The sequence below is a fragment of the Cervus elaphus genome, chromosome 14 (assembly GCF_910594005.1).
Source record: "Cervus elaphus chromosome 14, mCerEla1.1, whole genome shotgun sequence".
Classification (NCBI taxonomy): Eukaryota; Metazoa; Chordata; class Mammalia; order Artiodactyla; family Cervidae; genus Cervus; species Cervus elaphus.
Genome location: NC_057828.1, coordinates 78,235,129 through 78,523,486, shown reverse-complemented (window position 1 = coordinate 78,523,486; position 288,358 = coordinate 78,235,129). Strand labels below are relative to the sequence as shown.

Sequence of the window (288,358 nt, the reverse complement as noted above, 5' to 3'; positions counted from 1 at the left end):
TTTGCCGTTCCTTTCTCCAGTGGACCACATTTTGTCAGAACTCTCCACCATGATCTGTCCGTCTTGGGTGGCCCTACACAGCATGGCTCATAGCTTCATCGAGTTAGACAGTAGGATGATAAATGTATGTCTTTTGAGTGCAAAAAATAAAAGACTTCATTTCTAAAGGAATATGAGTTTGGGTGGTGGAGATCATTAAACCTTGTATTGTGTCTTTTTGTTTTTTTGGCTGCAGCACACAGCATGTAGGATCTAGTTCCCTGACTTTGGAGGCATGAAGTCTTAACCACACCAGAGGGTCCAGATGGGTTGCCATGCCCTTCACCCTATGGTTCGGCAATGTCTGATAAAGCCCACTGCCTAACGTGTGTATGTAAGAAAGAGCAGGACCCTGTGGGGACTTCCCAGCTCAGACTCCCACCCCGTCCAGTCCTCAGCCTGCCTTTGTCTGTAGAAAAATTTTAGTCAAAGAATAAATTCAGTCAGAAAGTGAGAAAATGCAGGAGCAAAGAAAATAGTCAAATAAGACCAAGTAATTAAAAAAAAAAAGACCAAGTAATAATAGCTTAGTCATTAAACGAAGCCAAGGACCTGTAGTTCCTTCTCAAGGGCTACAGGTAATTTTCTGAGCCGTATCCTGTGAGCTGCCTCATAGATACTGAAACTCCCACCAGCTGGAGAAGTTAGCCACGTGGTGACCACACTGGAGCCACAATTCTGAAAACTGGCCTCGAAGAAGTGGGAACAAGCTGACCCGGAACTGAAGACTGACTGTACCTGAAACAGTCCAGCTAATGCTGGTCAGACACCGATGGACAATCTCAGCATGGCTGTCAGACCTGGCTGTGCTGTTTGTAGCCCTCTCCCTCCCCTCCATGCACCCTGGAAACCCCGCATTTAATAGTTCTTACCCACGGCGACACGGGGGTCTTCCTAGGTGGAGTGGTGTTAAAGAATCTGCCTGCCTAGTCAGGAGACACGGGTTTGATCCCTGGGTTGGGAAGATGCCCTGGAGGAGGAAATGGCAACCTGCTCCAGTATATTTGCCTAAAAAAATGCCATAGACAGAGGAGCCTGGTGGGCTACATTTCATGGGGTTGCAAGGAGTTGGACATGACTAATCAACTGAGCGTTCACACACACACCCCCACTGTGGGGAATCGGCATTTGGACATAAGTTCACTTTCTCCTCTGGTTGCCAGCCTCTGAAATAAAGCAAACTTCTCTTTCTACCAACCTGTGTCTTGACTATTGGTTTTTGAGCCACAAGAAGCCAGACCCCATTTTAGGTAACATATATGTGTTTCTGTGCACTTATGTGCATATTCATGTGTGTGTGTGTGTGCATGTGCACACGCAAGTGCACATCTGTGTCCTTCAGTAAAATCCAGTGTCATGAAAATAGGACCAACTTGTAAGTCCTGGCAATTCAGGTGATAGCATGACTGATAGGAAGTACTATTTTTTGAATGTCTACACTGAGCCAGGTAATTGAGACACATTCTGTAAGATGTCTCACAACCTTCAGAGGCAGCTGGTACTAATCATCATTTCCAGGCTACTGAATAAACGCTTAAAGAGGTTATGTAAGTGCCTAGATCCATCTAACTAGAAACTTTATGTACCTAGAGACAAGTGCTACAAAATGAAGAAGCACTATAAACAAAAAATAGAGAAGTCTTGATGAGAAGCTTCACCTGCCTTAACCTTTGCCCAGATCCCTAATCTGTACAGTAGATTCACTCGGGTTTACTATCAGAACTCATTTTTCATTATGACAATTCCATTTGCATGAACAATAAAAAGTTCAGGGTAGACTTCTACTTCATCCCTGCAGGTGTGTGCATGCTAAGTCACTTCTGTTGTGTCCGACTCCTTGAAAACCTATGGACTGTAGCCCACCAGGTTCCTCTGGCCATGGGATTCTCCAGGCAAGAATACTGGAGTGGGTTGCCATGCCCTCCTCCAAGGGAGCTTCCCAACCCAGGAATCAAGCCTGTGTCTCCTGAATTGCAGGCAGATTCTTTATCACTGAGCCACCAGGGAAGCCCCTCATCCTTGCATACCTGAAAGTAAAATTACTTCCTGATTGCAGAGCTTCTATTTTTAGTTTGGATATGCATAAGAATGTGTGTGTGTGTGTGTGTGTGTGTGTGTGTTTTAATGTTTAGAGACTCAACACTTGGACTCCTTCAACCAATTCAACCAAAAAGTCCCCTGACAGAAAAATCAGTACTATCTGAGGATAGCTATAACTTAGTGTAATTTGTTTATTGCATTTTGAGAATGCTGTATATCCTTCCTACACTTGACATAATCTGCTAAACTGGTACCTGATGTCGATTACATGATTATATTCCAGAGTATTTAAAATAGCTTCCTTGTATCTAGTCAGATTTGTAAATGTTGAGTGACATGTCGAGATTCTTACTCAGACTGGGAATTCCTTTCAGAATCAATTCATAAACACTCATGAACAATGTATGCCTGGAGAGGATTTGATTACATTACTTTGTATTGCATGTTTGGTTAGAGTGTTAATGGCTGACGTATACTTGCTGTGTTGGGATTTATTTTGAAAACAGAGTTTTATTCTATAAGCAGCCTCCTGTTCTGTATTCGCAGTTACTTTTCCACTTCATTGGTTAAAAAGAAACAATTCCAACCCAATCATTTTGACAACATACATTATAAGAATTTCCTTATTTCCATAGAGAAGTTTGCTACCACTTATCCAACACCCACTAAGAGTTTTCCATTTATCAGGCACTACGCTATATCTATTTGATGGATAAGGAAGCTGAGTCTGAAGGTCAGGCATTTGGTAACAAATGGATTCTATCCTGGGTTCTTGAGAACAGAATAGACATATAGATTATTTCCACAGATCTCAAAGCCTATTAGCCCATAAATATCTATTTTAGCAGTTCTTGTGGTCTCTGAAGTGTAAAGACCATGACATTCAAGACACTTTGGGAACTCAGTTAAATCAGATCCCTAGCCAGTTAAATAGACCAGAGATTTGAGTGAACCTATTATTGTGAGTACTGATTCAGAAAACTTCAAAGAAACACAGGACATATTTACGTGCTTCCTCAACCAAAGATTAACGCTAAACCTTGATTTCTGATGTCGTGAGAGGAAACTTAACTCTATCACTCTTGCTGATCAATAGATCAAGCTCCAGAGCCAGACGTTCCACAGGTCATCTTGCCTTTAATTCTTTCTAGCTTTGTGACTTTATTTAAGTTTCTGAACATCTCTGTGTCTCAATTTCCTCATATTACACGTGTAATATGGAGCATGTCACAGCATTTATACCATAAGCCAGTATAATGATTAACTGAATCCTCATCGAGAATTATTTTGCTTGTCTTTAATACTTCTTTAAAACCTTGCGACTATAAATTTGATTATAAAGCTTTTCTTCCAATTATTATTATAACACAAGGTGCATGATTGGCGCTGGGCAATGTACTACTTTCCCACAGCAGCTTTCATCACCTAGGAGAGAGAGTCACTCCTTATTCTCTGTCTCTCCCAATAAAACAGTTACTGGTAAGTTCATATAAAATGATCTGTTTATTTCTAAGAGGCACTTTGCAAACAGTTCTGAGAAGTCAACAATGTCTTATCATTTATACAGCACTTTTCAATTTCTTAATATGTTTTAACACGACATATTTACTGCAACCCAGTGATGTTGGAAGGGAAACTTTACCATCATTATTTACAAAAGCAGAAAGTGAGTTTAAACATGACGTTTTGGTAGAAGGAAGGATAGAGGCTGTAGCTCCTCCTTTCTTGAACTCTTGTGTCTCCTCTGAACAGTCTGAGGAAAGATAAAAGGTGATGATGGTCTGTTTATTGGAAAACTGGATTTTCCCCATCTTTGCCCAATCCCAGTGAAGAGTATCCCTAATGAGGACAAGAGCACACAGCAAGAAAGGATGGACTCACTTTTAAAACACTACCAGGTGACCCAGAAATCCCACTACCAGAAATAAACCCAGAAAAAAAAAAAAAACATAGTTCAAAAAGACTTCATTGCAGCCCTATTTACAATAGCCAGGACATGTTAAGTAGCCTAGATGCCCATCAACAGAGGAATGTGATAAAGAAGATGTAGTACATATACACAATAGACTCTTACTCAGCCATAAAACAAAGAATGCAGTTGGGTCATTTGTAAAGCTGTGGATGGACCTAGAGACCATCATACAGAGTGGAATAAGTCAGAAAGAGGAAAATGTATCGTACATAATGAATGTATGTGGAATCTAGAAAAATGGTATAGATGATCTTATTTGCAAAGCAGGAGCAGAAACGCAGACATAGAGAACGTATGGATGCCAAGAGGAAAGCGGGGGGTACTGGGAGGTTGGGATTGACACATGTATGCTAATGATACTGTCTGTAAAATAGATGCATAATGAGGGCCTGCTGCAGGGTGCAGGGACTCCACTCCATGCACGGAAGTCTCCTGAAGGGGAAGGAAACCCAGAACAAGGCGGGGTGGATGGATACACATGGCTGACTCACTTTGCTATGCAGCACAGACTAACACAACTTTGTAGCACAACTCGACACCTGTGACTGATTCACGTGGATGTGTGGCAGAGGCCAACACAATATTGTAAGACAGTTATCCTTCCTTTGAAAAAAAACGATTAAAAGCATGAAAGAAATCCATCCATTTCCAGAGCCAAGGAAGGTCTCTAGAAGCTGGGAAAATCAAGGAAACAGATTGTTCCCTTGGAGCCTCCAGAAGTGTAGCCTGTTGACACCTTCATTTTAACTCAGTAAGACGTACTGTGGCCTTCTGACCTTCAGAATTTTAAAGCAATACATTGCAGTGTCTTAGAATACTGATTTGGGAGAAATCTGTTACAAAACAATAAGAAACTAACATCAGGTTTATATTTGATTTGATTGTGAATTTTTAATTCAGTAGAAAGATCAGGGAGGATCTGTACTTATAGAATAATAGACAATGCTTAAAGCACGAAGGCTGGAAGGAGAACAATCAGTGAACCTGGATGAAATGAAGAGGCATGTGAGGCCCAGATGTATGCAGGCAGGGAGGTGAGAGGACAGGCGCCTGCTCCTGCTGCTGCTAAGTCGCTTCAGTCGTGTCCGACTCTGTGCGACCCCATAGACGGCAGCCCACCAGGCTCCCCTGTCCCTGGGATTCTCCAGGCAAGAACACTGGAGTGGGCTGCCATTTCCTTCTCCAAACATGAAACTGAAAATTGAAAGTGAAGTCACTCAGTCGTGTCCGACTCTTCGCGACCCCATGGACTGCAGCCTAGCAGGCTCCTCCGTCCATGGGATTCTCCAGGCAACAGTACTGGAGTGGGGTGCCATTGCCTTCTCCAACACAGGTGCTTAGAGCCCCAAATAGACTCATCTACCTTCTTAAGGAGTTTGAACAAAAGGGAAACATGGGGAATGACTTAATTGGATTTGCATTTGGGGAGACTTGAAGACTAGCCATCGCAAGAAGCAGAGCTAGATGAAAGGCTCAGGTGAAAGTTAAGGAATATAGCAGCTAGTAGGTGAGTATAATGTAGGCATCCTGTGCAGGAACACCTTGATGGGGAAGGTATAGAGCAAAGGGGCTTCCCGCGTGGCTCAGTGGTAAAGGCTCTGCCTGCCATTGCAGGAGATGTGGATTCAGTCCCTGGGCTGGGAAGATCCTCTGGAGAAGGAAATGACAACCCACTCCAGTATTCTCACCTGGTTAATCCCACAGACAGAGGAGCCTGGTGGGCTACTGTCCACGGGGTCGCAAAAGAGTCAGACAAGACTTAGCGGCTAAACAACGAGATGATGATCAGGCTTCAAAGGATAATTTGCTTCTAGTTCTGATTTCCATCTATAGTAACTGAGAAGGCCGGGCAGGATCAGAGAAACAACTGCAGGCCAAGGGCTCCCTCACTCCTCCACCTGTCAAAGAAGACCCACAGTAAAATACTCAATCTGGAGACCTCACTCTGCAAACACAGGCTAACAGGCACCTTTCACTACTATGGTTCTGGAAAACCATACTGTCTATCTGTGATTTGAATTCATGACCATCAGCAGGCAAAGCTTTAACTTTCTGTTTATCTTAAAGCTTTAGCTGTTTTATTTGCATGGGAGATTAGCTCTATTTTTGTGCTCAGTTGCTGAGTCGTGTCCGACTCTTTTCGACCCCATAGGCAGTAGCCCACCATGCTTCTACATCGCTGGAATTTTCCAGACAAGAATACTGGAGTGGGCTGCGGTTTCCTCATCCGGGGGATCTCCTTGATCCAGGGATAGAACACCAGTCTCCTGCGTCTCCTGCACTGGTAGATGGATTCTTTACCACCGCACCACCTGGGGAGCCCATTTTTACACTAGCATTAATGAACAATGTGAAAATCGAAAGCAAGTCACTCAGCCACGTCCTACTCTTTGTGACCCCATGGACTGTAGCCTGCCAGGCTCCTCTGTCCATGGGATTCTCCAGGCCAGAATACTGGAGTGGGTAGCCATTCCCTTCTCCAGGGGATCTTCTCAACCCAGGGATCAAACCCAGGTCTCCCACATTGTTGGCAGATTCTTCACCGTCTGAGCCACCAGGGAAGCTCAAGAATGCTGGAGCGGGTAGCCTATCCCTTCTCCAGCGGATCTTCACAACCCAAGAGTCAAACCGGGGTCTCCTGCATTGTGGGCGAATTCTTTACCAGCTGCATTGCCAAGGAAGCCCGATAAATATTGGGGAAAGATAAATTAGGAGCTTGGGATTAGCATATACAAAATAAATAACCAACAAAGACCTACTGTATAATACAGGGAACTATACTCAACATTTTGAAATAAACTATAAGGCAGTGGTCCACCATCCTTTTTGGCACCAGGAACCAATTTTATGGAAAATAATTTTTCCACAGACCTGGGGATGGGGGATGATTTGGGGATGATTCAAGTACATTGCATTTATTGTGCACTTTATTTCTATTATTACATCAGGCATTAGATCCTTGAGTTCCTGACATAAGGGAAAAGAATCAGAATATAGGTATAGATAGATAGATAGATACATCACTTTGCTATACACCTGAAACCAATAAAACATTGTAAATTGATTGTACTTCAATTTTTAAAAAAGCAAAAATGAATTTGAAAAATTGGGTTTTCTCTAAATAATGTGATTTATAAATTATATGCGCTTTCCTTGTGGCTCAGCTGGTAAAGAATCTGCCTGCAATGCAGGAGACATGGGTTTGATTCCTGGGTAGGAAAGAAAAAATTAGTAACTAAGGCATCATTTTGACAAGATTTTAAGTGCTGATTCATTCATTTGTTCTCAGACAAGCAGTCTTGTCTGACTCTTGTGACCCCATGGACTGTAGCCTGCCAGGTTCCTCTGTCCATGGGATTCTCCAGGCAAGAATACTGGAGTGGGCTGCCATTTCCTCCTCCAGGAGATCTTCCAGACCCAGGGATTAAACCCACATATCTGGCATCTTCTACATTGGCAATCGAATTCTTTACCACTGAGCCACCTGGGAAGCTGATTAGATACCAACAGCCGCCACTCCAAGCTTCTCCAGGAAAGCGCTCTGTGTTATGTATGCCCCAATACCTAGTACCAGGAAGTCATTTATTTTCATCATATAGGAGAGCTTACATCTCCAACAGATTTTATTTTTTTGAAAAAATTCATAAGAACACAGGACTTTAACACATGCTTTGTATGCATTCTTTGTTCAAAAAAAGGTCCAAATATCTTACCCTCTGTTTGTTCTTCATCTGAGGCCCAAATCCTTATTCAAAACATTTTGCTGATTTCCCAGAATGCTTTGGCACAGAGCACGCACGTGCTCAACTTCGCTCTCGAACTCACCCCAAGAGTCAGCGCGTTTGTGACAATCTGGGTGAATCTTTTTTCAGCATTTTGAAAATTACTTATCAAATGCAACATATTATCCAAGCACTCTAACCGTGTCTATTTAACCGATTAACCTTTCTTTTCACTCTTAATGGGAGGGTAGAGCAGCAATTTACTTGGTTTGACATGCCTATCAGATATAAATGAGGTACCAGTGGAAACAGTGTTTGTTGTAGCTGAAAAATATATATTTTTGTACTACAGGACTCTGTGAACCATTAATAAAGTTAATCCTCTCAGCATATGCTATTTACTGAAAGAAATCACCATTTTATCCATTTTGCTTAGGCATAATGCCAGAACGATAATAAAATGAATTTAGGCTAATTACGATGATTTTGACCTCGGGATAATGATATTAAAATGATTAGGCAGAAGAGAAAATTGAAATTGAAAACATGTGGAGACCATCTTTTTGGTCTTTGGATTAGTTTCAAATGTTTTAGGAGTATTAATCAGCTGGTTGCCCTACTTTCTATAGTCCTCTTAGAGTGTTCAGCCCAACAAACATGTTCCCTCGGGCAGCAGGACCTGGCTGGGCTCAGTCCTCTGCTCAGGATACCCCACCCTGAAAAGGGGAGAGATGTGCTTGGATTTGACACAGAATAGCTTTCCGTGTGGTGCTCATGAAAGGAACAGCTGGAGTAGGCATTGAGCTAAATCAGTGTGTGTGTGCATGTGTGCTTGTTAGTTGCCCAACCATGTCCAACTCTTTGCGACCCCTAGGACTGCATAGTCCACCAGGCTCCTCTGCGCATGGAATTCTCCAGGCAAGAATACTGGAGTGGGTTACCATTCCCTTCTCCAGGGGATCTTCCCAACCCAGGGATCGAACCTCGGTCTCCCTCACTGCAGACAGATTGTTTACGGTCTAAGCTACCAGGGGAAGTCCCCAGTTGGTATATGATGTGGATATATGAAAGATAGATAACAAATGATGGACAGATGATAAAAATAGACATAGGCTAGATTGATGTATTATAGATAGAGATAGAAAGATGACAAAAGATAGACAGGGAGAAAGATGTATAGATAGATTAGATAGATAAGTGTTATCATTCAATTGTGTCCAACTCTTCGTGACCCCTTGGACTGCAGCCTACCAGGCTCTTCTGTACATGGAATTCTCCAGGCAAGAATACTGGAGTGGGTTGTCATTCCCTTCTCTAGGGGACCTTCCTGACCCAGGGATCAAACCCGCATCTCCTGTGGCTCCTGCATTGCAGGTGGATTCTTTACCACTGAGACACTGGGGAAGCCGCTACATGTATCCACTCTCCCCCAAACTCCCCTCCTTCCAGGCTGCCATATAACATTGAACAGAGTTCCCTCTGCTATATGGTAGGTCCTTGTTGGTCATCATTTAAAATATAGCCGTGTGCACGTGTCCATCCTAAACTCCTTAATCAGAAGTGTTAGTCCTCTCGTTTTGTTCTTTTTCAAGATTGTTTTAAATATCCAGTAATGAGTTAAAAGTAGAATCAAAATGTAGTCCAAAGTGCATCATTAGCATTGGGCATAAATAGTGATAGGTACTTTAAATATGAATGTGTTACATAATGTATATAATAAATACATTCCCACTTGTGTCCACTTTGTTCTCACACACAAGATAATATTCTATAGCTGAGATAGATTTTGGAAGCTAATAGGAATTTTCTGTGTACAGATTTCAGATAGCAGGATTTTCTGTCTTCCAACGCACTACAGAGATGTCCCCTCTACTGAAAGAGGTGAGATCACCAAGTTAAAACACGGTGGGGACTCAAATCCCTGGTCTGGATGTCCAGTACCTCGGGGAATAGCATGGGGCTGGAGAGCGGCAGTGCTGACCCAGCGAGAGATGATGGTATCTGACAAGCTGGGTTGTTTCCTTGTCGACACGGAGCTCCCGAGAGAGCCGTCAGGCATTTTATGCCTGGTGAACTGTAGAGCAGGCTGGGCTTCTCTGACTCTCTTTCCAGCCTGGGATGTGGGGAAATAGCAGACACATAAGTCCCCGGACGCTCCACTGAGTGGTCTGAAACACTGCATCTCTTTGTGGACTGACTTCTGAATATTTCTCAGATTTCTCAGAGTAAGCAAGAGCCACTCAGGTCAATTAATTCTGTCTGTCAAGGGTGTTCTTTCTTTAGATTCCATCACTCCCACTTGCTGAGTCAATATCCCCTTTTTGCATTTCCTCCTCTTTCTTTGAGGTTACTTACCCTGAGTACGTCTTTCACTGGACTTTGTTAGGCTCTTTCTCTAGCCTCTCATGACTACAAATCCCCAGTCCTCTAATTTTCCTTCCCATCCACACCACACCTCATCTAATTATCTTTTTACGAAAACTTCCTTCAGAGATATCTTTATAATGAAACCTGAAGAAGATGGTGACAATTCCAGACCATAAGAACACACCAAATACACTTTCAAGTGGCTATTACATTGCAGGCATTTTGCGATCTGCTGGAGACACATCATGCAAAGGATGCATACCTCCCTTTCCGCACAATTAAACACATGCTTATGAGTGTGTAATAAATGCTGTGGGAAAGCAAGAGGTTCTGTTGGGTGAACCATTTGGCATACCTGGAGGAACTTGAGACAAGTAGGATGAATATGGGGAAATCGATGGAAGAAACATTCCAGCCAAAGAAAACGACATTTGGAAGCCATGGAGTGGAGGAGCCTATTTCAAGATCTGAAAGTTGTCCAGTACAACTGGAGCTTAGGACAAACAGGAAGATAAAATTGTGAGCTGAGAGAGAGGTACTTAGAGACCACATGTAGGAGTTTGCCACCATCTCTAGGGGACAACCAGTGGTTTATCAGAAGGCTGACAGGATGGAAGCTGTAAGTGCGAAGGAGGAGAAGGGGACGACAGAGGACGAGATGGTTGGACGGCTTCACCAACTCAATGCACGTGAGTTTGAGCAAGCTCCGGCAGTTGGTGATGGACAGGGAGGCTTGGAGTGCTGCAGTCCATGGGGTCACAAAGAGTTGGACACGAGTGAGCGACTGAACAACAGCAAGTTTGTGCATTGGGGTGTATTGTAAGGGGACAAGATGTGGTGTGGTGAGGAGGTTATTTCCAGAGTCTAGATGAGGAATTGGAGTGATGTAACTGTGTCACGCAAGTGAGTATTTAAAAAAAAGAGAGAGAGAAAAGAGTAGATTATTTAGTTCTTTCAGAGATGGAAATTGCAAATATAGGCGTTATAGGAAGAGAAAGTACCAGGTTTGTGAGAAAAAAACACAAGGATTCTAACCTGAGAAAGTAGAGATGTATAAAAATCAGATAGGCCTTGCTGGAGAGACCCCAGAATGCCGGAGGGCGTGTCTATTATCAAAGGCAGCGGGGCCTTTAACGGTCTGGGGTACGGGAGATGGCACAACTGGAATCATACTTCACAAAGGAAAAGCGTGCGCTTTATAGCATTCCGAAATATTAAAGTCTGTTGAGTTTTAGCTATTGCTAGCTTTGAAATAGTTTTGCCTGCCTTACCTCATCTTATACTGGACTTCAATAAAATGGATTTTTCATTTGGGTAATAAAACCCAGCCTGCATTCCTTGTAAAATTTGAACGTGTATCCTCACAAGGCACAGATCAAGGACAGAGAGAGCGTGAGCCAAGGTCCTCATGGAGAATCAGAAGGTCGGTGACTGAGGCAGCCTCTGAAAAAGACATTAATTCTTATTTTTACCTCCTTGGGACCTTGAGAAAGAAGGCAATGGGACCTGGGATGAGCCAGAGAAGCTCCTTTCACTGACAGCGTTTGAAAGACCCGGCCGTGGGCTCCATAAACCTGTCATGGTGATTCTTATGAAGTATTTAACTCGAGCCCAAACCCCTGCTCTGAGCATCAGTCTCATTTATCCAACTGCCTCCTTGACGCAGTCTTACGTCTGCTGCTGCTGCTAAGTCACTTCAGTCGTGTCCGACCCTGTGCGACCCCAGAGATGGCAGCCCACCAGGCTACCCCGTCCCTGGGATTCTCCAGGCAAGAACACTGGAGTGGGTTGCCATTTCCTTCTCCAATGCATGAAAGTGAAAAGTGAAAGTGAAGTCGCTCAGTCATGCCCGACTCTTAGCGACCCCATGGACTGCAGCCCACCAGGCCCCTCCGTCTAGAGCAGAGCTTACCTTAACACGCCCACATCTGAACTCTGGATCTCCCCCTTCACATTCCGAGGCGTCTCTGCTTTCAATCTGCATGCCTCTCAATAAACAGCACCACTAATGCCCAGCTTCTGAAGCCAAAAAAATAGGGGTCAGGTGTGGACCCTTTCTTGCCTACCACATCTAATCTTTCTGTTCTTTTCATTTTTTTTCTGTTATTTTTTAGTTTCCACATGTAAGAGAGACCATATCATACTTGTCCTTCCCTGACTTATTTCATGTTCCCTCGAGATCCGTCTATCTGTATTTTCACAAATGACAAGATTTCATTCTTCTTATGGGTGAATAATATTGCCTTATCTTTATCCTTTCTGTATCTTTATCCATTATCTATATCCATTCCGTACCTTTATCCATTCATCCATTGATGGATGCTTAAAGTGTTTCCATAGCTTGGCTACTGGGAATAAAGCTGCAATGAACACAGCAGTGCATATATCTTTTGAATTAGTGTTTTCATTTCCTTTGGACAATTTCACTTTTTTATTTTTGCTTTTGATGTAAGATTTAAAAAAATCATCGCTGAGACATATGCCAAGGAGATCACTGCATATGTTTTCTTCTAGGAGTTTTACAGTGTCAAGTTTTATATTCAAGTCTTTAATTCATTTTAACTAACTTTTATGTATGGTATAAGATAGTGACGCAGGTTTTTTTTTTTCCCCTTTGAATGTGACTGTCTAATTTTCCCAATACAATTTATTGAACAGGCTATCATTTCCCCATTGTATATTACTGGCTCCTTTGTGATAAATTAATTGACATATATATTTGAGTTTGTTTCTGGGTTCTCTATTTTTTTTTCCATTTCCATTATCTGCGAGTCTGTTTTTTATGCCAGTATCATAATGCTTTGATTCCTGGAGCTTTGTAGTATAGTCTGAAATCGTGGAGTTTAAGACTTCTAGTGTTATTCTTTGTTCTTGTTTTGACTATTCGGGGTCTTTTGTGCTTCCATACAAACTTTAAGGTTTTCCATTCTCTTTCTGTGAAAAATACCACTGGAACCTTGATAGGCATTGCATTGAATAGGTAGATTGCTTTGCATATTGTGGACATTTTAACAATATTATTCCTTCCAATCTATGAGCATAGAATATTTTTACATTTTGTGTATTCTTCAATGTCTTTCATTAATGTCTTTAATAGACAGTCTTGTAGTTTTCAATGTACAGGTCTTTTGATCTCCTTGGTCCTTATTCTTTTGATACAACTGTGAATAATTCTTTTTCCTCAGTTTCTTTCTAATAGTTTGTTATTAAATGTATATAATGCAACAGATTTTGTGTATTGACTTTGTATCCTCTAACTTTAGTGTATTTGATTATTAGTTCTAACAGTTTTTTGACAGAGTCTTTGGGTTTTCTATATATGGTAGCATGTCATCTGCAAATAATTATAGTTTTGCTTCTTTCTTTCAAATTTGGATGATTTTATCTTTTCTTCTTGCTTAATTGCTGTACTAGGACTTCCAAAACTATGTTGAAAAAAAGTGGTATGAGTGGACATTCTTGTCTCGTTGCTGATCTTAGAGTAAAAGCTTTCGTTGAATGTGACACTAGCTGATATAATTTCCCTAGGCACCCCCTTTCTAGAGAGCTTCTGTCATTAATGGGTGTGGCGTTTTGCCAAATAATTTTTGTACATCTATTGTGATGATCATATAAATTTCACTCTTCATTTTGTAAATGTGGTGTATCACACCGATTAACTTGTGAATGTCAAATCATCCTCGCATCCCTGGAATAAATCCCAGTTGACCATGATATGTGCTGCTTTGAACGTATTATTCAATTTGGCTTGCCAATATTTTGTTGAGAATTTTTACCTCTTTGTGCATCAGCAGTGTTAGCCTGTAATTTTCTTTTTATGGCATCTTTGTCTGGTTTGGTATCAGGGTAGCGCAAATCAGGTAAAATGTGTTTGGAAGAGCCCACCCCCACCTTCTGTTTTTTGGAAGAATTTGAGAAGGATTTGGTATTAATTGTTTTTTAAAATTTTGGTAGAGTTCTGGACTTGTGTTTGTTGGGAGGTTTTTGATCTCATGTTCTGATTTTCTGGAAGAAGAAATGAAATTTAAGGGCCTCTCCATGGTGGTTCAGATGGTGAAGCATCTGCCTGCAAGTGGGAGACCTGGGTTTGATTCCTGGGTTGGGAAGACCCCCTGAAGAAGGGCATGGCAACCCACTTCAGCATTCTTGCCTGGGGAATCCCCATGGACAGAGGTGCCTACATGGCAGGCTGCAGTCCGTGGGGTCGCAAAGAGTCGGACGCGACTGAGTGACCAAGCACAGAAAAGCATGCTGTTTTATGATGAACGAGGGAGAGGCATTGGAAAACAATGGCGCCAACACGTTTATTGTAACAACCAAAAGGAGAGGGGCTTAGTTTTCCCAACTGCAATGAAACCAGAAAGTGACCTTTCACTGTGCATTTGTGTTGCCTCTTTTTCTCTTGTGGTAGAAAAATAACTATGTAGGGAGATTCATATGTTCATGAGCGCCACTTGGTTTGTTTTGACGAAGCCCTACTGTTCGATCCAACAAGAGTAAGCGGCCAATATTGCCTGCATTCCCGCCTCTCCTGTGTCTCCTCTCAGTTCTTAGAAACAGACTGAGAAGTTATAATTTTGATCCTGACTGCTTCATGCCTGTTTTCCTGCTGTGTCTGTTATATATATGAGTCATTTTCCAAATGTTTAGAAGAGAAAAATATTGTGTCAGAGCTCATTGAAGCATCTTGAAATTCCTTGGGGAGTCTGGGGCTCCTCATGGAAACTGCTCTCCAGAAGCCTTGAGATTAGCTCCGTGGTTCACTCTGTCACTCCCGTGCTGCGTGAACTTGGACGAGCCAACCTGTGTCTCTGGACTTCAAATTACAGGCCTACGTGCAATGAAACCATTGGATTAGATTACCTGTAATCATGTGTTCATGATTTATCTTGTATGTGCAGGGACCCCTATTCAATTTAGATAAGTGCAGTGATTTTAAAATAGCAACACAGTGGTCATCACTTCTGAGCTGCTCGCAGAAAGAAACAGAGGAACAGGGAGAAGGCATCAAGGAGACACAGAGCAGACACTGGACTTCAGAGCCTGTGATTCATTCTAGTATCACCGCTGTGTTTTGGCCAAATAAAAAACTTCATTTAGATTCCATACCAACCAGCTTAAGCTAGATTGTGTTGAAGTAATGTGTGTGTGTTAGTCGTTCAGTCATGTCCAACTCTTTGCGACCCCATGGACTATGGCCCACCAGGCTCCTCTGTCCATGGGATTCTCCAGGCAAGAAGACTGGAGTGGCTTGCCATTCCCTTCTCCAGGGGATCTTCCCCACCCAGGAATTGAAGCTGGATCTCCTGCATTGCAGGCGGATTCTTTACCATCTGAGCCACCAGGGAAGCTGCAGTAATAAGTGGCCACAATTATCCGTGTCATACACCACCACCAGCAAAAGCTGTTTTACATTTAAATTATACCTCCACCACAGATTGGTTCTGGTCCTGCTTCTAATTTCCTTTATTCCTGGGCCCAGGCTTAAGGAACAGTCTCTCCCAATGTCCCAAGGATGTGCCATTCTTTTTTTTTTTTTTTTCTTAATGGCTTTCAACTTTTTGTTTCTTTGCTTGTTTTAAATATTTATTTTTGGCTGCATCAGGTCTTAGTTACAGCACATGGGATCTTCTATTGCAGCTCATGGACTCCTGTTGCAAGGTGCAGGCTTATGGGCTTAGTTGCTCTGTGACACGTAGGATCTCAGTTCCCCAACCAGGAATCAAACCCACCTCCCCTGCATTACAAGGCAGATTCTTCACCACTGGACCCCCACGGAAGTCCCAGGATGTGCCATCCTTAAGTCAAAAGCAACCAACGATGATGAAACCACATGAGGGCCTTTAAAATTGCCACTGAGCAGCATTACATTTCCCTTCCACTCCCGTCTTACTGACCCAAGCAGAGTACACAGCTGAGCCTGCATTCAGGGGAGAAAGAAGGATGTCTATCCTACGAGGAGAGAAGCAAGCAACTAGGGACAAAAATGCAATTAACTACAGGCACATTTTTATGAAAACTGAACGGAATGTAGCGATATTACAGGAAAGTAAGGATACTTGACTGCTAACCTACTAGATAAAAGATATGCAACCACTATTACCGGTTGACTTTCTCTACACAGAGAAGACAGGATTCCCTGGCCTAGTACAGCTAGCTTCCAAACACTGGCTTAGTTATACACCGATCAGAGTGGAGAATGAGCACATCCCGCTCACGGGATTGTCCTTAACTCTTTAACCCCACTGCCATGTCCGCTCCTCATTCCGTCCACTCTTACTTATTTTTCTCCTGTTTGCATTACGGCCACAGCTTTTAAAACTCAGAGTTTCACGGCTTTTGTAAGTTTTATAAATGTGCATGAACTTGGCTTGTTACAAAGCAATAACAAACCAGCTGCCATAGGAAGGTTAACACTTCTGCAGATGGGAAAATGTATCATTTGTTTTGCAGGTATATCATAGTGGTTTTCTGCATTTAAGTATTCCAACATTTAAGACCACCACTGGTATCACACCTATAATGACTAAGAGATTACAACAATTTAGGGCACTATAGCTTTATAACCTTCCAAGACTTACGTTATTTAGTTGCATAACAAGAAAAAAATTGGTCTAAAGGAGAATGAGCTTTGCTACATGTTAAAAAACCAACCAATAATTGCCTTTCAATGTTTATTATTGCTTTGTTTTGCTTTCTAAGCAGGAAGAGACTTTACACATGCACTCCAGAAGGCAATCTTAACAGGGCTCTTTAGTATTCTCTTATTTATAGATACAAAGTCTAAATATATTTAATCCATATAAATTATAATGCCCTTTAATTGGCCAAGTAAACATTGGAGCTGATCAGAAATGAACCATCTCTATAGAGTAGTTCTCTAGACAAGGCAGGATTAGAGGTTACATTAAACAGTTTTTCCTCTCTCCTTTCAGCCACCTGACATTAAAAAAGCCCAATTAACGAGATTTCCTGGCAGGGGGGTGGGGGGAGGGGAGCAGGGAGGCTGGAGGGCATGCCCGCCTCACTGACCAAACTTTATATGATTATAGCCCTGTTTTTTTCTTTGCTGCCTGTTTTCTCACCCTCTGTATGCATCAACCCTTCTGCAGATATATTTTGAAAATAATCAGCAGACAAGAATATATCTCCCCCTCTTTCTAATTTACTCATCTTCTTTTCATTTACCATGCTTTTGGTGTTTGATGTAGGCCGACCGTGAGGCCAAGATCAGAGACTGACTCATTGCCGGGCTCCTCCCTGTCAAACCTCCCAACCGTTCCTTCCAACCAGTCTATCACGCGCTGACTTTACTCTGTCGTGATTCTGCTTTCAGCTTCCACATATTGATTTGTCACTTGCTTCTATTTTCAGCTGTGTGATCTTGGGCCAGTTATTTAAATTCCTGTGCCCCAGCTTTCCTATTTGTATAATGAGGAAAAGACAAGCATCTACCTATGTGGGTCATTATGAAAATAAACTTTTGCTAAGAAAGCACTTGAAACAGTGCCTGGGACAGAGTAAAAACTGTTCAGTCCATGTTAACTATTACCATGGAGATGAATACACATGAAAAATCTCGAGCTTTGGAATTTGACTCCCCGGTGAACGCAAGTCTTTCCATTACTGCTTTTGAAAATAGAAAAATTTCCAATAATCTGATAAATGCATTTAACAATTTTCTTTACCAAGCACTTTTGCATGTGATATTTTGGTAAGTTCCATGAGGGTAGAAACCTCTGGCTTCCTGTCTTGGTCATTGTGATGAGATGTATCTTGGTAACTGTTTGTTGACTAACAAATAGCAAAATGATGTTCTTTTATCCTTGCAGTCCTGAATCTTGTGAAGGAATGGAGATGTGATTCAACCAGCTGTATTAGTTTGGTAGGGCTGCTTAGCAGAGTAGACAAGACGCGGTGGCTTAAACAACAGAAATCTATTTCCTCACAATCTGGAGGCTAAACATCTGAGACCAAGGTGTCTGCAGCGTTGGCTTCTTCTGAGGCTGTCTCCTGGGCCTGTGGGTGGCCACCACCTCCTCCTGTCTTCACAAGATCTTTCTTCTGTGTGTGTCTGTGTCCTCATCTCCTCTTATAAGGACACCAGTCATACTGGAGGGGGTCTGCCCTAAAATACCCCTCATTTTAAACATAATCACCTCTTAAAAGACTCTATCTCCAATACAGTCACATTTTGAGATTCTAGCAGGTGATGACTTCACTGTATTAACTTGGGGATGTCTCTCATGTTAGGGTTACACGTAGAACCAAACCTCTTTACTATCTTCCTGACACAGGGATCAAACCTTCATCTCCTGCATCTCCTGCATTGGCAGGCAGATTCTTCACCCTTGAGCCACCTGGGAAGCCCTTTAGTCATCTGGTTCATATTTTTTATTTCCATCAAAATGCTATTTATTCTAGGCTTCCCCGATGGCTCAGTGGGTAAAGAATTCACCTGTAATTCAACAGACATGGGAAACCCAGGTTCAGTCCCTGGGTTGGGAAGATCCCCTGGGGAAGGGAATGGCTACCCACTCCAATATTCTTGCCTGCAGAATTCCATGGACAGAGGAGCCCTGGTGGGCTATATAGTCTGTAGGATTGCAAAGAGACTGAGTACCTTTACCCTGCAAACAGGGGGAATGGGTGGCAAATATTTGGCAAAACAAGGAATGGGAATAAAGATGAAAAAATCAAAGGCCAAGTAGAGAAAGAGGAGGAAAAGTAAAAGAAAAGTTAAAGCTATGACAAACCTAGACAGCATATTAAAAAGAAGAGACATTACTTTGCCAACAAATGTGCATATAGTCAGAGCTATGGTTTTCCCAGTAGTCATGTATGGAAATGAGAAATGGACTATAAAGAAGTCTGAGTACCAAAGAATTGATGCTTTTGAACTGTGGTGCTGAGAGGACTCTTGAGAGTTTCACTTGGACTGCTAAAGGAAATCAGCCCTGAATATACATCAGAAAGACTGATGCTGAAGCTGAAACTCCAATACTTTGGCCACCTAGATGAAAACAGCTGACACTTTTTGGAAAAGACCCTGATGCTGGGAAAGATTGAAGGCGGGAGGAGAAGAAGGGGACGACAGAGGATGAGATGGTTGGATGGCATCACCGACTCAATGGACATGAGTTTCAGCAGGCTCCGGGAGTTGGTGATGGACAGGGAGGCCTGGCGTGCTGCAGTCCACGGGGTCGCATAGAGTTAGACCCGACTTAGCGACAAAACAACAAGGGAAGAAAAGAGAAAGGAAGAAAAGAGTGGCTGGAGAAGTAATTTATCCTGTGTCTTGAGTGTCTTGTTTTGTTTTTTAAGGCTAACTCCCTGAAACCTTAAAAAAAAAAAAAAAGGTTATTACAACCAGTAATCTAAGAATGAGAGGAAAAGCTAATGCTGGCCATAACATTATCACCATCTTTCTCCACAATTAATTCAAAACCTCACTTTTCACTTTCAAATCACATTTAAATCATTTTTCTCCATGATGCCAATCTTAGTCTGAAAGCACTGATGAACTTTTAATTTTATATACAGAAAACCATCAACAAGCAAACAAAACCCAAAGTCATTAGCAGGGTTTTTATTAACTGCCCCAGAGCTGGCTCTATCTGTGTCGGCCGACAGCCTGTCCCAGCAACCACAACTGTGGTGTCCAAATCACACAGCTGGAAGTTTCAGCGCTTGGAGCGATGCTGTACACGCTGCCTCTCCATTAATCCATGAACTTAATACACATCCATCTCCCCAGTGGTGCCTCAATGTCTAACTGAACTACTTACATCCTGTAAATTTGCAGTCGTTTTGACTTCTAGAAAACAAAGCAGTCAGGCTTGCCTGATCTCATCATTTTAATCTCAGAGTATCTAAGCTACTCCACAACTCATGTATCTTTATGTAAAAAAGAAAAAATAAAATGGCACAGCAAGAGCTGTTATTAGAGACATGTGTTCCAGGCTGTGATCAGAAATCATTTGTCTTTCTGAAGGAACATGAAAATATAATATATTAAAAATGAATGTGGCTAATGAATGACTATGTGCTGAAATCACCACGGTCATGCGTAGGATGACATCGTTGGGGTCTTCAGTATCAGTTGGAAAACACATCTTCTAAGGAAAATTATTATTCACGAAGGTCGTGAATCTGTCAGTGTATGTAAGTGTGTCTAATGTATTAATTACACTGCGTCGGAAAGTTTCTTAGCTCTGCTCATTTAAGTCTCAGAACTCAGGAAACAGTATGCACTAACCATCGGGGCTTGGTTCTACAGGGGTTTGGGGACAAAACTGTCTTTTCATAAGTTGCAACTTTATTGCCTTGAGCCTTCTTGGCACCAGGCAAATGGGCACTGTTATCATATAATGTCACACAGAAGCAAGAAGAACCATTCATTATAAAGAAGAACACCTATCAGCAGGTCTTCTTCCTGTTTTACAATTTCGACAGCACCTCACAATACCCTTCCCTGTTTTGTGCATCAGTTCAGTTCAGTTCAGTTCAGTCACTCAGTCGTGTCCAACTCTGCAACCCTAGGGACTGCAGCACGCCAGGCCTCCCTGTCCATCACCAACTCCCAGAGTTTACGCAAACCTGTCGCCCCCTTCTCCATCTGCCTTCAAACTTTCCCATCAACACGGTCTTTTCTAATGAGTCAGTTCTTCCCATCAGGTGGCCAAAGGATTGGAGTTCAGCTTCAACATCAGTCCTTCCAATGAATATTCAAGACTGATTTCCCCTAGGACGGACTGGTTGGATCTCCTTGCAGTCCAGGGGACTCTCAGGAGTCTTCTCCAACACCACAGTTCAAAAGCATCAATTCTTCGGCACCCAGCTTTCTTTACAGTCCAACTCTCACATCCATACATGACCACGGGAAAAGCCATAGCTTTGACTAGATGGACCTTTGTTGGCAAAATAATGTCTCTGCTTTTTAATATGCTGTCTAGGCTGGTCATAGCTTTTCTTCCAAGGAGCAACTGTCTTTTAATTTCATGGCTGAAATCACTATCTGCAGTGATTTTGGAGCCCCCAAAAATTAAACTGTGTTTCTGTTTCCACTGTTTCCCCATCTGTTTGCCATGAAGTGATGGGCCAGATGCCATGATCTTAGTTTTATGAATGTTGAGCTTTAAGCCAACTTTTTCACTCTCCTCTTTCACTTTCATCAAGAGGCTTTTGAGTTCCTCTTCACTTTCTGCCATAAGAGTGGTGTCATCTGCATATCTGAGGTTACTGATATTTCTCCCAGCAATCTTGATTCCCGCTTGTGCTTCCTCCAGCCCAGCGCTTCTCATGATGAACTCTGCACATAAGTTAAACAAGCAGGGTGACAATATACAGCCTTGACGTACTCCTTTTCCTATTTGGAACCAGTCTGTTGGTCCATATCCAGTTCTAACTGTTGCTTCCTGACCTGCATACAGGTTTCTCAAGAGGCAGGTCAAGTGGTCTGGTGTTCCCATCCCTTTCAGAATTTTCCACAGTTTACTGTGATCCACACAGTCAAAGGCTTTGGCGTAGTCAATAAAGCAGAAGTAGATGTTTTTCTGGAACTCTCTTGCTTTTTTGTGTGTGGTGCAGGGAAATGGAAAAGATTACCAGCATTTATCAAATCCTTACTCTGTTCCAATTGTTTCCAATCACCCAGGCTATAGAACCACACTGTAAATGGAGAATTAAATTAAACCATCCCCACTTAAAATCAGGAAAAAAAAGGCGGGGGGGGGAGCTTAAGTAACTTTCCAAAGTTGCTGTCCTCAGTGAGTAGGAGACCTTGGACTTGAACTCAGGGCACTGAGACTAACCGCTATGCTGTGTTACAATTAGGGGCGTGAACTTCCCTTAATGAGGACCTTGGTCTTAAAGAGGAAATGCTGACATGTCCTGTTTGTCCCACTTTGCCCTAACAGTAAGCCATGTGTGAAGGGGTCTGAGTAGAACAAAAGCCAACTGCTTTCAAAGAAGAAATAACAATAGGGCTTGCTCCAAGTGGGAAACTTCCTCCATGAACTTTCCAAGCACTTTCTAAATAGCAACCAAGAGGAGGGGAGGGTGTGAAGGATGGATTTGAATATAGTACAATCCCAGCCTCTCTACCTGGGAGACACTGAGCAATTCTCTTAATCTCTCTGAACTTTAGTTTCTTCACTTTTTCTGAAAATAACAATAGCATTTATCCTCTACATTTGAGGAAGTCATAAGACTTTCTCATCTTCTCAAAAATATGACAAATAATTTTAATAGACACACATAGCTTAATTCATTTGACAGCTGAGAAAAGTAGGAAGCAACAAAGTTTAAACTAAATTCAGTCATTTCTATATTCTATGTTTTTTCTCCTAAACCATGTAGACGACCATAAGGAGCTGTTCCTAAATTTCTAAAAACTTCAGTGGATTGTTAGGTAGCAATAACTTCCCTCTCAATGGAGATATTCATACACTGAAGACCATCTAGCTAGGAAGAAGCATTTCCTTGAAGAAGGAGATACGTAAGAGTCTCCTAGGAACCTAAGATCCTTGACTACATGATCACCTAAGATACTTTCTGGAAGATTTCTGTTTCGTATAACCATTGGTTATAGCATCTCTCTGTAGTTAGTTAACTTAGTAATTTCCTGTGTCTAATCACACTAAGGTGACTCAATGGTAAAGAATCCATCTGCCAGTACAGGAGCTGCAGAAGACCCAGGTTAGATCCCTGGGTGGGGGAGAGCCCTTGGAGGAGGAAATGGCACACCACCCAAGTATTCTTGCCTGGGAATTTCCACGGACAAAGGTGCCTGGCAGGCTAAAGTCCATGTATTCACAAAGAATCAGACATGACTGAATGACTGAGCACACACACAGGCATTGAGTACAGAAGAATATACTTATTACACTGCGAGCCGATGAGTTTCGTAGTCCATGTTGTAGTTCAGTCTCTAAGTTGTGTTTGACTCTTTGCTAACCCATAGGCTGAACCATGCCAGTCTTGCCTGTCCTTTACTGTCTCCTGGAGTTTGCTCAAGTTCATGTCCATTGAGTCAGTGATGCCATCTAACCATCTCCTCCTCTGTCGTCCCCTTCTCCTCCTTCCCTCAATCTTTCCCAGCATCAGGGTCTCTTCCAATGAGTTGGCTCTTTGCATCAGCTGGCCAAAGTATTGGAGCTTCAGCTTCAGCATCAGTCCTTCCAATGAGTATTCAGGACTGATTTCCTTTAGGATGGACTGGTTTGATCTCCTTGCAGTCCAAAGAACTATCAAGAGTCTTCTCCAGCACTACAGTTCAAAAGCATCAACTCTTTGACACTCAGCCTTCTTTATGGTTCAACTCTTACATCCATACATGACTACTGGAAAAACCATGGCGTTTGCTAATGTGGTCCACTGGAGACGGGAATGGCAAACCACTTCAGTATCCTTGCTTCAAGCACCCCAAGAAAGTATGAAAAGGCAAAAAGATATGACTCCAAATGATGAGCCCCCAAGGTTGGTAGATGGGTTCCGTGACCCTATATTAAGTCCTTAGATTCATCAAGATTCCTTGAAATACAAGTAGGGATGAATTCACTCAATCCATCTTTAATTCTGGGAAGCAGATGAAGATGTAAGTGCTACTGAAGGCAACTTGGTAGCCGTCTTATTTCCTTATCCAAAGGCTACTGTTATCCTTGGGTAGAAACAACTCCTTGCTTAAAAAGCTACATTTCATGGACGGTTGCTTCAGTTTCATCATTCCTAATATGGGATACACTTTCCTAAAATCTGAAATAGACCTGCAACTTTCTGAATCTATCCTTAGGCTACACCTGCCGAGCTGAGTTTATTTTTAAACTGAACTTGTGACTAAATAACTTAATAAATATAGTACCCAGGTTGGAAAGCATCTTTTGATGTAATTTACCATTCTCATACCATCTGTTGCCTTTTGCAGGCATTATAAGCATGTCAGACTGAAGGTTAATTCAAAAAGAAACCAGAATTCTCTTTGAAGTATTTTATTGCAGCTCTGTATTCTGCTTGCACTGGTTGTGTAGAGGTTATGTAATTTTGTTTTTGAAGAGTCAGACCTCTTTCTTTTCTTGAATTTGCATTTATTTGTGTGCTTCGTCCTTGCTATTTTTATGCTCAAAGGCCATACTCAGTTATCATTTCAAATAAATAAGAAAAGATCAATTGAATGAAATGGAACTAAGAAAAGGCATGCACACACACAGCTCTTTGTCACTTGGCAAGATGTGGTAGTATCAACTTGGCTCTCATTTGTAAAAGAAATAAGAATAAGGTTCTGACCAAAAAGCAAAACAGTGGGGGGAGGGGGCAGGTAGCTTCTTTAGATAAATACCTGTTAAGATTTTCCAGTAACCTTAAATTGTAGCGACCCATGTTATCAGCCATAACATTCAACAGCAAATGGGCGTCTTCTCCGTTCCCGATGGAACACCAGTACTGGATGAAACTGCTCTTTCACTTTTGCCACAGAAAATAATCTTAAAACAGAGTAAAATGTGAAGGGACTAGACAACAGAAAGCAGAGGGTATGATTGCTCGAGTGCAGAAAACACATAAAATAAGCCCCAGGATTTTCCATAGACCAGTGCAAAGAGGTAGAGGCCCAGCGGAGAACAGCAATCCATTCGGCTGACAGAGGCTGAGTTCAGTGTAGGGCTGATGAGACAACTGGAATTTGTGGATCTAGATATCTGAAAACAGGGAGCTTGGCTGAGAGCTGATTTGTACATACTCAAGGGAGGACTCACAGTGCAGGATGGTGAGCAAGGCAGAGAGCAACGTGGAGATACCAGATGTTATGAAAGTATTCACTCAGCTCCATCAGGGCACCATGGTAAGCCCACAACACCATGGTTGTGTTTTTAAACACGATATATAAAATATATGCATGCATGCTAGGTCACTTCAGTAGTGGTCACCTCTGTGTGAACCCATGGACTGTAGCCCACTCCTTTGTCCATGGGATTCTCCAGGCAAAAATATTGGAGTGGAATGCCATGCCCTCCTCCAATAAAATATATAAGTATTTGTGTAATTAATAAAACATTAATATATATGCAGCACTATTTATAATAGCTAAGACATGAAAGGAACCCAAGTGCCCATAAACAACTGACTTTTAAGAAGATGTGGTATTAATAGATAGCTAGATAGATAGGCAGTAGATATAGATAGATATGCAATGGAATATACTTAAGTCATTACAAAAGGATAAAATATTGCCATTTGCAGCAACATGGATGAAACTAGAGAATATAATGCTTAGTGAAGTAAGTTAGAGAAAGATAAAATACTATATGATATCAGGTTAACATGGAGTCTGAAAAATGAAACAAATGAGTGTATGTACAAAACAGACTCAGATAAAGAGAACAACTTTACGGTTACGAAAGGGGAGAAAGTGAGGGGAGGGGGAGGGATACATTAGGGGTATGGGGTTAATAGATACAAATGACTATACATAGAGTAGATGAGCAACAAGAATTTACTGTATAGCACAGGGAATTATACTCAATGTCTTGTAATAGTCTGTAACAATATAATCTGCAATAAAAAAAAAAAGCACTCAAATCACTATGCTGTACCGGAAACTAACACAATATTATCAATAAACCACACTTCAATTAAGAAAATAATGGGATCAATCAATCAATCAACATATTTTGTTGTTGTTCAGTCACTAAGTCATGGGCTGTAACATGCCAGGCTTCTCTGCCCTTCACTATCTCCCAGAATTTGCTCAGATTCATGTCCATTGAGTCAGTGATGCTATCGAACCATTTCATCTCTGTCACCCCCTTCTCCTCCTGCCCTCAATCTTTCCCAGCATCAGGGTCTTTTCCAATGTGTTGGCTCTTCCCATCAGGTGGCCAAAATATTGGTGCTTCATCCTCAGCATCGGTCCTTCCAATGAATATTCAGAACTGATTTCCTTTAAGATTGACTGGTTGGATCTCCTTGCAGTCCAAGGGACTCTCAAAAGTCTTCTCCAACACCACTGTTCAAAAACACCAATTCTTTGGCATTTAGCTTTCTTTACGGTCCAACTCTGATATCCATACATGACTACTGGAAAAACCATAGCTTTGACTATATAGACCTTTGTCGGCAAAGTAATGTCTCTGCTTTTTAATAGACTGCCTAGGTTTGTCATAGCTTTTCTTCCAAGGAGCAAACATCTTAAATTAAAATTTCATGGCTGCAGTCACCATCTGCAGTCAAGAATGCCAAGAGTCTCTCTGAGCCATCTTTTTCTTTTTTTTTTTTTTTTTTTTGAGCCAACTTACTGTATTCCAGCTTGAACATGATTAGCCTGAGGGCACTACTCCAAAACTGGGAATTAATGCAGCCGTTAGAAAGGCAGCCTGGCAACAGCCAGCAATTTTAAGTGAGCAGATCGAGCATTGTTGGCTTTGTGAATATAACCCATACCTGGTTTCTTTATAGTTGTTCTAGACTGTAAAAAACCAAGCCTCTTTAACCAATCTAAACTTATGAAATAGGAAATGTATGGCTATGTTTTAACACTGTGCCAACTTTAAAGAAACACAAGCATGTTGACATTTTTGAACTGATTAAAATTCTTACAGCCGTTGACGGGCTTTTATGAAGCAGGTAAGTTCAACCATGTATAGAGCTGTTTGGTATATATTCTCTTGATGTGGAAAAACATTAAAGGAAAACAGGGACTAGTGCTTTCCTTTGAAAGAGTTGGAAGCATGGCTCACAGATTACAACAATTGCATTATTCTCTGTAAACATCTTCAACTCAGGGACTTTTAACATTTCACAAGTGGAAAAATTAAGATTAATTTTGCTTTAAGTAATAATATCCAGATTTCTTAGACCCTGCCCAGAATTCACTGGCTTCCAGCAAAGTAGCTGCATGAATTTAAATTTTAAAAGAGCTATATTTTATGGGAGGCTCACATGCATCTGCTGTTGGAGAATTTGAAGAAGGCAAAAAGCTCTCTTTATACAAGTTTCATTCCGGCAAGCAAATCAAATGAATTTTGCCATCATGTGGAATGAAACATGAAAAAGTTGGAGTTTATTAACTTTTGATTTAATGAAAATATAAGATTTTTTATTTAATGAAAATAATAGTATTTGAAGTGTGATATATTTCAAGAAAAAATAATAAAACTAAAACCACTTTGAAATCAAATGAATACTAAACATCCATTATTAGTAAAAATTAGTTATCTACTTAATACATTTCCTTAAATTTGTCAGACTTTTGCAATTTGGTATTCTTTACTGAGATTTGCAGATTATAAGGTTTCTGGTATATATGTACATGTGTGCATGCTAAGTCACTTCAGCTGTGTCTGACTATTTTCGATCCCATGGACGGTAGCCCGCCAGGCTCCTTTGTCCATGGGATTCTGCAGGCAAGAATCCTGGAGTAGGTGCCAGGCCCACCTCCAGGGGATCTTCCCGACCCAGGGATCAAACTCGAATGTCTTTACATCTCCTGCATTGGTAGGCAGGTTCGTTACCTACCACTAGTGCTATCTGGGAAGTCCGTATATGTACATTAAGTCACAAAAAATTGGCGTTTGGGTCTTTTGAGCCTGAACTGCCTGTTCTCCTTGGTTGGTCCTGCAGTAAGCCTCAGAAGTTATTGTGCATTTCTTTAGAATTCAGCCCTAAAATTTAAACCACCAACGAAAATACCTGAGGCTTAATTTTGTAATCTAAAATCAATCAGTGACCACTACTGAAGCAATCTGCCTGTGAAGAAATTCAGAAGCAACAGTTTCCTGGAATTAGTGATACCATGACTGAAATTAAAGTCACGTCTTTCGCTGTGGAAATCCATGCCTCAGTCGGACCTTGACAATACAGATGCAATACGCATGCGTGCTCAGTCACTCAGTGGAGTTCCACTCTTTGCAAACCACATGGACTCTAGCGCGCCAGGCTCCTCTGCCCATGGAATGCTCCCCAGGCAAGAATACTTGAGTGGGTAGCCATTTCCTCCTTCAGGGGATTTCCCCCAGCTAGGGATTGAACCTCATCTCCTGCATTGCAGGCAGATTCTTTGCTGTGTCTGAGCCACCAGAGATTTCAATAGTAGTTGTAAGACTTTATTTTTAATCATTGAGATAAACCTATTCACATGTAAATGAAGTTGTTTCTTAGAAAGAGATTTCTATGGCTTGTTTGCTGGTGATTGAAAACATTGTCAGCTACAATACAGAGGTGAGGTATTTTGGAATCTTCCTGGACTGAAATTGTTGACATAAAGTCAATAGACTACCAGATATTTCTCCAGCAAAGATGGATGTGTTTTGGACAGCAGAGAATTGCAACGTGGGGCCTGTAAATGGGTCAGGCCATGTACAAGTCCCCCGTGGTGAGGGAAGGAGACCCCTTTTACGGAGGAGACGGGAAGTGGTGAGGGCTACGGAAACCAAGAGGCGGGAGCTTTTCGCTGGCTGAGTCCTCACAGGAAGTAAGAGGAGTCTGTCTTCCTGCTGGGCTACTGTGGTCCTAAGGAGTGAGCCCTCCCCATTCTGGACTACTGGGGTTTTCTGTGTATTAATTTTTTGCAAAATCAAACAAGCCCACCAGTAGGAATAATAACACAGTGTGTTAGCTGTTGTCAAGGTGTCACAGCTTAGTATTGTATTTAACTAAGTTTCCCAGGTGGCACAGTGGAAGAATCTGCCTGCCAATGCAGGGGACACAGGAGACCCAGGTTCAGTCCCTGGCTTGGGAAGATCCCCTGAAGGAGGAAATTACAACCCACTCCAGTATTCTTGCCTGGGAAATCCCATGGACAGAGGAGCCTGGTGGGCTACAGCCTGTGGGGGAGTAAAGAGTCAGACTCAACTGAGCACACGTGCACTTAAAATTTCAGAAAAATCAGATGTTTGTGCACTTTAGTATGATCTTTAAATATAAATGATATTCTTATGCATTTGATTTCCCAGCTAATATTCTTTAAGGGGTCCACACCATCATTAGAAAGTGCCAGGAAATTGATATAAATTAACCAATGCTTAAAATAAAATCTACTCATTGGTCAGGTTGGAAATGGTTTCTTGCAAACTTTGGGCCCTGGGTATAGGTCTCTCTGAGCACATTCTTATGTGCCTGGTGCCGTGTCCTGCTCCATCAGCGTTTGTGGGTGAAAAGGGTGTTATTGATGATTACTTCTGCGTATAACTTAAAAGCACCATTGAGTTATTAGTCCCAGACCAAATATTGCACATGTCAAAACAAAGTCAGTGGACTTGAAAAGGTTGTGGGAGTTTTTGAAAACTGCTCTAAATTCATGCAGACTGAAAGAAAACTGATTTTGATGCTGAGCATAAGAGTGATGATGTGAGTGGAGACGTGAAAACCATGTAAGTGACACACAGCTCGGGAATGCGGACAAGAAGAAAGCTGGATGCACTGAGCTTCCTCCCCTGGGCTGAACGGGTCCACCCCTGCTGCTCCTTTAAGAAGCTGTTTGTTAAGGATTGAGGTAAATTGATACCTTGCTTTTTTATGTGCAATATATTTGAATTCAAGCCTCAGTACTTATTTCCAATCAAAAGAGAAAAATATCAAATGCTGAGGAAGACAAAGGATCTGTCATATTTTGTAGAAAACTGTTCATCTTTTGTTTGATAACTTGCCTTTTAGTAACATACATATTTTTTTTATTCACAGAAAACTTAAGTTATTCAGGCACTTTGATAAATTACTGTTTCTTTCTCTGTACTGAAGTGGAAATAATACTGTGGCTTTCCCCAGACAACTCAGGGGTGAAAGTTACTATATGAATGCATGGTATTTATCACAAGACTGGGTCCTATAACTTTCGTGGTGATTTTATTTGGGCTTAGCTAATGGATTTTCCGTTCTTGCCGGGTAAGGTCTTAGAGTGTGCAGGATCCTATAAGACCACCCAAACTGGAATAATTGAAAAGGTTCCATCACCGCAGTGAACACACTGGCCTAGAGTCCGTCTATGGGCCCCGAGGCTTGTGTTGAATCACCTCTCATTCCGAAGCTTTTACATTCACTGTCAAGGGGTTTAAACACTCTCTTTCTGAAGTGACTTCAGCGCTCTTTGCTGTTCTGAAATGCTATGGTTCTCTGTGGGGAACCTTGCTTCTCTTCCTCAGAGCAGTTTCTTCCTTCCAGGGTCTGTACCAGGTGAATGGCCTTCTGGGACACCATCAGCATTGTGGTATAAACTCACCCTCTTGTCATAAATTCAGGCCCCAAAACTTCAGGATAGACTCCACAGGATAGCGCTGCCAAAGGGATGTGTCAAACATGGAGAGCATGGGGTTTGAAATGCTCAGAGTTAAGAGAATGCGTTTGTGTGTTTAGTTTACTTTTACTTTATTTTTTATAGGAGTTGACTTACAATGTTGTGTTAATTTCAGGGGTACAGCAAAATGATTCAGTTATACATACACAGATATCTATTTTTTGTTATGTCCTTTTAAAATTTTTTGAACTTGAGAGTTAATTTGTGAACGAACACATTAAGAAAACCATAACAATGAAAGCTGTATTTAGAAACACGTATTCCAATGAGTGCATGTTCTGTTATTCATTTCAGTTCAGTTCAGTTCAGTCGCTCAGTCGTGTCCAATTCTTCACGACCCCATGAACCGCAGCACACCAGGCCTCCCTGTCCATCACCAACTCCCAGAGTCTACCCAAACCCATGTCCATTGAGTCAGTGATGCCATCCAACCATCTCATCCTCTGTCGTCTCCTTCTCCTCCTGCCCTCAATCTTTCCCAGCATCAGGGTATAGGGCCCCCTATATCATCCAGAAATTCCCCGACTAAAAGGAACTGTGTGGTTCCTGAATTTCACTGTATCTGTGTTCTTAGTCAGAACCTAAAAGATATTTTCATGATTTCTGACGAGTTTACAAAATCTTTTCCATGAAAGATAGATTTTTCACTCCAATACTTGCTCTCAAGCGTGGAGGGCATTGCATATATTTCTAAATAACCTATTTTATTAAAATTTTTTCTACTCAACCAATAAAAAAAAAGGACAAGATAAGGACAGAAAAAAAAATTAAGAATAATCTGGGTGGAAAAGCAACGAAAAGAAAGTAGCAGCCTTTCAAAAATATTCATTGACTGCAGAGGAATCTACAGGGTTCTGCTTTTAATACTCAACATCTGTCTTTTAAAACATATCAATCACATGATCACTACCAGCTGTTGCATTAGAGTTTTAATCAGCCATGATTTTCAAAAGGGAGAAAGAATGCTTTTGGATCAGTGGATGGAAAGTTATAGCTTCGAGTGCACCAGCTTGGTGCTGGCAACCAATGCAAAATTTAAAGAGACAAAACTTGACCAAGTATCATAAACACTCTTCCTGAGCAAAGAGCCTTGCAGTGAACAGCATAAATGCTCCCACATGTTTGGAAGCCTGAAGAAAACAATGCAGGTCGTGCCATGTGTTTAAAATGATACATTTAATGTGATATGAAGTGTATTAAAGTAATTTCAAAAAAAAGGCTTTACATTCACAACCAGGCAGGAAAACACTAACGTGTGGCACATTTTAATCACAAGGCGTAGTGAGCAGAGTGGGTCCTTCAAATCGGGGAGCCTGTTTCTTTGCAGGTGTGTGCAACTCCTACTCATGATGTTGGAAATTAACCCATGTGGGAGCGAGGGCTTCAGCATGGCAGCAGTTCTACATACATTGGGAAAGAGGTTACTCCTGTTTTGAATTAACCCCCAGCTTTCTTGGAGACAACATATTAGGTCTCTGCCATTTACCTTCTCAAGCTAGGACATAATGGCAATATGCTAAAAATTCTTGCACTGAAGTAGGGCATGTTGTTCCAAATTAAAGGGGAAAATATACTCACTTCCAGCACAGAATATTTCTTAATTCCTCAACCATTTTCTGCTAGTGGTGATCACGGAGGAATCAGTGGTGTCCAATGAGATTGAAAGAGAATTACACATATATGTGTCTCTGGCAAAATAACTCTATCACACTCAAGAAATATATAGAATGGGAGTGTTTCCTCCAGAGTCTTATTTGTTGAGACTGTGGTGGAGATAATGCCTCACATATCATGGGTAAAATAAATTTCAACTGAGTTCTCTTTGAAGGCATAGATTTCCAGTTAGAAGGATTGGATGATCAAATGATCTTAAATGACCAATACAATAAATTTATCTTTTGTCTTATTTATAATAAATAAAAGATCTAGAATAACTACAGGTGTGACTATTCATGGTACTTAATTTCTTTGTTGTAGTAGGAAATTATTTCTCATAATGATCATAAATTATATCATACAAGATTTATGATGGCTAATCATCCTGACTCCAGTATCCTGGCCTGGAGAGGTCCATGGACTGTACTGGGGTCACATAGAGTTGGACATGACTGAGCGACTTTCACTTTGTCACCCTAACGGCACTTCCTAAGTGGCATAGTGGTAAAGAATCTGCCTGCCAATGCAGGAGACCTGGGTTCTATCTCTGGCCCAGGAAGATCCCCTGGGGTAGGAAATGGCAACCCACTCCAGTATTCTTGCCTGGGAAACCCATGGACAGAGGAGCCTGGTGGGTTACAGTCCGTGGGGTCACAGAGAGAGAGACAGGAGTGAGTGACTGCGCATGAACATGCAACCATCCTAACCCATTCTAGGACACAGCAGATGTTTATTTCAGACATATGTGCCCATATTCTATATGAAAAATGATGTACAAACATATGGTAAGGACATGGACTTGCTTTCCGAGAGCTCAGTCCTAGCACAGATAGAAGGCAGTTGTGACTGGGAAGCAAATGGAGACTTGAGAGACAGTGACTGTCTTGGTCTTGGGGTGTTGGGGGTCCCGGAATGAAAGCCCGGGTGAGCTTTCCCAGCAGGATCCTGGTGCCTGGCTTGGCAGTGTGTATCCAGGGCATCCTAAGGCCAGGAAAGGACAGGCCTGGTGGCCTGGGAGTTCACTGTGAGCAGCCAGATGGCTCCATGAGGGAGGGACTCATACTCACAGAAAGGAAGAGTCAAGACAGGAAATGGAACACCTAAACGGGAGGAAGATGAGTCATCAATGCCAAATTCTCAGACCTGTGACTCTCCTTCAATAAACACTGAGCCTCCATCCAACAAAATCACTTGCAAACCTCTGGAAGCATAGGATTCAACAGGAGATCCATCAGGGTCCTCCAAGGGGAGGGAGGTCACCAAGGCCCAGGATCCCAGTCCCCACTCAGAGTCCAGCCAGAGATGAGCACCACTCACTCACAAAACATCATTAAGGAAAAATGAGCTAATTAAAGAAGTGCTGTGCCAAGTCCCTTCAGTCATGTCCGACTCTGCAACCCTATAGACTGTAGCCCGCCAGGCTCCTTTGCCCATGGGATTCTCCAGGCAAGAATACTGGAGTGGATTGATGTTTCCTTCTCCAGGGGATCTTCCCCACACAGGGGTCGAACTCTCCTGCATTGGCAGGCAGGTTCTTTACCACTAGCGCCACCTGGGATGCCCTCGTTAAAGAAGGGAGACACTTAAAACTGAATATGCTAAGTACTTTGAAATGGGAAAATCACAGATACACCACGTTTCTGTGGGTTGGTTGGCTGGCTGGTTGATGGACTGGTTTTTAAAGCCACTCTGACAGTTGTCTGAAGAATGGGTTTGAAGGAGACAAGCCACTTACCAAGTCAATAAGAGATAATGGAAGCTATGAACAGGCCAAGTGTAAAAGGAAAAAAAAAAAAAAAAAAGGAGAGAACAGGTTTTAGAGATAAATTTGGGGCAGACTCCCTGCCACTCATCGCAACCTGGAAGGGGAGATGGTTTGCAGGAGGTAGGGTCCCGCAGGGTTACTCAGTTCGGTCCGTGGTCTGGCAGCATCGGTATACTTGGAGACCCAGCACCCTCCCTGAACGTCCTCAATCAGAATCTCTCGGAATGAGGAAGGGCAGGGGGGAGGGAGGAGCCAGAATCTGGTGTTAGAAAAAGTCAGCTGAATGATCTGTATTCATCCCAAAGTCACAGAAGCCCTGGGATAGCAGACGAACCAAAACCCCCAAGTTGGTGAACAGAGTGGATGTGATTTTAAATGAGAAAGGTAAGTTTGGAGACTAGTCTTGAAAATATTCTATTCTAATCCTTAAAAGAGATTGAAGCGAGTGAAAGTCACTCAGTTGTGTCTGACTCTTTGCGACCCCACGGACTGAGTCCATGGAATTCTCCAGGCCAGAATACTGAAGTGGGTAGCCTTTCCCTTCTCCAGGGGATCTTCCCAACCCAGGGATCAAACCCAGGTCTCCTGCGTTGCAGGTGGATTCTTTACCAGCTGAGCCGTAAGGGAAGCCCAAGAATACTGCAGTGGGTAGCCTATTCCTTCTCCAGCGGATCTTACTGACCCAGTAATTGAACCGGGGTCTCCTGCATTGCAGGCAGATTCTTTACCAGCTGAGCTATGAGGGAAGCCTTAAAAAGAGATTATTATAAAATAAATACATAATACTTTCTTGAATATATATAATATTTCTTGCAGATATGCTTTTTCATAGTATTATGCTTTGGCTTTCCTAGTAATGTTCACAGTATTTGTCTTACATTATCATCTATTATTATTATTTTTAAAATCACATACCTGGTCTGTGAAGGACAGGGAAGCCTGGCGTGCTGCAGTCCATGGGGTCGCAAAGAGCTAGACACAACTGAGAGACTGAAAAACAACCTGGAAGCTAGGATGGTAAACGGTTTGAAAAGTGATCGAATAAAGGCTTAGCTGGAAAAGGTTTTATACAAAGGTTCAAGATGAGTGCAAATCAGTCTGATTCCTATGGACGAGGACTGAGACGCCTGCTATTGATCTGATTGGGTAACTGGAAACCATGATCTGTAGAGCTTTATGCTACCTTCAGAAAACATTCTGCTTAGCAGTGAGCAAGGCTCAGAAGTGTCAAGTCGCTCAGTCGTGTTGGACTACAGTCCTCTGTAGAGGAGCCAGGCCCCTGTGTCCAAAGGATTCTCCAGGCAAAAACACTGGAGTGGGTAGCCGGAATCTAAATTCCTTCACATGGTATGCAGAGGATTCCAGCTTTCAATTTCCATCTGTCTTTACAGACTCACTTTTGTCGTTGCTAGAGCCCTGGTTTCTCCCTGGCTTTCTCCTACCCACTCCTTTGCCCGCAGAAGGCCATGTGTGGGGAAGGGTATTCTCAGAGGGCTCTGCAGAACACATTGAAAAAGGCCGGATCCCTTCAGGAAACCCGGCAGAGATAAGATGCATGGTCTGGACCTGGGATACACGTTTGAAACGTTTCCTCATAACCCAGGTGACCAAAGTGGTTCACTCCGTTTACACACTGAGTGTGTCTATCTGAATACACTGCATTGGTTGTATTTGAAGATCACTTCACTTGAAGCCCTCTCCCATACAAGGGATCATAATAACACATTCAGATGTGTGTTGTTTGGGATAAAAGGTATAACAAAAGCATGAGATAGAAGAACTCAATAGAGACCAAAAATGACTTCTAGTGTATGGTTTTCTGTCTCCCAGGACGTTGCTAAGTGAGATCTCCAGAAGAGGGAGCTAGGGTTGATGGGGGTTTACTCTGTCCTCTGTGCTTACAGAGGGAGACAGGCCCAGCCAGGGTGGGTAGGGTTGCTATGGTTATCTCTGAGACAGAACAGTGAGGGCTGTCGGAATGGGGAGGGCCCGTTAACCCCTATAAACTTTTGTGAGAGTGGTTTCCTTTGCGATGAGCTTGAAATGTTACATGGCTTACTTTCGTCTCACCAGTGGATATCATGAGGTCAGTCAAGTTTCCTTAGATGGAGCAGGGCCAGACTCGTGTGGGCCTTGACCACATCCCCCAGGCAACCAGAGGGAGGCCACAGCAACCGAGCAGGGCGGGCATCCCGGAGACCTTTAGTCTAGAAGGCGCTTCCCGCCCTTGCTGAGAAAATTCTAAGCACAGCCCCAACGTGGCTCCTTTCCTGAAGGTAGTCGCCCTCCAGGCCCCACGCCATCCATGGCAGAAAAAGGGCTTCCCATCCACTGTTCCTATCGGGTTTTACTCCACTTTGCAAACATGAAAACAAACACCTTGAGCTACCAGGAGAGAAAGCGGGGTTTCATAGAGCTACAAACAGTGTCGTCACATCTTTGTGTCTCTGCCTCAAGTGGGTATGATTCCGCCATGAAATAGGCAGGATAGTATTAATATGTAAGAGACTTTATTTTGGGGGGCTCCAAAATCACTGCAGATGTTGACTTCAGCCATGAGATTAAAAGACGCTTGCTCTTGGAAGAAAAGCTATGACCAACCTAGACAGCATATTAAAAAGCAGAGACATTACTTAGCCACCAAATGTGCGTCTAGTCAAAGCTATGGTTTTTCCAGTAGTCATGTATGGATGTGAGAGTTGGACCATAAAGAAAGCTGACTGCTGAAGAATTGATGCTTTTAGACTGTGGTGTTGGAGGAGACTCTTGAGAGTCCCTTGGATAGCAAGGAAATCCAACCAGTCCATCCTAAAGGAAATCAGTCCTAAATATTCATTGGAAGGATTAATGCTGAAACTGAAACTCCAATACTTTGGCCTCCTGGTATGAAGAACTGACTCATTTGAAAAGACCCTGATGCTGGGAAAGATTGAGGGCAGGAGAAGGGGCGACAGAGGATGAGATGGTTGGATGGCATCACCGACTCAACGGACATGGGTTTGAGCAAGCTCTGGGAGTTGGTGATGGACAGGGAAGCCTGGTGTGCTGCAGTCCATGGGGTCGGACACGACTGAGTGACTGAACTGAACTGAACTGATTTTTAACATAAAATCTATTCCAGTGAAAGTGCAAGCTGTAGGGATGTGAGGGGCAAAAAATACAGAGGCAGAGCCATGCAAATAGAAAGGCCATCCCAGGCTTGATAATTAGCCGGGGCAGGCCCTCTGAAGATTCAGTGCAAGAAGGTAACTCAGTTACATGCAATAAGGAAAACCGAACGGGAAATTCTCTGCAGATAACCAGGAGGCTGCTAACACATGGAGGTGACATTCCAATTCAGATTAGATGGATCCAGGAAAGGTGGAAATCTTGCATGTCAAAGCAAAAGAAACATCCTGATTGAATAAGAAAATGAATAATCTCTTTAGCCATGAGGGCAAGTTTTTTGTTGTTTGTTTGTTTTTGTTTTAGTTCCTATTACTAGTGTTCTAGTCCTTCTTCAGTGTCTAATAACAAAAACAAGATTAAATTAATAGCTAACATTTATTGAAAGCTTGGGCTTCCTGGTTGGTGGAAGTGGTAAAGAACCCACCTGCCAATGCAGGAAACATAAGAGACGCAGGTTCGATCCCTGGGTCAGGAAGATCCCCTGGAGGAGGGCATGACAACCCACTCCAGTACTCTCACCTGGAGAATACTATGGCCAGAGGAGCCTGGCGGCTACCGTCTATGGGGTGACAAGAGTCAGACACGACTGAGCGACTTAGCAGGCATGTAGGACATTGAAAGCTTACAATGTGCCAGATCCTGTGCTGTGGGCTTTATATATGTATTACCTCAATCCTGATACCACACATAAAATCAAGTTTGTTTATTATTGATATTTTACAAATGAGATGACGCAGACCTAGAGAGGTGAGCTACTGTCTGAAAGTGACCAAGTGAGGCTGGCGATGGGGCTGAGCTTGAAACCCAGGCAGCACCTTCACACTCTGTCCTGACGAGTGTCAGATGACCATCTGTCATGCCATTTGCTGTCCTTGGGATCCTAGATGGGGGAGATGCTGGGAGCAAGAGCCAGAGCCAAGGATACGTCAGAGCAAAGGAATCCCTGATGAGGCAAGTTCTCCAAAGCGAGAGAACGGGGTGGAGCAAGAGGGTGAGTCAGCAAGGGACTGCCGGATCTTCTAATCCAGACGGGTGGGGGTGCTTCGTCCAAGCAGGGCTTTAGGGCTCCATGCTGCTTTAGGGGTGCTACCTGGAAAGCCAGAGCCCTTTGCCTCCAGGTGTGTGGATGGAAGAGAGGGAGAGAATGGAGAAGCACACCTACCGTTACATAAACAGGGATGCTCTGCTCCCAGGATTGTTCACCTGACCCTCGTTCATAAGCCCATGAGAGAAGAAGCACATCGAAATGTGTCAAGACTGACAGTCTAACAAACTCACTAATGAGTTGTCAACCAGCCTCTCATTCATTTTCTACCAGTTCCTGCAGCCTCAATTCAGCCAAGCTGGGCTCCTCTGACTCTCCCGTATGACACCTGATTCCGCCTACAGAGGGACTGCGCTGTTTTCCTCCCTTTTTAGTAGCTCATTCCTCTGTATCCTTCAGCGCGTCCTTTCATCACCTTTTCAGAAAGCCTCCTTGGGCGTCCTTAGCTAGATCAAATCCTAGGTCAAGTTCTCATGGCATGCTTCACTAATTTTTTATCACAGCGTTGATTTTTTTTTTTTTTAATTTGTGATTGACTAATTTTTATTCAGGCTTCCCAGGTGGCACTAGTGGAAAAGAAACCGCCTGCCAATGCAGGAACCGCAGGAGCAGCAGGTTCAATACCTGGGTCCGGAGGATCCCCTAGGGGAGGAAATGGCAGCCCACTCCAGTATTATTGCCTGAGAAATCCCATGGACAGAGGAGCCTGGCGGGCCACAGTCCATGGGGTTGCAGAGTCGGACATGACTGAAGAGGCTGAGCACACACCCGAGTTTGTCAAAGTGGGCTCAACAAGGTGCACCCCAAGAGTGCATCAGAGGTCTTCTTGTCCACATCATTTCATTCAGACCCTTTTTGTTTTCCTTATCAACAAAGACGCTAAATATCTTTTTCCATGTTTATAGCCATTTGTTTTCTATTCACTACTGAATACAACCTGTCCAACTTTTAAATTATTTTTTATAGAATGTATGAATATGGGTGTGTTTGATGCATGTGTATTTTCATATTAATTCTACATTGTTCATATATGTTACAGGTATCCACTCCAAGTTTGTGACTTGTCTTTTCACTCTTAACACAGTATATTTCAGTGACAGGCATTCTTACTTTTAAAGAAATGAAATGTATGATTTTTTTTTCCTTTATGGATGGTGCTATTTGTATCTGGTTGACAGAATCCTCCTCATTCATACAAAAATCATCGTTCTGTTTGCTTAAACAGTTAAGTTTTTTCCTTTAGTTTTTAAATCCCTAAACTAAGGGGAATTAGCATGTGTGTGTGACTTGAGATGGAAATGGGATTTCATTCTTTTCCCCTTATTGCTAATCCACTGCCTCTTTAGTCTTTCCCCCCTGGTCTGCATTGCCAGGACCACCTTGAATTGTGTTCCCTGCATGCCCGCAGGTTCTGTTGGTCTGTTCTGGGTGTGCTACTATACTCTGTCAAACTGAGTATATTTACATCTTGGGATATGAGAAGGTTATCAGAGGTTAACCCGAGGTTAATGGTGGTATCAGAGGTTCTCCGTCCTGGTGTCTCTACTGATCCCTCCATTGCTGTGGTCCTTCTCCCCTTTCTCCTCAACACAGTCCTCTCATCTCTCCTCCTCCCCACATCTTATTTCCCCCTTCCCTTCCCCCCTACAGTTCTTTCCACTCTTTATTCCATTAATTTATTCTTATTGTTCCATTATTTTATTCTAGAAATAAAGAACTCACTTGCCTCCCAAAGAAACTTGCCTCTCAAATAACTGAGATGGGAGATAAAAACTTGAGTGAGATGTAAGTTGAGAAGGAAATCCTTCCAAGAGGGATAAACCCAAAAGGAGGAGGAAGGCAGGGAAGCAGAAGTGATTCTTAGAGTGAATAGCATTTGAGTTGAGACTTAACAGGGCAGCAAGCTGTCCCAGTGCCATCTCCAGGGTCAAGGCCTGCCCACTGAGATAGGCTCCAGGAACATAGAAAGCAGGCAGCAGTGAGCACGCGGGGAGCTCAGCAGCGCAGCTACTGCATAGGGTGGCCTGCAGGTGATAGGGCTGAGGGAAGGGGGTCTCAGGCCAGCAAGGGAGACTGACCTTTGCTTTCGAGGCATGAGAGGGTTCCAGAAAGATGCTGCTGCTCTCAGAGATGTATTACAAGAAAGTGATTTGACAGCAGGGCGTTGGATAAACCAAAGATAAGAGCGTTGGAGTCCGGGAGACCCTGAGGTTGCATTAAAATAATCTGGTCAAAAGGTAGGAAGGGCTTCCACCAAGGCTTTGGCCTCAGGTATCAAAATAATGGACACCTGCCAGGCCCCCTGAAAACACAGAATCAGTCAGTCTGTGTGATCACAGGCCCCGGGAAGGGATCAAAGACAATATGGAAGCCTTGATCCCAGGACCCTGGGCAACTATCCATTCCATTTACGGGGACGCGATGGGAGTTTCCAGGAGTGAATTTAAATGTGAGTTTGGTCCCTCAAAGGAGCCACTGATGCCATCCTTTTTGGTCTAATATCTAACCATATAAACAAGACATGAGTAGCACCATCCACAAAGGAAACACGCACACATTTCTCTGTGTGTGTGGCTGACTCACTTTGCTGTACGTCTGAAACTATCACAACCTTGTTCATCGACTGCACTCCAATATAAAAGTTAAAGTAAAAGATAAGTAAATAAGCAAATAAATAAAAAAAGTAAGAACTTCTGTTCACCAAAATATACGGTGCTGAGTAAAACTATATGGTACGGGAAGCTAACGAGAAATTCACTTTCACTGCATGTGGTCAAAAATGGAGTCATTATCCTACAATTAGAAACAGACCTAACAGAACAGAACCTTTTGGGGAAACTTGCTTCCTTCTAGATCCAAGGGTCGATGCCAGGGCAGGGTATTGAGGAAGGGGCAGTGGGCTGACCACATCTGTAGTCCCAGCTTAGTGGACGACTGAGATGATCAGTGTCTATAGCATCACCTACTACAGAAGTCAAGTCTCCTGAGGACTAGAAGGAATCACTAAATTTGATGAGGCAGAGTTTATCACTAAATTTGAAAAGACTAGGTATCTGTTTGAGAACAAACATTAGATGTCAAAGATTTGAAACCTGAGCATGGACTGAGGCAATGCAAAAGATGATGTACACGACTCTTGAGAATTCGAAGTTAATGCAGAGGCAGCTATGATGGGACCAGCTGGGGGAATGGCAAAATAGATCATTGCTTTTAGAAAGGGAGAAATGTATTTGTCAATCAGAATGATCAAAAGAAGAATTTGAAGCAGGATTTTCCTGGTGGCTCAATGGTGAAGAATCCAGCTGCCGATGCAGGGGACATGGGTTCAATCCTTGGTCTGGGAAGATCCCACATGCCGTGGGGAGCTAAGCCCATGGGTCATAACTATGGAGCCTGTGCTCTAGAGTCCGTGAGCCACAACCACAGCGTCTGAGTGCCACCAACCACTAAAGCCCACATGCCCTAGGGCCCCTGCTCCGTAATGAGAGAAGCCACCGAAGTGAGAAGCCCACGCACCATGACCAGAGAGTCGCCCTTGCCCACCACAACTGGAGAAAGACCGGGTGCAGTGACGGAGACCCAGCACAGCCAAAAATAAATAAATAAAATTAAAAACAAAAAAGAATTTGAGGCAGAGGCTGCTAATTGAGGAGGGAGTGTGAGGCTGTGGAACCGAGAACGCAGTTGGGCACAGACGGGGTCTCCTATAACAAAAGAGGGAGAAACAGCAGATGAAAAGGACGAAGGAGGCCCGGAGGGGGAAGACACACAGGCCCCCTGGGCTCAGGAGAAGCTGGCCAAGGGGACACACACGTGCGTCTTGCTCTTCCTGAAGGAGAGGGAAGAGTTTTCTGCGGAGGCTGACGAGGCGTGGAGGGGAGACTCACAGAGGATTGCAGAGCAGGGTTTGCAAACGGTGACGGGATTTAATCACCCATCTGTGGCAGAATCCGCAGGATCCCATCTATGTCTCTTTTCTTATTGTCATTGTTGTTGTCTTGTTATTACTTTGTTTTTTGCATAGTTTCAGATTTACTCTCCCAATAATATCAGCCCCAAAGAGCTGAGGGAAAATTTTTGTTTTCAGCTTCACTGCTTATAAAATACATTAATAGGCAAAAATAGAAATCAAAGCCATCTTTTTTTTTTTAATGTGAAATTACAGAGTACATGTTTAAAAAACAAGTTTCCCTTTAACTCCAGATGCAGACCTAAATCTTGAGGGGTATTAAAAAAAAAAACCTTCCACGTGGGAAGCTGGATTTTTAGGCTAATGAATGCAACTCTATTTTTGATACTATGCTGTGTGTTTATATAAAATAGAGGAGCATTTTAGGCCAATTAGTGGCTTGCAAACCCTATACTTTTTCCAGCAAGGGCTAAGCTTGACGAACTTGAGAAGTTAATACAGAAAAGTTGTTGGCAGCGAAATTGTGCGGTTGGGTTGATTCAAGGCAACAAAGCTTGAGCATAAATTAGTTTTTATTTGTTAAAAGAAAAACAAACTCTGTTTGTTTTTGCAATACAGTTTGTTAGTTCTTTTAATTTGGGGGAAAATTTGGGGAATTCCAGTTCACAGAGCAGTTAGAGGCTCGGGCCAGGGCAAGGCAGGCCCCAGCTCCGGGCCTGTGTAAACAGCACCCGCGTCTCCCTCGGTATACCTTGGTCAGGGCAGCGGGGCGGGCCTGCCACGCCCGGACCTCGGCTGAACCGAGCACTGGCCAGGCGGTGACTGCGGGGGGAGTCACGGGGGACCATTCAGAACCCCAGAGGGAGCCCCTGGCACTGCCCCCATCCCCAACCGTCTTCTGCAGAGACTGTGGAATCCCAGACTCACAGGGAGATGATGCTTCCATGGAATGCTGGAGATCCTGAAGTCCTCTCTCCTTCTTTTGGAGATAAGAAAAGTCAAGAGCAGACAGGCAGATGCGGCAACATGAGACAGTCCCAGTTCCCAGTATCCGAGGTGCTTTGATGTCAGTTGGGCCATTGGCAGACTCACTTGTTTGGTGGGACACGTGAGGATGTGAGGGGCATTCTGAGCCCATTCTAGAAAAGATGACACGTGTGAAAATCAAATGACCTGCCATCCAGCTAGTGGTAAAGCCTCGGATGTTCTGAATCCTTGTCATCACTGTACCCGCACTCAGGCCTCAGCCGCGACTCCCCACTGAAACCAAGCTAACTCTGTCTCCAGCCCCTAAACTGAACCCTGTCTCTATCCTAACCCTAACCCTGTCTCTAAACCTAATCCAATGATAACCCTCACCCTAATCTTAACCCAAACCCCAAACACAGCCCCAACACTACCTCGAGCCCCCGTCATGGGGAAACTTGAGGTGGGGATTGCACCATCTTCCTGACTTTTATGAGTTGGTAAGAATTGTAGGATTTGTGGTGTAAGAGTTTTTTTTAGAAGAAGGCTGCAGTCAGGCTTAGCCCAGCGTCGGTTTTTCTTCCCCTTTAGGGTTTACCAAACACTCTCCCATTTACAAGGCCCTTGAGACTCGTGACAAAACTCTAAAGTGCTGTGGTGGAAATTGCTAGTGGTTCCCAATGTCTATTTTGGTTTTTCCACAACAATAGGATTCCTGTATTAGTCAGGGTTACTGTATTACTCCAGAGAAATGGAACCAATCGGATACATAGAGAGACTTAAGATGAGATTTATTGGAGGAACTGCTTCACAGGGTTATGGAGCCCAGAACACCCCACAGTCTGCAGGCTGGCAACCCAGGAAGGCTGCTAGCATAACTCTGTCTGGGTCAAGGAGTTCTGATATCTGAGGGCAGGAAAAGGCGGACCTCCCATCTCAAGAAGAAGGAAGAAGTCACCCTTCCTTCACTTTTTGTTCTATGTGGGCCTCCATGCACCAGGGGATGCCATCCATGTTGGTGAGAGAAGAGCTCTTGGGGGAGGGAAGCTTCAGTCTCCCCAATCAAAGGCCCTCTTGTAGAAACACCCTCATAGACACTCCCAGACATTATGTATTGCTAGCTGTCTGGGTGCCCCTTAGCCTGGTCAAGTTAATGCATAAAATGAACCATCACAAGCCCTGATTTTTATGTGGACACAAAAGACAGACCACGCATCCCAGGCTTCCTTGAAGCTAGACATGGCTGTATAGCTGAGTTCTGGCCAATGGGATGAGATAGGAGGCAATGAGATGTTGCCTGGCAATGGGTGCTACTTCTGTTATGCCATTAAAAGGAATGCTACTGGGTCATTTGCAGAGATGTAGACACACCTAGAGACTGTCACACAGATTGAAGTCAGAAAGAGAAAAAAGAATAGTGTGTATCAATGCATGTATGTGGAATCTGAAAAAAAAAAAAAAAACTGGTATAGATCTTATTTACAGAGAAGAAACAGAGACACAGAGGTAGACAGCAAACACATGAATGCCAAGGGGAAAGCGGGGGATGACTTGGGAAATTGGAATTGATACAGATACACTATTGATATATTCGTCGGAAGGACTGATGCTGAAACTGAAACTCCGGTATTTTGGTCATCTGATGCGAACAGCTGACTCATTGGAAAAGTCCCTGATGCGGGGAAAAATTGAGGGCAGAAGAGGGCATCAGAGGGTGAGATGACTGGATGGCGTTACTGATGCAATGGACCAGAACTTGGGCAAACTTTGGGAGAGGGTGAGAGACAGGGAGGCCGGGGGTGCTGCAGTCCACGGGGTGGCGAAGGGTCAGACACGGCTGAACGAGAGCAGCAGCACTGTACATGAAACAGGTGCCCGGTGAGAACCTCCCGCGAAGCTCAGGGGCCCCGCTCAGTGCTCTGCGGGGAGCTGGACGGGAAGGAGGTCCAGGAAAGAGGGGGCGCACGTGTGTGTACAGCCGATTTGTGTTTCTGCGCAGTAGAGGCTAGCACAACATTATAAAGCTGCTATACTCCAATATACATTTTTAAAAATAAACGAAGAGACACACATAGTCAAAAAAAAAAAAAAGGCAATGACACTCTCTTTCTCTCTTCCCACTTCACTTGAGAACACAGCTAGAATAGCACTAAGGGGAGAAACCTTGTTCTAGGTGAGTTAGATATATCAGGAAAGAAAAAAAAGTGCAAAAAATTGTGGTTTTTGTAGATGCTAATGGTTGTGTGACCCTGGGTACCCTATGTAAACATTCTAAGTTTATTTCCTCAGTTTAAATTTGAAATACAAATAGCTACCTTGGAGACTATAATGTATATTAGAGGGGTTGTGTTTAAAGCGGCAATCACTGTGTTCTCCGGTCAACAGCAAGCTGAGCCTGGTTTTGTGAGCTTTGGAGGGGGCAGGGCTGGACAGGGAAGGTGGTGAAACCAGCCAGGGAGTGGGACGCAGACCTCGGTCCGCACCGCAAGGCCGTCCCCTCCGTTGTGAGACCACCGCGGGGGTAGCGAGTAGACAGGACTTTGTGGTTAGCACGGGGACGCTTTGTCCTGAATTCACAGTAACAGGAAGAGTGACTCAGTCTTCAGCCTCAAAGGATGGAGAGGCTGAGTCTGGTTTGGAACTTCCTCCCTCAAGTCAGGATCAGTCTGGGAACCAGGAGAACAGAGCTGAGTGGTAGGATGATTCATAGACATCGGGGGGAAGGACAGAGAAGGCAGGGGGCATGCGGTGAGGCAAAGGGGATGAGCCAGTTCAGGCAACAGCAGTGTTTCCTAGCCGGGAGGTTTGAGCTAAGGTTTAGAAGTCAATGGATCTCAGCGTGAATTGCAGCTCTGCTAGCTAGCAACTGTTACTGGTACCCGTTTCCACATCTGTAAAGAGGATAATAGCTACCATTTGAAAATTGTTAATAGTCATCTTCCACTGAGTTCTGATGATGTGTCAATCACTCCAGCAATTTTTTTTTTTTTTTTGCACATCATCTTGAGTAATCTTCCCAATGACCTTCGGGAGGTAAGAACTCTCATGATTTCTGGGTTACAGATGAGAAAACTGGGGCTGAGAGAGGTCAGAACACGGACCCAGCATCAAACTCTAACTAGTTTGCTTTTCATCTAGAACTAAACGAGAAAACCCAGTATGTTTAGCAGGAGATATAAGAGGTGCGGATTTTTCGATCCCTGGGTCAGGAAGATCCCTGGAGAAGGCAATGGCAACCCACTCCAGTATTCTTGCCTGAAGAATCCCATGGACAGAGGAGCCTGGTGGGCTACAGTCTGTGGGCTCACAAAGAATCTGACATGACTGAAGTGAGTGAGCACAATAGACTTAGCACAGTGCTTGAGTTATTGCCTTAAATAAATGGTCACTTAAAAATATTTCAATTTTAGAGATGAAAAAAAATGGAAGCTAAGAGCCATGTTGATGGAACAAAGCTCAGACATTCTGCTCTAAAGGCTTGCTCTAGCCCCGCATCCCGCCTTTGCACAAAAAGGACTGTCTGAAAGCAGCCTCCTCACCCAGGATGGAGTGGAAGGCTCGCCCTGCCCTCAGAGGTCAGGCCGATGCCCGCGCTCTTAAGGACATGGCCCCAGGCTTCACAGAGAGGATGTTTTCCTTGCTAGATGCATCTTAGGGCAGCAGCCAAGAGCAGCCTCCATCCACCGCCCTGCCTGCCCCTCCTTCCCAGGGAGCGGAGCTGCCGGAGTCACGTGGCCTCTAGCTCACTTCTGTTTATGGAGTTTCTCAGCCAAGAGGAAAACCATTAGGTGTCAAATTGCAAGTAGACAGCATCCAAGAAGCTGCCTCTTCCAGTGCGATTTGCTGCCAAAGAACCTTAAATAAACTTTGTGCAGGGCAGATGTCTAAGCCTCTGCTGCACGCAGTATATTTCATTTGCTAGATTAATACGTAGAGCTTGATTTGGTCTAATTAATTAGTTTGAGTTCTGAAAGCAGAAGAAAACAATGGGCTTCTTTTCGCCTCTTCTGATTCTCTTTGTAGGGTTTCTTTTGAGGAAAAAGCAAGTCAATGCATTACTTATGATAAAAGAAAAATCTGAGGACTTAAGCAATGCTTCATTTGTTTATTTTTTAACCAAAGGTGAGAGGTAAAGTCAACAATTTCCCTAGGAATCAACGGCTATGCCCAGCAGTAGTACAGAGACAGAAGACTTGAACACGTAAGAGGAAAAAGTCAATAGATTTATTAATAAAAAATCTATAATGAAACATGTAAGACACTTTGCCTCCATCTTTTTTTCTATACAATACTTTTGGAAGGAAACTGAATCTTTTGGCCTTCTCTTAAAATATATACATCAAACACTGGAGTAGGTTGCCATTTCCTCCTCCAGGGGATCTTCCCAACCCAGGGATGGAATCCACATCTCTTGTGCCTCCTGCATTGGTAGGCGTGTTCTCTATCACTTGCGCCACCTGGGAAGCCAGCTATTAATATAAATGACTCTCAGTAAGCAGGGAGATGCTTCTCAGCCCTGCAAAACCCCCTGCAGAGACAAAAGGGTATGCAGGCGTCAAGCTACTCCTGGTTCCTAACACTTGAGGTGGGGAGAGAGTTGGCTGGAAGTAGAAGGAAGCTGGGTTTGACACTTTACCTTTAGACACAATGCAGTTTCTCAGGAGAGAATTCACACTGGAGACCAAGCAGACATCCTCTGTAGGTGCTTATTGAGATACTCCGGGAATAAATTTCTGGAAGTACCTGAGTCAAGTCCAAGGCAGATGTTGAGACTTCCTGGGAAACTGGGAAGTAGTAAGAGACTGTTCTGTAAGAGAGTGTCACATAGGCCAAAACGAGATGCCCCAGGAAGACAAGGCAAGAGCAAAAACTTAAAGCAAGAACCAAGTATGAAAGACAGTTGGAGGTGTAAACCGTGAAATGTTAATGTATGTGATCAATACAAAAGCAGTGGACAGTTATCTGAGTGGATAGCAGGGAAGATTCAGATGGGCAAATGCAACTCTAAATTAAGGGTTACAAATGCAGAAACAGTGTACGGTCCAAAATTCAAGCTGGGAAAACAGTAGGTGCCAAGTGGCAGTCATGAAAAGAACATCAAGGAAAACTTACAGTGCTTCACATTTGATTAAAAGAACTCCCTTCTCCTAGAACAGCAGCAGTTTAAAAAAGGGAAAATGCACCTGTGTAAAAGGACATCCATCCCAGGTGACCCTAGCAGTAAAGAACCCCCCTGCCAGGGCAGGAGATGTAAGAGACACAAGTTCCATCCCTGGGTCAGGAAGATTCCCCTGGAGGAGGGCATGGCAACCCACTCCAGTATTCTTGCCTGGAGAATCCCACGGACAGAGGAGCCTGGTGGGCTACAGTCTGTGGAGTCCTAAAGAGTCGGATATGACTGAAGTGACTTGGCACACACAAAAAGCAAGGTCATCAGGGAGGATGCTAGCCAGAGAAGAAAAGAGACCATTTGGGACAACGGGCTCCCTCTCAGGAGCATGGCCCTCCTGGTGGCAACCTCCTCCTACCAGGTTTGAGGGTCATATAAGCAGTTTACTCAGAACATGGAGGAAGAGGCCAGATGCTCAGAAACACAAGGCCTGCCTCCTTGGGATCTATAGATTGGAGGCCACATTACGCAGCAGTGAGTCTGAAGTCAGCACAGGTCACTAGGACAGAAGGTTGGATGCTGTGAAGATGCTCTGCAGACCACAGACCCTTGACCCACATGATAAGTGACCCCGTGACGCAGGACCTTGTCCCTGCTCAGGCCGTGCTTCCCGGGGTGTTCATCTCATGAGTCCAGAGTGAATGAAAGCGTGAGAAGCTAACTGGGACAACTAGTAAACCGAAGACACTAGGCCACACGGGAGGTCGTCCCGTCCACGGGCAACCAGCTTCAAGGTTGTGCGGCTTCAGGACCCTGTGAGGACCGTGGGAGTCAAGGTCAAGGTATGCCTGGGTGTTCCGCTCACCTCGTTGGGGAGCTTTGCATTCAGGGGATGCTTCGAGATCTTCTGAGATAATCACCCTTCGAGGCTGGTGACCACAGAGTGAAAGCAATGGATGCGAACACAGGTCAGAATTCAATAAAAAGCCCTGAAAACTGCTGTGCAGAGGGACTGAGCCCAGCAGAGAGCAGGGTGATGTTTCAGGCATAAAGTGTAGCAGGGGGAAAGAAGCCGTTGTTTTCCTGAGTAGAACAAAGACCCCTTCCTCCTCTCCTCCTCCTCTTCCTCTGCAGTGGTGGAACTGCAGTATGTGAACGTGAAGAAACAGAAGAACATGAAGTGAATAGCACCCTAGCAGATGGGCGGCAGCAGTTCTCTGGGATGGAAACAGGGCTGGTAAACTTAGCACGGGGTGGCGTCAAGCTCAGGCTGCTGGCGTGTTTACTCAGGCCAGAGCCACGTTTTAAAAATAATTGAATGTGAGTGCTTTTAGGGGTATGCATTTTCCATGTTTTTGAAGCTGCCACCCTTAATATTTTATCAAGCTTTTCCATTCCTTCTTGTTATTTTCCTAACCTCTGAAGGTATGTGAGTTTGCAGACTCCAGCTCTTGAGCAGTTCTGGGAAGATCTCGAGGCCAGCGTTTTTAGAGGCATAACCTCCAAAGATGATCAGACCTGCAGAGATAAGCTCGGTCCCAAGGGAAAGAATGTACAAAATGAAGACCACAACTGGGATGGAGATAGAAACCATTCCCGGGAAGGAAATACTCTTCTAAGAGCTTCCATACAGTTTCAAACTTTTTATGATTAAAATAAACAGATTTATGCATGCATGTTTTTCTGAAAACAAGACAAATGTGTAACCTAGAAAAATGGTACAGATGAACCAATTTTCTGGGTAGAAATAGAGAAGCAGGTGGACTTATGGATACAGGTGGGGAAGGAGAGGGTGGGACAAGTCAGGAGAGTAGCAGTGATATATACACTACCCTGCACAAAATGGGCTTCCCTGGCAGCTCAGATGGTAAAGAATCTGCCTACAATGAGGGAGACCCAGGCTCAATCCCTGGGTCAGGAAGACGCCTGAAGGGAATGGCAGCCCACTCCAGTATTCTTGCCTGGGAAATCCCATGGACAGAGGAGCCTGGCAGGCTACCATCCACAGGGTCACAAAGAGCTGGACACGGCTGAGTGACTCACAATTTCACTTGTATGTGTGAAATAGTGGGAAGCCGATGCAGAGCAGGGAGCTCCGCTCAGCGTTCTCTGATGATCTGGAGGAATGGGTGGGAGAGGTGGGAGGGGCGCCCAAGAGGGAAGGGACATGCGAACACACAGCCGATGACTTTTTTGTACATCAGAAGCCAACATTGTAAAGCAACCTTACCCCGATAAAAAAAAATAAAAATAGAAACTGTACTTTCTAAATTATCTTTATTAAGCATGTTGCTTGCTTACCATCACATGTTGTGTGTGTGTGTGTGTGTGTGTGTGTGTGTGTGAGCTCGCTTGCACGCAAACAGTTGTGTCCGACTCTTTGCAACCCCATGGATTGTAGTCCGCCAGGCTCCGCTGTCCATGGGATTTTCCAGGCAAGAATACTGGAGTGGGTTGCTATTTCCTCCTCCGGGGGATCTTCCCGACCCAGGGGTTGAACCCCTGTCTCCTGTGTCTCCTGAATTGGCAAGAGAGTTCTTTAACACTAGGATCACCTAGGATGTGCAGATTATGTTATTTACTTCGGCTCAATTACAAATTCTTTTGTTTCCAAAGGTGACCCACGAGTATACTGAGGTACCTAAATTTACTTGCATTTAATTTACCACCCTATAATGGTCTAACAAAGGAGTCACTGAAGTCCGCAGAAAAGGCCTTCCTCTGTTTTCCAAGGAGCCCAAACGCGTCGCACAGAAGGGCTTCCGTGTGAGTGTTTCTGTCAGTGAGATTCAGAAACAGGCCTTCACAACATTGTTCCGATTTGGAGCAAAGAAATCTGTGACCAACCTGGACCTCCCTTATGTTTTCTGCCCAGGAGGCACTGGTGTCGGTCGGTGTGGGTTAGACAGAGGAAGATGCTGCAAAGATTAGAGGCTTGGGATCTACTTCTAGAAGCTCTGGCCCCAAAGCGAACTCCTTCCGCAGGGGTTCCTGCTGTCTGAAGTCAGAGACGAGTGGGTTTCTGAAAGGGATGCGGGGAGATGTCCGGCTGGACCACTTTGGAAAGATTGTTCGGAACACAGTCTAGAAAAATACCCTTCTCCACAGAAAGAATGTGATGATTGACCCATCAGTACCATTCCCAAGAGTGAGTGAGCCTACCGACGCAGTGCCAGCATGCTCGTGGGAGCCTGGAGAGCGGGCCTGTCTGAACACGCCCGTTGCGCTTCCTGACATAACAGAGGTGTGTCAATCACTCAGTCGTGTCTGACTCTCGGCGACCCCACGGCCTGTAGCCCACCAGGCTCCTCTGTCCCTGGGATTCTCCAGGCACGCCTACTGGAGTGGGTTACCAGCCCCTTCTCCAGGGGATCTTCCGGACCCCAGAGGCCGCAATGCAGGCAGATTCTTTACCATCCAAGCCACCAGGGAAGCCCGTATAAAGTTAGAGCATTTAGAAGCTGTCCACCCTTCTCTGCCCCAGCCTCAAGCAGAGTAAGACCATTGCAAAGGTTTTAGCACAACCTGGTGGTCATTCTACTTGGCACAAGAAGGTGAGGAAAAGAATTCAAGCACATCTCGCAAAAACACCCCAGTGTGAAAAACTTATCCAAAAGACAAATCATCCCCATGAGATTTACCGTCCAGCATTAGCTACTAAGAAAATATGAGCACAAATCAGTAAAAATAAAGCATATATTTTATTAAATTTGTTTTTATTCACCACTCACTCGGAAAAGAAATATATAATTTTGGTTCAAAAAGTATCCTGAATTGAAAATGGAGTCTCCACAGACTTTTTTTTTCCTTTTACTCAGAGAATTAATTATTTCTATAGAGTTAATTTTTAAAATGATTTTTAAAGTTAGTAATTTCGTCTTCATCAAAGAAATAAGTTGGAGCTTAAAAATAAGTTAATGATTTTTTAAAAAAAAGTCTGAGAAAGTCCAAATTTAAACACTGAATATTTTGATATTCTGTTTCACTAATAAATTAACATTCCTCTTAGTTCAGTTCGGTCACTTAGTCGTTTCCGACTCTTTGCAACCCCATGGACTGCAGCACGCCAGGCCTCCCTGTCCATCACCAACTCCTGGAGTTTATTCAAACTCATGTCCATTGACTCAGTGATGCCATCCAGCCATGTCGTTCTCTGTCGTCCCCTTCTCCTCCTGCCCCCAATCCGTCCCATCATCAGGGTCTTTTCGAATGAGTCAGCTCTTTGCATCAGGTGGCCATAGTATTGGAGTTTCAGCTTCAGCATCAGTCCTTCCAATGAATATTCAGGACTGATTTCCTTTAGGATGGACTGGTTGAATCTCCTTGCAGTCCAAGGGACTCTCAAGAGTCTTCTCCCAACACCACAGCTCAAAAGGTGCTCAGCTTTCTCTATAGTCCAACTCTCACATCCATACATGACCACTGGAAAAACCATAGCCATTCCTCACAGAGTGATTGATTAAGAAAAAACGTATAGAGTAGTTGCATGCCTTATTTGCCTGGTTTTCTCACCCTAGCATAGAAATCCCACTGAATTCATATATATTGCATTTGTTTATTAGGGTTTTTATTTATTTATTTTTTTGAGCATTACATGATATCTATTCTTTCATGTTTATCTGGTTGACAAAAGCTTTTTTTGTTGTTTGTTTTAAGCCTTTTTTTTTTTTTAATGTGGACCATTTTTAAAGTCTTTATTGAATTTGTTACAATTTTGCTTCTGTGTGATGTTTTGCGTTTTTGCCTGTGACGCATGTGAGATCTTTGATCCCTGACCAGGGATCGAACCTACACTCCCTGAATTGGAGGGAGAAATCTCAACCGCTGGATGAGCAGGCAAGTCCCGACCTGGCAAAAGTTTTGCCGGTTGATATTTGGTTTTTAGATCTTAATTTTTATTTCATATTGGAGTGTAGTTGATTAACAATGTTTCAGGTATACAGTGAAGTGGTTCAGTTATACACATATGTGATCTGTTTTTTTGTATTATTTTTCCATTTAGGTTATTACCAAGTATTGAGCAGAGTTCCCTGTGATATGTGGTAGGTCCTTGTTGGTTTTCTATTTTAAATAAGCTTTATCAAAACATTTTCTAGTTCTTACAAAGCAAGGGCTAGAAGGGCCTATTGGACAGAGTCACAGGCTGCTGGCTCAGGGCAGCTGCCCTTTCCAGGGGGGTGTATAGGGACGTGTTTCCTCTGACACTTTAGGTTACGGCTGATTGATGTCAGAACTGTTTAAGTCTAAGAACTTTAAATCTTAATATTTTTTATAGTTTTTGAAGACAATTTTTATCAAGTGACTATAAAAAAATGAAGAATTTCCACATTTCCTTTATTATGAACCCACAGCTGTATGTCTTTGGTAGTCTTCACATTTTCTTTAATGATGGTATGATTTTTAAAGGTATAAATACCAGTTTTATTTATAAATTAACAAATTAATGATATCCTTTGAGTCAGTCATCCATTAAGAATTACTGTTGAAATATGACTATTTTGATCATTGAACTATGACTATTTTACTGAAACTGGGACAGGATATTTACTTAGCCCTCTGTAATAAGCCCAGTGCTAAAGAGCTACACATAATGGAAAGAAAGGTAAATGCTTCACTTTTGTAATAATACCCCAAAAAATGCTTTTCATTGGTAAATTTTACTTATTTGGAAGGTTATTTGCATTTGTATAAAAACGAACTATTTCACATGCATTAATGCTTCACTTATTAAAAACACGGATTCTCATAAAAACAGTCACCCATGTTTTAAATGCCTATTCAGTAATAAAATCACAGAGACCCTGTAAAATTCATGATGCATTGAATTATTTGGCTTCTATATCGTACTACAATGATAGTAGCTGTTTAGTCAGATAAAGTGGAATTGCTGAACATGCACCCAAATGAAATTTAATCACGTTCATTTTTGCACAAGTTTGATGAGAAAAACACCCCTCCCATTAATTCTTCTGGGGCATTGTTTTTCATTAGCTGCTTCAAAGCAACCCCATTTCTTATCTTAAAACATGACAGGTAGAGTGTGAAGTTAATTTTAGGTGAAGTAAGAAAACCAGGGAGACAGGTCTTAGACCCAAACGTTTCTCTCCAAGACTACAATGTCTACCCAAGAGCCTCCAAGGGTGATGCTGAGTATTGTTGAGATTCCTGCTGTCCCTCCTACGAGTTCCTCTCTGAATACACCCCAAGGAAACGTCCCCTTCCTGTTGATGGTGGGAAGACCTCCCCAGGCTGCAGGCTCAGTGTGGCATGAGCAGTTAGCTTCACTCTCTGCAGGGGTTTGTGGCTGACCACAGAGGCACCCACAAATTTGCTTCCTTCCAGTTAATAGCACTTTCATTAGGATGTCCCCAGAGCCTACCATGGGCTTCCCTGGTAGCTCAGCGGGTGAAGAACCTGCCTGCAATGCAGGAGACCCTGGTTCGATTCCTGGTCGTGAAGATCCCCCGGAGAAGGGCATGGCAACCCACTCCAGTATTCTGGCCTGGAGAATCCCATGGACGGAGCAGCCTGGCGGGCTGCGGTCCACGGGGTCACAGGGAGTCAGACACCACTGCACAACTAATCAGCACAGCACAGAGCCTACCACGTATCAGGCGCTGGAAAGACAAGTGACAAGCTCTCGGGGCGTGAGCTCTGTCAACGGGAGTCCTGATGACGTCAAGACGCAAACGTGAAAGGGCCCCACAAAGAGGATGGCGGCTGTTGTGGGGGGCGAGTGCCCGATGCTGGGGAGAACAGCACGGCGTTTGTTCTTCAAGGTGGGTGACTTGGATGAGAAAACACGATGATAAAGTTAAGGATCATCAGTTTTATCATCATAATCAAATCAATATTTTACTTGTGGCGGCTTCCCAGGGGACGCTAGTGGTACAGAACCCACCTGCCAGGGCCGGAAGCGGAAGAGACGTGGGTCTGACCCCTGCGTCGGGAAGATCCCCGGGAGGAGGAAATGGCAACTCTCGCCAGTATTCTCTCCTGGAGAGTCCCACGGTCAGTGTAACCTGGTGGCCCGCAGTCCTTGGGGCCACAAAGAGTTGGACGCAACGGAAGCAACTTAGCATGTGCAGCACAATATAAATTTATTTTGCAGATCTTGGAGATATCATGATTTTAGGTCAGACCACTGCCATAAAGTGAATATCTTAATGAAGGGAGTCACTTTTTTTTTTTTTTTGGTTTCCCAGTGCATACAAAAGCTTGTTTATACCGTACTATAGCCTACTAAGTGTGCAAATCATTATATCTTTAAAAGTGTAAATTTCTTAATTAAAAATACTTTATTAATTTTTAAAAAATGCCATCACCTGACAACCCAGGTTTGCCACTAACCTTCAGTTTGTAAACAATGCAGTATTTGTAAAGTGTGGTAAAGCAAAGAGTAATAAAAGTATGTCCGTGCAGAAGAAAACTGAAAGATGACTGACAGTGTAAAACACGCTTAGTGACCCTCCAATGTTCCTGCTACAAGAAGTTGGTACAGAAAGGGATATACAAACAGATTCAGACATAGTTCTTGATTTTGAGCAGCTGAGTTTCCTGAGACACTCAGATAATAGTCATGGAATATGACATCGACAGAAACCACAGTAGAGTTCTAAAAACTGTGGAACGAGAGTAAGATGAAGGGGTGATGAAGTCTAGCTGAACTAGTAAGAAGATACTTAGAGATTTAGTGATATTTGGGATGTGTCTTAAAGGCATAGAAGTTCACCAGTCCGTGATAAGAACTTACTAGGTCACCAAGAAAGGACAAAAGTCTATAGTTGAGCAAAGGAATTGTAGACTAAAAACAGATGATATAAGGGATAGGACAAAATGGTAATTAATATGCTCAGAGAATGTTTCCCATCATAAAGTATCAACATGAGGTGATTGCAAATGGAGAGCCTGAAAATAAATTAATTAAACAATTAATAAAAGTTCTTATTAATAAAATTATATTTTAGAGGGAATAATCAATGTAAGGTAGAAAATGAAGTTGAAGACTCAGAGAGGAGAGCAAAAAATAATGTTTTATTTTAAGTGAAATAAACAAAAGAAAATTTGAGAATTAGGAAGTTCAATATAAAAACAAATGTAATCTTTACCTTCCCACACACACATATAAAGAAGAAAACGAGATGGGGGAGGAAAAGAGAGAGAGATCTAGAGACTGACAATTAAAAGAGGAACGAAATCATCAGAGACATGATTTAGGGAAATCTCCCCAAACAGGAAAATATTAGTTTCCATATGAAGAGGCCTCACAAGTGACTAAAAGAGTAACATTAAAAAGAAAACAAACAAAACAAAACCTGCCCACACCATGGCACCTTATGGTGAATAATAGATCCTAAAATATCTCAGGAAGGAAAACAAGAAACCTCCAAAAACAGGTATCAGAAACCAAGTAGCATTAGACTTCCCAGAAGCAACAACTAATTCTGGAAATGAAAGAGAAATGCCTTTAAAAATCAGAAGGAATCTAACAGATGTATAAATTTGAGAAAATGTCCCCAAAAGAAACCAAATGTATGGAAGAGAAATCCAAAGACACGGTTCATGAAAAAAATCATGGAAAAGTAAAATCTAAATATAAAAGTTGGAAGTGCAGAGAGTCCCAAAATAAGTCTCCTCATATACAATCAATTAATCTATGGCAATCCTGAATCTTCATTGGAAGGACTGATGCTGAAGCTAAAGCTCCAATACTTTGGCCACTTGATGCGAACAGCTGACTCATTGGAAAAGACTCTGATGCTGGGAAATATTGAGGGTGGGAAGAGAAGGGGATGACAGAGGATGAGATGGTTGGATGGCATCACTGACTCAATGGACATGAGTTTGAGTAAACTCCAGGAGATGGTGAAGGACAGAGGAGCCTCACGTGCTGTAGTCCATGGGGTCACAAAGAGTCAGACACAACTTAGTAACTGAACAACAATCTATGACAAGTGTACCAAGAATATACAATGGGGAAAGAACAGTATCTTCAATAAATGATGTCGAGATATAGCTCACTGAATAACTTATAATGGAAAGTGTATTTCAGATTCTTTTCCATTATAAGTTATTACAAGATTTTAAGTATAGCTCCTTGTGCTATACAGTAGGTCCTATTGGTTACCTATTTGAAATGTATTAGTGTATATATATTAAGGACTTCCCTGGTGGCTCAGAAGGTAAAGCGTCTATCTACAATGCAGGAGACCCGGGTTCAATCCCTGGATCGGGAAGATCCCCTGGAGAAGGAAATGGCAGCCCACTCCAGTACTCTTGCCTGGAAGATCCCATGGACGGTGGAGCCTGGTGGGCTACAGTCCATGGGTTTGCAAAGAGTTGGACACGACTGAGTGACTCCACCACTACCACATTAATCACAAACTTCTAATTTACCCCCCATGCTTCCCCTTCTGTAACCATAGGTTTGTTTTCTATGTTTGTCGGTCTATTTTCTGTTTTGTATATAAGTACATTTGTATTATTTTTTTAGGTTCCACATTTAAATGATATCATAGGTATTTGTCTTTGTTTGACTGACTTCACTTAGTATGATAATCTTTATTTCGTTCTCTTTGCATGGCTGAGTAGTCTTCCACTGTCTGTGTTTAGGTGCCACGTCTCTTCTTTTTTCAGATTTTATCTTTATTTTTGGCTGTGCTGGGTCTTAATTGCCGCACGAGCTTTTCTCTAGTTGTGGCAACTGGGGGCCGCTCTCCAGCCGTGGTGGGCTGGCTTCTCGTTGCAGTGGCTCCTCTCGTTATAGAGCACGGGCTCTAGGGCAAGGGAAGTAGTTACGGCTCCTGGGCTCTGGAGCACAGTCTCAGCAGTTGTGGCGAACAGGCTTCATTGCTCCATGGCATGTGGGATCCCGATCAGGGATTGAACCCACGTCTCCTGCATTGCCAGCCAGAGTCTTTACTCCGAGCCACCAGGGAAGCCCTGGATTGCATCTTCCTTATCTATTCCTCTGTCGATGGTAGTTTAGGGTGTTGCTTCCACGTCTTGGCTATTGTAAATAATGCTGCAATGAATACTGGTGTGTGTGTATCTTTTTGAAATATGGTTTTCTCCAGACATGTGGCCAGGAGTGATATTGCAGGATCGTATGGGAACTCTGTTTTTAACTTTTTAAGAAAGCGCCAAGCTGCTCTCTATAGTGGCTGTACCAACTTACATCTCTAATCATTGGAGAAACGTAAATCAAGCCACAAGGAAGTACCACCTCGTACCCATCAGAACGGCCTTCATCAGAAAATCTACACATAATAAATACTGAAGAGGGTGGAGAAAAGGGGACCCCTCTTACACTGCTGGTGATAAACTTTAAAAATAATAGTAGTTCTAAGCTGAGAAGTTGTAAGAATGGAAGTGGGAACAGAGATAGGAGAAATTGGACCAATTCAGAGTTAATTGTCAGTAGCGTGATTGAAGTGAAGTCACTCAGTCGTGTCTGACTCTTAGCGACCCCGTGGACTGCAGCCTACCAGGCTCCTCCATCCATGGGATTTTCCAGGCAAGAGTACTGGAGTGGGTTGCCATTGCCTTCAGTAGGGTAAGAGGTCTGAAATTAAAAGATGCTTGCTCCTTGGAAGAAAAGCTATGACCAACCTAGACAGCATATTATAAAGAAGGGACATTACTTTGCTGACAAAGGTCCATCTAGTCAAAGCTATGGTTTTTCCAGGAGTCATGTGTGGATGTGAGAGTTGGACTATAAAGAAAGCTGAGCACCAAAGAATTGATGCTTTTGAACTGTGGTGTTGGAGAAGACTCTTGGGAGTCCCTTGGACTGCAAGGAGATCCAACCAGTCCATCCTAAAAGAGATCAGTCCTAAATATTCATTGGAAGGACTGATGCTGAAGCTGAAACTCCAATACTTTGGCCATCTGATGTGAAGAACAGATTCCTTGGAAAAAACCTTGATGCTGGGAAAGGTTGAAGGCAGGAGGAGAGGGGGACGACAGAGGATGAGATGGTTGGATGGCATCATTGACTTGATGGACATGAGTCTGAGTAAGCTCCGGGAGTTGGTGATGGACAGGGAAGCCTGGTGTGCTGCAGTCCATGGGGTGGCAAAGAGTCAGACATGACTGAGCGACTGAACTGAACTGAACGGAACTGAGGGTAGGAGGTCTGGTGGCCAAGGTGGTGGCAGGAACTGGTGATGCTTCGGACAAACATGTGAAGTGAGGGCAGAGGGAGGAGGAGGACCTGAGCTCTCCATGGAAATTCCAGACTGCTCCCAGTTCATTTTTTTTTTTCTCTTGTAAAAATTCATATCAAAACATGTCTTGCACTTGTAATAATTTTAGCTGCTACATAAAACACAAATCTCAGATAATATTCCTAGAAAGATATCTTATATGTAAATCTCCACATGAAAAATATGTAAATGTAGAATGATGTTAAATAATGAATTATTTACAAAGTATGTCATCTTGCAATGCTAAATAAGATTAATCTCTTCCTTTAACATTGTATAAATTTAGAGTCGATTTTATTTCTGAAATTTGCATGTTCTCTGAATGACTACAGGGCATTGGATTAAAATACACTATAAAAATCTGTAGAAAGAAGCAGTGGATTTTAGTAATTTGACTAAACTTGTCACTGATTTTGACCTTTTTTAACTTCCTGTATTTAAATTGTGAATAAATATTTTGCTACTTCTTGGGAGAACAAATAGAGTTTATTTACCACTGACTCTCATCAAAGAGAAATTTGACTTCCATGATTTAATGCTACTCTAAACAAAGAGAATACTGCCAAAGCCTGTTTTATTTACAGAAATAACTTGTTTCATTTAAGAAGTCATTTTATAAAACTAAAGCCAACTGTGAGCTCAGATGAGAAATGTTAGACTATATTAAGGGAAACCCACATGCTTGCACACACACTGAAAAATCCAGATGAAAGTGTACTGCTTTTATATCATCGATACGTACTTCTCTCATAACTCACATGACTCTGGCTGCCGAGACAAAGTATTTCCTGGATGTGGAACTAACTGTGGTCACGTGAGGTGGTTGTGTACTTGAGTCTCCAAGAGGGACATCAAGTTCTTTAGGATTATTAGACATTCCAAAATAGTGTGGAAGAACATCATGATGAAGATTCTAGGACAAAGATCTAATGAGTTATTAAAGATTTGTAACCTAATCAGAGTGCATCCTCAGGGACATAATAGTGTAGGAGGGAGAAAAACACATGTTTTAAAAAATGTTGTAAAAATAACCATTGCTAAGATGTTCCGCAGAGCATTGCCTTATATAGCTAGCTAACTGTTCTTTGCTATTGTCTATGAAGACCCACTACAATGCATGAGAAACAATGGGAGGTTATCTGCTGAGTCAATCCAAAGTAACTCAAAGCAGATACTAGATGGCTGTTGAGTAAGTTTTTTTTTTTTTTACACATTTATTTTTGTATAATTTTTTATTGGACTTTAGTTGTTTTGCAATGTTGTGTTAGTTTCTACTGCATACAAAGTAAATCAGCTACGCATATACATATACTCCCTCTTTTTTATATTTCCTTCCTACCACAGAGCATGGAATACAGTCCCTTGTCCTATATAGTAAGTACTCCTTAGTTATCTATTTCATTTGTATTAGTTATCTATTTTATACATCAATCCCAATCTCCCAATTCATCCCACCACTACCCCCAAATTATGACAAATACCCAACTTTTAGCTTTAAATCTTCTGCATATCCTGTTTTCTATCCCTGTCTTTATAATGATTAAATATAAATGGAAATCCCCTTATAAAGGGATTTATTACGTGTCAATCTCTTATAAACGTACTAATTCAATTCTCCGCTTTCTGTTACAACTTGTAACATGTGACAAAAGTCATGCAACATAATTCATGAGGGATGATTTAGTCTGAACTAATGAAAAATCTAAATTATGAATTGCCAGGAAAAATTCTCAGTCCGCAGTTATCTAAGCACATCTTGAGGAAACCCCTTCCATGAGCCCATGTTAACCAGTGGGGGCAAGTTCTGTGGGCAACTCAACTCCATCCCATCTTTCATTCAAAATATTGGCAGGGCACAGACTCTTTCCCTCCGTACTGTCTAACCTTCTCCCCATCTTACAGAGTGAGTGTGGTAACATCATGCAATCCATAAAAATTCAAGAGGATATTTTATTCTTTGACAGGTCATCAGCCTCTCTTGGTGGGGTTTATTATACCTAAGAAGTTCTATCAAGTCCAACAAGTTCTCCTTTCAAGTGAAATTAAATATCACATCCCAGAGGTCCCAATTATACTATGGTTAAAAGCAACATATGAATCAAGAAAGCCCTGGTTTTTCTAGAGGGAAATTCCTGTGTTCTCTTACAGAGGAAGCCTACTTCCAGATCCCTGGCATCCTAAGTTTGGGGACAGTTTAAGTCAGACCTAAGTTTAGGTCATTGGCAGGGCTTCCCTGATGGATCAAACGGTCTTTGGAAAAAACCCTGATGCTGGAAAAGATTAGGGCAGGAGGAGAAGGGAGTGGCAGAGGATGAGATGGTTGGATGGCATCACCAACTCAATGGATATGAATTTAAGCAAACTCTGGGAGATAGTGAAGGACAGAGACACCTGATGTGCTGCAGTCCATGGGGTCACAAAGAGAGGAACACAACGTAGTGACTGAACAACAGGTCAGAAGAACCAAGCTCCCTTGGACTCGCTCACCAGAGACGGGGAATGAGTCATAATCTCCATAAATGTGGTTTGCATTTTATGGTGCTCTGTTAACGTGCTTCAAATACTGATTGATGGGTCGTCTGACAAACATACTGAAATGTGATCTAAACAGTAAGAACTTGTTCTGATTACCAAACTGAGAGACAATGGAACAATGACATTTGCGATTTATTGGTGGCTTTTCTTTCCTGGCACTCACTCTGGTGATGAGGTGATCTTTGTTTATATGCATTATGAGGACAATCCTTTCCCAGGGATGTTTAAGAGTGTGTTTGTTTTTGGATAATAATTTCAATGTTATGAGTTCAGCTAAGCTTACTACATTGTACAACGTTGTTGAGAGAGCCATATATTTCCCATGATTTTGTTTTTGTCTTTGTTTTAATCATGGGATAAAGACAGCAAATAAGTTTAGACTGCTTTTTCCACTGCTTTTTCAAAACACATGAACAAAGTTAATACCTGGGAAGGCAGAAGGGCAGAACACAGACTCTGATGCCAGGAAGAGCTGGTTAAACCCTGTGTCTATCATTTGCCAAATGTGTTATAACAGGCCAGGCACCTAACTTCTCTAAGACTCAACTCTTCATCTATAAAATGGAGATATTACGAGCATGTGCTGCATAAAATTTATCTAGAGAAACAAATGCAGATAAAATAAATAAAATGCTTGGCATGAATTATACCTCAATAAATGTTATTATAGTAGTAATATTTCTACTTATTAAGAAATGATACAGGATGTATACCCCCTTGATTAGATTAGTGCTGATCCAAGAAAATGTAAAGCGGTTTGCAAAAGAAGGGTCTTCCCTGTTGGCTCAGATGGTAAAGAATCTACCTGCAAAGCAAAAGACCTGGGTTTGCCCCTGGGTTGAGAAGATCCTCGGGAGAAGGGAATGGCTACCCACTCCAGTATTCTTGTCTAGGGAATTCCACGAAGAGAGGAGCCCGGCGGGCTATAGTCCATGAGGTCACAAAAAGTCAGGCACGACTGAGCAACCAACACTTCACAAAAGAAGGCCTATAGAAAATGGACCTTTAGCAGAATAAATCTTTTCACCTGAAATAAGAAATGAAAAAAATCACAAGTTTGAACATATCTTTTGAAGAACCCTTAGACCCTTCCAACTGCAAAATTTGTATAAGAGAATGAAAGCATAGCCTTTTCTACTCATTTTAACAGATAGTCTTTTCCTTTGAAGTTGTGCATTTTGAAGGTCTTTATATCAAGAGGTTTGTTGCAATTAGCCAGGGCAGTTACCACCCACTTTCTTGGACCCAATAGAGTGCTATGAGAACATTTTATAACAAATCTCCAGAGTAAATTAAAAACTAAATTAAAAAGATCAGTTCTAATTAGTTATAAGAAATAACAAGCTTCATATGCAATGTTTTAGCAAGAACAAAAATAGATATGAAAGTATCACTGTGTAAGTATTAGAGTTCTAAAAGCCAGCTAGGTCTCCCACAAGGCAGGCAGATTCTTTACTGTCTGAGCCACTGGTGAAGCCCTGTTAAGTATCACAGTTTTGAGTAAAAGCTAAAAGCTTACATTTAAAAAATTATCATTGCAGAGACATTCAGCTAATATTTCACACAGTTTTATCTTTGCTTAAAATGTATATTTCTTTTCTGCAAAGATTCATTTTTCATAGTGAAATGTTAATGTCTTAGGAGAAATGAAGCTTCTGTCTGACCACTCTACCAGCTCATCTTTTACTGCAACTTCTCGTGTGCCCAAGAAAAATATGTTTCTAGTTTACTTCTGTTAAACTATTGATAATAGAAATTACTATTGCTCTATTATCTAAGTATTTATTTTGTGTTTTCCCAAAAGGATAGACTCAAGTGGAAAATACGCATTTAAACACACAACTTTCACATTTTGAAGATGTCACTTGCAGCTGAAATCTCAAAAAAAAAAAACCCCTCTAAAATTTAACTATACTCTAGTGTAAACGGCAACTGATCAACTTTCTGTTAGAGAAACTGAGGCACAGAGTTTGAATGAAAGAAGTGAAGGTCAGTTTTCTTTCTTTCTGGAGCTCATAGCTGCTGACTCCTAAAACTTCTTTTTTCATTAGTAACAAAACAATGTAAATTAGAAACTTGCTTCATTCTAAAATTCACTTCTCATAAGTTAATGGCACAGTACTATAAAATAAGGTAAAGATTTGTTGCTAATTTTGTGTGTATAGTAACAAAAGAATTAGAAGGCTGAACGTAAGACAAATGTGAGTTGAAAGGAAAGCAATTGAAAATGCATAGTTGAAAAAAAAAAAAAAAGAAAATGCATAGTTGAGACACTAAACTTAGTTAAGAGAGTGAAGATATAGCAAACCAAGCCAACTTAGAGGCAGTTTGTGGCCAATGTAACAAACTGATGCAGAATTCAATAAAAAGGGTTTTCTTTGTTACCTCTTCTGGAATTTTTTTCAGATTCCAAACAATTATTAAGACTATAGATCTTTTATAAAATGAGATCTATAAAGTTGTTACACAAATGTTAATTGCAAAAAGCCTGTATTTTAATACATGCTTAGATAGTTCATATATGAACATGTGATACACAATACGTTGTATACAAAAAAAGATAATAGTTGAATTTTATTGTGGTTGCTGTTATCAATTCATGGTAAAAAGTAGTCTAAATATTTGAGAAAGTAAATGCATTTCAGTGAAAGACAAGAACAAACCGCATATGCAATATTATCTACCTCCTATCACTGTCTTATTCCATAAAAATAGGTATGTTAGGTTTCATACGTAAATATTTAGCACAAGTACATTCTAATGACCCCACTTTTGTCCTAAGGATTGAATACACATTACATTTATATAAAGATGTTTATTGAAGCTCAATTGTAGCAAACATACAGTTTTGGGTCAAAAGTATCAGGCAATGAATTTCACATATTATACAGAGAATAATCTGTGCTACAGAATTGTAAACACCATATGAAGATAACAAGATAGGCTTTCTTGAAATTTTAAATTAGATTAAATAAGCCTGAAATATTGGACTAAATGCTAACATATGGAATATAAGATTTCCAAATGTTAATTTAGTTAACTTCCCTGTAGTACACACATTCTATTTTTATGTCTATTTCTGGCAGCAAAATAGGAAATCATAAGATGTATTTCAGCAGGACAAGGAGGCCATCTTGAGGTCACTCTAGAAATGTACATGTCCTTCTTACTGGCAGCACACACAATTTATGATTTAAAAAAAAATATAACCTTTGAGCAAAGTTAATATTCCTAGGATAAAATATTGTCATTTTTCTTCAAAAACAAAATGGCAAAGTTTCTCAGAGCGTTTAGATTTACTTGAAAGCATTCTCCTCTCACTCACCCCCCCCGCCCCGTGTCTGTCTGTCTCTTACACACACACACACACACACACACACACACAGGCTACAAAGAAGCTGCTTCTTGCTGGCCGACAGAGATGGATAAAACTTAAAATAAGCATAAGACTGTACAAGAACGCTTCAGCAAGACTGTCTTAAATATTTTTCTACAGTTGTAAAACAAAAGCTTCCCACAAAGACCAGTCCATGCCCTGTGTGAATTCACTGTGTATCTATTTTGCCTCTCTAGTTCTAGAAAAGTAGAAACCACCTTGAACGCGGGGTCTGGAGCCGCCCCACGTCTGTCTTTCCTATGCACTCTGAGTTACAACTGGACTCGCGGGACCATTGGCAGCATGCTCAGGCCCCTCAGCACCTTCCGTGGGTTTGGCACCTCCAGCCTCTTTCTCTCCTTCCGGAGTCTTCTCCAGGGCCTCCACGGGGCTTGTGCAGTTAGCATCCGGCTTAGCTTTGTCCACCTCGTTATCAAATTCAACCTTATCTTCTGGATGCTTGCTTTTCTTTACTTGTCCATTCTGGGCAGGATAGGTGCTGGCAATGACGTCATACAGGAATTGGTATTGCTCCTAGCAAAGAGAAGAAGCCAAGGATTACACAAAAGAGGTTTATGTCCTTTTTTCTTCTTTTTTACATCAGATGAAAATAAACAAGACTTAATCATTTACTTGTGGAAGACTCTGGGTAACAGAAAACTATTCCCATGTGTTTTCATAAAAAGATTGTTTCAAATGACTCACTCTCCTTAGGGTTCTAAAGGACTGACCTTGTAGCCACACCAAATCGGTGTTTGGTCCCCTCTCAAGCCATATGGGGGCATCTCATTCCTAAGCTTTTGCAAAGGAACCCATTTTGGATGCCCATTCTCTTGGTTCATGCCTACATATCACTTAGCATACGATCCAGAGTCTTTCAGGAAGCCAGTCTGAGCCCCTTGGGTTAAATTCAGTGCCCTCATTCATGTTCTAGTGATCTCTGTCATTTCACTCATGTGTTCAGTCACCCAATTGTGTCCAATTCTTTGCGGGACTGTAGCCCGCCAGGCTCATCAGTCCACGGAAATTTCTAGGCAAGAATGGAGAAGAAATGGGTAGCCATGTCCTTCTCCAGCAGATCTTCCTGACCCAGGGATCAAACCCGGGTCTCTTGCATCTCCTGCACTTGCAGGCAGACTCTTTACCACCATGCCACCTAATCATTTCTCTGTCATTTCACTTACGACATTGCTGAGTATCTGTCTGCCTTTTCCTCTCACTAAACAGTGAGTCTCTTAATAGCAAAAGCACGTAGTAGGCACTTGGTATACTTCTAACATCAATACATGCAAGGTCAAGGTCATGCACAAGTAAGAGCTGGCAGAGTTTGAGTGAGTGGTTAAGTCTGCACTGTGATGAGTGACTGACTCCCAGACCATCATCTGTGGTCACCACACTTAGGACACAACTTGGGTGGATTGGCACAATGCTCACTCAACAGCCTCTCTGTACCCATGAAGCAGAGCAGGACCCTGTGGTCCTCATCCCCCCACCCCCCGACTCCGGTCCTCTGCTTGTCCTTGGTCTGTGGAAAACCCTTAGTCAAAGAAGAAGTCTAATCAGAGAAGTGGGCAACAAAGGAAAACAGTCAAAGGAGACCAAATAACAACAGTGCAGTCAAGCATAGTCAAGGACCTTTAGTTCCTTGTCAAGGGCTATAGATGATACTCTGCGCCACATCCTGCGAGCTGTCCTATAGATACTGAAACCCCTGCCAGGCAGATAAGTTAACTACGGGATAAACAGACCGTAGCCACAACAGAAGCTGCCACAATTCTGAAACCTGGCCTCAGAGAAATGGGAAGAAATCAGCCATGGAACTGAAGACTAACTGCATTTAAAACAATCAAGACGATGCTGGTCAGACCACCGGTGACCCCGTCTGAAGACACTTGTGAGGGCTGACTATGCTGTGTCTGCACGCAGTCCCCACCCTCAGCCTGTAAAAGCCCTTGCCCGCTGATGGTCAGCAGAGCAGGGGAGTCGGCTTTGGACAGGCGTGCACCTCCCCGCTGCCCCGCCTGCCAGCAGCCAAGATAAAGCGCTTTCCTTCCCCCCAGCCCAGCCTCTTTATTGCACCTGAGTGGAGAGCAGCCAGACCTCACTTTCGGCTGCATCCACACCTCTTGGGAAACTGACTTTGCAGGCCCTCTGGACAAAAGGTGAGTCTATCCCACCCCTACACCTGAGCTGGCCTTGTGACTTGTTCAGCTAACAAAATGCAGGGGAAAACACGTGCCAGGCCCCAGCCTGGGCCCCCAGGGGTCTCACTCTGCCTCGAGGAACTCCGCTGCCTTTATGGGAAGGGAACATGTCTGGACCAGAAGAGACATGTGATCCACACGCCCCTGTTGCCACAGCTAAATGCCAGCCAACTGCCAGCCCAGAGGCACTCGAGGTCCCTCTGGACAAGCCAAATCCCAGTGGACACACCAGCGGCAGCAGACACACGAGGGGGCCTGGTCTGGGCTGGCTGAGCCTGGCATGGGCATCAGGACCACTCAGCTGATCAGATGACTGAATTATAATAATGCCACCTTTCTTCCACCTCTAAATGCCGCAGGCGGTTTGCGACACCGCAACACAAATTGGTACAAGATTGAACGTGGAGGGGTTGGGGGGATTCATGAGCTTTTAAAGAAAGTGTTCTTCATGAACCCCCACCACACATCACTAGCCAACTCCCATTAGGTCTCTTATTTATACTGATAACAATCCCATGTGACCCATCATGTAAAATGCGATTTTAAAAGAGAAGACTAGAAAAGTAAATAGAAAAGAAATAACAGAAAGGAGAGGATGAGAGGAGGGGGACGGGGTGGAAGGAGAGAGAAGAAGTAAAAAGGCAAAAGCAGGTTAAAAGCACTGATGCACACTTACCAAGGTGGGGACCATTCCTGGCCGAGCTTTGCGGAGCGACTTCACAGCTTGAAACACATCTATCACTTCTTCTGTGTCAGCGCTTTCCAAGAGGTTGAACAACGCGCAAAATAGTCCTGTTTGCTGAGATCCATCTCTATAAAAGAAAGAAAAGATTTTAAAAATTCTACATTTTAGGGAGAAAGTGATATTGGGACAAAAATCAAAAGAGATAAGAATATGCTGTTTGCTTCAGGTTTGCTGTAATTATTTTATTCCAGTCTCTCAAGAGCAGAACACTTCTGCTAAATGCATGTTTTATGCAAACTTTTTCAACCTGGGGATATAATAGTCCTTTAGTTTAAAAACTTACACTTTAAAAATATACTTTCTCCTGTTTAGAACTTTACTGATTACCATGCACTTTAATTTATATCTTAAGTTGTTAAGACACATATCATAAAGCCAACTTGATAGATGAAAATACTGAAATTTAGGGAAGATAAAGGCATGGCTAGAAACAGATGAAACCAGAAAAACTGGACCTGATATTCTATAAATTACTAAACCATCTGCTTTCTCTCCTCTCTTCCGCCTCTCTAGTGCTTTTTATTTTTTTTTCACAAACATTAACAATTCTGCACCAATAGAAAAAGGATACCTAGTGAAATTATTCATTAAGGAGAGGGCAGCCAAATCACTTATCAAACTGTGAGAGGCATGTTACATTATAATAAAAATTCAATTTAAAGAATATTATTGGAAGATTTTTGATGTAAATAACCAAGGAATGTACAGTAGGTATTCATCTGTTCCCTAAGAAACACATACAGTTTTAAATACTAAACTTTCCTTCTTTAGCTTTCTTTCCATGTAAATTTTACCTTTGAAAACTCAAATATATGCCAAAAAGTAGTATTTGTTTAAGGGCTTGGTTGCAGTGTATGCAATTCTAATAATAATAATGAGGCTTTCTCAAAAAGCCTCATTTCTTTTAAGCACTTCACTAGATTTATATTTCTCACCTTACTTTACTATTTTAATTTCTAATTTAGTGTAATATTTTATGTAAATAGTTTATATCATTCATCCTTCTTTCAAACCTCTTATTTAAGGTGGAGACCTATCACAGATGAAACTTAAGTGTCTGAATAACATAAATTAAATAAAATCAAGTATTATTATGCATATTATTAAAATCTTTGCCTTTGGGGCTCTATTTAGGGAGTCAGGTGATGGGTTTCAAATCAAAGTTTCTAAGCATGAGATTTCAGTTAATAAATAACTTAAGATATATGTATTGGAGGCAAAACATTCAGTCCTCTGGATTCTACTGAAAACTAATAGAGTGGCTCAATGCACTTATAAAGGCAGAAATAAAAATGTAACATCTATCCATCCATCTGTCCACGCATGTTTCCATTCATTCATTCATTCAGGACAGGTGACATTCTGGGTTCAGCATTAGGCACTGAGTCAGGGATTGCATACCACTGATATTAAGGGACTCATAACCTAATATTACTGCACTAAAATATAATTATTTCTACTGCATTTCCACAATAGTTACGCTGCTGGAACACAAGGGAGAGAGTGACTGACTCCCTAAGAGGCCTCCACTGCAGTTGTGCATTTTTAACTATTAGGAGAAATCGCCTTTAATAGGAGGTGTGAGCCAAGAGGTCAAGCAGGACACTGGGTTTAGCACATATCCTGTGAAACCCCACCGACCTGCAGTGAACGAGAAGAGGCACATTCCTGTGATATTTATTCCCTTCGGCAGAATTCTTCTTGGGAAGTTTTTGTTTGAGATTCTGGATCATCAAGACCAATTCTTTGGGTTCTGCGGGCAGCTCTTCCCCATTCCAATTATTAAATTGGTACTGGTACACCGTTCGCGGATCTTTCCTCTAAAACCAGGGGAGGGAACATGAATTCAAGGGAGAAACCCAGCCCATTCGATAAGTTGATTGTTACTTTTCCCTCCCAGTTACTTTCATTTAAATCATTAAAAAAGTTCATCCTGAAAACATTATATAGAGAGTTGCTTCGCTCTCATAGAGCAATGCATTTTAGTTTTTCAACCAGATCAATTACACCAAAGACACATACTCCTGAAATTGAACGTGTACCTTGGAATGTCTCAGTTCAAAGGCACGGACGGTGTACGCTGAAGATTTGTTGGTGTCCTTCATGTGAACTTCCACATCTCCGTAGGTGTGCTTCCCTTCCTCCCAGTACTGAGCACAGGCTTCCTAGGTGAGAAGGAACGTGACTCAGCACCAGCTGCCCAAGGGCCTGTCTGCTTCTCAACACGCTCGGAGCGACACCGCTCTCCCCTCGGCTCTGGCCCGGGCCTCCTTCTCTCTCTTCTTCACTCTGCTCTGTTAAGTGTGAAATGGCTAACTGTGCTGCAAACTGAGTCCTCTTCATAAAAGTCTAAAACCCATTGGAAGTATGCTGGACATCCATCCAAAGGATACGCGGGGCTGGCTTGTGCAAGGAAGCCAGGGAGAGCCAAGGTGCCCAGCGCGCCACGGGCGCGGCTCTGCCACCCCAGGCTGGGTCTCAGCTTCGCTTTTCCCATCTTTCCATGCCTCACCACCACCTTTTCAAAAAGGATGGACTGGGCTGGTGTGGTCATGACTCCTCCAAGAACTCAGGTCTCCTGTCCCTGCAGGGGCCCGGGGGAAAGAGACTGCACCTTTGGAAGCTTCATCTCTATTTTGTCTGTGTCAGCTGACTGTCTGAGGAAAGGGTCAGCCTGAAGAACACGTGGGTCACAGGAGCACCTGCTTCTTCCTCAAATGATGCCCACTAACTACGGACCCACAGCTGCTGACCACGATAGGCATCCCTGTCCGAGGCCCTGTTCCATTCCCTGGCTTTCCCAATTTAGATGAAGGAAAAGATTACTAGAATCCCATGCCTTAAAGGAAAAGAAAAGAAAAGAACATAAAAGAGCTAGTGGGGAGCTGCTGGGTAACACAGGCAGCTGAGCCCGATGCTCTGTGATGACCTAGGCGGGTGACGGCGGGTGGGCACAGAGGCTCAAGAAGAGGATACATGTGTCCTCACAGCTGATTCACGGGCACAGCAGAAGCGGACACAGCATTGTAAAGCAATTATCCTCCAATTAAAGCTTTTGAAAAGAAACAAATGGAAAATGAAAAAAAGAAAAACATAAAAATAAAAAAGAACTATTTTCTATGCACGAGGATAGGGGAGAAGGGAAAAGAGAGAGAGAAAAAGAATACATATAGCCTAAGAGCATACTTATAAGAACATTCATTAAATAAGCTTTAACATATGTCAGATAAAGTGTTAGGTGCTAAAAACTAAGACGTACTGCCAGGAAAATCTTGATAACTTGTGGTATTAAGAAGAGGCTCAAATATATGTAACAGGCATTAGGCAGAAGATCAAATTAGGTCCAAGGTTCACCTCCAACTATAGAATTCTATGACAGTAACTATTACTTGGATATAAAGAAGATGGGATTTAGGTATGTTTTTCAGGAGTTTTATCTTTCTAGAAGAATAGAATCAAAACGGGAAGAGAGGGCACATTTAGATATATGGGATGTCAGAAAATTAAGGCTCAGTGAGGGGAATATAAACGCTGCGTTAAGATTCAGTCAGTAACTCTACGTGTCCAGAGTGGAAAGTGTGGAAAACATAAAAGCATAAAGAAATGGAAAGATATATTGGGTCTGATTATGGATGGTCTTAAATGTCAGACCAAAGAGGTGGGTCTCTATCCTGCAAAAAAAGCAAAAAATAGAATGAAGATGTGGCTGTTGTGTGCATGTATGCGTGGTAAAAGTCACATAATCTAAAACGTAGTATCCTAACCATATCTACCTGCACGGTTCAATCTGTTGTGCAGTTCTCACCATCATCCATCTCCCCAATTTTTCACTTTCCTAAGCTGAAACTCTGTCCCCATTAAACACTAAGTCTCATTCCCTTCCCCACCTCCTACACCCACCCAGCCCCTGGCACCTACCAATATACTTTCTGACTCTGTGAATGTGACTATTCCAGGTGCCTTGTACAAGTGGCCTCAAGCAGTGTTTGTCTGTGCCTACCGCATACTTTCCTGGTGACTCAGACAGTAAAGAATCCGCCTGCAATGCGGGAGACCCGGGTTTGATCCCTGGGTCGAGAAGATCCCCTGGAGAAGGGAATGGCCACCCACTCCAGTATTCTCGCCTGAGAAATCCAAGGACAGGAGACTGGCGGGCTACAGTCCATGGGGTTGCAAAGAGTTGGACACTTTCACTGCATACTGGAATGCATTTTAAGTTTTACTTAATGCATGTCCTACAAACAAATTGTACCTTTTTTTTTCCCCTTTGTGCTATACAGTAGGTTCTCACCAGCCCTTTGCTTACACGGTCCGCTGTGTTTAGCAGAGGGAGGCTCGGGGTTGCTGTGCATTATTAGACAATCAATCTGTGAACAGTGGGCAGAGCTGGCAGGGGCTGGGGGAGGCAAACAGGAGAAATGGTCAGAACCCAGGTGAAAACTCTAGAGGCCAGCGCTTGGATGGAGAACAGGGAGAATGAACAAATGGAACCACGTGACAGGAGGATCACAGCGACTGGGATACAGAGATCCATCCAGTAAGTGATCCAGGAAAGAAGGATCCGATTTTATGACAGAAAGACCCGAAAGAAGAGATTCTCAAAAGCACAAACCTGGTCTCCGCTCTTCAGTTCCGTCAGCATAACGATCACCTTGACTTTTCTCTGGAAGACCATCTGCCAGAAGTCACCGATGGTCTCTTTCAGCGGTCCCTGAGCTGCAATCATCACTTCAGGTTTCCAGTAACTCTTTAAACAAAGAAAAAATTGAGACCTGGTTACTGCTACTGATGAGGAAATAGTGGATTCTTAAAGCAACCATGTGGAAAGAGAGTCACTTAACTTGACGTCAGTGCTGTCACATATATTAAGATTCTTAGGTCCCATCCTGTGATGAACCATAATGGAAAAGAATATAATAAAGAATGTGTACATATATATGTGTGTGTGTGTGTGTATAATTGAATCACTTTGCTGCATAGCAGAAATTAACACAACATTGTAAAGCAACTATACTTCAGTTTTTTTAAAAAGTGACAGATTCTTAGGCCCAAAAAACAATGTGATGTCTCTATAAAAGATAGTAGTTAATGATAATACTTGGCTACTAATGTGAAATCAAGTTTAGAAGACTAATGTAAAATCAAGTTATTTTAGAAAACTAACAAGTTTTTCCCTCCAAAAATACCATTTTTCCCTTTGTAAAGCTTAATGTGATTATTTTTTAAAAAGCATCAGTTCAGTTCAGTCGCTCAGTCATGTCCAACTCTGCAACCCCATGAATCGCAGCACGCCAGGCCTCCCTGTCCATCACAAACTCCCGGAGTTTACTCAAACTCATGCCCATTGAGTCAGTGATGCCATCCAGCCATCTCATCCTCTGTCATCCCCTTCTCCTCCTGCCCTCAATCCCTCCCAGCATCAGGGTCTTTTCCAATGAGTCAACTCTTCACATGAGGTGGCCAAAGTATCGGAGTTTCAGCTTCAGCATCATTTAAAAAGCATAAGCATTTCAAAATTGTCTTCATCATGCCTCTAATTTATGTTTATATATTTTTCTGCTAGAGACCCCTGGTAGCTCAGCTGGTAAAGAATCTGCAGGCCTGCGGTGCAGGAGACTCCAGTTCGATTCCTGGGTTGGGAAGATCCCCTGGAGAAGGGATAAGCTACCCACTCCAGGATTCTTGGGCTTCCACCAGCTCAAAATCAGCCCACAATGTGGGAAACCTAGGTTCAATACCTGGGTTGGGAACATCCCCTGGAGGAGGGTATGGCAACCCATTCCAGTGTTCTTGCCTGGGGAATCCCCATGGACAGAGGAACCTGGCAGGCTACAGTCCATGGGGTCACAAAGAGACAGACACGACTGAGTGACTAAGCTCAGACAGCATTCTCCTGCTATCTTATAACTAATATTCTATGAATATGTACTTTAAGAAAAGTGGGAAAAGAAATAAGCTCAGCTTAGTGAATATGCAAAAAGTATTTACTGAATTAAAGTTCCTTGCTTAAATTCTCAGTATACTAAAACAAAAGGTATGGGACACAGACTCACTTAAATATTCAGAAAATCTGAATGAAAAGTTTTTAACTATACAAATACGCAAACTTGGATGGGTATCCGAGAACATATAAACATTTTCAAATATTTGCTTTTGCTAAAATTTCATTATTTTTCTAATTATTTTATAGTCATATTTGTCATAAATTGTAACTAATAGTATTGTTTTATATCAACTCATTAGGCTTTAACATCTAAGTATTGCAATAAGTTAAGATACAGTATTAAAAATGGGAAATTTCATGTCAGTGAATACATAGATATGGTCAAGTTCATCCTTCTTTTATAAAACCACTTAGTGCATGGCCATAAGAACATACGCATACTTTTTTTAGAGGTGGACCTCGGGCTGGGTTTGGGAATGGTGGGGACTTACCATGACAAAGGAGGCATTGATGTATCTGCTTATCTCTTCCGAGTCACTGTCTTCATCCGAGGACTCATCCGAGTCTTGTTCACTCTCCTTGCTCGTTTCCAGCTCGTGTTTCAGGGCCACTCTGTTAAAGTCATCTGTGCAAAATAAAAATAAAACTTAAATTTTATTTAAAAAATAAATAAATCTCTGCTTGACTGTCACGTGGAAACCAGAAAGTCATTTAGAAGTAATAGATCGCATTATGTGTACATATTGATCTACATGGAATGAGATCCTATTCCATTCTCATTGATTAACAAATTATTTTTTAAAACTCTAATAGAAAGGTGATCGATCCCAAGAAAGTCTCAGGAAAAAACATAGGACACAACTCTATGTCATAATGTTCCATCTGATTATTCAATATTTGATACATATACTTCAGTTTTCCATGAAATAGCATCAATCTGATGGATAAAAATACATCTGTAAGTTAATAAAATACATACCTTAGGTAAAACCTAATGTTTCAATTATAGCTTATTAACAGTAAATTAGCAAGCTTAATTAAATGAATACCTCAGATAAATAATTATTTCATTGAGAAAAGTATTTAGTCCACAATTTCTTGCTGTTACTCAATTTCATTAATTTAAAATAACCTGATCAAAGGATCTGATTAGTTATATCACCATCAATTCCATTTTTTAAACTGTATTCATAAGGACCTCTTCAGAAATTAATCAAACCATGCATTGATCCAATTTATTGGGTTGTCTATCTTGGGTTATATTTTCTCCACATGTTAGTTTTAGTGTATGAATATTTATTTAGCAACTGAATAAAATTATAGTTGTATAGGTATGGTCCTATCAGTATACTTAAATAGCAAAAGATGCATGTTTTGATCTGTTAAACGTGATGATCAAGAGTTTATAGTATATTTCCTGCCTACTTTTAACCTTCCTGATGTAAGGATGAGATAAACAGAAAACATAAAGGGAACAAAAGAATGTAACTTTGCTACTTGGCAATTACCCTGGAGTAAATAACTGCAATAAACCGACGATGAGAGGAAAGCTGTAAAGAGAACTTGCCCTTTCCCCAGCTTAAGAGGTTGCGTCTTTCTGAAAACCCATTTCTGAACTAAGAAAACACTGGCTACAGTCTCTCCTCCCAAGTCCCCTGTAAGTGTTCGGGGTTCAATGTATTTGCTGCAACTAAAATTCAAAGAACCTATAACTATTCTCTGCTGTCAAGCAAATGTTGAAGTTGCTTCCCAAAGGTTTGCGTGTATGTCTCACATTAAACAAATTCAAAGAACTTCACCATGACACAAAAGATAAAAATAAACTGCATACATGGAATGATGTTAGAATTCCTGTTTTTACTCTTATTTTCTTCTTGGTTCCCAATATGCTGTGTCCTCCAGCTCCTATAAGAAGGAAGTCTCTGAAGGAAAGAAATAGAAAGGAAACACCTTTTAAAATGTAGTCACTAGTTCAGTTTATTATCGTAGCATAAGATGTTCTGTAAAGAAACGAAGTTAAGTTTTGTGAAATTTACATACATTCCCTAAGGTCCCAATGTTTAAGTTTGTCCCTGATCTTTTTTTTTTTTTAAACTATTCAGGTCTTAAGTACTTTGACATGGTGAATTTGAACATATGCAATTATATAACAGAATATGTTTCCCAGTGAAGGGGTGCTAGATAGTAAAAAATGTATGGTTTGTTCTTTTATAAGTTAAAAGCACTGTACAGATATTGGCCATTCTCCATGTGGCAAAAACAATGTTAAATTATTTTAAATGACCCAAAGTCAATTCTGCCCCAGGATAAAGCATGCACAGATGACTTGGCTCATGCTTTGCATAATCAACACCTCATTTCTTTAAGCCCTCCACACTCTCTTCCCCTCTCCCTCCTGGTAGCTAATCAGTTGGCAAGAGCTGCCGTATCTCCGGGTGAAGCTCTCGAATCCTTCTGCGTTTCTCTCCTCCTGCTCAGGACACTTCCATTTCTCACTTGAAAACATCAGCAGTCTCTTCACTGGCCTCTTCACCTTCAATCTCACTTGCTCTAATCCTTCTAGAACTCTCCGGTTTCTGGCAGCTTCCCGTCCTTGTCAGGAAGGAGCCAACATCCGCACAGCGCAGGCAGCCTCTCTGGAGGCGGCCCTGACTGCCTGCAGGCTCACCTCCTGCTGGGCCCTCTGCACTGTGGCCAAACCAGCCTCCTCCACCTTCGGAGGGGGCCAAGCTGTCCTTTAATTCTCAGGACACTCGCAGGGGTGTTTTCTGCCTGGACTACCCTTGACCCTTTTTGTCACTCTGCTAACTTCTACTTGCCCTTTAGATATCCGTTCAAAGGTCAGTTTCTACTGGAAGCTCTCCCTGCCTGCAGCCTTTTCTTCCTAATAAATAACTTAAACAAATATCTGTCAAGTGGATAAATAGCCTAGGCTGAGGGATCTCAACACGCACAGTTGAGTACCATTATACTCACAGTTACACACACTCAGTTATACACACTCAGTGGAAAAGATCCTGATGCTGGGAAAGATTGAAGGCAGGAGGAGAAGGGAACAACAGAGGATGAGATGGTTGGATGGCATCACTGTCTCAATGGACAAGAGTTTGGGCAAGCTCTGAGAGTTGGTAAAGGTCAGAGAAGTCTGGTGTGCCTCAGTCCATGGAGGTACAAAGAGCTGGACATGACTGAGAGACTGAACAGCAACAAAAATACAGATATGTGTATGCACATACACGTGTGCATGCATATACATTATGAACACATTTAGAAAAACTATGGTGCCTTCTTTCAAACTCAATACAGCACTTTGTTTCAAACCATACTCATGTCTTCACCTCCTATAATTTTCCTCCAATCTTCAGCCATCCACAGTCTCCACTCCATTTTTGTAGATAGGTTTCATTCCAAAATACGCATCACTTTAAAAGTTATGATTTCCACCATACCTGCTATGGAAAATTACCCCTATTCTTCCTAGCCATTTATTCTAGCACCTCCAATTCAGTAACTTGCAATCCTATCAAAACCTTTAACACACTGCTTTTATGACTTTCTCATTGTACTGCATGTCTTTCTGTGGCTCATATGCTCTTTATTGACCACCCACCCTAAATCATTCACTTGCAAGCACCCTCAGCTCCTTCACCACCCAACTTTCAATTCGTCACTTTAAAATATCCTAGATGTGCTTAACCCAACTACACACAGCCTCTAACCTCAAGGTTACTGCAGGAAACAAAAACCAAAAACCGACTGACTGACTCTCTCGGAAAATTCATGACCATAAATTTCAAAAGATCCAACAGTAATTTCTGGCCACCCCACCCTTTCACCTGGGAGATGACTTTCCTTCTTTGATAGAACTATTTCAAATCATTTTCTCTTTCTTGAGCATGAACTCTTCCTTATGACTCACTTCTGCCCCACCCCCAAACTCTCAACCAATAATCTTACTTCATATGCTCTTAAGAAAGACAAGGCAATTAGACATGAACGGCCTCAATGTTTCATCACTAATCCACCAGCCAGCCTCCATCTCTACCCTTACTTTCTGTCTCCCTGTCTGCCTAGCTGGAATAATTTCACTGTTTCTATCAGAGCTGTGGTTACCACCTGTATGGATCACACTCACCATCCATGTCCACATATAAATCACTTTGATTCTTGTGCTTAGAAGCACAAGCTCAATCATATTTGCTCAGTCAAGAATCTACCCTTTCTGTTAGTGACTTTACTTATGAATTTTTAGATTAAATGTATAGTATTTCAAACAGTGTCTGTGAATATGGAGTACAGTGGAGTTAGTGAATTAAATGCAGTGGAAAGAGCAAGAATAAAGAAGCACCTCTTACTGAAGACCAAGCTGGTAGTCTGCTGGTTTTTCCATCAGAGGACAGTCTTCAGGCGGATCATGTTACTTGGTGACTATCTCAAGCCCCACCCCTACACCACCCCAGCCCCACTCTGATCCAAAACATTAAATGACTCTGCATCTGATTAAAAGCATGTTCCTGGTCTTGTTGTGAAAACTTCTAAATTGACCAGTTTGGTAGTTCACAGAAAGATTCGATAAACTGAAAATCAGATGAAAGAGAAAACTAGCAAAAGCTTTGTGATGACTGGACAACTCTCTGAAATCACAGTGAGCCACTTCCTAGGTTAGTTTTCAGAGTAATTGCCTAATAAATAGGTTAGGACACACGTATTTATCCTTCAGTTTCTGTCTACCAGCTCCAGCCAGTTCCCGCTCCTAAGTCATCATAAACTCCTATAATTATTTCCTTTACAAACCAAAACCAGATGTAGTTGTTAAAGGTGAGATGCTACGCTGCCTTTGGCGGGCCAATTTTGTGGCTATATACTATTATTTTGACACTTTATTTTATACCAGGTTAACGAGGAATGGTTAACATGTTGGCCGCAGCGTCAGATTTCTAGATTTAAACAGGTTTCCTACCTAATAGTTTTGTGCTTTCAGGCATTTCTCTTAAACTCTCTGTGTCTTAGTTCCCTCATCAGTGCTCCATGTTACGGCAAAGCCCGAATACAAGAGCCAGGCCACGCGTACAGGTCAGAGCTGGGAAACAGACAGAGGTCCAAGTGGGTGCTGTTACCTGGAACTCAGCCTCCAGTGGGGAAGGCTCACTGGGTGGGTCTCTTTTCTTCATGTTAGACAGGTATGGGTGTAACTCAGACAGGCTCACTTCTGTCTCCCCAAACTGATTGTACTCCACCAAGGCCTGGTGAATCAAGATGTACTGTGCCTGTCATTTCAAGGAAGGATAGAGACAGTTAATTTATCATTTACTGCCCAATGAATCACATTTAAATAAAGTACACATTCCCCATGTTTGGTTCATCTGGAGACAATGTATGGAAGAGAACATTGGTATCTGCCACATTTAAATAATCTGGAAGTTGGCACTCACAGTTCTCTGGGAAATGAGTAAATTCCATCTCAGATTATTTTGCCAGGAAAAAAAAACAGCTTCACAAATAGATTAGGCATCTATAACGTAGGTTATAACTTCTATTTTATTCCTAACAGTTAAAAAACACTATCTGTTACTTCCTCCCAGGACTAGTGTTGAGTTAGTAAGTTAAATTACTAAGATATAAAACTATAAAGTTCCACATTGTATCTGAGAGGAAAAAAAAGCAAGTTGATATTCCATAGAACACAGTTTTTAAAAGCTTTCTAGCACCTTTTAAAATAGAGATTATACGAAAGAATCTGCCTGCTTTGTGGGAGACCCAAGTTCAATCCCTAGGTTGGGTAGATCCTGCGAAGAAGGGAACGGTTACCCACTCCAGTATACCTGGGGCTTCCCTGGTGGCTTAGATGGTAAAGAATCTGCCTGCAATGCAGGAGACCCAGGTTCAATCACTGAGTTAGGAAGATCCCCTGGAGAAAGGAATGGCAACCCACTCCAGTATTCTTGCCCAGAGAATCCCATGGACAGAGGAGCCTGACAGGCTACAGTCCACGGGGTCACAAAGAGCTGGACACGACTAAGCAACTAACACACATACAAGAAAGCATAAAATACCAAACCCAGATTTAACTATTCTTAAACTTTTACCATATTTGAATTGCTTTTAAATAAATGACATATTTCTGATAAAGCTCAAGCTTCTTTAGCACCACCTCTATTTGACTGTATCCTTCCATTCTATGTTACTTTGCCACAGGAAATGGTTCCTTCTTTTCTGGCGGACAATCCATTTTAAGGCTTCTACAATAGCATGCGTGTATTTATAAACACCGTATTTCCGTGTCCTTTCTTAACAGTTACATACATCGTACTGTATGTTTATCTGGTGACTGTATTTGCTCACTGCTCTCATCTAGCACCTGCCCACACTGAGAGCTACAGACCGATCAATCCCTCCAACTGCGGCAGGACATGGTGTACAGAGGCCCCCTCCCATGTTCTGCTGGCCTACGCCCACACTGATACACATCTAGAAGTTTTCCATTTTTGTTATCCTAGCAATGTTGAATTCAGTGAACACTCTTGAATGTGTGTCTAGTTGTGCAGATTTGGAAATGCTTCTCGATTTGGAAATGCTTCTCTTGGGTGCATGCATATATATGTGGAATTTCTGGGTCAAGTGCAGACATTCTCGAGAATAATATTCATCAATTACAATTACTGACTACGTGTGTGTTCCAGGGACTTGTGTAAGTGCTTTACTTGGATGATCTTTTGTGTCTTAACTCTGTAAGGAAAACACTATCATTATCTCCATTTGGATGACGTCACTGAAGCACAAGAACTTTAAAAACTGGTTGAAGAGTGCATGGTATTAAGAATAACCATCACAATTTGAAACTTCTAAATCTAGTTCCAAAAACTAGACTCTTAACCACTGTACTGTACTATTATGTCTTCCTAGGTTTAATTTTATGAAATGCTGACAAACTCAGTTTTGGCATTTTTAATTGTTTCCCAACGGAGGATGTGTAAATGGTATCTCATTATTTTTTAACATATACTTTATAGTCATCCTTATTCCACAGTGTTCTCAGCCATCAACACAAAATGCTTCTAACTTGATCGGTGCTTTAGTTTTCAGGAAATGGAAAGAAGCTGTTTGAGACTGAGAGCAATTTGGATTTCCTTTAAGGTTACTACTCCCACCATGAGAAAGATTTAAGTCGGAAGCTCAAAGTGAGGACCGTGCCTAGAACGTACCTCCACCTGAACCATCAGGCACCTCTGTCGTCTGAGCTTGACGACATAGCCATAGACATCCACCTTGTTCTCCGCCTCCAGGCCTTCCAGCATGGCATCGATCCCGATGTAGGTGCCTGTGCGCCCAACACCAGCACTGACAAAGCAAATGAATGGAGGAAAATGAACAGAAAAGCCCAGAAGTGCCTCCCGTCTCCCTCCCCACCCCACCCCTCTAGGTGATCCAGAGCCCCTGTTTGAGTTTCCTGAGGCACACAGCAAATTCCCGTTGGCTGTCTAGTTTACATATGGTAACGTACGTTACTCTCCCCATGCATCTCACCCTCTCCTCCCCTGGCCCCACCTCCATAAGTCTGTTCTCTCTCTCTGTTTCTCCATCACTGCCCTGTAAATAAATTCTTCAGTACCATTTTTCTAGATTCTGTTTATATGTGTTAGAATACAGGATTTGTGCTGAAGTTTGACAGAAAACAGCAAAATTCTGTAAAACAATCATCCTTCAATTAAAAAAAATAATAATAATTTTTTTAAAAAAGCCCAGAAGGGTTAGTCAGGGGAAACATCATAACCTTCTTCTCATAGACCTTCTGGAAGCAACAGCTGCCAAAGGGGAGGGTGGCCCCGACAGCCCCATGGGCGCGGGGGTGAACAGCCCTGGTGCCTTGGGGAGGTCTTCACGTACCTGCAGTGCACCACGATGGGGCCGCTGAAGAAGTTGCTGAAAGCGTTCACCCTCCTGCGCAGCTTGAGGAGCAGGTGGGGGTCTTCGGGGACCCCGTGGTCCGGCCAGCTGGTGAACTGAATGTGAGTCACTGCCCTTCCATTTGCTTTTTCTTTTCTCTAGTCAGGAGATAATATTTCTTTTAGATGATTTTTCTTTTTAACTATGGAAAGTAAGTAGGTAGAAGGGAGGGCCAGTACAAAACACTTCTCGTGCAAGTTTTTTTTTTTTTTTTTTCATTCATGATTGCATTTTCCTCTCCAAAGAACAGCTAGGAACTGAGACATCATGCAGGGATGGCATGCACTAACAGGTAAGCAATTACTTACCAGGAAGGTAAGTAATGTATGCCAAGTGTAGCTGAAACTGCTAGGAACTTTCATGCTGCCAAGCCCAAAACAAAGTAAAAACACAAGAACACACACACAAAACCAGGGGCTGGTGGATGGGATTGAAAAGAAATAAAGTAAAAACCACTCTCACAACAGCTTGGAATACTTCTTCTTGGGTAGCCAGACAAATAGGACTATCATCATAGGAAGAAAGTCTGATTAGTTATTTGACTAATGCTGTATTTCTCATATTAGAAATATCAGTTCAGATAGTAGAGAGAGAACTGGGGAAAGTCAGCTCCAGATTACTGCTCATGCTTGTCCCAATTTCAAGGCAAGCACTAAAAGATGCATGATTCATAATCTCTAACCAAGTATGAAGAGGAACTGCCAACGTGGTTGGATGTCTTTTTCAGATCGGAAGTAACCGAGCTAATGAGGAAGAGTAATGTCAGACTAATCAATGTAACCAGATTGGTGTCGGCCTCTACACATCACCCCGATCTATGACTGGTCCTTCCTGGCTCCAGTGCATCATATATTCAGCCATGAACCACTGGCTTCACAGCCCTCCCAGGTCACAGTTGTTAGTTGTTAGTGATGCTGTAAGACTTTAGAAGGCCGTAGGAGAAATAGGCAACCGGTATTTTTTTTTTCTTGCACAAAATGTATCTAGATCATATGGAAATACAATTCAAAATTACTGAGAAAACTTCCAATAAATGGAGTTGAGAGAAACTATCAAACTTCTCTATGTGTGTACATGTGTGTATTATTCGCTCAGTCGTGTCTGACTCTTTGGGGCCCCAAGGACGGCAGCCCGCCAGGCTCCTCTGTCCATGGGATTCTCCAGGCAAGAATACTGGAGTGGGTTGCCATGTTCTACTCCAGGGGATCTTCCCAACCTAGGGAATCTCAGTATAAAGATCTCCATTTTTAATACCTTTATTAAGATATTTTCACATTCCTTTAAACAGTAAAAGCTTTTATTATAGTCGTAGAGTTGTGAAGTCATCACCACTAATTATAGGGTATTTTCATGACCCTACAGAAAAACCCCATACAGATTAGCAGTCATCTCTATTCTTGCCCCACCCACCTCAGTACCAAACAATCACTAACCAACCTTCTGTCTCTGTAAGTGTGACTAATCTAGACTTTTCAGATGAGCAGAATCATATAATAATTAGTGGGAAAATCACCATTTTAACAGGCCACACTGACCACTTTTTTTCTGACCTAAATATTTTCTCTCTCCTACACAGTTAGAACTTTAGACTTCTTACAGTAGTCTCTATGCCATTGTATAAATATTCTTTCCATAATGGTAATAAACCTACTGAGACTAAGGACCATTTTTATCACTCATTCAATAATTCGGTCATTCATTTAACACAATTAATGAGTTCTTTCCATTGCAAGGGTCACAACATTATAAATACTTTGGATGCGATGTGGACAAAGATCATCTTCACTGTGACTTACTTGACCTTGGTGGCTTATTGTTTTAACCAACTCTTCCCCCATGTAGTTCATTAAAAATAAAATTTCCAGGTATATTTCAATGTCTCACATTGACTATTCCACAGTCACATTTTATACTAACAGTATGAAGATTAAAATTCTATCAAAACCAAACTCACATTTCCAACGGTCAGCTTCTGAATGATGTAATCCGGGCATCTTTTGTGCTCGTTGATCTCCACAATCACATCTCCATAAACCCGGCTGCCCTCTTCCATTGACGGCCAGTACTCTGCACACTTGTTCTATGTTTAAAAAGCCATTGAGCATTTAAGTTTCTCATTTAAATGAATTTGTTCATTAAACACTCTTTGTAAAACAAAACAAACAAGAAATGTGCTCTTTGAATGTCTCAAAACATTTTTCTGTCCCATTTCACTGGGACGCTTGAAAAGTATTCCATTTCCCATGAAGTGCCCAGAAGGTTTTCCTTAATTCTACCCAGCAGATGATCTTCCCAGGCTTAGCTGCATATTAAATGGGGACGTGCTTGGTGGTGAGCAAGAAATTCTGTGGTTGCATGTGGTTAATTTCAGGCTGTGATATGCGGAGGTTTTCAGGCTTCCTAAAGTCATGTTACATAAATTACCATCTATCTCCTCAAGGTCAGCATGAAGGTCAATGTGTTTCAAGTATTCACAAGTACTTGTAAAACCAGCTCATAGAAGTGTACTGAACTTGAAATAATACTGGAACAAAACAGGAATCCCATGGGAGTCCAGCAATTAAGCAGAAACATTTAAATTTTACTCCTATATACGTAGATTTGTATCCTCAGTTGTGAAGTCATGTCCGACTCTTTTGTGACCCCATGGACTGCAACCTGCCAGATTCGTCTGTCCATGGAATTTTCCTGGCAAGAATACTGGAGTGGGTTGCCATTTCCTTCTCCAGGGACATATATTTATATATGTACATATTTTATCCTTCTATAGGTATGAAAATTGAAATCAAATGTTCAAAGAGAGAACTGTCTGTTTTGTCATCAAGCACATACAGATGTGACGTTTTGAAATGCAGTCCAACCCTCTCTTTTCCTAACATCCAGCCTCCACCTGGTGAGTCCTAGACCTTCACCCTGAGAACCTTCTGGGTTCCTACCTTGTTCCCTTCTTCACAACGAGTGACCATGACAATAACCGTGGCTTTCTGCTCCCAGATCATCCTCCAGAAATCATCCACAGTCTCATCCCTGGGACCTAGGCGGTAAACAAATAAAAACTTGTAAGAAATACCCTTTTAAAAGTGCTAAAAAGAAATTTTTCAAAAAGAATATCAGACTACCAGAGAAATTACCTTGTGCTGCAATGTATTTCCTGGGTTCTTTGAAACCCTGCTCAAGGCAGACAAAAAGAAATATCATTTACTGAATGTTCAATTATTCATTTACATGCAGAAGTGTGAAGTGAGGAGGTTGCTTCAAATCTGTCATTTCTTGAGTGTGTATTTCCTGAGCAGTTTCAAATTATAAGGGGGAGTTTATTAACTCATGATCAGTCATTTAACTGTGCCAAACATATTAACATTTACAAACAATATCCATGACCGCATGTGTCTTTGTGATATACCCTAAACAAAGCTGAAAAGTACGTAGGTTTTAGCTCCATCTGGGATGGTGGAGCAATTTATAAGAGTAATCAGGCATTCCTACATTTTATATCCTGTCAAGCTTTAAAGCGCCGTCTGCCGCAATTTAATCCTCCTTACCAGCCATAGAGTAACTTCGGGGATTTTTACTCAATTTCTTTCAATAACTCATCCTGAGATTAGCCTCAAACTTCTGCCTTTTATCTAGTGCCAGGATATACCAGTGATGGTCTAGGATCAGCCACATTATGTATTGTCTACAGACGTGTAGCCATGGGCTTCAGAGCTGAGGAGCTTTCACAGAGGTGGCGTACCCTGTAAAACCCCAAAAGTTGCTATCTGGCCCCTTACAGAGAAAGCCTGCCAATCTCTGCTTTCACAGAGTGACATTTTATGTATCCAAGATATATATTTTAGTTAAATTAAACATCATACAGAACAGTGTGAATATCATGGCAACATTTTTGGATAAGCGGTGGGCAACAAATATTGCTGTCTTCTGGTTTGTGTATAAAGGAATTCTCAGTGGATAAATAGGAAAAATGTGGTGGTGGTTTAGTTGCCAAGTCGTGTCCAACTCTTGCAACCCCACAGACTGCAGCCCGCTGGGCTCCTCTGTCCATGGGATTCTCCAGGCAAGAACACTGGAGTGGGTTGCCACGCTCTCCTCCAGGGGATCTTCCCAACCCAGGGACTGAAGCAGGTTTCCTGCATTGCAGACAGTCTCCTACATTGCAGACGGATTCTTTACTGACTGAACCACCAGGGAAGCCCCAAAACAACATAAAGGTTACCTTCTGAGATGGGTGGGGGTACTACCTACATGGCGGGTTGGGTGGGAGGGAGTTTTTATAGTGTCTCTGCATTTTTTAATTTATTTTGTAATGGGGTATAGCTTATTGACAGTGTTGTGTTAGTTTCAGGTGTACAACACAATGATTCAGTTATACATAGATGTGTATCCACCCCCATACAAAACAAAAAGTTTAAAAAAAGAAAGGTGTTCATATTTCCTTCAGGGACAGTAAAATAATCTGGCACGCTCAAGAATAGTAGTGGTAGCATTAGTCGCTCTTTGCGACCCCACAGACTGTAGCCTGCTAGGCTCCTCTGGCCCTGGGATTCTCCAGCCAATACTGGAGTGGGTTGCCGCTGCCTTCTATAGAGGATCTTCCCGACCAGGGATAGAACCCAGGTCTCCTCTGCTGCAAGATAATCTATGATAAAAACTGAAGTTTAGGATTAACATATATACATTAGTATATATAAAATAGATAACCAATAAGGTCATGCTATATATTCTGTAATAGTTTCTCTGTATTTTTATACTGCTTAATTTTTTTAATTTTGTGTGATGCATTACTTACTTAACAATGGTATAATAAATTACAATTTTAAAATATTTTGGATAAATTAACCATGTACAATATCCTCAGACTTTTACTAACTAAACAAGGGCAAAGTAACAAATTACCCAGTGCCTTCCAGTCCTCACCTCCATGGTGAGGTGCAAAGGCAGGATTCTTATGAGAAATACACACACAGATAATTTAGGTGATATATAGCACACGACAGGCACCAGAGTGTTTTGATTCTTATTATCATTTTGTTGGGAGAGAAAAACCCTATATTAACTAGCAGTGATAGTAAATAATAAACAACTGTTCTTGCAAATATTAGTGATGTTGTTGTTCATACCAGTGACATTGATGGGCTTCCTTCAAAGCATTTCAAATAATATTTCTAAAAACTTGCCATGACTGGACATACGTATATGTTTAACTGACTCACTTTGCTGCACACCTAAACTTACACAACACTGTTCATCAACTACACTGCAATAAACTCTTTAAAAACATAAAAATTTGCCATGACAAAGATGGAGCTGAATAGAATGTATAGACACAAGAAAAATGAAAATGGTCAGTGACAAAATGGTGAAGCTGTAAAACCTGGCCATTATGCACTTCTTACTCACATCAATATAGCTGGCATTTATATAGTTTGATCCTGGATCTCCATTTATGTCAGAGAGTTCAACACGGTTGTAGTCATCTGCTCAAGGAAAAGGAATATTAAATAAGTGAAATAATGAATAATCAAGTAGCCTAAATGTATGGGAATCCAATTCTCAATGAACACTTACAGGGAAGGATATCAACATAGCGGTTTTTGTTCTGGTTAAAGGATTTTCGAGCATCCTTGATGGAAAACTTGCTAAATACCCGTGGAATGCTCTGAAAGACACAAAGATCCTTCGGGTCAGAACAGATTGTAGAAAAACCACTTCCCCTCACCACTTATCATTCTGAACAAATGAGACATCCTGGTACGTATTTCCTTTACCCTGGTGAACAAGCTGCATGTGGTAATTGAAATGAACATTATTAGGAATTATGCAAAAAGCCCTCTTTAAGAAAATGAATGATGGACTACTTGGAGAATAAATCCCATGAGAGCAAATTCAGCAGGAATTGCTCTGCCACTTTCAGATTCATTATAAAACACACTTGGATAATTATCTGGAGCACAAGGACACATCAGCCAAATGTGTTTCTGGACACGACTTCGTAACTAGTACTCATTCACTGAAGCAGCATTACCTAGTTTTACGGCGATACATCTCTCTACTGGTCTGCAAATACCTGATAATAATAGCTGTTTTGACTCCACTGCACTATAATGTGGGATAAACTATCAAGGCCAACAGCTACACAACACATTTAAGACGGATCACGTTGGTGATGGAGTAAACTTTCTCGTCTTATGGCAAGAGGAGCACCCACCTGAAACTCAGCCAGGAAGAGCCTTGCTTCATCCGCGATCTTTCGCTTGTAAGTCTCCAGCAAAACATCTGCATGGATGGGCTCCACGTTCATCAGCTGCTTCTCATCATCTTTAAACACATTAAAGGTTCATGGCTGGTATCACATCTCTCTTTCCCACGTCCATACACATTTCATTAGAAGCAAATCTTGGGTTAAGCCCTGAGTGTTCTTCCTTCTCACACACAGTCCACCTGGAACATGTCACTCACACAGAGATTAACCTGTAAACCTATGACATCTAAATTTGGGGCTCTAGTACTCTTCTGGTCTTTTATGTATTAATCTTTCCCACTAACTCTCAGGTCTTCCACCCAGTTATCCCAGAAGGACCCCAAACTCAAGATGTTCAAAGGCATCTCCCCTTTATTCTAGCATCTCAAATCTCAGCAAATGGGGCCACCACTCCCAAAGTCACCTAGCAAGCAAACTTCCAAGTGACCCACGATTTCTCCCTCTGTCCTTACATCCAACAGGTCACCGTGTACCTTCCACATCTTCTGCCCAGGGTCACGCTCGGGACCCCTCCTCATCCACATGACGACCCATCTCCCTGCCTCCAGTCTGTACCCATCCTGACTGACTTTTGAAACTGCCACAAATTCATCTTCTGATCCACAAATATGAGCATGCAACTCCACTTGCTCCAAAGCTCACACTACTGTTTGTGCTCCATAGTCTACAGGTTAAAGTTTCACTGGTTAACGTGATATATGAGCACTTTTTATAGTATCATGTGACTCATCTCAGCCACAGTTTTCTACACTCTTGCTCTACATCTTAAGCACGAATATTCGCCAAGTGCATCACAGAGGTTCCCCCCATGCCTCCATTCACACTGTCTTCTCTGCAGAGAATGTCCCTCCTCACTGTCTATCTGCAATAACAGATTTCAGGCCAAGTATCACCACTGTAAGGAGATCTAGGGTTACATTTCTTTGTTGCATTATATGCATTTTATGACAATTACTATACTTACCTATATTGTATATTTTTAAATTTTATCTAAGTTATTGTGAAATATTGTAAACATATAAATAAGAGAATGTGATGACTACCCTTATACTCAGAACTTGTCTTAATGTCATAATCTTGACTGTAAACAGACTGTGTTCATTTTTCACGCCACCAGTGTATGAAACTCAATATATACCACACTTGCGGAATAACTTACTAAAGAACAAGATATATTAAAGTAAATAGCTATAATTGCATATGGATACTGACAAACACTGCTTCAGAATCTTAAGAGAATATAAGTTGTGACACATGTTGAAAGTTATGTTCCTCCTCCTATCCATGTACATCTAGCAGCATTTCTTTTAGTATCCATGTTAATGTCCCCTATTTATTAGATGAAGAAAAAAGATGTCCATTAGGCTTATGTTTAGCTTTTTGACTGTGGAAATCTTCTATCCCATCACAACTATCAAACTGTCCACGTACAGCTGTCCTTTGGGTGGTTAGAGCTCCCGGCATTCATTCATTCTGACCTAGGGCCACCTCTGAGGATGTATAGCATTTGGATAAGTTCTGACCACTCCAAGGGGCAATCTGTGGCAACTCTGAGATAAACGCTCCTGGAGCCCTTCTGAGACAAGTTAAAACCAAACAGAGGAGTTCTGAAATGTTTCTTGAGTATGCAAAACCAAATCATTTTCTTTATTATAAACACAGTTTCAACTTCTTAACCCCATCCCCTTTTTACTGGATCAAAAAACACATTTTTAAAGAGAATTGAAAGAAGTACTGTGAAAGTTTAAAAAAAAAAGAAAGAGAAAAGATGAAATGTGCTTTCATCTCGTAAGTCAGGTTGCGACCTTTTGTCATGTCTGTCCGTGTGTCTTTAGTGGGAACGGCCCCCACCCCACCCTTGCAGGGACGTGAACACACTTGCCACTTCCCTGTCTGTGTGTCTGTGTGACTTTCCATCTGCTCTTCCATCAATCTCTCCTTTGTTGGTCTAATGGTCCCCCACCACCTTAGAAGACCTAGCTCCTTGCCTTCTGCATAGACAGCTTTCTATCTTCCATCTCTCTACAGCACCGTACACACGCCATGATCACGGCGCCCGTCCAGTTCTGTCACAGTTGTCCACTAGTCTGTCTTCCTCCACTAGACCCTAAGATTTTAAATGCAGAGTCTCTGACCTGTCACCGCCATAGTTTCAGGCACGCTTTGAGAAGGTACAGATCCTTGCTGGTTAAATAAATGCATCAATGAATTTAAACTTTATCACAGGGGAAGTCCAGGTTAGATTTTTAAAGTGTTGAATTATTATATAAAACAAGGGAGATATTTGCCAGTGAAAAAACGTGCACACTTACCCCTTTCAACTAGTTCCTGCTGCTCATCTAAATTGCTGTAAAGATAAGAAATGTAAGTTTGCATACTCTTAAGAAACAGAATTCAGTTGGCAAGCAATTTATATTTAATGAACGTCTTGAGGGAAGGAGGAAGTAGAGATGGGGAGGATCAAAGGGAAGAGGGGAGGGGGTAAGAAGGCAGAATGGGTGGGGAAGGAGGAGGAAAGTAGGGGAGGAAGGAACCACCCATGGGTGGTTGGTCAGTCTCAGAGAAGCGATCGCAATTTTTTATTTGGAACTTCTTGATTTTCATAAAGGGTAGTTGTTCCTGGCCAGAGGAATGTACGTGCTTCCCCATGTACTTCTCTCCACTGTCACTTCTGGATACCTATGACCCACTTTGCACTAAAAGAACAGACACATTCTTTTCATTGGTTGTTACTAAAGGCAATCTATCCCATTATTAGTGAACATAGAAAAAAATAATGTTTCATATAAACCAATAAGACCATAGAAAAGTCTTTCATCAAAGGTTAGTGATGTCCTAGACTTCTTACTGTTAATTCCACTTAATCGGTTCCAAGTTGGCCTCATAAATGGGACTTACATCATTATAACTATTATTATTATCTTTTCATTTTAAAATCAACTCTTACCTGGATCTTTTCTTATGCAGATCATAGATTTTATAGAGAACAATGAGCAGGGCTATTGATGTCACAATAATCAGAAACACCAAAAATATGATGACTGCTTTAACATTATCTAATGAGAAGAGATGAGAAGAAATGAGAAATGAGAAAGAACACATGAAGAGAGCATACTACATCAAATATGTTGCTGGATTCTTTGAGAAATCACTTTTAAAGTACCTACATTTTAACATTTTCATTTCTTTTGTAGTTTTAAAAAAATATACTTTTTATAATGAGAGCAAAGACAGGATGCTTCTGATTTTGTAAGTCTTGCCCATATCTTTCCCATTTATTGGTTCAGAACCAGTAAAATGTTTCATATTTTAAGAATGCATAGACTATAGAAGAGCAATTCTCTTCCTTTCTACTAAATAATGTCCATTTATGAGACACTATCATTTACTATCTTTCTTTTGGTCACTCCATTTTGAAGGACTCAAAGAGGTAATCTAGTTATAATTCTCAGAGATAACCTCCTATAGTTTAACTTTATGTGCAAAACTAGCTAGCTTCTTAAGGGGATCAGAAAGGTCACTGCCCCACATGAGATAAACCTGCTTATTGAGGTATAAAATCAATTAACCACAGGACAAAATTATTTTAGTCTACACTTGATATTATGAATTTTCACAAAGGTTTAATGTGAAATCATGTCCTTTCTTGGATGAAGGGCAGAGAAAAGAGACTTTATTGGAAATATCTCTTGTCCTGAACAAGTAGGTAACACTGTTCATCTATGGTGAAAGTCCAGTGAAATAATGTGGAGACATCAGCGCCTCAGTCCTGGATACAGACTGCTTGGGTTCCCAGCCTAGCTCCACCACTTCCTGGCTGGGACCTTGGCCACAACGCTCATTATCTTTGTATCTCCATCCCTAATTAGTAAATTGAGGCTAAGTTTGATTCACAGTAGACATTTAGCATAGTGCCGGGACATAGTCAGTATTAATTATTCACTATTCCCCCAAAATATTTTGGGTCTTAGTGTGTGCCACTGATTTAAGTATTTAAGATGTCTCAGAGAACCAGACAGACAAACATCCTTGTACTCATGGGACTGACGTTCTGGGAGGAAAGACAGGTAACAATATACTCTATAAACAAGCGAACAGTGAAATAGGTTGGAAGATGATGAAGACTGGAGCGTCAGCTACACGGCGCTGGAGCAACTGTAAGGAGATACCCCATGTCCAAGGGCAGAGAAGCCCCAGCAAGATGGCAGAAGGGGAGAAATCACGTTTAGAATCAAACCCCATTCCCGCCAGAGACTCTCAGAGGGCAGACTGAAAACCACAATCACAGAAAACTAACCAATCTGATCACATGGACCACAGCCTTGTCTAACACAATGAAACTATGAGCCATGCCATGTGGGGCCACCCAGACAGACGGGTCATGGTGGAGAGTTCTGACAAAACGTGGTCCACTGGAGAAGGGAATGGCATACCACTTCAGTATTCTTGCCTTGAGAACCCCGTGAACAGTACGAAAAGGCAAAAAGATAGGACACTGGAAGGTGAACTCCCCAGGTCGGTAGGTACCCAATATGCTACTGGAGATCAGTGGAGAAATAACTTCAGAAAGAATGAAGAGATGGAGCCAAAGCAAAAACAACACCCAGCTGTGGAGGTGACTGGTGATGGAAGTAAAGTCTGATGCAGTAAAGAGCAATATTGCATAGGAACCTGGAATGCTAGGTCCATGAATCAAGGCAAATTAGAAGTGGTCAAACAGGAGATGGCAAGTGTGAACATTGATATTTTAGGAATCAGTGAACTAAAATGGACTGGAATGGGTGAATTTAACTTAGATGACCATTATATCTACTACTGTGGGCAAGAACCCCTTAGAAGAAATGGAGTAGCCATCATAGTCAACAAAAGAGTCCAGAATGCAGTACTTGGATGCGGTCTCAAAAATGACAGAATGATCTCTGTTCGTTTCCAAGGCAAACAGTCAATAACACGGTAATCCAAGCCTATGCCCTGGACAGTAACGCTGAAGAAGCTGAAGTTGAACAGTTCTATGAAGACCTACAAGACCTTCTAGAACTAACACCCAAAAAAGATGTCCTTTTCATTATAGGGGACTGGAATGCAAAAGGAGGAAGTCAAGAAACACCTGGAGTAACAGGCAAATTTGGCCTTGGAGTACAGAATGAAGCAGGGCAAAGGCTCATAGAGTTCTGCCAAGGGAAAGCACTGGTCTTAGCAAACACCCTCTTCCAACAACACAAGAGAAGACTCTACACATGGACATCACCAGATGCTCAACACTGAAATCAGATTGATTATATTCTTTGCAGCCAAAGGTGGAGAAGCTCTATATAATAGCAAAAACAAGACTGGGAGCTGACTGTGGCTCAGATCATGAACTCCTTATTGCCAAATTCAATTAAACTGAAGAAAGTAGGGAAAACCACTAGACCATTCAGGTATGATCTAAATCAAATCCCTTATGACTATACAGTGGAAGTGACAAATAGAGTCAAGGGGTTATATCTGATAGACAGAGTGCCTGACGAACTATGGATGAAGGTTTGTGACATTGCACGAGAGGCAGGGATCAAGATGACCCCCAAGAAAAAGAAATGCAAAAAGGCAAAATGGTTGTCTCAGGAGGCCTTAAAAATAGCTGCAAAAAGAAGAGAAGTGAAAAGCAAAGGAGAAAAATAAAGATACAGCCATTTGAATGCAGAGTTCCAAAGAATAGCAAAGAGAGATAAGAAAGCCTTCCTCAGTGATCAATGCAAAGAAATAGAGGAAAACAATAGAATGGGAAAGACTAGAGATCTCTTCAAGAAAACTAGAGCTACCAAGGGAACATGTCAAGCAAAGATGGGCACAGTAAAGGACAGAAATGGTATGGACCTAACAGAAGCAGAAGCTATTAAGAAGAGGTGGCAAGAATACACAGAAGAACTATAGAAAAAAGATCTTCATGACCCAGATAATCACAATGGGGTGATCACTCACCTAGAGCCAGACATTCTGGAGTGCAAAGTCAGGTGGGCCTTAGGAAGCATCAGTACAAACAAAGCTAGCAGATGTGATGGAATTCCAGTTGAGCTATTTCAGATCCTGAAAGATGATGCTGTGAAAGTGCTGCACTCAATATGCCAGCAAATTTGGAAAACTCAGCAGTGACCACGGGACTGGGAAAGGTCAGTTTTCATTCCAATCCCTAAGAAAGGCAATGCCAAGGAATGCTCAAACTACCACACAATTGCACTCATCTCACATGCTAGTAAAGTAATGCTCAAAATTCTCCAAGCCAGGCTTCAACAGTACAGGAACTGTAAACACAGATGTTCAAATTGGATTTAGAAAAGGCAGAAGAACCAGAGATCAAATTGCCAACATCCGTTGGATCATTGAAAAAGCAAGAGAGTTCCAGAAAAACATCTACTTCTGCTTTATCGACTATGCCAAAGCCTTTGACTGTGTGGATCACAAACTGTGATCAAACTGTGGAAAATTCTGAAAGAGGTGGGAATACCAGACCACCTGACCTGCCTCCTGAGAAATCTGTATGCAGGTCAGGAAGCAACAGTTAGAACAGGACATGGAACAACAGACTGGTTCCAAATAGGGAAAGGAGTACGTCAAGACTGTAAATTGACACCCTGCTTATTGAACTTCTGTGCAGAGTACATCATGAGAAATTCTGGGCTGGATGAAGCACAAGCTGGAATCAAGATTGCCAGGATAAATATCAATAACCTCAGATATGCAGATGACACCACCCTTATGGCAGAGAGTGAAGAGGAACTAAAGAGCCTCTTGATGAAAGTGAAAGAGGAGAGTGAAAAAGTTGGCTTAAAGCTCAACGTTCAGAAAACTAAGATCATGGCATCTGGTCCCATCACCTCATGGCAAATAGATGGGGAAACAGTGGAAACAGAGATACACTTTATTGTTCTGGGCTTCAAAATCTGCAGACAATGACTGCAGCCATGAAATTCAAAGATGCTTACTCTTTGGAAGAAAAGTTATGACCAACCTAGACAGCATATTGAAAAGGAGAGACATTAATTTGCCACCAAAGGTCCATCTAGTCAAAGCTATGGTTTTTCCAGTATTCATGTACGGATGTGAGAGTTGGACTATAAAGAAAGCTGAGCACCAGCACCAAAGAACTGATGCTTTTGAACTGTGGTGTTGGAGGAGACTCCTGAGAGTCCCTTGGACTGCAAGGAGATCCAACCAGTCTATCCTAAAGGAGATCCATCCTGAGTATTCATTAGAAGGGCTGATGCTAAAGCTGAAACTCCAATACTTTGGCTACCTGATTAGAAAAACTGACTTATTGGGAAAGACTGATGCGGGAGGAGAAGGGGACGACAGAGGATGAGATGGCTGGATGACATCACCAACTCAATGGACATGCGTGTGAGTAAGCTCTAGGAGTTGGTGATGGACAGGGAGGCCTGGCGTGCCGCAGTCCATGGGGTTGCAAAGGGTCAGACACGACTGGGTGGCTGAACTGAACTGAACGGAACTGAGAAGGTGAGGAGTTAGCTGGACAGTATCTGGGGGATGCCTGTTCAGGCACTGGTGTGATTAGGTGTGAGCCTGGAGGCAGGAACACACCTAGCATAAGGAGCAGCAAGAATCCCCTGAGGCTGGAGTCGGGTGGGGGAGGGATGGGCATCAGGAGGTGCAGCTGAGAATGTGGCTGGGAGGCAGCAGAGGGCACGGGTAAGACTGGAGGGGCTTGCAAACCATCTAAGGTCACACTGGTGTGTGTGTTTGTTGTTTTGCTGCACCAATAAATTTGTAGGATCTTAGCTCCCCAGTCAGGGTTTGAGCCCACACCCTCCAAAGAGAAAGCACAGAGTGTGAACCACTGGACCTCCAGGGAATGCCCGCTGACCTTGGTTTTTGAGTTAAATGTGTACCACCAGCAGGATTTTGATTAGAGGAGTAATAAAGTGTGACTTGGGCATTATACAGATTTTTATAACCCCCTTGTTGAAAGTACCATCATCCAGGCAAAATATGAGATGAGGCTGGCAGCGCTAGTGTTAGGAGAAAGTAATCCGACAGCACCACAATCACTGAAGACCACGAAGGCTGTGCGGAGCAGCCCTCAGAGGGAAACAGAAACTCAGTTTGGGATCTGAGAGTCTGAAAGGACAGGCGGACACCCAAGGGGAGGTGCCAAGTAGGAAGCCGGCTAGAAAGGATCTGAGACTGGGCAGAGGGCCTCCAACAGACAGCTGTTGCTTAAAGCTGTGAAGACTGAACGATTAACCCGGAAATCAAAAGTGGATAGAAGTCCCAAGACTCAGTCCTGAGACACTCAGGATTAAAAAGTAGGAGGCAAAGATGCAGCCGGCAGAGGGACTCGCAAGTGAAGCAGGATGAAAGGGGTGTTGCTGTTGGCAGGTGTGCGGGTGAAGAACTAGGGCGGCAGCGGAAGAGGAAGCAGGGTCAGAAGAGAGATATCGGCTGCTGCTTGTTTGCTTTTGACAACGGCCCGCCGGCGAGACCTGCCCAGCCGTGGAGGGAAACGGTGACCCAGGAGAGAAAGAAGAAAGCTGGTAGTCATAGATGTTGGTTCCAAGATCAAGGGATTCCTGAGTACTGGCAAGACAGCGATTATGGTGATGGATTACGAACTGACGTTGGGCATGGTGGGAGTCCTAAAGGAAATTGGTCCTGAATATTCATTGGAAGGACTAATGCTGAAGCTGAAACTCCAATCCTTTGGCTACCTGATGCGAAGAACTGACTCATTGGAAAAGACCCTGATGCTGGGAAAGATTGAAGGCAGGAGGAGAAGGGGACGACAGAGGATGAGATGGTTGGATGGCATCACCGACTCGCTGGATGTGAGTTCGAGCAAGCTCTGGGAGTTGGTGATGGACAGGGAAGCCTGGCGTGCTGCAGTCCATGGGGTCACAAAGAGGCAGACATGACTGAGAGACTGAACTGAACTGATGGTGGGAGTGGAGGACCTTTATCTTCATCAGGGTTCACGACCGCTGCTGTGCCGCTGTGCTTCCTGAAGATGGGCCGAGACCTAGCGTTCTTACTCTTGTAGGTGAGGAAACAAATTCAACCCTCCTAAATCATGTTTCTAAGGCAATACAGAAATTATCCATTTGAGGTGGGGGTGGCTGAGAAGCCTGGGTGTTTTGAAGGAAATAGGTGGTGAGGAGAATTTCCAGATAGTGCCCAGGGTTTCCAGGTCTTGGTTATCTCATCAACCACCAAGGTAGGCACTACGGTGAAGGAACTGTGCAGAGCGAATTCCAGCCTCGAGCCAGCGGGGACTTTCCTGCTGGAAGATACCGAGACTGTTCTGGGTGAGCATGACCTAACCATGACCCTTAGGCACTGGAAGGACTCCCCAGGCTGTCTGGAGCAGGTCAGGTGGAAAGAACACGAGGGGCTTCTGGGAGCTGACTGCAAGCCCTGGTCCCGGGACCCCAGAGGAAATCAGGTCAGCGGTCCCACCACAGCAAGAAATAGGATTCCGCCAACCTGGATCGATCCTGGAAGCATTTGTATGCATATTCTCCAGATAAAAACTCATCCTGGCTGACATCTAGGTTTCAGAAGACCCAGTCACATGGAGCTGGAACTCTGACTACGGAATTGTGAGCTAATAAGTCAATGGGTGTGGTGTGAAGCCGCTGGTTTAACCCATTAGACGGCAAGAGAAAACGAATACACAGCCATCTCTTGTGCTTTAGGCTGGAGACAGTCTGTGGAGCTGAGGGGAACAACATCCTCCCTGCCCTGCTCCCCTCCTCTGCCCGAGGCTGGCCCTGGCTAACTCTTGAGCAGACCTATTTTCTCTCGTTTGCTGTTAAGTGTGTCCAGGTAGGAGGTAGGAGGCATGTAAGGGTAGGAGGCATATCGATCACAGCTGGGTCTGGTATTTTCCACCCCGTGAAAGACCCTACATTCTCTTCTCCAAAGTCCTGGCTGGAGGTTGGTCGTCATCCCAAATTCAGGAGCCGCCTGTGGAGCTCCGCGGGGAGCTTTGAATGAGTGCATAGACCAGGACTCTGCCCTCGACAAGAACATAAACATCCCCAGGTAGAGTAAAAACGGACCTAGAGCCCAGCAGACAGAGTGAAGTCAGTCAGAAAGAGGAAAACAAATAATGCGTATCAGTGCCAGTATGTGGAATCTAGAAAAATGGTACAGACGAACCTCTTTGCAGGGCAGGGGTAGAGATGCAGATGTAGGACAGACAGGCGGACACCAAAGATCGGGGAACGAACTGAGAGCCGAGCGCTGTCACAGGGAGATGACCAGCGGGAAGCCACTGTACGCGGGAGCTGGGGGTGGACCGGGAAGCCTGCCCAGCTCAGCTCAGCTCAGGCCAGCTCAGCTCAGCTCAGGCCAGCCCAGCACTCTGCGATGACCGAGAGGGGTGGGTTGAGGGGTGGAGGCCCAAGAGGAAGGAGATGCACGCGTGCATACGGCTAAGTCACTTCACTGTACAGCAGAAACTAACCCACCAACCATGAAGCAACTATGCTCCAATTTTTAAAAATGATTAAGAAAATAAGCAATGTCTGCTCAGTTATGCCACAGCCACTTGGGGATCTGTCACGGCATCCACCACTGTCTTAACTGATCAATACTGCTCACTCATCCCCCACTGACCGAGCAAATGCCATGCTCCCTACAACCATGACGGTCTCTGGGGACAAGACAGAAAACACGGCATAAAAAGGTACCAGTTCGGAGGGAAACTTCCTTATCTCTGGGGGGAAACAAAGGCTAGACAGGTAAATAAGCCAATACAATAATTATTTATTTTCCTTGGATTTAAGGGAAAAAAGGTAGAGAGGGGTAAAAATAAGAGAAACCTATTTTCTATATGGTCTGTGGAAGATTTCCTGAGCATGAGACATTTCGTTTACAGCCGGAAGCACGGAGTGACTCAGCCAGGCCAAGGGCTGCCCAAACGATGGATGATGCTGGAGAAAATAAATCAGTAACAACACAGGGAATCTCCACGGCCCACACAGCCCCTCAAGGATGACCAAGCTTCTAATCACCTTCTCCCGTGCGGCACTATAACTAGGATAAAATTGCCAATGAGAACCAAACCCTCAAGGAAACCCACTCACGAAAGATCGATGCCAAAGTAATACATCAACTTTGGACTCCAAAATGTGACTGAGACGAACTCCAAAAGGCCGGCAAAAAGAAAGTGAAACACAGAAAATTTCCACAGATGCTAGTCTCCAGGTCACAAAGGCCAGTAGCATCCAGGAAAATAAGCGCAAAAGACCCACAGATGACCAAGAGTAAAGAGGAGAGCCGAAACATTCCCGGGAGAAAATAAAACAAGGGGATAGATGGAAAGATAAAGAAGCTGGGAGTCACACGGGACACAGTGCAACAGACAGACATACTTTAAAAACTTCTGCTGTAGAGCTTGCATTTATTTATTTGTTAATTCGCCACACGATGCAGCATGCGGAATTTTATGGAAGGACTGAACCTGCAACACCCTGCAAGAAGGTGAAGACTTACCCACTGGACCACCAGGGATGTCCCCAGAAATACTTTCAAAGTCTAGATTTTTAAGCATAGATTCCATCCCAGGGCAAAATATTGATCAAGTGCCATTATAAAGATATCTTAATGCATGCAAAATTGGCATATTTCCTTCTTACAGTACAAGATTTAAAAAAAACAGTAAAATTTAAAAAATACATGACATTGAAATGCAGCAATTCTAAAACGGGAAACCGATGAAGGGAAATTTTACAGTGGCATCTGGGCTGTACCCTTAGAGAGCTTCAGAAGAAAAGGGCCCAAACGTTGTCAAAATACTGGTGCTGGATTGTGATGCCAGAAAAACTGAGTAAAATACATTTCGAGTAGCTGTGCTTCTGAAATTCACAACTCAAGAGCCACCCCACCCTCGAGTAGATGTTAACTATTAAAACGGGACGACATGATTTATCTCTTAGGAGAATCTGTTTAGAAAGAGTTAATACTTTTTCTGCCTTACAGAGAAAAGGACGATGGGGTAACCCTCTATCTCCACTGACGGTAAAATCTGACAAAGATGGACTAGCAGCTGTGTTACTTGGCGACACGATCCCTGAGCTCTGCGTGGCGTCTGGGCCAGGACGGGTGTGGATGAACCACCGTCCTGGCGGGAAGGGCTGACCTCGGCCTCCCTGAGTGCACGCACCCAGCGCACATTGTCTCACTGGGCTCACCCGTCGGCACCTTTGGCAGCCGTGCCCATGGGACTGTTACACGATGTAGCAGTTCCTTTCTTGACGTGGGGCTTCTAAGCTGGGTCGCTCCACCACACGTGGCCTCACTCTTCTCAGTGGAGTCCAGGGGGTCGAATTGTTCATGGCCCTCAGAGTGCGGCGGGCAACGCTACCAGGAATTCCTTGGCCAGACCCCCCTTCTGATTATGCTTCCTGCTCCGTGTTTCTCTGAGTGAGGTGGTGCCAAGTTGGGCTCATAGAGATGGGTATGTGAAATGTCCAGTGGAATCTATGACCCCCGAGAGTAGGTGCTGCCACTAGGAACTGTTTACATAATCAGAAAAACCCAATGAAGCTGTTGGTATTGTGGGAGCTTAGAAAAGAAAAGTGCCTGGAAATAAAGTTCAAGAGAGCTAGCTGAATGTATATGGCATTTCACATCAGGAGCCTTCATTTAAAATATCTGAGCAGAAAGAACTAAAACTTTTTATGGAACCTAGTCAAGCAAGTTTAGAAAATAAGATGCTTTTATATCTTCTCTCTTTGGAAAGACTTGGGAAAATAAAGCGTTAGTGAATGTGCACGTCCACATGAGTACTGGTGAGGTGCCATCAGAAACAGCTGTGTAGGGACTTCCCTGGTGGTCCAGTGGTTAAGACTTTGCCTTCCGATGCAGGGACCACAGGTTCAACCCCTGGTCAGGGAATCAAGATCCCACATGCCTCGTAGCCAAAAAAACCAAAATATAAAATAGAAGCAATATTGTAACAAACCCAGTAAAGACTTTAAAAATGGTCTACATCAAAAAAATCTTTAAAAAATAAAAATGAAAACCAGCTATGCTTGGTAACACTGCACTTGGAGGTCTGAATTTAACTTAATTTACAACGCTAACAAGCAGAGAAAACTTAAAACGGTGCTAGGTCTTCCTGCATAGGTTCAGACCAATAAGCAACTCTCGAAAGAGCACCAGATGATAATTGTTTTTAGACTTGGAGGAAACTGTAAGAACTGAAAACAGAAATAGTGAAAATTGGGTGTTCTGGTGAGCAGGACAAGCAGCGGGGAGCGGTGACGCCCAGCTGCTACCCTCACTGGTACAGCGACATTTAATTTCAGTGACTTTTCCTACACACACCTCTATTTTGATTAAAGCATTTTTGCTTGCGTACTCAGTCACGTCTGACTCTGTCATGCCATGGACTGTAGCCCACCAGGCTCCTCTCCCCATAGAATTTTCCAGGCAAAAATATAGAGTGAGTTGCCATTTGCTTCTCCAGGGATCAAACCCATGTCTCCTGCATTGGCAGGCAGATTCTTTACCACTGAGCTGCTGGGGAAGCTTTCAGGGACTGTTTATCCTAGCTTAGTTGGGTAAATCAGCATAGATTTGTAGTAACACCTGCTTCTGCCAAGCATACAGTTAGAGGGACAGGAAAAAAAAGGTAACAGTGCTGGCTTCTGCAGACTAAAACAATGCAGAGAATTTTAGTGCCAGTCCTGCATAAGGACGACACACAAATGCACGAAGCGTCCCACATTTGGGGGGAGTTTGGGATGAGTAGATGCAAACTGGTGTACATGCGGAATAGATTATAATGGATGAACTACAAGGCTGTACTGCAGGGCACTGGGAACTATGTTCAATATCCTGGGCAAACCATAATGGAGAAGAACATAAAAGCAGAGTGTTTTTAGAAGTATGTGAGATGCTTCACTGCACAGAAGTAATCAACACAACATTGTAATCAACATTCAACTATACATCAATAAAAAGTAAGTTCAAAGAAAGATAAGGTAACAATGTCTAACACAGTACACAAACAATGTCTAACACAGAATACAAAACAAATGTGCTAGTTCCTAACAGGAAGAAACATCATAAACAGAATCATAATAGGAGTCTATGTAGATAAATTCTTCATGAATTATTTTATGAAATCAATCAACTTTTAAGAACTGAATTTCCTAAACTGAATTTAAGATATTATTTTCTTTTTCAGGAAACCTCGGGTTGGATACATTCAGGTGATTGAAAAGCAATGTCCAGAATTACCAAAATCCTGCTTATGATAAATAAACAGCCTTGGCTGAGTCTAGTTTTTGGTCACGGGAGGTAAGGTTGACTGGTTTGATCTCTGGGTAGGAAGATCCCCTGGAGGAGGAGATGGCAACCCACTCCAGTATTCTTGCCTGGGAAATCCCATGGACAGAGAAACCTGGCGGGCTACAGTCCGTGGGGTCACAAGAGTCAGAGGCACTGATCGGCTGAGCACACACACAAAACATCTGTTTGAAAAACAAAAACAGCAAACACACACAGGCCACATGGTGATAAGATGACTGAGGATGCCTCAGCTTTACTTTACATTCAAAAATGCCTACATCAGAAGACAGGTGGCCGAAGACAATAGCAGAGCCTTTCTTTCAAGTTTTCGGATAAATGCCAGCAGGACAAAATATTCCACTATCACACTCACTGAGTATTGTGGAGTGGCCAGGTGCGTGCGGACAGGAGAGGGGGCCCCATAACACACAGGGCGGCCCCGAGCCTGCCCAAGGGTAAGGCCTTATTATAATATAATGTTCACCTGCATATACATTTGCTCACACAACTTAAAATATAATGTTTATGGAAATATATAATCTGAAAATTTAATAATTAAATGTGAGTATGAATGTAAAATAATAAAGCGTTGGAAGTGTGAACACATATCCCACGAAAACAGAATAAATAGCCAAGAGAAGACTTACAAGATGTTGATTCTATAACACTCTCTCGAAGACCAGCATATTCCTTATTGTGATAATAGACCTGGGTTTCAGAAACGAGAGAGAAAAAGGTTTTGTAAATTAAATTTGTGAATCACAATATAACATACTCATATTTGTCATACAATGCTGTTTATTTGCATTAAAATATAACTATTTTATAAATTTGCATTAAATATATAACTATTTTTAAAATTTGCATTAAAATATAATATAACTGGATAACTTGAAACTTCAAGACTATGGCAATACTCTATTATCAGATTTCTTAAATATTTACTATAACTATTTTATAAATTTGCATTAAATATATAACTATTTTTAAAATTTGCATTAAAATATAATATAACTGGATAACTTGAAACTTCAAGACTATGGCAATACTCTATTATCAGATTTCTTAAATATTTACCAATGAAAACGATATAAATAAATCTTATCCCATTTAGCAATAATAATAATGCTGATACAATGGTCAGCAAGAACTAAGTGGATGTGAAGGAATAAAATTCAACACACCAAAGTGTTCATTATTTAAAGTTAAAATTCCCTATGAATATACTAATATCTTCACATTCCTTTAAAAAGGAAATTCTGGTATATACTGCTTAGTAGAGTTACACATACTCTGTACAAAAAAATTTTAAGATTAAGTGGAAACAATTTAATGTAAGAATCACACTATTGATATTAAAGTGATATTTAGTTCAGAAGGGTTAAAATGATACAAATTGATGACATGGCAACATCTACAGTTTAGACAAAAGGAGTTAAAAATACTAAGCATGATAGAGCAAAAACAGTTTAGATACACAAGGGAAACTACATGGACCAGGAAAGCATTAAGAATCTTCAGTCCAAAAAACAAAACAATTGAGGTAAAAATAGATCTGAACAGTATAATTTAAAGAGATTAATGATAAATATACTTTTGCAATCTGATGTGAAGAACTGACTCATTGGAAAAGACCCCGATGCTGGGAAAGATTGAAGGCGGGAGGAGAAGGGGACGACAGAGGATGAGATGGTTGGATGGCATCACCGACTCGATGGACATGAATCTGAGCAAACTCCGGGAGTTGGTGATGGACAGGGAGGCCCGGCGTGCTGCAGTCCATGGGGTCACAGAGAGTCAGACACGACTGAGCAACTGAACTGAACTGAACTGAACTGAATGATAAATACGATAGATCTGTAAAAAAAAAATATACCTAAGCTTTTACCCTGTGGAGGATATACAATCTCCCCAATACTCACAAAATGTTTATAAATATTTATCTCACATTGAGCTGTAAAAAATACTATAAATTTCAAAGGGCAGAAATTGTAAAAGCCAGTTCTCTTTTTAAAATAATAATTAAGTATAATACAAAAATGCAGGAACTAGAAATGTACAAACATTTTCTTTAAAAAAATTAATTAAAGATGCTTCCAAATTACAATTACATACTCTATGGAAATTATCAATAATAAAACAATCTACTTTAAAAATCCATTCATTCAATTTTATGTAAGCCATTGAGAAATTAGGGATAAAAGACATGGGATAGAGTGAAAATTTTAGCAAAGGACAATCAATAGGTTTAAAACTTTTCCTTAGTTAAAAAAAAAGGAGAAAGAAATAGTCAAAAATCACTTTCAGTTCCCAAACTAGCAGAACATCAAAATAAAGCTATAATAATGGAAAATAACACATTAACAACTGTAAAAACAATTATATTAATTTATTAACTAGAGATCAGAATGATGTATAAAGCTAAAATGTTACTCTGTCATGAAGGTATAAATGTAGCAGCGGGTTCCGAAACAAACATAAAGGCTGCAGAGAAGAAAACAATAGTGTTTTGAAGAGTGAGGAAGAGAATAGAAAGCTAAACTGTCTCCTAACTTGAATTTTAAAATTGCACTTTAATATGGTGTTAAGTTATATTTTTCCAGAATAAGTTATCACGATTGACACATGGGAGAAGAAAACTCCAGAAAGAGAGAAGAGTACTAAGTTCCTAAAGAGAATGAAACCTAAGTGCTTTGAGGAACAGAAAGAAAGCCAGTGTGCCTGGAGCTTCCTGGGTGCGGAGAAAGATGAGGTGAAACGGACAATGATAGGTAATAGTAATGTATTTGTTTGGGAAAATTTTTAAAAAGCGCACTCATTCAAACCCTCCTATACTGTGGGTAGGAATGTAAATTGGTGCAGCCACTACGGAGAATAGTATGAAAGTGAAAGTGAAGTTGCTCAGTCGCGTCCGACTCTTTGCGACCCCACGGACTGTAGCCTACCAGGCTCCTCCGTCCATGGGATTTTCCAGGCAAGAGTACTGGAGTGGGGTGCCATTTCCTTCTCCAGGGGATCTTCCCAACATAGTATGGAGGTTCCTTAAAAAGCTAAAATTAGAGCTATCATATGGCAGAGCAATTCCACTCCTAGGCATAAATCCAGAGAGAAACATGATCTGAAAAGGTGCATGAACTGCGATGTTTACTGCAGCACTATTTGCAGAAGCCAAGATGTGGAAGTAACTTAAGTATCCACCCACAGAGGAATGGACAGAGAAGGTGTGGGATACGTATGCAGTGGAACATTACTCAGCCATAAAAGGAACTAAATCCTGCCGTTTGCAGCGACATGGATGGACCGAGATTGCCATACAGAGTGAAGTAAGTCAGAAAGAGAAAAACAAACATCACATGCACATGCTGAACTTAGAAAAGCAGTAGAGATGAACTTATTGGCAAAGCGGAAATAGAGACGTAGACGTAGCAAACACACATGGTTACCAACGGGGAAAGAGGATGTGAGACGATTTGGGAGATGAGGACTGACACAGAGACACTACTGACATGAGTATCAATCAGATAAGCTAGTGAGGACCTACTGTGCGCAGAGAGCTCTACTCAGCGCTCTGCAGTGACCTAAGCAGGAAGGGAATCCAAAAGGGGGTGTATGTCTGTGTATGACTGATTCACTTCACTGTACAGCAGAAACCAACAAAACGTTGTAAACCAACTATACTCCAATGAGTTAATTTTTTAAAAATCTTAAATTTTATGCAACTTCCTCTTGGCCCCATACATTCATTTTTGGGAATTTGTTCAGAGAGAGACGATGAAAGACATATTCAAAGATGCTATTATTTTCCAATAAGAGAGTTTACTTACTGTTGCTTTTAACAGAGACCAAAACAGTTATGGTTAGGAGAAGGCAATAAAGCCGTGAGACAGAACCTTGTGCAACCACTAAAAATGAGTAGCAGAATATTTAATATGGAAAAAATGTTCATGATACAGTGATTTTTGAAACATGCAGTTTATCAAACTGTGTGCTTTTATCATGGAAGTGGTGAGACAATGAGAAATATATCCAGTTCCTGACACAGAGCTCCTAAAACCTTCGTAATTTCCTGCGTGCATGCTCAGTCACTCAGCCGTGTCCAACACTTTGGGACCCCATGGACTGTGTAGCCTGCCAGGCTCCTCCGTCCATGGGATTCTCCAGGCAAGAATACTGGAGTGTGTTGCCATTTCCTCCTCCAGGGGATTTTCTAGACCCAGGGATCGAACCCAGGTCTCCCACATTGCAGGCATATTCTTTCTCACTGAGCCACTGGGAGTGATAGCCTTTTCTTCTATTGAAGTAACTCCGAGTGGGTTCCCAGAAGGCTCCCACATGAGGACTGGCAAGACCAAGCGATAATCCGTCTTGGAATTTTCAGCACTCCCCCACTCTCTTGAGAAGGGAGAAGAGTGGAAAATGGAGTTGATGACTGATTGCATCTGTGTGATGAAGCCTCCAGAAATTCCCAGAAGTACAGGGTTCAGAGAGCTTCCAGACTGCGGAGCACATTCACACCAAGAGAGTGACACACCCCCAACTCCATGGGGACAGAGGCTCCTGCTCTCAGGACCCTCCCAGACCTCCCCCGCATATCTCTTCAGCTGGCTATTTACCTGAATCCTTTCTCACAGCCTTTAAGTATTCGCCTGAGTTATGTGAGCTGCCTTAGTAAATTTATCAGACTCAAGGAAGGGGTGATGGGAGCCCCCAAGGTGAAGCCAAATCGAGCAGAAGTGATGAGGATCTCTAGGTTGTCATTCTGAAGTGGGGTGGGGCCAATCTCATGGGACTGAGCCCCTCCCCTGTGGAATATGACACTTTCTCTGGATAGATGGTGTCGAAATTGAATTAAATTATGGGGCACCGAGCAGTCGTCTCAGATAGCTGCTAGGCGTGGGGAAAAACCGTTACACATTTGGGGACCAAAGTGTCAGAAGTGTTTCAGGCCTTCAGTTTTCTTTGGAAATTCTTCTCTGTGTTTCTTACAGGGAAGAAACACTCAAGAGACAGAATGGACTGAATGAGCTGAGGCTTTCTCCTACAGCGAGAGGAAAAGACTGAGCCCTCCCATTTTAAGAAGCAAAATATGATCAGTAGACAGTGAGTTTATGGGTGAGTTTTTAAACTCTTTGCGTACATTGCTACTTCCTTACATTTTTTTCTATTTTCTAACCTCAATGTACCTGTAAAAAAATATTTGTAATTAAAGAAAGATCACATTAGTAAAGACAAAAAGCCAAGAAGAACAAAAAATAAAGTAATAACCGATAATTATCATTAACAAATAATAACAATTTGTGCCATGTGTTTCTTGACATAGAAACAATAATTTAACTACAAGTAGTCATGCTGAAGGTCAAAAATGTTCCAACCAAATATCTGCCATAAATCCCTGTATTTAGTACTACAGATGAAAAGTATGGAGTCAAAGTTTTAAGACGTATAAAGTGTGATTCCCTTAGACATCAGACCTTCTCAAGCTTGTGTGAGCACTAGTCCTAGTATTATTTGAGTACTGCAGAATATTAACTATAATATGTATATCAGTTCTGGGTTGATTATAGAAATTGTAGTCTTACCGAAAAATTATATTCTGTTAAATATTGAAGATCTTCTACCAAGAATCTGCATTCTGGTTTTGAATCATGTTTAACCAAGATGTTTCCAGTTCTTACTTCCAAATAGAAGTACCCTTCGGGGCCATTAAGCTGGTCAGGACGTTTACAACTCACATCTATAGCATTTTCTGTCTTCCGTAAAGCCTTTAAAACTTTGACCTTGCCTGGATCTATCAAAATGAAATAGAGGAAAAAAAAAACAACAGTGGTTACTTTAATCATTTGTTAAATGCATATTTAAATTACTGGATAATATATGTGAACAATATAAACCATTCTAAGTGCCTATTTGGGGATGGGGAAATTAGGAGATAATGTACATAAAAAGCTGTAAGAAAACATGTGAAAATAAATTACACATCTGTTAATGAATATTAGCACCTAAGTTGTACTTGAAACTATGAGATTTTTTGAGATTCTCCCAAAGAGAATGTGCTGTTCTACTTCTTCTTCGGTCACTCAGTTGTGTCCAACCCCAAAGACTGCAGCACCCCAGACTTCCTGTCCTTCACTGTCTCCTGGAGTTTTGCTCAAACTCATGTCATTGAGTTGATGATGCCATCCAATCATCTCATCCCCTGCTCTCAATGTTTCCCAGCATCCGGGCCTTTTCCAGTGAGTTGGCTCTTCCAATCAGGTGGCCAAATTATTGGAGTTTCAGCTTCAGCATCAGTCCTTCCAGTGAATATTCAGGACTGATCTCCTTTAGGACGGACTGGTTGGATCTCCTTGCAGTCCAGGGGACTCTCCAGCACCACAGATTGAAAGCATCGGTCGTTCGGCACTCAGCCCTCTTGGTGGTACAAGCCTCACAGCTGTACGTGACGACTGGAAAAACATAGCTTTGACCGTCTGGACCTTTGCTGGCAAAGTGATGTCTCTGCTTTTTAATACGCTGTCTAGTTTCGTCACAGAGAATGTGTAGAAGTAGAAAACAGAGGAAAAGAAGAGAAGGGGACAGGGAGGGAGGAGATGGTGCTGGGGAAACCTCGAAGACCTACAGACGGCTCAGGTCCTCCTTTCGGAAGCGCTTACATGACCCTGGGGATACGTGCTGAATTTTTCATCAGCAGCAAACCTTTGTGTCTGTGATAGCATAGGAATTCAGGAAAATAACCAAAGCGTAAAGTTTGAGGACTTGGACTTTTGAAGCATGAACTTAAATGACATTAGGCGCCTTTTATATCCAGCCCCGAGTAGAACACCTGTCCCCTGTGAGCCTAGCCCCAGGGAGGGTCTCTGGAGCCCTGACTGCTGATTTGCACAGGGCTGTTTCTTCTGCTCCGACCCTCATGGAGTTCACAGTCACCCCAGAGATGGATGGAGCTTCGCACCTGGAATCCGTGGCGCCTCCCATTGGTGGCAAGAGTCGAATGAATGTAGAATGTACATAAAACAGTAGGCAGTTCATTGTAATGAGAAGAGAATGCTGACAAAGTATCATGGTTTACGAAGTGTTTTGTCATGCAAGCAAAAGCCAGCAAGTGAATGGTTTGTGAGTGTGGGATTCTCGGGCATCTGACAGCAGTCGAAATTTCTACATAACAAAGAACAATAGGCAATTCATTTTTATCCAAGTTGGTTAGGTACTTAATTGCCTGAACTCTTACACACTGTACCAGCTCATACGTTCTCAGGCTTCATTCTTACAATTCATTCTTACAATTATACCTGAAGGACACAGAGAAAGCCTCAAACGAAAGATTTTAAGTTGCTGTTTTTTAAATTATTATAAACCCGAGATATTAACAAACGGGCAAAGTCAATGTGCTTCCCAAATTAAGAATGAGCGTGAACCTGCTGTTCACACAGTTTAGACTTTGCTTCTCGCCGTTCAGAGAAAAAGGCATTAAAGTTCATAACTCACATGTTGCATTTGTCTCAAATTTACAGGTCACAGTTCTGCTCTTGCGAACTATTCTTCCTGTGACGAGGGCCTGTAACAATACCTCATATTTTGTGTGCGGTGTCAATTGGTGCAAATCCATTCCATTCTGGGTTTTATTCAGACTGAAGCAAAGATTTTTACCTCAGGGGGAAAAACAGAAACATTTATTAAGTCATCAAAAGTCAGGATTACCACATATTTAACTTGGTCTGTACATTAAATCATTCCAAGCCCACTCCAAACTGAGTGGCTGAAATATAAAAATATTGTTTGTGCTCAGAAGTACATACAATTATTGGCAAATGTATTGAACGAATGTAATTACTCTAAATAAACTCAAATATTCCAAACTAATGGTTTCATAGTTAATTTCGTACATAACATATTAATAAATGAGTCCAAGCATATCAGTGAAGATGGTCTATTTTCTTTCTAAGAAAGCCCAGCCCATGGTGGATATTATGAAAGTCTTTTTTCCAATACTTTAGTGAAGCTTTTCCTGATAACCTCCAAACTTTGAACTTTGGTACAAGCCACTGTTATGGACTTTAGATGCAGAATCCATTTGATCACCGATAACTCCGCCTCCTTGTCCTCCTCCTCTGAGCACTACAGGAATTGAGGCAGTGAGGGAAGGCAGCGGAGCCTGAAGGCTGCGAGAGACAGGACTGTGGGTGAGCTGGTTCCAAAGACCCCCTCGAGCAGAGTCACTGCGTGAGCCACCGTGGAGGCTGGATCCAGCCAGTTACCAACCAAGTTTCTGAGAAGAGGGCACACAAAGCCTGACGTTGTATACCTGCCCTTCCCTCCCTACCCATTCTGCTCAAGTGTTATAACAGAACAGTCATAAATTTGGATAGCACTGAATAAGAAGGCTCTGTACTCGTTGCAAAAAATAAACAAAAACTTGTCTGACCACAATAACCAATGTGTAACATCCTTCTAAGCCTATTACTCAAACGCTTTTTTAAACTGTATAGAATACAAAGGAGCAATAAACATTGTTCCATAAATTCCCTCCATATACTCTGGCATTGAAAGAACTCCATAGTGGAGAGAGAATATAAAAAAGTGAGGAATACAGCAAGGGAAAGTGAGAAGATTCAGAAAAGAGAAAAGAAAATCAATGTGCTCACATAGAAACCCAGCAAAGAGAGTTCACAGGAGAGGTGGCCAGTGAGGCAGACTATCCGATTGTCTTGTTGTTTTATCTTCCTTTAATTTCCACTTTTCTTTTCTCACAGACATAACTTTTCAAAGTACCATAACCTCAAATACATGGCAAATATTTCTTCTCCATAGCATTTGAGTCCTCTTATGCTAACTGGAACACTACATGTGCATGGAACTTTGCTTTAGTAGTTTGATTATTTGATTCAACCAGCAAAAGCCATATGTTATCAAAATATAAAATAACACATTGAAGAGAAGTGGCTTTCTGCTTCTTGAAATCTGAAAATTCATGTCTGGTTCCTACCCACCAAACAAAGTGATGGAACTGTGAGATGTTCAGCTCAAAACTGCTTTAAACTATAGGGCAAGGACTGTCAAGTGGGCCATCCCAAGGGCTGAGTCTATCCTGAGATGGTCCACAGTCCCCACTGTGTTCTACAGGCATTTTAGATACTTCACATCGTCCAGGAGAGGTCTGCTCTCTTAAATAGTCCCTCAAAGAAAGGCCGAGTTCAGTGGTTGGATTCGTCATAGCGCGTTTTTTGGACTGCCTTTACCTCTACAGAAGTTTCATGCTAACTAGAACCACGTTGCAAGATTCCACTGGCTGATAAAGTGCCCTCCGTGACTAAATGGGAATATGTTCATTTTTATTCACCCAATTTTGTGTGTGTGCCAGTTGCATCAAGCTATGGAAGTGGTTTGTTTATCATCCAGAACAATGAGTTCAAACCAGTGCAGCTCACTTACATAATATTTGGAAGACAGCTGTGAGTATTATAGTCCAGAGATTTTCTTTCTCTAGGCTTTAGAGTGTAAAGATTATAAGTAAGAAGGTCAAGAAGGACAAGCAATATTGGGAATGTTCTGAGCTTCAGTCATCTCAGAGGCTGGGGAGTCCATAGTGAGTGGAGGCAGTTCTTAAAATCAAGACATGTAGGATGCCCATCATGGTTGCTGTGTAGACAGCTCTGTGGCTCACTCACTCCATCCATATATCTAGTGCTTTCCAATTTTAGATTTATCTTTCCTGATGTGGAATTAAATTTTCTACAAGTTACCTTGTATCGAAATATTCCGATAGCAAAGAGAGAAGCTATGAAAATCATTTTGAGGTGGTGTCCAGGCAATGTTTCCTTCAGTTGCATTTGTAGCAGAACAAGCAAAAATTTGAGGGTCTCCTGGTACTGTTGAGAGAATAAGAATATAAAATATGAAAAAACAAGACATAAAGAAACCATTTTTCATCTTATTAGCATGCATTGTTAATAGTCATATTTTGATTAACTATGAATCAAAGATGAAATTATAAGAAAGATACCTGCTCTTATTACATTTTCTTTAGAGATCATTTGGCTCAGAAAGTAAAGAATCTGCCTTCAATGCAGCAGACCTGGGTTCAATCTCTGGGTCCGGAAGATCCCCTCGAGAAGGGAATGGCAACCCACTCCAGTATTCTTGCCTGGAGAATTTCATGGACAGAGGCGCCTGGCAGTTTACAGCCCATGGGGCTGTAAAGACTCGGACACAGCTGAGCATATAACACTTCTGCATATCTTCTTTTGTAACTACATGCTTTATAATGTACTAGAGGATTGACTTTGTTAATAATTCATTTACTATTCAGTACCTACGTTCATAGAAGAGACTGGCTTACAGTTGCCTCATCTTTGCACATGTTTGGTATCCACATTACAGTAACCCTAAGCTTATTCCAAACCCTAACAATAATCAAAGTGAGTTGATAGATTTACATATTTTCTATACGGGATAGTCTGGATAGGACAGAAACTGTAAGCTTACCTTTCTGGTTTTTCTTTTTTAAAGGGTAGGTGAGGTAAGCAGACAGGGAGTGTGAAGTGAGTGAAGAGGTATTAGACTGTAATTTTAAGTCTAATTTTCTAACTCTTCCCCTAGGCAAATGCTCATAATTTGTATGTTCTAGAAAATGATTCATTTTTATCTAACTTTTCATACTGGATACAAGATTCTTTATAATCTGTGAAATTTCTACTGTATTTTTAATGTCCTTTTGTTAATGCATGGGGGATGGTTGTTTTGCTAGAGGTCTATTTTATTATTCTTTTCAAAACCAAGCCTTCAAACTGATTATCAAATTCCTGTTTGCTTGTTTCGTCTTTCAATAATCTGTACTCAAGTTCTCGTTATTTTCTCCTTTCTAATATCTTTGTTTTGTTTTGTTTTGTTTTCTGGTTCTTTTCCAAGCACTCTCCATTGATTTCATTCAATAGGAGCTAAGCAATAAAAGTTCCCATAAATTATCACTTGATCTTACTTAAGGTACAAATTCCCCTAAAATATGTCTTTACTTTGTTCAAGTCTGAATGCCTTTGCTTCAAAAGGTAAATTTAAACCATTTTATTTACATTAACTTTTGATACAGTGGTTTGTTTACTCACTAAGTCGTGTCTAACTCTGGCGACGCCATGGACTGCAGCCCGCCAGGCACCTTTGGCCATGGGATTTCCCAGGATTTCCTCAGAACACTGGAGTGGGTTGCCTTTCCCTTCTCCAGGGGATCTTCCCAACCCAGGAATCGAACCCAGGTCTCCGGCACTGCAGGCAGATTTTTCACCAACTGAGCTATGGGGGAAGTCCGACTTTTGATATACTTTGACCTTTCTGCTCTTTTACTCACTGTTTACTACTTAGCCTTTTCTCTCTCCCTCTCTGCCACGCTTTTCCTCTTCCTTCCACTCCCCCTCCCCATTTTTCTTCTTCTCTTCCTCATCCTCCTCCCACTCCTCCTTCTTTCTCCTTTTCCTCCTTTAACATGTAGAGGATCTTTCATTCCATAACTTTTTTCTACTGATTATACACAATGTCATCTATTTATCTGTCTTTCATATTTTTAGTGGTTGTTCATAAACTGTCTCACAATTAACATATTTTCTGAGTAAATTTCTAAAGTCAACTGGAGTCTCTTTTGGTTGTTCAGTCACTCCGTTGTGGCCAACTCTTTGGACTGCAGCACTCCAGGCTTCTCTGTCCTTCACCATCTCCTGGAGCTTGCTCAAACTCATATCCCTCGAGTCAGTGATGCCATCCAACCATCTCATCCTCTGTCCTCCCCTTCTCCTCCTGCCTTCAATCTTTCCCAGCACCAGGGTTTATTCCAATGAGTCAGCTCTTCACATCAGGTGACCAAAGTATTGGAGCTTCAGCTTCAGCAACAGTCCTTCCAATGAATATTCAGAGTTGATTTCCTTTAGAATTGACTGGTTTCATTTCCTTGCAGTCCAAGGACTCTCAAGAGTCTTCTCCACCACCACATTTCAAAAGCATCAATTCTTTGGCGCTCAGCCTTCTTTATGATCCAACTCTCACATCTGTACATGACTACTGGAAAAACCATCGCTTCGACTATATAGACCTTTGTTGGCAAAGTGATGTCTCTGCTGTTTAATTCACTGTCTAGGTGAGAGGCAGGATTTGATAGTGGCCCAGAAGAGGCAGGACGCACCAAGAGGAGGCAGCCACCACGGGAACGAGGAGACGCCATGTGAACTGTGTGAACAAGCATCTCACTTACCTCAGTCTTGTTTCCACCTGGACCTCACAGCAGCCTACAGTCTGCAAAAAGCTCATGGGGGTTTGGATTCTGTCATTGATTTCTAAATTCTCTCTTTAAAATGGACACAACGCCTTTTTGTGAAACCCTTTCTCCAAATCCATACTATCTTTTTCTATGATTCTCAAAGAATTATAAGACTATAAAAAGAAAAGAAATTTAACATACAAATGTAAGCAATATACTCACCTTCAAAATCTGTTTCAATAGTTTCATTTCGGCTAATAAGAAGCTGTTTATTATAGAATACTTGTGAACTACAAGTATAACTAGTTCTGGGTTTAAGTTTCATCACTTTAAATGTGTAATTCTTACCAACTTGAGAATGGTTACCTAAAAGAAATAAGTATTGCATATGGGTATAAGTATATATCACACTTAAATTTCACTTTGGTTTTATATCTATAGTTAATATCTACTAGATTAAAAACCTATGCAAATGGTCAACACAATAAGTAAAAGATCCAGAGAGTGTGATTTTGCTACTCTCATTTTTAAAGAAAACACTGGTAAGAAGAACTGAACTTGAGAGTGTCTCTAACTTAACTGAAGAAATGAGGCGTTAGCTCATTGCTCTCTGTTCAGAGTTGAGACTGCATTTGAGTCAGCCTTTATCTCGTCGGTATCTGAGATCATGGTCATGTCGTCAGCCTCTCATAGGTTTGTTCTTGCTTTCCTCATCCTGCTCAAATCCGAGCCGTACATCTTCCCCGACACATGGTATCTGTAACTAGTCCCACACTCCACCCTCTGTGAGAGTGTGTACTTCCATCTGTCTGTCTTGCCAAATACAGCCTAGCAGGTGGCTTTATGGCAAGGGAGGGAGATTTCATCCCAATAAACTCAAAAGAAGAGAAATTAAAAGTTGTTTTAAATCATTAAGTATTAAAAAGAAGTTCTACCTCAAGTACTCCCCCTTCCATGAACACCAACTCATATCCCTTGCAGCACTGACTTTTCTTTTTCTACTTTGCTTTCTAAAAGTCTTCTTGCAGTTTTTATGAGTGTTGCTGATGGAGGGCTGACAGAGGAACTCGTGGAATCACATGAAATTGCTTGCTTTCCCACTCATGCTAAGAGTTTGTGTATCTTAACTTTTTTAACTCTTCTCTGATAAGCTCTTCAGCAACGCCTCCTGTGTAACTGTTGCCAAGAAAATTCTTTTAATAAAATGATACTGCTATTTCAAAAATTATTCTTCCAGTGAAGTATTTGTCTATTTTGTGGGTTTGAGTGGTATAAAGAATACAAGTGTTTGATTCCAAACATGTATCATGGACTGACTACGCAAGAGAGAGAGGGAGAGAGATTGAAAGAGAGTGGATGAAAGGAGGGGGGAGGAACATTAGATAATATTTAGGGAAACTTCCCACTGTGGGGAAAAAAACTTCTCTGATCAATGTTAAGTTCTTACCACATTTAAATTTGTATTCAATTTTAGTTTTATCACACTTGAATTGTCCACTAAAGAGAAAACCATAGTTTTGCCAATGTAAACAAAGGGAAGTAGCTGCTTCTTCAGGTTGCACACATTCTTCCAGCTCAAACCAACTAGGATCTGTCAGAATAAAGATATAAAAATGGATGATTAATATTTCATAATGTATGCCGTATGCTCAATTACAGTTATTCAAATTATATTCATGATATAGAATCTGGCAAGAATTTAGATTACTTTTGAAAAGTTGAATAATTCTCAGGGTTTTGCATTTCTTAGGTCTTTATTGTTTTGTTTAGATTTTTGCTTGGGTTCTATTTTTCAAAAGGAGCGTAAATTCTAAATGAAACGCTACCAATATATGTGATGCTAATTCATTTAGAATTTATGCTACTTTAAAAAAATAGAACTCAAGCAAAAATCTAGATAAAATTGAATATTTTGCACATTTTAAAAGACTCGCTTCATTTTGTTTTCTTACTTATATCTTCAGGTTTTCATTTACTCTTTGATTGTTTTCATTGAATGGTCATTACACAGCGTATGTGGGATTCCCTCTGGGTAATGCATTTTTTTTTTAAATTGTCACTTTCTGTTTTTATTTGATCATTTATTTCAGCAATTTTTTTTTAAAAAAATGAGTAGGTTAAATAAGTTTTCTTTCTCAAAAACAGATGTTAAGCCTACATAAATGCTAATAAGTAAATCAATGATCTTGAATTAATAAAAGACGTAAGAGGTTTAACAAACTTACACAGCTCCCAAGTCCCGTTTTGAAAACACATTTAGTATAGGTAGCATCCCTGAAGTCCACACATAGTACCTTAGTCCCTTCTCTTTCCCAGCAGTCGCTGAGGCACCAAAACCAGCTGAATCCCACTAACATGACTAAAACTCTCTCTCTTTTTTTTTTCGAAAGTACTTTTTTGTTTTTTTTCACAGACATCAAATCTTTGACTTTGTATCTTTCCCCCAAGATATTCTAGACATGCGCATGCGCTCTCAGTCATGTCCAACTCTGCGACCCCATGGACAGTAGCCCGCCAGGCTCCAACATCCATGGGATTCTCCAGGCAAGGATACTGGGGCGGGTTGCCACGCCCTCCCGCAGGGGAGCTTCCTGACCCAGGGACTGAACCCACGGCTGCTACAGCAGCGGATAGGTTCTTTAACCACTGAGCCACCTGGGAAACCTTTATTCTAGGCACACTTGCATTTAGAAGGATTAATACATATATATATAAACATTAATACACACATTATCTGTGTATATTAATCAAAATTAATCTTATCAATAGTAATATTATTAATATCAATTAATATATACATGTGTATTGATGTGTATATACGTATAATGTATGCATATATGTATATACATATAATGTGTATATATAATGTATAAATATATATATATCAGTTCAGTTCAGTCATTCGGTCGTGTCCAACTCTTTGCGACCCCATGAATTGCAGCACACCAGGCCTCCCTGTCCATCACCAACTCCCAGAGTCTACCCAAAACCCATGTCCATATATATATATTAAATGACTTGAATTCAGTAGAGGAGAGAAAAGAAGCTCGTGAATAATCTCTCAGAGGAGTACATTATATCTGGTCGACACAAACTGCGTGGTAAAAGAGGTGCAGGGAGGTGAGTAAGGGATGAAGACAGAAGGTTCCTCCGAGGTCACCACTTTCACTGGGTCAGGAGAGCAGCACGCCCTCCCCCGCCCCCACCAGCAGCTTCCCCTCGCCCCGCCCCCTGACATGCCACACCCCCACCAGCAGCTTCCCCTCGCCCCACCCCGCGACATGCCACACCCCCACCAGCAGCTTCCCCTCGCCCCGCCCCCTGACATGCCACACCCCCACCAGCAGCTTCCCCTCGCCCCGCCCCCTGACATGCCACACCCCCACCAGCAGCTTCCCCTCGCCCCGCCCCCTGACATGCCACACCCCCACCAGCAGCTTCCCCTCGCCCCGCCCCCTGACATGCCACACCCCCACCAGCAGCTTCCCCTCGCCCCGCCCCCCGACATGCCACACCCCCACCAGCAGCTTCCCCTCGCCCCGCCCCCTGACATGCCACACCCCCACCAGCAGCTTCCCCTCGCCCCGCCCCCTGACATGCCACACCCCCACCAGCAGCTTCCCCTCGCCCCGCCCCCCGACATGCCACACCCCCACCAGCAGCTTCCCCTCGCCCCGCCTCCCGACACGCCACACACAAAACCGCACTGCTGTTGTCAACACACAAACAGAAAGCAACTGGCGTTTACCTGGTGGTGCCTCTAAGAGATATTGAAATGGAGGCTCGCATGAAGGGTGTGACATGTTGATGGTCTTATTTACACAGGCATCCAGGCCAGGGTACTGCTTTTCACATCCAGGAGGTTCACATTTTTCCTTAATATCCAGTGTTGCAGTAAATGTGTTATTCTCCTTGTTAAAAATGTACTTCACAGACACACCTCCGTATTTGTCCTCTGAAAGAAAATAAGACAGCCAGGATTATCTTTGATTTTTCTGAACAAACAAACCTACATTAAACACCAACCCCTTAACATATATTTTTAAAAATATCCAAACATCAACAAAAATATCCCCAGGAACATAAAATGCAGAAAGAACACATCAGTGCCTCCGTGTTATTCCTTCGTGATTGTCTTTACATTGCTGTCCCATCAAAGACCCCAGCTCATGAGTCTGTATTTGGATGATGACTGGATTCATGTGTCTTCCCAACTGGACTGTAAATTCCATAACAGCAAAATCTATTTTGACCATCACCATAAATTCAGATCCTTGTGTAAAACCTGTCATTAGTAGGGTCTCAAAAGTGGTTGAATTATGCAAAAAAGAGCGACACACCTGACAAATTTCTTATTCCAGCTCTATCATTTTCCTTGATTTCTAAACTGCAGTACTTGATTGTCTCTTTCTCCTGATACGTAGAACATTAATTATGTAGAGAGCAGAAGCCTCCCCATTCCTTTGCTTGTGTAAAGTAATGGACAAAAGCTCCTCCTCACACTTTCTCGAGTGTCATTTCACACTCTCCCCTTCATTCGAACAGATTCCATTGACTCAAAAAATCACCTTCTCAGTACACACTGATTTACTCACTTATTTTTTAGTGCAACAAAAATTATGATGCACTTATTTTAAAACACTGTCCCAAGCAACAGGAATACACATGTTCCACTTTGGGGTCTCTAACGTGGAGATGGGCACAGGAATGGTCTAGAGAAGATAGGAAAAACACCAAAACAAGATGATGCACGAAACAACACGGGAATAAAGAAGCAGAGGAACCTGCTGTGGTTAGAGGACCCGGAGAGGCTCTCTAGGGCACGCGCCCCAGTCTGCAGTTTAAAATAGGAGCAAGACATAGAAAAAGTGATGAGGGAGGGGGAGGCGGGTGAGGATGGCACGGAATTCCAGGTGTAGGAAAGAACCTGGGTGAGCACAGAGGCAGGAAGAAACTTGTGCTCAGAAGCCTAGAAGCAGCTCTCTAAGTCTGCGAGTCTGTTTCTATTTTGTAAATAAATTCATCTGTATCACTTCTTTTCAGATTCCAAATATAAGGGATACCATATGGTATCTCCCTTTCTCCGTCTAACTTACTTCACTCCGTAAGACAATCTCTAGCTCAACCTCTAGAGAACAAACTTACAGGGGGAAGGATGGGGGGAAGGGGTCGTTAGGGAGTTTGGGAGGGACAGGGGCACACGCTATATTCAAAACCGATAACCAGCGAGGACCTACTATACAGCGCAGGGAACGCTGCTCAATGTTATGTGGCAGCCGGGACGGGGGAGAGTTTGGGGGAGAATGGATACATGTATAGGGATGGCTGAGCCCCTTTGCCGTCCACCTGAAACTACCACAATCAGCTGTACTCTACAACAAAATAAAAGGTTAAGAAATACAACAATACGTATTTCTGTATTACTTAAGTGAAAAGAGTAAAAAAGTAATAATGCAAGAGGAATCTGAACATGAAGGATCATATTATTAAGCAAACATACGAAGGCTGGTGTTTGCACTGAATATATGAAGAGCTACTTGAAAGCAGGGACTCCAGTGGTGAGATTTAGAAACACGTGGCGTGTGGAGCCCTGGTCGTGAAGAAGGACTCTGCTTTCACTGAGAACGGAGGAAGAAGACGGGAGAAGGACAGATACAAATTGTTTACAAGCATCTGCTCTGAGGGGAACCCCAGCAAGATAGAGAGACAGAGGAGACTTTTCCTTCTTGATCAGCCTTGAAGGTGCAACTCACATTTCACATTTATCATTACACAGAATCTTCCCCCAGCCCCAAACAAGCTTGCTATCACCCCACTTTAAACACCCAAAGTAAGGGTAAGTGGCTCCACCAGAGCTGTTTAGCTAGTAATGATTGATCCTGGTCCTCAAATCCAGGTCTGAACATGACTTCAAACTTCTCACCCTGAAGGACTCTGGATCTTAAGAGCTGGAGCTAATCGGTGGTTAGAAATTAGAGCCACTGAGTTTATTTTGCTGGAGTGGGGGAGCAAGGGTCTTGGAAACTTGAAATAAAGAATGAAATCATTAAAGTGATATATGTTGCATCTAGGTAGACAAACTTACCACATGATGGCTTAGATGCATTAGCAGGAGCTGAAAGGAAAAAAGAGAATGCAGATGATTAAAATCAGCTTTTAGGATATCTCTGCCCTTAGTCATTTTGGGGAAGGGTGGTTTACAGTGTCTCATCTCCATAAACTGTAGAATCTGCCGAGTTAGGTTTAACAGATAAGCCAGAGTCTGCGGTGCCTAGTCTCATGTTTGGATCTCAAAACTTCAAAGGTTGTAAACCAAGGAGCTAGCCCCATAAAACATTTTCATGAATTTACCTAATAAGCCCAATCGTGGTAATACAATATTAAGACTTTTTGACACACATCTGATTATGGAATGGTGATGTGGCTGACTATTCAAGCAGCCAGAGGCAATTTTAAAGTCTTTATCCCCTTGATTAATCTCAAAAGAGGTTTATATAATTATAACCCCTAGAAAGTTCAGTTTGCATCTCTGTTTGCAAAGAATGTCTTCCCTGGTGGCTCAGATGGTAAAGCGTCTGCCTGCAATGCAGGAGACCCAGGTTCGATCACTGGGTTAGGACGATCCCCGGGAGAAGGAAATGGCAACCCACTCCAGTACTCTGGCCTGGAAAATTCCATGGGGTCACAAAGAGTTGGACATGATTGAGCGATTTCACTTCATTTGCAAAGAATATCCGAAAATAGGTAAGGGCTACTCCATGCTCCGGTTTCACTTTTGTAAGCTCTTTACCCATATACTAGACTCAGGGTAAAAAATCTGTCCATCCACTGAGACAAGTCTTGTTGAGCGTATATATTTAACTGACGAACAAGACGGAAATGTGACTTGTGGAAGCTACGAGATCCCAGCTAGTCTGGTCTTCAAGACGGAGAAACTGAGGCAGGAACAGCGCCCGGGCAGGCTCTGATTGGCTGACCCATCGCAGACTCCGCCAACTCCTGGGCGTTCACTCCCGGATGGAGGCCCCCTCACCTCTGTCTCCATACCCCCAGCCCCGAATGCTGAGGCTCCCCTGCCGCTGACTTCTTGACACGGAGCCTCCCACTGAGAGAACTGTTCTGTTTCATAACAATACCCAAAGGGAAGTGAAGTCGCTCAGTCGTGTCTGACTCTTTGTGACCCCATGGACTGTAGCCTACCAGGGTCCTCCGTCCATGGAATTTCCCAGGCAAGACTACCGGAGTGGATTGCCATTTCCTTCTCCAGGGGATCTTCCTGACCCAGGGATCGAACCCAGGTCTCCTGCATTGCAGGCAGACGCTTTACCCTCTGAGTCGCCAGGGAAGACCACCAATACCGAAACCCACTAGTAAAGGTCCGGTGTAGCTGGTCATCTCTACGCATTTTCATCAAGTTCACACCCGAGGGGAAGGCTATGACCGGGAGGCAATAGGTTATCACAGTGACACCGGCCCGGATCTCCGCGGCTCTCGCACTGCAGACCCGGATCAGTGCTTTGGACTAACTGCCCCTCCACGCCCCAGGATTAGAACACTCAGGGGAACATCTTGAAGAAAGAGCCCGGGGTCGATGGGGCCAACGCAGTGGCAGCAGTGAGCGTGTCCCAGGTGCGTGGTGGTGGGGTGACTGCATGACTGGGGGTCAGGTTGTCACCTATGGTTGAGGGAGCAGTTGCAGTGCTAACGATGGATGCAGTGGTCAGTGCAGGGGTCGTGGTCTGCTCATCTGCAAGGAAATGAACAGAGGGTCACAGTTAATGAGCTTGTCCTATCGAAGGGCGAGGGGAAAACGCCTCAGCAAAGATCATTTCTTAAAGGAATCTTTGCTAGAGGCTTCCTCCTCATTTGAATGGACACTCGCTTGTTTCTAAAATAAGAAAGTGAGTCAGATATTTATCTACACGTGGCCCTTTAAGATAACTAAGAGTTCGTACCATTGGACTCAGACACTGTACACGCTGAGAAGAAACCCTTCCTTGGTATAATTCTGACATGTGGAGTCTCCCTCCAGTTGCTCCTCGTTCTGTTACAACTCTTTTTATTCTAATTATTACACTAACGAGGATCCCGGTTACCCTTTTGTACTATTCATCGCATACCAGGCTTTTTACATATCCCACCCTCATATCAATCCTCTGAAGTGAGTATTATTACACCCCTTTTAACAAGAAGTGGAAAACAGACACTACAGAAAGTAGGAGCAACTTTCCTTGAAGTCAACTAGAAAGTCGAAGAGGCTGGATTTGATCTCAGGCCTATGGGACTGAAAGCTTGTTATCTTTCTTCTTTGCCATTAACTTTTATAAAATAAATAATAATAAAACATGCCCAGAGGAAGCTTACTGGTAAGGTTTTGTTGCCTAATTTAGAATCAATGTGCGAAAATTTGTAAAACAGGAAACCCACGAGCCCTGTTGGGTGTGAAATAAAAGAGCTGCCTGAATCAGGTCTCAAGTTTCCATTTCACCATCCAGCATCTAACATGCCTAAGGCATCACAGTCAAACCTGAGGTGTTATCCTGGGTGGTCGGGTTGGAGGTGAGTGGAGGTGAGGCATTATCCTGGGTGGTCGGGTTGGAGGTGAGTGGAGGTGAGGCTTTATCTCGGGTGGTCGAGTTGGAGGTGAGTGGAGGTGAGGCGTTATCCTGGGTGGTCGGGTTGGAGGTGAGTGGAGGTGAGGCGTTACCCTGGGTGGTCGTGTTGGAGATGGGTGGAGGTGAGGCAGCAGCGCCGCTGGCTGCAGGGCTGCGGGAGGTGGCTGGTGGGGCAGCGGTGCCTGCAGGCAAGGTGGTCGTGGTCCCTTCTCCTGGGGCACCTGCAATCACAAAGGCCATCAGCATTCCTGCCCGGCAAGCCCAGGGCCACGCGGCCCACGGAGGCATTGCCTACTGATCAAGCTAAGGCCGGGCAGCAAACACTCAAGCACTCCTGCAGCATCACCACCTACCCGTCTGCAAACCCGGATGAAAACCAGCACGGCACGTGGGAGAGAGGATTTGAGGGCCTTGGCATCACAGCGCACATGGTAAAAGTACCGGGGGGCCTGCTCTGGTGGCTCAGCGGTAGTGACGACTCCTTCCACTGCAGGAGCCACTGGGTTCCAGCCCTGCTCTGCGAACACCCCACGCGCCAAGGAGCAACCAAGCCCACGCCCCGCAACTACTGAGCCTGCGCTCTAGCGCCCGGAGTTGCAACTACGGAAGCCCCCGCGCCCTAGAGACCTTGGTCTGCAACAAGAGAAGCCACCGCAAGGAGAAGTCCCCATCTAGAGAGGAGCCCTGGGCTCTCCACAGCTGGACAAAGCCCGCGTGCAGCAGCAAAGACTCAGCAGCAGGAATAAATGAAGTCTCTGGGACCTGGAGAGAAAGTCTGGGCCCGCCCTCCCCCCCAGGGAGGCCTCGCTTCCTGGCGGGGGTGGGTGACACTGGAAATGCGCAGAGGGGGTGCTGCTGGCGGGGCAGGGGCCGCAGAGGTGGGAGTGAGCTCCGAGGGTAGAAGGCTGCGGTGAGGTCCCCACGGAGGACCTGCGCCCAGCCCCGCCCCGAGCGTCGGGGCGGAGGAAGCCCGCGGTGTGGGTGCTCCCTCCTGATTTTCTGAAAGCAGAGCTGCAGGGGATCTCGCCTGCACCTTTGCGGAACTGGCTATGTTTTTTCTTCCAGCTGCAGGTCACGATGTTCCCTTCAGGATGGCGGCTGCCCTTGCCAGGGAGAGTGGACTGATTCAGAGCCCAAGAATGTCACGCTGCGCCGACAGCAGCCCCCTTGGTTTCCAATCACAGATGAGCTCATGGGTGTAGGATCAAGGATGGTCGCTGATGAAAGCCCACCGTGTATTTCCTTAAGACGTCTCATTGTCAAGGTTCAAAGCACCCACCGCGTGTAACAATTCCCCCATCCCCAGACACACGCACACACACACAGTTCACCCAGAATCGCAGCACAGGGGAGCAACGTGTATTCACCCGGTGCCGACTAGATGCCCCGTTGTCCTGGCAGAAACAAAATACGGGCTAGCTCCTGGTTGAGCTTGTGTGGTCCCTTCACCGCCCTGACCCCTGGGTTCACTGGCTCAAGGGTATGAGGCTGGCCGCTTCTGCAGTTAGATGCTGGGTGTGTCAGTGACACGCACTTGCACGTCCCCCGACGGCTCAGACGTGAGCACGCAGGCTCCCTCCCATCGCGCACATCCATGCCCGCCAGAACTGAAGGCGCATCTTTCCCAGATTCTGGGTCTGATTCTGGGTCTGCTCAGTCTCCAGAAGCCACTTAACCCCCAGATTTAACTAAAGCCGCTACAGAATGGAGAACTTAAGCATCCGTTCTTTAGTTCTGGATCCTCAGAAACAGCTTCCCACAGAACCAGGAGAAGAGTAGAAACTTTTTTTTTTTTTTAAGCCTTCAAAAAACTGGCTGGCACACGACTGGCCCTTCTGAAATCAGTCAGACTTGACTTCAGGCTTCCCGCACATTGTTTTCTACTCCTCCACTCACTAGCTTATTCTCTCCATCCCTCGTGAGGGTCCCTAGTCCTCAGGGCGTCCTGAGAGCACTCACTCTTCCCGGTCCGGACATTGGCCTTCCCTCTTCAGGGGACCCTACTCTTCCCAGTGGAGTGACCTCAGAGATGGCGTAGGAGTGGCAATCACAATTTTAATGAGGTTAATTGATCCTGATAGATTTTTCATTAGTGGACTTAGCCACTGGGACAGAAGTCCCTGACGGGACAAAGCAGATGGGTCTGAGTCTGTGTCTGTGACAATCACCCCTGTCCTCATTCATGGATGGGAAGCATCTCAGAAAAAGTCCTTCCATCCACAACTTTTGAATCTGTGGATTTGCTAAATCTCCAGATCTTTTCAGGGCTTTCCAGGTGGCTCCATGGGGTCACAAAGAGTCAGACACAGCTTAGCATCTGAGCAACAAAAGGTGGCTCAGTGGTAGTGAATCCTGGCAAGGCAGGAGATGCAAGATACCTGGGTTCCATCCCTGAGTCGGGAAGATCCCCTGGAGAAGGAAATGGCAACCCATCGTTGCCTGGAAGTTTCCATGGCTGCTGGAGTCAGTGAAATGGGGTGGCTGTTCAAAGCTCGTGGATTGCCTGTCATGATTTTTATCCCAAAGGAGCTGTTTTAATAGTTCAAAATAATAATTTGATAATCGCTAAGGTTATTTTTCAGAAAAGAAAATGTGTTTTGTTTGAAAGCACATGAAGATTTCCATGCTAATTTCCCCATTAGTATTATTGTGCCAGAGCAAGTTTGTATTTTTAAAGAATTCATCCTTATGTCCAATGCATTTCCTTTTAAGCCTCTTTTTTTTTTTTTAAATCAAGCTTTGCTTCTTATGTAAATCTCTGGCTTTAATGGTTTTGGGGGGAAATTGTGGAAATAAAAAGTAGTAATGTTGTGTGTGTATGTGAGAGAGAGATAAAGTAGGGAATCTCTGAAATAGAAAAGTTTGTGCGCTGAGCTGTTCCTCAGTCATTAAAAAAGTTAAGCACGAAACTAGACATCAGCTCCCTCCTCCTCACATTCCTTTTGTTAAAGGGAATTGGAACACTTGCCATGTTTCGGTAGGTCCCAGCCACCATGCCTGCCCTGTGGTTGCAGGGGAAAATGGGATAAAGATTAAATATAAATTACTGCAATTGATATAACTGCTTACCACAACCAATAAACTTCACTGGGATGGTACTCAAAACTCTGTGGGCACCGTGGACCACAGGTCTGTGATGGTGCTACACATGCTTCTGTTTCAAGCTAAGGCTGATGAGCTAACTGAACAAATAAATTTCTTCGTCTCTTTAATCAGAGCAGGTCTATTAAACAGTTTGCCTCAGAAAGTGGCACCCAGCACATTATTAAGGCAAAAGGCAGGAACAATCCTCAGGATGGCCGGTTTACATGGCAGATACACTTGCAAACCTAACATTAAACAGAGAACCAGCGGCTCATTGGTGTCCCTGGATTCTAGGAGCTTCAGAGATTTTTCTCAGCAGAAACGCCTCCCACGCATTCTGTCACTTTGCTACCAACATGGTTGAGTTATCTTAAATTCTACTGTTGGGACTCACGACCCTAATTAAATAATTTAAAAAGAAAAATGCAAGAATCCCTGAAAGAAATCCAAGAACAAAGCTGTATTATTAACCCTCAGTGTGATTTAAAAAAAAGAAAATCAAAGGTCTGTCTCCAGTGATTTTCTGATATTGAGAACCTGGGATTGAACCAAGGGAAGCTCTACTTTGGGGTAAAAGCCAGGAAGGGTAAGACTGACAAAGGCCTGAAGGGGACGTTCTGACCCTTGGAGGGCTACAGAAAGCCTAAGTGAGCAGGATCCAGGAAAACGAGGCTGTATGTGAGCCAGAGGATACTCAGGATCCTCCCCCACGTCCGTGAACACCCCGATATTACCTAGGGGGGCTTCCCTGCCCCCCTGCCCCCCAACAACAGCCTTCGTGCTTCAGTCCACCCACATGCCTCTAAACCTAGATGTTCTACACTCTACACACTTCAGCGGAGTCACGTACACAGACACTGAACACAGAATTTAAAGGCAAACTGTTCTGATAAGTTTAAAATGAAAAAGAGAGAGAGACGAGTGTCTCTAACCCCGTGTCAGGTAAGACCTCTGCCAACCTGTCACAGCAGAACTAGCACTTTCCCAGGAGGTCAGGGGTGCGCTCGTGGTGAGACTGTCTGGACTCGCGGGAGGCGAGGTCCCTGAAGAGTCACTGCCTCGTTCAGAGATGCTTGCGGGTGAGAGTGCGGTGGTGGGAGCAGGCAAGGGGCCACTTGGAGGCAGAGCAGAGGGCTCTTCGGTTGTGTTCCGTCATGGTCACAGGAGGTGCAGGAAGGAGAAAAGAAACACGTGAGTCACACCCCAGATCACAGCGTCTGAGCCTGCCAACTCCCCCGCCCGTCACTGTGGGCACCTAAACATACACGCATATACGTAAACACATACACACACCACACTGCCAGGAGCCACGGCATATATGTGTATATGGGGCGTGTGTATGTGCACACATATGTGCACACACATGTATACAAGTAAAGATGCATGCAGAGGTATAGATAGAACAAGTAGACATATGTAAAGCAAGCTATAGAATGGGGGCTAAAGGTGAAAATAGGGGAGTGGAATCAAAAGCAGTAATCCCCTCCCCGCCTCTTACTTCACTGGTGGTTTCTCACCTGTCTGAGGCACTCAGGCTCAGAAGGATGAAACACAAAATGTGAAGATGATTGAAAGAGACTATAGAAAATTAATCAAGGAAAAGGATAAAGATAAAGTCGGAAGGGTTTTATTAGGAGGGTTAGGGTACCAGGAGATGAAAAAATGAAAGAGGAACGTTCAAGATGCATGCACTGATTTTTTTAATCAATCAGATTCAAGCAAAGCACAATGTCACGTGGCAGGCTGGATGGGAAGAATTTGGGGGAGACTGGATACATGTGTATGTGTGGCTGAGTCCTTTCCGGTCCCCTGAAAACTCTCCCAGCATTTCTAACCAGTCATACTCCAATACAAAACAAAACGTTTAAAAACAATAATAATAAAAATGGAAAAAAGAAATTCAAACAAAGCAAAGAGTGAGTAAAAGACTGGAAAACAAAGTTCACAAATATATGAATGACCTAAGTCTACAAAAAAATTTTTTTTCATGATAACAAATGAAACAACAATCTGAGATGCTGATGTTACATTTCCCCCAGTTTGACTGGGGGAAAAAGAAAAAAGAAAAAGTTCACTTCAGAAAAAAGAAAAAATGCAGCAAGGGGGCGGTGGAGTAGAATGGTGCACCGCTAAGATGAGCGCGCAGTGTAAGGGGCTGCAGGCAGGGCAAACAAGCGCTGTGTGCCAAAGCCTGGGCACGTGTGCACCTCGGCAAGCAGGTTTCTTCCTCTCAGAGGAAGGGCATGTGTGACCGTTGTTTAAAAAAAGAAATAAATAAAACAACACTGTGATCTCTGACTGTTGGGATTATAGAGATCCACTTTTTTCTGAATTTTCTGTTTAACCTGTGTTTACTTCTATGAATAGCAAATTTCATGGTATGCAATATCTAATTCATGAAAAGTTGAGTACTGTCTCACAGAAGCATTTCGATTCGTTCAGTTCAACAGGATTAGACAAGTGGGAATAGCACAAAAATACAGGAAATAGGAGAGAGGTGGGGCAGGGTGGGGGCGGGGGACAGAGACGAGAAGCACAGAACTAAGAGCAGAAACAGAAGATCCCCGAGTAGAGGATTAAGAAAACAGAAACAGCAACGATGGGAGGAATTCGCAGCTTCATTCACCAATGTTGAAGGTGATGTGAAATCCATTTTTCACTAAATATCCATGAAATCTGCCTGAGTCACATGGAATTGGCCCGGGGCCAGAGCACACGAACGATCACAGAACTAGTCTGTGATTACAGAAAGAGTCGTGCAGCTGCTACATGTGTTGTTTGCCAAAGAAGGACCCCAAGCCCTAAAATTTCATGACCCGGTAAGTCACAAGTAAGTATTTTAATTAACAGACTTTCATCCACAATGACACGCCAACACATCCCACCGAGTAATAAGCAAGTGGCACCTTCCCGTCTTTGACGTCAAGTGCTAAACCTAAATTTCGGGGTCTCTCATTGCCAAATGTCGAGTGACGGGAGGGGAGTGGGGCTGGGGGGAGACTGGAGGAGGATGGGGGTTCGGGAGGCGGGGAGGGAGAGAAGACGGAAGGCAGGGAGGAGCTTAAGATTCTGCCCAACAGCAGTCATCCACATCCATCACTATAGACTCGGCCAGTCATCTGTGTCTTGTTTTTAGGTTAAACTAACATTGGTGTCGGCAAGGTTCCAACGAGCCCTTCTGCTTTGAGGAACAAAGACTGGTCCCCACCGATCGTGTTCCCATACTTGGGAGAGAATATTCTGGCTTGCCTCGGGGGGCCTCTATTTTCACTTACCCCGTCTCACCATGTGGAGGCTTGTTGTGATGGGTCCATGCAGAGAGCGTGGAAACTCTCTCAATAAGGTGAGGGTCACCTACTGTTTTAAATGTTCCCTCTCCTTTCCACCCCCTTCCCATCCCCTCCAGCAAAAGTAACCAGTTTCTGCGGTTGAGACGAAGTTACTCTTCTGTAAAGGGTGGGTATGTCAGTAGGTGGAATAAACTGATCACAATCTGCTATGCTTCAGTGACTTTCATATATTTATAAGACCTCACTGCTGTGGGCTAAAGTAGTTTCTTTAGGGAATGGACACGTGTATATCTAGGGCCGACTCATGTTGATGGATGGCAAAAAATCATCACAATATTGTAAAGTAATTCTCCTCCAAATTAAAATTATTTTTTTAAAAATAACAAACAATTCTGAGGAGATTTCAAATGTGCCTCATTAGAGCTGTGCTCTGTAATTGTTAAACCAGGGTTGTCTTAGGGGCATTACCTATCTTGTTAAAGCATAATGTCAACCATATGATTAATCAGGGTACCTATAACATGTTTTCAATAACAGTAACATTTAAGCACTGTAATTTATTTTTAACCAGATGTAACCTATTTTTTCTCTCTCCTTTGATATGTGAAATTGTCAGCATCTTCATTGCTTAAATTTAATTTACCTCAGGATTAGGACACTTGTTAAAACAATTTGAGTGTGACAATAGAATTTGATAATGATTATTTAAAATATCTCAGTACTGTCAAAACTTTTCTGTTGCAGGAATTTATGTATATATATATATATATATATATAATTTTGTTTAGAATTCTAATTTATCATGTAGTTCCCTAACTATGAAGGTCTGTAATCTGACCAAAATAAATTGATTTCTTTACAGTGATAAAATTTAAAAAGAGATTAAAAACTTGCCATATGGTTTGCTGTCAGGTGTAACAAAAGCTATAATTTATACACAATAATTCATCTACAAATAATATGTTCAGGTAGTTATCAAACTTTATATCTTACAAGTAGGAATATTAAGGACAAGAGAATGTCAAGGGCCATTCATGATTATAAGGCTTGTCTGTACAAAACGATTTCACTAGAATATCATAGAAAATTTTGTCAACATTAAATATACAAAGGTAGCAACAAAAAGAAAAATAAAATGTAAATACCTGGAGTGTTAGGACGGGTAGAGTTTCCTGAAAAAAGGAAAACAAACATCTCTTAGAAAGTTTCAAATTTCACACATACATATGTAAATATATATATATATACACATATATAACATCTCTATGTTAATTCACATTCACACAGTCACAATTTTCAGTACTTTTCTCCTGGTGAAACCATAGCTATTCTCTTAATGTCATGTTTATAAAGCCCAAGTATGTCGAAATTACACTATTAATATTAGTTTTTGAATTCTCGGGTAAAAGAAAAATAATAGACTAAAGGAGAACTGCTGGAATTAATTTCAAGTCTGCAAAAAAAATTTTAAAGGACTTCTGGAAAGTTTTTCCCAAACGAATTCCTTTATTGAGACGATAAGTATTGATTGCTTACTATGTTTTGTACATTATGCCGCATTCTAGGATAAAATAAGATCAAGATAAAGAAATTCTCTGCCCTCGATGAACTTAGTCCAATGTGAGAGGTAGACAAGAAAAGAAAGAAAAAAGGAAAAGAAAAGCCACACAGTGTGATGACAGACAAGAGGAAATATGATACAGAAAAGAACATGAGGATCACCTAATACAGGCTCCCAGTGTCGGTGGCTGGCGGGTGGAGGAGGTGCTGGAGAGCGTTTCTTGGTACATTTAGCCCGTGAGCTCAGGGATTGTGGTCAGCTACCGAACCGGCGTGATGAGAACTGGATTCCAGCCGGTGGAGCAAGGCGTGTATCCATCCACCACCTCAGTAATCAACTACTGAATAAAAAGATCCTGTCGGTTCTCCCCCAAAAGACAGGCAGCTGAGCTTGTGAGAGGGTAGCGTAATGGATGGGCCGGTATTTAAACTACTTCCTGCTTCGAGATTTTATTTTCTGAGAACAAACAGATCTGAAAAAACCCTCTCCCCTCAGAAACACCATCAGAGGTGTATCAGCGAGGAGGGCCCTTTAATTACGTTCCCTGGTTTGCTCTTCAAAATAAAACATTCTTGCATTAGAGGATCAAACCAGTCCATCCTAAAGGAAATCAGTCCTGAATATTCCTTGGAAGGACGGATGCTGAAGCTCCAATACTTTGGCCACCTAATGTGAAGAACTGACTCTCTGGAAAAGACCTGATGCTGGGAAAGATTGAAGGCAGGAGGAGAAGGGGGCAGCAGAGGATGAGATGGTTGGATGGCATCACCGACTCAACGGACATGAGTTTAAGCAAGCTCCGGTTAATGGTGATAGACAGGGAAGCCTGGTGTGCTGCAGTCCATGGGATTGCAAAGAGTCGGGCCTGAATGAGCGACTGAACAGAACTGATTTTATAGATAGATACACACACACATATATACTATACATTATTTATATAAGATGAGCTTCCCTGGTGACTCAGATGGTAAAGAATCTGCCTGCAATGCAGGAGACCCAGGTTCAATCCCTGGATTGGGAAGATCCCTGAAGGAGGGAATGGCAACCCACTCCAGTATTCTTGCCTGAAAAATCCCATGGACAGAGGAGCCTGGTGGGTTATAGTCTGTGGAGTTGCAAAAAGTCCAACACAATTGAGAAACAAAGACTTTTCATTTTCATATATATAATATTCATTATATAGAAATATCTAAGAAAATATTCAGGCACTGCCGCAATGTAACTGGAAAAGACACTTTCATTTCCATAAGCCATATCTGCTAGACTACATATATTTTTTAAATGTTTCAATTAGCTTTTAGAATTTAGCTACAATTTGCAAAGTAGGAACACATATAAAGACAATCTACATGAAGTAGACTAGTCAAAAATCTAAGGAATATGTAAAGGGCATGTGTGTATGTAAAGTGTGTTAGTCACTCAGTTGTGTCTGACTATTTGTGACCACATGGACAGGAATCCCCCAGGCTCCTCTGTCCATGCGATTCTCCAGGCAAGAATATTGGAGTGGGTTGCCATTTCCTCCTCCAGGGAATCTTCCAGACACAAGGATCAAACCCAGGTCTCCTGCATTGCACGTGGATATTTTACCACGGAACCACCAGGGAAGCCCCTCGAAAGGACATATCCATGCTCAAAAGTCCTCTGATAACTCTTTCATAAATGTACACAACAGATACCTCTGGGAGGTAATCTCCCCACGTGAGATAAAAAGAGGATGGGAATTCCCTGGTGGTCCAGCGGTTAGGACTCCACAGTTTCACTGCTGAGGGCTCAATCCCTGGTTTGGGGGAACTAAGATCCTGTAAGCCCCAAGGTGTAGCCAAAAAAAAAAAAAAACCAACAAACAAAACCATGATAAAGTAGAGGAAGGTTGAAATTATGTCAATATTGAGAGCAGACTAAACTACCAAATGTCTGTATAGTTTGTTGACTTCCCATCATAATTGGCAATTCTTCCAAAATTACATAAGCAGTGATTGCAAGTGTCTGTTGCATTTCATGCATCAGAACTCTAGCAAAATCAGAGGCCAAAGGGACTCTGCTGAATCCTTTTCACTAAACAAGAAGACCTGATGAGAAGGGTTGTGTGAGATATTTAACTATGTCACCATTTAGCCATCTGGTCAATGCGTTTGGTCACTGAGGGGTCTGATCGGCCAACGAAGCTAGTGTGGTTGCCTGTGTTGTGTGATATAGGCAGGCAGCTCTCTTTATACCCAAGTTCATGTATGACTAGGAAGCAACCACCTACTGTTAGTGGAATCAAACAGACCTGGAAAAGCAAATAAAATATCTGCCTAAAGCACTTAATAACTTACGTATGACAGGTACCTATTTTTTTTTTTTTAAATGAGATCATTTTAATGTTGGCTTTTTTCTTTTTTAAAACAGAATAAATAGTTTTCTTTGACTGAAGACAACATGTAAGGTTGACTGGTAGTATTCAGAAACACCAGAGTGATGGTTTCCCGATTGGCGTGTGGCCTTCCGTGATTACAAGGAGTTACTTGTAGGTAACTGCTGTCAAACCAGTAAGACTGCATTTATGCATCCGTCATTTTCAGGATTATTGGTAACCTGGGCATATTTTCCCCAGATGACTTTGCCTCCTTGTGTTACAAGGCCCAACTCGCTCACGTTCACCTCAATGACGGTTCCTTTGGTAATAACACCCAAAGTTGTATACAGTGGGGATGAGGGATTCTTCTTTACACCAAGTATTGGCAAGCAAAAGGTGGCTTTCAGTTCAGGATGTGTTACATGAGCCTTCTTGAAACGTAATCCCATTGGCCTAATGAATCTTTCATACTTAGGTGGTTTTCGAGTAAAGCCATCTCCAACAAAGCAGACTTTGGTAACCACCCTCTTCCAGGCTTTCTTCTTTCTCTTTCCTGTTCGAATAACTTTTAATACTTCTGTTTCTCCCTGGGCACGAACTTTGGGCAGAGGGACCTCCCATTTTCCCGCTTTCTCTTTTCGTTTCTGTTTAATCATATTGGAAAGTACTTTAGCTCGAGACTGTCCTTCTCGGTCCAGTAGATATGCAGGTACTGCTCCTTGTGGAGTCTTTTCATCATTCTTCTGTTTGGTGTTTCTCTTTTCATGCATCTTAATAGTCTTTTTCATTTGTATTTTCTCAGCATGGCGCTGTTTATGGTAGAGCTTAGCTTTCAGACCAATCATCTTTTTTGCCTTCTTTGAACGTTCATGAGCCTCTCGACCTTCCTTCTTTCTCTTTTTCTCATGATAATCCAAACGATATCCGTAGCGCTTACGGTGTAACTCGATATATTCATTTTGTGGCATGATGACGGCTGCCGAGCCGCCGGGTGCAGTCTCCGCGGCGCGAAGGTCTCAATTTTCCGACAGGTACCTATTTAATACTGTATAATATGTGCCCAGTCATTCAGTTGGGTCCAACTCTTTGTGGCCTCATGGACTGTAGCCTGCCAGGCTCCACTGTCCATGGGATTCTCCAGGCAATAATACTGGAGAGAGTTGCCATTTCCTCCTCTGAGGGATCTTCCCCACCCAGGGATAGATGCTGCATCTCTTGCATCTTCTGCATTGGCAGGAGATTCTTTACCACTGAGCTCCCTAGAAAGCTATTTAATATTAGGAGGTTGTACTAATACAAACAGCATTACAATAAGTGTCAAACTTATATGAACAATACGGGGAAGGTTTTGAAAACGGGTGAAGAGAAATGTGTGAAATAGCCATAGGAATTATGAGGGTACATGCCTAGGATGTGACAGTCAAGAAAAGGTATCAAGATTTTTCTATTTTAATTTTTTTTTTTTTTTTGCATTGAATGGTTTCTTGGGTTCCACACACACATCATATCCAATAAATATAATAAAATAGAGCACCATTACATATCAAGTGTTTCTGTATATTATAATTTGACTTTTTCTCTTCTGTGAATAACAATTCCTACCCTTCCATGGCTGATTCATGTCAATGTATGACAAAACCCACTACAATATTGTAAAGTAATTAGCCTCCAACTAATAAAAATAAATGGGAAAAAAAAATGGTAAGAACCAGTCTTCACCGTTTAGACAAAGGACTATTTAGAAGTATTCCAGTAGGTGGCACAAGAGCACCAAAAATCTGCGAATCATTTCCTAGCATCCCCATCCCGAGGCTGTGACTCACCCGTGGAACTGACTGGGTACATTAAGCAGATGAAAATGGAGATAACAGGCCACTTGATCTTCAAAGCCGAGTTACTCTAACACACGTCTTGTCACTGAAGTTACCTTCCCCAATATGTTTCTTTCACAACTCAAAATGTTTAACTGATTGCAAATCAAAGTTACCTTGAAGTCACACCCTTAAGTCCCCCACCAGAGATTTCAGCAAAAACTAGGAATCAAGTGAGTGAAAATGACATTTCAAAAGACATACTTGAGCTTTAAATACCAACTATTCCTATCACCACCACTGCCCCAACCCCCTACTCCCTCAAAAGGAATGGAACGCCATTTCCAAAGGGATCTAAATCTGTCTCGTTTGGCAAATCTAAGAGAGGTACAAGGACAGAGGGGTGAAACAGAAGAGATGAAATAAATGCTGATTTCAGGATCCAGCCTCCAATGAACGGTTGCATGTTTTGAAGGTTAAAAATGCACAGCTGACCTCTATAAACATGAAAGCAATATAAAAATGGAAAAGGCAAATCAAGACAAAAAATATATAGGTCAAGTAAAACAGATATGTATGGTTTTCCTTGCTTACTAAGGCATGATAATAATGAAACAGAATAATAAATATAAAAGGTTTCTACCTTAACTTATTCTTTAAATGTATGATCAACAAACAACAAATCCAACAAATATATCCAATTACTACATATCTATGGAATAAGTTTTCATGCAAGTGACAAAAGCATTAACTAGATTTCAGAAAATTGTAGGAAGTAGTCTCTCCTTCCCTCCTTCAGTAAATATGATAATTAGAGCAACAACTTGCCAAAAAGCTGTGTAATAGACACTATGCAAGCCTCTTTACATGTTTTTGCCCTTAAGCATCCCAGCAAGTCAATGAGTCAGCAATTATTTTTCCTATTTTATAGGGAATGAAACTGACACTTACAGGAGCTTAGTAAATTATTCAGTTGCACACCGAGCAAGTGGTAGACGTGAAGGAGGCTGTCTGATACTAGTTCTCCTATTTTTTTACGCAGAATTTGTATTAAAACATTGCTTACATTTTTTAAGTGTCTAAAGTCCCATGTATAAAACAGTTGCTGCTTACCACCAGAAAATCATTTTAGATATTTCAACTGGTAAAGGAACATAGGATTTTAATATCTATTGACATGGAGTTCTTTTGACAGATAAGGAAACTCAGCCTCAGTGAGTTGAAATGCCTTTCTGACTTCATGCAATTTAGAAAGACTCGGAGATTTACTGGTGACTCAGTGGTAAAGAACCCATCTGCCAGTGTAGGAGACTTGGGTTCGATCCCTGGGTCGGGAAGATCCCATGGAGAAGGAAATGGCGACCCGCTCCGGTATTCTTACTTGAGAAATCCCCTGGACAGAGGAGTCTGGCGGACTACAGTCCATGGAGTCAGGAAAGAATAAGACATGACTTAGCAACTGAACAACAACATGATTTATAAGCTCCATCAATTACCACAGAATTTCAACATCCCTTTTGGGAAGCCTCATTCTTAGATACAACAGGCTTCCAAGAAACATAGACTGAAATCTTTAGGAAGGACAGAGACCAAAAGAAACAGAAGAAAGACCTGGGAGAAACAAGAACGTGCAAGGAGCAGATAGACGCCTGAAAGCTATAATTCTTCTTCTCAGAAATGAGACAGTATTGTACCCACGAACAGAAGAAGGGGCACTAAACAGCAACAAGAAAGGAGGTCAAGAGATACTGGCTAACATCTTTAGGAAAAACAAACAGCCGGACAACAGAAAATCCTGTTAAAGATGGTCAAATAGCTCCATGTTTGTGTTTTCTTCTGGAAAGCTGGAGGATGCTAACTAACAGGCGGAGGGCCGTGGCCTGGTCTTACATAGATCTCACAGCCACATCTCATCAGAAACCCCAGAGACTAGGTGGCATTGTCCTCTTTTAACAGAGGAGGTCTCAATAAATAAATACCTGCAAGGCTAAAGAGCTCCTAGCAGAAGGAGTTTGGTTTTAAATGCAGATAGGATTCTAAACAGAGAAGGCAATGGCACCCGACTCCAGTACTCCTGCCTGGAAAATCCCATGGACAGAGGAGCCTGGGAGGTTGCAGTCCATGGGGTCTCAAAGAGTCGGACACGACTGAGCGACTTCACTTTCACCTTTCACTTTCCTGCATTGGAGAAGGAAATGGCAACCCACTCCAGTGTTCTTGCCTGGAGAATCCCAGGGACAGGGGAGCCTGGTGGGCTGCCGTCTATGGGGTCGCACAGAGTTGGACACGACTGGAGTGACTTAGCAGCAGCAGCAGCATGCTTCTAAAATGTCCCAGGCTTATTCAACTACACACTGCCATAAGGGAAACATATTTAATGCTAGATCCAGTAGTTACTCTAAAGAGACGCGCGGTGAGTAAAATACCATGTGTGAACCATCAAAGCGGGATTCAGAGTAAGTCACACGTTGAAATTTATTTTTTAAAAGCACATATTGCTAAATGATGGCTATAAAGGAAGTAGCTTCTTATTAGAAACAAAAAAAATGATGGGGGCACATGGAAGGCAAGGAAGGGTGTGAACACAACTGTGATGAACCAACAGAACTAAAACCAAGCAGAGAGACATCCCTGTGGTCCAGTGGTCACGACCTCACCTTCCAGGGCCTGCGGGCTCCTTCCTCGGTCAGCGAGTTAAAGATCCCACGTGCCTCACAGTCAACCAAAACGTACAACAGAAGCCACATTGTAAAATCCGTTAAAGGCTTTAAAAATGGTCCACATAAAAAATGCAATCTTTAGAATAAAAACAAATGAATAAAACCAAGCTGAGACCTTGTCCTTCAGTGTGTATCTGTGTGTGTACTCATGGTGTCTGACTCTGTGACCCTGTGGACTGTGGCCCGCCGGGCTCCTCTGTCTGTAGGATTTCCTAGGCAAGAACAGTAGAGTGGGTTGCCACTTCCTTCTCCAGGGGACCTTCCTGACCCAGAGATCGGACCCATGTCTCCTGTGTCTCCTGCATTGAAAGCAGATTCTTTACCACTGAACCACCAGGGAATCCCTTACTCTTCAGTATTTGTACCCAAATCTTCAAGGAAGGAAAAATAAAACATTCCTGAAAATGGTTTACTCTTATTATGTGCATGCTTTAAAACTAAACAAACAAGCAAAAAAGTCTGTGATCAAACCTACATCTCCTAAAATAACTGGGATGTGGGAGAGAGAGGGTGGTGGGTAGGCTTCCTGGGGCCACTGATCCAGTTCTGGGTTAAGGTCCATGACTTAGCATCCACAGACGTTTTTTAAAAAAGGAACCAAGAGTGAAATCTAAATTATAGCGGTTGGCCAAGAGGTTATGGAAAAACCCAAATGAACTTTTTGGCCAACCCAATACTATCTTCTAGTGAACTAAACATTAGACAGTAAGAAATAAAGAGAAGGACGCTAGGTTGCAGCGAGTCGGCTTGACCAACCTGTCTCCCCTCTGGCAAACAGGATCCCTAGGTCTGCCGAGGCTGCCTGGAAGGGAAGGGAAATAAAAGCTGAGTCTGATAACACGCGCTACTAACTTCTCATTTCCCCTTGCTGAAAACTCCGAAGAGAAACACTTGATTGACTTTCAAAATCATTAAAGGAACCGGGCCTAATGGGACAAGCTCCCCTTTCAAACAGAAGAGGTTCTCAACACGCTCTTCTCATCAGAAGGCTGTTTGCACAGCGAAGAGCAGCCTTCGTGGCTTTTCTGCTCTTGTGGTTTCTTCTCCTCCAGGGTACTTCTGTTTTTCTGATTCTGAGTCTTTATAGGAAAGGAAGAGGTGTAGCCGTGCGGTTAAGCGCGCAAGCCTTTGCAAATGGTGCAGCGCGTTGTCATGGCAGCGGCGGCAGCGGCCCCAGCCCCGGGTTAAACCACAACTTCTCTAGCTGCTGGCGAAGCCGGCTGATAAGACAATGAGCTCGGGCTGCAGCCCTGAGTTTCAGAGCTCTTTGTTTTTGTTTCAATGAAAAGGTGTTTCAAAGAGAAGGTTGAGAATTAGGAGGGTGGTTTGTCCCTCTTGGAAGCACTCCGTTTGGAAAGGCGTTTGCAGATCATATTTTAATGAGGAAAAAAAAAATCCAAGCTCCTCTTCAATAAAGTAAAAAGGCACCCTCTCTTGGGCCCGCAGTGAAAAATAGATTCATTAGTTACATAATGCAGCTGAGAGAAAACAGGTTCCAAAGAGAAAAGTAAGACAGACGTGCTTATTTGTAAATAGAATTCACACTCTTTAACCTTAAGATTATGAAATGACCAAACAGAGCCGAGGTGAAGATATTTCACCAAGTGCAGAGTTCTTTATCATCACCTACGAATGTTACTCTCCTGCTACATACGACATACCACATCACACCCTTTGCAAGCAAATGTTCTGAGCTAAATATGTTCAGCAACTTCCTTAATATCACACTTGAAGTCTCCTGAAAGGTCACGCCTGAGAGCACAGAAACGTATAGGTGCGTTTTGGTACCTCAGCCACATTACCAACCGGCTTCAGCCCCGGCTAGTAACCATTTTCCATGCCGAGTGTTTCTACCAACTGCCTTAGGTCTTAGCTAAAGACAGTCAGTTCCTGATGTAGAAAATGTTAAAAGAATATAGGAACATCCGTAAATTATCAGCTCTGGCGGGCAACCATTTTCCATGTTGAGCATTTCTACCAACTGCCCTGATGTTGTTCAGTTGCCAAGTTGTGTCCAACTCTTTGAGACCCCATGGGCTGCAGCGCACCAGGCTTCCCCGTCTTCCACTGTCTCCTGGAGCATGCTCAAGCTCATGTCCTTTGCATCCGTGATGCCATCCAACCATCTCATCCTCTGCTGCCCCCTTGTCTTTCTGCTTTTGGTCTTTCCAACTGCTTTAGGTCTTAGCTCAAGATAGTTAATGATATATAAAATATTAAAATAGTATATGAACACCCATAAATTACCAATCCTGGAAAAGGTCATGAGATCATTTTGATTGAATGCTTTCAGGAAGATTCATATTGGGTCAGTTTCTTGGGCCTTTGTGTGTCAGGAAATGTTCCTCCCTCTTAAGTAGAAAAGAACATTTTTGGAATACCTACTCTCTTTGGAATATCTCTGTGGGGTGTTAGAACTCTTGCTTCATAAATGAGAAAACAAGGATGCTGACAGTTTGAATAAATTGAATTAAGTGAACACACAGTGAGTAAGTTAGCTCACCATCTCAGCCCCACCTCTAGCAGACAGCAAAGAGCCGGCATTTTTTATCAACCATACAAGGCCACCGCCTGGCACCGCAAGATTCAGAGCACCCATTTCACATTACTCTTGAACTTTGGTTCATACTCCGTGAATATCTAATACCTGGGCTCTGAGCTTCTTTCCCCAGCCTTTCCCCTAGTCTGACTCTGACCACGTCCTATTTCACCAACCTTTACACTCCGTCCTAAACTGCGGCCCCCCCCGCCCCCACTTCCCCATGCATTTTAGATACAGCCACGAGGAGTCCACTTTTACAATGTACTGATATGCTTTATTCTTATTAAAATAACTTAGTAGAAGATTCCAGAATCTTTACTGTTACTACTGAAAGCCCTTCCCAATCTATTTCCAAATTGCCTTTCCAATGACATCATCAGTATGCTTAAATGAAATTACTTATTTAACTTCAAATTCAGTTTAAGTGCAATTTATCGCAACCAAATAGGGTTTCAGCATACGTCCCCACTTCCCTTTCAGTTTTATTTTACCCTAACCTGGAATATCTTTCCTTCTTTTAATGCCCCTGAGTCATGACCATCCAAGACTTGATTCAAAATCCAACCTCATGACAATTTTCCTGGTCCCCTCAAGTTACCAAGGTCTTCCAATGTTTAGAATAAAAACGATGTATGGCATTCATGGGCATACATATCATGAATAAACATCTATTTAGTGATCTCTTTACATGGGATGTTCCAGTTAAGGTCATAGCTGTTTGGAACAACACAGGATAGCTTGAATCTCTCCATCTCCACTCTCCAGCTGTGTGACCTTGGAAAAGTGACATACCCTCTCTGAACATCAGTTCTCCAGTTAATCTATAATATCTACTCATAGGGCTCTATGTCTGTTAGGTAAGACAATGTGAAGCGCTTAATGAGTGCACTTAGCCCCTAAGTAATCCTTGAGCCCTTCCTCACTTAGGGACTTAAATGGATAATGACCACTGTTTTTCTCATGGATACCATGATTATCACGTTTGGGCATTTGATTTGTTAACTCTAACTGTGTTTCTTAAAGTTGCTGGTGAATCGTCAGCCCTCGCATTTTACACAGTGACTCTTTATGAAAGGTAAATAGTAAATAGATTGGGTTTTAGTCTTCATACGGTTCGCACATGTTAACACAACATTGAGCAATATGATTTTGAAACTCATTGTAAGATATGGGATGTGTAATCTCTCATTTCATAAGACAGTATGTGGTTCCTCTTGTCATGTTCACGAACTTTCAAATTTTCATGCACATCTCTATTTATGTCCTGCAATGAAGAACAAAATGCAAAACTATACCCACAGCAACCTAAGCTTTGCACTGTATTCATGATGACCTGGTGTTTAATCCTAGCCAGCCACTTAGGACCCTGAGCAGTTTGAATAATATTTGTGAGTTTCGTTCTCCTTGTGTGTAGAGACAGAATCACCACACCTCATGTACGTGTAGGTATGAAGGAGGATTAGATTGAGTAATATTTGTGGAGGGTTCACAAAATGGACAGCAGGCACACAAGTGGTATTAAATCAATGTTCATCACAGTAGCACCCACCCATCACTCTGCTTTTTTCACTTGGTGACCCTCAGTAGTTCTAATTTTCAAAAAAGAGTCAGAAATCCAGGGATAGTTAAAAACTATCATTTTAAGAGCCTCTCAGGCCTGAATCATCTATTCATTCCATTGGCACTCAAAATCTCATTTTATTTTTCATTATGTAAGAATCTATATGCGCCTACCATCTTGAATTCTCAATTTTTGCAGATCTTTTGTGTAGTTAATGCAACTTGTGCTGGGAAAGAAAGGAAAGACTCTGAGTTCCACCCACAATATGTCGTGTGCCCTTAGCATGGATGTGCTTTTCATATCCAGTGCTATGTCTTCTATATTTCTTTTGCATGCTCCCCATCCCTGGGATGAAGGACTGTTGCTGAAACTCCAATCCTTTGGCCACCTGATGCAAAAAAACAACTCATTGGAAAAGATCCTGATGCTGGGAAAGCTTGAAGGCGAAAGGAGAAGGATCGGCAGAGGATGAGATGGTTGGATGACATACCACCTCAATGCACATGAGTCTGCACACACTCCAGGCGATAGCAGAGGACAGAGGAGCCTGGCGGGCTGTACTCCATGGGGCCGCAAAGAATTGGACTTGACTTAGCAACTGAATAACAACATCCCCTGGAGGGCTTTGAAGACATTTTATCAAAGAAGGGCTTATGAGTGAGAATAAAGATACCAGCCCTCAAAAACATGTGGTTTCCTAATGACCCATCAGCTGTGATTTCTATCTCGGGCAAGCAGTGGAAATGGCTGGGGCCGGTGGGTGCTGAGCCCCAGGCCTCTCTTTCCAAAGGTGCTCAGACACCAGCGCCATGCCATTTGGGACCCAGCCTTCTGGCCATCAGCCAGAATATTACCCCAGAACCCCTCAGCCACTGACACAGATCTTAAGTTTAACAGTAGTGATAGCCCATGAAAGACTTTTCTTATTGCCTCTAACTTACATTTATAGGATTTCAGAGGCTAACGCAATATTGAAATACTAAGTTGTCCTAAAGAACTAGAAGAGTACTATACAGCTCCAGCTTCTGTCTGTGTATCTCTGTCCTTTGTAGAGCTAATATAGCAAAGCTGTAAATAAATTGTATGCACACCAAAAGTTAATAATAGCAGTCTGCTGGATGGAGACAAGTGTGGCTTCTTGTCAGCCTCACGTCCAGTTCACTGTCCTCCTTACCGACTGGCCGAGGCATTGCCCAAAGTCAAAAGAATACCAGAGGCTTTTGTGCAAGCTATGCTAAGGTTGTCACTCTTTTAAAACCTCCAGACATGACTTCCTTGGACCTGAGTCCTCGAGTGTCCAGGCGCCAGCTTGGGAACCCAGGCAGCACGTCAACCCTCGGTGTATTGAGTTGAAACTGGTTTGACTGAATCCAGTTGTTAAAAAACACAACAGCATTACAACACTGCAGAGTGGATGTGCAGTGGCCTAAGTAAAATGCCTCATCATGGGTCTATTACTCACTGCAACTACGTCTTTACTCACTTTTCACATTAAGGGGCCATCTTCATCTCACAGAGCACGCATACCCTTGAGTGTGAGGTGTGGTCCTCAATCCTGAGGCAGGCTCGAACTCTGGGCGGGCAGAGCTCTGGAATGGTGCTTTTCACAGGCTTTGGTCATCCTTTGAAGTGAAGTCAGCACTGACAACAGAAGTTAGCCCACCCATTTCAGCTCCAGAAACAGAGCCACTGGTCAGATAAAGGGGGCATCAGGGTAGGGAAGCCTGAGAGACTCTGGTGGTCCAGTGGCTAAGACTCTGCGCGCCACTTCATAAGGCCTGGGTTCAATCCCCGGCCAGGGAACTAGAATCCTGCAAGCTGTGAGGTGTTACCCAAAAATGTGTGCATGTGTGTGTGTGTGTGTGTGTGTGTAATAAAATAAAATGGATAGAGATACCTTCCTTCCTTTTATAAGTGATTAAATGAACCAAGAAAAACAAACCACATGGGTTTGAATTATCAGTTCATTAACATATTTGCATAACTTACACCTAATTTACAGAGATAGAAAAATCATTTTTATGCTTGATCTATAATAAAGGAAATCTGGTTCCTGGCCCAGTATGTCATTTCATGTCATAGAACAAAAAGTATACTTGGGCTGAGATAATTCTTGTGGAAATCTCCTGAGAATCTCGTAGATTAATTTTTTTCACATCATTTGTCTCTTTCTGAGAATCTACTCCAGCTGGCCCTAGCGAGGGGGAAAGTGAGGCCAAAATTAAGTAAATTCCTACTGTTAATGAGATATTTTCAATGTTACATGTTTTTTTAAAGAATAAAGGCTTCATGTGAATGAGATAAAGGTAGATTTGAGCACATTTACTGAGAGAGCACTGGGTTTTTTTTTTGGATTATAAGTTCTTATTTCATAGTCTCAACAAAATTACATTTTTTTTTAAATTTAGATTTTGTCCCTGATAGCTCAGTTGGTAAAGAATCTGCCTATAATGCAGGAGACCCTGGTTCTATTCCTGGGTCAGGAAGATCCGCTGGAGAAGGGATAGGCTACCCACTCCAGTATTCTTGGGCTTCCTTGGTGGCCCAGCTGGTAAATAATCCACCTGCAGTGTTGGAGACCTGGGTTTGATCCCTGGGTTGGGAAGACCCCCTGGAGAAGGGAAAGGCTACCCACTCCAGTATTCTTGCCTAGAGAATTCCATGGACTGTATATAGCCCATGGGGTAGCAATGAGTCGGACACGACTGAGTGACTTTCACTCACTTTCACTTTCTCACAAAAATGAATAACACATCAAAAAACTACAGTTACTACAACCTTACAGTGAGTAGAATTGAGAAATATTCAAAGTTTTCCAAGGATGACTGGAAAAAATTTGTTATAATTGAAATCAGGCTTTCAGATTACAGAAATAGTTAAGTGAAATTCACATGCTATATAACTGCTAATAGATTATTTTAAAGAATTATTCAAACTAGTCGGGGCTCTGCAGTCTCTAAAAATGAAGTGGGAATTCTGGTAGAGTGGTTTTGCATCATATGGTATGATTAAAGTTTTTGGTATTAAATAGAGTCACTTTGGTATATGCATGGGGAAGAGAATCTAGAGGTGTATGCATCATTATATTAATTTATAAATATTATTAACTGCTTACCTTATTGTCCATCTATTTGCATATTTCTGTGTCTACACTGTTATTGTGAATATATTATATTTGTAATTACAAAATTAATATTGACTGTGTGCTAAAGAAGTTCATTTAAAGCTACATTTAATCTCTAAATTTTTTTTCTAATTGGTTTTGAGACAATGACTGAAAGACTATGAAACAAAACATAGGTATACTTTTAGAAGTTAAGGGTCACGTTATACAATATCCTCAACTTGTGGATTCTTAAAAACTGCTCTGACCATTATAATAAATCAGAACAATGGACCCACTGTGAATCTTAGAACATGTAGCCACATCTTTTGAAAATGGAGAATATAAAATAGAATCAGAAAAATGGGAAAATATTTGAAATGGCTTGGAGCATCCCTCTAAATGTAGAAATAACAGCAATAATAATGATTACGAAGATGACAATACTAGTCAATGTTGATTAAGCCCTTGCTCTGCTAGTATGATGGGCTTCCCCGGTGATTCAGTGGTAAAGAATACACCTGCCAATGTAGGAGACATGAGTTTGATCTCTGAGTTAGGAAGATTCCCTGGACAAGGGAGTGGCTACTCACTCCAGTATTCTCGCCTGGGAAATCGCATGGACAGAGGAGCCTGGCAGGCTGCAGTCTGTGGGGTTGCGAAGAGTCGGACACAACTTAGCAAGTAAACAACAGCTGCTAGTGTGACACTGGGGAGGCTAGACAGAGTCCTCCCTCCTGGGGCATCCCGGCCCTCTGCTCAGTCCTGACTAATATCGACAACCTCCCTCCCTCGCTGCTCCCCCAGACAACACCAAAGCCGCTAGATCTTCAAGACCATTATTTCTTTAATATACGTCCCATGGGGCATCACAGAATTACCCTGGACACAACGTGCGTGGCCCCGTGGTCCAGGCTAAGAGGACGGGGGGCTCAGAGGCTCTGCCTTCCACCCATGGATTTAGGTCCCGAGAGTAAGGTTTGCCTTCTTATCTAAATACTGGGTGGATAAGACCCGTCTGGCCGTGGTGTGGTGAAGATGAGGGTTCCGTAAAGACTCAGAGGCGGAGTAAGCTTTCCAAGCCCCAGGCAGCTGTTGTCATTGCCAGGGGTGCAAATGAGAAGCAGGAAAGGGCCGGCTACAGGGAGATCACAGCAAAGACCCGGCGGAAGTTTCCACGTGGAAATCTGTGCCCACCGAGACTTGTGTGAGGGCGTCTGTGATGGGGGTGCTGCCTCAGTTTCAGAGGGGAGGTCAACGCCACGATGACGAGGACAAGTCGCTGTGGTAACAGCCTGGCTGCAGAGGGACACATGCCGTTGGGAGTCACAGAACCCTAGTGAGCCCCACAGGACCCCGGGCTCCGGCATCACTGTGAGAAGCAAAGAGCACACTGGGAGTGATAGTGCTGTGAGTTACTCAGCCCTAAAGGAAGTTAGTTTAATAATAAAACCCTCTTGAAAAGCACTTATCATTAGTGTCTATGTTCAAGAGAGAGCATCACAGTTCAGGTGGTCCATCAGACACACCCCAGTTCAAATCCATTCTACAAGACACCTGACCAGTAACTCGTCAAAAGTTTCAAGATCACAAAAAAACAAGGGAAGGCATTAAGAACAGTCACAGGTCCGAGGAGACTGGAGAGGCCTGGCGAACCACTAGTGTGGCGCTCTGGACTGGATACTGCAGCAGAAGAGGGACACTGGCGTTAGAACTGGTGAAATCTCAATGTCTGTTTCTCAGTTTTGACAAATGAACTGTGGTTGTGTAAAAGGTTAAAATTTGAGGAAGCTGAGTGAAAAGCAGATGGGAACTCTCTTTGCAACTTTTCTGTAAATCTAAAATGATTCCCCAATTAAAGGCTATTTTTAAAAGTTTTATTTTTATGCTTCTGAGAAACATAAAGATTTTCTTGCACTCTTAGACAGAATTGCTTTTGAGATTCAGAGGCACCTTCATAGCACATCTGCTACATGTTTGCCATTGTGGCTCTGTCTTCATGGAATTGCAATGCAGATGCTGTAAATAGACACTAGGAAAAAGGCCACATTGGATACTGTGCCCCACTTTAGGAGTCATAAAATTTCAGGATTGAAAGATACAATAAAGCTTACTTAATCATCTACTTAACATGAAACTGCTTTAGAAAATCCCTGCACCCTATTTGTGAGTTCATTCTTAAACGTCTTTATAGAAAACGTACTCACAGCTTTTTATAGATGTGGACACAGCATCCATCACCTAACAGAAGAAGAGTTTGAGATAATTGCTCCAGGTTCCCATAAAAAGAGGACATGGTCTTTAGGTCAAAGAGTCAGTGTCATTTCTACTATAGGTAAGGAATAAGCAAATGCGGGGAAATAAAGCCTTTGGATTAAGAAGATAAATCTGGATTCTGTTGAAAAGGTGTAAATATAATTTTTTTCAAAGTGGTTTTTGATTGCTACTTTATGGTATACCAAATGAATATGAGTCTACCGATAGAACTTATAAATAACCCTACTTATTTTTTAGGGTTTTTAGCCCCTATATGTTTACACAATTCACCATAGCATGAAAGTCATTTAATTAAAGCAATGTTTGGAGAGAAATATATTATGAACATCTCCCAACTGTAAATTTCTTAAATTTGGGTTTGCTTTTTAAAAAATATCAGCAAAGTAAACACATATATGAAGTGAAGTGAAGTGTTGGTTGCTCACTCGTGTCTGACTCTTTGCGACCCCATGGACTGTAGCTCTCCAGGCTTCTCTGTCCTTGGGATTCTCCAGGCAAGAATAGTGGAGTGGGTTGCCATTTCCTCCTCCATGGGATCTTCCTGACCCAGGGATCGAATCTGGGTCTCCCACTTTGCAGGAGGATTCTTTACTGTCTGAGCCACTAGGCAACCTTATATAGACATCACAAACCAAAAGATTTATTTGTGGAGAAATTCTGTTTCACTCTGAGAGCATATTCTTCTGTAGTCTTTCATCATACTTTGTTAAGTTTCAATAAGAGACTGTATTCCTTACTATCACTGGAAGAACGATAAATATGAACTCTTTCATTTTCTATAAAACAAACCGCGAGACTGGGGCTTTGCCCCTATAAAAGAAACAGCCCAAACAGGGTCTTCTTGTTTAATAAAATCCAAAGTTTCACTGTTAATTCACTCAATACATGTTGTCAAATCCTCTTGTATACAAGACGCCGTGTCTGTGACGCCAGGGAAACGCAGTCTTTGGTGTCGGGTGACTAACAGCCTCGTCGACATGTGGCCCTAATAACACTGGCACGAGCATAGCCCTTATCACACACCCAGCACTCTCATACACCATCTCCAGTGTCTGTGTGAATGTGCCTCGTTCATTGCAATCGCGTGGCGTGTGTATAATTACCACCCCAACTTTAGAGGTGGAGAAGGCACAATAAGGCACCATGAATAATTTGTCCAGGCCCATTCAGCTCGTGAGCAGCAGAGATGGGATTTGAGTGCAGACAGCAGGGCTCAAAGTCAGCTCTCTTGTCACTGGGCTGTAACCGCAGGGCAACACGCTAAGTGCCTTAGTGGGGCCACGCACAGCTGACCATGGCAACAGACGGACCACGCCTAGCCCGATCCTGGGGGAATAATGGAAGATGCCCTGGATAAAGCAGTATCTAAGCTGAGAAGGACGGGCTGGAGCTGGCCAGGGAGGAAAGAGGAGTCTTTCAGAGAAAAAGAACCGTGAGGCCCCGAGTGGAGAACCTAGAACATTTCAGAAAGTGAAAGCAAGGGGAGAGGTAGAAAGGGCTGGAACCTGGAAGCGAAACTGCTCCGCTGGTGGAAGGACCTCCTACTACACACTCTCCTCCTCGGCAACCAGACCCGCGGGGGCGCTCTCAGCAGGTGGGTGTCCCGTGTGAGGGTTCAGAGCGGAGTTCAGGCGGGGCACGGGGTGGGAGCCTGCCAGATGCTCTGAAAATGCTGTTAAAATACCTTCTGCTGCAGCTAGCAGAGGGGAAAAAAGAAACCCTCAAACAGAATAAACAGCAAGGAATAAACACCCTTTGTTTCCCCCCAAAGGGTTAATTCAGCGGGTCCGCAACGGTATCAGAGCCCAGGTTCCCTCCGTATACCCCAGCATTCACAGGGTGTTGACCTCACTGCCCTCGAGGTCTCAAAATGACTAGGTGCCACCGTCTCATAAAATACAGACCAGAGACAGGAAGGGCGCCTCGCCGTCCCTTTGCTGCTTTTTGACCTGAGGACGACGTCTCCCCAAGCCCGCTTGAGGTCTCATTGATCTAAATCCCACCCCTGTTAAAGGGAGAATGTGCATCACAAGTTACTCTGACCCAGCAGGTGTCGACGACCCAAAGCGGCCAGGTCTAACTCAACTTTATCATATGGAAAGGCATGAATAGTTGAATAAATAAAAGAATACAAAGCCAATTTCTGTTTCTAAAAAGTTCTCATTAGCAAGAAAAACACAGAGGTGTGGGGGTTACAAACTCAATGTTTCTCTTAAAAAAAATAAAACTTTTATTTTATATTGGGGTATAACCCATTAATGGGCTTCCCAGGTGGGGCTAGTTAGTAAACAACCCGCCTGCCGATGCAGGAGACAAGAGACATGGGTTCGGTCCCTGGGTTGGAAGATCCCCTGGAGGAAGGCATGGCTGCCCAGTCCAGCATGCTTGCCTGGGGAAATCCATGGACAGATGAGCCCGGTGGACTATAGTCCATGGTGTCGCAAGACAGTCAGACACTACTGAAGAGACAGTATGCACACACGCATAGCTGATTAACAGTGTTGTGATAATTGCGGGGGAACAGCCAAGGGACTCACACATATATGTGTATCCATTCTGCCCCAGACTCCCCTCCCACCCAGGCTGCCCCATGACATTGGGCGGTCTCAGATGGTTCTACTGTCAGAAGCCAGGTGGGCTGCAATCAGAGCTAGGGCAACCGAAGCGGACAGGAGTGACTATTTCAAGAGATATAAAGACTGTCGACTTGGGAATATTTTATAACTGAAGGCTGAGTAAGGGGAATGGAGACATTCAGAACAGGTCCTAAGTTTCTGCCTTCCAAACTGACTGAGTGAAAACTGATAGAATTCCCTGGTTCAGGGACTATAAGAGCAGAGTAGGCTAACGGAGGAAGGTTTGGAGTTGAGTTTCGGGAAGGCTGTTCTGAGATGCCTGGCCTAGGGTTCTAGATGTCTGGTGTATAGTTGGACAACGTGGGTCTTTAAAACAGAGGAGACAGCAAAACTGGAGACACAGACCTAGAAACCGCCAGCTTCCTGAAGACAAACGGGGCAATCGGAGTAAGTGAATGCTCCCAGAAAGATACCAACAGCAGCAACTAAGGAGCCAGCAGAGAAAGAGGAGCCAGAGGCCTGAGATAAGGGAGAAAGCCTAGAGAAGGTGGTTTCATGTTTCCTGGAAACTAGGAGAGGAAAGAGTTTCAAAATGAAGAAAGCCAAACATCTGGGAGAGGTGGAGTAAAATCAATGCTCAAGCTTGGTCCATGGGATTTAATTTCTTAGAAACTGGAAGATGGGGTGGGGGGCGGTGATGTCGGTGGGCGAGTGTGAGTAGGTGTAAGAGGGAAAGCAGTGAGAAAGTAGTAGGCGGGTTGATGAATGGGAACTGAGGGTGTTAAAGGTGAGGTTGGAAAAAATCTTTACAAAGTCTGTGAAGGAGACCAAAGAGCTAAAGAAGAAAGACTTGCAGAGACAGAGGAGAGAGAGGGGACTTCTTATTTGTTAATTACACTTCCGTTGCAACTACTTCTCCCAAAATTGTGTTTTGATGATCACATTTACGAATTGTTCTGGAGCCTTTATGGCAGAAAGCTTTAAAAAATGTAATTATCTCTGGGATGTATCATGTACTAAATCCATCAGGAAAAATTTTAAGCTTTTAAATCTTTGTTTTTAAACTTAAGTAATGAATGTGTCCAAAGCTACCTTGTGTTCACTTTTCTATGTGTTTCTTCAAGTTTTTCCTTACAATACCAATCTTTAAGCCTCAAACTGATTAGGTTTCATATTTACGAAGTTAAATACAATTTTTATGCTTAATAGGGCTGTATAACATTAATCAGTTATGATGAATTTTGGCTTCCAGTGTTTTTCAGTATCTAACACAGTTACCATGAATTTTAGGCTTGTCTCTTTCCTTAAACGTGCTAAGGAAATAGCAAATAATGTGAAAACTTGAAAAAAAAGAAAAATATTTTAAAAGAAATATTTAACTTTTAAATCTAATTGTATCATCTCTAAAGAAGTAAGTCAATCTACGTCTCAGCCTTTATAACTTGAAAAACTCTTGATCAAACAAATCAATTAACCCCATGCACAAATGACGCCTACTGGTATACTTTCTAAGTCATCAAATGATTTCTTAGTGAAACAAAGTAGTTAATTTTTTCCCCCCAATCCTAGAATAGCTCTAGTTAAAGTCAGTTACAAATATGCTGTCCTTTTCACCATAAACACACATAAACCCACAGGCACACAAAATCCGCATCTGCTAAACACAGCGGTTCATTAACAATTGGTTAAAGGTAATATTAAAGACCAGTGGAGGTAAAGAATGACAATTCTCAAGGTTTAAAAAAATCTCGCAGGACTTCCTTGGCAATCCAGTGGTTAGGACTTGGGGCTTTCACTGCCGAGGGCGTGGGTTCGATCCCCGGTTGGGAAACTAAGATCCTACCAGATCAGACAGACCTAGCAGAATAAACAAAACCAGATCTTGTTTTGTGGACAAAGAGGGAGGGAGGGCACACAGGGCGTCGCAGGGGAACGCTGGGTGAGCAGCTGGGAGGGTGTGAGCCCCAGCAATGCGGGCAGAGAACCAGAGGAGCGCGGCCAGTCAGAGAGGCAGAACTGGGGCCCTGTGCAAGAGTCTGGCAGCAGAGGAAATGACATTGAGAGTGAGTCATTTTCAAATACACTCACATCGACCACCACAATGTGAATTCTGCAAGTGGGTTCATTTCTTGCGGTTACTATGCAACCAGGGAGCTACTTCTTTGTAAATTCTGACCCAGTGTTAGCTGTGGGCACCGTTTCAACCATATTATTTGCACAAAAGTCACTCCTCTGAAATGACCGCCATTAAGCTGGATCCCAGAAAATGGTTCCTTCTGAGAGCCAACAGTGCCTGTGTTTCCTCCTGTCTCTCCCATGTCACCTACTCTACACGTGAAAATAGCTTCTAGCTAAATCTATCACGGCCTCGGTGGTCTTGCTACGTGGGTGGATGGCAGGTCTCTGTTAAACAACCTTCATCTCCCTTAAATATGTATCTGTTCACCAAAGGACTCCAGTTCTTCCACAGGTAGCAATGGATGTCCCCAATCTGAAAGGCTGAAGCACCCGGCCACGCCGTTCAGAGTCTGAAATCTCTGGGGCTGTGTTTATCTCCTCTAGAATGTACACTCTTGGCCTTCTCTGTTCCTTCACCTTTGCGCTCACGTACCTGTCTCACCTAATCTGAAAGAAATCTTTGCTTGTTCCTGGAAAACACTTCAGCTGCCGCCGTATTCCCCGCTTCCTTTCAAGCCATCTTTCTTGATAGAGAAGCGACTCATGACTTACCCCCATTCTCACCTTGCCCGCCCAGTGGTCTTTCCTCCAAACCATGCAACTGGAATGATTACGCTCACTTGGCATTTACCTGCCAAATGCAAGAAAGGCTCCGCTTATTTCACTCTCCTGCATACTGTCCGTCCTCAGTGGCAGTACGGGAGATGCTTGGCGAAATTAAAGCCCTCTCTTGGGAGGCAGGTTCGTACCCCAGATTCCAAATGTGTCTTTGTATGCCGCACCTCCCCAACTCCTATACAATCTTTAAAACCCCACCTTGGCTGATAGTACTTTTTGCTACCATGTCGCTCTCTGTCTATGCTTATATAAAAGGCTGTATCTTCACTGCATCTTCTGACCTGAGCATGTGGAACGCTCTTCTCCCACGTAGGTATGTGGCAATCCTCACCATTTCTGCTCTTCCTCTGAAGTCACTTTCTGAGACTGCCCTGACCCCTGTAACAGTCCCTATTTCACTGGTATGAGAGCACATTTTAACTCTGACTTCTGCTTTCAGGGTCAGCTACACGCCGAATCCCTGAGTAATATTCCAACACTCCCTCACTCTGCCTGTGTTGTTGTTGTTTAGATTTTTTTTTTTACTTATGGAGGCCACTTTTTAAAGTCTTTATTGAAGTTATTACACTGCTTTTTTTCTGTTTTAAGTTTTGGTTTTCCGGCCGTGAGGCTTGTGGGATCTGAGCTCCCTGACCAGGGACCAAACCCACACCCCCTGCCCTGGAAGGCCAAGTCTTAACCTCCGGGCTGTCAGGAAAGTCCCTGCCGCTGTTTATTCTTATGACTATGTTTTCTCTGTGCTGTGTGCTGCCCAGGACATCTGTGACACAGCCACGATGTATCCAAATCTTAGGATTTAAATTCTATCAACCACTTGAATATTTCTCTAGACATCCAATGTGTTGTTACCTGTTCAGCATATTTCTATGGCGCCTTGTGAATTGCCGGTCTGCAGACACGGGTGTGCATGTCTGCAAGGAGAGGAAACATGTTTCTGAGGCAACGGTCACGACTTTTTCCTCTCTGTGTTCTGCCCAGTGTTGAGCACATTGCCTTCCAGATAATAAGGATTAGACACCACAGCTAGAATGACCCCAGGGACCCAGCACCTGGGTGAATGAAGGCCCCTGCTCTTGGTTGCCTGTCAGTAAAGGAACTAAGCCAAAACCTTCTCTTCCCAGACTCATTTGGCCAAAGAGGCTGGCCTCTTACATCACCACTAACTGTATGATAGAATCAGTCCTATCTGAGGTCAGCTCACTATTTTTCCTTGATCTTTGCACGCTGGGAAGCTTGTCAGATAAAATGGCCTAACACAGATTTAATCATAGGAAATGAGCACCAGCTCTGGCAACGGGCAGACCCCGTAAGTACTCAAAAGCTCTTCCTAACTCTCTCCTTCCTTGTCTAAGTGTACCTCAGAGGCTGGAAGGTGAAAATGTTTTCTTTCTCCATGCCTCCTCCCTATCCCGAATTGCAGTGGGTCCCCCATGATGATTTTTCTGGTCAATAAGTGTAGACAAAGCCTCTGGGGAAGGTTTCCACCTCTTAAACAAAAGGCAAAAGCTCACTAGAAAAAAAAATCTCCTGCTACTTTGCCCTTCCCTTTCTTCCTTCTTGGGATGCAGATGAAAAGTATGGATGTACAGCAGCCTTTAAGAGATGCGAGGTGGCCCGCCTGAGGACAAAAGCCTATAAAACCTTAATAGAATTAGACCAGACACATGAAAAGAGGAGAGTCACTTTAGCCATTCTGATACCTCTGTGCTGGGCATGGATTAAATTCCTCTAGATCTCTAATTGTATAGTTTTCATTTGTTTGAATTATTTTACTTTCTTTGCTAGCTGAATACCAAGCTGACTGATACAGTAAGCTGCAGGATCATTGCTGAAGTTCCTTTAGTTATCTACACTCAAGGGAGGTTAGATTTTACTTTTAAAGACAAATGGAAATAAATCTACTATGTTTAAAAGTAGTTTAAACAAATTAAATTATTTAAATGAATATTATTTAAAATAAAAATTATTTAAATTAATTAAAAATAAATCTACTATGTTTATGATGGAAGTACTCATAGTCTACCTTGAAAATATTGTTTTCTTAAGAAGGTCTCTTTGCTCATGGAGTATTGTATGCCCATGAATTCTGTGTCTCTTCTGACCAAGGCTGGATAAAATCTGTTCATGCCATCTCTGCTCTGGCCCTGTAGATCTTAAAGACTCCTCTGAGTCCTGTTCAACTCAGTTAATAGATTATTAGACCTTTCAGTTTTACATTTACTTCAGCATCTAGACATGGTTAGCAAATGCTTTCATCATTGCCTTTTCTTTCTAAGATAGAGCAACCTCACCTCAACAATTGTTTCTAAAAGTGTTTGGCCTATAAAAAAAATCTATTGAATCCAGAGATCACTACATCTATTAAATCTACGATCACCAAGGGAGTCTCACCCTTGTTTCTGCCTTTCCTTCTTCTCTAAGTGAAAAAACACACTTTTCCAGACACATAAGTTTCCACCATTCAAACCTCTATAAGTCGATGTCCACAACTCTACCTGCATCTTTAAATGTGAAGATGTGAGTCCATTAAAAGACAGTGAGCTCCCTTTGTAGGTCATGATACATGAATGATAACATGCATCATGCATGAGTTGTCTTTCCAGGATCAGGAAGAGATTCACTCAAATTTCTCCATATTCTCTTTTTATCCTGAATGTGCCAATCAGAATTTATCTGCCTACACTTCAACAGTTGGCCAAAGAGACTCTTCATTTGGTCTCTCTTGCCATGCACCCTGTGGGACACGCTTGAACATCTGTGTTGTGTTTACCAGTCAGATGGTAGGGAACCAAGAGGACCCTGTACCGAGTTCAGAGTTATCTGTTCTTGAAGTGGAGTGAAAGCCTCTCAGTCATGTCCCACTGTGCGACCCCATGGACTATACAGTCCATGGAATTCTCCAGGGCAGAATACTGGAGTGGGTAGCCTTTCCCTTCTCCAGGGGATCTTCCCAACACAGGAATCAAACCCAGGTCTCCTGCATTGCAGGCGGATTCTTTCCCAGCTGAGCCTCCAGGGAAGCCCAAGAATACTGGAGTGGGCAGCCTGTCCCTTCTCCAGAGGATCTTCCCCACCAAAGAATCAAACTAGGGTCTCCTGCATTGCAGGAGGTTTCTTTACCAACTGAGCTTTCAGGGAAGCCTGATATTTGTTCTTGGAGACACACAAATGTGTCAAGAACTCAGAATGAGAATGTCAGGTGCTCTGGGGGCTGACCTTTCTGCTGCTTCACTGGCTTTGCCTCCAGCCTGCTTCTCTGCCCTGGTGCCTAACTTGATTTCTCTGGCAATTTTGATGTCAAAACACATCCATCAAAATTATAATAAGTAGCAAAATGTATTCCCCTACAAAATAGGATATCCAAATGATCTATTGAACTGTTATAAAAGGCTGTGGAAACCATCCAAAATCACTCCCCTTGTGCTAAACCCAAACCCACTCAGATTCAAGGCCCTCTCTGAATTGGAAGACCTGACTTTTTCTTCACGGGCTCCCAGAATGTCAGCCTTAAAGGGCTAAAGATAGCGTTGACTACTGTGATATGTGAGTTTCACAAAGTCAAAAGAAAGTAGCTGTCCTGTCCCTGCTTCAGGTGTTAGAATTTATAGGAGTTAAAAGGAGGAGGCCCAGTGGGAAAACTAGTCCTTAACTTGCAACCCAGTGCTTCTTGGGGTCCTAAGTAGCCTCAAGGAGGAGATTCTTGTCTTCTTTCTCAGTCAGAGTTTCACACTCATGAGCCATAAACATCAGAGAAGGTCTTGGCATCTGGAAGCTGGAATTTTCCAAATTTCCAAAAAGCATTCATTAAATACCATTAAGAGTCCCTCAACTTGACCTTGTTATCAAGTGACATGACTAGGGAAAATTATGGGGACTTCCTTGATGGTCCAGTGGCTAAGACTCCTTGCTCCCAATGCAGGGGTCTGGGTTCGATCCCTGCTCAGGGATCTAGATCCCACATGTCGCAACAAAGACCTGGCACAGCCTAATAAATAAATAAAAACAGGAAGAACAGAATAAAGGCTTCCGTGTTTTTCCTAAAAAAAATTATGAGTTGACTAGAAAGCCCAGCTTTCTACAGGGAAGCAGTTTCTACACAGGGCCCCAAGGAGATGCTCCTAAGGGTCTGAAAAACACCACACCCTCTGCAACTTCTTCTCGGGAAGACAGGTGGGCACTTGGTGTTCTTATACACAAAGCATCTTTAAATCTCTTCTCACCAACCAAATAGTTCATTTTACCGTTAACACCCTTCGCAGTTGCAGCAGAATTCAAGTCAGCCATTTGGAGCAAATACTTTCCCGTTTTTGTGAACCTTTCAAATGTGGGAAGATGGGCTGTTCCTTATTTCTCACAACCAGCCACAGAGGCTGAAGGAAGCAGAATGAACACCCACACTCTCACCTCAGTTATCCACAGGTCAGTTTTCTGAGAACACACAGGCTTATATGGATGTATAAACATCAGAGCTTCGCTGCCCCAAATAGTATAATTTCCCTCCCTCCCCTCTCCTCCATACAGTCTTGCTATGTGATGTACTGGTTCCTAGATGACTTATGGGCACGTGAGAGAAAGAACTACAGTTCTGAAGCACTGAAAGTGCTTGCTGCTATTTTTAATTTTTTTTTTTTTTTTTAATTTTTGGCCACACTGCACAACATGTAGGATCTTAGTTCCCCGGCCAGGGATCAAACCTGAGCCCCCTGCATTGGAAACTCAAAGTCTTATCCAACTGGGCTGCCAGGGAAGCCCCTGTTGCTGTTGTTAACAGAGAAAAGCTCTTTTGTTTGCGTTCTACTCTGCTCAAAGGCAGGTAAAGTGAGGTCAGGCATAAAGAAATAACAACACAAATAACAGTACAGCCGTGACAATGTGCAAGTTCAGTTGCTCCCGTCCTGTCTGTCCCTTTGAGGCCCCACACGCTGCAGCCCGCCAGGCTCCTCTGTCCATGCAGTTCTCCAGCCAACGGTACTGGAGTGGGTTGCCCCTTTCTACTCCAGCAGATCTTGCTGACTCAGGGGTCGAACGAACCCAGGTCTCCTGAGCCTCCTGCATTGACAGACAGGTTCTTTACCGTTAGGGCCACCCGGGAAGCCCATGATAATAATAAATACTAACTAAGATATGCTCACATATATTGAATGCTTTCTCTAGGCTAATCGTTTATTCTTTAGCACTTGGGAGGTAGATGCTCAGAATCTCACCATTTACAGATGAAGAAATGGAGACACAGGGAGGTTAAGCAACTTTACCAAAGAAATTCAGTGCATGGAGGGGCTGTGATTTAAATCCAGGAAGTCTAGTTATTCAAGCTCCCAGTCTTAACCAATGGAAAGACTACCCGATAACTGAGAGTGTGTCTTCAGGCCGCCAGGTCCGCTCTAGGTGCAGTGAAGGCCACAGATCTGCAGTGACCTTATCAGGGCATGGCGCACGGGATCCCCTTAGAACTGAAGCCTCTATCCATGCTTCCAGAAGCTTGCCAGTGCCTCCATCTATCCAGACTCAGGATTTTTTTCCTTCTATTTCCACAAACCCACCTGAGCCCCTCTACACTTCACAAGGGGTTGGGGCTTATTTAATTAGATAAAGGAACCGTATAGCTTCAAGCACTCTTCAGAATGCTGTTTTTTAAAGAAAGATAAAAAGTTCAAGACCATTATTATTCAGATTGTGAACACTCCCAGCTTGGCGCGGCTCCGTAAATGGACTGAAAAGAATAAAATTCAGCAAGGTGTCGAGGGGAGCAGGTGTACCCAGCAGGGCTCAGGTCTGCGGAATTCAGAATTACATAGCAGAGTCATGATCCGGGGCATCCTGCCTGCAGGGTAATTGTGCGGGGAGAGTGTCTCTGCTCCCCAGGAGCGTGGTCACAGACTCGGGAGGCTGCGGTGGTCCCCAGGAAGTAGGACACAGATGCTTCCCTTCTCCTGTGGCAGGCGGCCTGTGCCTTGGCTGGGGACCATGGCAGTTCAGCCCCTCCCCCCACACTGGGACACGCGGCATTGTTGCCGCAACTGCACAAATGGATGGGTTAGTCAGAACGAGAGCTTGCCCAACCATCACTTAAAGACTGCTCGAAAAGATACAGGCTTCCCAGGTGGCACAGTGGTGAAGGACCTCCTGCCAGTGCAGGGGATGTGGGTTCGATCCCTGGGGGGAGAAGATCCCCTGAAAATGGCAATCCACGTCAGTGTTTTTGTCTGAAAAATCCCATGGACAGAGGATGGGCCACGGCCCATGGGGTAGCAAAAGAGTTGGACACGACTGAGTGACTGGGCGCACACACACACATAAAAGATATACGTAGTTTGTAATTTCCACAAAATAGTGAGCTGTATCTTATTTGCTCTACGTGTGGTATATCTGGCCTCCCAGTGTCTTGATCTTTAATACATAGTTTCTTTCCCTTCTTTTTTAATACTTCATATCAGATAATATTGAAATAATAGAAAACAAAACAAAAAAAATTACTCATGCTCACATCCTCAGCTGCATTGTTTAAAACCCACATCACCCTTTGGTCTGTTCACGAACATATTCAATATTTGCCTTTTTACCCTAATGTCGCAGGTGGAGTTTTACAGTCTGCAGTTTACATTAAGAAATGCCGTGTTTATTTCGCCAGGTTGCCTCCTTCTCCCCGTAGAGTGACCTCTCCTGCTGCTGTCACCTCGCCCCTACCCTCCACCCTGAATCACGCCCAGCGTTTGTTTTCCTCATTGACGCTTGGCAATTAAATTCCTGTTAAACCAAACAATTATCAGACCCCTTAAGAGAAAATAAAAAAGGACAAGGGCTTGAAATGAAGACCTCAGAGCTAGAGGAGAAATCATCCTTTTCACAATTCCCATGAAAACTCCGGCAGGCAAGTTCAAAGAACAGAAACATCACTGTCCCGGAGCCGGCTGTCTGTAGCATCTGTCAGGCTGTCCTGGAAAAGCGGCGAGTGACCCTGGTCTGTGTGTGGAAGGTCACTGGGTAGATTTAAAGCAGGAGTCTCTGGCATAAGGGGAGGACAAATCTTGAGATTTTTTTCAGTCTTCCTAAATACTTTTTCATTTCTTCTCTCTCTCTCTCTCTCTCTCTCATCATCCTACTTTATTCCTTTCATTGCTACCAAATAAACTACTCCTACCTGTGATGCTCCAGTCTAAAATATATACTGAGGGACTTCCCTGATGGTCCAGTGGTTAAAAATCCACCTTCCAATGTAGGTTCGATCCCTGATCAGGGAACTAAGATCCCACATGCCTAGAGGCAAGTAAGCCCGAGTGTCCCAACTAGAGAAGCCGGGGTGCTCCAACAAAGACCCAGCACAGTCAAAATTTTAAAAAATCAAAAAAATAAAATATGCATTGATATTTATGTTTACAGTAATACAGCCTTATACTGTATTGTTCTATATTTATCTAAACACATAGCTCCCAGAACATTCCTAGTCGAAATGGACCAGAGTCGAAAGGCTTCAGATCACATCTTCACTTTGCTTCCTATGAGCCATGTCACTTCAAACAACTTACCCAATTTCCCAACACCTCCCATTCTTTACCTATCATATAGGGACGACAAATGTATGTACACCATAGGATTGTTGTAAGAATTAGGTGAGCGAATGAATATTGCATTCAACATAGCACATTTCAAGTGCTGAATAGTGTCAGTCATTTTAATGATTATTCCTGTTGATGTTATTACTTAGAAGCCAATATAACATGGAAGAAATATGTCACGGGAACCCAGTTATGTGGGCTCCGAGATCACCAGGGTTTAATGTGAAAAGTTAGCTTGTTAGTTGGACATGGTCACTTCTCGGTAGTCATCCTTAGAAAGATACATATTTGTTGAGTCAAGATCCTAGGTGTCTGAAGAGCCAGATCCAGCCCCAGATACCACACTGAGAATGGAATTGAAATCCTGGAGTATTCAGAAGAGGCTAACCCAATCGTGTGGGGAGTGGAGGATGAAATACAGCATGCCAAGCACAGAAATTTAAGAAAATGTAGAATATTTTTTTCTAAGATAAAATAGTGTTGGTGAGGATATAAGAAATACATCCAAATACTTGAAATATTATTATATGGAAGGAGGTATCATCCTATTTTATGGCAATGTGAATTTGTGAAAGAAATTTACCAAGTTGGTTTAAGTCAGTAGGTCTCCAAGTGTGTTCTGGAGACTCACAGGGTCCCCAAGAATCTGTCAAGGTATCTTCAAGGCCTAACCTATTTTCACAGTAATGCCTATTTATTTTCCTTTTTTTTCACTCATTAGTAGAAGATAGATATTCCCAGAGGCTACATGGCATATGATACAACAACAGTCAAAATGCAAAAGCAGGGACTCCCCTGGCGGTCCAGGGGTTAGGGCTCAGCCCTCTCACTGCCAAGGGCCTGGGTTCAATGCCTGGTCAGGGAACTAAAATCGCACAAGCCATGTGGTGCAGCAAAAAAAAAAAAAAGTAAAAGCAGATATGAGAATCCAAGTATTTCTACTAAGACAGGCACTAAAGAGATCTATAAAAATATAAAACATTGCCACTAGCCTTACTAAATTCTTGTTTTGTAATATGTGGTTATAAATAAATAATAAATATTTATTATTTTAAATAAATATTATTATAAATACTATTTATATTCACACCTATGGGGTTTGTTTTCATTATTAAATTAATAGTAAATAAACACTATACAATCTCAGTTTTCTCTTTCATTATGGTCAGTAGAGATATGACCCACATAAAGAAAACTCTTCAAGGTTCATAATGATGCTGAAGAATGGACTTTACTTTGAAGAATGTTCAAGAAGGTACACTGGAACTGAAATGCTTGAGGTTCAAAGTTCCAATCATAATGGAGAGGCTTTGAAACCAATTTCAAATAATTTGAGCTGTTCACCACCAAAGTAGACTTTCCTTTTATAGTTGTTGTTAAGTTGCTTCGTTGTGTCCGACTCTTTGCGACTGCATGGATTGCAGCCTGCCAGGCTCCTTCCTCCATGGGATTCTCCAGGCAAGAATACTTGAGTGGGTTGCTGTTTCCTTCTCCAGGGGATCTTCCCAACCTGGTGCCTGAACCCACATCCCTTACAGGGGAAGGTGGGTTCTTTACCACTTGAGCCACCAGGGAAATCCCCCATACAGGAAGGGTATGTGGTAAATGGATACGTTGGTATTAATGGCCGCTAAAATGTGTTTCAATTCAGATTGTGCAATTCCCTTGAGAAGGGAAATGAAAGAGAGTCAGCTGAGATACTGTTCTCGTGAGGCTACTGGAGGAGGGGGCAGATTGGCATGTGGTTATGGGGGCAAGTTTGGGGTGAAGCAGAAAGTGAAGCATTCTCCCCAGGCAAGGGACGTGCATTCTGACCTCTGTGCCTGAGGTAGGTTCTCTGAGAAGAGGCTCTGGGTTCACAGCCCAAGTCCCCTACATTTCTTAAGGACCTCCGTCTAGTCAAAGCTATGGTTTTCCCAGTAGTCATGTATGGATGTGAGAGTTGGACTATAAAGAAAGCTGAGCACTGAAGAATTGATGCTTTTGAACTGTGGTGTTGGAGAAGACTCTTGAGAGTCCCTTGGGCTGCAAGGAGATCCAACCAGTCCATCCTAAAGGAGATCAGTCCTGGGTGTTCATTGAAAGGACTGATGCTGAAGCTGAAACTCCAATAGTTTGGCCACCTGATGTGAAGAACCGACTCATTGGAAAAGACCCTGATGCTGGGAAAGATTGAAGGCGGGAGAAGAAGGGGACAACAGAGGATGAGATGGTTGGATGGCATCACTGACTCAATGGAAATGAGTCTGAGTAAATTTCGGGAGTTGGTGATGGACAGGGAGGTCTGGCATGCTGCAATCCATGGGGTCGCAGAGTTGGACATGACTGAGCGACTGAACTGAACTGAACTGGGAGGATAAAGGCTGGTTTTCCTAATGGCCTCACAAGTCTCCCCTGAACATTCCAGAAACTAATGGTTAAGAGTCATTTGAAGGGGAGAATTGGTCAGAGCACATATGATTCCTCCTCTAGACTATGTCACATCCAATAACATGGAAGTCTTGACTCAGTAGACTCATTGCTCTGGTTCTAATGCTTGTATCAACATTTGTATCTAATATTTACACATATTTGTTGTTGTCCAGGCGCTAAGTCATGTCTGACTCTTTGCGACCTCATGAACTGCAGCACATTAGACTTCCCTGTCCTTCACTATCTCCCTGAGTTATATACATATAAGTTTCTCTTCTCTTCCCCTCAGTTTTATATTAAAATTTAAACACAGCTGCACCAAAGATAAATGTGCAAACTAGGAGAATGCAGTCCACAGAGGAAATGCAAAAGATGATAAGCAAATGAAAAAAAAAAAAAAAACACAGTAAGTATTAAATTAAATGCAAAATAGGCAATTTAAGGAGTACCAGTTGCCCCTATAAAATTAGCACATTTGAAAATGATGGAAGTAAACCCTGGCAAATGTACACAAGAGACTTGCATACCTTCCCAGAAAGAACCTCATCAAGAAAATCTTTCTGAAAAGCACTTTGTGCTTATGCATGGAGAGACTTAAACTGTTCCTGGTCTTTGACATAGAAATTCCAGGTTGGGGACTCTGTCTAAAATAGTCACATATCTATGGTCAAGGGTTTCTGCATAATGACATGCATTTTAAAGAGAAACTGCCAAAGCATTCTTCTTTGACAACAAACTGAAGAACTAGTTCCACTTAACCTTCAGGACCAAATTGGCTTGGTCATCAAACACACACTGCCCGATTCTTGAGACAGCCCCCACCTGCTGTCGCCTGAGAATAAGCTTCGGTCCCCTCCACGTCTCCAGGGGGGATCACACAGGAGGTTCCATGGAGGGAGGGGCCAGACGCCCCCCCACACTGCTGTGTCTCCTGTCCCTTGGCTCAGAGTGATGCGTACATCTGTTGAGTCCTTGTAGGAAATAAGCAAGTAATTGCTGACACTGTATGCGTCCAGTGACCACAGGCAAGAGCACAAGATGGAGATCAAAGTGTGAGGATGTGGTGCCTGATCGTCCGAGGTCCGGGGCTCGTGTGGACACCCCCTTAGGACCGCCCACCTCTGCTGATCCATGCGGGGTTTCCAGTCTTAGGGAAACAGAATCTCACTTCTCTGAATGTGTTTATTTTACTTGAGACCACTTGGTCCCTAATTTTAAGTTCACCATTAAGACTTCGGGAAAAAAAAAAAATGTCAGCAAAACCATGCCCGGGTAGAAAATGGCCTTTCTCGTTCACCACTGCAGAGGCAGAGCGCTGCCTGCAGGGGGAGACGCTTGCTAGCCGCTGCCATGAGGTAGGACCATGTTGCTTTTTCAACTTGACTTTCTCGTCTCATTAACAAATATCGTTTCTTCTGGAGACTTACTCCCAAGGGAAGATGTCTTCTGATTATTGTGAAAAGCTTCTGACAACTGTGCCGTGTTCTCTACAGTCATTGTGGGGGACCAGATGAGTAGGCTTTTCCAGAAACTGGCATCAGAACAAAAGAGCCATTTCATCACTTTGTCACACGCGCATTTGTGTGTGCATGTTGTGTGACAGATGTGCTTCATTTACTATTCCCAGGTCACAAATGCTGAAGTGTTAACCAGCTTTTTGGGGGTGAGAGGGACAGGAAAGGGAGGAGGAGGCACAGAAAACTCTTACCTTAGTCTGTAAAAGACCAAGTAAAAAGGCTCTACGACCCAAACCACTTCACGTGGAGGAAATGTTTTTCTCATGCACTAGAGACTGGCCAGTCATGGGGACCATCCCAGCCTCTCCGTGTCTTTCTGTCTGCAGGACGTAAAGCACTTACGTTCCATGTTTCCTTCACTAGATCATTTACTCCTGGTGCTTGCTGCTTTGTTCTATGCACCCCTGATATAAGGAAGTAACAGAATCCCATCCTACTCAGACCCAGTGGTTCGCCACTCTTCTCTCAGAAGAGCAGCCATCAGCATCAGTGTTTCTATACAAAACAGTCTAAAATATTCCCACGTTCACAAGGAACCTTAGAGTTTTAAGGGTTCATTCATTCATTTCTTGTGAATCCAGCAAAGATGTGTTGAAAGACTGCTCTCTAATGCGAAAGCATTTGCACCTGAGGATCTAAAAGCAAACAGGGAAAAGTCGATCCTTGCAGGGACTCACAGGAAGGGTGATGTGCTGTGCTATTAAGTCACTCAGTCGTGTCTGACTCTTTGCAACCCCGTGGGCTGTAGCCCTGCAGGCTCTTCTGTCCATGGGATTCTCCAGGCAAGAACACTGGAGTGGGTTGCTGTGCCTTCCTCCAGGGAATCTTCCCAACCCAGGGATCGAACCAGCATCTCTTGTGTCTCCTGCATTGGCAGGTGGGTTCTTTACCACTAGCGCCCCCTGAGAAGCCCTGCAATATTTCAGAGAGAAACTAAATGTCAAGGGAAGAGCATTCCCATGAGACAGGTCAGAAGACGTCCCTGGGGATGTGGAAGGCTGCAACCTACAGGCACATCAAGCTCTTCCCTAAAAATGTGGAAAAAGGAAAAAAAAAAAAAAAAACTGGGCTAGGCCATGGAGCTGGTTACCAGGCTATACAGTTCAATATCTAAACATAATTAGACCAGTCTCTATAATTATGGAAGAGATGCTACCAATGCGTACCAATTTTTAGGGGGCCTGGAGGAAGCCTGTGGCAACAAGAAACCTATAAGAACTTGTTCAAGATGAGAGCAGGGGTGTTAGCACATGAGCAGAAATTTTGAATGGGTAGAGGGTGCCCAAGCGCCGCCGTGGAGATGCAGCCCTGAAAGCATGTTTAGCAAGAATGGACTTTCCTCCCAGACTCTGGCATCCCCATCTGGGTGGAGATTGAAAAAAATAGAGCTAGGGCTTTCTCACAGTGCTTTGCAACTTCTGCTTCCGGACTCATTCAGAAACCCGGAAGAAGCAAGATAGACAAAAATGAAAACACTGTTTATTTTTTTGAAATGACAACTGATTTTTACCCACAAAACTCAGTCTACCTCATTCAGATATGATGGGATCACAGGCAAATATCCCTAATGAATCGACTTGTATTTAAAAAGAAACGTTTATTCTTGACATTCTCTACCTTAGCTTGGGGAGAAATACAGTCTTCACTGTTTGACTTCAATAAACACAGAAAATGAAATGAGTTACAAAATTTGGATTTCTTTAATGAAACAAAAAACATTAAAGCACCATACTGGTGAGTATTCAGGATCAGAAAAGCTTCTTTTCTCCATTAGTAAACTTGGAAAATCTTAGTTTTCTGAAACAGTTAATTATTGACACTATGATTAGAGGAAACACATAGGTAACTTTTCTGCTCTAATAACCATGTTTTTTAATATCATCCCAAACTTTGCTTTACTTTAGGAAAAAGATAAATCAGTCTTTAGTCTAGATATTCATATACATGTAAACTATTGTATTTTTATACTATTATTTACTATTTACACCTACCAGTATAAAATGATCTAATTCCATGCTATGCTGCATTTTAAATGTTCTATAAATCCAAGAAACACATCTTCTAGTTGAAACAAAATTGGTTTTCCTCTCTAATTGAATCTCCCTGTCTAGTGCACTTTGCTGACTCCCTGCTAGAAGGCTGCCTCTGTCTGCTTTCACAATCTCAAGTCACAGGATGTGGCTGCCTCAATTTTTATCTCCATCTGGCAGAACATAACCAACCTGTTTGAGCTCTCAGCTCCGACTTTATAGCAACTAAATGTTCCTTGGGTTCCCGGACCCCCACCATCTCCATGACTCTTATTTCCTATAAAACCTTAAGTCAGTACACTTGTTCGGGGAACTCGCAGCAATGCATGACAAGCAACGTAAACCATGGCGCCCAGCCGAGCTGCATCAGTTGCCAGCAAGTTTCTGAGGTCCCTTTTGCAGATCCTGAGCACACCCTGTTCTGAATTAGCCTCTCCTATTCTACTGGCAGGGGTCTGGATTCAATGCGGGGGGGGAAATATTGAGGCTGGAGAAGAGAAAGGAAGGAAAGCAACAGTATCTTTTAGTTTAAAACCTGAGGATGATAGATATCTCTTTCTTCCCTGTTCAGACGATGGAAACACATCTGTGACCCTTTTCACCATGAAGTGCTTATTGTTGGTTCTAGCACATCTTATCAGAAACAGCTGCCTGACACAGTTGAGCTGGTTTTAGAGAGGGATACGCACTCTGGACCCCTATGATTAGAAGTGAGTCTCCATCAACCTATGAAATAAGGACTGAATTGCTGTTTTACCTTTGGGACAACTGGTAAATACACAGATCATTCTTACATGGAAAAAAAAAAATCATGCCGTTACAACAAAGACATTTTCATATTGTTCTGTTAAGCCTTCTTAAATCTTTTTACTATTTACTGTCTTGTGGCTATAGTAAAATTCTAAAATTTGTGGATATTTCTGATCTTTTAAGTTTCTCTCTTTTTTTTTCTTTTAAGCTTCTAAAAAAAAAAAAAAAAAATCAATGTCCCCTTTGGTCACTTTAAACAGCAGCAAACAGCAACGCATCAAACTCCCTGGTGAACAATGCTTTGTATGTTCTTCCTGGAAGCATCAAGGGTTATGTCCTTCCCAAATTGCACAACGGTACTGCCGGGGGAGTCCTAAAGAAGTGATTTCAGCTAAACCACTAGTTCCCAAGGAAGGTGATGAGCGTCTGAGATTTTGCCCTCAGACCACTGACAACGCCTAAAGGCTTTTTGGGTGGTGGTCTTGACTGTGGTGGAGGGGAGAAGGGGGCAAGGGAGGCTACGTCTAATTTGTAAAGAGCAGGGATGCTGCTGAACGTGGTACAACACACGAGACAGCCCAGTTATCCAGCCCCAAACGTCAATCACAGACTGCATTCATTTCACTTTAGGGAACTGAGCTCCGAGGACATCAAGTGACTGACCCAACACCACCCAGTAGAGTCTGAGAGAGTCAAAGCAACAGGAACTGGTGACAGGGTCAAGGTTCAAAGCTTGTCCGTAAACGTCTAATCTGATACTCACTTCATTTTGTCAGGCAAATTGCTAAGAATCTTGGGGTGTACAAGAGGATTTCTGGACTAGGGTTCCTCATTTTAGGGTATATAACACAGGGCAAGTCTTAAACAATCTTGAGTGTCAGTCTTTTTCACTCGTAAAGTAGATGAGCTAAAATAGATGATTTCTAATGTCCTTTTTAGGATTTCTTTACTCTAAAATTCTATAATTATATAAATAGCGATGCCTTACATTATCATTGTCTCCAAATTCCCTTCATCTTTCTTTTTAAACATCTCTAGGAATCCTAACCCCAAAAGAAGCAGAAAATATTGCTGCTAATTTAAACAAAAGAAAACAGCGCCTAACCAATACTTGACTCTCAGTAAAGAGTGAAGAGCATGGTGGTCATGGTTTAGTCATTAAGTCGTGTCTGACTCTTGGGACCCCACAGACTGTAGCCGGTGGGATTTCTCAGGCAAGAATATTAGAGTGGGTTGCCATTTCCTTCTCCAAGTGAAGAGTGCAATAAGATTCAAATATGTTATCTAAAAATAAAATGAAAGGAATAAAGGCATCCTCATTGTCTATGATTTTAGTAGGAAAACAAGTTTTGCTGGTCCTTTCATATCCTATGTACATATTAACTTATTTTGACCATAGAGATACAATATAAATACTAGGAAGACACAAGAAAATCAGTCACGTACTCAGCAAGATGTTGCTACCCAATTAATGGAATTTGCTTGACAGATAAAATCCATGATGTATTTCCTGAGATAAAAGTCCCCCAAAACCTTCACTGATCTTAATTCTCAGTAACTTTGATAGTATAGATAAGAAAAATTAATCAGTGCTTTCATTTCCATACTCAGGCATTTAGAGCAAAAGTGGGATTAGCATTGTTTGTTACCTGCTCTATTTTGAAGACTAAAACATTCAGTAGCTTAATTGCTACAATTGGGTAAAAGAGGACAAGGGATTTAAAAACAAATGTATAGTTCTCCTCTGTTCACGAAAAACAAAACTATCACCTGTAACCTGTATACATAATTTTTTTTGGGGGGGGGGAGGGTTGCCATGTAACTTCTAAGTCTTAATTTTAAATCCTCTTTCTTTATTTAAAAAAAAAGCAAATGGCATTTTTAGATGTCAGACTGCTGTTAATTTTCCCACTAGTTAATTTTTTAATCAGAATAAAATGAGCTACCATTTCTCTCTCTCTAGCTTTTTTTTTTTTTTTGTACAAAAAGAATTTTAATCTGACCCATGTGCTACCATTATTGTTGACCTCTGGATGTTTTAACAACATTTTGATGAATCTTAAATCAATTAGCACTCTAAAGGAAAACATCTGTGGTCCTAATACTTTTTCGAGTGGCTCTTAATACTGTTTTTATAAGGAATTTAAAATGTATTCAGTTTTAAAGAAGTCATTGAAAATTCCATAATTCACTATGTGTTAAAGCAGTAGATATGAAAGTCATGTCCATTTTATTAACAAACATGAGGCATGTGCATCTGTAAGAAAGGATTATTTAAAAAGTCAGTGGAAGGAAATATTTTCCTGCCCATCAAATCCAGATGTTCAGCCCATAAAATGGAAGCCTAGAAAGAGAGGTGGGCTATGGTATCTGATACCCTTAAGAAGTGTTACTTCTGATAAAATTCATGGACAAGGAATGCCAAATTAGATTTTTAAATGAATTAAGCTTTAGTTTTAAAAGAATTGTAGCAATATTTTCTACATTCAATATGGAGTGGAATAAAGAATGAATTAAAAGACATAGGAATTTTTTTTCAGAAATAACATTATATAAATACTTTAGTTTAAAATAGAAAGATTACTCTTTTAGCAAAAGAGAAAAAAAAGGTAGATCCATGATAAGAATTTTCTTTCAAAAACTGATAAAAGAGATATCAGAGCAAATAATCCACAAAACCAAGGCTTTGTGGGTTGCAATGATTTTTTTCTTTCCTTCAGTCCATTAGTCTTTAGCAAATACAGATGTTTGTAGAATAGTTTGATGACAAAATAAGAGTACACATTGACAGTGGCTGAATATTCCATATTTCCATTTGACTTATAGATTAATATGAGAACATTTCTTGTTTTTTAAATCAAGATTTCAACTTTTATTCCAATTCATAAAGTGAAAAACCAAAAGAGAGCTAATGATTATAGTAATAACAGAACTTCGTACTCCCTCATGGTTTTCCAAATTCTTAAAGAATTCCTTATATGACTTCATTTCATTACACTTTATGAAGTGCTTTCTCGTTCATTTTCTGTAACCACCCCATACTTAGAAAGTACATTTTGACATTTAGTTTAAGAGAAGGCGTTCTGTTGAGGATCACAAAAGTCATTTGGATTCCTTGAGCATAATGCACTTTTTCATTTTGAAAATTGACTAAGCTAGATGGGAAAAACATGTAAAATTAAATTGATGTTAATAGACAATATCTTTAGTTTTACAGCACTCCTGAAAAATAGAATGTGACAAAACTGGCACAAATTTTACATTTGACAACTAAAGGTATTTTTGTGATTCTTATTTCCTCAGCTTTGAAGTTCTGCTTATACTGCACCTGACTTGTTCCATGTCCAGAACGCTGAGGTTCTATGTGCCTTTGATCTTGCACTGGCCGTTCCCAGTGGTTCTTTCGTCAGCACCTTCTAGATGCCCTCAATGTGGCATCGCCTTCTATTCTCAGAACAGGGACCATCTTGTGTTGCAAAGGCTTTGGTGAGTTTGTGTTGTAGGTCACCCTGAAAATGGCCTTCCTCTCTGTAAGAACCTCTCTCTCAAACCTGTAGACCTGTGGGTTCCATTTGTTCTCAAGTTACCAGTGAGCAAACCAGCTTCGCAGCTGCTCACATGGAAAGCTGTTTCGAGTTCTCTTTTATTTAGATGGATAGTCATTCCCTTCATTCAAACTTTTATCCTTGAAACAATGGGTAAATAAAGTCAAGCTTGCTCCATCACTGAGCTAACATCTCTGAAAATGGACGACTTGGGGGTACCAGGCTTTCTCGCCCTACTCCTTACACACAGGTGGATGGTCTTACAGCAGCTAGGCTTTCTGATTCACTGATGCTAAAGTCACAGGCAGAATTACCTATTTCCCCTGCAGTAAGAGACTGCTTACAGTACAATGGCCCTCTTTCTCTCATTCCCTCTCCCCCAACTCCAACCTTGCGTGCTCGTGCGATGAAGCAGTTGTGCCTAAACTATGCTTTATACCCGGACAAAGATACAGCAGGGCCGGAAGAGAAGGCTCTACAACTACCTCCTGTGCTGAGCCTTTTCGATATGATTTCATTATTGGGATCACAAACATTCGACGTGCCTGTCTTTCAACTTAAGTGAAACGCCATCCTACAAAACTAAATGTGATAATATCTATATTACCTACTCTTTGCGTTTAATATTACTAATAATTCTGCTGTCCTCTATTTAGACTAGAGACCGAGGATTGTCGGAGCCTTTGTTTGAGACTCTGAGGAATTCTGAATACAGACAATGTAGAAAGAGATGATATCAGCATGGAGCAGGTGGCTTATCCTGCCGAGGGCCAGGCACACGGGAGGGGCCTTGGCTCCTTCCTTCTCAGCCTTTGTAGCAAAAACCAGAACAAGAGGGAAGGGCAGATTTACCTATTCCCTCTTACACAGGGTAATCAGTAGCTTTTATGATAAATATCGGGAAACAAATGAGCAAACACAAGTGTGAGCCAGACTTGATAATGGTTGTGTACCTAAGTTACATGAGATCACATTTATAAAATGTTGACAGTAGCATTTGGTCAGCACTACTCTTCCTGCTAGTTAACTACCAATGAGTACAAAAATAAGCTCCTCTAAAGGTTTGCCTCTAAGACAACCTCTAAGCCTGAAATTAAGATCTTATTTGTGTATGGTCTCAAAAGGACAAATCCCAGTGTGTATGCTGCACAGTTATCAAGGCTGTTGGGTTCCACCTAGCACAAGCCTATGGGATAACCAATTGTTTTCCCTTCTCTCAAGGAAATGAAAGATTTAAAATTTGATTTAGAAGTAAGCCTCCTACAGAGGAAGACAAATGCTATATGATATCACCTCCATGTGGAATATAACAAAATAATACAAATGAATCTATGTACAAAACAGAAATAGACTCATAGACATAGAAAACATACTTATGCTTACCAAAAGGAAAAGGGAAGGAGGAAGGATAAATTCAAGTATAGGATTAACAGACACACATACTATAAATAAAACAGATAAGCAACAAGGATTTATGGTATAACTCAGGGAATAATATGCAATATCTTATAATAATCTATAGTGCAAAATAAAATATATATAACTGGATCACTTTACTATACACCTGAAACTAACACAATAATATAAATCAAGTATATTTCAAAAAAAGAAATGACTTCAATGTAACAAATTCACTCACAACAAGCTGCCGCAACCTGTCCAAGTATTGCCTTAAATAGTATTTAAAACTTTTTTTATCAGTAAGCATCAAAGCAAGGTCCCCACAATAGACTCAACAAAGCATTGTTTTTTTGAGTTAAATTCCTAATTCATTAAGTTCTCAATATATTTTACGTAGTTTTTATTTAAAAAACTATTGTACCTTTCTTTTTTAATAGCTAAGCCAGCAAGCTATACATATGATATGTAAGATATTTGATATTTGATACATCACATATAACACATATATGTGATATTTGATATAGCATATATATTTGATGCTTCTAAATATTATTATAACTTCATTCATACTTATTTTTGTGATAATATTCAAGTCAAATGGGGTTATTTGACAATAATTAGTACATTCACAATCTCTGACCAATAACCTTTCAAGAGGAGACATGAATTGGGATTTTTAATGGGATTTACTGGATTCTCACTATATGCCAGCAAACATGTTAAGCCTTTCACGATCATCACTTCTTTTTTTCAACATCTAAAGCAAAACATTGTCCATTTTCCCACTAGCTACCCCTTCTTACATTCTTCTCTTAAACCCTCCTGCCAACCCCTCTAAACATGGCACACCAGGGCTCAGACTCGAGTCCTCGAGCCTTCTCCATCTGAACATTCTTCCAAGTGTCTCAGAGTCAGTCCCTCAGCTCTGAATTCGCCTGCACACAGTGAATCACAAAGTTACAGCTCTGATCAAGACCTAATGAGCCCCCACCCTTTAAAAGAAATTTATTGGAGTATAGTTGCTTTATAATTTTATGTTAGTTTCTGTGATACAGCAAAGTGAATCAGATATATGTGTGTGTGTGTGTGTGTGTGAGTATATATATATATACATTATATGACTGAGTAACTAACACACACATTATACAACTGAGTAACACGTGTGTGTTAGTTACTCAGTCATGTCCAATTCTTTGTGACCCCAAGGACTGTAGCCCACCAGGCGCCTCTGTCCATGGATTCTCCAGACAAGAATCCTGGAGTGGGTAGTCATTCCCTTCTCCAAGGGCTCTTCCCAACTCAGGGACTAAACCTGGGCCTCCTGTATCGCAGGCTGGTTCTTTACCATCTGAGCCACCAGGGAAGCCCCAGGATGTATGCCCCCTCTTTTTTGCATTTCCTCCCCATTTAGGTCCCCGCAGAGCAGTGACAGAGTCCCCGTGTTTTACAGTAGGTTCTCATTAGTTATATGTAGTATCAATAGGGTGCATATGTCAATCTCATTAGTCAATCCCATTAAATAGGGAGACCCCTCACGTTCAATTTAACTCCAGCTGATTTCTCCACATCTCTAGATGGATGTCTAATGAGAATTCAAGCATGGACAAAATAGACCTGGATTGTCTGCCTCCTCCTGGGATGTGCCCCGTCTTAGTTGCTCATGGGGGAAAAAATGAGTCATTCTGCACAACGCCCTGCTTCCTTCCCACACCGCAGCTTCTCCAGACCCTGTGTGCATCTGCCCTTTCTGTTATTGTCAACACTCCGTCCAGATTCTCCCTGCTGCCCTCTCGCCTGGCGCTAACTAGTCCCCAGGCTTGTCTCACCTCCAGCCTGCTCTCCTCACAGCAGCCAGGAGGGTTTCTGAAGATGGAAGAGAGGCTAGGTCATTCTCTGCATGAAAATTCCAAATGGCTTCTTCTCATTGCACTTAGGGTGAGTCCACACTTCCCACCCCCAAGAGGTCCAGGGAGCCTGCCCCTTCTGTTTCTCTCCCTCTTCAGCACTCCTGAACACACCATCTGTACCTGCCATACTGCAAGCTTCTGACCTCCTTTCTGGGCCTTCAACCCATCAATCATTTGCTTTTTCCAAAGGGTCTTTGCACCTGCCAGTTGCTCTTCACATGAATCTTTATATTCTTGGCAGCTGACAAGGAGCTTAACGACACTTCCTCAAAGAAGCCTTCCTTGATCACCCTGTCTGAAGGTCCATTCACCCCCATCTGATGGGTCTCTGTCATAACACACTGCTTCACTTTCCAACACTCATCAACATCTGAATGTTCTCAACTATGTATTTGGTTTTCTGTTATCTTTCTTGCTAAGATGTAGGCTTCATGAAAGTTGTATTTACCACTATTTTTATTCCTGGTGCATTTACCTCTATGTTGGCACTTGGAGTAGTTCCTGGAACATAATAGGGACTCTAAAAACAATTAAACCAATGAATAAACTGTCTCATTTAAGAACTGCAGCCAAAATTCGCACTGTACAGATAATGAAGCTGAGAATTTAAGAGGTGATTTTCCTCACGATTCATAGTTGGAAAGCTCAGAATGAAGTCTAGGCAACATGTCAAAGGTTAATCTTCAGCACTTTAAAAATAGAACTTGCCTGAATCCAACATCTTTAGTATCATCTCTTTTTTAACTAGTAATAAGCATGTTTATCTATCTGCAATATTCAAGGAGTTCTTCAAACTCAACAGGAGAAAAGGTGGCAATGGCAATGTATATGGGCAAATATAAATGGCCTTCAAAGATGAAGTTTAACTGCTAGTTACTAGTAAAGATGAAATTTACTGGTGAACAAGAAAAGTAAATATTAAAAGGAAGGAAAATGGGGGTGGGGGGTGTTGCCTCTATAAACTTGGCAGAAATGTAAAAGAGTGAAATGCAGAGGGCTGACAAGGAGGGAGTTTGAGAACTCACACATTTTTAAGCATGTATTGATAATGTCTAGGATTATCTCTTTAAATTACTTCTGTCAACTTCTTGACACTTCTCTTGTCCTCATCTACCTCCTTCATATCATTACTTCCTCTCACAGTCAAAACTCTGAACTGGTGTCTTCCACTTTCTTTATGCTTTTTTAGTGAGTATATATCTTGATCACACCTGAAGAATCAATAAACAAATTAAGAAAATAAAACCATGGACCACCGAAAAGCAGAAAGACAGGGTTTATTAGGGAAAAGTTAAAGTCTTAGTTTAGTAACCCAAAAGGGGGTTAGAAACCAAAGTCTGAGGAGTCAGAGTACAATATTTGGCCTGAATTATCTGATTGGCAGCCCACATTCATCATGGCAACCAAACAATAGATGTATTTTTTCCTTTACTTTCCTTTAAGTTATCATCAACTTATTCCTGGAGTAGCAAACTGTAAGAATGCTCTACCTGATTCATTTACTATGCCTCTGGGATGACTATGAAAAGATAATCCGGTGTCTACACTTCCTGGAATGAGATGAGAACTTCATATGTTTTCCATGATCAAAGCGCTTAGCAAAGGTCAAGTTACTTCCCTTGCTTCAAACTTCAAAAGCAAAAAAAAAAAGAAAAAGAAAAATCTAGATACTTCGGTAAATTATTCAATAGCTTTCACTTTATATAATATCAAAAACAAATTAGGTATGGGGAAAATCCAGTATTTCCATTCTATCACTCAGCTCAAGTCAGAACTGGTGCTATGCTTTTCCTAGCCACCTTTTCAAGACAATGGTAATACATCACTTTTGCATTGTTAACATGGCATCAATATTCATAGTAAAGACCACTTAATCAAAGATGTCTTTTTGCTTTTCATAAGAGACAGTCTTAGATCTCGCTAAAGACACGGAAGTGGTTCGGCGTACAATGGCTCACTCATGTGGCTAAATCAGGTGGGTGTGGATTAATGCATATTTCACACAAATCACCTCCAAGAAACTACCGACCCCTCAGTCTTGGTGCAATTTGTCCATCACCAGGCAATTTCCCTGCTTTTTAAGCTGACCGTTAGGAAGGCTGAAAAAAAATAACCCTAGAATCAGATAGACTCAGGCTAAAATCACAGCCCTGGTCTCCCCTGGTGGTTCAATGGGAAGACTCCATGCTCTCAATGCAGTGGGCACAGGTTCAATACCTGGTCAGGGAAAGAAGAGCCCCACAGGCCACGTGGCATGGCTAAAAAAATAATAAAAATTTAAAACAAGAAGTCGCAACACTTACACCCCCCACCCCACCAACTCCCACTCCTTTTGAGGGGGTGACCTTAGAAAATTACTGTGAAAGATCACCAAAAACAGTGGAGGATTTGTTCGTGTGGTGTGTGTGTGTGTGGGTGTGTGTGTGTGTGTGTGTGTGTGTGTGTATGTGCATGTTTAAAATTCCTCTCCAAGTAAATATTTTATTTTCAGTTTAAATCATAAACAAACCCAAACAAATTGATACTGTTGACTAGCTCCTCCATACATCTACCACTTTGACTGATTAAATATCTAATAACAATGTATACAACTCAGTGGCAATGCCAAAATTTCTATAAACAAAAACCTGCTGAAAAAAATCTGGTTGGAATGGGGGCCTAAATGTAGCCTGGCAAGAACAGAGTTTTTATTTAAATAATGTACTATATGTAGATTTTAAAGGAATAATTTATAATTTGTAAAAGATTGAGAACATAAATAATTATCGGTTGCGAGGTATACTGTTACTTTAAGGAGACAGCCTTTGAAGAATGTGGAAGATTTAGGGACTTCCTTGGTGGTCCAGTGGTTAGGACTCCATGCTTCCACCACAGGTGGCTTGGGTTCAATCCCTAGTCCCCGAAATAGGATCCCGAATGCCACAAGGTAGAACCAAAACAAACAAACAAAAAAAGAATGTGAAAGGTTTAAAACCTTATCTCTAAGCTGCGCTGCCAGTTTGAGATCACACAGCACATGAGGAAAGCCGTGGAATATGGTGTTCCCAACTCACAGTACGGGGAAAACACTCACAAAATATTGATTAATGAATGCATGAATAAATAAATAGGTTTTGCTAGTCTGGTAAAATGAAATACTCATAAAGTGTTTAGGTGATGGGTATTGGTAACAGATTTTTATTTCCTTATGTATTGATTTCTGCATTTCTCAAGTTGTCTAGAATAATCATGGTTGGTTTGCAGAAAAAACAGAACATGCAATTTTATACACAGCATGTAACTGAAAAGAGAGAAACAGCAGGAAAGAAAGAAAGAAAGAAATATGAGCAAGGATTTTAATAATTTTTTTCTTTTGTCTATTTCTTGAAATTTTCTATCACATAGAAGTGTTACTATGAATAATTCACTTAAGGAACAACAACAAAAGGATTCTCTGAGTTAAGTACTTTCCAAAGACAGAGTTGGGTTGGACCATTCAACTCTCTGGGAAATAAGTAAAGACCTGCTGAAAACCTGCCGGAGCTCACCAGCAGTGGTGAGAAACAGCCAGAGAACAGACCTCCAAGTCAGAAGAGGACCTATCCACATGTGAAAGGGGAAGAAGACCAGAGGAAGTACAGGAGGGCTGCCTGGAGGAGGTGACCTTTGAACTGAATTTTGAAGAACAATTATACTTTGCTCAATTTAAAAACATTATGGAGGGAAGAAAACACAGTGGGGGAGAGTTGCAACAGCTTGCAGGCGGGAAAACACTGTATTTTAGGAAAGGGGAAGTGACAAGAGTATACAGTACATGTCACAAAGTGGCTCCAGATAAAGCTGGAGGAATCTAGAGGGATTTCCCTAGAACTGCTGTGCCAACTGCTTTCATTTTCCCTAAATGCACAGAGAACAGAGGAGGGTGATTTATGTTAGTTGCCAGGCATGTCCAACTCTTTGTGAGCCCGTGGACTACAGCCTGCCAGGTTCCTCTGTCCATGGGATTCTCCAGGCAAGAATACTGGAGTGGGTTGCCAGTTCCTTCTCCAGGGGATCTTCCGGACTCAGGGATCGATCCCTGGTCTCCCATGTTGCAGGCAGATACTTTACCATCTGAGCCACCAGGAAAGCCCATTAGACACTTTATTCTTTTACTTCACTTGCCATTGGGTCTTGAGAACATTTTAAACTTCTATTGATTGTTCTATTTATCTTTTGCTCCACCAGCTAGAAAGAAGTTGGCACAAACGAGAATTTAAATATAATAATGCTAGACTGTCCAACAGTCTAATAAGTGTTTCTAAAGTTTCCATTGGCTAGCTGAGAAATAATGAAAACTCAAAATCTCAAAGGAAACTTGCTGAAAGAGCTCTCAATCACAAAATGGGTGTTACTGATAGAAGTGTCAACACAAAATAGATCTGATGATGGCTAGTACTGCCCAAACTGAAATTTGACAAAAGTGAAAAATTATATCACATAAATTACATTCCATGTGACTTTGAAATGTGAAAAAAAGAAAGAAAGAAATCAACAGTGTCTAAAACTGCACACAGGAAATGTTGTTTCTGGCTACAAAGAAAAATTAAACCCTTTTGGGGGAATTTACATTTGCATTGTTTGACAAGAAAAATTACACTTAGAAAAATAATAGGGCTTCTCTGGTGGCTCAGCTGGTAGAGAATCCTCCTGCAATGCAGACCTGGGTTTGATCCCTGGGTTGGGGATATCCCCTGGAGAGGGCATGGCAACCCACTCCAGTATTCTTGCCTGGAGAATCCCATGGACAGAGGAGCCTGGCGGGCCACAGTCCATGGGGTCACAAAGAGTCAGACACAGCTGAGCAACTAAGCATATGTATTGCTTGACAAGAAAAATTACACCTAGAAAAACAATAGCCATAAAGAAAAAATTCCCACAGGCATAAACTATAATCAGTAAATGTGATGTGAATAAAAATCAATTCATGAATTTGATAACAGTTGTAAAAGCTACATGAAAACTGATGCTGTTGAACTTTAGTTCAGTAAAATAAAAATGGAAAAACTGGTAATGATTCAATTAAGTTATATAAAAAATACTCACAGAATTAAATTGGCTTAATGGAGGGAGATTTTTGTGTGAAATCTGTTCTCAAGGAAAACTCAAAAATGTTGGTATAATGTTTATATTAATTGTTAACTAATTAAATGTTTATATTCATAAACGTTGAGTCAAAACACCCCTGAGATCAAAATCACGGGATCAATCTGTTCTCTATCCCCCTTGGAGGCACTGAAGAAGGGATAAGCAAAGGCGAGTTTTGCCTTTTTTACAAAGATAGTCCTGGTGGGGTCTGAGGAGAAGCAAGGTTCCAGACTATGGTTACAGTAAGAAATAAGAATCTGGAGCAGAGTTGTGATACAGAATGGATCTGTAAACCATTTAAGAAGTAGAATCCAGAGGAGTTTGCAAACCTCTAAAACAGGGCATATACGAAATTTAAAACACTCAAAGGTTCCTAAGGGTTTATTGCTCTGCCACACAGACTCCAACGTCACCTTCTCAGACTCTCAAAGGAAGAGGTGTGACTTGGACCCATGTTTCAATGGGGAAGAGCTGAGTGTGCATGGGATTATAAATGAAATTTCCAACTTTGCGGAGGATCTCATCGTTTTCAAAGCATTTTGACAAGTATCATCACTTTTCACACTGATGACAGTTTATAGATGAGGAAACTGTGGATCAGAAGTGGAAAATGATTGGGCCCAGATGATACAATTCATAGAATTTGATTTCCAATGTATTTCTCATTCCACCTGCCGTGGTCTTCTCCAACTTGGAATGGGTCCTGACTCACTTCCTATGATGCTTAATATTTCTCTTTTATCAGTAAACAAAGGATTGCTTTTTTTTTCTTTAAGTAGATATATTTAAAATACAGTGACCACATTTTATTCCCTTGATATTGTCCCTTCGATAATGTCTCTTAACACCATTATTTATGCATGTCTCTAATCCCTTTTCATGACTGTTGGGACATTTTTTTTTAATTGACAACACAGAGATTCTTCTTATCCATCAGGGATTTTTGCTAAGTGCAGTTGGCCAGCTGCTCATTTCCTAACACATCAGAGCACAACATTGAGATGCCCTCAGCCCTTAGACTCTGCTCCAGAAGATCACTTTTTCAGAGGGTTGATAAATTTCCTCTAGTCAACCATATTTTGTTTGAAAGTAATTTTTTTAATATATAAATGACAATTATTTTCATTTAGATATCATGACACGTAGTTACAACTTTATCACACCTGCAATAGACTTACAGGAGAAACTGAAGTTTTAGTAAAGCAAACTTTTTTCACTTCAGATACGTGCGTCTCATTTTTAACAGGAAATGAATGTTTACTATTTCAACACTGTATAACTATGCACCATAAAAGATGTTAAAGTTTGCTTCAGTTTGGGTCATCAGTAAAGAATCTAATAAAAGCATTGATAATCTTCCTGCTTATCTTTTCAAAAATGAATCAATGGAAGATACAGTGATTGGACATGAATGATTCTTGAGTATTTCACTAACACTTTCTGTTTACTTATGTTTGTCCCAGCTGAAAGAGTAGGAAGATTTTCATTTCTTTATTTTTTCTTGTTTCTATTGTTATATCTGAACACAAAATATTTTGCTTACAAGAGCTATTCGCCAAACTCTTGACAGACTGAAATTTAAGTAATATATTGATGTATATATTTAAAGGTTAAAGGAATGCATATTAAAGATTTTAGGAAATACTTAAATATTTTCTAATCTAAATATTGGCTAGGTTAGCTGTGTCCAAAAAAATCTAATAATTTCTATAATATTTACTTCCATGTGTTTCAGAACTATGTAGAAAGAGATATCACATGGTATTTTAAGTGAATAGCCTGCCATATTTTTTTTCTTTATCCTTCCATAAGACTACTATCTTGTTTTTTTTTTCAATTGAAGTACAATTGATTTATAATATTGTTTTAGTTTCAGGCATACAGCAAAGTGATTTGGTGATTTTTTTTTTCAGATTATTTTCCATTATAAGTTACTACAAGATATTGAATGTAGCACCCTATGCTATACAGTAAATCGTCATTGCTTATAAGACTACTACTAATATCTTTATGCTTGTAAATGTCATAGCATTAATTCTTTAGTGATAGGCAGCTTTGATGTGGTTCGGTGTCTTATAATGAAAAAAACTATTTAGACAAGATTAAAATTAAGTTTAAACTGAGGTTAAGTTAAATTTCCATTGTCTTCTCTCCTAACAATTCCCATAAACTTAGAAGATGACTGAAAATGACCAGAGAACTGCCCTGAAGACAAATTTCTTTCTCTGCACCATTGCCTTACATACACAGGGTCTGAAAACAAAACCTTGCAATATTCACGCTGGACTTTCAGTAACAAGTTTAATCAACCTGACTACAAATCTCTGCTCTTAAGCAGCTCAGACTGAAATTCAGTGTCAGATTATCTAGGAATAAGTGATGGTCAGACTCCTTCAGGCTTTCTGTGCACCCACGGTGAAGCTGACAGGGTAAGCAGTCTTCTACCTGCCCTTGGAAACAGCCCCAGGGCTCTAGGTCAAGGGCCGCCCATGCGTGTAAAGGCTGGACAAGACCCCAGGTGTCTTGTATGACTGCCACATGAGCCCCTCCCTTCCTATTCCTACTTTTTGCCCCAAGGACATCTGGATTTGAAAAAAAAAACTGATCCACCAAATGAAATGGCTCTAACAAGAATGTCCAAAAGAGCATCAAGAAAAATTTAGGAACAATATTCTTGAACACTGGATTTTTAAGAAATCAGAGGCTCTTTCCACATAAAAAGTAAAATGATATGAAAGAAGGAAATTGGGGGGGGGGGGGGCAGAGGGGAGTAGGCAACGCCTGTTAAGATTTAGATCTGAAATTATTTTATTGTTCATTTTATCAAACAGCCTCCATCCTTCCACTAGTTTCTTCACCTTATATTTCTCCTCTTTCTGTCTTTACTTTTTTCTCATCTCCTCCCCTCATTTCCCTATTATTATAATCTGCAGATATGTCCAAAAAAAAAAAACCACCCATTACTTTTTCAGCACCTGGGAAGAAATCAAGCACAGATGATACAAAAAAGATGGTTCCTGCTTCCATGTAAGTTACACCAGCAAGCATGCTCTGATTGGTAAATAGTAATGCCAACAACAACAAGTTGAAACAGTATGTGAAACACAGTTTCATTTTTCATACTAGGAAGGATGATAACATGTATAGAATCGTGGTGGAGATATTTTGTGGCAAGAGTGATGACAGAGAGTTTAGAGGGGAAATAGGATTTGATTTACACAGTAGCTTAAAGGTCTGGAGCAAGTGTAGAGAAGCAGGGTGTTGAAACTGCCTCCTGCTTGCTCTATTTTAGTCCATCATAAAATGAAAAAGTATCCCTGCCCAGCTCCTATCTCCCTGAGGAGTCAGGTGCCCTGGCAGTGAGTTTAGAATGTAAACCAAGGCGATGAGAAGATGTCGGAGGGTTTTTTCCTCTTTCATTTTATATTTTTAAAGCTGTAGGGTGTGAAAAGAAATGGACAGATGAGGAAATCGTTACAACACTGCATGTGAAAAGTGATAAAGACATGAATTAAAAGGATGGCAATGGAGATGAAGAGGGGAAAGATTTTGGAGATCTTTATAAAGTAAAATGATAGGACTTGGGGACCATTTAAATATATATATTTCAGACTTTCTCTTTTGCAAAAACGCAAGGCAATGAAACAAGATTTCATTTAGGAAAGGAGGTAGGTTCACCCGTGTAAAGAGTGAATCTGGAGATGGAGAATGAGGACCATCAGTACACAGCAGGTGATGATAAGGAACTCTGAGTTTAGAAATGAGAATAAAACTGGCCGAAGATTGAGGCCTGTAGAACCACAATGTTTAAAAGTAGACAAATACGGAGAACCAGTAGACAGATGAGAAACCAATATATACTCACATATATGTTTGTATGTATAATGAAATAACTAACACATATTGCATATATAGCCCACACATGTATAACTAGCCTGTTCGTGTGTGTGTGTGTGGGTATGAACATGTAGAAGCATCTATATTCTTACAGAGGTTAACTGTCACTGGTAAAAGGACACCAAGTAACCCAGAACACAGCAAAGACCTAGCTCAGTGCTGAGTGCTCTGACTCTGGGCTCAGTCTCCTGGAGCAAAGGGGGAAAAGGAAAGCAGACCCCTAACCTCACCTGACCTTCTCCCTCACCAAACATGTTTCACATTCTAGCAATAATAAGGATCCCAGGCGGATGTGTATTAGGAAAAATACTTTCCAAAAAATCAGTACATCTTCATCCCCACACCCCCAACTCTACATTGTATTTAGACCTTAATAGGATTACTGATCCAATTCCATTCACAATTAGACTGAACTCCCACAAGTGTGCAGGGCAAAGTACACATTTGTAACATGAGCTATTTATTTTCTGTCGATGGAAAAATGAAAAATCATGTCCAGGAAACGACTCTTAACCGTTATGATTCATAACTCACGTAACTCCTGCATTCATGGCTGTGATGGTACAAAGCTGTAACCTGGCCGTACTTTGTTCAAGCCAGAGACCACTCATCTCTACCTGCATTCTTAAAACCATCTCTCTCCCCGCGAATTATTCAGAAAATTTAAACAAAATGTTGGTTTCCTGTTATCTCAGCAAAGAGGCACAGAGCAAAGTGATTACTGACTTTTATGTAAAACTCAACCTAGCATTGTTACTGCTCTGGAAAAGTTGAACTTTGCCAACATTTATATTTTAGAGATCAAATAACATATCCAAGTTGTGCATCAATTTATCCATTGATGTCTCTCTCCATCTAGCTCTATTTCTTTATGTGTTTAGAATGCACAATATAAATTTGATGTCTAATATTGCTTATAAACATTAAACTCAATTTAACACGTTCAAATAAAACATATACTCCAGCTCACAGCTTGCGAATAAAAGAAATATATCATTTAAAGAATTAATAATTTCCAAAGTTATGCAGTGAATCACAAAATCTATCTTGGGACTTCAAAGTATGATAAACAAGATTTGCACACCTAAATAATTATATCTATTTTTTTTCCCAAAAATGAATATATGTTACAGGAAGACTAAAAAAATGTTTGCCCTCAGTGTTTCTCTGAGCAGTTCAAGTTAAAACTTGGTCTTTCAAAATAAATTTTTGTATACCTATCCATTTATCTATGGTACAAACTATTCAGCAAAATTGGTTTAAAGGTTTCTAGATCATTTAACGCTCTCATTTTGAATACAAATTCAAAGATGTTTCTTATAGTAAAAAGCCTTAATAGGTGAAGTTGAAATTTTTATGGTAGTTTGCTCTATGGCCTACAAAATACCTCATTTAGAAAGTTTTGCAACAGCTTCTGAGTGAGAATTTTAATGGAAATTTACTCTGACACGATAATATACATATTACCTTATAAAAATGATTATTCCTTATAATCCTTTAATTGTGATAACCAGCTTCATAAGAATGGTAACTTAATAAACATTTTCTGTACTAAGGCAAAATGCTATACCTACATAAAAAATATTTAATCCATTTTTGCAGTTAAATAAAAAGAAATATACACACTGCTTTCTACTGTCTTTAGTTTCACAGAATGTAAATTAACAATGCAGCATGTTCAGAAGAGAACTTCTGTCCTGCCTTTTAGAGAAAAGGAGAGTGGTGGAAAATTTTTTAAAAAGGCATTTCAAAGTGAATTACAATAAGCAAGATTTTTTAAAATATGTTTCCCATTTTTAATTTATTTAGAAATCTGCAAAAATACCATTTCAAATATCCTTTCGATAATTTTAAAAAAAAAAGCTTTCTATCCTCCACCGTAAGAAGTCATACTAAATATCAACCAAAATGCACTCATGACCCAACTGAAACCGTTCTAGAAATGTCCACTAAGTGGACCAGAAGTATGCACAGATCTGAGAGCTGAAGAGAGACAGGAGCCCCAGTCAGTTACACTTTCCTATAGAATGCATGTTTGCAAGATTCTTAGGAGTTTAAGTATTTTTATCTCATCAAGGCTGTAAGATTTACCCAGCACCCAGGAAGGGCGGTGGCCCCGTAAGACTATTCAGAGGAAATAATCATTCAAAGGGTTGTAAGAAACAAAAATCTTGATTTAAAATACATTTTGTGATAAAAATTTTGCAAAAAGTTAGTCTTTAATTCAATATCCAAATTTGTTAAAGTACCATACAATAAAGTATTCAATAAAATATTTTGGCCATAATCAAAATTTGAGGAAGCAAACCCCGGTCCGAAAAGAAGGAGTGGTTTGTGTGCAAGCAAAGCCATATTATGATTTTTCACAAATGCAATTTTTGTTAAAAAGACCAAAATTTAGTTTTTTGGTCATTCAGATATCTTCAGACTTTCAGCACTGCTGTTGTAATATCCTTGAACAGTTTGTAAACCAAGATACAGATAGACAATGTTTGCCTTTGGAATCGTGATTTTTTGGGCCAAACATGTATGCCTTTTTAAACAGAAACAAAGTATTCTTTCACCCAGGGAGCCATGTCTCTCCCAGGGACAATGACCTTGACCGTTTTACAGCGGGCTTCCTCATCTCTAGTCACCAATACTTCACTTGCTTTTATGTCTATTTCAAACCAATGTCCTTACACACACACACACACAAATAACTAAGGAAATATGAATTTCCTTGTGCTTACCTGCCACAAACACTGCGGTGTCCAGGAAGGCAAAGCCAAATGCCAGAAGTTTAAGCCACAGATACATGGTCATATCTGGAAATCAGCCAAACTCCCGAGAGACAGCATGCGTCCTTCTGAAAGGCAAAATAATGGTTATCTCCGAACCAATGTTTCTCTGTAAGGCCGAATCAAGAAGGAGAGAAGTGAATGCGTACTCTTCAACTGGTGTCTTATCAGACAGGGGCGATTTCCTCCTGCTGCCCTGAGAACAAACCACTTGCTGTGAGGCAGTGATGTCAGATTCAGTTTTACTAACTTCTCCAAAAGGGCTGCAAAGGGTCCTCTTTGCAGGAAGTCAAGAAAGTTGTTCAAAGTCACTGCCAAAGCCTCTTACTTCCTTAATTAAAGTAACTAGACTGAGTTACTAGGCCTCTCAAAAGATTTTCCCTCAAGAAAGATGCATTTTTCATATCCAAATAATACTCCCGTGCAGTATTCATGATAACTAGAAAATGGCACGCCGCACCCCAAAAAATCTATAACATTCTTACCTAAACAATGATAAAACAGTCAGCACGGGTATAACAAAAATGAGGACTGGCAAGATGATATGCTACTTGAATTAATGACGGAAAAAACAACTGTGTTTGTCTTAAAATGACCAAATGAATGAAAAAGCAACTACCTCTCTGGTTATTTTCGACAGCCAGAGTCTTGTACCATTAGGGCATTCAGAACCCAGCAATAGGAGTTCGAGTATGCAGCCACTTCCTACGCAAGGCACTCTCGGAAAGCTTAACAGGCTTGCCCCAGACCTGTCACAGATATTCTCGTGGGGCCAGGAATGGAATCAGAAACTCACTTCTCCTGCAGCAAATCATGCTTCAATAAAGGAGGGCCTCTGTGACCTGAGATATTCTTGGTGTTGCTGATGAGGGAAAGAAGAGACATTCAATCAAGAGCTGTTTTGTCACAAAAGTTAACCTTTTATCCCCCCCACCCCCAGCCATACTTTCTCAACCTTTCTGATTAAATGACAGCAAATAAATGCACAACATCCTTTGTGACTTTGATGGTGTTCTCAGTAAGTCCATTAATTAGAAAAACGCATGCGAGAAGGAAGCCTCTATGACATGAGCAGTACAGGACTGCCCTGATGGTCCAGCGGCCAAGACTCCGAGCTCCCAACACAAGGGGCCCGTGTTCAATCCCTGGTCAGGGAACTAAACCCCACGTGCTGCAACTAAACCACCCTGCACTCTGCAACGAAAGAGCCCATGTGCCTCAACGAGGGCCCGGCAGAGTCAAATCAACCAATAAGTAGCAAACATTTTTCAAAAAGTCAGCAGTACAGTGAAGTGAACTGGTCTCATCATCACAGTGCCTGCAGGAATGCATTAATAAAAACCCTTCTGCACACAAGTCATTGTGCTCTGAACTACAGATCAGGCGGAAGGGACTTGGAGACAGAGCCCTTGCAATCACCTGGCTAGGAAGCGCTGGAGCAGGATTCCTATGAAGTGTGTTCAGGATGGGGAACACATGTAAATCCATGGCTGATTCATGTCAATGTGTGGCAAAAACCGCTACAATATTGTAAAGTAATTAGCCTCCAACTAATAAAAATAAATGGAAAAAAAAAAGAATTGTATAAACCTCTTGATGTTTGCATGCTTGTTTGTTTTTCTCTTACTTTGGCTGCTAGGAACTACAGAGCCCAATTTGCAGCCCCCCCCCCCCCCCGCCAACCCAACACACACACCCTTGGTACAGATGAAAATAATTCCACCCCTTAATTTCTGAATAGTAACATTCTAATGAGATTCTTCTTATTATTATTTTAAATGATGGTTGTTATAGTAGCTAGCACTACTGCACTCTTACCACATCCAGGAAAACGCTTAGCCTTTTAATCACACAAAGCAATTTGTACAACAAACTTGGAGATAAAGAGATACCTAATTCTTCATCTTATCTGTAAAGTTCAGAGAGGTTAGGTGATTTGTCTGAAGTCTCACAGCTGGGAAGTAAGCAAGCTACGTTTTGAACCCAACCTCAAGTTTCATCTTACTTTCCTTATTTGCTTTACTATTCTTTTTTTTTTTTTTTTTTCATTTTTCTCATCTCCTTCTCCAATCTTTTTTACTTTGTAATTTTCTAGTTTTTAATCTCAGAAAGATAGAACTTGATGGCATACAAAGGATACAGTCTCTTTTTACAAGCGTGTTTTTAAATTAAGCGTCTGGGCACACCAGCACTACCCTTTAGGAGCTAGGCCTAAAGAAAGGCATTGTTCTATGTCAGAGGTCACGCATTTTAGTTCTTCTCACCTCAACTTGTTTCTTAAAACACATTTGCAATGAAAATCTATCTGGAGATTAGCTGTGAATATCTTTAAGCAAATATCTCTGTTCTGTTAGCTCACTCTTATGCTAGGATATTTGGTAAACTAGAAGCCAGGAAAAAACTGGTGACATGCCGTCTTTTAAAAGGAAGTTAAGTCAAGGCAATATACTTTGAATAAGCTGAAGAGAAGGGATTAGACACCTTTAAGAGACATTTTTAAAAGGGCTTTGCAGATCACAACTTTGAAGGCATAGCAAGAAATCAGGAGATTTAATTTCATTGCAGGCAAGTGGGAAGAGAGAGTCCACCCAAGGAACACTGAGGTTTACTAGCAACAAATGAGTTAGATGATGTTTTTATTTTAATGTGTTAAAATTGACTTTAGTGCCAACAAGAAACAGTAGACTTTGGGGCAGCAGAATGTATAAGGGATGCTAGAAAGGTATAAAGAAATAGGGCTCATATAGAAAGACAGCACTGGGTAAATAGTATACAATTCAAGTGTTCTTAGTGACTTGCCTGGTGGTCCAGTGGTTAAGACTCTGCCTTTCATCGCTGGGGACACAAGTTCGGTACCTCATCAGGGAACTAAGATCCCACATGCTATGCCAAAAGTTTTATTTTTTAATATTAATAAAAAAATTTTTTTAAGCCAGACATGAAGAAGGAAAAAAGATCTGGCTCAGAAGGAGGTGATAGCCAAACCCTGCCAAACCTCATAGGTTCTAAGGCACTTATCACTTTATCCTTAGAGTCACAGGAGCTGTTGGCATGTGTGAAGAACTGTTCCCGAGTCTTCTTGCTGATGGGACCTGCCTCCAAGATCTGATCCCCGCACTCACTTCCCTGTCCTCCTCTCACGTGACTTAGCAGCTTCACGCACTGTTGGCCTCTCCGCCAACCCTTGTCTCCAGGCAGCTTCCAAAACACCATTCTCTAATTTCCCCTGACCCTCACTGGTTCATCTGTAGCAGCTGTCATGAGAGGTCCTTCCTGCCCCGACAGAGGACAAGCTCAGGTCTAGGAAGACCCCTTCACTCTTCCTGGACAGTGGAACCCTAGCTCTCCTGGCGATTCTCGGTAACCTGGCCCATGGATCCACAAACGTCACTGCCAACTGATGCAAAAGATTCAATACTGATATGCAAAAGAAAAGATTCTGCCTAGTGGCCAAGAAACAGGGTAAACTCCTAGTTCAAGTGACGACTTGATCTCCTTAATATGGAGCTAGTAATTCTACCTCAGTGTTGCTGTGAAAACTGAATTAATGAAACAAGCATTCCGATAATGGTGTGAACACATGAGGCTACACTTAAAAGCATACACAATAGAACATGCATCCTGTCCCTCCTTCCAGCCCCAACCAAACGAGGAGAGCCCCAGAGGATGGAGGGGGAACATCCTGAGGGCCTCACCTCTCCAGAGCCTTCTACACCTCCTCTCGGCAATGTCTGTGGACACAGAGGAGAGGAGGTGAAAGATACGCTGACTGAGGTCGAATCGTTCACTCAGCTGGATGGACCTGTTCTTTACCCCAATGTAGGGAGGCAGTTGGGGTACCTTCCCTATATCATGTTAAGAGATGGAAATGAAGATTCAATATGCTTTCTTTAAGTGGTTTAAAGACACTGCAGATGGCAAGATGGATGCATTCTGATTTCAGCCAGATCAAAGTGCTTTATAATAAATGTGTCTCAGGGTCAATGAAATGCTTTGAAAGAGATGACCCATGGGAGGGGTATACAATTATTTTAATGAGCTCAGACTGTTTAGTAAACCAGTAATGTATTAATATATACATATATATGATCCAGGCAGTGAGTTCTGACAGGTTTCCAAATCTGCCTCAATAAGAAAGTCTTGTAGCTTTCCACAAATTCAGAGACTATTCCACTCTGGCCAGGTGGTCTATGGATCCCACTTTGTCCGTATTCTGTAAGGTCTGAGCCTGGGTATGAGCGCTCTGCTTCAGTCAGATGACAGATGACAAGTCACGTTTAACACGGTTGGTTCCTTTCAAGCCTTCAGGATGCTATTTCTCCCTTTCTGTGTGTCTGTCTGTCTCTCTCTCCATCTCTTACTGCACCGGCTCCTGGCAATGGATGACTTCCTTTTCTGGGCTCTTCCAGGAGATGAATTGGCTTCCAAATGCTATGAGGAATATAATGTTGGAAATCATGATGGTGTAAAAGAGAGGACTCTGTACACTCTATTGTATATGTCTTAACTGTAGTTCACTCTAAGCCATGTACTGAATGCTCACTCGATTGATTTAGTTTTCCGGAGTCTCAGACAGTAAAGAGTCTGCCTGCAAAGCAGGAGACTGGGGTTCAATCCCTGGGTCGGGAGGATCCCCACGAGAAGGAAATGGCTCCACTCCAGTATTCTTGACTAGAGGAGCCCATGGACAGAGGAGCCTGGTGGGGTCATAAAGGGTCGGACACAACTGAGTGACTAACACACAGTTTTCACATTGTCGTGACTTTTTCAACAAGATAGAAAATAAAAAACCAAAAGGTGCTGCACGCTTGGCTCTGAGCTGTCACTGACGGCCCCTCATACGGCGTCCGCATGGCGGGGGTCCTGCCCGCCGGCACCCACGGGACCTCCATGGTCACACGTTGGACCGTGCTCAAACTCCTCCTCATCAGCTTAATAGCCTAGTAGCTCTTATAGTTTGAAAATATTGTTAAATAGTCATCGGCATTTTACTTACATTTTCACAAAAAGTTTCTAGAATTCATGCTGTATTTAAAATAGATTACTAGCAAGTACCTACAGTATAGCACAAGAAATTTGACTCAATATTCTATAATACTTAAAGGGGAAAAGAATTTGAAAAAGAATGGATACTTGTATGAATCACTTGAAATTACTGAAATTAACTTGAATTAACGTGAAATTAACTGAATCACTTGAAATTAACACAACATTATTAATCAACTATACTCCAACACAAGATGGAAAATTTTTTTTAAAGTCCATATTTTAATCACAAAGTGATTTGGCAACCCTGTGGAGCAGTAGGATAGTATCAAAAAATAAATCAGTAGATGCTATAAATGTTGCAAAAACACAAGTTTCAAGTTAACTTGAAATTAATTTCTGAATTTAGCATGAAATCAGTCCACATAAATAATCAATGATAAAAAAAAAAAGTTCTGTCAAAAAGTTCACAGTAAATTTCAAAATGTCAAAAATATGGACATTTCAATGTTCCAAGCTTGTCACACAGAATCACAAGGGAAATAGTGTTAGAGTGGTGATGGATTGGACCCCATGAAGCTAAATTACATAGAACCAGGGCCAAGAATGTGAGAGAAAGTGCACATTTGATGTAATGTGCTCCTAGAACTTCAGTATCCTGGAAGTCTCAACTTTAACATGCTCTTGGCATCATAAAGCCATTGCATATCACTTTGGCCAACTTGTAAAACACATTATAGAACAAAACAACAAGGAATACCACAGGAAACTGTATTCAGTATATTGTAATAACCTGTAGGGGAAAAGACCCACTCCCGTACTCTTGCCTGGAAAAAATCCCACGGACGGAGGAGCCTGGTAGGCTGCAGTCTATGGGGTCTCAAAGAGTCGGACACAACTGAGCGACTTCACTTTCACTTTTCACTTTCATGCACTGGAGAAGGAAATGGCAACCCACTCCAGAGTTCTTGCCTGGAGAATCCCAGGGACGGGAGCCTGGTGGGCTGCCGGCTATGGGGTCGCACAGAGTCGGACACGACTGAAGTGACTTAGCAGCAGCAGCAGCAGCATAGGGGAAAAGAATCTGATAAAGAATGTATATCTAGTTGTATATGTATAGTCTTCCCAGGTGGCACAGTGGTAAAGAATCTGCCTGCCAATGTAGGATACACAAAAGATAGGGGTTTGATCCTTGGGTCAAGAAGATCTGCTGGAGAAGGGAATAGCAACCACTCTGGTATTCTTGCCTGGGAAATCCCATGGCTAGAGGAGCCTGGTGGGCTACAATCCACAGGGGCACAAAGAGTTGGACATAACTAAGCATGCACACACGTGCACACACATGTGCACACACACACACATATGTATACTTGAATCACTTTGCTGTATACCTGAAATGAACACGACATTGTATATCAGCTATACTCTAATAAAAATTAATTAATCAAAAAAGATTCATTCTCCATTCTGATTTGTTTAAATTTAACACGCAATAAATAAATAAATAAGTAAATTTAACACGCAAGCTTTGATTGTTCTGGTTTCAATTGGACATGATTTTGAAGATGTCCTTAGGTTGATAATGTGAGATATAACATGTTTTGTTTTTTGTTTTTTTTTGGCCAAGTTGTCCAGCACTAGGGATCTTAGCTTCATAACCAGGAACCGAACCTGTGCCCCCTGCAGTAGAAGCACAGAGTCTTAACCATTGGATAGCCAGGCACATCTCATCACACACTGCTTTGAGGGTGATGAACTCCTGTATGATTTTTTCTTAATTTGGAAAACATAATTTTTCATAAAACATTTTATTTGCTCGAATAAGGCCTAGTGGTGGAGACGCCTGAGGCCGCCTCCTCCTCCGAGCCCTCTGGTCCAGCCCTCTCCTCACAGCCCTGCAGCCCTGCACGCTCATGGAACACCTACGCCCATGGGCTGCTTCACACCAAGTGTCCTCTGGGGCACGTTGCTCAGAGGGAACCAGGGCAGTGCTGTGGATACCCCAGTCCCATGTGTTTCTTGCAAACCGATGAGCTGAAAGCTACGGTAGATGCACGTCTACCTAACTCGAAGCCTTGCAGGTGCCGCTTCTGAAAATTAGAAGGGTGAGAAAACCTTTGGGTCACTGAGTTGTGCAGAGTACTTCCTAGTGCAAACGTGATTTCTGAGAAGCCAGCGTTCTCTGGGGACGAAGGAGAGACACAAGGGTGGGCGGTGTGACTTCGTGAGCCCATGTGTAAGAGACCCAGCCCAGCTTTCCCTGCGGGCTGGCCTTGGTTGATCTCTTCCTCTGACTTCGGTCTGCTTTACCCTCACCCACGTCATTGGAACAGGGCTGTGTCCCAAGATGCCATCGAGAGATCCTAGCAGAGTAAAAACAACTCTGGCAGGACGGCCAGACAGTACAGCAGGGCGCCTGACAGGCTCAGAAAACGGACCGAGCGGGTTGTCGGGGGTCATCTGCGGGAGACAGAAGATGAGAGAGTTAAACTCATAACCGTTCTCCCCCCAACGCGTTTATGTTCTAGAGCTTCCTACCTCGGCTTATGGCACTCCCAGCCATCCTGTGGTGAAAATAGAAACCTCGGTGTCATTCTCGAAACTCACTTCCTCCAGTCCATCACTAACTTCTCTCCATGTGACCTCCTAAGCGTATCTTCCATGTCTCTCCATCAACCTCACCAGCCAGGGGGCCACCACCTCGTGAAGACGCAATTAAGATGACCTCTTCACGGCTCTGCCTGTACCTGCTCTAACAACATTTCCTACTCCCCAAATCGTTCTCCACTCTGTAATCAGCGAGGTCTTTTTGAAATGAAATTACATCTTAGGCACCTGCCCTCCATCCTGTCAGCATTGTTCACAGAATTCAGGGTTAAAAGAAAAATGCTTAAGAGGACCTTCAGTGGCTTTGCATGACCCAAATTTCTACTCCTTCTACAACCCAATTTTTCACACCCCCGTGGTACAGACATTGGCCCACACCGTCCTGTTTACCATAGTTTCACCCAGGTAAGAGGTTTTACATATAATGTCCTCTTCTCCACGTGTCAACACTCTTTCAATCCTACAGGTAGGAGCAAGCACCCTATCTTGGGGAGCATTCCTTTACTTTTCTGATTAGACCGAATAACCTACCATTACCCTCCCAGGGTTTATTTCATCTTCACAGTCACATTGTTTGGGTAACATTGTTACCCATTGTTTGATTAATTTCTTTCCCTACCACCAAACCAAATGTACCGTGAGGTCTGCACCTCCAGCGCGTGGGCAGAGGTGAACTCTCCTTAGCTGTTAAATGAATGAATAAACACACAAGTCTTTCCTGATGTTTCTGGATGGCCTGAGACTCTCAGGACTTTAGTGCAGCCCTGAGGTGAGGATTCGAGTTTCCACCCTTCCTGGTATAAAGTGGGTAGCAGGTTAGATTTGAGCTACAGAAAATAAACAAGTGTGCCAACCTGAGGATACCTGAATTAAGGTCACAGAATCAGATCTGCTGCACAGACAGTCCCCAACTTGTGATGGTTTGACTTGACCATTTTTTGACCTTATGATGGTGCAAAAATGATATGCATTCATTAGAAATCATACTTCAGATATTGAATTTTGATCTTTTCCTGGGCCAACAATACACTATACAATACTCTCTCCGAAGGCTGGGCTGTGGGAACCTCAGCTCCAATTCAGCCATGAGATCATGAAGGTGAACAAGCTGTACACTCACAACCATTCTGCTTTTCCCTTTCAGAACAGTATTCAATCCATTACATGAGATGCTCAGCACCTCACTATAAACCAGGGTTTGTGTTAGATAACCTTGTCCCACTGCAGGCCAGAATGCAAGTGTTCTGAGCACAGCGGACGCAGGCTAGTGCAAGCTACGATGTTCAGTAGGTTTGATGTACGAAATGCATTTTGACTTGTGAAATTTTCAACTTACAGTGAGCTTATCAGGACGTAACCCCATCACAAGTGGAGGAAGATCTGTGCTTGCTGAGTAGGGCACCCTTATTCTTCCTGTTTACCAAGACAAGTTCATTTTATGCTCTGTATCCAGGAAGAAACAAAAGAGCATGTAAAACCAAACTCATCTTCCAGAAGCTGTAACTGTGTTTTGACGGAAGTCCTTTTAACAGTAATAAGCACTCCATTATTTAGGGTTAATTCTTCCTGCTGAATCAAAGAGACCCTCAAATGTATAAAAGCTTTCTCAAACACGGTGAAAGCTTATTTTTGCCTCACAAGATGGTTCAAGTCTAGTGTCCCAGGGTTGGAAGTTGATTGTCCCCACACCGGGATTCAGGGACTGGGTCCCTTCTGTCTTGTTGCTTCACACGCCCCTGGCCTTGGAGTTGCCGGCGTTCAGTGGCAGAAGGGTAAAGACAGCATGGATACGGTGTACACAGCACTTTGAGGCCTTGGCCTGGGTGTGACATTTTGCCACCCACTCCACTGACCATGATTTGTGATGTTGTCAGATATGGTGGGGGAAGGGCAATGGGAAAATGAAGTCTCCAACTGTAGGCTACAATATACTATGGAAAAGGGAGTACATATAAGCTTGGGAGGACAGCTAGAGTTTTTCCAAAAATACCTTGGTTTAGATAAGGAAAAAAAGTGTCCAGGAGAACTTGGAAGTAGAAACAAGAGAGTGTTGGGGAAAAAAAAAATACTACTATGTGCAGAGTACAGTGCCAATAAAAGTGAGTAGGATATTATCCATGCCCTATAGGAGATGGGGCTTCCCTGGCAGCTCAGATGGTAAAGAATCTGCCTGCAATGAAGGAGACCCAGGTTCAATCCCTGGGTCAGGAAGATCCCCTGGAGAAGGGAATGGCAACCCACTCCAGCATTCTTTTCTGGAGAATCCCATGGACAGAGGAGCCTGGCGGGCTGCAGCTCATGGGGTCGCGAAGAGTCGGACACGACCGAGCAACGGGCACGCTTCCAAGCTAAGCACTAGAAGAGTTCAAGCCAGAGACTAGTGACAAAGTCACAGCTAACTGCCACGGGAGCTGCTGCGTGACACGCGCGTGAACAAGCGTCTGTGCGTTCAGGTTTTCTTTTGCTGAAGTTAGGACTTTTCAAATCTTCAGGACATGCTTAGATCTTAAGAATTACCTTTATTTTCTTCAGATGATTGTCAAGCACTGGGATTTGTGGATGCCAAAGGTATATCCTCTGTAACAAGCTATTTATTAGATAACTAATGAGAACCTACTATAGAGCACAGACCTCCACCCAGTGCTCTGTGATGTCCTAAAAAGGAAGGAAATTCAAAAACTAGGTGATATATGTATAGTTATAGCTGATTCACTTTGCAGTACAGCAGAATCTAACACAACACTGTAAAGCAATGATGCATTTTTTTAAAATGTCACTTGTCTTATAGGAGAAGCATAGCATTTGTAACCCCTTATCAGCTGTCAAGTAACCTCAGCACGATGTTTTTTTTTCATGAATTGAGGGTATATTTACTATGTAGGAGGCTTCCCTTGTGGCTCATCTGGTTAAGAATTTGCCTGTGATGCAGGAGACCCCGGGTTGACTCCTGGGTCAGGAAGATCCCCTGGAGAAGGAATAGGCTACCCACTCCAATATTCTTGGACTTCCCCGGTGGCTCAGTTGGTAAAGAATCTGCCTAAAATGTGGGATACTTGGGTTTGATTTCTGGGCTGGGAAGATCCCTTGAAGAAGGGAATGATAACCCACTCTAGTATTCTTGCCTAGAGTTCCATGGACAGAGGAGCCTGGCAGGCTACAGCCCATCGGGTCCCAAAGAGTTGGACACAACTGAGTGACCTTCACTTTACTCTGAAAGGTAGGAAATTTTCACAGCAAAAAAAAAAAAAAAATTATTCTAAATTAAGCAAGATAAGAAAGGCAGCACGGTAGGGAATGAACTGGAGTGAAAATGGGAAAATACCATGAGCCTGAACAATTTTATGGAGCAAGATTATGTTTAAAGAGCCAAGAGGGGAGAATCATCTTTAATGAGTTACGTTTTCTCAAGCGCTACTGGTAGCAGTAATAGCAGCAGCAGTTGTAACATATTCTTCAAAAGCTGTTCCCACATTAACATGAATTTTCTCACAGGGTCAGGGCACCAGTAGGAGGCAGGTAGTATTATATGTAGCCACGTTTTCAGGCTCAGATTAGTAAAGAAACTTCCCATAGTTTATTAACACTATAAGAGACAGAACTTAAATTTGAACCCAAGTCCTGAGTGTAAGCACTTGAACCCAACCCAACCTTCCAAAATTCTACACTAAAGAATTTTATTTGCAAGTTCACATAATTCTATGCAATTCAAATGGAAAAAACACAGAATCAGGAAATGTCTCCAATCAAACCTACCTTTGTGTCTCTCAGAAGTAATAAACAGTGCACTTATAGAATGCAATTTTTCACGGGTTTGATGTCCAATCTCTTCTATCCACCTTCTAAACATTGCTGATCATAGTCCTGTTCCTCCTCCAGACTTTCTCCCAAGACACTCTGATTGACTCCTGTGAATTAAAATGCTATGGACTTCCATTGATTTAAGTCTTCATCCGTATTTTCTACCTGAGGCCCAAACTTTACCTCTGTTCAGTTCAGTTCAGTCGCTCAGTCGTGTCCGACTCTTTGCGACCCCATGAATCACAGCACGCCAGGCCTCCCTGTCCATCACCAATTCCTGGAGTTTACTCAAAACTCATGCCCTTCGAGTCGGTGATGCCATCCAGCCAAGTCATCCTCTGTCGTCCCCTTCTCCCCCTGCCCCCAATCCCTCCCAACATCAGGGTCTTTTCCAATGAGTCAACTCTTCGTATGAGGTGGCCAAAGTATTGGAGTTTCAGCTTCAGCACCAGTCCTTCCAATGAACACCCAGGACTGATCTCCTTTAGGATGGACTGGTTGGATCTCCTTGCAGTCCAAGGGACTCTCAAGAGTCTTCTCTAACACCGTAGTTCAAAAGCATCAATTCTTCGGCACTCAGCTTTCTTCACAGTCCAACTCTCACATCCATACATGACCACTGGAAAAACCATAGCCTTCACCAGATGGATCTTTGTCGGCAAAGTAATGTCTCTGCTTTTTAATGTGCTGTCTAGGTTGGTCATAACTTTCCTTCCAAGGAGTAAGAGTCTTTTAATTTCATGGCTGCAATCACCATCTGCAGTGATTTTGGAGCCCCAAAAAATCAAGTCTGACACTGTTTCCACTGTCTCCCCATCTATTTCCCATGATGGGACCAGATGCCATGATCTTAGTTTTCTGAATGCTGAGCTTTAAGCCAACTTTTTCACTCTCCTCTTTCACTTTCAACAAGAGGCTTTTTAGTTCCTCTTCACTTTCTGCCATAAGGGTGGTGTGATCTGCATATCTGAGGTCATTGATATTTCTCCCGGCAATCTTGATTCCTGTTTGTGCTTCTTCCAGCCCAGCGTTTCTCATGATGTACTCTGCATATAAGTTAAATAAGCAGGGTGACAATATACAGTCTTGACACACTCCTTTTCCTATTTGGAACCAGTCTGTTGTTCCATGTCCAGTTCTAACTGTTGCTTCCTGACCTGCATACAGGTTTCTCAAGAGGCAGGTCTGTACCCATTACCTCTGTATCCATTTCCTATTGCCTAATATGACAGGATTGGGCCCCACCAACAAACACGTGGACCCTGAACTCTCCACGCCCCCCCCCCACATTCCACCCTCCTGCCCCATGTACACCCCTGCCCCAGTGAAGGGCACCGTGACCCACCCAGTTACTCAGGCCAGGTACCAGAAATCATCCTCACTTTCCATCCTCATCTCAAACGGCCAAGTCCAATCCAGAAGTAAGTTTTCTCAATCCTGGGTCTAAAACATGCATCCCTCTCATGTCCTTCTTCCCACAGGCACCACTGCCCTGTCGGGGTGACACCTGTTCTCTCCTGGAGAACCAGCCAGGGCTCCCAACCCAGCTCTCAGCTTCCCACTCCTGCCCTGCTCAAACCCATCCTCCACAATGGCAGCAAGAGAATCTCTTAAAATGTAAATAGGCCCGTGATAGGTCCTTGCATACAATCTGCTTAAAGGCCCTGTTTGCAATTCAAATAAAATCCAAACCCCTTAGCAGAGCCCACAAAGTCCTGTGAATTCCAGCCTGGGTCTCACACTTGACCCCGTGGACTGTTTGGTCCACACTTCCATGTTTGTCCTCCCCTTACGCTGGCCATGACATAGGCGGTTAACTTGAACTACACTCCTTGCAGCCTACTTCCCATCACCAAATCTTTCTTGTGGAACCCTGTACCAAGGTCAGAGGACCAAAAAAATAAAACACCTCTGGAACTGACCAAGCCCCTGTTTCCATGAGCCTCAGGATTTAAACTGGTCAGTTCTCTGACCCCATATTAGGTAAAATATCCACCTATTACCCACCCTATGGCATCCCAATCAATCACCGAACGCCACCCTTCCAGTAAGAATTTTCTGTCTTCTTGGTCAGTCAGTCAGTTCAGTCGCTCAGTCGCATCTGACTCTTTGCAACCCCATGGACTGCAGCACGCCAGGCCTCCCTGTCCATCACCAATTCCAGAGCTTGCTCAGACTTTTGTCCGTCAAGTCGGTGATGCCATCCAACCATCTCATCTTCTATCGTCCCCTTCTCCTCCTGCCCTCAATCTTTCCCAGCATCAGGGTCTTTTCCAATGAGTCAGCTCTCTGCATCAGGTGGCCAAAGTATTGGAGCTTCAGTTTCAACATCAGTCTTTCCAAAGAATATTCAGGACTGATTTCTTTTAGGGTTGACTGGTTTGATCTCCTTGCTGTCCAAGGGACTCTGAAGAGTCTTCTCCAACACCAACATAGTTCAAAAACATCAATTCTTCTGTGTCTTGAGGCTGTAAGAACTGGCTACTAGCCTGCTAAAGGGCTCGGCTCTCCCTTGAGCCTGCTGCTGTCCCAACAGCGTCTCCCACCCTAATAAACTCTCTTTTCTCATTCTGCCTCACATCCAGAACTTCTTTTCCAACCTGTGCATAGGCCACGACACTCCTTTTCACATCATGGCTTGACCATCAGAAAGGCTTTCCCAAACCATCCTTCCTAAAGAAGACCCCAACTCTGATTCTCTCCTCTATTTCAGCCACAGCGTCTTTCCCTTTGTAACGTCTTTCCGTAATTAGGGTATTTTGATTTGTCCACTTATTTCCTAGACTTTCATCCATGTTCCCCACTTGGATCTAAACTCCATAAGGGCGGTGGTCTGCTCACCTTGCCCACCATTGAATCAGTGGTGCCAGGCACAGCACCTATTCTTTTTTTCTGGCCTCACCACATGGCATGAGGGACCCCAGATCCAGGGATCGAACCGGCATCTCCTGCACTGGAAGTGCAGAATCGCCACTGGCCCTCCAGGGAAGTCCAGTGCCTGTCTTCTGGAAAGCGCCCAGTTCACGTCAGTGAAGGAGAGCGTGGCAGTATACATGAACAAGAAGAGGATTAAGTGAGTAAGTGGAAGGTGTGCGTTTATTTTTCCCATGTGAGGAAACTTAACATATATAATTTTATTAGAGACACAGCATGATATATTGGCAGCTTACACTTTGGAGTATGCTTTCTTTCCTAAAAATGCAATAGCTGCCACCAAGTTTTGAGATCTTTGTATAAAAGTTACTTTGCTATCTACATGTAATGGTGCTTTTTCTTAGCACAGCTTTCTTGGTATAAAATGGTAAACACGACTTTACTGAATTGGAACATGAAACTAAATGAAATGAATGTTGAGCATCTAGCCCCATGTCTTGTGTATGAAATGTGAATTCCTTGGAGAACACAGCCTGGGATATGGACATTGATCCCCGGGCCAGAGAACTTGTTTCTATCCTTGAGCTTCCCACTTACTTGCTGTCAGTCAACCACTCTTTTACTTTTTACTTAAGGGCAATACTCCATCATTTTCTACATATAATATTATCTGTTACATGTTAGCTTCCATAGATAATGTGATAACATAATAACAAATTGCTTTTAGCTCTAATTTAGAGGCTTAAATCCAGCATTGTGCCATTTGGGAAAAGCTTAATGTAGTTTTTAATGAACCTTAATAGTCTCAAGGGTTTCCCTGGTGGCTCAGATGGTAAAGAATTTGCCTGTAATGTGGGAGACTCGGGTTCGGTCCCTGGGTTGGGAAGATCCCCTGGATCTGGCAACCCACTATAGTATCTTTGCCTGGAAAATCCCATGCAGAGGAGCCTGGCGGGCTACAGTCCATGGGGTCACAAAGAGTTGACACGACTGAGCAACTAACACCCACAATAGTGGCAAGAGGGGCAAAAATGAAAACGCTAACTTTTTCCAAATGAGATTTTAGTCCAATTTCCAAAATAAGCTGTAACTGTGTAAACATGAGTTTCAAAAATCTGCAAGCATGTCTTTTCTAATCTGTTACTAACAATTTTATAACCCAGTTCAAGTGTTTGAGAATCCCTAACCTGAAGGAATCTGCCACCAGGCCTGCGGGGGCCACCCGTGTTTGTGTCAATGGACTTCGCTTTCATATCTAATCAGTCGGCTCAGATAGACAGACAGTTGCGGGGTTTCAACCTTTGCTTCTTTGGGGAGAAGTATTGTATTTTGGGAAAACCGACCAAGGAAGTCACCTTCGCACTTTCCAGAACCACACTGAGACTCCATCCTCCACTCTGAACACACGAAAGGGTAACCAGTTAATAAAACCGCAACCCCATCTCGCCGTGATGTGGCATGCAGCAGGAGCTGAGGGGACTTGCGTAATCATCAGTGGCTTCTCCATTAAAGAGGAGCCAGTCACCCTTGCTGGGAATAACTGGGTGGCTGGTGAATGTGCCCCATGGTAAGGCCAGAAACACAAAGCTCTTGTTTATTAGAAGAGGGTCCGAACGCCGAGAGCAACTGGAACTCTAAAGTCTCCACTTCTCCACTGGGTCCTCATTTCCAAACTGAAGATGAAGCAAGATGGAATGAGCATTTTCCCCCTCAAGCTTGATATGGAGGCAAAGAGATATCATCAGTGTAACAGCTGGAGTGCAATTGTGCACATGTTCACTGACTTAGGGAAAAATAATTCAACAAGTGTCCTCTACCTTCCAGAAAGCTCCTCTTTTGGGAAAAAGCTGTAGGCCAAGTGAGGGAGATGAAGGAGGTCACACTATCCTTGGCAAGATTTGAACAAGAAGAGACACTTTGGGAAAATGGCAGCTTTCACACCCTGTCTCTTGAACGCTCACCCTTGAAGCTTTGAGCCCATGTTAGCCACACGTGGAGGTCATTCACCCTAAAGGGCAGCAAATTTTCCCATAAAGGGCAAAGTGGTAACTGTTTTTCAGGATATAGTGTTGCACAGAGTAGACCACATTTAAACAAGTGTGTGTTGCTGTGTGAATGAAGCTTTATTTATGGCTACAAATTTGAATCTCATATAACTTTCAGGCCTCATGGGGCTTTATTCTTCTTCAGATTCCTTTTAAAACATTAATACATTTTAAAACCTCGCTTAGCTCATGGGCATTCTTAGTTCATGACACACAGGCTGCAAGGCTGCACGGGAGAGAGAAAAAGACGCTCACCCAGCCCTCGGCTGCTCCAGTCCTCGACGCGTGTGTTATCCCAGATGAGGCCCCAGTTATCAGGGCAAGATGGGTCAGCTGGCTGTGGCTTGCCAAGTTCTTGGTTCCTAGAGCATGAGATATGATAGTAATAAATCATTTTAAGCCCTAATTTTGGGAATTGTTGCTTAATCAGTAACAGATAACCGGGATGACAGCAATGAAAAGTGACGTTGAATATTTTCGAAAACTTGGAGACCATCTCAGCAGCCTGTCTTCACAGATACCCCTTTCCCTTGGGCCCTGTGAGTCAACGATTTTGATTGTATTGATCAAAGTAAGTCCTTTTCTTGGTGCTGGAGATACAACTCCGTTATCAAAACGAGCAGTTCCCATTTAAACATCACACTGAAAGCTATGCAGGGGCTTCCCTGGTGGCTCAGGGGTAAAGAATCCACCTGCCAATGCAGGAGACACGGTTCGACCCCTGAGCCGGGAAGATTTCACATGCCGTAGAGCAACTAAGCCCAAGGGCCCCAAGTACTGAGCCTGTGCTCTGGAGTCCAGAGACCTTGCAACAGTTGAGCTCACCCGCCCTAGAGCCGTGCTCCACAAGAGAAGCAGTGCAGAAAGTCTGCACGCTGCAGCTAGAGAGGAGCCCCTGTTCGCCACAACCAGAGAAAAGCCGGTGCACAGAGGAAGACCCAGCACAGCCAAACTAATATTCCTGAGTGTTCTATCCTCTGTTAGCCCCCAAATTACCTCTTCGCCTTAATTAAAGTCCAGTGTTTTTGACAGTTGCAACAGAAGGTGCCCTGAGACAACATGGGAAAAGCCCTTCTGGCAGTGGGATGTTCATTTCTTCACTCTTTACGCAATACTTTCAGAATTACATCAAGGATATTCCAGACCTCGGTGACAGGCCACAGGAACACAAAACCGGGCAGGCGCAAAGTCCCCACCACCAGGTCTCACCGTCTAGTAGTAAAAACAGACGAAATAACAAATAACTCAAACGCAGTATGATAGCAAGGGAACAAGACGGCGGCCCGAAGGAGGAAGTGATAACTGTGCCTAAGTTGGCAGCAGAAGGTGCCCTGAGCAGAGAGGGAGCTGGCGGGGCACTGGCCCCGCCCTGCCCCCAGTTCTCAGCAAAACTCCTTGTTTGAAGACCTGCAGAGGTTTCCAGGTCACAGCCGCCGTGTGCAGGGGAGGGGTTTGGAGAGATGGGCCCTTCTCCGGTAACGAAAGGCCTTGGATGTGACACCCGTGGTTTGGAGTTCAGCCCGTGGGCAGTGAAAGATCCTCAGAGCCTTCTAACATTTCCTTTTGGTAAACCCATCTGTCAATACTTAGGCTGGGGGACAAGCCTCATGTCACCAGCATGAGAGCCCGGACCAAGGCAAGGCCGCCAGGCTGAGGGTGGGAACCAGCAGCCAGAGCTTCTCAGGATGCTCCCTCAATGCAGTAGAGACTGTCAGCAGGAGGGGGTGACATGGAAAATTCCCAGGCGACTCCCAGGCTTGCACCAGCCAGACGGGCAGGCCATGGGGCACATGTGGGTAACTGAAAGCCTCTCCCCATTGGCCTTCAATCCCAGCTTCTGTTTTGTCTTATACATGCTTCCTTTTTTCTTCCTCTCTGCTACCAACTCATTTCCATTTTCCCTCAGAATGTACAATTTGGTAACTTCCCTTTTTTGTATTGTTTGATTTTTATGTTCCTTATGTAATCGCCTTCCTAACAAGCCTTCGGTTGATATATGCTCTCCGTCTCTCTCTTATTTCTTGGTCTTTCCTTTACTGTTTTTCCTCCAAGCCCATGGAACAGGTCCAGGGCCATGACATCCCCGGAGGGATGGAGGACCTGAGTTCATTTGCTGCAGAAGGTCCCTGAGAAGGCCGGGCGAGCAAGGACGGCTCCCCCCCGACTGAGCACTTTCAGGGCCGGTCCCTCTGCACCGCATCCTCGTGGCCCCCACAGCACATGGCGTAGGAAGTGGCATTTCGGTCTAGAAGATGTGAAACAGCTAATGGAGGGCTCAAGTGCAGCTCCCCACAACCTCCTCGCTGCCTCTGATGTGGGCGGAAGTGAGCTCAGTCTGCAATGCTCCCCTGCTTCCCCTCCCCCTTCCTCCCTCCCCTTCCCCCTCCCCTCCGCCGGGTGCAGCTGCAAAGCATGTGCTGTGAACACTGGGGCCACAGAGCGTGACTTTGCCACTGAGATAGAAGCAGAGAGAAGCGGAGGCCCGGGGGGGCGTGTGAACAATGGGAAGGTGGCCCTGGGTCCCCCTGCAGGAGGCCTTGCCCACCCACGGCTCAGAGCTCCTTGGAGCAGCCCCTCCAGGCCCTGCGAGCACTCGCCCTGCGATGAAGAGCAGGTGAGATGCTCGGGTTCCCTGTCCACAGGGCCGCCTGCAGCCCGGCCTCTCCGGCTGCCTGGACCCCGAGCCGCTGGCCCCGCCCCCCTGGGGTGCGCTCCAGTGGCGCGTGGAGGGGAGCGGGGCTGGGCAGGCCCCACAGGCAGCCCCCCGACACACCCCTGGGGCTCACACCCATCCCTGCCCCCAGCGGACACACACACAGCCTGCTTCTGGAAGGGATCCTTCCTCCTTTAAATAAGAAGCTATGCTTTGAGGGCTCCTCGAGTGGCCTGAAAATGTCTGCTACGCCTAGAAACATACGAGTGCGGAGCGAGCCGCTGACCTGTTACCATGGCGCCCAGTGTCCCCTCCACGAAAAGTGATGATCGCAAAGAAAAAGGGGGCTGGGAGATTGAACAGGTCAATGCCAGTGGCAAAATGACTTATTGTCTAAAGCATATGATGAAGGAAAGTATATATCCTAATCCTAGTCACCTGATTAAAGACCGCTGAAGGAGCCCAATTCATTCTGCAGGGTTTATTCTCCTGATGCTCACAGTTCCAAATGAATAAGATCCGAATGAATAAGCCAGCTTTTCTTCGATGTTTATTTTGACTTTTGTGTTTTTGAAACACAGGAACCAGGTCCATATTGTACTGTGTTTGAATACAGCGATGCTCTGCCTGATGTTCTGGGGTAGTGCAAAAGAGTGTACATGAATCTCGGGTTTCTGAATAAAGAGCTGAATCCCACAAACAGGCCTGACTTCGCCATAAACGGTAGAAACAGCTGAAGCTCACAAACACTGACACATTGTAGATACCAGACGTCCACAACAAACTGAATCCAAAGGAGACTGTGCCAGTCTACACATAGTTGTGTGTCCATTTGCAATTAAATGAGAATTTTTTTTCTAGACAATTGTGTGTCCATCTGTAATTAAAAGGGAATTTTTTTGCTACTAGCTTTTGAAAATTGACTTTCTTTTAGAGAAAGTCAATTCTCAATATTAAATGATATTCAGGATTGTATGGTCATTGTGTTAGGTGTGTGGTAGTGATGCCTGATGATACAAATGTGTGGGAGAATGTTAATAATTTTTATATACCCTGGCTGAAGTCTTTAATAGCAAAGTGTCATGTTGTTTTTATAATGCTTCCGAATAAAATATCAAAGAGATTAAATTGAGAGATTGATAGATATCAGACAGACAAAGAAAATACAGCCACATGTTAAAAATTGATGAGTCTAGGTGTTGTATGTGGGTGATCACCGTACAAGTATTTTTATTTAATTTTTATAATACAAACTTATAAAAGAATATATGTAACAAACATGCAAATTTACCTTCCAGTTAACAGTATCTAGTCACAGCTCTTTGATACTCACCATCTAAAACATCTTCATTCAGTATCACATTACTCAGTAGTATTCACTTTGCTACTACACTGGAAGCATGTACAGCTGAAGCTCAGTTTTAAAAGGATGCTACAAATTCACATTCACGGGCACAGGGAGCTCTGCTCAATGTTATTCAATGTTCTATGGAAGCCTGGGTGGGAGGGGAGCTTGGAGGGAGAATGGATGCTCTGCCCGTATTGCTGAGTCCCTCTGCTGTGCGCCTGAAGCTATCACGGCGTTCTTAATCATCTATACTCTAGTACAAAATAAAAACTTTAAAAGACGTGCACATTCATGGGTGAACTTACCCATCTTCCTATAAAAGGGGTGCATTTATTGATGAATATAAAAGTCGATTCTGAAGATCACATTTTGCAAGGTTCCACTGATGTAAAGATCTCTGTGTGTGTGTGTGTGTGTGTGTGTGTACACACATATCATAGAGAGATGACCATTTGCCAAGAGGCAAACAAGGATTATCTCTGAGTGCTGGATTATCAGGCGACATTATTCTCTTCTTTGTATGTGTTAGTTTTGCTTGGTTCTTTACAATGAATGTTATATCATCTTAAAACACAAAAGTGTAAGAAAACAAGTAGTCATTTTGTCTTTAGTTTCGTCCTATTTAATCTGTTCTTGTTAGCCAGAAACATATTCTATACACATAGTACCCAGGCATGAAATTGACTTTCTCAAGAAACATGCAAAAGCGTGGAACTCTTTTCACCTTGTACTTAAACCCGTATTTCTTTTTCTTTTCCACTTAGGATAGCATTTGAGTTTGTGGTTTGTATTTCAAAGAATTAGAAATTCTAAATAAATAACGCCCTTCAGCACTGTATTTTCCTCTGTACCTTAGGAAAGAATTATTCATGTACTGTAGGCAGGCCAAACCATAAGAAAAGTAAGTCAAACTGACTGTTACATTTTCAGTGAGTCTCTTTTTACTCACTTAAAGCATTGTCATAAAGGCAGATCTGTACATTTCCACAGACCTGCCTTTTAGAGTTCTTATCTCATGGTATATCTTATAAATGGATTGCACACACTTTGTTTTCATATCGGTATACATAATTATGAATGAGCTCAAAATACATTGTTGTATAGTGTATACTTTTCCTCATCATGTTTATTACGATGATGAAATTTATTCTTAATTTTTAACATCTTCAGCCATATTTATTGGATGTTCACCATGGCTGCAGGTGGACCCTGCTTATAAAGTGGTTAATTTAAATATTTCAAAAACTAAAAACATATATGGCAGAAGCCTTCACAATATTGTAAAGTAATTATCCTCCAATTAATATAAAAAACAAATTCTTAAAAATTAGCAACATGCAACAAGCAGAACAAGAATAACTTTCTTACCCTCTTCTTTTAGTGGATTAAAACATAATCACTGCTGTTCACGCTGATGTACTCAGGGTAGCTCATGCAAAAATAGAAAATTGTAACACAACACAATTACTAGTATACTTCTTTCTGGTTTGCTTCATTCATCCTTCTGAGCAAACCCTTTCTGAAGTAAGGATCAGAAAAATTCCCTAACAGTGATGTAGTAGATGGAGTCCTCAATGAAAAACATCAAAGATCTATTAATATAATCTAGTCTTATTCCTGCTATTAACTAGTTAAGTAATTGCTACAAATTACTTAACTGATGTATCGATTTTGTGACTGGAGGAACAAATGGTTTGAACTGGGTGTCTTTAAGGTCCTAATGCATGATGTTCAAATCTGGAAAACACTGTCTCTGATCTCCCTTGAAGGGAGGAAGGGGAAGCAGAAGGACCGTGTCAACACAGCCAGGTTCTAGAGCTGCACTGGCCCCGGTGGATACATCAGTTTGCCTCACGCTGTCAGACCTCCCCCATGCCAGTGTCTAAGCAGCAGAGCTCTGAGTTTCCGTTCAATGATCCCTTGTCTGTGCTTGTTTGTGTCAGATGCAGTGTGTAGCCTGGTTGAAATCAGCACATCAGTGAGATCAACTCCCCTTTGAAGCCACGTCTCCTTGCAGCTAATGAGGCTTGTCCATCCCTCTTTGTCTCTGGGGCTCCTGTGTCTTTTCTCCCCATATCTCCCCCTGACCACTTTCCCCTTGTCTGAATAGCATCATAGGTTGATGCTTAGACCTCGCTCCAGTGTAACTCCCTAGGATTCCTGTAAATGGTAAGAGGATTACAAGTAAATGTGCAGCTGAAATCTGAAAGTGGCTTTGGTAACAGGGCATCAGGGTATCGCTGTTTCTCCAGCAGAGGGTCTGCTGTGATAAGATGCCCTTGACTCGGACAGAAACATCCTCAGCAGGGCACGTCATCGACTCGGTGGGCGTGCCTGCGGATTTCATCTGCAGGGGCAGGGACCGGGAGCACCTTTCAGCCAGGACGGGAGAAGGGTGGCCCCAGAGCTGGAAAGCAGGAGAACCAAAGATGACGAGGGTGGCTCCGAGGATGGGTCAGAGGCAGCACAGGTGAGACGACCCTCTCCTGCCCCGCAGACGATGCTGGGACTATTGGAAAGGGATGCTGAAAAGGCCAGACAGAGTTCACAAGTGGCAGAAGAATATTGTGAACTTCCTCTTGCCATCTGCCTAGGAAACACATCTTACATCTATTTTAACAACATACTATTTGACTCCAGCTGCCTGAAAATCCTCTCTGGCTGGTCTAAATCACCTATAATTAGCCTCAACATTTTCCATGACTTCCAGAATCCTAACACTAATACAATATTCCATGGTATAGTACATGCTATGAATAATATGCCAAATGCTCTTACGTACATAGATGTAGGTCACTATTGGGCTTCCCCGATGACTCAGCAGGTGAAAAACCTGCCTGCTCTGCAGGAGATGCGGGAGACGCAGGCTTGATCCCTGGGTCCTGGGTCGGGAAGATCCCTTGGAGGAGGGCAAGGCAACCCACTCCAATATTCTTGCTGGGAAAACCCCGGGGACAGAGGAGCCTGGGGTGCTACTGTCCGTGGGGTTGCAAAGAGTTGGACACGCCTGAAGCAACTGAGCACACATGCATAGGTCATCACTAACCCACCAAATCAATCAAATATATTTAAGCCGCAAATTCGTATTGAACACCCACCCTGTATTACTTAGATGTGATGCTATTATAGCAAATAGAGTATATATAATATACTCTATTATATATAGAGTATGAGATTCAGGTGAAATAGCCATCAAAATAAAGAATAAGATACATTTTAAGAGACAAGTTATGATTCCAAACAACAATAATAAAAGCAGTAACTACGGGGCTTCCCTGGAGGCTCAGTGGTAAAGGATCCACCTGCCAATGCAGGAGACACGGGTTCGAGCCCTGGTCCCAGAAGATCCCACTTGCCACAGAGCAACAAGCCGGTGGACCACAACTACTGAGCTTGCGCTCCAGTGCCCGGGAGCCGCAATGCAGAAGCCTGTGCATCTACAGGCTGAAACAAGAGAAGCCACCAGTGGGAAGCCTGCGCCCCCGAGCTGGCTGCAACTAGGGAAAGCCCGGCAGCAACAACGAAGACCCAGGCAACCAGAAACAAATAAATAAAACCATAGCAACAGATCAAGAGCCACTGTTTGTCAGTCACTTGCTGCACACCAGGCACTTTTGGACAGCTTTTATTTAATTGTTGATACCAATATTGAGCAGAGAGGTGTCATCTCTCTTCCACAGCTGGGAGGGGGATTTCAAAGCCAGCTTGAAAACTTTGACATGATTATTTTTTGAGGGGGTGTTCGTATTGTGTCTGTGGTTGTTTTAATCTGCATTAACTGTTACCGTTTAAACATGAGAAGGATTTACTTCCACACTCACTTTTTTAATTTCTCTTGAGAAACTAGAAGATTGTGTGCTACACTAGGGCGTCACGTTTTACATACTAGTAACACGAGTGTGCCGAAGAATTGATGCTTTTGAACTGTGGTGTTGGAGAAGACTCTTGAGAGTCCCTTGGACTGCAAGGAGATCCAACCAGTCCATCCTAAAGGAGATCAGTCCTGGGTGTTCATTGGAAGGACTGACGCTGAAACTGAAACTCCAGTACTTTGGCCACCTCATACGAAGAGCTGACTCACTGGAAAAGACCCTGATGTTGGGAAAGATTGAAGGCGGGAGGACAAGGGGACGACAGAGGATGAAATGGTTGGGTGGCATCACTGACTCGATGGGCATGAGTTTGAGTAACCTCCAGGAGTTGGTGATGGACGGGGAGGCCTGGCGTGCTGCGATTCATGGGGTCGCAAAGAATCGGACACGACTGAGCGACTGAACTGACCTGAACTGAACTGAACACGATAGAACTGAATCACGGATGTCAGCTCTAAACAAGGCATCGGGTGTCCACGAATGTATTTTTTGAAAAAGGCAAGCGGTTTAACTTGATAAATTTTCACAACATTAATAAGAAATTAATTTTCACAAAGAAGTGCCCACATCAAAAAACAGATCATTAGCAACACTTTCTCACCATTGTGCTCTCCCCCACCTCCCCAACCCGAGGTCATGACTACCTTGACTCTAGCACATAGGTTATTTTTGATTGTTTCTGAATTTTACATGAATCATATACAGTTAATTTTGTGTGTGCCTTCTACCACACATCACTGTGTTTTTGAGACTCATTCACATCGTACTGATGATCTGCAGCTTGTTCATTCTGGTTGTGAATTCTAATTCCGTTCACAAATATATCAATTTTGTTTAGCCATTCCACTGTTGATAGACATCCTGCTTTTTTTCTAGTTTTCGACTATTGCAAATAATGCTGCTGTGACATGCTGGTGCACATTTTCTGGTGAACATAGCTGCATTTTTCTTATGAGAATTAGCCAAAGAGTAGAATTGCTGGGTCACATGGTCTGCGTGGCTTAATTCCAGCATGCGTGCTCAGTCACTCAGCCTTGTCTGACTCTTTGCGACCCCGTGGACTGGAGCCAGTCAGGCTTCACTGTCCGTGGGATTATCCCAGCAAGCGTACTGGAGTGGGCTGCCATTTCCGCCGCTGGGGGATCTTACCAACCCAGGGATCGAACTTGAGTCTCCCGAGGGCCCTGAATTGTCAGGTGAATTCTTTACCATTGAGCCACGTAGGAAGTTCAGCTTAAGTTATTGTCAAAAATATTTCCAAAGTGACTATGCCAATTTACACTCTCCTCAGAAGTGTATGAGTGCTCTGATTACTCCCAATTCTCATCTTCCCCTCTTTTACCTTTTCTTTCCATTTTCCTCCTTCCAACATGAGTATAAGAGTGTCTCATCGGCTTTTAATTGGTATTTCCCTGATGGTGAAAGAAATTGAGTACATTCCATAAATCTGTTGACAATTCTCTTTTGTAAAGTACATGTCAGTCTTTACCCATTCTTTTTTGAGTTGTCCTTCCCTTCTTAGTTTATTATTAGAAAATCTTTATATGTTCGCAATATAAAACTTTGTGAGATGTATATATTACAAATCCTTTTGTCCTACTATGTAGCTTAATTTTTATTCCTTAACAGTGTCTTTTAGTGAGCAAGAATTTTCCTTTGGGTGGGGGGCTTCCCTGGTGGCTCAGAGGGTAAAGCATCTGCCTGCAATATGGGAGACCTGGGTCTGATCCCTGGATTGGCAAGATCCCCTGGAGGAGGCGTGGTAACCCACTCCAGTATCCTTGCCTGGAGCATCCCATGAACAGAGGAGCCTGGTGGGCTGCAGTCCAGGGGGTCACAAAGTCACGACTGTAAACAAAAATTGTCCTTTCTACTGTAACCCAATTTGCCATTTTTTCATTTCATCCATTCACTAAAAAAAATTTTTTTTAATCGTACTGGGTCTTCATTGCTGCACCCAGGCTTTCTCCAACTGTGGCAAGCGGGCTTCTCGCTGCAGTGGCCTCTCTTGCTGCAGAGCATGTTCTCTAGGCACACAGGCCCAGCAGTTGCGGTGCCCGGGTTTAGTTCCTCCAAGGTATGCAGAATCTTCCCAGACCAGAGACTGGACCCTTGACCCCTGCACTGGCAGGCGGATTCTTATCTACTTCACCACCAAGGTGGTCCAATTTCATTCATTTTTTATGCATCTCATCCTTACATTCATTTCGTATTTTTACTTCTATAAATTTTCATGTCCAGTTTACAAAATTGCTGCCTCTCTGAAGTTCATGAAGATATTCTTCTGCTTTCTGGTGGACTATTTGTTAATAATTTAACTTCTGACATTCAGATCTATAATCCATCTGAAGTTGTTCTTTGTCCATGGTGTTGATGTATGGGTCAGGATATTTTTTTTCTGCATGAATATACAACTGACCCAGCAAAATTTATTGAAAAACAAAACCCATCCCATGACTAGAGTGACAGTTTTGTCATACACTGTTACACAATCAATGTTTGGGACTTTTTCTGGACTCTTTTGAGCTCTTTGGGCAATTCATTCTTATACCAATACTGCAGCTGCTGCTGCTAAGTCACTCCAGTCATGTCCAACTCTGTGTGACCACATAGACGGCAGCCCACCAGGCTCCCCTGTCCCCGGGATTCTCCAGGCAAGAACAGTGGAGTGGGTTGCCATTGCCTTCTCCAGTGCATGAAAGTGAAAAGTGAAAGTGAAGTCGCTCAGTCCTGTCTGACTCTTCACCACCCCATGGACTGCAGCCCAGCAGGCTCCTCCGTCCATAGGGTTTTCCAGGCAAGAGTACTGGAGTGGGGTGCTGTTGCCTTCTCCTGTCTTATTTACCATGCCTTTACCAAAAAATGATGTCTAACGCTGTAAGCCCTTCAGCATTGCTCTCCAAGATTGCTTTGACTAGGCTTGTCCATTGCATTTCCACATAAATTTTATTTTATTTTATTTTTTAATTGGAGGCTAATTACTTTACAGTATTGTGGTGGGTTTTGCCATACATTGACATGAATCAGCCATGGGTGTACACGTGTCCCCCATCCTTAACCCCCCTCCCACCTCCCTCCCCATCCCATCCCTCAGGGTCATCCCAGTGCACTGGCCCTGAGCACCCTGCCTCATGCATCGAACCTGGACTGGAGATCTACGTGTATATTATCATATGTGAAACAGTTCGCCAGTCCACATAAATTTTAAAAAGAGTTTGGCAGTTTACTGAAAATATTTTCTGAGATGTTGACTGAGATTACGTTGTATACTTCAATTTTGAGAAAATGTATATCTTTACCTTATTTGTCTTCTGAACCATGAATGTGGTATATAATCTCCATTTATTTAGATAATCAGTTTTTCTCAGAAATGTTCTGCTGTCTTAACTATAGGGGTCCTGCAAAATTTTACGAGATTTATCTCTAAAAATTTGATGTTATTTGATACTATTCTGTAAATTGCGCTGTGTTTTTACTTTCATTTTCTCTTTGCTCTTGATACATAGAAATGTAATTGGTTTTTACATAATGACTTCATATCCAGCAAATGTAGTTTCAGTGTTATTAAATTCACCTGTGATTTTTAGTACTTTGTCGATTCATTTGGATCGTCTACACACTTGACCGTATTTCTTTCACTCTTAGCTTTCTGTCTTTCTTCGTTTCCCCGCCTTCTTGTACCAGGATGGCCCTCCAGTACCCGGCTGAAAAGCAATGATGCTGCTGAGAAACAGTTTCTCAACCCCAAACTCGGGGAAAGCCTTCAATATTATGCGATTAACTATGGCATCTGCTGCAGGGTTTTGTTCTGTTTTTTTAAATAGAAGCTCTTTTTTTAGATTAAGGAAGTGGCTCTCTCTTCCCAGTTCACTGAGTTTTTTTATGACACCATTTATTTCTTTTCTTCTTGGATCTGAGGAGATAATTACGGGAGTACTGTCTGTCTCTCTCTTTCTCTCTGTCTCCGTTTATTTCTCTCCCAATTACATGGGAGAATACATTGCTCTTTGAATGTTAAATCTTCTTTGCATTCTTGGAGTAATGTCATGATGCATATTATTCTCTTTATATTTCTTTATATGTGCTAATATTTTATTTAGCATTTTTGCTTTCTTTTGCACTTTCCTTGTAATGCCAGTGTAAACTTTCAATAACAAGACTGTGCTGCCCTCTTAAAATAAAATGGAAGATATTTTCTTTTTGTTCATTCTTTGAGAGAGTTAATAGAAGATTAGAGTTGCTTCTTGTGAAATCTATATGGGTCTGGAAGGTTGAGAGGAGAAGGAATGGAATCATTAATTATGGAACCAGTTTTTAGGTTAAAAAAGAAAGCAGCTTTGCTAATTCCTGTCCAGGAAGTTTGGATAAGTATTCTCAAGAAATGCATTTATTTAGTCTAAATTGACAACTTTCTTAATATAAAGTTGTTCTTAATGTTCTTTTGCTATTTTTTTTTAAGTTTGTAGGATCTAACAGGTGCAGCCACTGAAAAGCAGTATTTACTTCGCTTATTTACAATAGCTGAGAGGTATAACCCTAGGTATCCCTCACTAGGTGAATGAATAAAGAAAATGTGTTTGTGTCTGTATATGCGTGTCTGTGTGTGTATAAAAACATTATGTTGTACACCTTAAACTAATACAGTGCTCTATGTCAATTATATCTCAATAAAACTGGAAACAAATTTTAATATTCACAAGTTCAGTAGTGATACCATTTTTAAAAATTACTGGTGTCAATATTTTATCTTTTTTCTCTTTTGTCCTAATCATTTCTGCTAAATATATGCTAATCTTTTCAAAGAACCATTTTGAAGGTTTTGTTGATTTTCTCACTTATATTTGTTTTCTATTTAATTGATGATTTTGCTCATATGTATTTCCTCCTTTCTTGTGTCTTACTTTGGTTTGATTTGCTACTTTATTTCTAGTTTCTTGAGATGAAGGCTTCAGTTCAGTTCAGTTCAGTTCAGTCACGCAGTCTGTTTGCAACCCCCTGAATCGCAGCACGCCAGGCCTCTCTGTCCATCACCAACTCCCGGAGTTTACTCAAACTCACGCCCATCAAGTCGGTGATGCCATCCAGCCTCTGTCGTCCCCTTGTCCTCCTGCTCCCAATCCCTCCCAGCATCAGGGTCTTTTCCAATGAGTCAGCTCTTCACATGAGGTGGCCAAAGTACTGGAGTTTCAGTTTCAGCATCAGTCCTTCCAATGAACACCCAGGACTGATCTCCTTCAGGATGGACTGGTTGGATCTCCTTGCAGTCCAAGGGACTCTCAAGAGTCTTCTCCAACACCATAGTTCAAAAGCATCAATTTTTCGGCGCTCAGCTTTCGTCACAGTCCAACTCTCACATCCATACATGACCACTGGAAAAACCATAGCCTTGACCAGATCTTTGATTTTTGATGTCCACTATTGTCCACCACTAACTTTACTCATTTATATTACCTTTTTCATCTCTAACAGCATTTTGGGTTCATAAATCCTTTAAATGGTTTAAGATCAGTGTTACATATATATATGTTGATAGGAAGTAAAAGAGCAAAGATTCAAATCCAGGCTATATTACCCTTAAATCCATGGTCTTCCCTCTCATATCGGGTTGATTCTACAAGCCATTGGGTGAAAAGAAGAGCATGTAGCAAAGCAAAAGGAAAGCTTGACTGGGGCACACTTCCTGCAAAGTGCGGAGCAGCTTCTGGAGGAGACAGAGAAGTGGGAGAATCAGGCCAGCTGAGTCTAGATCCTCCCTAAGCGTGAGTCTTTCCACTTCTGTGGCCATTGCTTCCTCAAGTGGAACGCAAGATGCGTGGACTAAGCATTCCCAAGGTCCTCTTCCATGCTAAGAGCAGAGATTCAAAGAGGAAATGATGATCAAAGGTTTTAATGTTATAGAGAGGTTTAAAATGCCTAGTATAGGAAATAGGCAATGCACTTTTTAATCACATAATCACTGTACTTCTAAAAGCGGAAGTGTTAGTCACTCAGTTCTATGCAACTATTTGCAAGCCCAAGGACTGTAGCCCACCAGGCTCCTCTGTCCATGGAATTCTGCAGGCAAGAACACTGGTGTGGGTAGCCATTCCCTTCTCCAGGGGATCTTTCTGACCCAGGGATCAAACTCAGGTCTCGTGCACTGCAGGCAGATTCTTTCCATCTGAGCCACACGGAAGCCCCGTATTTCTAAAGGTGGGAGCCAAATGGCGACAGTTTTAAAATTAAATGGGTTTTATGCCTTTCTCCAGTGGACGGGGAACTCTGTGCAGAAGAACATCTTGCAGAGTCTTACACAGTGGAGTAAGGTTATAGCAAGGGTAGAAAGCACAGACTTCGTCAGCCTGAGTAACACTTGGGTTCCTGGGTCCTCTTTTTCATAGCTAGAGAGTTACAGGCACAAGATAGCACCAATCAAGAAAGATCATCACAAATGGCAAAAAATAATAATAATTACCTTGGTTTTCAACATCAAAAAAGTACTGTAAAGGGTTTGTACTAAAAAAAAAAAATCCAAGATAAACAACATCTTATCCAGTCAAGACAAACTTGACAAGTCCTCACACAAAGACAGTTCATAAGACAGTGGTAACAAAAATCCCTTCAGTGACCTGAGGTTTTCATCTATGACTTTATAGGAGCAAAAAAATTATAAATAAGAGGTTTAATTCTCCCTGTTGAAAGGAAGGGGAAGAAAGACTATCCTCTCATTTTTCTTAAAGCATTGACCTTCGAAAATTTGTAATTTTAAGTACTGTCTCCTCTCTTTAAAATGTGTACACACATCCTTTTGGAAGCAAGATAGAAAACCTTTTGTCAGCTTTGTGACCAGGACTGTGCTCCCAAGCACTTGGGAGAGCCCTCCTTGAAATATAACTTCAAGGGAGACTGCACGCCTATCTCTGTTTCCATGGGAAGGTAGAAATCCAACTGCAGTGGATACCTTGCTCCAAGTTCAAAATTGAAAACTGAAAATAAAAGTCTCTCAGTTGTCAACTCTTTGTGACCGCATGGACTGTAGCCCATCAGGCTCCTCTGTCCATGGGATTCTCTAGGCAAGAACATTGGAGCGGGTTGCCATTCCCTTCTCCAGGGGATCTTCCCAACCCAGGGAATGAACCCTGGTCTCCTGCATTGCAGGTGGATTCTTTATAGTCTAAGCCACTCCCTCATAAAAACATTAAGCATTTGTTTCTTCTCTGGATAAAGCCAATAAGCTAAAATAGATGGTGATGCCAGTTTCCAAAGTAAAGTTTGGATGAACTATGAGTGACTGTCAAGTTTTTTTACTTGAAGGCTAGTTATTCTTTATTTCAAGTCTGGAAAATATTGATATAGTGGATTGTATCCACCTGACTATATCAATCAATGAGTTCTTTTTTTTCTTTTGTCTCTTCAGTCTCTTAGCAGATTACCTGTGGTGCATGGGTCTGGATGAAGGCTTATTTAAGAACAAAAGTGCTTTTGTTCTCTATGAACTTTGTGGAGAGGGTTTCTGAATTCAAAGATGATTTTGTTCTTATTTATATTTGCCAAATGCATAGTAGGGTTGAATCTAGCATTGATCCTCCTGAGACTTTAAAGCATATTCCAAGATAAAGTACCTCATCTTTGTAGCTAAGCTTCTCTGATGTCTGCTCCCAGCCAACTGAATCACTGTCTAGACGTGGATTGTGCTAGGAGCGGGAAGGAGATGGAGAGAGTGAAGTCTTGAGCCTGGACCCCAGGAAGCATGTTCCTGACATCATAATTATTTTGTTTATCTCCCAGTAACTTTCTGGAGCTGGGTAAGTGTCCTCCATGTAAACACTCTCTCACATAGAAGAAATAAAGTGAAGTGAAGTGGCTCAGTCGTGTCCGACTCTTTGCGATTCCATGGACTGTAGCCTATCAGGCTCCTCTGTCCATGGGATTTTCCAAGCAAGAATACTGGAGTGGATTGCCATAGAAGCAATAAAGGGAGGTATTAAAGTCCAGTGATCCAGAGTTCAGAAAGAAGGAAAGCAGAAGTGAATATACTTGGGACTTCCTTGGGAGCCCAGCGGTTAAGACTTTCCCTTCTAATGCAAGGGGTGCATGTTCGATCCCTGGTTGGGAAGATAGATCCCACATGCTTCATGGCCAAAAACCCAGAATGTAAAACAGAAGCATTATTGTGACAAATTCAATAAAAACTTTAAAAATGATCCTCATCAAAAAAAAAATCTTAAAAAAAGGAAGAAAGGAAGGAAGAAAGCAGAAGTGAAGGTAACTTGAAGCTACTGGGTGTGAGTTTCAGGGCCTTTGGTTTAATGGACCCTTTGCAAGGACCTCAGGAGGTGTTTACATGGTCATATATGTTTAGAGAATTGGCAAAAGTAAGATGTTTCTGTATTCTTTTTGATAAAGAGGACCCACCAAATCCTGTAAGCTCTTCCTGTGAGAGAAAGCAGAGAAATAAACCAGGAGCAAGAAAAGGTGGAAGAGTAACTGTGAATTTATGTATGTTCCCAAGACAGGGTTTTCAAAAGAAAGTAGGCACTTTCCAAAAATAGCCACCACATTTTCTTAGGAAAAAAATAATTTTTTAAAAAAAATTCCTGCCAAGTAATAGGAAATTCAGCTACCCAAATGACCTAAATTCTTGACATCCAACTGAAAGCCTGTCAGAAAATAGTTCTCCAATACATCTGCTTTTCTTACACATAATTTATTTCACATTTTTAAATAGCAACAGCTGAAAAGAAAATAGTGTGATCATTACAATCATACTTTCTTTCGAAAACAGAATGTTTTTAGGAGTTTAGGACTTTAAATTATGAAAGTGCAGGTGAAATTTTTTTCTCCCATGTACTTAAAGTATTCCAGCAAAACTGCAAAAATCACTACTTCTGGGCCATTTTTTCATATTACTATTAAAATGTGAGTCTATGCAGCAGAAGATAATGAAAACCCTTCTCCAACATCCTTGTTTCTAAAAAACTCTGAATCAAAATAAGAGGAAAGTTCATTGAGCACAGCCCCAGGTGGGCTGGGGGATGCAGAGACACAGAAAGAGCAGCCAGTTCCAAGCATCAGCCTCCTATGAAAGGGCACGTCCTGCACCTGCCAGAATCCCAGACGGTCCTGAGCCCGCGGCCTCCTCCTCTGTGTTGGGTGGGGCTTTACTGAAGGTGGAAGAGTGAACAGAATCTGGACTCAGAGACTAGAAAGGAATGGATTTGGGAGCCCCAGAGATGAAAGGAGAGCAGTGACTTGGCCCCCACCCACCCTCTGGAGGCCTTAAGCTTTGCAGACTTACTGTGAAAAACCCATGGGGTTTCTGAAGGTGACTAGAATATGCTTTTTTTTTTTTTCTTTTTCATGATGTTTTATTAAGGATACTGACTATAACTCCCAGTAGAACCTTGTTGCTTATTTATTCTATATATAATATAAAACTGTAGTGCTAGAGAAGACTCTTGAGAGTCCCTTGGACAGCAAGGAGATCGAACCAGTCCATCCTAAAGGAAATCAGTCCTGAATGTTCATTGGAAGAACTGATGTTGGCGCTGAAGCTCCAATACTTTGGCCACCAGATGTGAAGAACCAACTTATTGGAAAAGATCCTGATGTTCAGAAAGACTGAGGGCAGGAGGAGAAGAGGGTGGCAGAGGATGAGATGGCTGGATGGCCTCACTGACTCAATGGACATGGGTTTGAGCAAGCTCTGAGAGATGGTGAAGGACAGGGAAGCTTTGGGGTATGCAGTCCATGAGGTTGCAAAGAGTCAGATACAACTGAGCGACTGAACAACAACATCAGCAACAACATCTGCTGGTTCCAAACTTCCAATCCAACCCTCCCCTTGGCAACCCAAGTCTATTCTCTATGCCTACGCGTCTGCTTCTATGTCAAGGATAAGTTCATTTGTGTCATACTTTATATTCCATATGTAAGTGCTATCATATGGTACCTGTCTTTCTTTTTTGACTTACTTTGCTTAGTTGATCATCTCTAGGTCCATCCATGTTGCTGCAAATGGCATTTTTCCATCTTTTTTATGGTTGAGCAATATTCTGCTGTTTATATGTACCATGTCTTCTTTATCCATGTGTCTGCTGATGGACAGGTAAGCCGCTTCCACATCTTGGCTACTGTGACCATTGTGTTGCTGTGAACATAGGGGTACTTGTATCTTTTCCAATTATAACTTTATGTAGATACGTGCACAGGAGTGGGATTGCTAGATCATATGGTAGCTCTTTTTTTCATTTTTTGATGAGCCTCCATACTGTTCTCCATAGCAGCTGCACCAATCAACATTCAAAGGTGGTTAGAACCTTAACCTCGTCTGTCCTTCATAGGAATTCCCTCCAAGATTTTCCTTGCCCTGCACAAAGTATATGTGCCACAGAATCTGAAAAACCAGGGTCACAAGAGAAAGAGGCTATCTTTACCCTGTAATTTTTCAGGCTCTGGTAGGTAAAGAGCATGGGCCTACCCCAGTCTTCCACCTTGAATTCCAATGAGTGATGAAAATGGGCAGTGGTCCAAAGTAAAGATGGGGGCTGGGTCCCCTGGAGCAGGAGCGGCATCTGGGCATGAGGTGTGCAAGGGAGCCGGTGGGGCCAAAGTCAGGCCAACCGCCAGTTCCTCTTGGGACTGTGGGTGGTGGGGAGGTGTGTGATGGGTAATGATCGAGACCTCCACAAACCGCGTGCTTGATTTTTCATGCTGTTCTGTTCACAAAAGAACTTTGGTGATTAAACAAATTTCACTACTTGTTTCAGCAGGGGCTCTCTTCAACCAGGCTGAAACCTCCTCAGGATCTCTCTCTCTCTCTCTCTCTCTTTTTTATTTGTGTTTTTGGGGTTTATTTGTCTTTATTTTCTTGTTACCATGGAATATCATCCAGTGATTCCCAAGCAGCAGCGATCTGTTTGATAAGCCAGGTAATTCATTATGAATTAATGATATTATAAAATAATAACTATAAAAATTCTTATTCAAAACATAAATAGAGAGAAAGTCCTAAACAACAGATTCTGAAAACTTCAAATATTAACATTTTCTTAAACTAACCACTATAAGAGTTTTAAGTTTTGTGATCATCTGCTAGACATCAACTGTGTGTGGATATATAACAACAGAAACAAGGGCAGTAATTCCACCAAATATGAAATAATTCTTCCAAACGCTCAACTCATTTTCAAAGGATGCAACTTTCTAAAGCGAATGTGTAAGGAGACGAGTTGATAGCGCTTTTCATTGTACACGGAGGCCACAGAAGCCCAAGCCTGATCTCCTCCATTAGCTCATGACTGAGGGCTAACAGAGACAGATTTTATTTTCTTGGGCTCCAAAATCACTGCAGACAGTGACTGAAGCCATGAAATTAAAAAGGACTTCCTCCTTAGAATAAAAACTATGACAAACCTAGACAGCATGTTCAAAAGCAGAGACATCATTTTACAGTTAAAGGTCTGTCTAGTCAAAGCTATGGTTTTACCAGTAGTCATGTATGGATGTGAGAGTTGGACTATTAAGAAACCTGAGTGCCAAAGAGCTGGTGCTTGTGAAGTGTGGTGTTGGAGAAGACTCTTGAGAGCCCCTTGGACTGCAAGGAGATCTAACCAGTCCACCCTAAAGGAAATCAACACTGAAAATTAATTGGAAAGACTGACGCTGAAGCTGAAGCTCCAACACTTTGGCCATCTGATGTGAAGAGCCAACTCATTGGAAAAGACCCTGATATTGGGAAAGATTGAAGGCAGAAGAGGGCAGCAGAGAATGAAATGGTTGGATGGCGTCACCACCTCAGTGGACATGAATCTGATAAAACTCTAGGAGACAGTGAAGGACAGGGAAGCCTGGAGTGCTACAGTCCATGGGGTGGCTAAGAGTCGGACACGATGTAGTGACTGAAAAACAACTATCATCTGATCTAGAAGTTGAATCACAGTTCTGGAGCGCCATTTCCAGGAACCACCTGAAACAAAAAGTTTAGAATTCTCTTTTTCATCTAATCCGACTCAGTTGGAACGGCCCTTGTCTCTTCATGGATGAGAGCACGTGGTGTAGAGGCATTTACAGTACTGATCTGGTGTATGAAAATAGTCGGCCAATTATCAAGACACAGAGACTGCTCCTAAATCCATTGAATGGAACAAGTCAATTCGTAAGAACAAGGTTCTTCAGTTCTCACAACAGGTGATGTTGTCTATTTTACACGATGTGGCCAGCGCTGATTTGACAGGTACGAGGATTTTAAATACTGTATTGAGTAATGTGCTTCTACCTGTAGAAATCTGATAGCTCCCAAGTACATTTCCTGTTAGCATAAAGATTTTATTTATATGGTGAAAAAGAAGCTGCGGCCCCCGAATGTGCCTTGTTTACTTTCACACTTCCAAATAGAAAACGTAAACACTTAAACGTAAGAAAATGCCAAAAGTGGGATGAATTATACAAAATACACATTTTGAACAGTGTGTCATATAGCTAATGCTGACCACCTCAGTGACAGCAACATATGGCGCTTACATAATAATTCACCATGAACACAGTCACAGAGGCCAAGTTTAACATTTCATAGTATCAAGACCCTCAATTCGGCACAAGAAACAGCTTACAGAACTTAACACGAAGTGATTTAGGATATGTCTCTTCCTAAGTAATTTTCATTTCAACATTTTTGCTTTTTTATGTTCAGTCTTGCAATATGAAAATGCAGGCAGATAATTTTTTTAAAAAGCAAACAAGAAAACAACAAAAACAAACTCATATGCTATTCACTTATACTTTCAAGTAATAATAAATGAGGTTTTGAGGTTTTAACTAGGTGTCCTGAAGTTATCATCATCTAGGTTTATTTGAAGTCTTTGAGACTTTTAAGTCGAACACAATGTTTATGACATAAAGGGATTTAAATGTGACCTTGCTGACATTATAGTTAAAACAGCCATATCTGGTTTACACAAGATAACTTTCATTTATAAGTTCCTGTGATCACTCTGTTTACAGAATGAGATTGGTATTCTAGGGTTTTATTTATTACTCATAGCTTTACTATAATTATGCTAATCTTCTACTTTGAGCAAAGAGGTATTCTTAAAGGGGTGTATCTGAGTAGGTTTCAGTTGGACCCATTTCATATTCAAGATCTATAACATATTCTCTTTGAAAGCCCAAAATGTTGGAAGCAAAATCTTTTGACTCAGTATAATCACTGTTTCCTTTAGTAGATGGACAATTTACATATTAATAGTTCAATAAAGGACAAGTGTTGTGTTCCATCTAAGTCTTCTTCTTTCTCTTTTTTTCTTATTTTCTTGTCTGTGCCACATGGCATGTTGGATCATAGTTCCCTGACCAGGGATGGAACCCACATCCCCGGCATTGAAAGCACAAAAGTCTTAACCTCTGGACCGCCAAGGACGTCCCTTCGCTTATGTTCTTGGCATCGGATCAGGCCAGGACTCCTTAGTCTTGACAGTATCGGTCTTATGCTTGGGTAGTTCTTTGCCATGAGGGCCTTTCCTGAGCACCGTACCATGTTCAGCCGCATTCCTGGCCTCTGAACACTGGATGCCAGCAAGACTTCCCAGTTGCAACAACCAAAAATGTCTCCAAATGTCCTGGGTGTAGGAGGTGGGGGGCAGATGGATGGGGGTAAATTGGCCCCCAGTTGACAACAACCACTAGATTGGGCGTTAGAAATTTTAGAAAATAAATAAAATACAGAAGAAACAGAAGACTCTCTTTGACCTAGCATTTGGATTCGCCTCGGCTGACGGCGGGCTTTCTCCTCTGTCCCCGCAGCGCGGAAGCGTGGTCCCCCGACCGGCGCGGAGGGATGCTGTGTCGTCCGAACAGCGGGGCTGCAGGGACTCTTGATCTCCCCGGCCGCGCTCTGCGGATGAAACCGCACAGGAATTGTCTCCCCCGGGCTCTTCTGGGGTCCGTGGAAAAATCTCCATCTCTCACACAGATGAATTGCAGAAACCGGCAAGCTTTTCAAGTGCGGAAGAATGGGCTTTGTCTAACCCGAAGTGATTTTCAATGAAAGCGCACATTTACATCGGTCGGTGCCGGCCTCCTGGGGTGCGCGGGCCCGGACCCCCGCGCGGGGTGGCCCTCCCACCAGGCCTGTGGCCCCGGCCCGCCCGTGGTCAGTTTTGATGTGGGCCTGGGGGTCCTGCTCGGAGCGGGCTCCGCCCGGGGCCGCTCGTCCTGACAGAAAACGTTAACAAGCGCGCGCACTGCGCGCGGGCGTCTCCTGCAGCGATCCTGACCCGAGGCCACGGATTCCGTAGTGAGTTTACGGCTTCATAGCATGGTTTTAATTTAGTCACCTCAAAGATTTGCGTTCCTCAGACTTGCAAGCCGCCCGCCCGCTCCCCTCCCCGGAGCGCCCCGTCGCCGCCCCCCGCCCCCGGAGGAAGTTTCTCTTGTAAAGAGCGCGGCGGCCACTGGGGAAGCTGAGCAGCAAAGGCAGAGCGCGAGAGGCAGGTTGGTTTTTATTTCCTCCTTCAAAAGGCAGCTCAGAAGGCTGCTTTCTGCTTGTGTCCTTACCCAGTCTCCACAATACCCCCTGCCCTGTCCCCGCCGCCATGTTGTTTCCTATTTATCAGGCTTTTAGGCAGTCTGAGCAGCTTCTCATCTGGACGCTGACCGCAGGAAATTTAGATAGCTCTGAAAAAGAGAAGACTTAGCTCTGAGACGGACTGAACCTTTTCTGCAGATGCTTCACGGGGGGCGGACTTACTTCACGCAGTAGTCTGCGCTCAAGCTGACAGGGCTCTTCTCCTTATTTACGTTTTGGTGGTGGGCTAGCTCTTGGCTGAGGGGTCTTTCCTGGGGGCCTGGGTGTTGAGCACAACCCCCAGGCTTTACTCACTAGCTGTCACAGCAACTTCCACCCTTGGCATGACAACCGAGAACATCTCCAGACGTTCCCAAGTGTTGCCTGGGGGTCGTATTACCCTGATTGTTTAGTCGCTAAGTCACCTCTGTCTCTTTGCGACCCCACGGACTGTAGCCCGCCAGACTCCTCTGTCCATGGGATTCTCCAGGCAAGAACACTGGAGTGGGTTGCCATTTCCTTCTCCAACCCCCTGATTAGAACCATCGATTTAATGTCACAGGGAGTAACTGTTTGTCATTTTATTATGTTCTGGAATTTTAAGACTGCTGAACATTTACTACTAGAAACCCCGGGCACAGAATCAGATAGCTTTGCTTTTCCCCAAAAGAAAACATTCCTCCCTGTTTTTTTAGATTTCGATTTTACTGATCATCAGTATTTCAAGGACAAGTGTCATAGATTTTGCCAACTTTTCATTTTCTTTAGGAAAGGAAGACTCATATACTTAATTTTTTTTAATTTTGCCAAATATCTTGATAGAGATGAAATGGAGAGAAACCTGTTCAGTCGGAAGCCAGGGTGTTTCCTTTTTCATGAGTGTTTTCAGGGTAAGTGGATTTTTTTCATAGTCAATAGGAACGTGATTTTCTCTCTAGCACTTGCCTGCTGCTCTCTTCTTGACACCTTCTCGTTCTTCCTGACCGAGTCCAGATCCTCTGTGCTGCCACGTGTTCCAGGGAAGCTGGGCCATGAGATAAGGTGTACCCGTTGTCAATCATTCACTTATGACTGAATAACAGGGAACCGAGGGGCTTAGGATTTTAGTAAGGAGATATCACCAGGTCAGCAACAGACAAATTACACCACATAGAACTCTTGAAAATTAAATCAATTCATGTGGTCTTTATACCAGTAATACACAAGGTATACTTTAAGAAATGTTTTTGACAAGTGCATTTTAATTTTATGAAAACTATAAATAAAAAAATAAAACTATAGATATCATTGCAACTGAGTACTTTTTAATTTTTTTCAAGTAAGCAATTAAAATAGAGCTTGCTCATTGCACTTTGCATTTTAGCTTTATCCTTGACACATGAACTTTAAATAAAGGCCATTTGCTAGAATCTACAAGAACTCTGGTGCAAAGCAGGGGACTTGACATGGGAAAAGTAAAATAATCACAAAGGTGGACAAATAAAGAATCGAAAGACATAGTTATGCTTAAAAATACAATGATATTTTTGCATTCATCGTTGCATTTTACAGGATACTGTTATTATTGTACAAAGTGTGCAGTTGCTAAGTTGTGTCCAACTCTTTGTGACCACCAGAACTTCAGGCCACTAGGTTCCTCTGTTCATGAAATTTTCCAGGCAAGCGTACTGGAATGGGTTGCCATTTCTTATTCCAGAGGATCTTCCTGACCAAGAGTTCAAACCTGTGTTTCCTGCATTGAGGGCAGATTCTTTACCATTGAGCTACCAGGGAAGCCATTATATAAGATAAATCACAATACAGTATAAAAAACTTAAGTAATAAGATCCCAGTGAATAACAAGCAGATAGTTTTTAATTATTTATTTATTATTGATTGATTGTTAGTAGGAGCAGGGGTGGGGTGCAGAGTATGAATTTTGTGGTGCATTAGGTGAAACAAAGTAAGATGAATTTCTCAGTACTGAGTAGTGCTGGAGAGACTCTTCAGGATAGCAGTCAGAAATGATGTCTGTCTCTGCAAAACCTCTCTTGCTGTGCAGATTTAGAAAGAAAAGCAAGTTTTTGCTTGCAGGCATTATGTAACCGGCCACAGCAACTGGAGGGATTTTATTGCCTGGATCTGTGAGGTGCCAAACATGAACAGAAACTGCAGAACTTTAACAGTGGGATTGAAGATCAATTAAAACACGGCACTGAAAAAGACTGACTTTGGAGTGAGTATGGAGAGACGGGGATCATCTCTAATTAGTGCAGCAATTCTGAGGTAAATTACCACCCAGGTGAATTGTTTGGGCTTCCCACGGTGCATAGATCAGAGTAAGATGCAGAAGATGGGCAGAGAGTGTCAACAGAAGACATTCGTCAGAGGGTCAGGAACAAGAAAATTGCACTAATTGCTCCTGATTACAATTCTCAGTAATAATCAGGCAAGAATAAATGGAAACTAATACAGAAGAACATTGTTGTTAAATTTTCATATTATTTGTAGATAGTGGGCTTCCCTCATAGCTTAGTCGGTAAAGAGTCTGACTGTAATGCAGGAGACCTGGGTTCCATCGCTGGAGTGGGAAATCCCCCAGAGAAGGAAATGGCTACCCACTCCAGTATTCTTGCCTGGAGAATCCCATGGACAGAGGTGCCTGGCGGGCTACCGTCTATGGGGTTGCAAGAGTCGGACACGACTGAGCGACTGAGCGCACAGCACAGCACTTGTAGATAGCAGATATGTTTAGTGCAGGTTAAACCATTTAGTAAACTGGACATATTATTTCATAGTAGAGGCTCTTTCTGCCCAACTAGTTATTGCATTGGCTTTATGTCGATGAATGTTTAAAGAATAGCTTGGAAGCATCATCTTAAGATGGTAAAATGATGGATCTGAATAACAGCTTTTGACAAAATTTTGATGCTTACAGTTGAATAACCTGTAAAACAGCAGAATTGAAATTAGCCTATTAGTTGGATATGTGTTCATACACATTAGTATTAATGTGAATTAGGTCAGTCAATATTATCTTGTCTCATTGCTATATGATCCTGTTATCTACATGCCAAGTCACTTTAGTCATGTTGATTCTTTGTGACCTTATGGACCATAGACCACCAGGCTCCTCTGTCCATGGGATTCTCCAGGCATGAATACCAGAGTGGGTTGCCAAGCCCTCATCCGGTAGATCTTCCTGACCCAGGGATCGAACCCATGTCTCCTGCATCTCCTGCATTGGCAGGCCGCTTCTTTACCACTAGTGCCACCTGGGAAGCCCCTGTTATGCACATAATGTTGCAAAGAGGCCCTTGGAATACCCTTTCCATGAAAGAGAAGAACTCGTTCAAAGAATTTTACTACAGACATTTTATATGTTCTGATGACAATAACTTGCAGTGCTGTCATCCATTCATTCGTCTAATATACACACCTGCACACAAACGCATGCAGATATAGGAGGCACCGCCCTGGTTTGCTCAGTGTAAGATGTGAACAAAGCTCCAGCCCCTTTCCTCGAGAAGTTCTCAGTCTGGCGAGGCATGGTCCCTGAGGAGGGGTTTGAGAACAGAACAATGGGAAGGTCATTAAGAGTTTTAGGCAGACAGCGACATAATCTGATTTACACTTTTTAAATCTCCCAGGACTCTGCAGACTGTCTTGTAGGGAATCTAGAATGAAAGTGAAAGAAACAGTTGGATGCCGTTGCTGTGGGCAACATGAGAAAGGATGGTGCCTGAAAATAAGGACTGTCAGAGTGAGGCGGACGGAAAGCGGCGGGCTGCAAGCTCAGTGGAGACCTGACGTCCCCACCTTGACTATGGTGGTGGGCATGACGTGGGAGGGAGATGTGAAGGTAGAAGGGTTCAAAATTGAAAGATTCTTTGTAAAAAAAAAAAAAAAAAATTGAAAGTCTGATTCATGGCACTTTAATACAGGAACCAAACTAGAAGAATTCGTTGGCAAAAGGGATGACAGAATTTTTGAATTTCGAATTAAAGGATAGATGTGATATTGAAACCGGGTAATAGGATGAATTCCAGGGCTGAATAGAAATAAACTGATTTGGAATCATTGGATTGTGGCTAGGATGACGGTGATAATTGGAGTTGGTTAAGCTAACTTCTCTCTTTTTCATCACCCACAACAAATTTTGGAAAATTACCACCCCCAATATATTTTGAAACAAACAGGCAATTCGGTTTCTCAAGCTCCCACAGATTCAGGGATTGCAATGTGAACTTGCCCTCACCCATAAGAGGTGAGAGGAACTACCCTCCTGCTGGGTGGGCTTCTAGAAAACATGCTTCTTGCCGGATAGAAGAGCCAGAGGAGGCCTCTCTCCCTCCCTCTTTCCTCTGCTCTTCCTTAAATGCCCTTTTGCCTTCCACCCACTCCCTCTGACCTGTCAGCCAGGAATCATCTGGTTTAGTGACGTGTTTCCTTGTCTCTGCTCAAGCTGCCATGACCCTTGCATGCATGCTAAGTCGCTTCAGTCATGTCTGACTCTTTGTGACCCCATGGACTGTAGCCCACCAGGCTCCTCTGTCCTTGGGATTCTCCAGGCAAGAATACTGGAGTGGGTTGCCAGGCCCTCCTCCAGAGGATTTTCCCGACCCAGGGATCGAACCCGCATTGCATTACATCTCCTGCATTGCAGGCAGATTCTTTACCACTAGCACCACCTGGGAAGCCCGCTGAGACCCTTGCTTGGGTCCATAAAACATGATGAAGGTGAGGCATCATTTCTAGGTGGAAGCATTAAGAAGCCCCACAAAATTACAAAATACCAATCCAGGATTTTGATAAATCAACTCCAGTCTTCTTGTCAAGAAAGTGATAAATACCTTCATGCTTGAAACAACAGTGATTAGGGTTTTCTGTCATAAATTAATCCTTGCTGGTAGGGGTAGTACATTCAAGTGTCAATTTAGGCTAAAAAAGAATAATAATAATAAGTGGAGGGCAGGTTAGCCATGGATATAGTTGTATGAATCCAACTTAACTGAAATCTTAATAGCATGTGATTTGATAAACTAGATTGTTTTAAAAGTTGTTCTTAGTTTAGAATCTCTTTTTAACGAACAATTTAGTATAATGGAATAGGTCTGCCAAACACAAACTTAGTCCAAAAATTTGCTCCTCTCTATTTTAGCTTTGTGACTGTTGGCAAAGTTGCTAACCTTTTTTTTTTGTCTTCCCTGCCCCAGTTACTAACCTTTTTATGGTTACCTAAAGTGGTTGTGTCTCTTTGTGACTCTTTGTGACCCCATGACTGTACAGTCCATGGAATTCTCCAGGCCAGAATACTGGAGTGGGAAGCCTTTCCCTTCTCCAGGGAATCTTCCCAACCCAGGAATTGAACCGGGGTCTCCTGCATTGCAGGAGGTTCTTTACCAACTGAGCCACCAGGGGAGGTGTTTGTGAGAACTAAGTGAGAACTCCCAGGTACAACATGTGATGCACAAGCTTGGAATGAGGTGAGCCGTTGGTAAACAGTCTCCAAGCATCAAATTTCTCATGACAAATCCACAGGTTTGATGTGAACATCAAATGATATAACGCATATTAAATGTCTAGCAGAGAGAAAGTTCTCAAAGAATACCCAACACTTCAACTCTAGATCAACAGCAGAGCTAAACTGCTTTCATATAAAATGTTTGGTGGAAATGAAATACACAGTAAAATTAAGTGTTCATTTCTGTAAGATGATGACATAACTTGAAAGTGTTGGAATCTGTCTAGTTTGAAGATCTTTAAGGTCAAGAATTGAACGTGAAAAATGAGGAGGCTCTAGAGAACTAGGGGCTTCCCAGTTGGCTCCTGTGGGTAAAGATTCCTCCTGCAGTGTGGGAGACACAGGATACGCAGGTTCAATCCCTGGGCCAGGAAGATCATCTAGAGGAGGACATGGCCACCCGCTCCAGTATTCTTGCCTGGGAAATCCCACGGACAGAGGAGCCTGATGGGCTACTGTCCATAAGGTCGCAAAAGTCAGACGAGACTGAGAGACTAAGCACCCACATAGAGAACTAGACGTTCTGTGTCCATCGGAATTAACATTTGAGTAATTGTCAGATGGAGGAGGAACGCTCTAGATATCCATTCTAGACACTCAAGAAGCCTGGCTGTCTGCCTAGTTCATCTTTCTGTTACGGCTCAGAAGTTTGCGCTTACCCAGCTAAGCCTCACCTTGGGTTCCGCCTTCTTGGAACGCTTCCTGACTTGTGTTCCTGGCCTTGGATCATTAAACCTGGAGCTGTTATAGCCCCAGACACTGGCAGCTATGTTTCTAACCATAGTGTGGTAACCCAGCCATGAACCTTGAGAACTACCATGTGGTTTTTGCTGTTGTGCTCAAGCCAGAATAATTCTACCCTCTTTCTTGCTTGTCCCTATAAAGTTTGAGCACCAGTAACGTGTGACTTCTGAGTGGCAGTGTTAAGATCCGGGGTATGGTTCATTGAGTTTCCTTTTCCGTGGCAGGCGATCCTGGAGGCAGAACCATATCTGATCGCTGAGTGACTGCCATGGCAGAGAGAGAAAGACCCCCTGCCAGACCCCCTGCCAACCCTCGCGGTAGGAGTAGGAAGCAAACTTGCTTCTTCTAAGCCTCTGAGAGGTTGAGGCAGTTGGTACCTGCTGCCTAGCTTACCCTACCCAGATGAAAACCTTCTTGAAAGGATGCTCTCTACCCTTGATTAAAACACTCAGATGTACAGATCCAGACTAGTCATCTCAGGAGAGCTCACTGAGATGTGCTTAGTCGTTCAGTCGTGTCTGACTTATTGCGACCCCCTGGACTGTAGCCCACCAGGCCCCACTGTCCATGGGAGTCTCCAGGTAAGAACACTGGACTGGGTTGCCATTCCCTTCTCCAGGGGAACTTCCTAACCCAGGGATCAAACCCACGTCTCTTGCATTGAAGGTGGGTTCTTCACTGCCTGCGCCACCAGGGAAGCCCAAAGCTCCCCTACTGAATTCAAATTCTCCAATAACAAAGTACATTTCTGAAGGTCCAGTTGGAGAAGCCAGCACATTTGGAGATATTTTAGCATCTTTTATTTGATGTGTTATGCTCAAGGACCCAAAGGAAGGGTGTGTTAGGTAGGATTCTAAAGAAAGAAAATAATGTATGTTTTTCAGTGTCTCTGTTTTGCAACATATGAAACAGCAGCTTTACTTGGCAGCAATATGGGTTGATGGCCAACTTGAATTAGCACCAGATTCATGAAAATACTAATTTGAAAAGCTATATGCAGCCCAGTGTTCATAGTGCATTATTTACAGTAGGCAAAATACAAAAACAACCTAAGTCTCCATGGATGGATGAATGGATAAAAAGATGAGGTGTGTATATACAACTGAATGCTACTCAGCCATAAAAAACAAAATCCTATCATTTGGAACAACATGGATGGACCCTGAGAGTATTATGCTGAGTAAAATAAGTCAGAAAGACAAATATCATATGATTTCACTTACAGCCAATAGAGAGAGAAAGTGAAGGGACGGGGGAGGGGAGGAGGGAGGAAGGAGGGGAAAAGAACAAGAGAGGGAGGGAGGGATGAGAGAGAGAGAGAAATTGACTTACACAATCGCAGAGTCTGAGAAGTCCCCATGACCTGCCATCTGCAAGCTGGAGGCCCAGGAGGGTGGGTGGTGTAATCCAGGCTGAGTCCACAGGCCTGGGAACCAAGGAAAAAAATCCCATGATGGAAACCCCAGCCTGGGGGCAGAAGAGATGTCCCAATTCAACAGTGAGCAAAAAGGGGAGCACTCCCACTTCCTCTGTCCCTCGTTCTATTCAGGCCTCAGGACTGGACGAGCCTCCCACACACACGCTGGGGCGGGACATCAGCTTTACTGAGACACCCGCTCGGCGCTCATGTCAGCTGTCACCCTCCCAGACGCACCGAGAAATCCTGTTTCCTCTGGCACCCCAAGGCTGGTCAAGTTGACACATAAAATTGGCCGTCACCAAGAGGAACATAAAACAAGGCTGAGAATCAAATGAAGAAGTGAAATGTCAGAGGCTCGGTTGTGTCCAACTCTTGGCGACTCCATGGACCGTAGCCCACCAGGCTCCTCTGTCCATGAGATTCCCCAGGCTAGAATACTGGAGTGGGTGGCCATTCCTTTCTCCAGGGCGTCTTCCCCACCCAGGGATCAAGCCCGGGTCTCCTGTATTGTAGGCAGATTCTTTACCATCTGAGCTACCAGAGACTCAGTGGTAACGAACCCGCCTGCCAGTGCAAGAGCATGGGTTCCATCCCTGAATCAGGAAGATCCCCTGGCGGAGGCCATGACAACCCACTCCAGTATTCTTGCCTGGAGAATCCCATGGACAGAGGGGCCTGGTGGGCTACAGTCCAGGGGGTCACACAGAGTTGGACACGACTTAGAGACTAAACAACAACAAGAATCAGAGCCCTGCTAAGTAGGGGGAGGTTCTTGCATCTGGTCTGAGAGCGGCTGAGCGCCGTCCTTTAAAGCATGGCTCCTACCACTCTCTTCAGCACTATCGATTTCAAGCTCAGGAAGTCATACGGAGGAAAAGCAACTGACTTTTCTTCCTCATTTCTTTCTTTATTCACTTTCAAGTCAGATAATTGGAGTGTTTTCTTTGTAAGTTTGGGAGGAAGGACATTCAAGTGGGCCGGCTAGCTCCCTGCACCTCTGATGGGTTAGGAGCAGTGCCTGTGGTTGAAGAACCTCACAGACCAGGCCCTTGACACCGGATGGAATGCACTTTTATACCAAACACCCACGTTTTCTGACCCTTCGACGCTCTCACAGTACTTTTTCTCCAAAGCTACCATATCTGAAAAACAAAGCTTGCTTCATTTAGAAACTATATCACCTATGGGTTATGTAAGCCATCCGAGACGGCATCTAGATAATGATGGAAGAAAAAGATGTGCAGTGCAGAGTCAACTCAGGCACAAAGAATGTGGCAGCTTTAATGCTGATGTTTGGTCGCTCAGTTGTGTCCGACTCTGAGACCCCATGAACTGCAGCTTAAGTGAGGCAACTGCATTTGTAAAGTTAAAATCAAAGCAGCATGTTGAACCGTGTGTGAAACACTGAGTATATCCATGACCTTCTTAGGAGACATTTCTCTTTTTTTTTTTTAATTTTTATTTTATTTTTTTGACATTTCTCTTAAAATTCCTTTTCAGTGGTTAATTAAAAATTAATCTAAGGTTCAAAAAAAAAAAAAAAAAAGCACAAGCAAGACCACCGGTTTGATAGTTATTTTATTTTGAATTCTTTTCTTGCTGGCTTTTTGTTTGTTTTGCTTTGCTCCCCACAGCATGTGTGATCTTAGCTCCTCCACCAGGGATCAAACTCCTGCCCTCTGCAGTGGAAGCTCAGAGTCCTAACCACTGGAGCACCAGGTGAGTCCCTTCCTACTGTTTTTAACCACAGAGGGAGTGTAGTATTTTTAACAGAGTGAAAAGGAGAGTGTTCTTTATCAAGCTGTACCTTTTGGTTCGTGTGCATTCCTAGTATCTTTGGGGATACGTATAGAGTATGATGATATTCCAAAATAAAGAAAGAAACTCTGAATGGCTTCTTAGATCTTGGTCAAGAGACAATAACTCCCTGAGCACAAGGCGAGCCCACCCACCGCTAGGTCAGCCCTTCTAGGAACATCTCTTGTTACCCCTCAGATGATGGGGCCCGCATAATTCCACACTGACCTTCAAGAACCCGGGGAGGGGAAAATGGAAAGCACAGGGTACCTGCTGATATAGACACAGACAAATAAGCAAAATTTTCAACCAAACCCAGGAGGCGAGAATGTGGGCACATCACAGACCTGAAGTCTTAACTGAATTTAATTTCATAAATGCAATGCCTCCAATATTTGAGGCTCATGAGATAAGAAATGAGCTATTCCTGAAGACCTTCATATTGAATAATCTAATATCAATTCTCGGTTTTTATCTTTCTCTGTAACACTGAATAGGGTTGATCCCTCCCTACTTTTTCTTTTTTGCCTTTTATTTGGCTGCCTCGGGATCTTATCACATCATGCAGGATCTTTGTTGCAGAGTGCAAGTTTAGATGACCCATGGTGTGTGTCTTACTTCCCCAACGAGGGATAGAACCTGCATCCCCTGCATTGCAAGGCAGATTCTTAACCGCTGAACCACCAGGGAAGTCCCAATCTCTCCCTATTTCTTGGATGCTTTCTAGGCTTGACTTCCAGGTTGTCAGGCTTTTCATTTTTACTGGCTGCTCTTATTTTGGTCTCTTGATGATTCAGCTGAATTCTCCAGCCTCTGAAGTTGAAGATGCACCAGCATTCAGTACTTGGATTTCTCCAAGCCTCACACTTCCTAGTGAGCTCCCTGCACAACACCACTTGTACACTGATAATTCTAGAATATCTCTAACCTCTTTGTGAACTCCAGACTTGAATTTCAACTGCCGACCTGACATGTCCACTTGCATCACAAAATTACATAATTTAATCCTCTCTGACAACACTCTTGTCTCTGTCAGGAAATGAGACTGCCACTGAGGTCAAAATCTCAGGAATACATCTTTACTCCTTTCTTGGCCTCATACCCCACATTCAGTCTATAAAATCTTATCAGCATGCTCTTTAAAATATTCTAGAACTGAATCATTTATTATCACTTCCAGTGCAATTACCTTTATCCCAGTTGGAATCCACTCTTGACCCCTTATGATCAATTTTCTACTTAGCAACTAGTGTGAGCTTTTAAAATGTTAAATCTCCTGCTTCCAAACGTACATCCTTGCTAAAAATCCTACAACAACTTCTCATCACACTGAGAGTGAAATCCGAAGCGCTTGCTTCCTATGAATCGCCTATGATTTGAGCACCTGGCGCACTCTCTCGTCTCATCTTTGTGGCCCCTTAACTGACTCAGGCCACCTGACCTCCAGTGTTCACTGTGGGTTGGGAGGGTGAGGAGGGGGCAATCATGCTCCAGTCACTGTTCATCTGTCTATTTTTTATTGCAGTATAGTTCCTTCACAGTGTGTGAGCATCTTCTGTACCACAAAGTGAATCAGCTGTTGGTGTACATATCCACCCGCCCCCCTTTTCTTGTATCGCCTTCCCATTTAGGTAACCACGGAGCGCTGAGTAGGATTCCCGGAGAACAGCAGGTTGTCACTGCTTACCCATTTTATTGCAGAGTATCGATAATATACATACGTGTATATACATTCACATCAATCCAGATCTCACAACCCTTCCCACTAACCCCCATTCCCCTTTGGTATCCATGTGTCTATTCCCTACATTTGTGTCTCTACTTCTACCTTCCAAATAAGATCATCTATGCCATTTACTAGATTCCACATATATGCATTAATATCCTATATATTTTTTCTCTTTAACATTTACTTCACTCTATATGGCAGTCTCTAGGTCCATCCACAGCTCCATAAATGGCACGACTTTGTTCCTATTTATGGCTGAGTAATATTCCATTCTATATATGTACCAAATCTTCTTTATCCAATCCTTGTTGATGGACATTTAGGTTGCTTCTACATCCTGGCTATTATAAATCATGTGCCTATCACTCTTCTTAAATTTGCTTATTTCTCTCCTCAAATGTTCTCCTCCAAGATATAGCCTCATGGCTCACTTCTTCAGTTTCTTTCTTGTTTCTTCAGATTATCACTCATAGAGAGTCCAGAGCGGTCCTTCCAGTTCTATACTCTATTCCATGTTGATCTTTCTCTCCCCTGCGTTGTGCTGTTTTTCTTCATAGTGGCCAAAATCCAGAACAAAAAAATATATAAAGTGGTGATTTTCAAGAAGTTAGACAGGTAATAAGTAATAAACCCTGGAAGATTAAAGACAAACAAAGTCAGGTCTACCATTGCCTCAGACTACTGACTACCAGATATGCAGGGCTGGAGCAGCTGTGAGGAGACACCCCACGACCAAGGGCAGAGGAGAAGCCCCAGCAGGGTGGTCGGAGGGGTGAAATCGTGTTTAGAATCAAACCCCCTACCTGCCAGAGATACTCAGAGGGCTCAAACAAACCTTATGCGCACCAAGACCCAGAGACTGAGCCAGAACAGTGTCCGGGTGTCTCCTGCGGGGGTCCGGGTCAGCAGTGGGCTGCCGCAGGGGCAGGGGCTCTGGGTGCAGCAGACCTGGGTGTGGCACAAGCCCTCTTGGAGGAGGTCGCCATTAACCCACCATAGAGCCGCCAGAACTTACACAGGGCTGGGAAACAGACCCTTGGTGGGCACAAACAAAACCTGGTGCACCAGGACCCAGGAGAAAGGAGCAGAGACCCCACAAGAGACTGACCCAGACTTGCCCGTGGGTGTCCAGGAGTCTCCGGTGGAGGCGTGGGTCGGCGGTGGCCTGCTGCAGGGCCGGGGGCACTGAGTGTAGCAGTGCGTGCATGGGACCTTTGGAAGGAGGTCGCCGTTGTCTTCATTAGCGCCGCCATAGTTTGACCCCAGGTAAAAAACAGAGGGAACACAAGCCCTCCCATCAACAAAAAATTGGATTAAAGATTTACTGAGCATGGCCCCACCCATCAGAACAACACCCAGTTTCCCCCTCAGTCAGTCTCTCCCATCAGGAAGCTTCCATAAGCCTCTTATCCTTCTCCATCAGAGGGCAGACAATGAAAACCACAATCACAGAGAACTAACCAATCTGATCATACGGACCACAGCCTTGTCTAACTCAATGAAACTATGAGCCATGCCGTGTGGGGCCACCCAAGACGGACGGGTCATGGTGGAGAGGTCTGACAGAATGTGGTCCACTGGAGAAGGGAATGGCAAACCACTTCAGTATTCCTTCCTTGAGAACCCCATGAACAGTATGAAAAGGCAAAAAGATAGGACACTGGAAGGTGAACTCCCCAGGTCGGTAGGTGCCCAATATGCTACTGGAGATCAGTGGAGAAATAACTTCAGAAAGAATGAAGGGATGGAGCCAAAGCAAAACCAACACCCAGTTGTGGGTGTGACTGGTGATGGAAGTAAAGTCTGATGCTGTGAAGAGAAATACTGCATAGGAACCTGGAATGTTAGGTCCATGAATCAAGGCAAATTGGAGTGGTCAAACAGGAGATGGCAAGAGTGAACACTGACATTTTAGGAATCAGTGAACTAAAATGGACTGGAATGGGTGACTTTAACTCAGATGGCCATTATATCTACTACTGTGGGCAGGAATCCCTTAGAAGAAATGGAGCAGCCATCAGAGTCAACAAAAGAGTCTGAAGTGCAGTACTTGGATGCAATCTCAAAAACGACAGAAGGATCTCTGTTCATTTCCAAGGCAAACCATTCAATATCACAGTAATCCCAGTCTATGCCTCAACCAGTAATGCTGAAGAAGCTAAAGTTGAACAGTTCTATGAAGACCTACAAGACCTTCTAGAACTAACACCTAAAAAAGATGTCCTTTTCTTTATAGGGGACTGGAAAGCAAAAGTAAGACGTTTAGAAATACCTGGAGTAACAGGCAAATTTGGCCTTGGAGCACAGAATGAAGCAGGGCAAAGGCTAATAGAGTTTTACCAAGAGAAAGCACTGGTCATAGCAAACACCCTCTTCCAACAACACAAGAGAAGACTCTACAGAGGGACATCACCAGAGAGTCAACACCAACATCAGATTGATTATATTCTTTTCAGCCAAACATGGAGAAGCTCTACATAGTCAGCAAAAACAAGACTGGGATATGACTGTGGCTCAGATCTCCTTATTGCCAAATTCAGACTTAAATTGAAGAAAATAGAGAAAACCACTAGACCTTTCGGGTATAATCTAAATCAAATCCCTTATGATTATACAGTGGAAGTGAGAAATAGATTTAAGGGATTAGATCTGATAGACAGAGTGCCTGAAGAACTATGGATGGAGGTTCATGACATTGTACAAGAGGCAGGGATCAAGACCATCGCCAAGAAAAAGAAATGCAAAAAGCAAAATGGTTGTCTGAGGAGGCCTTACAAATAGCTGAGAAAAGAACAGAAGCTAAAGTCAAAGGAGAAAAGGAAAGATATTCCCATTTGAAAGCGGAGTTCCAAAGAATAGCAAGGAGAGATAAGAAAGCCTTCCTCAGCGATCAATGCAAAGAAATAGAGGAAAACAATGGAATGGGAAAGACTAGAGATCTCTTCAAGAAAATTAGAGATACCAAGGGAATATTTCATGCATTCATGGGCTCAATAAAGGACAGAAATTGTATAGACCTAACAGAAGCAGAAGATATTAAGAAGAGGTGACAAGAATACACAGAAGAACTGTACAAAAAGATCTTCATGACCCAGATAATCACAATGGTGTGATCACTCACCTAGAGCCAGACATCCTGGAATGTGAAGTCAAGTGGGCCTTAGGAAGCATCACTACAAACAAAGCTAGTAGAGGTGATGGAATTCCAGCTGAGCGATTTCAAATCCTGAAAGATGATGCTGTGAAAGTGCTGCCCTCAATATGCCAGCAAATTTGGAAAACTCAGCGGTGGCCACAGGACTGGAAAAGGTCAGTTTTCATTCCAATCCCAAAGAAAGGCAATGCCAAAAGAATACTCAAACTACTGCACAATTGCACTCATCTCACACACTTGTAAAGTAATGCTCAAAATCCTCCAAGCCAGGCTTCAGCAATACGTGAACTGTGGACTTCCAGATGTTCAAGCTGAATTTAGAAAAGGCAGAGGAATAAGAGATCAAATTGCCAACATTCGCTGGATCATCAAAAAAGCAAGAGAGTTCCAGAAAAACATCTATTTCTGCTTTATTGACTGTGCCAAAGCCTTTGACTGTGTGGATCACAATAAACTCTGGAAAATTCTGAAAGAGATGGGGATACCAGACCACCTGACCTGCCTCTTGAGAAACCTGTATGCAGGTCAGGAAGCAACAGTTAGAACTGGACATGGAACAACAGACTGGTTCCAAATAGGAAAAGGAGTCCGTCAAGGCTGTATATTGTCACCCTGCTTGTTTAACTTATATGCAGAGCACATCATGCAAAATGCCAGGCTGGATGATTCATAAGCTGAAATCGAGATTATCGGGAGAAATATCAACAGCCTCAGATATGCAGATGACACCACCCTAATGGCAGAAAGTGAAGAGGAACTAAAAAGCCTCTTGTTGAGGGTGAAAGAGGAGAGTGGAAAAGCTGGCTTAAAACTCAACATTCAAAATATTAACACCATGACATCTGGTCTCATGACTTCATGCAAATAGAAGAGGAAAAAGTAGACAGATTTTATTTTTTGGGGGCTCTAAAATCACTGCAGATGGTGACTGCAGCCATGAAATTAAAAGATGCTTGCCTTTTGGAAGGAAAACTGTAACAAACCTAGACAGTGTATTAAAAAGCAGAGATACCACTTTGTTGACAAAGATCTGTATAGTCAAAGCTATGGTTTCCCCAGTAGTCATGTATGGATGTGAGAGTAGGACCATAAAGAAGTCTGAGTGCCGAAGAATTGACACTTTTGAATTGTGGTGCTAGAGAAGACTCTTAAGAGTCCCTTGGACAGCAAAGGGGTCAAACCAGTCAATCCAAAAGGAAATCAACCCTGAATTTTCATTGGAAGGACTGATGCTGAAGCTGAAGCTCCAATCGTTTTGCCACCTGATGCAAAGAGGCAACTCATTGGGAAAGACCCTGATGCCGGGAAAGATTGAGGGCAGGAGGAGAAAGGGGCTGGAGAGGATGAAATGGTTAGATATCATCACCAACTCATTGGACATGAATTAGAGCAAACTCCGGGAGATGATGAAGGATAGGGAAGCCTGGCGTGCTGCAGTTCATGGTGCAGCAAAGAGTTGGACACAACTTAGCAACTGAACAACAACAACAATCAGGTTATGAAGGTTTACTGAGTTCTTTGTTCATGTCGTGTCTCCCTTGATGCTTTGTGATCCGTGTAGCCCTGTGTAGGTATCTGCACATTTGGAGAAGCGGTCACCTGGTTCAGTCTCTACAGACTGACTTCAGTATGAAGACCGTTTGTGGACTGGGTCTAAGCCCGCAGGGCTCTAAATGCAAGAGAACATACTGCCTCTGCGTCTGGGGTTTCTGAGGTCTGGAAAGCTCAGGCTGATGGGGACCGTGACACTCACACGGTTCTTGGCGGGCACTGCTGGCGGAGTCTGCAGAGGCTTCAGGAGCTGGTGGGGTCCTCGGAAGCACTCTGTGTCCACGTTAGGGAGCAGGCCGGCCAGCCGGGGTGGCCCGCGTGGCGGCGCACGCACGCTGAGCCGCAGGCCTGGCTGCGGGCGCCTGTGTAGTGCCGAGGCGGGCTGCAGACACACAGGCTTGAGGGCTGCCGCGGCGGCGCTGGTCAAGGGCACAGGCTCCGCAGCTCTGGGGACCCTTGCTGTCTACAGGCACTCCCGTGACTGCTGGGCATTCCCACTGGCATACTCGGGAGCAAGGTCAAGGGGCTGCAAACTCGCGGATAGATGGGTTCGCTGCAGGGGAGCCCAACAGTGCATGCCAGGGTCAGGGGAGAAGGCTGGTTCTGGGTCCACAAGCCGTCTGCGGGAAGGGGGTCGGGGCTGTCGGCTACTCCACTGTGACTGCAGGGTCTCATCACAGGTACACACAGGGCACGGTGGCCTGTGACGGAGCTCAGGCCAGCGGCGTGCAGGTGCGCAGCGGGCGGTGCGGGCCCACTGTGTGCACACCGCAGTGGGGTCCGCTGCAGCGATCCCGGGTGTGTCTTGCAGACGTCAGGGTTGACTGCCAGAGTGGGTCCTGCGCCCCAGGGGGAGCTGGGGGGTGGGGAGGGGGGAGGAGGGAGGTATTCAAGCTGCAGGCGCTGCAAAGATGAAGCCGACAGGAAGGAGGCATCCGTGGTGAAGTCTGCGGGGGGGGGGGGGGGGCGGGGTGCTGTGCCAGCCTCCGGTTTCTTGAGCTGCAAAACCCACTGGGGCACCCTGTATAGGTGTCCACTGGGAACCGTGGTCACTCCCACCACGTGGCTCTTACTGGTTGCCACTGCCCTTTTCCTGTTCCCAACTGTCTGCTATTCATCTCAGCTTCGCTGGGTCTCTGGGTGGGGTGGGTCCAAAGAGGGTCCCCCAGGAAGTGCCCCCAGGAGGCTAGGGAAGCTGGTCAGGCACACTTCTCTGCCTTTCCTGGCAAGGGGCACTCTTCCGAGCTGGGGAGTTCCCTCTCAGCACTGACCAGCTTCAGTCCGGAGGAGGGGCAAATGTGAGCAACATGAAGCTGTCGCTTCCTTCCCTTTCTGTGGGGTTATCCCCAGGTTTCTGTTTCACTGCCGCGGAGGTGTCCCACGTGAGCTCCCGAGCTCTCCCGGAGGAGTGTTTGTTCATGCACAGCTGTCTAACGGTTGGTTTCTGTTGGAGAACAGTGGCTGAAGTCTTCTACTCATCATTTTGGCGACATCACTCCTTAGCATGTATTAAATTGGGATCCCCAGAAAAGAATGAGTGGGGAAAAAAATGTAAGGAAACAATGGATGAACCCTTTTTTTAGCTTGGTGAAAACTATAAACCCACATATATAGAAGAAGTTTCAAAAAAACTCATGCACAAAGCATGAAGAAAACTATAGCAAGGAGCATCATAATTGAATTTCTCAAAACCAATAACAGATGAAAATATTGAAAACATCAAGAGGAAAAAAAGCATGTTACCTACAGAAGACCAAAGATAAAGAGGACAACAGATAGTTTACTGAAGCCAATAAAAGAGAAAAAGCATCATTAAAATGTTGAAATGTAGGAAAGAAGATTGTTTAGAATTCTATACATAGGAAACATATTTCAAAAATAAAAGCAAAGACTCTTTCAAAAATATAAAAGTTGATGAACTGATCACATCACCAGCATATCTTGGTACCAAAACACAAAAATAGTTAAAGAATGTACTTGAACAGATAGAAAATGGTATTGAGTGAAAATATTATTCTACACAAAAGAATGAAAATCACCAACAATGGTAACTAGGTAAGTGAACGTAAAAAATTTTCCTTACTATTTATTTAAATTTATCTAGAAGATAATTGAGTACTGAACAAAAAATAATGAGATATGGTGGGATTCTTGACATATGGCAAAGTAAAATGTACATAACAAAACCACAAAGGGCAGGAGAGGGTAAATGAAAATATACTATTACAGGGCTCTTATACTACACTCATTGTGCTATTATATCATTTGAAAGCAAACTAATAAGTTAAGTAGGTATACTAATAACCCTAAGCAATTAAGTACAAAAATGTATAGCTAATGTCAACAAAAATATGACAAAAACAAAAAATACCCAATCCAAATAAAGATAGACAAAAGAAGAGAATAAAGAAAAAATGAAACAAATAGAAATCAAATAGCAAAATGATAGGTTATAATCTAACTATATTAACTACCACATTAAATGCAAATATTCTAAACAAACCACTTAAAAAGCAAGGACAGTCATACTGGATGTATAAATAAGACCTATATATGTATGTTTAAGTAGACATAGTTTCAAAATAATGGAATGGAAGAGGATATAACATCATGATACAAATGGAAAGTTGAAGTGGCTATGTTAAGATTAGACAAACTTGATTTCAGGATAAGAAATGTTGGAGGTAAAAATGATCATTTTACAATTTTGAAGGGGTGAATTAACCAAGAGAACATGACAACCCTAAGTATGTATTTTATTACAGAGCTGCGAATTTATACAGCAAAACTTGATGGAATTACAATGAGAAAAAGACAAAGCTACAGTACAACTAGACTTCAATACTCCTCTGTAAATAACTGATAGAACAAGTAGGGAAATTGTCAAGTGTATAAAATACTTAGACAGCAAAGCCATTAACTAAATTGACCTAGTTCATACTCCATTCAACAGTAGAAGATTACACAAATTTTTCAAGTGTGCATTGGACACATCAAAATAAACCACATTCCCAGTAATGAAACAATTGTTTACAAATTCAAAACAGTTAATACATATGTGTTTTTTGATAAGAGTAAGATTGAGTTAGAATCAATAAGAGAAATATTTTTGAAAAATTCCCATATATTGGGAACTAGATAATATACTTATGAATAATTTATAGTTCAAAAAAGAATGAAAAGGAAATTAGAAAATATTTTGAAATGAAAATGGATTATGATGCATTTGAGTAAAAATTAAAAATTTGGGGATTCTTCAAAAGCTATGTTTGGGGGGTTCATAACACTAAACAGTTTTATATGTATATATATATATATATATATATATATATTTAAATCTTAATACCCAAAGATTTAAAAAAAAAAAAAATACCCAAAGATTAAGAAAATTGAAAAAAAACTCAGCAGTGGCCACAAGACTGGAAAAGGTCCGTTTTCATTCCAATCTCAAACAAAGGCAATGCCAAAGAATGCTCAAACTACGGCACAATTGCACTCATCTCAAAGCTAGTAAAGTGATGCTCAAAATTCTCCAAGCCAGGCTTCAACAGTATGTGAACCGTGAACTCCCAGATATTCGAACTGGATTTAGAAAAGACAAAGGAACCAGAGATCAAATTGCCAACATTCATTGGATCATCGAAAAGCAAGAGAGTTCCAGAAAACCATCTATTTCTGCTTTATTGACTATGCCAAAGCCTTTGACTGTGTGGATCACAACAAACTGTAGAAAATTCTGAAAGAGATGGGAATACCAGACCACCTGACCTGCCTCTTGAGAAATCTGTATGCAGGTCAAGAAGCAACAGTTAGAACTGGACATGGAACAACAGACTGGTTCCAAATAGGAAAAGGAGTACGTCAAGGCTGTATATTGTCACCCTGCTTATTTAACCTATATGCGGAGTACATCATGAGAAACGCTGGGCTGGATGAATCACAAGGTGGGATCGAGACTGCCGGGAGAAATATCAACAGCCTCAGATATGCAGATGACACCACCCTTATGGCAGAAAGTGAAGAAGAACTAAAGAGCCTCTTGATGAAAGTGGAAGAGAAGAGTGAAAAAGGTGGCTTAAAACTCAGCATTCAAAAAAAAAAACAAAAAAACTCAGCATTCAGAAAACTAAGATCATGGCATCTGGTCCCATCACTTCATGGCAAATAGATAGGGAAACAATGGAAAGTGACAGAACTTGATTTTTTTTGGGCTCCAAAAGCACTGCAAATGGTGACTGCAGCCATGAAATTAAAAGATGCTTGCTCCTTGGAAGAAACGTTATGACCAACCTAGACAGCATATTAAAAAGCAAAGATATTACTTTGCCAACAGAGGCCCGTCTAGTCAAAGCTATGGTTTTTCCAGTGGTCATGTATAGATATGAGAGTTGGACTGTACAGAAAGCTAAGTGCCAAAGAATTGATGCTTTTGAGTTGTGGTGTTGGAGAAGACTCTTGAGAGTCCCTTGGACTTCAAGGAGATCCAATCAGTAGTGAAAGGAAATCAGTCCTGAATATTCATTGGAAGGATTGATGCTGAAGCTGAAACTCCAATCCTCAGGCCACCTGATGTGAAGAACTGACTCATTTAAAAAGACCTTGACGCTGGGAGAGATTGAAGGCAGGAGGAGAAGGGGATGACAGAGAATGAGGTGGTTGGATGGCATCACTGACTCAGTGGACATGAGTTTGAGCAAGCTCCAGGAGTTAGTGATGGAAGGGAAGCCTGGCGTGCTGCAATCCATGGGGTCGCAAAGAGTTGGACATGAGGGAGTGACTGAACTGAACTGAACTGATTTAAGAAAATTGAAAACAAAGAACAGCAACTTAAACACAAAGGCAGAAGAAATTAATGAAGGTCAGAATATAAATTACTGAGATAGAAAAACAACAAAATAAGAGTAAAACAATGAAACCAAGGAGCCCATTCTTTAAGAAGATCAATAAAATTAATAAAGCACAAAATTTCAACATCAGAAATGAAAGAGTTGACATTACTACAGAATTTGTAGATATTTTGGATATTAAGAGTGTAGTGGTAAAGAATCCACCAGCCAATGCAGGAGATGCAAGAGATTCCAGTTTGATCCCTGGGCCAGGAAGATCCCCTGGAGTAGGAAATGACAACCCACTCCAGGATTCTTACCTGGGAAATCTATGGACAAGAGAAGCCTGGTGGGCGACAGTCCATGGGGTCACAAAATAGTCAGATAGGACTTAGCAACTAAACATAAGCAAACTCTTCTTCTCTCATGGACACCCCAAAATTACAACCACTTATAGAGCACTTGGGCCTTCCCTGTGGCTCAGATGGTAAAGAATCTCCGTGCAATTCAGGAGACCCTGTTCAATTCCTGAGTTGGGAAGATTCCCTGGAGAAGGGACAGGCTACCCACTCCAGTATTCTTGGGCTTCCTTGGTGGCTCAGATGGTAAAGAATCCGCCTACAGTGGGGGGGATCTGGGTTGGATCCCCAGGTTGGGAAGATTCCCCCAGAGCAACCCACTCCAGTATTCTTGCCTGAAGAATCCCCATGGACAGAGAAGCCTGGCAGGCTATAGTCCATGGAGCTGCAAAGAGTCAGACCTGACTGATCAACAAAACACAGCACAGAGAATTTGTGCTTCCCAGGTGGTGCTCGTGGTGAAGAACCCGCCTGCCAATGCAGGAGATGCAAGAGATTCAGTTCAATCCCGGGTGTCAGGAAGATCTCCTGGAGGAGGGCATGGCAACCCACTCCAGTATTCTTGCCTGGAGAGTCCCATGGACAGAGAAGCCTGGAGGGCTACAGTCCTTGGGTTGCAAAGAGTAAGACTCGACTGAAGCGACTTAGCATGGTAGAGCAGTTACATACGAGAACAACCTGAGGATGAGCTGAGAAGATTTTCCACGATTAAAGACACAAAGAGGGGACCACAATGAGACGGGTAAGAGGAATGGAGATGTAGTGAAGTCAGAACCCGTATTCTCAGGTCAGCGACAAGCAAATGGGGGGTAATCACAATTGCAGAGGTCCTCCCCAAGGAGCAAGGGGTCCAAGCTCCAGCTTGGACTGCCCAGCCTGGGGGTCCTGCATGGGAAAGATGAGGCCCCAGAACACCTGGCTTTGAAAACCAGCAGGTTTCGCATTCGGACGATCCAGGTGATTGTAGGGAACACAGACTCCACTCTTGCAGGGCACACACAAAATCTCACGTGCTTCGGGTCCCAGGGAGCACTTGGAGAGGAGGCCAGTTCAGGCACACTTGCTGATCTTGGGGAGCCTCCTGGAGAGGCGGGTGGGACCTGAGACTCCTCCTGGGGAAGGAGGCAATGGTGGCAGGCATTCGGGGAGCTCATTCTACAGGGTAACATGAGTGCAGGCAGACATCACTTTGGCATCTTTCCTCTGGTCTGTTGATGCTGGGGGCCCAGCCCTGCCCCCAGCAGGCCGGGGGCCCCTATGCCCTCCTTGGCCTTGCAGCCAACTGCTTGGGAAGCTGACCCCACCTTCCATGTGCTCACAGTCATCCCCTGAGGGTTGGCTCACAGCCAGCTGGGCCAGGGCCGGGCACCACCTACCAGTGGACCCCCAGCATCGCAGAAGGGTGCAGGCAGCCCCCTAGGGAGCACCCCTGAAGCTACAGCTCTGGGACCAGACAGGAGCAGACCACCAGGCCCAGGAGGGTGCCTCTTGTGTACGTAGAAATCCAACAGCCAGCACATTCTTAAAGGTGAAGACTAAATGCTTTCCCCTCGAGATTAGAAACAAGATAGGATGTCCACCCTCCCCACTTTCGTTCATTGTGTGAAAGATTCTAACCATTAAGGCAAGAATAGCTAGACCAAAGCCACCCTGATTGCTAAGAAAGAAGTACCAGTGTCTCTGAAGACAACGTGATCGTCTTCATAAGAAATCTGGTGGACATCACCTACCACTGGGGAAAAGTTAATTTAGAGAGGTTGTAGAATAAAAGATCAACCTATAAAAATCAAAATTGTACTTCTGTGTATCAACAAAGAGTAATTTGATCTGAAATTTTTTAAAAAATACTATTTGTAGTAGCGTTTAAATAATCAACTACTTTGAGGTGAATCTGATAAAAGATGTGCATACTACATAGAACTGAAAATTATAGAACATAACTGAAAGAGAAATTTTTAAAAATTTAAATAGATTGTTCCCAGTTTATAGCTCAGAAAACAAGACATTTCGATATTGATTTTCCTCAAATTGATCTATAGATTCAGTGTAATCCCAATAAAAATCCTGTGTGCTTTTCTATACAAATTAATGGTCTGATTTGAAAATCTGCATAGAAATTCAAGGAACCTAGAAAAGTCAAAACAATTTTGAAAGAGAAGAACCAAGGAGGATTAACTTTAACTGATTTCAAGACTAGTTGTAAAGGTTAAAGTAACAAAGTGTAGTGTTGGTATAAAGATAGAAAATAGATCAGTGAAACAGAATTGCAGGCCCATACATAGATGGACAACTTTTTGGCAAAATAAAAAATTAAATCTGTGGAGAAAAGAGTCTTTTATGCAAATGGTGTTCAAACACAGTCTTTAGTTGATTTTTTAATATAGTGATCAAACAATTGGATAAGCATATTCAAAATATAGACGTTGAGTCACACCTCACACCATATACAAAAGTTAAGTAAAAAATTATTCTAGATGTAAATACTAAACCAAAAACTCTAACATTTCTGGAAAAAAAGAACAGGAGAATATCTTTGTTATCTTGTGTGTTAGGCAAAAATTTCTTTGCTACAACACCAAAAACATATACATTAAAAAAAGAAGATTAATTGGATTTCATCAAAGGTTAAAACTTGTGATCTTCAAAAGACTGTTGAGATCATGAAAAGTCAGCCTGGAAGAAAATATTTGCAAATGATAAATATAACAAGAAATTTGTATTCTAAATACATAAAGAATTCTCAAATGTCAATAATAAGGGGAGAAAGTCCATTTTTTAAAACGGAAAAAAAATTTCAAGGAGCCTTTTCAACAAAAAGTATATGTGGATAAAAAGGAAGTACACATGAAGAGATGCTCAGTTCTATTAGTCATTAAAAAATATTCAAATTAAAACTGCAAGCTAGGAAATCCCCTGGTGGTCTAGTGGTTAAGACTCTGGACTTTCAATGCAGGGGCTTGAGTTCAATCCCTGGTTGGGGAACTAAGATCTCACATGCTGTGCAGAGCAGCCAAAACATAAAGTAACAAAATTTTTAAAAATAAAATAAACTTCACGTTTTAAAAAATCCTTAAAGCCTCATATTTATTTAAAAAAAAAAAAAAACTGGCAAGAGCCTGTATATCCCTCTTAGAGAGGCAAAAATTAAAAATACTGACCATACTGACTATTGGCAACAGTGTGGAGAAGCTCTACTTCTTTTTTTTTAATACTTATTTATTTGTTTCTTTGGCTGTTACCGGTCTTAGTTGTGGCACATGGGATGTAGCTTCCTGACCAGGGATGGAACCCAAGCCCCCTTCTTTGGGAGCTCGGAGTCTTAGCCGCTGGACCACCAGGGAAGTCTTAGCAGCTCTAATTCTCATACATCAAGAATGGAAACACAAAATGGTACAGCCACTTTGCAAACTCTTCGACATCATTTTAAAAATTATATATGTATTTTGTGTTCTAACCAATCTGCTTCATACTGACTCATACAAAAGTGTTTTCACAGCTTTATAAAACCTGTTTGTGATGGAAAAGTGGGAATTCAGGTTGTACCTAGAGAGAGGTGTTGTGGCCATCATCTTGATGGTGATCATTCAGGACGCTCTCAAAAGGAATTCAATGATTCTGCTAGCGATGTGTGCAAAACCTGCGTGCTCCTGTGTATCTCTATAGTCACACTGCTGAGGTTTGACTCCCAGCCGGGTTAATTTGGTACGGGTGGTTCTTTGGCAAGTTTCCTTCTCCACTGCATGAAATTGTTGAGAAGATTTAATAGACTGAGTAGTAAGTGCTCAATAAATGATAGCTGTTCTATTATTATGTTAAAATGGGGTTGGTGGTGATGCAGGGGGCGGGGGTGGGGGTTCATATCTCTGGTCGGATGCTAAAAGAGTCCTGTGACTCAGAAAGGCAACAAGTCCTCTGATCACTGAAGCTGTGGAAACAGGTGAAAAGGCTCAAAGACAGTACGGAGCCCTGGGGGAACATCTGAGCTTAACAGACAAGACGATTGAGATGTAATACAGAGGGGAGGTGAAAGCAGGAAAAGACAGGGTCACAGAAGCTAAGAGAGAAAATATATTTTTAAAATATATATTATCAAATACTGCAGCCCTGTGAAAGCAGCTCAACTGTAAGACAGATCCACTGGACCAAATAAGCTTGTGTTGCATTTTTCTTGAATATAATTGACACAGAACATCATATTTGTTTCAGGTGTCCAGTGTAATAATTTGGTATTTGCCCGTACTATGAAATGATTATCACAGTAAGTCTAGGTAACGTTGACTTTTTTATTGTTTTGTTGCTTTAGAGTGTTGTGTTAGTTTCTGCTGTATTGCAGAGTCAGCTCCTTGAACACACGGAGCCCCTCTTTGTCACCACCACAGAGCACAGTGTATATCTGTCGACCCCAGTCTCCCAATTCATCTCACCCCCTCCTCCCTCTCGGGGTCCATCCATTTGTTCTCTGCCTCTGGTCTCTATTTCTGCTTTGCAAGTATGTTCACCTGTACCATTTTTCTAGATTCTGCATATATGCGCTGATGTACGATGCTTGTTATCCTCGTTCTAACTTACCAACATTGACCTGTGAGAGACCTATTCCACCAGAGAGGCGGGGAAACAGGCAGGTGGTAAAGCAGTTGTGAATGAATGCTTTGGAATTGTTGGCAATTCATTCGGACAACTTTTTCAAGAACTTTAGAAATGAATTTAAACCAAAAAAAAAAAAAAAAAAGAAGAAGAAGAAGAAGGCTCTCACTGTAGGCGTTATTAGGTCAAAGAGAGTTTTCCCCACACTGCTGCTCTAGGGCAAAAGTTGCTTTAAAGGGTGGGTTGATGGACGTGGCTATATTCTATTAAAGTTTATTCACAGAGACAGGCAATGGTAGCAGGCAGTATCTGATCCTGCCAGAGAGGATGAATTGGAGATAATAAGACAGAAACTGGGGTCTGATGTTTCAGGGAGATGGTTAGAAGAACTGAGCAGGCAAGGAATGCAGAGACTTGAAGGAAGCCCTTAGCACGGGCAACAGAGAGGGAATCGAGTCTAAATAGACGCAGGAGATGACAACCATGGGTCTTAGCAGCCGATTGGATGGAGGAAGAGACGAGGATGAAGGTCTGAAGCCTGGGTCTGCCTCGGGGGCCAGTTGCTCCCGCTGACTAGTGGGAAGCCTTGCAGACACAGTCACAGCTGCAGAGAATATAATACTTAGGAAACTCTGTGCTCCGGCCACAAACCACAGCCCTGACCAGAGTTCTCACCTCCATCCAGGACTAGCTACATAATTTCCGGGACTCACTGCCAAGTAAGTGAGCATGTGGGACTTCTTGTTTTAAATTGTTAAACATCTCAAACAATACCCCAGAGCATTCAACCAAGGAGCCATTCTAAGTACCGGACGAGGTGTGACCACACAGGTCAGAAGACCGTAAATCTGACTGTACCTTCTCCTCCAGCCTGGCAGCTGGCAGGGGGAGGTTAGCTACTGGACTTCCGGAAGCAGGCTACATTTACACAAAATGGAACCTCTTTTGCTGCTGCTTCTTTTTTTTTTTTTTTTTTGACTAATGGTTTTCAACAGTGCTCTACCATATCAATAACTTAAGGAACTTCTTTTTACTGGGGTCCTAACTTTTTAACCGGAGAAGGCAATGGCACCCCACTCCAGTACTCTTGCCGGGAAATTCCCATGGACGGAGGAGCCTGGTGGGCTGCAGTCCATGGGGTCGCACAGAGTCAGATACAGCTGAGTGACTTCACTTTCACTTTTCACTTTCATGCATTGGAGAAGGAAATGGCAACCCACTCCAGTGTTCTTGCCTGGAGAATCCCAGGGATGGGGGAGCCTGGTGGGCTGCTGTCTATGGGGTCGCACAGAGTTGGACACGACTGAAGCGACTTAGCAGCACCAGCAACTATTTAACATGCCTCAACAGCCCATTTTCCTTAGTCTCCCAATCTGTGACATAGAATAAATAGCTGTACTTCGAAGATGATTTCACTTTAACAGAGCTTTTTTTCCTTCTTTCCTCCAACTCACAGCTAAGACGACTGCAGCGTGTCAGGGTGCATTCTCCAGAACGATTGAAAAAGCTCTTGGAAGGTGAGTTTCTTCAATGCATCAAGTTGACAAGTGCATTTGGGGAGCTGGTTTGAAAGTGAACACAAGTTCCAAAGCCTCAGGCAGCAAGCTGTGCTCCAAGGCTGCTCTTCTACCGGGGGCCGGTGGATGCCTGAGCTGGCTAACCTGCTAAGAGGATTCCGTGTGGTCAGTGGAGGATGTTTTCTCTGACCAAGAGTCCAGAGCCACACCCTGTCTGTCCAGCTCACCACTGTTGTTTTTGAGCTTAGTCGACTCAACGTCACTTGGTACCTCTGCCTCTGGTGACACAGGACGTCTGGATTTTCAAGATCCAAAATTCACTTTTCTATTAACTTTGCTGTCATTCCGCAAAGCTCCCTAGGCCCTGGCATGTCAGGATATTCAATAATGAACATTTCATAATGAAGAACAAATTAAAATTTCATCTTCATCAATTGCAGTGATTACATACACATATTTTTTGGATTTAGATTTTCATATATTTTTTAGTCATGACAACTATTAAAACCAAATATCAGAATCACTTTATCATAAAGGTTTTTGACAATTGTGAAGCATTTCCATATTTTTCATGTATGAAAATGTTCTTATACATCTTCTTTGTGAAACCAAAACAGTTTTGATATTTAACTTTACATATTAATAAGATTTCAAAGAAATTAAAATATTTTGGCTCATTCACAAAATGTTTTATAAATTGTTATTCACTTGCTCTTTACCTCAACTTCTTATTTTTTAATTTTTATTTGATTACATTTGAAATTATATGTAATTTATAAATAAATAACATTTAGAAATCAGAGGTAAATGCTGAAAAATTTCTATTGATTGTTGTGTACTAAAATATATATGTATTCAGTGGTCTGCATAACTACATATCATTGATATTTAGGAGACTTTCCAAAACTGGGTTGGGACTTTATTCTAAATGAGCTCTAAGTTGTTCTTTTTTTTTTTTTGTCTCTGAGTTTATTATTTTTTAGCAATTCATTGTTATCCCAGGTTAGGGATAGAAAGAAAGGAAAGAAAGTTACTCTTTCTTTTAAAGAGGTAGGTGGTCTTCTGGTTTTGCAAAAAAGAATTTAATTTAGAGACCCAGGCCAGAACTAGTCTTAAACTGCTTTGTGCTTCAAAATTTAGTGAAATGTGGGTAATTCTTTATCTTTTCTCATAAAACATAGTTTAGCAGAGCTATTTAATATCTAATTTAATCACTTGTAAGGCATTTCCCAGGTGGCTCAGTGGGTAAAGAATGAGCCTGCAATGAGGGAGACCCAGGTTCGATCCTTGGGTTGGGAAGATGCCCTGGAGAAGGGCACGGCAACCCACTCTGGTATTCTTGCCTGGAGAATCCCATGGACAGAGGAGCCTGGTGGGCTACAGTCCATGGGGCCATAAGGAGTCGGACACAACTTAGCAACTAAACACTGTCTACACTCCATCTGACAAGCTTATCTTTGAAGGTTCAGCTGACTTACAGGCTCTTTAGTGAAAACACTCATGATTAATCTGGAATATTTATGCACAACTATGTCACAGACTGTTATCCACAGGCTTAAACTCATACCTTCTCAGCTGGAATATGAGTTCTACACACTTTTGTTTTGTTCTGTTTTTTAATTCATCTCCATATGCCCAGTGCTTAGAACAGATCAGCTCGTTGTTGATAAATGTCTGAAAAATTCCAGAATGAATGAAAGAAAGAAAGGAAGAAAGAAGGAAGGGAAGAAAGAAAGAAAGAGAAAGGAAGGGAGCAAGGGAAAGCTTGATTAAATGAATGGATAAATAAGTGAACAAATAGTATTTAAAGGAGAAGTTGCTATTAGAGCTATTGGAAGACAGCAACACATTTCTCATTTAATATTCTCTATTAGGCAATCAGTAGATGCAGCCGTGAGCACTGGATGGAGAGAAAACTCAAAGGTTTGTAGCTGGAGCCAAATATAGCAGGTAGCAAAAAAAAAGTTAGCACTAAACCAGAGCTGGGCAGATCATTGAAATAAGGTTCCAATTCAAAGAGCCTAAATCCAGAAGTCTAAATCCAAGTGAAAATCAAAGGAATGAAGGAAGGAATGCTGGAGGGAAGAAAAGAGGTGGAACCAAGAGAAATGCCAAAGGAGAGGGAGCGATGACTAGCGTCCGTTACGTGCTAGTGATGCCGGACATGACTGAAGAGACTTAGGTCACAGCACCGTGCCCTCGGCGTTCCGCAGGGACTCAGAGTCAGACCCTCGGAGAGGCCGCCCGAGCTCCCATGTTCCTTCTGCTGCCCACCAGATGCCTTTCTCTGATGCTGACACTTCTCTCATTTGCAAACCGGGGATGACTGTCTAGTTCCCTCCCAGGGCCGATGTGAGAAATTAACTAAAACGTGTCTGTAAAGCATTTAGCATCATTTCAGCATCAGTTCAGTTCAGTTCAGTCGCTCAGTCATGTCCGACTCTTTGCGACCCCATGAATCGCAGCACGCCAGGCCTCCCTGTCCATCACCAACTCCCAGAGTTTACTCAAACCCATGTCCATCGAGTCGGTGATGCCATCCAACCATCTCATCCTCTGTCGTCCCCTTCTCCTCCTGCCCCCAATCCCTCCCAGCAGCAGGGTCTTTTCCAATGAGTCAGCTCTTCGCATGAGGTGGCCAAAGTATTGGAGTTTCAGCTTCAGCACCAGTCCTTCCAATGAACACCCAGGACTGATCTCCTTTAGGGTTGACTGGTTGGATCTCCTTGCAGTCCAAGGGACTCTCAAGAGTCTTCTCCAACACCACAGTTCAAAAGCATCAGTTCTTCGGTGCTCAGCTTTCTTCACAGTCCAACTCTCACATGCATACATGACCACTGGAAAAACCATAACCTTGACTAGACGGACCTTTGTTGGAAAAGTAATGTCTCTGCTTTTTAATATGCTATCTAGGTTAGGCGTAACTTTCCTTCCAAGGAGTAAGCGTCTTTTAATTTCATGGCTGCAGTCACCAACTGCAGTGATTTTGGAGCCCAAAAAATAAAGTCTGACACTGTTTCCACTGTTTCCCCATCTATTTGCCATGAAGTGACGGGATCAGATCCCATGATCTTAGTTTTCTGTATGTTGAGCTTTAAGCCAACATTTTCACTCTTCTTTTTCGCTTTCATCAAGAGGTTTTTTAGTTCCTCTTCACTTTCTGCCATAAGGGTGGTGTCATCTGCATGTCTGAGGTTATTGATATTCCTCCTGGCAATCCTGATTCTAGCTTGTGTTTCTTCCAGCCCAGCGTTTCTCATGATGAACTCTGCATATAAGTTAAATAAGCAGGGTGACAATATACAGCCTTGACGTACTCCTTTTCCTATTTGGAACCAGTCTGTTGTTCCATGTCCATTTCTAACTGTTGCTTCCTGGCCTGCATATAGGTTTCTCAAGAGGCAGGTCAGGTGGTCTGGTACTCCCATCTCCTTCAGAATTTTCAAAAGTTTATTGTGATCCACACTGTCAAAGGCTTTGGCACAGTCAGTAAAGCAGAAATAGATGTTTTTCTGGAACTCTCTTGCTTTTTCAATGATCCAGCAGATGTTGGCAATTTGATCTCTTATTCCTCTGCCTTTTCTAAAACCACCTTGAACATCTGGAATTTCACAGTTCATGTATTGCTGAAGCCTGGGTTGGATAATTTTGAGCATTACTTTACAAGTGTGTGAGATGAGTGCAATTGTGTGGTAGTTTGAGCATTCTTTTGGCATTGCCTTTCTTTGGGATTGGAATGAAAACTGACCTTTTCCAGTCCTGGAGCCACTGCTGAGTTTTCCAAATTTGCTGGCATATTGAGTGCAGCACTTTCACAGCATCATCTTTCAGGATTTGAAATAGCTCAACTGGAATTCCATCACCTCCACTAGCTTTATTCATAGTGATGCTTTCTAAGGCCCACTTGCCTTCACATTCCACATTCACATTCATCTGGCTCTAGGTGAGTGATCACACCATCGTGATTATCTGGGTCATGAAGGTCTTTTTTGTACAGTTCTTCTGTGTATTCTTGCCACCTCTTCTTAATATCTTCTGCTTCTGTTAGGTCCATGCCATTTCTGTCCTTTATCGAGCCCATCTTTGCATGAAATGTTCCCTTGGTATCTCTAATTTTCTTGAAGAGATCTCTAGTCTTTCCCATTCTGTCGTTTTCCTCTATTTCTTTGCATTGATTGCTGAGGAAGGCTTCCTTTTGCATTCCTTCACTGAGGAATGCAAAAGTAGGAAGTCAAGAAACACCTGGAGCAACAGGCAAATTTGGCCTTGGAGTACGGAATGAAGCAGGGTAAAGGCTAATAGAGTTTTGCCAAGAAAACACACTGGTCATAGCAAACACCGTCTTCCAACAACACAAGAGAAGACTCTACACATGGACATCACCAGATGGTCAACACCGAAATCAGACTGATTATATTCTTTGCAGCCAAAGATGGAGAAGCTCTATACAGTCAGCAAAAAGAAGACCAGGAGCTGACTGTGGCTCAGATCATGAACTCCTTATTGCCAAATTCAGACTCAAATTGAAGAAAATAGGGAAAATCACTAGACCATTCAGGTATGACCTAAATCAAATCCGTTATGACTATGAGTGAAAGTGAGAAATAGATTTAAGAGACTAGATCTGATAGACAGAGTGCCTGATGAACTATGGACTAAGGTTTGTGACCTTGTACAGGAGACAGGGATCAAGACCATCCCCATGGAAAACAAATGCAAAAAGGCAAAATGGTTGTCCGAGGAGGCCTTACAAATAGCTGTGAAAAGAAGAGAAGTGAAAAGCAAAGGAGAAAAGGAAAGATATTCCCATTTGAATGCATTCCAACATAATTAGTGATAAATGTTAGCTACTGTTAGTAGGAAACCCTGATTCATTTGGACAGATAAGGTAAAGTAAGAGAATAAAACATCTGTATGGGTCTTGGTGGCTCAGATGGTAAAGAATCTGCCTGCAATGTAGGAAACCCAAGTTTGATCCCTGGGTCGGGAAGATGCCCTGGAGAAGGGAATGGCAACCCACTCCAGGGATTCTTGCCTGGAGACTTCCATGGACAAAGGCTACAGCTGATGGGGTCTCAAAGAGTCGGACATGACTGAGCAAATAACACTTTCCTGAGTCTTGGATGGGGTGACAGTACTTTGTTAAGCTTCTTATTTTATGTTGGAAAATAGCTGATTAACGATGTTGTGACAGTTTCAGGCACACAGCAGAGAGACTCAGCCACACACACACACGTGTGTCCATTCTCCCCCAACTCCCCTCCCGCCCAGGCTGCCAGGTAACAGCGGGCAGGGTTCCCTGTGCCATTCAGTCGGCCCGTGAAGGGTGACAGTGTTCACTTGTTGCTTAGACCAGACCTTGTTGACGTATGTTGTCATGGTAACTTACATGGTTGGTGTGTCCTTTCATAGCATAGATTGTCTTAGAACATATGTAGCACATCCAAATCGGAAATAATTTTTTGAAACATGAAATAAAAGATGCAAATTATAAAGAAAAGTATGTTAAATCACACTGAGGTAACATTTTAAATTTCTGAACAGAAGACAAAAAATGAAAAATTGCACGAGTAATCAAGAAAATGCAGATAAAATACAAGGGTGATTTTGCATCTGTAATAAGATAGAGGGGGTTATAGTGAAAATCTCCCGCAGGGACCAAGTAGAAAAGTTGGACACATTGTAAAGGGTTTAAATTAGACATGGGGCGGGGGGGGGGGGGGGGGGGGCGACAAATTAGGAGGTTGGGATTAACATATAAGCACTACCATATATAAAATAGATAATCAACAAGGATCTACTATATAGCACAGGAAACTATACTCATTATTTAGTAATAATCTATAAGGGAAAATAATCTGAAAAATATATATATATAACTGAATCACTTTGTTGTACACTGGAAACTAATATGACATTGTAAATCAACTATACTTCAACTAAAAAAATTGAAAAATCAGACAGGAACTTCCCTGATGGTCTAGTGGTTAAAACTCTGCACTTTTACCACAGGGAGAACAGGTTCAATCCCTGGCTGGGGAACTAAGATCTCAATGCTGCCTGGTGCAGCCAAGAACTTTTTAAAAAATTAGACAGAGTATGTTCTATTACAATGACAAGCTAGAAATTAGTAGCAGAGAGATAACTAGAGAATACCTAGATGTTGAGAAATTAGACAATATTTGTCTAAATAACCCATGACTCAAATAATTAAATAAAATGCAGATGGTATCAATGAGAATTAAAATATGGCCTATCAAAGCACTGAGAAGTATATAGCATTGATGAATATATTAGTAAAGGAAAAAGTACATCTAATGAATGATTTTTATTGATCTAAGTGTCCGTTTTTTAGACACTTGAAAAAGAGCGAATTAAATCCAAAGAAAGTGAAAGAAAAGAAATACATATAAAAGCAAAAAGAAATGTAAGACAAAACTGTAGAACAAATTAACAAGACCAAATGCTGTGGTCTTTAAAAAGACTTATAAAAGTCATAAATCCATGTTGACTGGCATTTTTTTAAGAAAGGTAAAAAATAACTAATACCAGGAATAAAAACGAAGTCATCACTACAGATATTTATTCCAGGTAGGCGTTTACCCTTCAAGAGCAAAGGAATTCACTTTAATGGAATAAAGGAAAAACAATTATGTGATTGTTTCAATAAAAACAGAAAAGGTATTTGATAGAGTTCAACATCTATTCAAAACTACTTTTCTAAATTAGGAATAAAAGGAAATTTCATTAAACCTATTTAAAAAAAAAAAAACAGTCAGCTTTATTTTCATGGAGAAATATTAAAAGCTTTCCTCCTTGGATCCTGAATGAGGCAATGATGTTAAATCATTTTCTTAAATCAGAGTAGAAAAATCAGAATCACATTTAGGTTAAAATGCAACATGGATGGACCTAGTGATTGTCATACTGAGTGAAGTAAATCAGCAAAGACAAATACCAAATGATATTGCTTATATGTGGAATCTTTAAAAATGGTACAAATGAACCTATTTACAAGACAGAAATAGAGCCACAGGCATAGAAAACAAACCTTCAACCGGGGGAAAGGAGGTGGAAGGTAAATTGGGAGATTGGGATACACATTACTGTATACAAAATAGGTTAATAAGGACCTACTATAGCACAAGGAACTCCACCCAGTACTCTGTAATGGTCTGTATGGGAAATGAATCTAAAAAAGAGTGGGTGTACATGTATGTATAACTGATTCACTTTGCTGTCCACCTGAAACACAGCATTGTAAATCAACTACACCCCAATAAAAATTAATTCTAAAAATGGAAGTTAAAAATAACCCATCTTAAATCCAACTTATTCATGAAAAAATGTAGTCATTTTTAAAAATGCATGTTGATCCCTAGCGTCTGAAGTTGCCTTTTTCTGGGAGGAGGAGAAGGAAGGAGAAAGGGAGAAAAAGAGAAGATAATTGGATCTCTCTCAACCATTTTTCTTTTTTTCCATTTTTTTAATATTAAAAGGCATTTAAAAGACAGAAAATTGTAAGCAGTTCCAGAGTGTCATGTTAACACGTAGGTGCTACTAGTGTGAAAGAAAGGAGAACGTGGCAGAAAGCCAGACACGCCAGGTGATTTATGGAGGTGCAGAGGAGAGGCGGGCAGGGCTGGGAAATGAAACACTTGGAGACTGAGGAGTCAGTTTCTGAAAGTCCCTGTATTTTACGTTTTGCTTCTATTTTATTTTCTACTATGGTGTCATAAATGCTCCTAAATCCTGCTACAAATTAGATCATTTGCTTTTCACTGAGTCAGAAACAGCTGTTATCTCTTTTGACTAGGATGAGAAAGTATCAAACTGCAGAAATAAAAGATTGAAATAAGTTGATGGGGACTTCCCTGGCAGTCCAGTGGTTAGGACTTTGCCCTCCAACGAGGGCTTGTGAGGTGGTAGTGGTCGTGGGGTGTTAGAGGTGTGTGTGCAGGTTCAATCCTTGGTCAGGGAACTAAGATCCCACATGCATCATGGCCAAAAAACTAGAACATAAACAATGGAAGCAATATTGTAACAAATTCAATAAAGCCTTTTTAAAAAATGGTCCACATCAAAAAAATTCTTTAAAAAGAATAAAATAAAATAATGGATGGTTCTGATTTCTTACAAAATCCTCCCAAAATTAAAGCCAACATTTCTCCCTATTACCATTGTTGCAAAAGGTCAGCTGCAGCCTGAATTTAATAGAAATATATGAGCGTAAATAAAAATAACCCAAGGCAGTAGGAAAAGCCCAACACTCAATGCCAAATTTAAATTGCTATTTTCAGTTATCATGACCTGTCTTACAATGATCATTCATAAACTTTCTTATTCCAACTAAATTTAATTTTTGGGTTTCAAGTAAGTGAGAAGAATCCTACTCTACTGTGCAGGTTACAAGTTAACTGATTTTTCCCAGTAGAATCTGTATAAAAATCCTCATTTACCAGGGCATACACCTCAAAGCAAAATTCCACTCAGACGTAAAGTCTATGCTCCCTCCTCCCTCAGCGTGTTACATTGGTTGAAAATCAGAATTGTCATTGGGACAAAATACCTAGGATGTTGCCCTTTCCCTGTGATCTTGGTGGTATCTTATAGGCACAGCCAGAGATTCTTGGCTAAAGCGAGGGCTCCCGGCTTTAACAAGGTCAACAGTATAGACTATGCCATTCTGGATTCAATCACCCATGGGCCATTAAAAGCTGACTTTATAAAATATAAATAAATAAAACCACGAATCTGTTGGCTGAGTTTTGCCAGCACTTCTGGTACTGAACCGCCCCAGCCCACTCGAATCAAGGCTGTAAACCGCCTGTGATTAAACTGTTTTTCCTGTGGGAAGCAAACAAAGATACATTGAAGCCAGGCAGGTAACAGCATCATTCTCCAGACTTCGTGGAGCCAAATTTCACGTCGCCAATCAATATGGAGTCACAAGGCTGCTTTAAATGCCTTGCCACGGGAATTGGCCCGCAGCCACCGGAGCAGAGTGAGGGAGACGGAGCAGATATTGGACAGAGGACGGGAGTGAATGCCGTTTGCTCCCCTGGAGTCTGTGTATTTGTATACCTTGCTAACAATCAGCATTTTAAGAGAAAGCTATAAATTTAGATTCCCCCAAGACAGAACTCTTAGAATGTGGCTTGAATCTAGACAGGAAAATTCTGATATGAAGCTCTTCCTTGCAGTCTTGAATCACCCCATGTGTACATCCTAAGCGTAAAGGGTTGAGACCCAAAGAATGATTTATTAAATTTCATTCTTTTTAATTTATTTTTTGGACACACCACACAGCATGTGGGATGTCAATTCCCCAACCAGGGACCGAACCCATGTCTGCTGTATCCTTGCAAGGCAAGCATGGAGTCTCAACCATTGGACCGCCAGGGAAGTCCTGATTTACTAAATTTGGAGTATTTGGCTTACTGATTTTAAATTTTTTTGTATTATACACTTTTGGAGTTCTGTACATTCTTATAACTTGGAGGGATGTATGATGCTTCCTCCAGAGAGAAAGGCTTTCAGATATAAAAATCCAAGGAAACAAAAGACGATTAAAACTAAGGCAAATATCAAAGGGAATTCAAGTATGTAGCTTCTGAGCTCTGCCTTGAGAGTTCACTTTCTTGCCACATATTTGTAATTTTTGTCCTCACAAGAATGCACAGTATTCTTGCTATTTTATAATGATTTTCCAGCTAATAAATTGAAACAGGTTATTTAGATTATTTTGGTGATAGAAGGAAATATTTCTCAAAAAGGCAATTATGAGTAACAATAGGAAGTAGAGAATTTATGTATGATTATTACATTTGCAGATAATTTTACAAAGCAGAAAGCTATAAATAATCTGTCATAAATAACAAAGTGTTTCCTTTTTCTGCTATATAAAATGCAAATCCATCAGTGATACAATCAAAATATGCATTGGTACTTCTCATATTGCCTTTTTTAGCCTTTTATTAAGACTCCAGCCTCTGAAAGGATGAGCAGGTGTATCTGGGGGTCAAGTAACATGACGCTTCATCTCCTCTGCTTACTTTTCCTCATTCCGGACATATAAGTGTTTACTAGTTTTTTTCTCTTGAGAGAACATCATGCCTTCCAAATACATGCAATAAATGTCCAAATCTTCCACGGGAAGTGCATTCATTGTTCAGATGAGGGGAGAGCAGAGTGTGGTTATATGTCAGGGGAGGTGGGAGGAGTTTCAGTGTCTTAAAAGCATGTCCGGATGTTATGAAGCTCTGGGTGAAGCTGGTGCTCAGAAAGCATGCATTGGAATGTGTGCGGCTTAACCGAGTTGGCGCTTCTCACTGATGCTTCTCTTCTTCACTCCCTGATGTACAAACAGCAACATGACCAAGGCCTGCCTTCAACCCACAAGCAGGAAAGGCTGTGAGGTCCAGCCCCTGCTTCTCAGATCAGGTCTGCACATCCCTCTGCAGACAGCAAGGGGATACAGACAGGAGCGTCTGGGAAGAGGATGAATCTGAAGCCTTTTCTGGAGTGGCAGCTTTACTTGAGGGAGGGAGAGAGGGAGAGTCAATGACATTAAAGTAAAAATTCCCACTCCTGGGTGTATATCTGGAGAAAATTTGTAAAGATACACACACTGCAGTGTTCACTGCATCACCACTTACAATAACCAAGACACAGAAGCAACCTGAGTGTCCAATAGATGAATGGACAAAGATGCGGTAAATATGCACAACGGAATATTACTCAGCCAGAACAAAGAGTGAAATAGGGCCATTTGCAGCAACATGGATGGTCCTGGAGATTATCATACTAAATGAAATAAGTCAGGAAGAGAAAGACAAATACCATATGATATCACTATGTGGAATCTTAAAAAATGATAAAAAATAAACTTATTTACAAAATAGAAACAGACACACAGACATAGAAAACAAACATGGCTATCAAAGAAGAAACTTGGGGGGAGGATTAAATTAGGCATTTGGGATTAACAGATACACATCACTATGTATAAAATAGATAACCCAAAAAAGACTTACTGTACAGCCCAGAAAACCCTACTCAACAGTCCGTAATAACTTATATAGGAAGAGAATCTGAAAAAGAATAGGTACATGTATATGGATAACTGAATCATTTTGTACACCTGAAATTCACACAACATTATAAGTAAACTATATTCCAATGTAAGGTAAAAATTAAAAAATAAAAAAAGTGGTCAGTTATTCAAAGATAATATTGAAGTAATACACTAAATTCATGCAAGTTTTAGGGTAATTTTAAGACAAACAAGTTTTAGAGACTTCATAGACATGACAGGCTTTAGCAGGATGTGTCCAGGTACATTCCGCTCCCATAGTGTCCAGGGCTGACAGCTTCTTCTGCTGTTAGGACTACTTGGTGGGAACGTGTGAGAAGTAAGTCAGAGCAAGAGTCACACCAAGCTTCTGCTTTTCCCGCTGTGAGAGGTATGAACTGGCCAAGTCCCACTCAAAATAGACATAAAATGACCAAAATGCTGTTACCAACAAATATCGCAGAGATTTGTAAAAAGAATCAAATAAGATCATGTAGGTAGAAGCCCTTTGTAACTGGAAAGAAAGGCAGATTTTTTTTCATGTATTTATTCTTACAGTTAGCAGACATTTATTGAGCATTTACTATGCGACAAAACTCCACTGGGAATGGTTCTTTTGAGGGCTGCACCACGGGGCCTGTGGGATCTTAGCACCCCAACCAGGGAGCAAGCCCACACCTCCTGCAGTGGAAACGTGGCACCCTGACCACTGGGCCACCGGAGAAGTCCCTAGATACGTTTCTCATCTTCAGGGAGCCTCCAAGCTAATAAAGACAAACAAATGATTCAGTCACTTCAATTCAGTGCAAGGCGGCTGGTGATAGTTTTCTCTGAGTTTAGAGCTGACATTTAAGGGTAGGAATTTCTGACCATAAAGGCGTAAAGGAATAAACCACAGAAGACAACTCAGGAAAGTGATTTCTGAGCAAGGGGACACTCAGAGGCACAAAGAAAGAGCACGTTTTATTTATTAGAGGGATGCAATGTGTGAGGAATAGCAACTTCAGGAGTCAGCTCAGGTACGTATTTTTCTCCAGCAACGTTTCATGTGGAATAGAAGCAATATAATTGACTTTTTTTTTTTTTGCAGTCAAGGTTTTAGCAGGTGATTACAGAAAGAGATTTGAATGTATAAGCCAAGAAGTGATTTAATGGAAGGATCAGAGAGTCAAAACCAGATGTGAGGGAATCATTGGAAGAAAGCACATCCTAAAGTTGATGGATGGGTCTGCAGGAGGGTGGAGAATCCCCCGGGTGAGACGCTGAAGCGTCCAGAGCATATTAGGGTTTGCCCTCATAAAAACAGCACAGGGATTTCCCTGGTGGCCCAGTGGTTAAGAATCCACCTGCCAATGCAAGGGTCAGGGGTTTGGTCCCTGGTCCGGGAACTAAGATACTACACACCACGGAGTGTGGCAAATGAAAAAAATAAAGTGATAGGTAGGGTATCATCACATTTTTGTAAAACTAAATGCCTGGCAGGATACACGACCAAATGTGAATAGTTCCTGCAGGGTGACAGAGCCAGTGTGATTTTTCCTGTAATCTATATTTTCCAAGTTTTCTTCATTGAATATATATTGCTTATGTAATTGAGAGAAAATAAAAAGCAGATGTAGTGGCCCAGAAACATGAGAGTCAAACCAAAGAGGTAATTAAAAGGAATCATTCCCAGACCCAAGGAAATGGAGAGGGACCCTGGGCACCCGGCTGACTCCGGGGTGGACAGATTGCCACAGGGACTGCTGCAGCCAGCCTCACCCGGAAACACACGGGAAAACTCACACACCAATGAGAAACTCACACGCCGGCGCGCGCGCGCGCACACACACACACACACACACACACACACACTCCTGAACTTCCTTTTTCTTAAGATGACAGGAAGCCGGAAATACCATTAACACAGGCAACCACACCCAGAGCATCTCTGCATGTTTCTGGGGGGATTTGGCTTCTTCTTTTTTTTTTTTGGTTGTTTTAATTAATTTTCATTGGAGTATAGTTGCTTTACAATGCTGTGTTTCTAAAAGTGATTTAGCTATCTGTATGAGCAGACGGCCAGGCCCCTGGAAGGCAGGGAGGGAGGAAATGACGGCCGGGCTGCCGGTCTCTGCCGGGAGCTGTGTGGAGCCCCAACTCCTGGAAGCTTCACAGCAACTGGGTTAGGTGATGAGAACCCCATTTTTCGTTAAGGGAATTAGTGTTCAAATACTTAATTTTCTGAAGGTTGAGTAGTTAAAATGGCCCTAGGGGAATCTGGACACAGGCTACCTGAGTCAGTTGCTAAGTTGTGTCTGACTCTCTGCGACCCCATGGACTGCAGCCCGCCACGCTCCTCTGTCCATGGAGTTCTCCAGGCATGAACATTGGAGTGGTTGCCATTTCCTTCCCCAGGGGATCTTCCCAACCCAGGGATCAAACCCCAGTCTTCTGTAATGCAGGCAGTCTTTACCCACTGAGGCACCAGTGAAGCCCCAAGAATACTGGAGTGGGTAACCATTGACGGTTCAGATGGTAAAGAATCTGCCTGCAATGCAGGAGACCTGGGTACAACCCCTGGGTCGGGAAGATCACCTGGAGAAGGAAATGGCAACCCACTCCAGTGTTCATGCCTGAAGAACTCCACGGACAGAGGAGGTGGCGGGCTACAGTCCATGGGATCCCAGAGTCAGACACGACTTAGCAACTGACTCAGGTAGCCTGTGTCCAGATTCCCCTAGGGCCATTTTAACTACTCAACCTTTAGAAAATTAAGTATTTGAACACTAATTCCCTTAACGAAAAATGGGGTTCTCATCACCTAACCCAGTTGCTGTGAAGCTTCCAGGAGTTGGGGCTCCACACAGCTCCCGGCAGAGACCGGCAGCCCGGCCGTCATTTCCTCCCTCTGTGTCTTCCAGGGGCCTGACCGTCTGTTCCTCCATCAGGAACCAGCCATAATGGTAGCATGTCCGGAACCCAAGAAACACACCTTGGGGCTGCATGTTCTTGAGACAGAAATGCTGTCCTGCCTAAGAATTCAGATGAGAATTGTCAAGGGTAGGCCACTCTTCAGCAGAAGCAGAACTTCCTGGGAATGATTAAGGTCAACTCAGGGTGGAATCAGACACCCAACTGGTTCTAGAATCAACCTGACCTTCTTGGGTGACAAAGAACTGTCTCTGTTGTTGTTCACAAGCCAAGCCCAAGGGCACCCCCTGGGATCACTCCCAGCCTGGAACAGAACCCCCCAGAAAAGGAGGAGGAGGAAGACTGCAGGGAGCAAGACAGGGAGGGGGAAGAGGAGGGAGAGAGAGGGGAGGAGGGGAGGAGGAGAAATAAGAGACAGAAAATGGAACTGGTTGGGTCCTTAGAGAAGAGGCGGAAAAAAAAAAAATCACTCTGGGACTTCCCTGGTGATCCAGTGGTTAAGAATTCGCCTTCCAATGCAGGGGACACAGGTTTGATCCCTGGTCAGGGAGTTAAGATCCCACACGCCTTGGGGGAACTAGCCCACATGCTGCAACTAGAGAGCCTGGGCGCCCTAACACCTGTGCCCGGCAGCATGAGAAGGCCCGCGAGCCGCAACGAGAGACGTCCCCACGCGCAGCACCCCAGAGGAAGCCCACGAGCCACAACGAAGACCCTGAGAAGCCAAGATACTAAAAAGGCAAATTTAATTTAATTTAAAAATCACTATTACTGTTTGTCATCTGGATCCCTGGTAACCATCTCTCACACGTGCAATGAAATTAACCCATACAGACACAGATCTCTCTCACAAAGTAAAATCATTTCTACCACTTCGTGTAGACTTCAATAGGCTACCGAAGGGATCAACTGCTCTCATTGACCCAAAATATCAGCCTCTGCGTTTGATAATGTATATTTTTTAAAGCAAACCCTCTCTCTTTTCTCTAACAGTGATCATTTCTTTCTCCAACGTTTTCCCTAAATTAAGAATGGAGAGTCTCTGCCAGACAAGATACTCTCAGAAATATCCTTCCAGATGGACTAATCTGAATAAGAGATCACAGAGGGATATCCAAATTAACTAAGAGGATAATCACCTTGGCTTTGGATTTGCTACCTTTTCTGACTTGCTGGTTTAGGGCATGCTCCTATTTCTTTGGGGATTTGGCCTTTGAATTGGAGCTCACTGACTTTTCCAGATTGAGTGGTGAGAGGTATCAAGTGTTTCTGTGTTCTCCTCATCCTTACTGCAATCTCAGTGAACACAAAGAAGAGGAAAAAGAAATTGAGGTCCCTTCTGGCAACAGACTCAGCAAGCAGTTGCGAAGGAACTGGGGTTGTGAAAACGAAACCTTTAATGCACATGCCAGTACAGAAGTCTGCTTTCCTTTCAACAATATTTAACTTTCTTTGGTAAATCTGAATTCTCAGAAGTCATAATAGATGACAGGCAGGGCTAAGGGAAATTTTTCTGAGTGTTTCATTGCCAGATCTAATGCAAGTAATCTCAGGCAGAATAGTTGGAAGGTTTTTGGACTCAGGTGAGCTTTTCAACGCTGGAAGCTGAGGGTCAACAGGGAGAATTCTAAAGCACGGACCCAGATCTGCAAGTCAGTCTTGAGACCAAGCTGTTCTCATGAATCCTTCAACTGCACATCACAGGTGGATAGGGTCATCCACGTTACTAACATCTTGCATTAGGTGAGGTTTACTGTTCTTCACAGCAGCCCCAGTACCGGCCTCCTGGGGATGGAACCCATGCCTCCTTGCAGTGGAAGCTCAGAGTCTTAACAACTGGATCACCAGGGAAGTCCCCACCTATAATATTCTTAACATGTGGAACAGTGTCTATCATGTAGTAATAGATACTTGCTGAATGAATGAATGAAGTGCTTACATTATGAATGACACTTAACTCCTTTTTACACATCATTGCATTTCAATTATAAACTGACAATTACCTTACAGGGCGTTGGGTCATACTGTCCTCATTTCACAGATAAGAAGATGAGTCCCAGAAAAGTTAAACAACTTGCCCAACCTAGAAAAAAAGCTGTTTGATTCTAAAACTCCTGTAGCAACACACCATCAACTCATCTCACCCTTAGTCTTGAAATCAGTTATTAAGGAATTATTTATAATGGTCCAAATGGCAACAAACTAATTACCTCGAGTTATTCTAAATTAGCCTTTCAAGAAAATTAAGCATTCCTGTGTTTATTCATGCACTTAGGCAAGAGATATGTCAGTGTCTACTGCTATGTGCCAAAGACATCAACAGGTTCTGGGGAAATGGGCCAAGAAGACCTGAGTTCCTGTGCTTAGAGATCTGGAGAGACCTACACAAAAGTGAAAAACTGCCACACAGCGGGCCAAGCATGTGTTAGAGAGAGGTACAGGGGATGAGGAGATCTGAGCCCTGCTTCCCCCGAAATGGCAAACACGTGAGACGAATTAAGAAGCACAGGGTGGGACTTCTCCGGCAGTCCAGTGGCTAAGACTCTGTGCTCCCAATGCAGGAAGGCAGGTTCGATCCCCGGTCAGGAAGCTAAGATCCTGCCTGCTGCACAGTGTGGCCAAAAAAAATTTTTTTAATAAAAAAGAAGCCCAAGGCTGAAAGCGCTCTGTTGGATTCTCTGGCAAGGATGCCCTGAGACAGTCACAGGACAATGTCCACGCTCACCTGTTAGAGTCTTGGCCTCGGTCTTGTCATTTCCAATTTTTGTAAAATGCCCCTCATCCTTCTCCTGGTTTAAAAACTCTGTGGGCTTTCACTCTAAAGGGTTAAAAACTCTGTGCTAAAATGCTTTGTTTTCAGGTATTTCATTTGCTAATCCTTTCATCATTGTTGCTGTTTTTCTCTATATATCCATTACATTCATTTTAAAGCATGGAGCCAAAAATTAGAATCAGTCCCCACTAAAAAACACTGGAGCAATGATACATATCACATAAAAGAGAAGCCCTCCTGTGAGTCTACTCCTGTTTATATATCCCAGGGTGTGGGGGGTTGATTTCTATGTGTGCAGGCAATTCTTGAGTGACATGTCATATTCTTGATGTCTGATCAAGTCCCTTAAATTACACCAACTGCAATCTTTCCATTTCCCCTCTTCCTTTTAATCACCCTCCTCCAATCCAACCAGAGCTTTCGGATTTTCTGTCCTTAGAAGTGTCCACATGTTATAGCTTTTAGGCTCACTTCTAAGCAAATTAAAAGTAGTTTAGGGGAAGAAACTAGCAAAAGAAAACACACACATGAATAAGTTGCAGATTCTAATTAAACAACTCACTAATTCCACTGTAGTTTTATTTTTATGGACAGTAAACAACCAAAAAGCATTTGTCTGTTTATGCTACAATGCATGCCCTACCTGTGAGGCCCTGACGTGTGTTTACTGTCGTTGCAGTTATAAAACAAAAAAGCAGTTATGGGAGCTCACATTTTTAAAAGACTGTGAAACAATTTTGAAAAATAGTTGAAATATCATTATTACAGCTATCACCAAAATAATTCAGATGTCTCCATAGCCTCAACAAAAGTATGCTGCTGTTCAACTGGTTGACCGGAAATACAGAAATGCATTTCTAGGCAACCATTCTCTGTGGGTTCAGTGTCATATCTTTTTGTCTTTTCATACCGAACCCACAGAAAATGGTTGAATACAAAGTGATCAAGCCAGTCAGTCCTAAAGAAAATCAGCCCTGAATATTCACTGGAAGGACTGATGCTGAAGCTGAAGCTCCAATACTGTGGTTACCTGATGCGAAGAACTGACTCACTGGAAAAGACCCTGATGCTGGGAAAGATTGAAGACAGGAGGAGAAGGGGACCACAGAGGATGAGGTGGTTGGACGGCATCACCTACTGAATGGACATGAGTTTGAGCAAGCTCCAGGAGATGGTGAAGGACAGGGAGACCAGTGTGCTGCAATCCACGGGGTCACAAAGAGTCGGACACAGCTGAGCAACTGAACACCACCACCATTTTCTGTAGGTTCACCTGAGATTGCAACTGGAGCTCAAACACTTTTACTGAAAGAAAGGGTGTAAGGAGGGAGGGAGGAAAGGAAGGAAGGAAGAGGAGAAAAAACTGTAATAGAAGCACTCGGTAATACGAATGCTTTTGCATTTCACTCTGGTGCTGTGCCTACATACAATGGTATCTGTTATAGCAGACAGATAGATGGATCATAGCTCAATTTTCTAGGTCCCAGATATTTTTCTACGTGCTTTTCAAACATCAAGTCATTTTATCTTCACAACTCAGCTACGTTATAGTTGAGGAATTGAAGGTACGGAGAAGTTAACTAACTTTCCCAAGGATGCACAGCATGTAAGTGGCAGAACTGGGTTCAAAAGCAGCACCACCCAATACAAGTGCAATACGAGCCACGTCTGTAATTCTAAATTTTCTAGTAGTCACATCAAAAATAGTCAAGTGCCATTAAATGAATTCTCACACATTGTATTTCACCCAGCACATCCAAAATATTGGATTGGCCAGAAAGTTTGTTTGTGTTTTATGAACTCTTTTGGCCCACCTAATATTATTTCAACATGCAATTAATTTTAAAAAGAGATATGTTTCCATTCTTTTATGCACACCACAAAGTCCAGTAGGAATTTGCATATATAGCGCATCTGCTTGTAGACAAGCCAATCATACACGTGATCTCTGTGCGTGGGTATAGCAAGTGGCTACCACTTTGTTCAAGACAGTTCTAGAGTCTAGGCATTTTGTTTTTCTTTTGATGTTTGACATCAATCGATAACAGTGTCAAATGATGAACCTTGGAAAATGAAGAACATTTCCGTTGGGTTACTGGATCTAATTTATATGTATATGCGTCAGTTCTAGATAACAATACAAGTACTTTATGTCTGTCTGGACTTCAGAAGCCTCAGCATGCCCACAGCTGAGTTGTAAGTACCACCCACCATTTACAAGAATAGGAACCTACTTCATGCAGATGTTCCCATCCCCCCACGTGCTCAGCTCCACTGCACATCATCAGGTGTCCTCTCCCTCCTCCTCCCCTCCCCCACCCGGCCCCTCCCCTCCTTCCTGGTTCCTCCCTGTCCTTCCCCCATCCCCCTCCCCCCACTCCGTCCCCTGCATCTGCCCATTTCCTTCTGCTGGGTGTGCAGCTCTCTCTGCCCCAGGCTCTTCTTCCAATGGACCCTTCTTTCTTTGTGTGAGTTCCCAACGCAGAAGGTCTTCTTAAACCTCCAAAGTGGTTTTTTGTTGTTCAGTTGCTAAATCATATCTAAATGTTTGTGACCCAGCACACCAGGCTTCCCTTTCACTGTCTCCTGGAGTTTGCTCAAACTCATTTCCATTGAGTCAGTGATGCCATCCAACCATCTTATCCTCTGTCACCCCCTTCTCCTCTTGCCCTCAATCTTTCCCAGCGTCAAGGTCTGTTCCAATGAGTCAGTTCTTCGCATCAGGTGGCCAAAGTATTGGAGCTTCAGCTTTAGCATCAGTCCTTCCAATGAATATTCAGGGTTGATTTCCTTTAGGATGGACTGGTTGGATCTCCTTGAAGTCCAAGGGACTCTCAACAGTTTTCTCCAACACCACAGTTCAAAAGCATCAATTCTTTGGCGCTCAGCTTTCTTTATGGTCCAGCTCTCACACCCGTACATGACTACTGGAAAAACTGTAGCTTCAACTATACAGACCTTTGTTGGCAAAGTGATATCTCTGCTTTTTAATATGCCATCTCAGTTTGTCATAGCTTTTCTTCCAAGGAGCAAGCATCTTTTAATTTCATGGCTGCAGTCATGATCCACAGCAATTTTGGAGCCCAAGATAATAAAGTCTGTCACTATTTCCACGTTTTCCCAATCTGTTTTCCATAAAGTGACGGGAAGTCCTCTACTTAATGCTGTTTTCCATCTGCTGTGATCAGGTGCTTCTCTGGTCAAGGGGACACAGCATCCTGGGAGCCAAAGTTGCAGAACTAGGAGTGTCCCAGGACCCAGATGGCATGCAGGGGGACAGGACCTATTTCAGGGGGACGGCTGTGCCAGGCAACACTTTCTGTATGACTGCTACTGGGCACTTTTTTTTAAGCCATTTTAAAACATATTAAGGTTTAGTAAAGTTAACCTTTATTTTAACATGATTGCTTGAACTCCTATGGATTCACATCAAATACCAGTTTGGTTTTGTCAGGGTTTCTTCCAGTAATAATTCCATTGCGAAAGGATTACCCCTATGCACTTTATCCCCAACGCTTTACTGCTTTTACTGACATTCCTGAACATTCTTCAGGATCACCAGTGGGTAGCTATGTGGGCATTCCTCACTTCCCTCTCCCATATGGAACTGAGTCAAAGGAGCTCTTAGGCAGTCCTAAAAGATAAAAACACTCATATAAGCGTAGCACAGTTCGAGGGTGAGGGGAAAGAGGAAGCCCGCCCCCCTCTGCCTCCCTGTGGAGAGTTCCTGGTGAGAGGTCACAGGCAAATGATGGTGTGAAGTCTCAGTTCTCTACACAAGCTGGGAAACACCCTCATCCCCCCAGTCTTGTGATATCCTAAGTCACCCAATGGCAATTTCTACCCAACCAAGACAACAGGGTCCGCAAGTGCTGCCTCATCGGTTCCTTAACAACTGATTCCAGCCTGGGGAGAGGGGGTGTTATTGTGGTTTAGTTGCTAAATCGTGTCCAACTCTGTGTGACCCCATGGACTGTAGCCTGCTAGGCTCCTCTGTCTGTGAGATTTCTCAGGTAAGAATACTGGAGTGAGTTGCCAGTTCCTCCTCCAGGGGATCTTCCCGAACCAGGGATCGAACCTGCATTGGCAGGCAGATTCTTTACCACAGAACCACCCTTGAAACCCTAGCCCAGGAGTGGTTCAACTCCATTTTATCTGAAGGAAAGGGCTCCGAGGCTCTGCATCTTCAGATTCCATCTCAAGCTCCTTCGCTGCTTCTCTAGAGGGAGGCAGGAGGCATGGGGAGAAGACAGGTCCAGTGGCTGTCAGTGACGAACGCCACCGCCAGCTGCCTTGGGCTGAAGCAGGAGGGAAGGGGAAGGGTGCAGCTTTGAACAAATGACACAGCTCGAGGGCAGAGCACAGACTGGTTAGAACCAAACGGGCCCAAGATGGCCGACAAGTCAACTTGACCAGACCTTGATCTTCAGGGTACACTCATTATGACCCAGAGCAAGCTAAGCGACACACTCAGAGGTGCCATGACAGCTCCCAGTTGGACCATCAAAGACCGAAAAGTGGGCAGCGGCTCACCCTGGACATCCCTGCCCCTTCCCCTGAAATAGTTGGAATAATCCTCCTACTCATTAGCCTGTGAAATCACCCAGCCCGTAATAGCTACCACACCACATTTCAAGGCTGCCCTCACCCTCTGTGACGGCCCACACTCTGTCTTTCTGAACAAATCCATTTCTTACCTATCACTTTGTCTCTCACTGAATTCTTTCTGTGATGAGACATCAAGAACCAGAGCTTCATTTGGTCCTGAAACCAGGTCTGTGATCTCAGTTGGAAGACCAAGGGTCTTCGCTGGGTTCAAGTCCCAACCATGTGGGTTCATGTCCTAATCTGAGATAAATGGTTTCAGTCCCGTGTACAAACAATCCAATTTGTCTGCAGAATACCCAGTCTTTTCCATACAAATTCATGTGTGTTTTATTTCTAAACCTCTTAAGTGTAAGACAACATATTAAGTAGAAAGAATATGAAAAGTTGGAGTCAGTGTCAAATCCTGATCCTCACCTGACCTTTAAGGAGCCAGATATTGAGGACCAGACACCTGAGCTGCCTGTCTCTCAGTTTCTTCATCCATAAAATGGGCAAAGTGATGCGTGCCCTGTTGATGTGGGCATGGTGAGATTCAAAGAAGGCAACACAAAATTCACATGAGTGTGGGTCTCCTTTAGCCACAGAGACCAGCGCACTTGCCAGTGGTGAAAGAAGAGGAAAGGGAGCAGGCCACAACCTTTGAAAGAATGAGATAGCCTGAGGACATGACATAAAGTGATTAGAACCAAGGAGGTCCAAGATGGTGGACAGTCGACTTCCACTAGACCTTAAGCCTCGGTACACAATTCATTGTAACATCAGCTAGCTAACTGATACACCCACCAGCACCATGACCATTATGAGACCAACCATCAGAGACCAAAATGTGGGTGGCAGCCCAATTCCTGGAAATCCTTGCCCCTTCCCTAAGTAATTGGGATAATCCTCCCACTCATTAGCCTATGAAATTACTCAGTGCATGAAAACTAACTATGCCATATTTCAAGGACTGTTCTTGCCTTCTGAGATGGACTATACACTTTGTCTCTAAATAAATCCAGTTCTTACCTATCACGTTGTCTCTCACTGAATTCTTTCTGTGATAAAAATGTCAAGAACCTGAGCTTCATTATATCCCGGAACCACATATGTAACCTCAGTTAAAAGACCCAAAGCTTGTTACTTGGTTACATGGTTTCAGCAGCACCATGAAATTTTTGGAGTTCAAGTCAACTAGTTTGTATCACAAAATATACAGTGAAGGACTGATTGATTTTTCAGATCCTATAACTTCTAGACTGATCTGCTGCTGCTGCTGCGAAGTCACGTCAGTCATGTCTGACTCTGTGCGACCCCATAGATGGCAGCCCACCAGACTCCCCCGTCTCTGGGATTCTCCAGGCAAGAACACTGGAGTGGGCTGCCATTTCCTTTTCCAATGCATGAAAGTGAAAAGTGAAAGTGAAGTTACTCAGTCGTGTCCGACTCTTCCCGACCCCATGGACTGCAGCCTACCAGGCTCCTCCATCCATGGGATTTTCCAGGCAAGAGTACTAGAGTGGGTCGCCATTGCCTTCTCCGCTAGACTGATCTAAAATATGTCAAATAAAAATGTGCATTTTATAGAATTTATTTTCCTTTGATAAAGAAGTACCTCTGGAAGATGAAGGGTGAAGTCTCAACACAAGTCTATTACATTGACATTAAAATCTAACTCTGAGTGACTTTCTCCTCCATTATTTTGTTTAACCTTCACAAAACCAAGCATGTCTAATAATATATGTTATGGTTATAGATTAATAGTAAAACGAGTAGAGCCAACATTCCAGGCAATTAGAAACAGTTCCCAGTTGTCTAATCTACCCCACTCATCATTAAGCATTTGGTATTTGTCCGAAAGCCAGAAAAACTGGAAAGCCCAGACCTTCTTGTTACCGAAAGAGCATGTGGGATCAGGCGGCTCACTGCTCAAAAGCCAATAAACAGGCCAGGCTGGTGGAAAGGAAAGTTCACTTTATTTCAGATGTTAGCAACTGGGCGGGGCGGGTCAAGGAAACCTGTCCAATGGCCAATTCCCCTTCCACTGGCGACCAGTGGGGCAAGAGCTTTCATAGATAGAAAGCAGGAGAGCGGGGGAAGGGGGGAAGGGGGAAGGCTACATGCAGAAACAGCACAGTCATCTCTAACAGTCATCTTCAAATTGGTCTTCAGTGGTCTGACCAGCATCGTCTTGGTTGTTTTAAAGTATAGTTAAACTTCAGTTCCAGAGTCCGTTTGTTCCAATTTCTTTGAGGTCAGTTCTCGGAATTGTGGCAGCTCATGTCCTGGGTACAGTCTGGCCATTGTGTAGTTAACTTCTCCACCTGGGGTTTTAGTATCTATAAGACAGCTTACAGGATATGGCTCAGAATATTACCTATAGCCCTTGAGAAAGAGCTAAAGGTCCTTGACTATGCTTAATGACTACATTACTATTATGTAGTCTCCTTGGGCTGTTTGCCTCTGTTTCAGCATTTCTCACCTCTCTGATTAAACTTATTCTTTGACTAAGTTTTCCATAGACAAAAGGCAGGCAGAGAACATGGTGGTGGGGTGGGGAGTAGGACCATAGGGTCCTGCTCCGTTTAACTCCTTCCTTTCATTCTTTCCTTCAGTCTATGTCCGTAGTTTTCAAACTTTGGAATTCAAGGAATTACTATACACTGTTGTGTTTTGTTATCATTATTGTCATTATTTTGTCCTGTGTGTGTGTGACTTTGGGTCCCACAGTGCGCCATGTAGGATCTCAGTTCCCTGACCAAGGATCCAACCCATGCCCCCTGCACTGGAAGCACGGTTTTAATCACCAGGGAACCTACACAGTTGTGTTGTTGTTGTTGCTTCTCCTAAGCAAATGCAAGTAAATCAAACTCTACAAAACTTCAATGGTGTTCATTCGTGTATCTTGACGTGGGCAAGCCATAGACTTCAGGACCTAAATCGGCTTATAAACTGCAGATCGACCCCAGGACACCCAGTAAGGCCACCTACTGTTGCCGCTGCTGTTTCCTCACCTGAGCACTTCAACAGCTGAAACTGATAACTAACAGTTACCAGGAACTGCCTCTATGCCAGTCATGACAATAGGCGTCTTTTGTTGATTATCTCTGATCCATGCCACAGAAAAAGGTGGGTGTAACTATCACCGTTTAGAGAAGAAAAAACAGAGGTTTCAGCCAAGGAGAGCAACACCCCGAGGTCCCTTGGCTAGAAAACAACGTGGTCAAAACTCAAGCCTGAGGTGTATCCCATGCAAATAGCTCTTTGCACTAGGATGTACCACGGTCGTGATGACCCGAAAAGACCTGCCCAGTTCAGAAGTCTGCTAGACAGACTCGCTGCGATAACGCAGGCCGTGTGAAAGGCAAGAAGGTCACACGTTATTTTGGCATGATTTCTGCTTTATCCAAAGGCTAACAACAATAACACTCAGGGAGTGCTTTCTCCCTGCAGGCATTTCCCACGCTTGATCCAAGTTAGTTTTCAAGATAGACTCATGACCCGGGACCTGATTTATCTACGATGTTTCACGGATGAGGCTGAGTAACGTGCCCAAGATCACCCACCTTATCAGGGACAAGGGTGTAGCCCCAGCGTCTTGGGCTTTGGTTACCATTACTGAGCTACCCTACACCCTGAGAAGCTAGGGCCCAGCTGCCAGGGGGTCGGTCTTTGGGAGAAATGGCATCTGAAATACAAAAGTCTGAGATCCTGTGGTTTCTCTTGTTCAAGGGTACTGACTTTCAGTTGCAAATTTGTTCAAAGAGATTCTGAAGCAAAAAGCATGAAGCATATCATTGAATAAAGAACTCCCCTGAAATCTGCCCTTGATATACATTTCAAATACTAAGGACTAGGAAATAAAGCGTCTTGCTGATATGACAGCTGTGGATTGAGCAAAACCTCTTTTTGAAAGGACTTGGATGGAAACACTGACAAGTTTGAGGAAACTCTGGGAGACAGTCAAGAACAGGGAAGCCTGGCGTGCTGCAGTCCACAGGCTGCAAACACTCAGACACGGCTTAGCAACTGAGAAACAACAACAATCTCGCCTTGAGGCTTCCCAAGTGGCTCAGGGGTAAGGAATCCACTTGCATATGCTGGAGACGAAGGAGACTCAGGTTCAATCCCGGGGTCAGGAAGATCCCCTGGAGGAGAAAATGGCAATCCTCTCCGGCACTCTTGCCTGGATGGACAGAGGAGGCTGGTGGGCTACAGTCCACGGGGACACAAGTGGGCAAGTGAGCATGCATGCCTCTCATCTGGAAGATCATGACTTTGGAGGAACTAAACTAATTGGAAAGAATCAAAGTCTGTGAAATTCCTGAAAAATTTATTGACTTAAATAACTTCACCTAGGTTACACCTTAAAAAAGAAAAAAAAAACTTTATATTTAGTGCAGGGAAAAAGAAGTGTCTTGCTTTTCTTTCATTCCCTCTCTGGATTCTTGTTTAAATCCTTTTACCTTATCCCTAAATTGTCTGATAGTGAAAATTCTCAAGAACACAGTTTACCAATGTATTGTAGCTAATCCAAACCCTAACTTTTCTTTTTTCTTTAATTATTTACCACTCTTATTGTTATTCTCTTTGTGTTTTTATTTTTTTGTCACAAGGCACATGGGATCTTAGTTCCAGGAAGGGAACCTACACTCCCTGCATCGGAAGGAGGAGTCTTAACCGCTGGACTGACTACAGGGAAGTTCCCAAACCCCAGTTTTTCGTAATTAGAAATCAATTGAGGCACTAACAGAAAATTAAATGGAAAGAAAGGAGTTTTTATTATGTTAGAATAAATCACAAAATGAAGCACTTTTTCTAAATGGCGATGCTACAGGCAATTCCTTTTAGCCATAGGAATTCGCCTTGAAAACAAAATTTCTACTTGAAATAATAAATTTGATGAAAAAATGAATAAAGTAGGACCTGTCAGGGTAGAGATGTGAGTCCTCTTGGGCAGACAGAAAATCGTAAGGACGTGAGCTGTGAGGCTGATGAGATAACGGGAATAAATAAGGTTTTGAACACTTTTTATTTAATTATATTTTTTTAAATGTGCCGTTAACTTGTGCTAGACACTTTTCTAAGTGCTTTATAATTATTAGCTAGTTTAATCTCACAACAGCCCTGTTAGGTAGGTACTGGTTTTAGCTCTCCTTCTCCAGGGCGCAGTGAGAGGAAGGGCTGAGCTGGGACCCAGACTGAGCTCTCTGCTCCCGAGTCTCTGCTCTTCACCAGCTTTGTGCTGTATTCCTGTGGCCATGTACACTCCTCACTGGACAGCAAGGACCTGGAGACTAAGACATACCCACTCAACGCCTCAGCCAGTCAGAAAACACCTACCCTCAGTCGTGTCCAACTCTTTGGGACCCTATGAACTGTAGCCCACCAGGCTCCTCTATGGGGTTTTCCAGGCAAGGATACTGGAGTGGGTTGCCGCTTCCTCCTCCAGGGGGTCTTCCCGACCCAGGGATTGAACTCACGTCTCTTAAGTCTCCTGCATGGGCACACAGGTTCTTTACCACTAGTGTTCCCTGGGAAGCCTCAAAAAAGCACATCTTCCTTGACTGGGAACCGAACCTAGATCATGGTGGTGAAAGCATCAAATCCTAGCCACTAGACAACCAGGGAACTGTGCATACCATACCAAGTCTGGATTAAATCTAGTTGAATATCCTTTCAAGGAATAAATCCTGCTAATGCAAGTTTGTGCACTCAACCCACAGTGAAGCCAAACAAACTGAAATGTTAGAGTTTGGAACAGAGAAAGATTTAATGTGGGGTCATGCAAGGAGATGGGTGGTCATGACCTAAAAAGCCCCGAACTCCCCAAGCTTAAAAAAAAATCACTTATTTTTGGCTGTGCTGATTCTCCGTTGCCGCACACAGGCTTTAGTCACGGCAAGTGGGAGCTACTCTCTACTTTGGACGCGCTGGCTTCTCGTTGCGGGGGCTTCTCCTGTTGTGGACCACGGCTCTGGAGCGAGGGCTTCAGGAGGTGCAGCTCAGGGGCTGAGTTGCCAGCGGATTCTAGGGAAAAGCACTGCAGTCAGAGGGAAAGGGGAAGGCAGGAATTCAGAGGCAGCAGGTGACCTCCCAAATAAGGAGGTCAGAAGAACTTGAAGGGCATCCAAGGTGGATGCCTTCAGATGCCTTGGTAAAGGACCTGATTTTTACCCTAAGTGGGCTGGACAAGCGCCATGAGGCCCTCAACAGAGGAATGACATTGTTCTGGCTGTTTTAATAGGATAATTCTCACTGCTGTACTGAAAACAGATTCAGTCAGTTCAGTCGCTCAGTCGTGTCTGACTCTTTGTGACCCCATGAATCGTAGCACGCCAGGCCTCCCTGTCCATCACCAACTCCCAGAGTTTACCCTAACTCGTGTCCATCCAGTCGGTGATGCCATCCAACCATCTCATCCTCTGTCGTCCCCTTCTCCTCCTGCCCCCAATCCCTCCCAGCATCAGGGTCTTTTCCAAAGAGTCAACTCTTTGCATCAGGTGGCCAAAGTATTGGAGTTTCAGCTTCAGCATCAGTCCTTCCAATGAACACCCAGGACTGATCTCCTTTAGGATGGACTGGTTGGATCTCCTTGCAGTCCAAGGGACTCTCAAGAGTCTTCTCCAACACCACAGTTCAAATTCATTATTTCTTCGGCACTCAGCTTTCTTCAAAGCCCAACTCTCACATCCATACATAACCACTGGAAAAAACATAACCTTGACTAGACGGACCTTTGTTGGCAAAGTAATGTCTCTGCTTTTTAATATGCTATCTAGGTTGGACATAACTTTCCTTCCAAGGAGTAAGTGTCTTTTAATTTCATGGCTGCAATCATCATCTGCAGTGATTTTGGAGCCCCCAAAAATAAAGTCTGACACTGTTTCCACTGTCTCCCCATCTATTTCCCATGAGGTGATGGGACCAGATGCCACGATCTTAGTTTTCTGAATGCTGAGCTTTAAGCCAACTTTTTCACTCTCCTCTTTCACTTTCAACAAGAGGCTTTTTAGTTCCTCTTCACTTTCTGCCATAAACGTCGTGTCATCTGCATATCTGAGGTCATTGATATTTCTCCCAGCAATCTTGACTCCAGCTTGTGCTTCTTCCAGCCCAGCGTTTCTCATGATGTACTCTGCATATAAGTTAAATAAGCAGGGTGACAATATACAGCTTTGACGTACTCCTTTTCCTATTTGGAACCAGTCTGTTGTTCCATGGCCAGTTCTAACTGTTGCTTCCTGACCTGCATATAGGTTTCTCAAGAGGCGGGTCAAGAGGTCTGGTATTCCCTTCTCTTTCAGAATTTTCCTCAGTTTATTGTGATCCACACAGTCAGAGAAAACAGATTTAAGTGGAGCCAAAACAGGAAGAGAAGAGCAGTCAGTAGGGACTCTCCAGTTGGTCCAGTGATTATGACCAGTCCTTGACCAGTCCTATGACCAATCCTTCTTGCAATTTAGAGGGTGCAGATTCAATCTCTGGTTGGGGAACTAAGATCCCACATGCCAGGGAACAACTAAGCTCACGGGCCATAACTACTGAGTCCACACACGGCAACTAGAGACTGTGCATGCAGCCACCCCACGTGCCACAACTAAGACCCGATACAGCCAAATAAATACATAAATATTTTTTTTAAATAAAGAAGAGCAGTTCATAGAATAAGGCCAATCTACTACTCAAGAGATGATGGTGGTTTTAATTAGAGTGCTATTAAGGAGCTGGTGAGAAATCAGCTTCTGAATTTATTTTGAAAAAAAAAAAGTCAACAGATTTGCTGAAGATCTTGATCTGGGTAAAGAAAGAAGGAATGACTCTGTCTTGATGAAATATGTGAGCGGAACAACCATTTCCTTCAACGGGGGGAAATATAGGAGAAGCAGGTTCCCCAGGGTCCAGGAACTCAGATTAGGACTTGTGAAAGGCAAGCTGCCTTTTAAACGGCCAAGGGAATGTGATGCTGTTGGTGTTCAGAATGGAGGTGCAAAGTACAGATTCCGTGTGTGCGTCATCAGCACGTAGATGGCGTTTAAACCTGTGAGCCAGAATGAAATCACCCCTGGAGGGAATGTAGATAAAAAAGGGAAATGGTCCAAAAACTGAATCCTGGGAAACTCCAAAACTTACAAGGAAATGGGAGGAACCAGAGAAGTGGAAGGACTTGGGGCGTCCTTCCGGTGGAGGGTGGCTTTCAGGTGATTCAGCCAGGAGGAATGGCCAGACACGCCCATGCCTACCTTCAAAGCAACCTGGCGTGTTGGGGGCTGGCTCCTCCCTCCTTTTGAATTAACACACAGACTCTTCAGGGAGAATGCGGAGCCTTCAGAACAGGGAGCCGAGGGGATGGCAGAGGACTATATGTCAACTTCAGGTCAAGTTCCTTAGACTAGAACCATCAGATTGTCTACAGAATGTGCCCCTGAGCCGTCAGCTTCATGGGGGATGGGGACACCATTAAATACTGTCAAAGACACACAAAGACCCGAGGTGACAGCTCTGCAAGCTTTTCACAGGAAATAGGGTTATTTGTTGTACTTCAGCTGAAAAGTGTCAGTGTAAAAAAAAGTATATACGTATATATAGAGAGAGAGTAAAAAAGGGCAAGTGAAGCTTGACAAATGTCCTCTGACAGGTCAGTGCAAAGTCTTATAAGGTGGAGAAGGGATCACTGGGGTCTTGGAGGATCCAACAAGTTTGGTTCCTCCAAGCTGACATTGGAAATGGGCTTCAAAGGCCTTGTTTCCCAGACAAATACAAGAAAGCTCTTCCAGGCAAGAGGAAGGGTCTTTTTTTTTTAAATTGGAGGATAATTGCTTCACGACGTTGTGTTGGTTTCTGCTGTCAGTTCAGTCACTCAGTCGTGTCCGACTCTTTGCGACCCCATGGGCTGCAGCACACCAGGCTTCCCTGTCCGTCACCAGCTCCCGGAGCTTGCCCAAACTCGTGTCCGTCGCGTCGGTTTCTGCTGTAGGCAACACGAAATCAGCCATAAGCGTACAAATGTCCCCTCCCTCTTGAGCCTCCCTCCCCTCCCCCATCCCATCTCTCTGGGTCATCACAGAGCACTGACTGAGCCCCTTTGGTTACGCAGTAGCTTCCATTAGGATCCAGTTTACACTTGTGCTGTGCAGTGCCTAGCCGCTCAGCCGTGTCCAACTCTTTACGACCCCACAGACTGTAGCCCACCGGGCTCCTCTGTCCATGGGATTCTCCAGGCAAGAACCCTGGAGTGGGTGGCCATGCTCTCCTCCAGGGGATCTTCCCGACCCAGGGATTGAATCTAGGTCTCCCACGTGGCAGGCCGATTCTTTACCAGCTGAGCCACCAGGGAAGCCTGATTTTGTACATGGTAGTATAGATATCAATGCTGCTCTCTCAATTCATCCCACCAGAAGGGAAAGGCTGAATCAAGACATGGAGGGATGTTTCTGGGGTGGAAGGGTTGATCAGCAGTGGGGTGAGAGAGGGGGAGGAAGAAGAGGGTCCGAGGAGGGGACAGGAGGCGGGAGGGCAGCTTCCCTGGCTAGCAATGCGTGCACAAGGAGAAGACGGTCACCTTGGACTCATATTTGTTTTACGTGCCATTGCTCAGCTATCAGGAAGAAGGGATGGGAATAATCATTCTGTGCTCCAGACCAAGCCTTAGCCTTTTGCCTAAAAATTGCAGTTCACAGTTTTCAAGCACTTGGAAGCTCCAGGCCTTCAGGAAACCAGGAATCCATCTACTTTTCACTATTGCTCAGACTCAAGGACTAAACCTACATGGGCAGAAGGAGGAAGAATCACACAGTTAGCAGAAATATGCAGGGGAGGTGATGGGACAGACAAGAAGAGGAAGTCTGAGCAAAAATGAAACTTCAAGCAAGAAAAACCAAAAATTATAGACTAAACGCTTGCTAAACGTATAATTATAGCTATTCAAAAACTTCAGTACTCCTTGCTCTCAAGTTAAGTACAAGGAGAACCAAGAGGTATTGACTATAACCCTTCAACAGTGAGATACTTCCAAAAAGCACAGATTTTCTTTGTAAGATTTTGCTATTTTTTGGTAATTGTTTTCATTTCTCACTAATGAAAAAGAAATATGAAAGTATTTAGAAAAGAGAATCAAAGAACAAAGACCTAAATCTATACTATGCTGATTCTTATACTTCCTTTTTACAAAGTTACAATGCGTGATACATGTTATTTCTCTACCTCATCTGAGAATTGAAATCTCACCTACTCTTTGGAATTTGTATAAAAATACATAACTTAAATATTCAATTTATTGTTGAAAATAATAAATAAAAATTATATAATATATATAATAGCACACAATCGTATCAGTAAATTGTGTGGCTTACATGGTTACATGTAAAAATCATCAACATTAACACAGAAACCAAAAATGGTTCAGACCACTCAAATTAAAGAAAATTGCATTATTTTGTTTAATTTCTAAATATAAAAGAAAAAGATAGAATAGGAACAGATTTAACAGGAAGATGAAAACAAGTGATTCCAAATAAGTAGAATAGGAAGAATTCTAGGGACTTCCCTGGTGGTCCAGGGTTAAGATTTCTCCTTCTGAAGCAGAGGGTGCAAGTTTGATCCCTGTTCAGGGAGCTATGATCCCACAGGTCTCCCAGCCAAAAAACCAAAACATAAACAACAGCAGCGATATTGTAGCAAATTCAATAAAGTCTAAAAATGGTCCACATCAAAAAAAAAAAAAAAATCTTTACAGAATTGTATTTCCCTAAAACAAGCATTTCTGAGAAGGAATTTTCAGTAATCGAGGAGACCTAAGTTAAACCAAATCTCACTTTGCTTTGATTTTTCAGTTGATCACCTAGCATTTTATTTGATCCATATTTTAACTGCATTTTATGCAGAGGGAAAGGCCAATTGATATTGCTTGTTTTCCCTGTTCATCTTTTTCATGAGGAAAAGAGAAATAAGGAAGGAAAAAGAAATATTTCTGGGAAGAGAGATGATTTGGGTTGGGGAGAGGGAAAGACTGGCTTGACCCTGAGATCATCTCAGTTCTTTCACTCTGGAGCCCCTGACCTTGGGGCTGCCTCTCAGGTTTTCTGAGACAGTTTCCTGAGACTAGTCTTGCTTATTTTACACACACTCTAATCTCTTTGTTGATGAAATCAATATGTCATGTGACAACAATACCTATTCCCAGGGCTACTGTGAGAACCAAATGGGTGAATGTATGGAAACATGCATTGTAGTTGTGAAGTATCAGACCCAGTTTTGTTGGTACTTTGTTAGCAAACAGAGAAAAAAGTTCTTGTCAATTAGCACCTACACAGTACAAAATATTTGAAAAACAAACTCAAAACCTGGATTATTAACATATAAAAATTTTTAAACTTTTTGTTTTATAACAGAAAATAGCCAATTAACAGTGCTGTGATAGTTTTAAGGTCACCCAAGATGGACAGATCATGGTAGAGACTTCTGACAAAACATGGTCCACTGAAGAAGGGAATGGCAAACCACTTCAGCATTCTTTCCTTGAAAACCCTAAGAACAGTATGAAAAGGCAAAAAGATAGGATACTGAAAGATCAACTCTCCAGTCAGTAGGTGCCCAATATGCTACTGGAGATCAGTGGAGAAATAACTCCAGAAAAAATGAAGAGATGGAGCCAAAGCAAAAACAACACCCTGTTGTGGATGTGACTGCTGATGGAAGTAAAGTCTGATGCTGTAAAGAACAATATTGCATAGGAACCTGGAATGTTAGGTCCATGAATCAAGGCAAATTGGAACTGGTCACAAAGGAGATGGCAAGAGTGAACATTGACATTTTAGGAATCAGTGAACTAAAGTGGACTGGAATGGGTGAATTTAACTCAGATGACCATTATATATGCTTCTGTGAGCAAGAATCCCTTAGAAGAAATGGAGTAGCCATCATAGTCAACGAAAGAGTCCAAAATGCAGTACTTGGGTGCAGTCTCAAAAATGACAGGATGATCTCTGTTCATTTCCAAGGCAAACCATTCAATGTCACAGTATCCAAGTCTTTGCCCTGACCAGTAATGCTGAAGAAGCTGAAGTTGAAAGATTCTGTGAAGACCTACAAGACCTTCTAGAACTAACACCAAAAAGAGATGTCCTTTTCATCATAGGGGACTGGAATGCAAAAATAGGAAGTCAAGAGATATCTGGAGTAACAGACAAGTTTGGCCTTGGAGTACAAAATTAAGCAGGACAAAGTCTAACAGAGTTTTATGAAGAGAAAGAACTGATCATAGCAAACACCCTTTTCCAACAACACAAGACAACTCTACAGATGGACATCACCAGATAGTCACTACCAAAATCAGATTGATTATATTTTTTGCAGCCAAAGATGGAGAAGCTCTATACAGTCAGCAAGACCGGGAACTGACTGTGGCTCAGATCATGAACTCCTTATTGCCAAATTCAGACTTAAACTGAAGAAAGTAGGGAAAACCACTAGACCATTCAGGTAAGACCTAAATCGAATCCCTTACGATTATACAGTGTAAGTGACAAATAGATTCAAGGGATTAGATCTGATAGACAGAGTGCCTGAAGAGCTATAGATGGAGGTTCGTGACATTTTACAGGAGGTGGTGGTCAAGACCATCTCCAAGAAAAAGAAATGCAAAAAGGCAAACTGGTTGTCTGAAGAGGGCTTACAAATAGTTGAGAAAAGAAGAGAAGCTAAAGTCAAAAGAGAAAAGGAAAGATATACCCATCTAAATCCAGAGTTCTGAAGAATAGCAAGGAGAGATAAGAATGCCTTCCTCAGCGATCAATGCAAAAAATAGAGGAAAACAACAGAATGGGAAAGACTAGAGATCTCTTCAAGAAAATTAGAGATACCAAGGGAACATTTCAAGCAAAGATGGGCACAATAAAGGACAGAAACAGCATGGACCTAACAGAAGCAGAAGATATTAAGAAGAGGTGGCAAAAATACACAGAAGAACTGTACAAAGAAGATCATGACCCAGATAATCACGATGGTGTGGTCACTCACCTAGAGCTAGATAGACATCCTGGAATGTGAAGGCAAGCGGGCCTTAGGAAGCGTCACGACGAACAAAGCTAGTGGAGGTGATGGAATTCCAGCTGAGCTATTTCAGATCCTAAAAGATGATGCTGTGAAAGTCCCGCACTCAATATGCCAGCAAATTTGGAAAACTCAGCAGTGGGCACGGGACTGGAAAAGCAAGGGAGTTCCAGAAAAACATCTACTTCTGCTTTATTGACTATGCCAAAGCCTTTGACTGTGTGGATCACAACAAACTGTGGGAAATTCTTAAAGAGATGGGAATACCAGACCACCCTACCTGCCTCCTGAGAAATCTGTATGCAGGTCAAGAAGCAACAGTGAGAACTGGACATGGAACAATGGACTGGTTCCAAATTGGGAAAGGAGTATGTCAAGGCTGTATATTGTCACTGTGCTTATTTAAGTTCTATGCAGAGTACATCATGAGAAAGGCTGGGCTGGAAGAAGCACAAGCTGGAATCAAGATTGCCAGGAGAAATATCAATAATCTCAGATAAGCAAATGACACCACCCTTATGGCAGAAAGTGAAGAAGAGCTAAAGAGCCTCTTGATGAAAGTGAAAGAGGAGAGTGAAAAAGCTGTCATAAAACTCAACATTCAGAAAACTAGATCATGGCATCTGGTCCCATCACTTCATGGCAAATAGATGGGGAAACAATCGAAACAGTGCAGACTTTATTTTGGGGGCTCCAAAAGCACTGCAGATGGTGACTGCAGCCATGAAATTAAAAGATACTTGGTCCTTGGAAGAAAAGTTATGACCAACCTAGACAGCATATTAAAAAGCAGGGACATCACTTTGCCAACAAAGGTCCGCCTAGTCAAGGCTATGGTTTTTCCGGTAGTCATGTGTGGATGTGAGAGTTGGACTATAAAGAAAGATGAGTGCCAAAGAATTGATTCTTTTGAACTGTGGTGTTGGAGAAGACCCTTGAGAGTCCCTTGGACTGCAAGGAAATTAAACAAGTCAATGCTAAAGAAAATCAATCCTGAATATTCATTAGAAAGACTGATGCTGAAGCTGAAACTCCAATACTCTGGCCACCTGATGAGAAGAACTGACTCATTGGAAGAGACCCTGATGCTGGGAAAGATTGAAAGTGGGAGGAGAAGGGGATGACAGAGCATGAGATGGTTGGATGGCATCACCTACTAAATGGACATGAGTTTGAGCAAGTGCTGGGATTTGGTGATGGACAGGGAAGCCTGGCGTGCTGCAGTCCATGGAGTCGCGAGGGGTCGGGCACGACTGAGCAACTGAATTGAACTGATTTTATAATGGAATATAGCCAACTAACAATGTTGTGATAGTTTCAGGTGGATAGCAAAGGGGCTAAACCCTGTACATACATGTATCCGTTCTCCCCCAAACTCCTCTCCCATCCAGGCTACCACACAACATGGAGCAAATTTCCCTGTGCTATGGACAGGGACCTTGCTGCTTACCCATTTAAAATATTGCAGTATGTACATGTACATCCCAAACTCCCTATCTAAAATTTTCCGTGTGATTATCCTCAAAATATTAGCTTTGTTTTAAAAAGGGGACTTAACTCAGTTAAAAAGTTAAGTAATCTCTTGAAAAAAGTGAAACTGTTAGTTGCTCAGTCACGTCCGACTCTTTGTGACTCCATGGAATGTAGTCTTCCAGGCTCCTCTGTCCATGGAATTCTCCAGGCAAGAGTGCTGGAGTGGGTAGCCATTCCCTTCTCCAGGGGATCTTCTCAACCCAGGGATCGAATTCAGGTCTTCCATACTGTGGACAGGTTCTTTATCATCTGAGCCAACAGGGGAGCCCAAGTGCCCCTTTAGTGTGATCGAAACAACCCCCTCCTCTTACGACACAGTTCAGAAGCCCCCGCCCCAGGCCCCTGGTCCCACCCATTCTGCACTGCCCACCTCCCCTGGGCTTGACCTTCCCATTTGTTTTGCAGTTTAGATTGTCAACTCCAGCCCAGTGTGGTTTCGTCTCTACAGAAGATCCTGTGAATACACTTTCCAGCTTTCCCACGGGTAGGCCTATAGTGTTTTTTCCCTATAGTTATTTTTTTCCCTCCCAGAGCCCTGGCTGAGAGGAGA

The 288,358-nt window shown here is 42.6% G+C and overlaps 2 protein-coding genes and 1 long non-coding RNA gene across 10 annotated transcripts; 1 reads left to right on the top strand and 2 right to left on the bottom strand.

Annotated features, from left to right (window-relative positions):
* Positions 1–64,583: 64,583 nt before the first annotated feature.
* On the bottom strand, positions 64,584–186,257 carry PTPRC (protein tyrosine phosphatase receptor type C). Of its 7 annotated transcripts, none has more exons than XM_043923194.1 (32): positions 186,119–186,257; positions 185,922–186,037; positions 130,929–130,955; positions 127,453–127,635; positions 123,322–123,630; positions 122,470–122,541; positions 120,880–120,909; positions 118,543–118,749; positions 116,242–116,385; positions 115,017–115,160; positions 112,297–112,422; positions 110,042–110,203; positions 108,136–108,344; positions 103,204–103,264; positions 91,206–91,314; positions 90,571–90,605; positions 88,205–88,314; positions 87,565–87,655; positions 87,397–87,473; positions 85,128–85,164; positions 84,933–85,030; positions 83,951–84,076; positions 81,937–82,094; positions 81,255–81,390; positions 79,170–79,319; positions 75,884–75,974; positions 74,544–74,677; positions 72,721–72,855; positions 70,151–70,273; positions 69,750–69,928; positions 68,040–68,175; positions 64,584–65,693 (listed from the first exon to the last, which is right to left on the bottom strand). In XM_043923194.1, exons 2-32 carry the CDS (start codon positions 185,992–185,994, stop codon positions 65,418–65,420), a joined length of 3,948 nt encoding a protein of 1,315 aa, XP_043779129.1. In that variant the 5' UTR covers positions 185,995–186,037; positions 186,119–186,257; the 3' UTR covers positions 64,584–65,417. The 7 variants fall into 7 exon arrangements, with proteins under 7 accessions (XP_043779129.1, XP_043779130.1, XP_043779131.1 ...); XM_043923195.1 differs by having other exon boundaries at positions 123,334–123,630; XM_043923196.1 differs by having other exon boundaries at positions 123,502–123,630.
* LOC122707581 (ribosome biogenesis protein NSA2 homolog) lies at positions 133,680–134,710 on the bottom strand. Its single transcript, XM_043923201.1, has one exon. The coding sequence runs from the start codon at positions 134,651–134,653 to the stop codon at positions 133,871–133,873; it is 783 nt and encodes a 260-aa protein (XP_043779136.1). The 5' UTR covers positions 134,654–134,710; the 3' UTR covers positions 133,680–133,870.
* A 37,999-nt stretch (positions 186,258–224,256) lies between the features above and the next one.
* Positions 224,257–262,457, top strand: LOC122707867. Of its 2 annotated transcripts, XR_006344939.1 has the most exons (6): positions 224,257–224,621; positions 225,517–225,584; positions 233,996–234,080; positions 249,984–250,045; positions 251,818–251,878; positions 262,248–262,457. It is a non-coding gene; the product is annotated as an uncharacterized LOC122707867 (long non-coding RNA). The 2 variants fall into 2 exon arrangements; XR_006344938.1 differs by lacking the exon at positions 249,984–250,045.
* Positions 262,458–288,358: the final 25,901 nt, after the last annotated feature.

What these genes read in the sequence shown, in the direction of transcription:
- PTPRC (XM_043923194.1), bottom strand. Translation starts at nt 185,994, where the DNA reads ATGACCATGTATCTGTGGCTTAAACTTCTGGCATTTGGCTTTGCCTTC. An exon ending in GCAGGAACTAGTTGAAAGGG is followed by an intron (nt 88,315 to 90,570) that starts GTAAGTGTGCAC and finishes ATGTGTTTAAAG; the next exon opens with ATGATGAGAAGCAGCTGATG. An exon ending in GAAATACATTGCAGCACAAG is followed by an intron (nt 85,031 to 85,127) that starts GTAATTTCTCTG and finishes TTTACCGCCTAG; the next exon opens with GTCCCAGGGATGAGACTGTG.
- LOC122707581 (XM_043923201.1), bottom strand. Translation starts at nt 134,653, where the DNA reads ATGCCACAAAATGAATATATCGAGTTACACCGTAAGCGCTACGGATAT.